The sequence below is a fragment of the Aethalodelphis obliquidens genome, unplaced genomic scaffold, assembly GCF_003676395.1.
Source record: "Aethalodelphis obliquidens isolate GAN/ISIS:26980383/991018 unplaced genomic scaffold, ASM367639v1 scaffold9, whole genome shotgun sequence".
Lineage (NCBI taxonomy): Eukaryota > Metazoa > Chordata > Mammalia > Artiodactyla > Delphinidae > Aethalodelphis > Aethalodelphis obliquidens.
The window spans coordinates 44,557,659-44,841,516 of record NW_020837953.1 but is presented as its reverse complement, the minus strand read 5'-3'; the positions used below and the strand labels follow the sequence as shown (position 1 = coordinate 44,841,516).

The 283,858-nt window shown below is 52.3% G+C and overlaps 2 protein-coding genes across 22 annotated transcripts in view; one reads left to right on the top strand and one right to left on the bottom strand.

Annotated features, from left to right (window-relative positions):
• Window positions 1–96,130, top strand: part of PEX14 (peroxisomal biogenesis factor 14) — a 137,540-nt gene extending 41,410 nt beyond the window's left edge. For 2 of the 3 annotated variants that reach the window (XM_027110222.1, XM_027110225.1), the window contains 7 exons: window positions 10,472–10,556; window positions 67,978–68,106; window positions 85,084–85,169; window positions 88,474–88,576; window positions 89,741–89,838; window positions 93,079–93,170; window positions 94,924–96,130. In XM_027110222.1, coding sequence (XP_026966023.1) covers window positions 10,472–10,556; window positions 67,978–68,106; window positions 85,084–85,169; window positions 88,474–88,576; window positions 89,741–89,838; window positions 93,079–93,170; window positions 94,924–95,371 — 1,041 coding nt within the window. In that variant the 3' untranslated portion in view covers window positions 95,372–96,130. Of the gene's footprint in view, window positions 1–10,055; window positions 10,083–10,471; window positions 10,557–67,977; window positions 68,107–85,083; window positions 85,170–88,473; window positions 88,577–89,740; window positions 89,839–93,078; window positions 93,171–94,923 lie in introns of those variants that run through there. The other variant, XM_027110224.1, reaches the window with a different exon arrangement.
• A 6,887-nt stretch (window positions 96,131–103,017) lies between these two features.
• CASZ1 (castor zinc finger 1) lies at window positions 103,018–258,304 on the bottom strand. 19 transcript variants are annotated; one of them, XM_027110211.1, is made up of 23 exons: window positions 251,655–251,843; window positions 218,710–218,864; window positions 170,060–170,111; window positions 167,887–167,974; window positions 157,777–157,815; window positions 129,406–129,882; window positions 125,616–126,450; window positions 124,128–124,196; window positions 122,115–122,205; window positions 121,269–121,553; window positions 120,153–120,325; window positions 119,048–119,895; window positions 116,471–116,606; window positions 116,168–116,231; window positions 114,687–114,841; window positions 114,422–114,544; window positions 113,127–113,465; window positions 111,401–111,599; window positions 110,481–110,652; window positions 108,509–108,660; window positions 108,196–108,337; window positions 107,301–107,585; window positions 103,018–105,496 (listed from the first exon to the last, which is right to left on the bottom strand). In XM_027110211.1, exons 5-23 carry the CDS (start codon window positions 157,790–157,792, stop codon window positions 104,391–104,393), a joined length of 5,667 nt encoding a protein of 1,888 aa, XP_026966012.1. In that variant the 5' UTR covers window positions 157,793–157,815; window positions 167,887–167,974; window positions 170,060–170,111; window positions 218,710–218,864; window positions 251,655–251,843; the 3' UTR covers window positions 103,018–104,390. The 19 variants fall into 19 exon arrangements, with proteins under 19 accessions (XP_026966012.1, XP_026966010.1, XP_026966011.1 ...); XM_027110209.1 differs by lacking the exons at window positions 167,887–167,974; window positions 251,655–251,843 and adding an exon at window positions 258,195–258,304; XM_027110210.1 differs by lacking the exon at window positions 167,887–167,974 and having other exon boundaries at window positions 157,777–157,828.
• Between the last annotated feature and the right edge of the window lie 25,554 nt (window positions 258,305–283,858).

Here is a 283,858-nt window from a genome sequence, read left to right as displayed (position 1 = left end):
ACTCTGTGTCCATGTGTTTAAACAGGCAAGAGGAGAGAGAGAAAGGACAGTGAACAGAAAACCATGAGTGATGTCTCAGGAAGCTTTTGCCAAATTGAGGAGATGTAGGGATTTTTGTGATCTCAAAGTCTTTCACCCTAGCACAATTGGGGTGTGGAGAATCAAGAAGATTGCACAGCAAGATGGTGATTCTTAATCCTTCTGATAACAAAAAGTGAACCTCTGTCTGTTTCCCAGACAGAGCTGGAAGGAATTAGAAATGAGTTCCCATTGATTTAGAGGAGGAGGGGGTGCTCAATAGGACGGATTTGCTTAATGGTGAAAACTGTTTAAGTTTTGCGTTAATTGTAAGTAAAATACATGCTCATTTTAGGTGACCAGGATTGCTAGGAACATCAGATGGAGGGCAGAAAGACCTTCCTTTTTATCTTCCTGTTAGAGGTAGGAGACCTGTACTGAGAGCCTCATGGCCAAGATGGCAGTGGTGTCTAATAGGCCTTTGTTGAATCGTTTATTTTTTTTTAATTTTTTTCTCCTTTTCCTTTGCGGCACGCGGGCCTCTCACTGTTGTGGCCTCTCCCGTTGCGGAGCACAGGCTCTGGACGCGCAGGCTCAGCGGCCATGGCTCACGGGCCCAGCCGCTCCGCGGCATGTGGGATCCTCCCAGACCGGGGCACGAACCCGTGTCCCCTGCATCGGCAGGCGGACTCTCAACCACTGCGCCACCTGGGAAGCCCTGAATCGTTTATTTTTAAAAGTGTATTTGTTTATTGGAAGCTGTGGTTGTTGATGATAGGAATGTTTATGGTGTTTAGTGAAAGGTTACTGAATGGTTCAAAGCCATGATGATTACCATTTAATTCTTTCTGTGTGCAGCGGATTTTTTTGCTGAGCTAAAAATTTCTAAATTGGGGTTTATCAGAGGAGGCAACTGGACTGATATCTCTTGATTTAGATTCTCTTTCAAATTTACATCTTGGTGCTAAAGACAGTCTGTGGGTACAGATCTGACAATGGGTACAAGAATCAGTTCCACAGTCCTTATCTCAGTGCCTCCGAAAGATGTGTAAAAAGCGATGACTCATTCATCATCCGTGTCAGAGGCATGGCTTGTCTTGCTTCTCTGTGCTACACTCGTGTGGGTGAGTTACTCCTGAAGTCGGCGAGAGAGGCCTGACCCATGTTAGATACCCTTTTTTAGACAGTTGAACTGGCCACCAGCTTACTTCAAACGGATGTGACCCCACTTGCTGCCAGAGCTGGTTCCCCTGATCTTACTATCTTGGCAGAGGGTCTGTTCCTGTGCACTCCCAGGGGCCAGTGTGCTTGGTGAAGAGGACGACTTTCCCCTGAGAGGAGCTGATTTCATTTGACTGTTTGAATAGAAACAGTTTCTAGGGCCTCATCTGGTGGTGCAGCAGTTGGGAGTCCGCCTCCCGATGTAGGGGACACGGGTTCGTGCCCTGGTCCCAGAAGATCCCACATGCCGCGGAGCGGCTGGGCCCGTGAGCCATGGCCGCTGGGCCTGCGCGTCCGGAGCCTGTGCTCCGCAACGGGAGAGGCCGCGACAGTGAGAGGCCCGTGTACCACAAAAAAATAAATAAATAAAATAAAATAAACAGTTTCTAATTCCTGTCATCTTACTGTAAATTTGAAGATTTTTGAGTGCCAGCTTTCTCTCTATTCTGAATCATACTTTTGGAACTTGTACTTCTAGTTTTTCCCTCAGGCCATAGAAGAATCTTAGATAATAGCAGGAACCAGGACTTGGTGGTCTTCTCTTAGTAGCAGATCTTAATTGTTCGCTTTTTTTCTGCTTTCTAGAGATCTGAAGACGATTTAAAGGCTACCCACATTTGTCATTTCCAAGTTTTTTCTTGCTATCTTTTTGGATTCGAGCTGTTTCTGAGCTGTGACTACTACTTTTTTGGTATTCAAATCTATTTTTTAACATTTAGTCTTTCTCCAACTTTCTTGTAGGATGTCTGGTAGGAGTGTCATTTAGCGACTCCTCAAAGTTTTAGGTTTTTGCTCTATGTGGGGTGATGCTAGACAGAATTCCCTGATCCAGAGCTTATCTTCCTTGGAATCCAGGAGCCCATCTTGTTGCCCTCAGAGCAGAAGGTGCTCAAGCCACCGTGAAGGGACCCCGCCCTGCACCACCTGGTGGTCATCTATTCAGCGTCTAACCCCCAGTTAACTTGACACGTGAAGGTGTCACTGTCCATCTTCGTCCCCTTCCTAATCATCCCACATCTCAATAGTGCATATGCTTAGAGAGAGCTTTACCAATCTCTGTCTGGCCTGGCTTCAGAAGAAGTGGGAACCGAAGTTTCGTCTGCTGAGCATGTGAAGGTGCTGGAGTTTGGGAGAAGTAACCTTCGGAAAGCATCAAATTCAACTTGTGGTGGAGAGAAAGGGACTAGGAAGTAGAGGCAGTGGTATCATTAGGAAGGTCCTGGGCACTGTCTGCTACATATTTTTAGTGTTGGAGTCACCAGCCACCGCCACTGAGTGAGCTCACAGTCCTCCTAGGGAGCATCTTGGACACTGAGTCATTACATTCCTTTGGAGTGATTCAGCTCAACAGCTTGACACCTTCATTAATTTTACAACATGAAGCCTGGGTGCTCTCTGCTTCCTCTTTAACAGTGCAGGGGAATTAGAAGAATATGGAAAATATAAAAGCAAGGGAAACTGGAAAAAGGAGCAGTCAACGCGCTGTTGAAAGGCACCGTGTTAGGAAATCGAACTCCTTGCCTTTTCTTGGTATCTCCTGGGACCGAGCACCCAACTCTTGCCACACAGTGCTGGCACACATAAACCTTTTTCTTTTTGTTCCTGGCACGCCCGCCACCCTCCAACTTGCAGCCAGCTCGTTTGCCTTCTCTGCCGAGGTCACTGCTACCGTGATCCGTGTATAGTGGCATTTTCCTCCTCTTTTCAGTGTGGAGGCTATTACGGTTTCTTCTCTAAACAGGACTTCAAACAATTTGCTGCCAGTTGGATTTCAAAGCTAAGGAAAAGGCAAATGTCATCCTTTTTTTCTCTCCTCTTTGGGTAACTGCTTTGTTGGTTGCATCAAAAATTAGAGGGGCTGCTATCTAAATTCAGGTGGGGATGCATGGGGACAGGCATTTAAATTTGCTTTTCTTTCTCCCTGAAGGAGAAAATCCTTTTCCTTCTCAACCTTTCCTAAAAAGGAACTTTGATCTTCTCAACCCAGAAACAAGGGTTTTTATTTCCTCTATGGCAAGCATGTGCGCACTACAGCGCTTTCCATGGCGTAGTTACGGTTGCCCTCTGCATCAGCAGCTCTGCTTGTCAGGCTTTGCTACTCAAGCACCAGCTCCTTTGGGCTGCAAGTTGGCACCCAAAGTACTCTCCAAAGTCACCCTTGTGTCCCTAAAATCACTGTCACTTGATATTAAATAGTGCCTGTTGGCTTAAGATGCTTTTTATTTCCACATACATTTCTGGAAGAACTAGTTTAATAAGATAACAAAACAATTACATTCTGACAAGTAGTTCATGCAATGTTTTTAACTAGGGCCAAGAAGAAAAATTTACACGCAGAGATAGTTCACTTGGAAGGGTAGTTGTTGTGCATATGACGTTGCCACTCTTCATAAAGGCTTTTACTGTGTATATCAATGTGTTTTAAGAGAGACTAGGGTCAATAATGCATGCTGTGGAATTCATGCAGATTTACACAATAGACCTTAACAAATATTGTGTTCTATCATGTCAACTCTGTGCACTTCTACCAGAGATATTTTATTTCTTTAATGTGAAAAACAAAAGGACAGAGGAAAGTAAAACAAAGGAAATTAGGGCCCACAGCTTAATTAGTATAGGGTTGTAACCCAAATCAACAATGGGAAGGATACAATGACAAAACCCAGGAAATTCCAAGTTGAAAGAGAGGCTCTTTCCGTTAACTCCTTGAGCACCAGGGCTCTCGCTAGCTCACTGCTCACCCAGGTGCAGGAGGCTGGCTCAAGTACAATTCACTGTCTTTATTTTTGAACTTCCTGGCTTTTGTTGACTTTCCCCTGTCCTTTTCCCCCTCTGATGTAAATGAAACATACCTTTGTGTGTGTGTGTGTGTGTGTGTGTGTTAATTGTAGATAAACGGGCGAAAAGTACCTCTTGATTTTGTAACCCTCAGAGAAGGAGAAAGAGGGGGGAAAAATCCCTGTCACTGTCATCTGTTCATTTTTAATGAGCAATTTAAAAAAATTGAAAATAAAAGAGGAAAATGAATAGGTGTTGAACCAGCCCGTGATATGTAAATGCCAACTAGTAATTACCTAAAACCTCAATTTTCATTCTGTTTCATCTTGCAAAACATTTCATTTTCCCCGAGTGAAAACACTTCGTTTGGGCTCGCGTGACGGCTAGGGGGCACTTTGGCTCTGCGCTGCGGCCGCCTCGGCACGGCCGGCTCAAGGTTATTCCCCTCTTGCCATTCCAGTGGCTGTGCTCCGAGCGGGCGTGGTGCCCTCCCCCCACTCCCACGAGTCTGGTTTCGGGGAGCCTTGTTCCTCCTTGTCCTTGCAGAGGATCGTATTGAATTTTGGCTGATCGAGCCTTCCTCTGCATATTAACTTTCCCCTCTTACCTGCCTGCTAGACCCTCGGCTTCCCAGAGTTGCATTTCACACTGTGAGAGCAGCTTTCTGCCAGACTCCCTTTCTCCCTTGGAGATTTCAAATGCAGCAGTCTCTATATTCTGTTTATTGCTTCCTCTCCTTCTTCCCTTTTTTTTTTTTTCTTTTCATTTTGGCGGCTGGGGGCAGCTCTCCTGCCACACTTAGAAAGATGATTCTGACATTTCTTTGGCATACTCATAGGTTTTCTCTTATTCTGCTTTAGGATCTGACACCTTTTGAATGTATTCGTGCAGGATCTTGGAATGTGGGTTGGGAATGCCCCTGCTTCAGGGTGGTTGCCCTCCCCAGCCTGTTCCCTACCTAGGAAGAGGGCAGGTAGAAATGAGAAACAACGGTGAGCCTGGCTGGGACTGTCAGCCGCAGATAAGAAAGAATTCTGGATGCAGAAAACCAGAATTATGTTGTCCTAGAACCCTGGAACCAAGAGTGCTTTGCCTGGAGTCTCAAGGAACACGGTCTCTTTAGTGAGATATATAGCTTCATAATTAGCCCGTTGCATTTTTTCACGAGTGCTAGCATCAGCGTTCTACGATGTGTTTCTCTGATTAACAGCTGCTTTGCAACTATTTCCTTTTGCCACTGATGACCATATTTGTCAGGGAACTCCTGACAGAGTACTGATTTCTTACTAAAACGCAGCATTTCTGTTTGAAGAGGCTTCTCTCATTCTAGGCACTGCCCGGCTTTTATAGTCAGTCCTTGTTAAACCTTGAGTTGGCTTTGGTCTAACGCTTGTTAACAGGATTCTGGGTATCTATCTACTTCAGAGTACGAGCGTAGGAACCTTTCACGGGCAATTTAATCTTCTCAGATGCGCACGTGTGGCTCTGCAGTGTTGGAATGGGGTTTTGGACCTGCGTGTTGGTCATTTTCTTTTGCCCTCTAGTTGTGATCTGTCTGGGTTAAAAAGGACTTGGCTTTGGTTGTTAGTGTCATTAATTTTTGAATATTTTTAGTATTTTAAAATGGCTAACGAATGCTCACATTTTTAGGAGATAGATGTGTATGTAGCACACAGGAGTGCCGGAACTGGTGACATTCCAAATATGTGTCACTGGAGACAGTGCATCAGTTTTACGTGTCAGGTGCAAAGTGCCAAGGCTCCCTCCAACCCCAGGTTCGTTATTAGGCAAGCTCTGTTCTCCCGTCCCCCTTGTGTAGAAAATACAGTGTGCATTCTGGAGATTAGAGTGTGCAGGTCTTTTGTAGGAGAGTGGAAAACACCTAGGAAGCATCTCTTGAGCGAGGACTGTCAGGAACCTCGCTTCTTCTCACCAGGGATTACTTACCCTACACGACGCGTTTAACAGCACATAGTTCATCGTAGATAGCCCCTGAGTATCCTGTATTCCATTGATTTATACAGTTACAAATCCGGGTCTCTCAAACACAGATCTCTCTCAATTGGCCAATCATAATCATCTTGGATCCAAAGGTGTTTTTCAACCTGAAGTCCCCTCCTTTTTTCTTGGGTTACTGGAAGTCACTCCAGTGTAACCACTGCAAAGGTGAGGATTTACTCCTCTTTGCACCTTGATTTATCTCTAGCTTTAAGTGATGAATGGTGAAAATTAGCAAATTTCCCTAAAATTGCGGAGTTGATGGTGACAGGGTTATTTTATTTTGCTTTTTGAGGGAGGAAGGCAGAACAGAGGGTCACAGGAATAGGGGTGATGAGAAACTTTGCTTCTGTTTTCTTCTGAGTTCGTCTCATTTATTTATTTATTTATTTATTTATTTATTTATTTATTTATTTATTTATTTATTTACTTACTTACTTACTTACTTACTCACTTACTCACTCACTCACTCACTCACTCACTCACTCACTCACTCACTTACTTTGGCGGTACGCGGGCCTCTCACTGCTGTGGCCTCTCCTGTTGCGGAGCACAGGCTCCGGACTCGCAGGCTCAGCGGCCATGGCTCATGGGCCCAGCCGCTCTGCAGCATGTGGGATCTTCCCGGACCGGGGCACGAACCCATGTCCCCTGCATCGGCAGGCGGACTCTCAACCACTGCGCCACCAGGGAAGCCCCGTCATCTTTATTTGTATGAAACCAGCTACTGGTAATTCACCGTGCACTCATTAAGAACTCTCTTAGTGCAAGAGAAGGGGAAAGGAAGGCCAATTCCATTTTTATCACGGACTCAACAGCAAGTGGCTTCAACAACGGCATCAGGTGCTTTGCACCAGAATTTCCCCTGGCTTGCTGCACTCCCACAATGTGCAATAAAGTTCCCGCTTCTGTTTTACATCTTTGACACTGAGGCGGAAGATTTGGCCTGAATTTGTGTAATTTAGTTGGGCACAAATATAAGCCATGACTAGTCACATTCATCTCCTAATTAGAAAATCAAACGATAGTACAGGACAGGCAGCAGGCACCCCATCATTTCACCCAACAAAAGCGTGTTGTGTGTGTTGGACCTCTGCAGAGGGAAGAGTCAGTTGAATTGCTTCATGAAGTTAATGAAAAGTGTCCAACAATAGTCGAGTGAAGGATGCAAACCGAGGGCACTGTCAGTTATCTAGAGTGTTCAAATCGTTGCAGTATGGGGAAAGGTTTTGGGAAATCTTTTACCGTCTGTGTGCGAATCATAGGGCTTGTAAAATTCTACGTTGGACGGTCCCTTTTCCGCCCTATTGAAGTGCCAGGTCCTTACAGGAAGAGAGGAGAAGAGTAAAGAGTAGCAGAAGAAATAATTAGCGGAAGGAGAGGGGTTTTTGTATCTGGACATCTTTCTTATGAAGCACATTATGTTGAGGCTGTTGGTTTGGATGCTTCATATTTTTACATCTGGCATAGTGATATCGGTGCTGTTGAATATGTGATTCGCCTGTCGCCTGCTTTTTCCAACAAAGATCAAGAGGAATGTAAACAGGCCCCAAATATACTTTATGTAGGTGTTCGACAGTATTATTTTATATGGCTTGAAATTAGTGAATGGAAACTTTAAAAGAAATTGTTCATATTTTTGCAAGTTTGAAGTGTGCCAGGACTTTGTCAAATTCCCGTTAAAATAAACACGTCAATTTAACCTCCCTTCCAAATTCATTTATATTGCTTTTTTAAAAGGTGTTTTCTACTTTACCTGATGTTTAAATTGGATTCGCTCCTTTATGCTGTTCTTTGCTCTATCCCCCACGTTTTTCTTAAATGAATTACTAATGACAGAGCACTCCATCATTCCCTCTCTACAGCCACTTTAAGGAAAGCATGGTGATCTAAACCTTTTAACCTATTAAACATGATTTTTCCCAATTGAATCAGACCCACCACAGGTGTAATAACTAATCATTTAAACTACACCTGCTATTATGTATTTTTAAGCCATTATGCGTGTTGGATAGATGATAATTCATGTTTATTGTATTGTCCGATGGATCCGTTTTGCCTACACTAGGCTGATTAATGTATTTAAAGAAATAAGAGATGCAATTTTTAAAAAAAATTGATGGAATGCGCCAAGCACTGCATTGAGTGCACCATTAAAACCATCAGAACTTCGCTCTCTGACCAGAAATGCATATACCAAGGACTGTATTAAAAAAGCAAGGTGAAACCTGTGCGTTTTAGTGGTGGGATTCTGTTATCTTTCTCTGTCATGGAAAATTTTGGAAGGAGGAAGGAAAGGTTTATGCTTCTACTGGTGAATGTCAGGAGCTGTGCTGTCAGTATCTCTGGCTTAAGACCTGCTTGTCCACAGTTCCTCTGACACCTGGGACACGTACCAGGGCGTGTGGAGCCTGCCACATGATACAAATGCCGTCATCGTCTTGTGCATTGAAGGTGTACTTTTTCTCCAGGTGAAGAACAATTAACCCCGAGGCATCTGAGCTGTGCAGATTGGCCTTGACCCCGCGGGGCCTGGGGTGGTGTAACTGTGACTAGGCCTCTCCTCCTCTTGTTTTTCTCCTTCACCACTTCCCCTTCGCTCTTATCCCCTTTCCATTTTCTTCCGCCTTCCTTTCTGTTCCATCTCCTCTGCTCGTCCATCTGCCGCCTTCTTCTTCTCCTCTCCCGTTCCCTCCTTCGCCCCACTCCCTTTCCTTTTTCTCTCTTCTGTCTTTCCCCTTCCCATCTCTTCGTTAGAACGCATCCATTTTGTTGATGTTTGTCAGATTTTTCTTGATTTCGGTGCAACCTGAGGAGATCTGGTCGAGGGGCTTGGGGGTGCGTATATAGTTTTGGGGTTCTAAAATCTTGAACATCGATTTTTCTCTAGTCCAGAACTGGTTGGTTGTCACTGCAGTTCATGATGGTGGGTAATACACTCGCAGTGTTGGACAGATTCTAACCAGTCTCAAGGAGCACTCGTGTGTCTTATCACTGACAGGCCCAAATCTGCCAGTCTGGGTACCTGAGTCCGTCCTTGAGGGAGAGGGTCTGAGGCAAGCCTCCCATGGAGGGATCCCAGGGAAAGTATATAAGAGAATTGCCCCGAAGTTCTTTCTTTCTGATTTATCCTATCTTTTGTTACCAGAGAGGTCTGTCTGGTCTCAAGATTAAATTCATATAAAATATGAAGAGGAGATTTGTAACTTGTGTTCAATTTATAGCCACAGTACTTTCTGTTTGAATCTCTGTTCAACTGCTGCCCTTAGTTTGAAGGATCTTAGAAAATTTCCTTATATTTGGCCCCTTAGAAATTTTTTCTTTCAACAACTTATGAGTGAACTGCAGGGCCTGTTTACCTGTACCTTGAGACTACATCATTCTTTTGGTTTTTTTTTTTTATTCTTTTGGTTTTGATGAGATAAATAATGCCAGTCATTTACAATGGCCCCTTTCCTATCGGGGGGCAGGTTGGCATTTCCCACCCGTTGGACTTAGTGTCCAGGGTGGAGAGCAGACAGGCGGCGTGCAAGCACATGCTTCGTGTGTGCTGAGTGATGTGAAGGTTAATACCATCAACAGTTTCCCTTCCATCCCCTACGTGGCTCATTCGTACGTAGGAAGATTTCATTAAATAATATCATTACCAGAGGTAGGTAGATAATCTGTCGGTCTGCCAGCTTGTAGCCATGAAACCCCAAACTTTATCCTTTGATGGCTCTTCAGAATTCAGCTCCATTGCATAAGAGGGACCAGTGTGAGTGGCTCTGTGTGTTGTGTCTTACAGAAGCCTTCCCAGCCAGTGTACGCTTAGCGCTTTGCCAGTCTCTGTCTCTACATCATGGTCTCTTCCTTTCAGACGCTAGCAGCGTAGCTGGGGAAGCAGCCTGAACATTAGAAGACAGTGCAACTGTGTCTTCAGTTACATGGTGCACACTGTAAGCACTGAAGAATTTAAGAGAGTGGGGAGACCAGAGATGATTGCTTATTTAGGGAAGGCTTCGAGGAGTTAACACAGCCTGTGGAAGGGCTGTGCTGCTGCTGCTGTGTGTGTAATGTTTACACAGGTAGAGGCAGGAGAGGGAGGCCTTCTAGAAAAAGGGCATGGTGTGGGCACAGGTGTCGGGACGTGGATAAGCACGGCCAGGGGAGGGCTACCTGCTGAGGAGTGTGAAGAATCAGCTTGAACAGGGAGAACAGGAAAAGATTACTGCAGCTCTTAAAAGCTAGGCCGAGGGGATTAGATTTGATAGAACCAGATACAGGAAGCCAATGAAGGTAGGGAACCAACATAGTCTTTTATTTAAGCAGATTTTAAATGTGAGAAATAAGTGGTTAATTTGACCACAGTATTGTGCTTATTTCTATGGACCTGGGATAAACTTGTAGGATTTTTAATCTTGAAATGCAGACTACTGACGTTTACTTTTCTTCTCTGTTTTATCTCCCCTACCAGATTGCCACAGCAGTGAAGTTTCTACAGAATTCTCGGGTCCGCCATAGCCCACTTGCAACCAGGAGAGCATTCCTTAAGAAGAAAGGTACAGGTTCCCCATGGCCTTGCGCAGTGGCCTGCACAGAGGGGCTGGGGGCAGGGCAGATGGAAGCCATAGTATTGATGAATGATCTCCTATAGCTGTCCCACTGTTGTACGGGTGGGGGTGAGGGGAGCCCCCTGGTAAGGATGCAGCTTCTTTCCTTACAGTAGAGCAGAGGTGGTAGGATTCAAATAATTGTGAGCACCAGACGTAAGGCCAACAACTTAGCCCAGGACAGCCCGGCACAGGCTGCGTTCAGCAGCAGAAGAGGGCCATGGATAAGACTGGGGAGGACTCCTGCTTTCTGGTCTGTTCTTCTGATAATGACCCTGGCTGCAGAATGGCTGGCTTTAGGTTAGGAGGTCAGCTGCTTCAGTAAAGAATGAGGAAGAAAGAAATGAAGGACGAGGGAGATGAGATGACTACACAAGGTCAGGTTAAGGTCAAGCTTGGGGTCAGTCTGATGTACAGATTGAAGTGGTAAATTACTGGTTTTATGGTATTTCTGTAAGCAGGTATGAAATGGATCTTGACAAATTCAATATTGTCCGAAGCAGACAGAATCTGTTTTGGTTTTATTGAAATTTAGGACATGTTTCTTTTTTTTGAGAAATATAAAAAAAAGCCAAATCAAACAAAAAAAAGAAATCTGACTTTTCATTCTTTGAACGTTTAATTTTCTGGAAAGCTAGGAAGTTGTTTAAAGGCCCTTAAATACCATGAGGGAGGGAAGTGAGTTTTCTCCACCCCCACTGAACAAAACTCTTTTTCCTTAAGGAGCTGGAATGTCGGCCTCCAAATTCTGGGTTTTGAGCTTTAAGTCATTAGTGGCTGGAATAGAAGACAGTGTGGTTTGGTGGCATTTCTTAGGTCTGCTCAACGGTATCCCACTGAAGTGATGCCACAGAACCTGGTCCCAGGGCTGTGCTCGCAGGATTTGGGCAGAATCAGCCCAAGCATTTCATTCACAGGCAGCTGTTTAGAGGCAGTCTCAAGGCCGGTCCCTGTGACTGAGTTGATGATGAGGGGTGCTGGGCGCTTCCTGGCGGCGTGATGCTTGCCCCCATCAGTAGGAGATTAGGAGATTATTAAAATTTGGAGTGCGTTGGCTGGCCCCCTCTGCAGCCATCATGCTGTAAAAGAGTTTTTCCTTGAAATATGTGTACCTATGGGGAGTAATTAATCATAAAAGCTTAGGGATTTCAGCTCTCTCATCAAAGCATTGAAGCTGGGGAAAGCTGAGCCTAAAAGCTGTGCTGATTACCCGGGGTAACCTGAGACAAAATCTATGGTTGCCGAGAGATCCTTCGCCCCAGTATATTGTGCAATATTATAACTGCCTGATCTTCTCTTCCACTGACAATGACCAGTTATTCCTCATTTTCTCTCAAACGCAGCTGGGTTAGAATTTCATTTGCAGAAGGTATTTAGAGCAATTTAGAGACAAATGTCTCTGGTGTTTGCTCGGCACTTCCCCACTGCAGGCTTTGCTGAGCAGTTTGAATATCAGGAGCTCCATCTAATCTGTTTAATTTTAATAAATCCCTGACTGGGAGAGGGAGAGAAAAAAAGAAAGAGAGAGAAACTCTGGGCCAAATAATACTTCTTTTGACTTAGTTGGCTAATAATTACTGTAGAAACTGTTCTGTACAGTTATTATTTGTTGCTCCTTAAAAAAACCGCCAAAAAACAGCAATCAATTAATTAATTCAACTAAGAGTGTTTACGCTGCGCTGAGAACAGAACAGACAAAATCCCTGCCCTCTCAGAGCTTCAGTTCTACCAGGAGAAGGCAGATGCAGCCAGTGCTGTGTGGGAATGGGTTGCACTTCTCAGTGGGGTGATTAGAAGGTGTCTCCTCGGGGAGGGTGACATGGGAGCGAAGACCTGAAGGAGATGGGTATTTGTTGGTACAGAGCGGGCAGAATTCCTTCCCAACCCTTAATGTGGTCTAGAGTTTTTAGAATTTTCGGCAGCAGGAAACTGGAGAGACATCCTACCTTTCTTCTTCTAAAGAGAGTTTACCCCACACTCAAACCTAGAGTCACTGGACTTAATCACCCATCTCCATTATCCTCTAAAATGCTGCTTCAGTCAGTAATCATCTGCTTCCGAGTTGCATCCCAATAGGGTAAGTTCTAGCAGGACCTTTCCTGGGCAGAGGATTCCAAGGTTTGATTGGCATCTGGGGAAGAAGAGCCCTCTGTGGCTTTAAACTTCACTTTTCACATTTCCGGCAGTTCCTGGGGTCAGGCACACACGATCCCGGAGCTTGGCACCATCGCTGATGGGTTGGGTTGAGGGAGGAGGGGCTGTTGTGAAGGAGCGCATCTGCCCTGTCCCTGACAGCAGTTGGGAAGGAAAGGGAGTTGGCTCACTGGTCTTTGGGGGTACGGAGCGTGTCTTGAGGGGCGGGACCAAGGTCCTGGCATCCTCCAGTCCTGTCTCCCCACAGGACCCGTTGCACTGGTGGGTTGGAGCGCTGCCTTCGGGCGAGCTCACAGCTACTGTAGTCTCGGCTTTTCCTAGTGAATGTCACTTCGGGGAATTGCATTGGAGCACTGTCTTGAATTATAATCTCAACTTTCTTTCTTTCTTTTTTTTTTTTTAATAAACATCTCTTTCCTGAAAAGGCAAATCCAATTTTGTTTTTCTTTTAATATTATTTAATATTTAATATAGAAATTGAGGCCCCTGTAGTGCATGTCAGTTCAGTGGAAAATGAGGGTTACTTTAGGCGCATCAGCTGAGGTTGTTTTATTGTGAACCCGCAGCCCCGAGCAGGGGCCTCGTCCCCTCTGTTACTGACAGGTTAAATGTGTGCCCTCTGAGTCTGGGGCTGGGGAGGCCGGGGACAGTGGATGGGATAGGGTTGGAAGAGCATTGGTTTGCAAGGGTCTTTTGTGTTCGTGTTTTTTTGTTTTTGTTTCTTCGAGATCTCTTTTGGATGCTTTAAAGTCTGAACATGGAGTCATTAATGAGAAACATGACGTTATTAGAATCATTTATCATTTTCTTTGATGCTTCTACTGCCAGTTTGTGTAATTTACAACATTTCTTTCTTTTATCGGGAATTTTTTGGATGCAAGAGCAAAGCAGCTGTTCACCTTCAGAGTATTAGAATAAGTGTTTTTGTTTTCCTTCCAACCGCTTGATTCTGCAGATGACATCAACTGCAGAGTCAACCACACATGAAGATAATTGGCCTGTGTGTGGGGTGTAAGCCCTCATAGAACTGGTCTATATATAGAAGCAGTTCTTGCCAGGCAGGGATCACATCTGGGGCTTTAAGCAGGCTGCAATCCAGGAGGTTGGAGTAACTTAAAAACAGCAGTAGGGTCAGTCCAGAAAGCTAGAGGTTTGGATATTGTTGTCAGTAGGCTTATGTTGACTTGACACCCTGTCTGACCACAGAATGCAGGAGGCAGTCTGCTTGCAGACACGTTTGGCAGGCTGGGTATAAGGCGGGTAGAAGCGATGCCTGTTCGTGTCGGGTAAAGAGGTAGATGAGGTGGGGAGAAGACAGAGTCGTCTGTTAGCCCCCTCTAATACATCTGTTGCCAAACAGGGTTCTAGAAAAAAGCTGAGCATCATCTGCTTTTTTGTGTAATTCAGCACCTGGGTGGTGCTGGCTGACCCTTTGGCTTGTTGTGCCCTTCTCAAGTGTATAAGTAAAGGGCTGTATTCTCCTTCATCTAATAAATAGTCCGGGGTGGGGGGAGGGTGAAGGAAAAAGAAACAAATAAAACACACCACCATGCTTTCTTATTCTAAAAGGTGAAACAAGATCTTATCTTTCTTCTGTTCCTGGAAGCGGAACCCCCAGTAGCAAAACTGCCTCCTTGCTGGAAATGAGCTTGAGGAGGAAACCTGATGGTCTTCACCTTGGTAGTGGGGTGGAGGTGAAGGGCTTCTGTCACTGGAGTATTTGAAGGGGGAGTGAATTCTTACACAGATTTCAATTTAACTCTCTTTTATTACTTTTCTTTTTTATCATTTACGTCCATTTCATGAGGTAGTTTGCATGTCCTTGAATGGAATCTCGTTACCATGAAAGCTTTTTTAGCATTGATTTCATAACAGTCTTAATTTAATAGCTCCATCATTACTGAGTAGCTCTGGGAGTGGGGCCTTGGCTTTCCAGGTCACTGACCTTTTAATTACAAACCTTGTTCTGATGGCCAGGTTATCGACTGGACAGCTCCCAGCTTGTGCCCCCAGGATGAAAACGAAAATAACTGTGTTTCCTCCCCCATCTCCAGGAAAAAAAAATTGTAACCTCATGTGTTTCTAAAATTAATTTTCTCCTTCAGCTTTGCTTTATAATTAATTCTTTAATGTGTCTTAGTAAAGCCAGAGGATTTTTATAACGCTGTTTTTTCTAGAGCTTGGGTCCAGCGGATAGCGGGGAGGGGGCGGGGAAGAGGGACGAAGAGCTTGCCAGCCACCACCCCATGCTTGATCGGTGTTTCCTCGTCCTCAGAAACTCCTGTGGCTGAGCTGGAAAGAACAGTATTGGCTCTGTGAGGGGCTGTCGGGCCCTTCTGATTCTTTGTTAAAGAGATGTGGATTGTGGCGTCAAGATAAGGATTCATTCCTGCATTTGCGGGAGTCATTGAGCCTTGTGTATCATGGACATTTTAAAGAGACGTTCCTGTTCTTTTCTTTGAGAAAAGAACAGGGTTGGACGAGTTTTCTTTACTGTGTCTTAGCTCTCTGCTAGTTTTGGGTGACTGGAGGGAACTGGGACCCTCCATGTGGGGTTTCTGCTCAGTTGGGAGCTTGGGTCGATCTAGGTTCTCCCTCACTGATGATGAAGAGGGAGAGAAAAAGGGGAGGACTGTGGCCTGTAAGTAGGACGACCATTGGTTCTGGTTTACCCAGGACTGTCCTGGTTTTAACACTGGAATTACTACGTCTTGGGCAGCCCCTGAGGCCATATAAGCCTTACTCAGGAGTGAGAGCTACCGAGAGAGACAAAGCAGGTGTTTTTGGATGCCGGGGGAAGAAGTCCACTAGCAGTTGGTCCCCGAGAGTTCAGCCTGCGTTGAGTGGCATCTTCCTCAAACGCTGCCCGCTTGCACTCCCCTGGCCCGGCCCGGCCCTGCCCTGATGTGGGTCCAGTGCAGGGGGTCTCTGGCGGGGAAGCCGTGCCCTGCAGGCAAGGGAGGGCTGCCGGAGCCGATGCAGAAAGGGCTGTGTGTGGCGGCCGCACGCGTTCCCGAGGATGATTGAGCATCTCCATCCATCTGTTGTGAACGGAAATCTTCCTTCCCTGCCAGTCTTGCATCTGCATATCCGTCACCTGCTGTTCTGGACCAGCCTATTCATCACACTGACTGGTGTTCCCCCCATCAATTTTCCTGCTCCCCTTGTTATCCAAACTTGTCTTAACTCCACAGATTTTTCTCAGCATCCAGGATGAGAGCTAGAGCAGCCAGACTAGCTGAACATCGTGGCTTCCCCATTCAGAGGGGGAGCTGGTAGCACGTGCTCCCTGCCAGACGGCTGAGTCAAGTGGGTTTCTACACTTCACCCTGCGATGAGGGGACAGTAGCACTGAGGAGCTTGGAGGGGGAATCAGCTCTTTTAGATTTACTGAGTTGTTTTGAGATTTTTCTCTGAAAATGAAGAATAGCTCTTCCTTTCTTAACTTGTGTGCCTGGAACAATATTACAAAGAAGAGCAAAGCGACACCCTCATGTACAGTAGTATCATTTTTAAAGGTTTTTTTTTTTTGAAAAGTTAAGATATGTACATGGTTTCAAAAATTCAAACAGCGAAGAAGGATAGACAGTGAAGAAGAAGTCTTCCTGTCATCTCTCGCTCCTGTCGCCCCCACCATCCTCTGTCTCAGAGGATGCTGCTATGAACAGTTTTTGTGTATCATTCCAAAGATCTATCCATATAAAAGCACGTTAATATTTATTAACATAAACACCTTTTAAATACAGTGGTAGCATATTTCACACTTTAGCTTATGCTTGTCATTGTATCTTGGCACTCATTCCACATTAATACATACAGATTTGCTTCATTCTTATCAGTGGCTGTGTAGTATTCCATTGTCTTCCTGTATCATAATTAATGTTTGAGTCAGTCCCAAGTTAGTGGACATTCAGGTTGATTCCTGTCTTTTGTTGTTTCAAACAGTGCCTCAGTGAATATTCTTGCATATGCATTTTCTTAAAATTTCAGGAGATCATGTCCCCCCCCCAAGAAAATAAAACTGTTTTCTAATATAAACATGGCTATAGGTAGACAGAAATTAATAAGAGAAAAAAACCAGTGTAACAAATTATTATTAACACTTAGCACAGATTTGGATTCTGAGGGGACATTCTGGTCACTGGTTACATGAAAAATGCTTTCTTTCTAGAAGAATCCTTTTTTAATCCCATTTTTTGAAGGGATATGGGCTCATAGATATAATTTTTGATTCAAAATAAACATTCAAATAAATGGAAAGCTTCAGAAACTTGAAAGTTAGTACCTGTTTTCAAATGAAGTACAATTCATCAGTATCCATGGGGGGTTGGTTCCAGGACCTCCAGGGATATCAAAATCCAAGGATACTCAAGTCCCTTATATAAAATAACATAGTATTTGCATATACCCTACACACATCCTCCCATATACTTTAAATCATCTCTAATTTTACTTATAATACCCAATACAATGTAAATGATGTAGTTGCCTGTGTTCAGCAAATTCAAGTTTTGCTTTTTGGAACTTCCTGGAATTTTTTTCTCGAATACTTTTCATCCATGGTTGGTTGAATCTGTGGATGTGAAACTGGATATGGAGGGCTAACTGTCGTCTCTCAGTATCCAAGCAGGGATTGGTTCCAGGACCCGCCAGGGATACCAGAATCCATGGAAGCTCAAGTCCTGTAGTCTGCCCTCTGTATCCAGGTTCAGCATCCATGGATTCAGCCCTCCTCAGGTTGTGTAGTACTGTAGTATGTATTGACAAAAATATGCATGTAAGTAGACTTGCGCAGTTCAAACCCGTGTTGTTCAAGGGTCCACTGTATGGCTTAGTTTTCTTTTGTCGTAGTTGGATGTGTGTGGGTCCTGGGCCATAGGTTACGTGGGCAGCCTTTATTCAGTGCCTGGTGTGTGCAGAGTACTATTTATTACATTAGGGCTTCATGAAAGGAAAATGAGGTACTTGTTTTACAGACGAGAAGCTCCTTGGGAGGTGGGAATGGATGCTGAGTGCTTATCAACCCTATCTATGTCTGTCCATGAAACATAGCAGTACCTCAGAAGTCAGCAAAATCTGATGAGGGAGCCATGGAGTATAAAGCTTGGTAGGACTGTGAGCTCCTCAAGGTGGGTGACCACGTCTCACCCTCCTGGCATCCTCAGCAGCGACATAGCAGCCTGGGTCAGGGGCTCATGAACGAGGGTTGAGTGACTGGGTGATGAGAGTTAGAAGACACTTACTGGGGAAAGTTTCAAAAGGATATCAGTTTTCCCTAAGTCTACAGTTTGTTTATTTGTTCAATCCTACATACCTGTAAAATGGTTTCAGAATTGCTATCCCATAGGCCTTTACCCAATACTCTAGTGTTTATATAAACAGTGTTTATATGCAGTTCCTTTGTCTTTAGTCTTATTGAATCCAGTGAAAACACTGTTTTTTCAAAGTTACTTAGGTCAGCAGAGCTCAGTTTTGGCCTAGACATTGAGGGAGGCAGTGGGTGTAGATGGTCGGAGAGGAGTGGGAAGGGCATCATTAGCGAGGGGAGGCTCATGCAGAGACACGTGTGCAGTTGGCTGGGTTGGCCCATGGGGTCCTCGAAAAAGAAGAGAACCGAGGTTGGTGAGATGGGCAGTGAGCAAGGAGCCAGTGTTAGAACTCAATATTATAAATAATAGTTGAGAACACTTTCTGAACCGGTAGAAACTGAAACTCTATTTGAGGACATTACTCTGGGCTCTGTAGTTAAACTGAATTGGCCTGCCGATAATAAGACCAGCCACAAGGAAGGTCCTGCCAAGTCCTTTGTTAGGTGTGGAGAGTAGCAGTAGAAATAGAAATAGAAATGACAACATATTTATGTAGAGAACTTTGTGGTTTACAAAACACATATATTAGTTAATGTCTTCTTCACTGTAAACTTCTCCGTGATTATAGGCAGGTTAATAGATATTTGTTGAATGAATGACTACATGATTTAAATCTCCCATTTTACAGATGAGGAAACTGAGGCACAGAAAGGTTAAGTAGTGCAAATTAATGGCAGAAATAGAACTAGGACCAAGTCGTCTGACTAGAATTCTTTGAACTATACAATCTGCTTTCTGGAAAGGAAGGACAGAACCACAGACATGGTAGAAAAAAAGAGTAAGCCATGCTCAGTAGTAGATGGGATGTGTGAGGTGAGGAGATGGGACTGAAGGTGACCCTCAGGGTTGTTACATTGTGTTAAGAGGCTTTATTGATGTGTAACTGACATACAATAAACTATACATATTTAATTTGTACAATTAAAAAAACTTGACCTATGTATATGTACCTGTGAAACCATTGTTGTAATCAAGAAAATGAACACACTGGGACTTCCCTGGCGGTCCAGTGGTTAAGACTTCGTGCTTCCACTGCAGGGGGTGCGGGTTCGATCCCTGGTCAGAGATCTAAGATCTTGCATGCCATGCGGTGTGGCAAAAAAAAAAAAAAGGACATACTGATCACCCCCCAGATGTTTCCTCATGCCCCTTTGTTCTCTTCTTCCCGCCACCCCCCATAACTCTGGTTCCCAGGCCAACACTGATCTGCTTTCTCTCACTGTAGACTAGCTTGCATTTTCTAGAACTTTATATAAATGGACTTGTGTGGTATGTCTCCCTTTTTTGGTCTGGCTTTTTTTGTTTTTAACTCAGCATGATTATTTTGAGATTCATCCATGTTATTACATGTGTTAGTGGTTCATTACTTTTTCTTGCTGAGTAGTATCCCCTTGTTTGGGTATCCTACAGTTTGTCCATTCACCTGTTGATGGACATTTGAGTTGCTTCCAGGTTTTGGCTATTAAAAGTTAAACCTGCGGGCTTCCCTGGTGGCGCAGTGGTTGAGAGTCCGCTTGCCGATGCAGGGGACACGGGTTCGTGCCCCGGTCCGGGAAGATCCCACATGTCGCAGAGTGGCTGGGCCCGTGAGCCATGGCTGCTGGGCCTGCGCGTTCGGAGCCTGTGCTCCGCAACGGGAGAGGCCACAACAGTGAGAGGCCCGTGTACCGCAAAAAAAAAAAAAAGGTAAACTTGTTGGTATCATAAAAATTCATGCAACAGGAACCTCTAGGAGTTCTGAGCAGAGGGGAATTTAATGTAAGAAGTTAGGCATTTACTCCCTTATGAAAGGGCCGGAGGAGCGGACACAAGGCCACGCCTCCAGGAGTGACTTCCAGAACACTGAAGGACTAACTTGCTGGGAAAGCTGCTCCCTCTGCTTGGCCAGGAAAGTAGGGAATTAGGAGGCTACCACTTGGAACTTTTGAGTTCAAGAGCACACCCTTTTTGCTGTGTTCCAGAGATCAGGAAGTCACTGCTGCCACCACTGCAGTCATTGTGTCCTGACATCCGTAAAAACAGCGACAGGACTTTGGAATATGAACTTAGCTTCTACCTCTGACAGAATTGCCTCTTGACCCTCATGAACGAAGCTGGAGGCTAGAGATTGGACACTGTAGTAGGAAACCTTGGTGTTTCTAGTATTTGCTTGACAATGTCCTGGTGTTTGCAACCTCAAATGCAGCGCGTACAGGTCTTTTGCCTCATTTCCACTTTCTGAATCACCTGTGAGTGCACCTAATTCCCAGCCAGAGTTCTAGTAGCCGAGGAGTCTGGGAAGTGTTGCTGTTAGTGTTCCAGCCTCTGGTATCAGAAGTCCCACTAGAAAGAGGTGGGAGTGGATGCTGAGTGCTATCAGAGGAATCCATAGGAGAAAAAAGATTCACAAATGCAACATAATTGCCCCCAAACAGGGTACCAGCACATTTATATCACAAGCCTCTTTCTTACTGAAGGCTTAACTTGGTATTTTTCAAGCCGTTTCGATAACAGCCTACAAAATGAGGGAAGCATTCATTTTGCTGCAAACGATGCTAACAGAAAGAGTCAGCCAAAAGAGAGTTTGTGTTTTCAGTCTGGAAGCAGGTGGCAGTGGTTTATGTGTAAATATAAAGTATTTCATTCATCACAGAGCAAACTGTGTATATATAGGAGGAAAGGATACTTTTTTAGTTAACTGTTTTTGTTGTTTTCGAGAAGAGCTGGGCCTTTAATTGTTAAGAAAAGCAGTAGTGATGTATCTCCAGTTTGTTCCAGAGATAAATATTGATGTGTTCTGTATCACCACTGGCCTTCTGAGATGATTTTAAGAATACTTATCCCTCCTTTCTGGCCTCACTTGGGGATGCAAGTTCTTCTAATGAGATTTGTCTGCTAAGGGTAGGCAGAGGGACCTTTCACCAGAGGGACTACGTGAGACGTGGGTCTGTTGGAGCTGCTGGAAAATGTTGGAAGTAGGGAGGGACTTCTGAAACTTAGCACAAGGTAGAACTTAAGGCCATCTACTGAAAAATATTTTATGTTGATTGGACGATAATTAGAAAGATTTTTAATTAACTCTGGATAGTAGTCATTCACTAATCCATTGTTATATTTACATTTTTGAGTCTATGCCTTATAAAAATAAATTTATCTGCTGCTGCTGCTGTGTGTGTATTAGAGTATGTGATTTGTGGAGCATAAGTTAGTGTGCTTTTATTTTATTTTTATTTATTTATTATTATTATGTTTTTTGCAGTGCGCGGGCCTCTCACTGTTGTGGCCTCTCCCGTTGTGGAGCACAGGCTCCGGATGCGCAGGCTCAGCGGCCATGGCTCACGGGCCCAGCCGCTCCACGGCATGTGGGATCTTCCCAGACCGGGGCACGAACCCACGTCCCCTGCATCAGCAGGCAGACTCTCAACCACTGTGTCACCAGGGAAGCCCAGCGTGCTCTTATTTTAAATGTACTTTTCATTGTAGACTTGGCTGGGTTGGTCAGTCAACAGCTTTATGTTCTTTCCATTTTTGAAGTAGAGGTAACTCACTAAAGGTCTTCAGTAAGTAGAGTGATGGGGCTCTCGTTCTCTCTCTCTCTCTCTTTTTACACACACATGCACACACACACCAGCTTATATTTAAATTGCGCTAAGAACTGAATGACTGTACTGATTTTTCCATTCCAACTTTAAACAGACCTGTGTTTGAGTTTCTAAAACATTCTGATAGGAGCTGGTCTTCTCAGATCTCACCCCTTTCATCAGTCAGAAGACTTGGGAGTGCTCTAGTCTCTTACTGTTAATGATTCTTTTTAGATTTAAAGCCCTTTAAAGTAATCTTTCTGTAATTAGATTGTTGAGTAGATTGTCTTTAGCAGTATGGTGGTCTTTAAATTTTGTGTAGATTTTCAGTTTGTTAAATGATTGCAAAGGCTTTCATTCATAAAGTTGAAGTTTTCCTTATCATGGCATTTCAGGGGAAAAAAAATCATGACCCCCGGTGATAAATTAAATATCACAACCACATACATGTCATCTTTTCAGTGAAACCTACAGTGCATAGGAATGGGACTCTCTTGCACTCTGTTTTTGGCTTCAAGCTGGATCTGTACTCTTAACCAACAAGAAAAATATTTTGCCACCAACAGTGGTGAACCTGTGAAGCTGAAGAACAAAGCCATACCCTCTTCTGCTTTGTGAGTCACAAACAGAATTGTCAATTAAATTATTCTAATTGCAAATTTTGGGGTCTTGGCCGAAAGAACACAGGTTGAGTTTGAAGAAGAGGCAGTTTAAAAAATCAGTTTAACTTTTACAAACGGAGCTAATTTGTACAGAATGTAATTGGAAGAGAGTAAATACGGAGTTTCGTGATGACCTCTTTTGAGTTCATTTCTGGTATTTACTTATTTTTTTTTCAAAGGCTGTCCTTTACGCAGCCCTGGAAAGAGGAGACTAAGTACTAAAATAAAAATAACAGAAAATAGCACTGTTCTCTGGAAGCCCGTAATACCTGATTTTGAAAGAGTTTTACCATTCATTCGTTCATCCATCCAAGTATTTATTGAGTGCATATTTTTTTTTACTGTGCTGGTCCTGGGACTGAAACTATAATGGTAAATAAAACAGCATTCTGGGGTAGAGACAGACTCCCCCAGAAATGTGAAATGTGCAAAATTGTTACAAGTAAGCAAGGTGCTAGGACAGAGAATATTGGGAGCCAGTATTCTTTGAGCCAGCTCAAAGACGCCAAGGAAGGAAAGGAGGTTGACTTGATCTAGGAACCCATGCTGGGACTGTAGTTGTGAGTGAAAAGAAGAGGGACCCCTCAGCAGCTTCCATCTGGAGATGCCATTGGAAAAAAAAAGGTTCTGTTGGAGTTTCATATCCCCCAATCTGGAATCTTTTGTATCATCAGTTACCAAGTTCAGCTGTATTTACCATGCATTCCTAGTCTGCTGTCTGCTGAGCACTGTGCTAAGTGCAGTTGGGACACAAGTGGTCCATGCCCTCAGAGAACTTGGTGATGAGACAGTAGGAACTACTTAGTAATACAGTTACTGTAATTTATAAGCAAGCCTGAGATGATAGATACAGACTTTATAATAACCACCAGCATATGTATTCTGCTTTATAATTTAAAAGCATTCTCACATGCATTTGCTCATTTAATCTTCACAGTAACCAAGTTATTTCCTCAAAAAATGTGCAAGTGAGCATGGAGATTTACGGAAGTCCACCATATTTGAGGAACGGGTCGCTGTCATCACCGAGTCATTGAATTTCAATGCACCGTCTGCTCATGTGGACCAGGGTGCTCTCCCTGAAGAATCATATTATTAAAAATGAAATTATTTTGCCCATGCCATTTCATAGACATTTCTATTATCAGGAATAGAAGATGAATTTAATTTTAGTTTTATTTAGTTCTGGAGGTTTTCTTCTTGCTGCCTTCCACAAGGGCACAACCCAGAGAGTCCATCCCGATGTTTGGGAAGAGGAAGGCCTGGGCTTGTGGAGGACGGTTCTGTTAGAGAATGCCGTTGACTCTGGTGTTCTGTACAGAGCCTTTTATCAGGACAGGAAAGGGTAAATAGGGCTATCTCTGCAACGGCGGAGAGGTCGAATGGTTACATTACACAATCTTCTAGAGCATCTTGCAGCAAATACATGGGTTATATTAAAAATTGCAATCATATCATTTTTATAGTAAATTGCTGACCTTATGCAGTAGAATCAGCTTTATTGAATTTCGCCAAAAATGCGTTTATAATTCTGCCATACACACGTGATATTCATGTCCTTGCTGTCCATGTGGAAATGTCCCTTTTTACGATGTTAACCAGATTAAATCGACTGTCTCCTGAGCTGCCGAGCCTCACCTTTAAGATCCACTCTCAGGAGTCGGACCTCCACAGAGCAGCACTCACCTCCCTCAGTTCGGATGTCAGCGCACAGAACGCTGGAGTCTGGCACATTAGGAAGCCTTGCCCCAGTGGCACAGGTTTGGCCTTGAGATTATTTCCAGGTGATTCCAGGGCAGTTAATGTATATCATGTATGCTGAATGCTCACAAGGACTTACCATAATTACTGTTTGTTTTGAGGGAATGGTAGGTATTTGTTTAAAAGGATTTCATGCTGAACCAAGAGTATACAGGTACAGTTAGTTCTCAGCTATTCACTTGTGAATATTCATTGCAAAAGTTTAATCTTAAACCAGTTTTCGTTTCTCTGTAGCTCTGCTCCCTCTCTAACCAGTGTGGGATCACGCGGCAAACTAATTTTAATGTTAGTCTAACAGAAGCACAATCAGGAAGTTGTAGTGCATATTTAAAGTGAAACGTCAGAGTTTTTAAGTTACCTGCTTTTTAGAATCATTTGCTTTGAGTTTATCTCTCCTTTTCATATATCTATTATCTACATACCTACACATGTGTTTGTATAAATTGCTGGTTCCCAGACAATTTTGCATACAGAGGCAATATGATACGGTGGAAAAATCATCCATCCATTTACTGACCATTTATTAAATGTACATTTTCTTCACGTCCCAACATTTATGCTAACACTGAAATTACAAAAATAAGGTTTAAATCAGAAGTCTAGTGAGATTCCGTGGTATGCAAACAAGTGTAGGGTGGGTGATAAAATGTTACAGGGGCTGTGATAGGTATTGGTATAGAGGCCCAGAAGAGGGAGTGATCAGTTTCGTGGTGGGTGAGGAGGACCAGCAGGGAAGCGTTGAAAAATGAGGAGGGCACCCTTATAGGAGTCCAAGAGGATTAGTAGTCTTTAGGGTTTGGGGAGTGGTGGTGGCTTTAATCCATGCCAGGGTGGGATGGGAACGTAATCTCCAAGGAAGAAGTGATCCAGAGAATCAGGAAGCAGGCTGGTAAGTTGGAGAGGTAGGCAAGGGTCAGAACTTACATGTGTTAACGCAAGGGTTTGGAGTTTATTGTGTGGACAGCGGGGAAGCCATTGAAGAGTTTTATGTGGTGTAGTAATGGATCCTATTTGTGTTTCAGGAAGCTTGCTCTTTGGGTAGGGTGGGCAGTTAGGAGTTCACTGCAAGAATCCGGGTGAGAAGGGCAGTTGTGAGGATGGAGAGGATGATGAATTAGGGAGAGTGAGGAAGTAGAATCTGCAGGAATTGGTGGCTGAATAGAATCAAGGAATGAAGGAGAGGGAGGAATCCAGGCCTGGCGAGCTGGCCTGGAGGAGAGCAAGTGAAAGAGTGGGAAGAGTACTGGGCCCAGAGTCAGATGGCGTGAGGGAAGGAGGCCTGGAAGGGAAGTCCTGTAGACCCCTGTGATGTGGCCAGGGATTCTGCGGCTGGAGCACCACAGTCAGTCTGTGCCACTGTCATCGTCAAGCTATGCCATGTAGGTCCCCTGGCTCTCAGAGTTGCTTCCACAGGGTGACTGGTAGGCTTACTCCCTCCCCATAGACATTAAGAGGTTTCACTGAAATCTGAGACTTTCTAAAGAAAGAGAAGATGGCATTTGTGAAGCAAGTGTTATTTTATCTGGAAATGGCTTCTCGGTGAGAAGCCTGTCACTGCTTCCTGGTGAAACCTGCCTCTCCTGCCAAGAAGAGGGTCCCACTGAATTGGACCATGGTCATCGTGGGCTGCTGCTCCCACTTGCCCCTGAAAACATCCTCCTGAAAGCCCCTTCTCCCCCCCACCCCCGTCACCTACTCCTTATTTGCTCTTCTCTGAGTTTGTCCATTTCTGTCATGTTTGTATGTATTCCCTCTGATCTTTTCGTTCGTGACAGGTGGCTTTGCTGATGTGGCCTCCAGGGGCTCCCCGCACGCTGGATGACATGGTGGTTACAGTGACCTGACCCTGCAGGCGCCTTGGTTTTCTGGTAGCAGGTGGCCTTCTTGGTACCTTAACTGTCACAGATCGATGAGTCAGAGGGGTAAAAAGGTGTGGAGTTAAGGCAGAGAGCCCAGCGGTCAGAAGCTCCAACAGGAGAGAGGGTGAAAAAGATCTGGTTAGTACATGAAACGACTTCCTGGGAGATGTTGCCAATTTCCAAGTCACCTGTAAGAGGGGTGGAGAAGAGCATTTTGCTTCTTCAGGCTCCTCCTCTGGCGCCGGTCCAGCTCTGCTATAGGGCTCTCAGGCACTGTAGCTGGAAGTCTTCCTTCCCAAGGGCTGCGGCCTTAGACGCCCTTGCAGCTCCATCCGGTTCCATGCCTGGGGCCAAAGTCCATTTGTGTTGACACTGAATTGTGATCTGCAGTTTGGGAAAGCATGTAGGTTGTATGCTTCTGAGTATATCTGAAAGCAGATTTCTCCTCTGTAGGCGCCTTGCTCATTTGTCTAGCCTTTCCACGGAAAACAGCCTCCTTGCTTGATTTGGGGCTGCTTTAAAGCACATGCTGAGCATCTCTGGGCCTCACCCCTCCCGCCTCCTCATTAAAACCACCTGCAGGACTAACTGCCTCCCCCAGCAACTTACACCAGCCCTACCTCGTCTCTCATTGACCATTTCTGGCTGAGACCCTCGCTATAGCAGTTTGCTTTGGTGGCTTTCGCCTCTTCCTTCTGCCTTTTTAAAAATTATGATTAAAAACTTTAAATAAATATTAAATTTAAAAAATGTAAAATGAATGGTTTGGACCTTTGGTATTGTTATCCATTCACCTCTGGTAGAGTCTTCAAGACATTGACCTAAAGAGCCTTCCTCCTTCTTCCTTCCCTATGTACATAGTGGGGAGAAGGATGGGGAAAATGACAGAGAAAAACATGTTAAAAATGATTTTTAGTGTAAAGCAAGACAGGGAAAAATCAATCTTTAAGGAAACCCAAAAAAAGCACCTCTCATTACAGTAATTAAACGGCAGCATTTAACCTATCAGAATATGCTGTATGTGTGAGACAAGCCAGGGAGCTGTGTGTTTGAAATTAGAGCTCTAATCCTCAGGGAAGAGAATAGTTAACTAGTTTGTTTTTGAGGTGCGAGAGCAGAGCTGGGAAGGTGTGAGTGTGTGCCTGTGCGTGTGTGTGTGTGTGTGCGTGTGCTTGTGCTCGTGCTCGTGTGGGTGCAGAGCTGGGGCTGTGTTTACCGGGAATACCCTGGAGGTCGATATTTATCAGCACCTGTGTGCTGTCAAGAAGCACACAAGCTGCTGTTGCCCGTTCATTAGCTTTTCAGAAGAGCCCGGCGTCACCTGTGGCTGGGCATTGCATCAGAATAGTAGAGCTTGCTTCATTCTGGCCCTCTGGGACTCACAGGAACAGATTTGAGAGACAGGATGAGACAGACGGAGAAAGAGAGACACAGGAATTAGGGGAAGGAAGAAAGTGGAATAATTTTCGAGAGTGCACGGCACAGACTCCCCAGGACAAAGCACTACAGCTTGTTGGGCTGGCACTTGGGAAGGGTGGACATTTCGCAGAGCACTGGGCAAAAGGGATGGCTCACAGGCAACCTTCTCCATACAGGGGTCCCCTGCCAGTGTTCACTGCTGTTGGCAGGGTCCCTTTTATGCCGTCAGGCAGTGTTGGGGTTTATGTGAATGACAGAGATTGGCACTGTGTCCTGTCTGCACGCTTTAGTGGCTTAACCTCTGTCTTTCTGTACCCCTGGCTGGAGTTTGGGGCATTGTTCATGCCCTGCCCCTCTGGAAGCTGCTGCATTTTCTCTCTAGATATTCTCAGAGCTTGGCAGCTGCAGTCGGAATTCCACAGGATAGGCTGCCACGTGGCAGAGGGGAGCCTGCCCATCTGTTCCTGTGCCCCTCATTAGGGGATATGCTCTTTGGTGACTTGGGGGGTGGGGGAGTGCTGAGACACATGTGATCCTTTTAGGCTCCCAGTCTCTGTGGTCCCTGTGACGGCAGGACAGGTTTCTACTATACTAATAAGGAGCCCTGGGGATGCTGGTTACAGTGTGATAATTGTCGTCTTGGGCCAGAGGCGTGTTGTGCACTAACCTCATCCTGGGGAAGTGCTGATGAAACCCCGACTCTGCCTCAGTGCCTGATTCGGGGCTGGGGGAGCAGGGGAGGTTGCCAGTGTTTCTCCTGGTTCATTATTACCAGGCTTGCTTGTCTTTGGGGCATTTCATGAAAACTTCTTTAGTTTTCCTTAAGAACTTTGAAGAGCCAATGAGCCTGATGGAAAATTTTCTGTAATAGCTCAGTACAGCAGCACCCTTCACAGATACCAGCTGATTAATCCTCAGAGCGCCCTGGGGGCAGTGGAGGGGACGATAGTGGTTCTGGTGTTTTTTATCCCCATTTTATAGACTGAGAGACTGAGTCACCTGGAAGAGACTGTGGCTTGGGCCAGAGGGAAGGCGCAAATCTGGAAGCTGAGGTTTAGAGCTCCCTACCTTTTGGCTTTTGTTGGAACTACCTTAAGTCATTTAGGAAATCACCCTGGGTTTTGCCTTCCCATCCTTTTTGTTTTTTTCCACTTGCTGCTGTGTCTTAGACATAACTTCATATCCATAAGTATAGATCTCTATTGTCAGTTTTGATCACTGCCAGGTATTCTGCTGAGGGTATATACCATAATTTATTTTAACCCATCCCCGTGATGGACATCTGAGTTATTTTCATTTTTCACCATTATAACAACTCTTCTCTAATATCCTTGAGAAATGGGTATTTTCTTACTTTTTGGGATTACCTTTATAGGGTAAAATCCTTTGAGTTGGAAAAGAAAATGGGCTTGTTTTCATTTTCCTGTCTTTGCTGAACAGCCCCCTAAAGAGGCTGCCGCAGCTTCCAGCCTCAGCACCTAAGGTCAGTGCTCTGAGTATGAGTTCCAGCTCCATGGTGTCCTGCCGGCTGGCTTTCAGGATTTCATCTTTCAGTTAAGCAGTGAAACTTCCCGACCTCAAGAGCTTAGAGATACTTGCCTGTTTGTTTCTTTTATCGTTTTAGTTTTCTTTTATGGAATTTGTTTTGTTGTTAGTAGAGCAACAAGGAATATAACAGTTTTTTCCTCGGGACCAACCTGGTCATCCTAGTATTCATTGAACAATCTATGTCTTCCCCTACCCATTTCACCTGTCACCCTTGTCATGTACTAGACTCTTAAAAATACTGATGTGTGATCAAGGACATTCTTTGATATACTTTTTATTTGTTTTGCTAATACTGCAGTGTCTTTATTACTAGAGATTTGTGACACATTTTATCTGTTACTATAAGTTGTACTCTTTCTTCATTGTTCTTTTTTAGAATATTCCTGGCTTTTCTGGCTCTTGTGTACTTTAAAACTCATTTTTAGAATCACTTTATCACGTCTCCTCTTGTCCTTCTTTATCCCACCCTACCCCTACCCATGGCCAATTAAAAATAAAATCTTTTGAAATTTTGATTGTGATTCAAAATAGAAATGACTTTGGAAAGAATTGCCATCTTTGCAGTGTGTTAGTCTTTCCCTCAACGAATGTGGTGTATCTTTAAAGTAAAACCTGTTCTTCATTGGTGACATTTTACAAAGTTCTTGCATAGTTGCTGTGCATTTCCTTTATTTTTTAATATTTAAATATTTTTATTTAAAATTATTTTAAAATATTTATTTTTAAAAATATGTATTTATTTATTCGGCTGCGCTGGGTCTTAGTTGTGGCATGTGGATCTTTTCTCTCTTGTTTTTTTTTTTTTTTTTTTTTTTAGTTGCAGCATGCAGGATCTTTAGTTGCGGCACACTGGATCTAGTTCCCTGACCAGGGATCGAACCCTAGTGCCCTGCATTGGGAGCACAGAGCCTTAACCACTGGGCCACCAGGGAAGTCCCTAAAATTTAAAAAAGTTTTTTAAATTAATTTTTTTATTGGCATATAGTTGATTTACAATGTTGTGTTAGTTTCTGCTGTATAGCAAAGTGAGTCAGTTTTACATACACATATATCCACTCTTACTTAGATTCTATTCCCAAATAGGGCCTTACAGAGTATTGGATAGAGTTTTCTGTGCTATTCATTAGGTTCTTATTAGTTATCTCTTCCACATAAAGTAGTCTGTATATGTCAATCCCAATCTCCCAATTTATCCCTCCCCCACCTTTTCCCCCTGGTACCACAAATTTGCATTTTCTTTAATTCTAAGTATTTTTTATTTATTATTGTTGCTGTGGGACCGTGACTTTCATTATATTTTCTAACAGATCTTTGCTAATATTCAGGAAAGCTATTGATGTCTCTGTTTTTAAAAGTCATCATTGTTTTCTCTTTAATAGTCCTAATTGTTCTTATCAGATCTTTTAGGTCTTCTCAGTAGTATATCATGTGAAAAATAGTAATATTTCTCACTTGCAGTGTTACATGACTTTATAATTATTTTGGCTGGGCCTCCTAGAACAGTATTAATTGAATATGTGTGCCCAAGGAGTAAAATGGGTCTGATTTCATTACCTCCTTCTCTTCAAAGCATTAATTTAGAAGTGAAGGGCATAGGAATACAAAAGAAATAGAAGAGAAATAATCATCGTGATCCCTAGACTCTTCAAAGCTCTTGTTCTCCATGGGACTCTCTTTTCACCTGTATTGGCCAGTATTTATTCTTTGCTCAAAATTGTTTGACATGCTCATAGTGGCATTGTATCAGAGGAGAAAGTCAACGTTATTTCTCTTTTTTCAGGCAGAAAAGCTGACAGTGGACGTGGCTTCCAGAAGTCACTTGGCCAGTTTAGCTTAATGAGTAGATGTTGAGAGTCACTGCTCCTCATGTGAAACAAAGCCCCACCAGGGAGCAGAATATAGGGGCACTGGTTCATCATCGGAGCTGCCATGTTTGCTTGCACCACTGCAGCCCTTCCTACAAACCGTGTAAGGTCTGAGTAGGAAAGGGCACATTTTTGTCTGAAAGAGCACATAAACATGAATACTGTGGGACATCAAAGTAACTGTTTGTTCTACAGAAGTGGATACCTCCCCGTCTCGAGGACAGTTAACACTAACGGCAAGCTCTGTGTCCTCAGGGCACAGATTATGTGACAACGGAGCAGTGGCGTGTTGCGGGTAGGGCACGGGTGTTTGAACTCTCGCCGCGTCTGGTCCCCTCTGTGCATTGCCACCAGATCATAAGATCCGAGCTCTGCTTTTAGCTCGTCTCTTCCCCGCACGGAAACTTGGGGTAGTTTTTCATTTCTTACAGGATAAAGTCTTGACTGCTTATACTCTTTCCAACCTCATTTTTATCTCCATCTTTTTATTTTGAACAACTTCAAATTTACAGAAAAATTGAATGGTGCAGTGAGCACCCAGATACCTTTCTCCAGTTTCTCAGTTAACATTTTGCCACATTTGCTTTCTCTGTCTGTCTCTCACTGTCTTACACACACACACACACACACACACACACACACACACACACACTTCAGATACCATGCAATGTGGTATCTGAAACCATATCAGTAAACTTGTATAACCTGTTGCATTAAAATCCCTTGGTCTGTCTTGCACTTTGAGTGTATATTTTACTCGTGTAATTTTGTAAAGTCCTGCGTTGATTTTAGGAAAATATGAGTTCACTAAGGTATGCATGGCTTCCAAATGTTCACATTCTATACAAGATAGAAAAAAGCACCCTCAGTATCACCACGATCTCATCAGAATTCTTTAAGTATTGGGAAACTGCCTAGCTCACAGTGGTGGATACACGTTTTCCAAAATTCTAATTTCATTTGAAAGTTGTAATTTTATTACTGACGACAAATACTGTCAGTATGTTTTCCTTGAAACAGTAGGCTCACTTTGTTCAGTTTTGAGGAAGTATCTTCCAAATACTAAAGTCTGACTTATCACAGTTTCTCTGCCCCTCATTCAAGTAAAACTGGTATCCAAGGAAAAAGCAGCTAGGTCAGCTCAACTCAAAACAGTCGCCCAAGTGCTTGTCTGGGTGTCTGTACAGGCCCACCACTGTACTTCAGCACACAGTGGAAGTACTTTATTCTGTCACACAGAATATTATGAAGATGCATACTCAAGTGGCAAAGTTTAATAAAATTAATCATTACTCTTTCATCAAAGACAATCTTAAGTGAAATGGGCTTTTTTTTTTAAATTGCAAGTGCACAGGAACAGAAAATACAGTGAGAAGCCAGTAGTTTTCCCTACCACTGCTTTTGCACTATCACTGTAAATGTCCACACAGTGAAAAAGGCAAATAATGTCTCACTGCTGGCTTAGAGAACAAATTAGTGGTTACTGGGGGGTGGGGAGGGGCGAGGAGCAATAAAGGGGTGGGAGAGTGGGAGATACAAACTGTTGGTGTAAGATAGCCTACAAGGATGTATTGCACAACAGGGGAATACAGCCAGTATTTTGTAATAATTGTAAATGGAGTGTAACCTTAAAAAAAAAAGTGTGATAACCCTCTGAAATAAAGAGTATATAGTGATACTCAAAAGAAAGGAAGAGCAAGAGACAGAAGAGGGAAGGTAAGAAAGCTCTTCTTTAAAGATACTGATAATAAATGCTTAAGAAATCATAAAATTAGAAAAATCATAATATTTAAAAATGCCAAAGACAGCTGATTCAAGCAAGGATCTCCAGTGGATGCTAAAACCACTGAATGAAAGGTTGTTGATTAACAAGATAATATGATCTCAAAGAAGCACTTCTCAGATTACTTATTAATTACAAAGTGGAGAGTATACCTTTACAATGGAGAGATCTGGTAGTCACCTCATCAACAATAAGAAGAATGTGACATTTCTCACCTTCTGATGTGATGCAGTAATAAGTACACAACATTACTTACCAAGCATTCTCACCAAAAATGTTTACTCTTAATCTTATCAAGAGGAAACAGTGAAACAAATCCAAAATGTATGGTATTCTATAAAACAACTGACCTGACCTCCTCAAAAAAGTCAATGACAAGTAAGACAAGAAAAGGCAAGAGGGCAACCGTATGCTAACACATATATATGGAATCTAAAAAAAAAAAAAAAAAAAAAGGTTCTGAAGAACCTGGGGCAGGACAGGAATAAAGATGCAGACATAGAGAGAGTGGACTTAAGGACACGGGGGCGAGAGTGGCACTGAACTATACATACTACCAAATGTAAAATAGATAGCTAGTGGGAAGCAGCCGCATAGCACAAGGAGATCAGCTTGGTGCTTTGTGACCACCTAGAGGGGTGGGATAGGGAGGGTGGGAGGGAGACACAAGAGGGAGGGGATATGGAGATATATGTATACGTATAGCTGATTCACTTTGTTATAAAGCAGAAACTAACAACAATGTAAAACAATTATACTCCAATAAAGATGTTAAAAAAATAATAAAAGGTGTAAAGAGTGTAAAAAAAAAAAAGGAAAGAGGACAGTTGTAGGTAAAAGACACAGCAATGAAATGCCCTGCATGAGCCCAAATTGTCCCCTGATTACAGGCTACTAGAGAAATTTGGGGACAACTGGGGAAATTTAAGTATAGAATATATTTATCAGACGACTTATGGACTTAGTATTAATTTTCTCAGGTGGGATAGTGTGGTGGTGTTATGTGGGAGAATGTCCTATCTTAAGAAACATATGCTGAAGTAACTAGGGTTGAAGTGTCATGATACCTGCAACCTATTTACAAAACAGAAATAGTCACAGATATAGAAAACAAACTTACAGTTACCAAGGGGGTAAGGGTGGGGGGAGGGATAAATTGGTAGATTGGGATTGACATATACACACTACTGTATATAAAATAGATAAATAATAAGAACCTACGGAACAGCACAGGGAACTCTACTCAATACTCTATAATGACCTGTATGGGAAAAGAATCTAAAAAAGAGTGGATATATGTATATGTATAACTGATTCACTTTGCTGTACAGCAGAAACTAACACAACATCGTAAATCACCTATACTCCAAATAAAAATTAATTAAAAAAATAAATGCCATAATTAAAGTTCTTTGGGGTCTTTAATACTTTCTAAGACTGTGAAGGGGTTTGAGAACCACTGCTCTAGAGATTACAGTATGCATCCTCCCCCCCCAACCCCTGGCTTTTTTTTTACGGAAGCATAGTTGATTTACAATGTTGTGTTAGTTTCTGATGTATAGCAAAGTGATTCAGTTATGTGTACCTATATTCTTTTTCATATTCTGTTCCATTTTGGTTTACTACAGGATGTTGAATATAGTTCCCTATGCTATACCGTAGGATGTTGTTTATCTATTTAATATATAGTAGTGTGTATCTGCTAATCTCAAACACCTAATTTATCCCTCCTCCACCCCCTTTCGCCTTTGGTAACCGTAAGTTTGTGGGGGTTTTTTGTTTTTTTTAATTAATTTATTTTTATTTTTGGCTGCGTTGGGTCTTCATTGCTGCACACGGGCTCTCTCTAGTTGCGGCAAGCGGGGGCCACTCTTCATCACTGTGCGCGGACTTCTCCTTGTGGTGGCCTCTCCTGTTGCAGGAGCACAGGCTCCAGGCGTGCGGGCTCAGTAGTTGTGGCACCTGGGCTTAGTTGCTCCACGGCATGTGGGATCCTCCTGCACCAGGGCTTGAACCCGTGTCCCCTGCACTGGCAGGCGGATTCTCAACCACTGCGCCACCAGGGAAGCCCCATAAGTTTGTTTTTTATGTCTGTGTGTCTGTTTCTGTTTTGTAAATAAGTTCATTCATATCATATTTTAGATTCCACATATAAGTGATATCATATGGTATTTGTTTTTCTCTTTCTGGCTTATTGTATTATTTCATTCTTTTTATGGCTGAGTAGTATTCCATTGTATATATATATATCATATCTTTTTTAATGTGTTTTTTAAATAAATTTATATTTTATTAATTTTGGCTGCATCGGGTCTTTGTTGCTGCATGTGGACTTTCTCTAGTTGCGGCGAGTGGGGGCTACTCTTCATTGTGGTGTGAGGTCTTCTCATTCTCGTGGCTTCTCTTGTTGCAGAGCAGGGGCTCTAGGCATGCAGGCTTCAGTAGATGTGGCTCGTGGGCTCTAGAGCTCAGGCTCAGTAGCTGTGGTGCATGGGCTTAATTGCTCTGTGGCATGTGGGATCTTCCTGGACCAGGGCTCGAGCCTGTGTCCCCTGCATTGGCAGGCGGATTCTTAACCACTGTGCCACCAGGGAAGTCCCACATACCACATCTTCTTTATCTATTCATCTGTCGATGGACGTTTAGGTTACTTCCATGTCTTGGCTATTGTAAATAGTGCTACTATGAACGTTGGGGTGTGTGTATCTTTTTGAATTGTAGTTTTCTCCGGATATGTGCCCAGCAGTGGGATTGTTGGATCATATGGCAACTCAATTTTTAGTTTTTTGAGAAACCTCCGTACTGTTCTCCATACTGGCTGCACCAATTTACACTCCTACTAAGAGTGTAGAAAGGTTCTCTTTTCTCCACACCCCCTCCAGCATTAATTATTTGTAGACTTTTTAATGATGGCCATTCTGACTGATATGAGGTGGTACCTCACTGTACTTTTTTTTTTTTTTCTTGCGGTACGCGGGCCTCTCACCGTTGTGGCCCCTCCCGCTGTGGAGCACAGGCTCCGGACACACAGGCTCCGGACACACAGGCTCAGCGGCCATGGCTCACGGGCCCAGTTGCTCTGCGGCCTGTGCGATCTTCCCAGACCGGGGTGCGAACCCGTGTCCCCTGCATTGGCAGGCGGACTCTCAACCACTGCGCCACCAGGGAAGCCCCTAGCCTCTTTTAACTTGGAACTTTCTTTGTCTTTTATGACCTTGACATTTTTGTAGGATATAGGCTAGCTTTGTACCCTTACCTCAGTTTGGATTTGTCTGCTGTTTCCCCATGGCTAGATTTAGTTCATGTATTTTTTGTAGGAATTCCACAAAAGTGATACTGTTTTTCTCAGTACATTGTATCGGGAGGCACAGGACACTGATTTGTTCCACTGTTGGTGATTTCACTTTGATCTGTTGGTTGAGGTGATATCTCTCAGATTTCTCCACTCTAAAGTTATATTTTTCCCTTTGTAATTAATAAGTGTCTTTTGAAGAGATACTTTGAAACTATATAAATATCCTGTTTTTCATCAACTTTCACTCAGTATTTTTAGGATCCATTAATGATTCTTAATTATTAGGAAGATTGCTGAATCCTCATATCAGTTATGCTGAAGCTTGCTGAATGCTGATTTTCTGATCCTTTCACTTTGGAAATATATTCTTACTGGCGTAGAATTCTAGACTGGCAGTTATTTTCTTTCAGCAGTTTAAATATGTTATTTCATTATCTTCTGGCTTCCACTGTCATTCATCAGTCTTACTGTTGCTCCCTTGAAGTTAATATGTCTTTTTCTTCTCTGGCTGCTTTAAACTTTTTTTCCTCTCAGTTTTTTTTAAGCAGTTTTACTGTGATTTTCCCTAAGGTGGTTTTCTTTGCAGTTATCTTGCTAGAGTTTCATAGAGCGTTTGAATATGTGGCTTGATTGCCTTTTGTTTTATAAAGTTATTGACCATTATGTCTTTCGTCTTTCTGTTGTTTCTGTCTTGCTCCTTTTCTCTTCTCTTTCTTGGACTCCAATTTTAATTACATTAGAGCATTTTCCCATGTTTCATATATCTTTTGTGCTCTGTGCTGTATTGTCCATCCTTCTCTTCTTTCTCTTTACTGACCTGTATTCTAGTTACTAATACTCTCTCCTGCTACGTCCAGTTTGATGTTAAACCTATCTACTGAGTTCTTAATTTGAATTAGTGCATTTTACGGTGATGGAGTTTCCATTTGATTCCTTTGGATCTGCTCTGTTTGGCTTGTCACTGTGTACCAGTGTCACACTATCTCATGTTTTATTATGTGTTACAGTTAATCTTCCCTCATTGTCTTTTCAGTTATTCAGAATTTTCTTGGCTCTTCTTGTTCGTTACTTTCTGTATAATTTTCAAAACTAGCCTACCCGGTTAAAAAAGAAAAATAAAGACTGTTGGTGTTTTAAAAATTGGAATCACATTATGTTTATATATTGATTCAAGACAGATGACATCTTTATAATATTGACACTTCCTATATAAGAATAAGGTAATCCTTTCCAATTATTCAGGTTTTCTTTAGTACTCCTTGGTATCTTTATACAGATCTTGCCCATTTATTTTGAAATTTCTATCTTGATGTTTTGTCTATTGTTGCTATTTTGAATAGTATCTATTCTTTAATTATGTCTTTCATCTAGTTTTTAAATTCAAAGGTGATTTTTATATATTAATTTTGAATGTAGGCACCTATCAGAATACTTACATTGCTTATAATAGGTTTTTTTTTCTTTTTTCAGTTAATTCATATTAGTTTTCCAGGTGCTATTTGGAAATAATAATTTTACCTCTTCTTTTCCACTGTTTCTCTCTCTTCTTTTCTTGTCCAATGGCATTAGCTAATACCTCCAGAAAAGTGAAAAATAAATGTGACGCTTTTGTGAGCATCCTTGCTTGGCTGTAAGTGAAATGCTTTTATGAATCCCTGTTAAACATGATGTCAGGGCTTCCCTGGTGGCGCAGTAGTTAAGAATCCGGGGACATAAGTTAAGAAGCAGGGGACACAGGTTCGAGCCCTGGTCTGGGACAATCCCACATGCCGCGGAGCAACTAAGCCTGTGCGCCACAACTACTGAGCCTGCGCTCTAGAGCCTACGAGCCACAACTACTGAGTCTGTGAGCCACAACTACTGAGCTCGTGAGCCACAACTACTGAAGCCCACGTGCCTAGAGCCCGTGCTCTGCAACAAGAGAAGCCACCACAATGAGAAGCCCACGCACCACAAGGAAGAGTAGCCTCCACTCGCCCCAACTAGGGAAAGCCCGCAGGCAGCAACAAAGACCTAGCATAACCAAAAATAAATAAATAAAATAAATAAATTTGTAAGTAAAACCCAACATGATGTCAGCTTTGGAGGGTGATGCTAACTCACATATATACCAGTGCTTACCCCCCTCTGTCTCTCCTTCTCTTTCTCTCCACCCGCCTCGTCCCTTCCCTTCCTCTCCCTCCTTACCACTCCCCGCCATCATATTAAGGAAATATTCAGCTTTTTTTTTTTTTTTACTATTTGATGGTGGGACAGATTGCTTAGTGTTCTGTGTACTTGCCATTTATTAATTAATTTTCAGACTTCCTGCCAGAATTGTAAAATTTCCCTCAGTACAGTCAAAGATATCAAGTAACTTATTTTTTTTTTTCTTGGTGCCATTTGCCCTCCTGCTCCAGTCTGAACTTTTTGCTTTTTAGGTGTGCTGTATAGCTGTCATCCTTTCACTACTATTCTGGGTAGTCCTTGTTTCTTTCCCCTGTGATTGATTTCCTGTTTTCTGGCTTCTTTTCATTGTTCTTTCTTGGATTGCTTCTTTGGTTTGGTGGAACAGATCCCTCAAGAAGCTTCCTAAGAAGGTGTACATGAGGGGTAGACTTTTCTAGATCTAGCATCTCTTAAAATGTTCTTAATTTACCTACATATGTCATTTTTAGGTTGGCTGGGTTTAGAATTTTAGATTGGAAATAATACTTCTTCAGAATTTTGAGGGTACGGTCTATTGTCTTCTAATCTTTTAGTGTTGCTGCTGAGAAGTCTGATGCCATTCAGATTCCTGATCCTTTCTATGTGAACTGTTTATTTTCCTTTCAAAACTTTACTTCTCATCTTTTTTGAAAATTTATTTATTTATTTTATTTTTGGCTGCATCGGGTCTCAGTTGTGGTTAGCGGAATCTTTGTTGCGGCCTGCGGGATTCTCCACTGCGGCATGTGGGCTTAGTTGCTCCGCAGCATGTGGGATCTTAGTTCCCCAACCAGGGATCGAATCCACGTACCCTGCAATGGAAGGCAGATTCTTAACCATTGGACCACCAGGGAAGTCCCTACTTCTCATCTTTATTCTACATATTCTGAGATTTCACAGTGGTGTGCATCAGGGAGGTTTTCTTTTTTTTTTTCCCCATTCAGTGTTGGGCACTTGGTAGACCCTTTCATTAGAAAATCCATATCCTTCAGTTTTGTATTATTTTAAAAATAATTTCCTCTCCTTTGTGTTCTATGTTCTGTTTTCCTAGAACTCCTGGTAGTTGGATGTTAGGTGTCCTGGGTTGACCCTCAAATATTTAAAAAACTTTTTCTTTCCTGTTTTCCATCTTTTTGTCTCTTTTTGCCCTATTTCGTGGACAGTCCCTTCCAGTAGTTATCCTCTAAAAATTTTATCTTCCAGTAGTTCTCTTGAAAGCTTTTTTCTGCTGAGATATTTAATTTACAGTAAATTGTGATGTCTTTTTCTCAGAATGTTCCTTTTTTTCTAGCATTCTGTTCTTGTTTTTGGAATGCAACATCTTTTTTCTCTGAGAATATTATTATTTTCTTCTGTTTTCTAAGTAATTTCTGTTTCCTCTGAGTTCTTTTTTATTGTGTTCTTGGAACTCCAGTTGTCATTCCAAGGTTTCCCTCAAATGTCTGGTGTTCCTTGACTGTCTGTTATTTAAGAGAGAGGCCTTAAAAAACTTATTGGAAGGTCTCTGGGCATGAAACCCTTTTAGCATGTTAATGTAGGATGAGTTAAAATCAGGATCAGAGCTTTGTGTTCAAGCTGCCATGTCCAACTGGAAGTCTCCTTAAAAGGAAATTTCAAGAGCAATTTTGACTATAAAAATTTCACTGTATGTATAACTTTAGAGTCTCCAGCTATGGTGTGATCCCATTTTATGTTCAAGATATTAATTGCTTCTAGATGGTGGGCATGTAGGTGATTTTTCTCATCTGGTTCTTTTCACCTTTCCTCTATTTAAACAGTTGTTTTCAATTTCTGAATATTGCTTTCATAATCAGAAAAATACCAAAAGGAGTGAGTTTTATCTGTGCTCTATCTCTCAACCACCATCAATCTGTAGGATATTTGGGAAAAAATGAAATAGAACATGGAGTTTTCAAGTTAATTTAGTGCAGTCAGGTGGCTAGATACTGGATATAAGTTAAAGAGATTTTACTCAGCTGTTTCCTTAGATCAAGAATTTTCTGAAATTAAGAGCTGACAGACTCAACTTGTTAATAAACTGCTCACTGGATTCCATGAGGACAAGAGTGATGCTTTAATCCTGTTCACTGATTTATCTCCAACTCCAGCACAATGTTTGACTTAGTAGGCTCTCTATAATTATATGTTGATGAACAAATAAATTAACAGAATGTGCCACTGCTCTGAAAAATGTTACTGGACTAATCAAATACTTATGTGAGAAAAATTAACTTTGACCCTTACCTCACAACATATATAAACGAGAAAGGTAAATCTATAAAGCTTCTAGGAAAACACAGCAGAATATCTTCATGACCATGAGGTAAGTAAGCAAAGATTTCTTAATTAGGCCATAAAGCTCCCTACCATAAAAGGAAAAAAAAAGGTTACATCAAAATATAAAAAACTTCAATTCATGAAAAGATAATAGTTAGAAAGTGAAAGGACAAACCTTATACTGGAAGAAGTTATTCATAATATAGGTATCTGAAAGAAGTCTTATATCTGGAATAAATAAAGAATGAAAGCAGGAAGAAAAAGCCAAATAACCTAATTTTTGTAAGCATACAAAAAACTTGAACAGGTATTTTAATAAAGAACATTTCTTAATGGTTAATGAGCATATAAAAAGATTCCTAACATCATTACTCATCAGAGTAATCTAATTTAAAACCACAGCAAGTCACCACTGTGTACCCACCAGAATGGCTAAAATTAAAAAGACTGAGAATATCAAGTGTTGACGTGAATGTGGAGCAGCTGTGACCATCATACATTGCACAGAAAAGTGAAAAATAAATGTGACGCTTTTGTGAGCATCCTTGCTTGGCTGTAAGTGAAATGCTTTTATGAATCCCTGTTAAACGTGATGTCAGGGCTTCCCTGGTGGGAGTGCAGCCACTTTGAAAAAATGGTTTGGCACTTTCCACAAAAGTTAAATATATGCTTGTTCTATGCCCTAGCAATTCCATTACTAGATATAGACCCAAAGGCAATGAGTGTATATAACCAGGAAAAAAAACATGCAAGAAGGTATGTTGCAGTTTTATTTAAAATAGCCAAAACCAGGGGGAAATGTCGATCAACAGAAGAATGGGTAATTCATGGTATAGACACACAATGGAATATTACATAGAAAGAAAAAGATAAATTACCAGTCTGTAGCACTACATGGATGAATCTTAAAAGAATTCTGTTAAGGAAGCCAGATGTAAAAGAATACATACATTTATATGAAGTTCAAGAACAGGTAAAACTAATGTTGATGATCAGACTCACAGTGGTTATCTTGAGGGTGTAGATGGGAAGGGCTGCTTTATGGGGTGCTGGGAAATGTTTTGAATCTCAATCTGAGTGGTGGTTACACAGTGTATTCATATGCACAAATTCTTCAAGCTATATACTTAAAGTTTATTATATTGCAATTAAAAAAATTAGGGTGTATCACTATTATACTAGAGGTAAATAGGATTTAGAACTTTTAAGCCACATTCAGAGGGAAGAAAAAATGATCAGATCAGCAAAGGTCAGGAAAGGAAAAACAAACAAACTATAAAACTAGGGGCAGTGAACACAAATACTCATAGGATTTTTTATAAACCCTTATTAAAAGACAGATCCCAGACTCAGTAAAACCTGAGGAAAAAACAAAGACCAGCTTTATGCTGTTTATAAGAGATACACCTAAACCAAAAGAACATAGGAATGTTGAAAGCAGGGGATGAGCAAGGTGTATCAAGCAAAGTGCAAACCAGAAGGAACAGAGTTGGCAGTATTCATATTAGGCAGATCAGAAATTCCAGGTTAGAAAATATTAAGAATGCAGGGTCAGTTTATACCATTACAAAGTTCACTCCATATAGAAGACATAATCATGAAACTTTATGCAATTAAAAATATTCTAAGTATATAAGGCAAAAGCTATTAGAAGAAATATAAGAAGAATTTAAAACCACATAGTTGAAGATAATAACACACTTCAGAATTTAATAAAAGGCAAAAAGTAAATAAGAATATGAAATAATTGGGTGACATCATTAATAAACATTCCATATATATATAAAATCTTAAATAAAACAGGGAATATTCAATTTTTCAGTACCCGTGATACATTTATAAAAAGTTACGTAAATTGGCCACAAAGAAAAATCTTGAAGTCCAAAAGGCAGAAATCATGTAACTCCCCTTCTCTGATCATAAGGCAGTAAAACTAAAATTTACAATAAGAAGCCCTGCAAGAAAAATTTGGCCACTTGGAAAATTTAAAACACTCTTAAACAGAATTCCTTTCCTCTACTTTGTTTGGATTTTTCTGATGTTCTTCTAGCTTCTTGAGATGAGAGTACTTAATTTGTTTTCTTTCTTATTTTTTATTTATAGAATTAGGGGAAAATGGCGAATAGCACTGTCTGATATTCCCTCAAAATAGAATCCTGAAGTGAAGTATTAAATCACAGGGTATGATCTTTTTAAGACTCTGGTTACGTAGCATTAGTTTTCCGAATAGCCATACTAATTCCTTTACCAGGGTCTGAAAGTATCTGTCTCAATATACTAAATGTGTCTGGTCTCTAAAAAGCAACAAAACAGCAACAAGACCACTTTCTCAGATTGTTTTAATTTGCATTTATTTGATTAATAACAAAATTGAAGCTTTAAAATATGTCTGTTTTTTCTTAGAAATGTTTATCCAATCCTTTATTTTCCACTGGGCTATTAGTGCTCTACTTGCTGATTTTTAAATGCCCTTTATATATTAAGAATATTAATTCTTTGTCATGTTTGTAAACACTTTCCCCATTGTTCCTTGACTTTTATGTTTTTTAATATATAAAAGTGATTATTTTCACATAATCAAATCTATCAATCTTCTGATATTTCCTCTGTTATTTTTATGAAAGAGATTCCTTCCTTATAATTATTAAACAATAATAATTACAGTAACAATACCAACAGCTAACATTTGTGGGGGGCTGATTATGTGTCAGGCAGTGAGCTAAGTGCCCTTATTTTATTTAATCACAAAACCTTTTGATGTAGGTATTTTTTTTATCATCTTCTTGCATTTGAGAAAGAAACTAGGTTCTTTCTCAAGAGAGATTTAGTAGTTTACCCACAGATACAAACCCAGTGATAAGTTAACGTTCACCCACATTTTATTTTAATTTTTATGGTTTATATTTTTGTATTCAACTCTTTAGTCCTGAAATTAAAGAAGTGATATGAAATGAAATTCCTTTCAATATCACTTACCCCAAAACAGTTCTTCAAATAAATAAATAATTTTCCCCTTTTCTTTGTTTTGCTTCCTTAATATTAACAGTATATAACAAGTTCCCTTTCAGGGATATCTATTTTGGTTTTTGTTTTTTTTTGACCTATATGTTCTTACACTATATGCCACAGTGTTTTAATTGCTATATCTTTATCATCAATTTTAATATGTACAAGAACAAGGCTCACATTATCATTCTCTTTCAAAATTATTCTGATTTAGAGATCTGGCTTTCAGTATTGACTGAATAGCTTGTATCAGACTAATATTCCCACCAATAACAAATGTAAATTCTGGGCAAAATATTTTAAAACATTGTTTGAAGGCACAGGAGAACAACCAGCAGCTTAGAGTTTGAGTCTTATCAAGTTAGAGGGGTAGGGACTTCCCTGGTGGCGCAGTGGTTAAGAATCTGCCTGCCAGTATAGGGGACACAGGTTCCATCCCCGGTCTGGGAAGATCCCACATGCTGTGGAGCAACTAAGCCCGTGCACCACAGCTACTGAAGCCCGCATGCCTAGAGCCTGTGCTCTGCAACAAGAGAAGCCCGCGCACCACAATGAAGAGTTACCCCCGCTCACCACAACTAGAGAAAGCCCACATGCAGCAACGAAGACCCAACGCAGACAAAAAAAAAAAAAAAAATCCCAGAAGGACTACCCCTCAGAAGCAAACACTACATTGTACGGCTGTGGCATTTTTCCTAGGACTGAGCACAGAAAAGAAAGAAATAAGGCACAAAACTGAACCTACCCCAGATCAAGGTGATCTGCCAGCAATTTAACTGCCTACTATAATAAACCTCAGTGCTTTAGAAGGAGAAAACAAAATTCAGAGCCTCTATAGCCTGTAATCCACAATGTCCAGTATAAAATAAAAACTTACTAGATACGTGAAGATGAAGAAAGAGGAACCTGTGACTGTTTCAGAGTGAAAAGTCAATCAATAGAAATAGACTCACAGACAAAAATACTTTAAAATAAAAATGAAAAATTATGTTGAAAAATACATAAAAAATGGATGAAAGGGTGAAGAGGTGGGGAGTTGCTGTAGAAATATGGAAGATATAAAGAGAATGAAGTGGAAATCTTAGAACTGAAGAATATCAGACCTGTCACTGAACTTTCACTGGATGGGATTAACAGCAGATTGGGCACAAGAGAAGAAAGGATCAATGATCTTGAAGACAGGTTGATAGAAATCATCCAAACTAAAGTACATAGAGGAAAAAAGATTGAAAAAATAGGACCAGTGCCTCAGTGACTTGTGACTCAATATCAAGTTGCTTAACATATGGGTAATTGCAGTCCCGTAAGTTGAGAAGAATGAGGCAGAAAAGAAATTCAAAGAACGTTGACTGAAAATTTTCCAATTTTGATTAAAACATACCCACACACAGAGCAACCCAGGAAGCACAGCCAACCCCAAGCAGGATAAATACAAAGAAAATTACATCTAGGTATATCATAGTGAAACTGCTGGATACTAAAGATAAAGAAGGGGATTTCACTGGTGGCACAGTGGTTAAGAATCCATCTGCCAGTGCAGGGGACACGGGTTTGAGTCCTGGTCTGGGAAGATCCCACATGCTGTGGAGCAACTAAGCCCGAGTGCCACACCACTGAGCCTGCCCTCTAGAGCCCGCGAGCCACAACTACTGAGCCCATGTGCCGCAACTACTGAAACCTGTGTGCTCTAGGGCCCACGGGCCACAACTACTGAAGCCTGCGCACCTAGAGCCCATGCTCCCCAGCAAGAAAAGCCACTGTAATGAGAAGCCCACACACTGCAGCGAAGAGTAGCCCCCACTCGCAGCAATGAAGACCCAATGCAGCCAAAAATAAAGATAAAAGGAATAGTGATCAGAACGATGGCTGACTTAACAGTCAGAAGGCATGTAGCCCAGTAAACAATGGAATGGTATCTTCAAAATGCTGAAAGAAAAAACTGTCAACCTAGAATTCTGCACACAGCGAAAATATCAAACATGAAGAGGAAATATATTTTTAGGTGAAAGTTGAGAGAAGTTGTTGACAGCAGACATTTATTGTAATAAATATCAGTAGAAGACCTTCATACTGAAGAGAAAATAATACCAGATGGAAATTTGGATCTTGAAGGAGTAAAGAGCATGGGGAATATTAAATACAGTGGTAGCTATAAAACACTGTTTTAATTTTTATTCTTAAATTACGTAAAAGCAATAATAACAAGATATTGCTGGATTTATAACACACACATATATATGTATTTATGATGAACATTAAAACACTAACACAAAGAAGAGAATGTAAATGAAATTGATTCTTAATAAAATGTATTAATGCATACAATTTGGCACATATAATATGTATAGTCTTAAGGTTCTTAATATGTAAAGAGGTGCAGTATTAGTTCAGAGTAGACTCTGATGAGTTAAGGATACATATTGTAATCCCTAGAGGAACGAATTTAAAAAAAAATACAAAGAAGTATATCTAAATATCTAGTAGAGGAGACAGAATGAGGTACCAAACATTCCTTATTATTCTTATTTGTTCATTCTTATGTGCTTATACAAGATAAGCTTTTAAAACTTTTGAGAAAATTTAAAATAATTGGGATTTTTACTGGAATTGTGTCAAACTTCTCAAATTAATTTGAGAGGGCTTTCCCCCTTATTTCCATATCCTTTTATTTCTCTTTGCAAGATTTTCTTTATATACATCTAACATACTTTAAGATTATTCATAGTAATTTTGTTTCATAGTAAATTTGTTGCTACTGTGAAAGGAATTTCATTTTACTTTTAAATTATTACTAGTGCATAGAAGTGCTACTGAATTTTATTATTATTATTTAATTAAAAAATTTTTTCTTTTTTTTTTTAATACAGCAGGTTCTTATTAGTTATCCATTTTATACATATCAGTGTATACATGTCAATCCCAATCTCCCGATTCATCACACCACCCCACCACCACCCCCGCCGGTTCCCCCGCTCTTCGTGTCCGTATGTTTGTTCTCTACATCTGTGTCTCAGTTTCTGCCCTGCAAACCAGTTTGTCTGTACCATTTTTCTAGGTTCACATATATGCGTTAATATACAATATTTGTTTTTCTCCTTCTGACTTACTTCACTCTGTATGACAGTCTCTAGGTCCATCCACGTCTTTACAAATGACCCAATTTCGTTCCTTTTTTATGGTTGAGTAATATTCCATTGTATATATGTACCACATCTTCTTTATCCATCCGTCTGTCTATGGGTATTTAGGTTGCTTCCATGTCCTGGCTATTGTAAATAGTGCTGCAATGAACATTGGGGTGCATGTGTCTTTTTCAATTATGGTTTTCTCTGGGTATATGCCCAGTAGTGAGATTGCTGGGTCATATGGTAATTCTATTTTCAGTTTTTTAAGGAACCTCCATACTGTTCTCCATAGTGGCTGTATCAATTTACATTCCCACCAACAGTGCAAGAGTGTTCCCTTTTCTCCACACCCTCTCCAGCATTTGTTGTTTGTAGATTTTCTGATGATGCCCCTTCTAACTGGTGTGAGGGGATACCTCATTGTAGTTTTGATTTGCATTTCTCTAATAATTAGTGATGTTGAGCAGCTTTTCATGTGCTTATTGGCCATCTGTATGTCTTCTTTGGAGAAATGTCTATTTAGGTCTTCTGCCCATTTTCTGATTGGGTTGTTTGTTTCTTTAATATTGAGCTGCATGAGCTGTTTATATATTTTGGAGATTAATCCTTTGTCCGTTGATTCATTTGCAAATATTTTCTCCCATTCTGAGGGTTGTCTTTTCGTCTTGTTTATGGTTTCCTTTGCAAAAGCTTTAAGTTTCATTAGGTCCCATTTGTTTATTTTTGTTTTTATTTCCATTACTCTAGGAGGTGGATCAAAAAAGATCTTGCTGTGATTTATGTCAAAGAGTGTTCTTCCTATGTTTTCCTCTAAGAGTTTTATAGTGTCTGGTCTTACATTTAGGTCTCGAATCCATTTTGAGTTTATTTTTGTGTATGGTGTTATGGAGTATTCTAATTTCATTATTTTACATGTAGCTGTCCAGTTTTCCCAGCACCACTTATTGAAGAGACTGTCTTTTCTCCATCGTATATCCTTGCCTCCTTTGTCAGATTAGTTGATCATAGGTGTGTGGGTTTATGTCTGGGCTTTCTGTCTTGTTCCATTGATGTATGTTTCTGTTTTTGTGCCAGTACCATATTGTCTTGATTACTGTAGCTTTGTAGTATAGTCTGAAGTCAGGGAGTCTGATTCCTCCAGCTCCGTTTTATTCCCTCAAGACCGCTTTGGATATTTGGAGTCTTTTGTGTCTCCATACAAATTTTAAGATATTTTCTTCTAGTTCCACAAAAAATGCCATTGGTAATTTGATAGGGATTGCATTGAATCTGTAGATTGCTTTGGGTAGTATAGTCATTTTCACAATATTGATTCTTCCAATCCAAGAACATGGTATATCTCTCCATCTGTTGGTATCATCTTTAATTTCTTTCATCAGTGTCTTATAGTTTTCTGCATACAGGTCTTTTGTCTCCCTAGGTAGGTTTATTCCAGGTATTTTATTCTTTTTTTTGCAATGGTAAATGGTTAAAGTGTTTCCTTAATTTCTCTTTCAGATTTTTCATCATTAGTGTATAGGAATGCAGGAGATTTCTGTGCATTAATTTTGTATCCTACAACTTTACCAAATTCATTGATTACCTCTAGTAGTTTTCTGGTGGCATCTTCAGGATTCTCTATATATAGTATCATGTCATCTGCAAACCGTGACAGTTTTACTTCTTCTTTTCCAATTTGTATTCCTTTTATTTCTTTTTCTTCTCTGATTGCTATGGCTGGGACTTCCAAAACCATGTTGAATAATAGTGGACATCCTTGTCTTGTTCCTGATCTTAGAGGAAATGCTTTCAGTTTTTCACCATTGAGAATGATGTTTGCTGTGGGTTTGTCATATATGGCCTTTATTAGGTTGAGGTAGGTTCCCTCTATGCCCACTTTCTGGAGAGTTTTTATCATAAATGGGTGTTGAATTTTGTCAGAAGTTTTTTCTGCATCTATTGAGATGATCATATGGTTTTTGCTTTTTCAATTTGTTAATATGGTGTATCACATTGATTGATTTGCATATATTGAAGAATCCTTGCCTCCCTGGGATAAATTCCACTTGATCATGGTATATAATCCTTTTAATGTGTTGTTGGATTCTGTTTGCTAGTATTTTGTTGAGGATTTTTGCATCTACATTCATCAGTGATATTGGTCTGTAATTTTCTTTTTTTGTAGTATCTTTGTCTGGTTTTGGTATCAGGGTGATGGTGGCCTCATAGAATGAGTTTGGGAGTGTTCCTTCCTCTGCAGTTTTTTGGAAGAGTTTGAGAAGGATAGGTGTTAACTTTTCTCTAAATGTGTGATAGAATTCACCTGTGAAGCCATTTGGTCCTGGACTTTTGTTTGTTGTAAGATTTTTAATCTCAGTTTCAGTTTCTTTACTTGTGATTGGTCTGTTCATATTTTCTCCTTCTTCCTGGTTCAGTCCTGGAGGTTATACCTTTCTAAGAATTTGTCCATTTCTCCAGGTTGTCCATTTTATTGGCATAGAGTTGATTGTAGTAGTCTCTTAGGATGCTTTGTATTTCTGCAGTGTCTGTTGTAACTTCTCCTTTTTCATTTCTAATTTTATTGATTTGAGTCCTCTTCCTCTTTTTCTTGATGAATCTATCAATTTTGTTTATCTTCTCAAAGAAGCAGCTTTTAGTTTTATTGATCTTTGCTATTGTTTTCTTTGTTTCTATTTTATTTACTTCTGCTCTGATCTTTATGATTTCTTTCCTTCTACTAACTTTGGGTTTTGTTTGTTCTTCTTTCTCTAGTTCCTTTAGGTGTAAGGTTAGATTGTTAATTTGAGATGTTTGTTGTTTCTTGAGGTAGGATTGTATTGCTATAAACTTCCCTGTTAGAACTACTTTTTCTGCATCCCATAGGTTTTGGATCGTCGTGTTTTCATTGTCATTTGTCTCTAGGTATTTTTTGATTTCCTCTTTGATTTCTTCAGTGATCTCTTGGTTATTTAGTAACGTATTGTTTAGCCTCCATGTGTTTGTGTTTTTTACATTTTTTTCCCTGTAATTGATTTCTAATCTCATAGCATTGTCATTAGAAAAGATGCTTGATTTAATTTCAATTTTCTTAAATTTACTGTGGCTTGATTTGTGACCCAAGATGTGACCTATCCTGGAGAATGTTCCGTGCACACTTGAGAAGAAAGTGTAATCTGCTGTTTTTGGATGGAATGTCCTATAAATATCAATTAAATCTATCTGGTCTGCTGTGTCATTGAAAGCTTGTGTTTCATTATTAATTTTCTGTCTGGATGATCTGTCCATTGGTGTAAGTGAGGTGTTAAAGTCCCCCACTATTATTGTGTTACTGTCGATTTCCTGTTTTATAGCCGTTAGCAGTTGCCTTATGCATTGAGGTGCTCCTATGTTGGGTGCATATATATTTATAATTGTTATATCTTCTTCTTGGATTGATCTCTCGATCATTATGTAGTGTCCTTCCTTGTCTCTAGTAACGTTCTTTATTTTAAAGTCTATTTTATCAGATATGAGTATTGCTACTGCAGCTTTCTTTTGATTTCCATGGAAGATCTTTTTCTATCCACACACTTTCAGTCTGTATGCGTCCCTTGGTCTAAAGTGGGTCTCTTGTAGACAGCATATATATGGGTCTTGTTTTTGTATCCATTCAGCGAGCCTGTGTCTTTTGGTTGGAGCATTTAATCCATTCACGTTCAAGGTAATTATCGATATGTATGCTCCTGTTACCATTTTCTTTATTGTTTTGGGTTTGTTTTTGTAGGTCCTTTTCTTCTCTTGTGTTTCCTGCCTATCCTTTAGCATTTGTTTTAGAGCTGGTTTGGTGCTGCTGAATTCTCTTAGCTTTTGCTTGTCTGTAAAGCTTTTGATTTCTCCATCAAATCTGAATGAGATCCTTGCTGGGTAGAGTAATCTTGGTTGTAGGTTCTTCCCTTTCATCACTTTAAGTATATTATGCCACTCCCTTCTGGCTTGTAGAGTTTCTGCTGAGAAATCAGCTATTAACCTTATGGGAGTTCCCTTGTATGTTATTTTTCGTTTTTCTCTTGCTGCTTTCAATAATTTCTCTTTGTCTTTAATTTTTGCCACTTTGATTACTGTGTGTCTCGGCATGTTTCTCCTTGGGTTTATCTTGTGTGGGACTCTCTGCACTCCCTGGACTTGGGTGGCTATTTCCTTTCCCATGTTAGGGGAGTTTTCCACTGTAGTCTCTTCAGATACATTCTCTGGTCCTTTCTCTCTCTCTTCTCCTTCTGGGACCCCTATAATGCGAATGTTGTTATGTTTAATGTTGTCCCGAAGGTCTCTTAGGTTGTCTTCATTTCTTTTCGTTCTTTCTTCTTTATTCTGTTCTGCCACAGTGAATTCCACCATTCTGTCTTCCAGGTCACTTATCTGTTCTTCTGCCTCAGTTATTCTGCTATTGATTCCTTCTAGTGTAGTTTTCGTTTCAGTTATTGTATAGGTCATTTCTGTTAGTTTGTTCTTTAATTCTTCTAGGTCTTTGTTAAACATTTCTTGCATCTTCTCGATCTTTGCCTCCATTCTTTTTCCGAGGTCCTGGATCATCTTCACTATCATTATTCTGAATTCTTTTTCTGGAAGGTTGCCTATCTCCACTTCATTCAGTTGTTTTTCCTTGGGTTTTATCTTGTTCCTTCATCTGGTACATAGCCCTCTGCCTTTTCATCTTGTCTGTCTTTCTGTGAATTTGGCTTTTGTTCCACAGGCTGCTGGATTGTAGTTCTTCTTGCTTCTGCTGTCTTTCCTCTGGTTGATGAGGCTATCTGAGAGGTTTGTGCAAGTTCCCTGATGAGAGGGACTGGTGGTGGGTAGTGCTGGCTGTTGCTCTGGTGTGTAGAGCTCAGTAAAACTTTAATCCATTTGTCTGCTGATGGGTGGGGCTGGGTTCCCTCCCTGTTGGTTGTTTGGCCTGAGGCCACCGAACACTGGAGCCTACCCGGGCTCTCTGGTGGGGCTAATGGCGGACTCTGGGAGGGCTCATGCCAAGGAGTACTTCCCAGAACTTCTGCTGCCAGTGTCCTTGTTCTCACAGTGAGACACAGCCACCCCCCGCCTCTGCAGGAGACCCTCCAACACTAGCAGGTATGTCTGGTTCAGTCTCCTGTGGGGTCACTGCTCTGTCCCCTGGGTCCTGATGCACACGCTACTTTGTGTGTGCCCTCCAAGAACGGAGTCTCTTTTTCCCCCAGTCCTGTCGAAGTCCTGCAGTCAAATCCCGCTAGCCTTCAAAGTCTGATTCTCTGGGAGTTCCTCCTCCTGTTGCCAGACCCCTCAGGTTGGGAAGCCTGACGTGGGGCTCTCAGCACCTTCACTCCAGCGGGTGGACTTCTGTGGTATAAGTGTTCTCCAGTTTGTGAGTCACCCACCCAGCAGTTATGGGATTTGATTTTATTGTGATTGCGCCCCTCCTACCATCTCACTGTGGTTTCATCTTTGTCTTCGGATGTGGGGTATCTTTTTTAGTGAGTTCCGGTGTCTTCCTGTCGATGATTGTTCAGCATTTAGTTGTGATTCTGGTGCTCTCGCAAGAAGGAGTGCGAGCATGTCCTTCTGCTCCTCCATCTTTAACCAATCTCTGAATTTTAAAAAATATGTATCTAGCCATCTCATTAAACCTTCTTATGGTTTTGATTGATTTTTCTAGATATATAGTCATATTGTCTACAGTTGATTATTTTGTGACCTTCTTTCTAGTTCTTAGACATTTCAATTTTATGTCCTGCCTTATTGCATGGGATAGAACTTCAGAAATAATGTTAAATGTTAATGGTAAAAGTGATAATGAGTTTTATTATAAATAAGTCTTTTTCAAAAGAAAGAAAGAAAGGGTTGTCACCAATTGTTACAAGTACCTCTTTAGAGTTACTAAAAATGTGCAGTCTGCTAAAAACAAATATGCTTTATTTACACTTACACAATGAACAGATACTCAGTGCGTACCCATTTCAAGTCAGTCAGTGTTTTAGGCTTCGGGGGAAACTGCAATGAATAAGGCAGACAGTGAAGTTCAGCAACATTAGAAAACTGTATGAGACAAAAGAAAGGTTAGAAAGCCATCTGTGTTTGACAACCAGAGAAATATTATATGGATAGTAATCACTGTAGAAAAATGCTTCTGGCTGGGGTGATCAGAGAAAGCTCTGGTGGTGGAAGAGATAACCCAGAACAACTGACAAGCTCCGAGAAGCCCTGGGAGAAAGCTACTGCAGTGGGTGGAGCCCCAGGGGCAGAAGACTGGAGAGTGCAAAGCATGTCATGGGCTGAAGAACAAAATAGTGTGCCTTAGCACAGGGTGAATATATGGCAACAGTTTGTACGCTGGTTTCTGGGGCTCCTTGGAGGTTCTAAAGAGATGCTTCAGGGGCAAAGAGGGGATCAAGAAGGTGGGACTCTGGGTTTTCTCCATGCTCTACCTGGCTCTCCCAAAACCTTAGCAGCATTACTTTTATGTGTTTTGGATATCAGGTTTCTATTTATTTATTCTTTCTACATAGTTTTATTGAACATCTGCTAAGTACCAATAGAACCCGAGCACTGTTCTAGGTACTGGGAATATAGCAGTGCATAAAATCACCTCAAATCCCTGTCTGCATTGAGCTTACATTGTAATGTCAGGGAAGAAGAGAGACAGCAATAAGTAGAATAAAAGGTAAATCGAGGAACTTCCCTGTTGGTCCAGTGGTTAAGACTCCACGCTCCCAATTTAGGGGGCCTGGGTTTGATCCCTGGTCAGGGAGCTAGATCCCACATGCCACAGCTAAAGATCCCGCATGCCGCAACTAAGACCCGGCACAGCCAAAGAAAGAAATAAACATTTAGCAGACAACAACAAAAGGGAAGTCGAATCTAAGAGGAGGAAGAGCAATAGCGAGTTCTTGGACGGTTGCAGTTTTAAATGGAGCGCTCTGGAAAGGCCCTGCTAAAATGAAACGTGAGTAAAAACTTGAGGAAAATGAGGAAGCAAGCCATGCAGATTTCTGGGGAGAAAGAGTTCTGGGAAAAGGGAACCATTTGTGCAAAAGCCTAAGGAAGGAGCGTGTCTGACAAATTCTAGGAACAGAAAGGAGGCTTGTGTGTAGACAAGGTGGGTGGGTCGTGGTGAGAGGTAAGGTCACAGCGTTGACAGGAAGTGAGTATTGATCCATGTGAGAACTTCAGTTTTACTTTTAGTAAAATGAGAAATCATCAGAAGGTTTTAAGCAGAAGAGTGATATAATCTGATTTAAGCTTTAACAGGATCACCCTGGATGCCCGTGTTAAGAATGGACAGTTGTAGAGCCGGGGTCGAAGCTGGGAGAAGTCCTCAGATCCCTGGTTGTTATTTGGAAGTAAATCAACGGAATATCCTGATTTGTTAGATCCGGAGCCTGAAAGAGAAGCAGAAGTTAAGGATAACTCCAAGGTTTTTGGTGTTGTGACTAGAAGGATGGAGTTACCATTAACTAGGAATGGTGCAGTTTAATGGAGCAAGATTAGGAGCTCAGTGTTAGACATACTAACCTTGAGATCGCTACTAGACATCCAGGTGGAGGTATCAGGTGGACACATGCATTAGTATGAGGAGAGGTCTGAGTTACAGGTATAAATTTGACAATATTAACTCCCTGATTTTGATAATTATACTGTGATTATGTACGAGCATGTACTCCCCCCACCCCAAATCAGGAAAGGAATACTGAAATATTTAGGGGAAAGGGGGCATCATGTCTGTAACTTAGTCTCAGACAGTTCAGGGAAAATAATTATATAGACAGATTTATAGAGAATTATAGTACAAAGTGATAAATTTAAGATTTGAAGAATCTGGGTGAAAGATATGAGAGTTCTTTCTACTATTCTTGCACTTTTTCTCTAAGTCTGAAATTATTTCACAATAGAACACTTTTCAAAAGTGAAGGATACATTTCTAGATAAACAAAACTGAGAATTCATTGCCAGCACACCTGCACTGAAAGAAATACTAATGGAATTTTCAGTCAGAAAGAAAATGATCCTACATGAAGACACAAATATAGGAAGGGCAAAGAGAAATTAATATAGGCTGGTGAAAGGGCAAAATGAAATGAATATGGGCTGTGTAAAATAATGTTTAAAATACATGTATGATTGAAATGTATAGCAATAGCACAAAAGGTGGTAGGAGGGAGTGAAAGTGTTCTGAGTATTAGAATTGCTGGTGAAGTGGTAAATTTCTCATTTATATGGAACTTCAGTAAGTCAAGGATGTACGGTGATATCTAGGGCACTGCTTCTTACACATCTTAGTCTCAGGACCCCTTTTACTTTTAAAAATTGAGGGTCCCTATCAGATGAAAAATGTTCTTTTCATTCATAACACATTGAGCCATGTGGCAAAGTAACAACAATATTTTAAATTTGAAAAATCATGTATACTTTGAATTATATTCTATAACCAAATTGTAGTTTACATATTAAATCACTTGAAAATTTACAAAGTGCTTTATACTATTGTCTCATTGAAGATTGATAGAAAACTATTATAGTGAGCCACAGTAGAATGTCTTGATATTCACAGAGTCTGTTATTCTTCTATTTATAGCTTCGCTGAAACCCCATTTCTCATATCCAGGTAACTTACCACAGCATATTGTAGCAATGTAGACTTGCTGAAATAGTCCATGTACATCTTGGGAGGATATACACATCTAACAGGTAGTGAAAATAAGTACCAGTAGATGTTAAATGTGTGTGGCTATTGACATTAAATATACTTAGTGATTTATTTCGTTACCAAAAAAAAAAAAAAAAAAAAATTGAGGGTCCCCCATCAAATACCACAGTAATTATCACTGCAGACAAGATCATCTACTGACGTGCTAAAATTAGAGGGTGAAAGTTCGAAGAGAAATAGCCAAGTATCTCCCGCCTCCAAGCTATCTAACAACTACAGAAGGGAAGGTAGTAACTTGACGGTGGAGAAATCCATCAAAACCCACCTCGACTACAAGCTAGTAGAGGGAAAAACTGAATTTTAAAAGGTTGGCAAGAAGAACGAAAAGAGGACATTAAATGGGTCAAAAGGAAAATGAATTGTAAGATGAAAGATATAAACTTTAAAATTTTAATATTTACATTAAATGTAAATAGACTAAATATTCCATTAAAAGCAGAGTTTGTCAGGATTGAATTTAAAAAAAAACCCAAACAACTAAGCTCCATTCATCAAACACACCTTTAATGAAAAAACAAAGGATTAAAAAAGTAAAATGATGGGGAAAGATACCATGCAAACATTAACCAAAAGTAACCTGATACTAATATCAGACAAGATAGACTTAAACGTGGAGTGAGAAATAAAGAAATTTCAGAATGGTCAACCACCAGGAAGATTTAACGTTTCTATGTATGTATGTCCCTAGTAACGTAGTTTCAATATACCCAAAGCAAAAATGGACAGACTGAATGGAGAACTAGACAAATCTATCATAATGGAAAGTTTTAAAACATCATCCTCAATAATTGGTAGTACAAACAGACGAAACAATCAAGATTCTAACAATACAGTTAACAAACTTTCCATATTATATATAGGTAAATATACCATATTTATATAGTTGTATATGAATATTATACATATATATATATATATGACACTGTACCCAATAAAGACAGTAAATATAAAAAAAAAAGATGTTCAACCTCATTAGTCAACAGAGAAATGCAAATTAAAATCAGAATGAGATAACACTTTACACCCACCAGAATGGCTAAAATTGAAAAAACTGGGAGCTTTGGTGTTGGATGTACTCTTGGTCTAAGTGTGAGTTGGTGTAACCACTTTGGAACTGTTGGCAGTATCTGTTAAAGTATGCATACCCCATATGGTCCAGCAGTTCCCCTCTAAAATATATGTATAAGGATCTTGATGGCAGCACTAATTATATAGATTGTTCAAAACTAGAAACAGATAAATTGTGGTTCATTCTTATCCTATATAAGAATACTACACAGTAGTTAGAGTGAAAGAACCATGGTTGTGTGCAACAGCATGGATGAATCTCTCAAGCATAATGTTGAGTGAAAGAAGCCCTTTGTAAAAGACTGCTTCCTGTGTTATTCTATTTATATAAAGTTCCAAAATAAGTCAACTTGACCCGTGGTATTAGAAGTTAAGTGGCCACTGGGAGGGAACAAGAGGAATGCACCTGAAGGTGTTCTAGTTTTGATCTGAGTGGTAGTTACATGGATGTTTCACTGTGTGAAAATTCATTAAGCTGTACACTTAATGTTTGCATGCTTTTCTGTACGTTTATAGAACACCAAGAAATGTTTATTTAAAACTACAGTGAGAAAAAAATAAAACTACAGTGAGACCATCTTTTTACCTTTCAGAATGACAAAGATAAAAAACTTTGATAAGATCACGTAGGCAAAGTTGTAGGAAACAGACACGCACACACTGGTGGGAATGTAAGGGGAAATAACCTCTAAGAAGGGCAGTTTGTCAATATTTATCAAAATTTAAACGGCACCTATCTGAGTCTACTTCCAGGAACATACTTGCACATGTACAAATGGCACATACAAGGCCTTGTATTGGGGCTTTGTTTATAACAGTAAAAGTACAATAAGGGACAAGTTAAGTTGTGGTACATCCATATGATGGAATACCTTACCTTATAGCTGTTAAATAGAGTGGGAGGGCTCTATAGATACTAATAGTATGGAATGCTCTCTAAGATATAGTAATTAAAAATAGCAAGGTGTAGAGCAGTATTTATACCATGCTATTATTTGTATTAGAAATATATATGTATACACATAAATACATACGCATGTATAATATATAAAATATATGAATATATGAACGCACTTTCATATTCATGGACTACCTTTAGAAGGTATATAAGAAACTAGTAGCAGTGGTGGCCTCTGGAAGATATAACTAGGTGGCCTGGTTACAGGAGTGGAAAGGAGACTTAACTTTTCACTGTTTTGCATTTTAGAATACAGAATTGTACTATGGGAATATATCTATTAAATATTAATTTTTAAAAGAATGTCCAAAATCCCTTAGAAAGATGTGATGCAGGGGACTGGTGTATTACCTTTCAGTAAGGCCAGTGTAGCCACATTTTCCTTCACAGTGAACTAGACCTTTGGTTTGACACCAGATGACATGGCTGGCTTTGCATAGGGGTGCCAAGATGTATGGGGAGAAAACACCCTGCAGCAGGGTGCTCAGACTGCCAGGGTGTGCGGGAATGAGCTGATGAGCGGACAGTAAATTCAGACCTCCTGTCTCATGCTTACTTGAAGACACAGCACTTGTTGAATGACAGTGTAGACCCCTCTCCACTGCTGATAGTGTCATTTTTCCTTCACTCCTTCCTTCTGAACGTGTATAAGTTGAATTCAGATTAAGTTAAAAATGATGCAAAACTGCTTCCTTTTGTGCTTTTTAAAAAATGTATTATAATTGAGATCATGCTAGGAATATAACAACACCTGCTTTTTTATGTCTTAATGTATCAAAAGCATTTTCCCATGCCATCAAAAATTGTCCATATGACTGTGAGCATTTGAATAATATTACATTACTGAAATATGTCATAATTTGTCTAATCATTTCTCTTTGGACATTTACGTTGTTCAAATTTTTTGCTGTTATTCAAAATATGGTGACAAGCCATCTTCGTATATTAGTCTTACACTACGTTATGTTATTATTTCTTAGGAGTAAAATCGTCAAAGGGTCTGAACATTTTTAAATACTCTTGAGATCGAGTGCCGAATTGTCTTCTAGAAACTGCTCAGTTCGCTCTTCCACAGCACCCTCGCCAGCTTTGGGTATTCTCATTCAAAAATCATTTTTAATTTGAAAAAAATTCAGTCTTAATAACTTGACCAATACATGTGAGTGATATGCTAGAGGTCAGGGATATCAGTGTTCCTTTCAACTGAAACAGAGATTTGGACTGTTTCCTCTTGAGTTGTGTGGAGTTGTGAGGAAGAACTTGGGCTCTGAAGCCTGCTCCCTGCCCGCGGCACCAGGACCTTCGGGGAGTGGCTTTACTGTCCTTGCGCCTCGCTTCCCCATCTGCGAGGTGGGGAGAATAAAGCACTGTTGCCACTTGTGGCCACTTGGGTTATGAGCTGCATGGGTCCACGATGCCACAAACACAGTGATGTGGGGCCTGGAGTTGTGCATCTCCATGGCCCTGCAAAGGGTAGTGTTGGGATTCAGAGTTAAAAATGTAAAAAGCTCCTCAGGAATTCCCTATCCCGTGGTTAGGACTCAGGATGGTTTCACTGTCGTGGCCCGGGTTCAATCCCTGGTCGCAGAACTAAGTTCTTGCAAGCTGCACGGCACAGCGAAAAGAAAATGAAAAGCTCCTAAAACTCTTTGACACTTGGTCTTAGTCAGTTTTGGCTATTATTATGGTTGGAGAGTGGAAATATGAGTGATTTTTAACTTTTCTCTATCCTTTCCTTTATTTTCCATGTTTTCTGTAGTTGACTTGCTATTTTTATCAATAGATATTTCTGTGTTTTATATATCATATGTCTGCATATCATAATATTACATGTGTTATATTGTACTTAGAAGATAGACAAAGTACTCATCCAATGGGAGAAATTGGGGGGGAAGAGGGAAGCTGCCATTTAACAGGTCGGGAAGATGAGGTCTTGGCTCTCTCACATTGCCTAGCAAAATAAGCACTCAAATATTTACAGATGTGGTTGAGTACTTAATATTTATCTCTACACTAATAATGTTGACAATAGCAACCAATACCAGATTCATTGGAGCTACGCAAATAGGCGGTGACAAAATAATGTATTGACCTATTAGAACATAACATGTTTTAATGTGTTCATATCAGATTAATATGAGGACTTTAAAAAAAAATCTGATAGCTGCACGGTAATTTAAAACTTCAAGAAGTAAGTTGAATGCCAAATATCAAACTTTCTGATCATATGTTTAAGATTCAAGATGTAAAAGAAAACCCCACACGAACATTGGACTTTTCTAGCATTCAGCTAAGTGACAAAGAGTGTACCTTGGTGCATGGAACTCTTGTGATGGGGTTTTCTTTAAAGAACACCTAGGTTTGCATCCTACAGTAGGGTTGTTTCCCAAATCAAGCTGTTTCAAGTAACATATGAAACGGCGTATGGCTGTCCCTACCATCCCAAAGCAAATGTTTGTTTTGTTGCAGTGATGGAAACATTTCCATTGGTGAAGCAAATATTTAGAGCTGAAAGAAACATTTGGGCAGCCAGGATGTGTCAAAATAGAACAGATGCCTGCCTTTTAAAAACACAATTAAAAAAAAAAAGCCACCTTGTACTTGGCTGCTAGTGGTACAGCCACAGTGGGTTAAGCAAGAAATTAGATACTGCGGATGTCATTCTAATCCCAGCTCCTGGGTACATCTCTGCACCTATTTCTGTCTTGGTTTTTCTCTTCCAGAAAATGGGGATAACCATTCTAAGTGATTTTGTTCACGATTAAGGTTTTTTTTCTCCCTCCACTTATTTTCTTTGTTCTTAAAAATTAATTTATTCTTTTGAATCAGAAATATGTTCACATGGGACACAGTTCCTAAGAATATACAGTGAAAAGTCTGCCTTCACTCTGTGTCCCCAGCTACCAGTCTCCTCTCCATCTGGGACCAGCATTACCTGTTTCTTGTCTGTCTTTATTTTATGCATGTACACACAACTACATAGATGTGTTTGTGCATACATAGATTCTTTTATTTAACACAGAGGTCCCATGTACCCTTCACCTAGTTTTCCCCATGTTCCATATGTCCTTTTCGTTTTTCCTTGTCTTTGAGGTGGCTGGTTCTAAGAGTTTGCTTATTTAAAATGTGCTGTGTCAGATAGCAGAGTGGGGAGCAGGCGTGTCAGGCCACCCTCTCGTGATCCCTCCAGAGCAGTAAAAAGAGCGCTGTGTTGGGAGTCTGGTTCTGCCCCTGGGCTCACCATGGCTGTGAGTAAAGTCACTGCCCCTCTCCATGTTCTCTTATCTTGATCTGTAAAACAGAAGGAAAGGAAAACAAAAAGAACAGGAGATAGACTAGATGAGCTTCAACTTTTCTTTCAGATCTGAATTACTTTGGTTGTCAAAGGTGAATTTTTCTTTTTCTTTAAAAAAACTTCACTGCCTCTTCTAAAAGGAGCAAGTTTCAAGTATAGTTAAAGGTATATATTTACTTGGCTTTCCCACATATGTACAACCATACGTTTGGCTTTCCTGGCCTTTGGCATTCAAGTAGCAGTGATTCCTGATTATCCTACTCCTCAGTCTTTAAGACACGTTCCTTTCCCTAGGGCTTGTTCACTGCACTGTGGGAAGGGCTGACTTCCCCGCCTGTTGCCAAGGACCCTGTAGGGTTAGACGCTGCTGTCCGGGACAGCCGGCAGCAATGTTTGTCGTGCCTTGGAATTGATGATCAAATATGAGGAGCAACTCCTCTTTGTTTTTGTTTTTAATTTAGCAGAGAGGGATTAAAAGAAAAAAAAAAAGACCTTTAGACTATAGATGTAAAAATAGACATCACAGATGCTGATTGGAAACCCTCCCAGTCTTTCACATGAGAGATCTCAATTTGTGTTACACAGAGGGGCAGCTCACTTCTGTCTTGTTCACCAGTTATACTACTCCCCAGAGAAGCTCAATAAATTTTATAGGGAAGTTTCCTCCTTATGCGGAAGGAGCTAAGCTGAATGAGTGTGGCTGAAATAATTTAGGGCTCCAAGGGAGTCCGTCTACCTTGTAGAGTAACGTATTGGAAGTAAATGTGCAAAAACTTTTGATCTTGGTTGATTTGGCCATGTCATTGATAGTACTGGGCCCTGGCTTCTGTGACCCCATCCTGTCTGATTTGGAATAAAACTGCTCCCTAGAACTTGCATTTAGTTCTCTGCTAAAATCGTCCTTCTGCACGCTTCACTGGTAGTGGCTGCGGAGCTTGCCTGCTCATATTCTGCCATTTTCACCACTAACCCTTTGAAACCTGCGAACTTGGACTTGGCTGAGAGTTTACATCTCTCTTCTGCCTCTCTGAGCGGCACAGAGATCCTCTCCCACTGACATTAGGAAAGCAGAGCTGCCTTCTCTTTTAGACTGATGGTGGGCCAAGCCTGGCTGGTTGCTCAGTCTCTGAGCTAGCAGTGCAGTACACTTTGCGCTGGCTTTTTGCTCCACGTGGCTGGGTGATATCCAGTGTCCTTTTGTCTTTGTGTTTATTTTTCTTGCACATTTAATGTATTTAAAGGATATAGTGTCTTTATGGTCCCCTGGGATAAGGAGGGATTGGTGCAAGTTTTAATGAGAGGTTCCCGGCTCTGTGTGTTGAGATGAGAATTATATTCTTGATTAGATATCTTTCTTTCCTGAGGTGGCAGGAGGCAGTGTTTTGCTGCCTTTTTAAAATTATTTATTTATTGGCTGCGTTGGGTCTTCGTTGCTGCACTCGGGCTCTCTCTAGTTGCGGCCAGTGGGGGTCTACGCTTCGTTGCCGTGTGCAGGCTTCTCATTGCGGTGGCTTCTCTTGTTGCGGAGCATGGGCTTCAGCAGTTGTGAGGATGGGCTTAGTTGCCCCGCGGCATGCGGGATCTTCCCAGACCAGGGCTCGAACCCGTGTCCCCTGCATTGGCAGGCGGACTCTTAACCACTGTGCCACCAGGGAAGTCCCCGCTGCTTTTTGAAATAGCATTTCTGTCTAACGATTTTTAGAAGGATACTGAGAGGACATTCTGTTTCAGGGCATCATCAGCAACTTTTTCTCCTGTTGTTTGAGCTTCCTTATTTAAGGAGAGGGGAGAGTGTCAAGTCTTGTTCTTGAATTTACGTATCAACATCAAGATGGTGGGAACCGGGCCCCACCATCAGATCAATTTTTATAAAAACCCATTCAGGGCGATGATATTTGGAACTAGTTTTCTCAAAAACTGTTTTTGCTGCTTGGGAATAGTCAGTCAGCAGAGAAGAAAGCATTTGGCTTATTTGCTTAATATTTTAACCAAGTGAATTAGGTTGGGGGGCTGGGGGGAGGGGATAAGAAAGTGGGTGGGGGAGGCCTCATAAACAAGGTGATATATAATATTTTTTTTGTTCTCCTTTTAAATAAATACCGATCAGCTTTATGTTCAGAGACAATAGGAGCCGTTGGCTTAAATTTGCAGTTTACTGTATTTATGGCTGTAATATCAAGGTGCTGCCGTCGTAATTTCATGCCCCAATGAGAAGAGCAAGGTCGAACCAAATGCTTCCATCGGCATCTGCTAACACACTAACTCATAAACAAGGCCCGGCTGGATCAGGTGGCACGGAATAATACAGGCTAATGAAATACAGCACAGCTTTCCATTACTGTTAGTTTTTACAGTGTCGTCATTACGTGTAATTTATGTTTAAAAAATTCAATTTTATACAAGGCACTGGGAAATAGGGGTCTACAGGTCATCCAACGACTTTTAGAGGCTCTGAGAGTCCTTATTGTACTCCACTGTTCCAACAAAATGTTAATAAAATAAAATAAAAATACTTTTTCCCTTTCTCCTCCCCTAACCTTTTCTGAGAGAGTTGATTTTTCTTTTAATTTGGGGAGTATTTTTAGCCAGCTGTCTTCTCTGCCTCATCTCCTCCCAGAGTGCCTGGGTAGATAACTAGCTGTGTTCCGAGAGAGGTGACCCGTGCTCAGTCTCCCTGCGTCCCAGATGAATCTCTGAAGTCCTGTAAATAGAGGGACTGCGACGGGGCGGGGGAGGAAGACGGCCGAGTGGCCAGCCCATAACTGCTGCCCGTTGCCACTGGCCCTCTGGCCCTGTTCCCTAGTCCCCATCAGACTCCACATTTTTATTATAATACTCGGACTGGGCCGGAAGGTGCTGTCAGGCGTTCATCACCTTGCTTATATCCAAACTATTCCTAACCCTGCTGTCCTGGTGGTTGTTTGACCTGAGGGATACAGAGAACACTGCTGTCTGCTGTCATCTCTCTTTCTTCTCCCCCTGCATGGAGCCAGGCCCTGGGGCAGTGCCCAGCGGTCACTGGGGAGAGAGTTGAGGCTCCTTATTCTGAGAAGCTCTTGAACCGCCAGTCCCACAGAAAAAAGTCAGCCCTCCCCGGTGCCCGGTTTGTCTGAGCTGAGTGGTGGGAAAGGACCCAGTGGCACTGTGAGCCAGTTGGCTGCAGCTTACACAGTCAACTGGTTTGGTTCTGTTTGCATTTTAATAGGAATCTTTAAACAATTTTGTTTATCTTCTGAAGGATAAAAATAAGCAGGTGTGGCAGCCCGGAGGCCATTGACTTCAGCTGCTGCAGCAGTAACACGGGGCTTTATTAATCAATAGAATGTAGCTCTCTTGTTTCTGTTCTTTTAAAAGAATCCCACCCTGGAGAAAGTGATGGAAGAGAAGTCCTTGGCCCAGCATCTACACAGGGGCAGTCTCCTGGGAAAGGGAACTGTTTGGAGAAGTAGATTCCAGAGAACCGAGGGAACTAGCAGTCCGTCCTGGCTCCGGGTCTTCGTCTGCACGGCTCGCTTTGAATTGAGCGCAGCTTTGCAGATCAGGCAGCTGTGGTCTTAAAGGTGAAATGATAGAGGCAGGCGTCCTGCTCCATCTGCTCACCTCAGACAAGTCCCCTCTTCCGTTTCTCCTCCTCTTGAGTAAAGCTAGTGAGTGGATGGAATAACCGAGCAGGACTTCCTTAGTTTTGCTCTCTATCAATAACATAGTTTAATTGTCAGTGTCACAGGCTGGGGGAGGGGCTGGTAGCTCCTGGAATCACCAAGTAGCAGAGGTGAAGTTACTGAGAGAACATCTAAATGCAAAGTGCTAGTGCTAAAAGAAAATTTTAGGCTTTATTAAAATTGGCTCATTCTTCCAAAGGCAGCAGCTAAAGGACATGTGAGTCAGGGATGGGAGGGGAGGTTTGCCTGCCACAGGACAGTGACACCCTTTCCTCCTGTCTCTCCTCTGCTCAGCCCTTGCTCAGTCCCTCTGCAGTTAGATTGCAGATAGCAATCAACTGGAAGGAAGTATGTGTGTCTAATTTGCATGAGATTATTTAAAACAAAAACAAAAAAAAGGTCTGCATTAGTCAGGGTGATGGTAAACAACGCAAAGAGCTGCCTTTTACAATATAGCCTGTGCCTCAGCTTTCAGAGCCAAATATAATTCACTTACAATCGGCAGTTTCCTTTATTATTCCTTTTAACCTTTTGGATTCTGCAAGGTCTCAATCGAAGTTCTCCACTGTTTATCTCAGTGGGGGTGGGTGAGAACCTGGCTGTCTTATGTGTGGGCCCTAAGGAAGTACCCCATCCCTAAAGGCAGGGTCCTTTCAGCGCCAGGAGCTGGTGAGTGGTAGATACCTGAAAGGAATGACACTCCTCCCCACCTCAGGCTCTGTGAGTCCCAGATGAATCACTTGAGTCTTGCAGAGTCAATCTTCCCAAAGCTGGGGACACTCCAGAGGAAAAGGCCACTAAGGGAAGCGTAGGCACCAGTCTGTGAGAGGCCTTTGGATTTATTTGATTAGAATATTAGAAGGAGATGAGGTCGCTCTATCTTGTCACTCTGGTAGTGTTCAAAAAGTTGTCCAGGTGTCATTTGCAAATAGGACCCAGGTGTTAGGTTCCTGTGTTGTTTTGGGATAGCCCCAAAACAGCATTCACTGGTTCTTCCTATGGATGGGGTGCCGGTGGGGGCGGGGCTGGGGGAAGACAAATTAGTCCTCATATTTTCTTTAACAAGATTGAAGACTTTAGGCATCATTTTGATGTGTTGTAACTCTGCGCTGTAGTGGGAAGTCACCGGGCTGGGGTTTCATCTGGCATCACCAGGCTTTTACTAGTATGATTTGAGACATGGTTTTCATCCTTCTTAGCCCTCAGTGTTTTGTTTTTTTGTTTTTTAATCTGTTAAATAAGGGCAATGGCTAGGATAATGGCCCAGCTCTGAAATTATCTTATTCAGTGAGATCGTTAAAATGCTTATTTTTTTAAAAAAGAAGAAAAGTGATTCATTTTCTGTAACTAAATCAAAATTCTGACTCTCCAGAGAACTAGGGATATCAGAATTCCAGCCAATGTAAATTTAGAGCATCAAATGATAAGGTCTGTATAAAACAAGAGCTTGGAAGGAAGTGCTGATGCCCTTTAAACCGGGGCTTCACTAGTGGGCTTGGCTGCAATAATGCAAGGGATATGTTTTATTAGGAAAATAGGCTTCGTAAAAGCTCAGGGCCAGAGGGCAGGACAGTGGTCAGGGAGTCCTGTCCCTTTAACCAGCTCCAGCTCTCAGGGCTGCAGCACAGCCTGTAACTTGCTGTATATTTCCCCAGCGTTAAACATTATGGTACTTGTTTATATTTGAAAGAGCCAAAAGGGAAAATGAGAATGCAACCGAATGCTCCTTTTGGGAAAATTATCCTCATTTGCAGCCAGTGGCTGACAAGGCACACGAACCACCAGCTTTATGAAGTCCCATTGTGTACCAGTGACCAGTAGCTCGTGCTGATGCCGCATGTGCCACTGTCTTCTTTCATGGCTGATTATGACTGGTTAAAACCGTGTCTTTCCTACTAGAACTCTGAAAGGGGTTCCCCTTTCTACCGAGGATTGACTGGCAGTCAGTACCCGGGCTGGAGCCTGGGAGGCGCTCGCTCAGTGAAGTGTGTTCTCTGTGTTTGCCCGGCTCGTCTGTCTCTCCTGCCCCTGTCCTTGGGAGGTGACATCACAGTAAAGCGGTCCTTTTGCAGCAAGCTGGGGGCTTAGGGAGGAGGAACATCCCCTGGCTAGCCCCACGTATTCAAATTCAGCTCTTGTATTTGAAGGTGCCAAGCTCCAGTAAATGATCCTCTTTGCCCCCTGCCAGCCTCTCCTCTGCCCCGTCAGTCTGTTGAGAGGATGGTGCGCTTGCTCGGGCGACCCAGCAGCACTGAGACTCCACGGAGGTGTGGCCTTGCCCACCACTGGCGGGCTCTGTCATGTGCTGAGGGCAAAGAGGGAAAGGGATGCGGTGTTAAGTGGGGAGGGACCTCAAGTGCTCGGTGCAGAGAGAAGAGAGGGTCCAGGGCCATTTAGAATAGTTCAGGAATTCTCCCTTGACCACTTGTGGTGGGGCATGAAGAGTTTGAGGGGCGGCTGCAGCCAACTCACATGCCAGCGTAGTGTGGGGCAGCGCTGTGCTTAGAGCATTAATGGGCTCTGCCGGCTAGCCCCTTGGCACAGAGCTCGAGGCACCATGCTTCGGGAGATGTTGACCCTCAGAGCCTCCTTGTACTTCACCTCCCCCAGGGACAGATAGACCATGCTGCGGACCTCCGATGGAGAGCTGCCGGCCCGATGTGGACGAGCTCTCGGCTCTAGTTTAAAAGTTCTGTGTTGTGGCTGGACTGAATGTCGGGATTCCCAGAACAGCTCGGGCCGGCCAGAGTGCTCTTTTGCAAAGACTAGCAGTGACCTCCCATCTGCTTCTCTCCCAGTCGCAGCACTTGGAGCATTTCCGTGCACACGGCTGCTTCCCCTGCGACACAGAGCTGCCCTGTGGGGAAGTCTCTTTCACACCTGTGCGCCACTCCTCGTGCAGATGCTTTGGATTGGTCAGTGCCCTCGTCCTCTTCCCCCAGAGCCGGCGTCCCTGGTCTGCCTCCGACCTGTTGAAATATTCCAGCTGTGCGCCCACTGGAAATGTCTTCCTGGGTTTTTCACTTGCCTTTTATTCCTCCTTGGGCAAAGCCTCTCCACATGTCATAGCCACTGCAGATGGCGCCCTGCAATTTCCTGATGTCCCAAGTGCACTGTGGTTTAGAGTGTTGGGAGGATTTTTTTAAAAAAAGGAAAAAGAAAAACTAGCCAAAGGCGATATAGGCAGCCTGTGATAGTCTAGAGTAATAATCATCTGAAAGTTTGGGCCTGGCCTTGTTTTGATCTGTTTTCTTGTTTTATTTTCTTCTTTACATTCTATATCCCATTCATACTAATCACAGTCAGTCCTGATTTTTCTTTTTATTTCTGCATTTGTCATAAAATAAAGCAAATTATTCCCGTCTTCAGAAACGATCTAGACTAATTAGTCGTCCCACCCAATAATTAGTTTTTTGTTTCCCTGTCTGTTTTCATGCATTATTGTTAGTTTCCCCCCCCCTTTTTTTTTTTTTTTTAACACCATTACGGATTAAAATGAGCCACATTTGCAGTTTGATGGTATCTGTTTTTGGGGAAGAATGGAGAATTGCAGTACTGAGAGACTTCAAAAGCAGCAATAAACTCAAGGATAAATTAAGGAAATTGAATGAGCCACATTTGGAAGCAGTGTTGAGGCTAATATTCTGTCGCTTAAGGTTAAATTGCAGCTGAGTGAGGTTCCAGAGAATCCGAAATCGGGGAAGCAACTTACTAGGATGCTAGGCATCCTGTGACTCTAAGGTCTTTTCTCAAATGATTTCGTTGCAGCCATGGACAGTGGCAAAAGGTGCTCACCTGCAATTATGTCCTCTTCTTCCCCAGGGCTGACGGATGAAGAGATTGATTTGGCTTTCCAGCAGTCGGGCACGGCTGCCGATGAGCCTGCGTCCTTGGGCCCAGCCACACAGGTGGTTCCTGTCCAGCCCCCTCACCTCATTTCGCAGCCATATAGTAAGTCACCCGCTCAAACTCTGGCTTTAACCTTGACTGGGATTCAGGACTCTGGCCAAGGGCAGCGCTTCACGTCTCCCAGAGTCAGCAGGCGTGGCGGGGTGGGGGTGGGGGACTGGGAGTAGGAGATGGCTCTTGGGTTTTTCCAAAAGACTGTGACACACCCAAATCCTCTTCTAGACGAACTTTTAAGTATGTGACAGAGGTTTTAAGACTCAAGGTACCAGAATAAATGAGTTTATTGTCTTGTTTCAAGGATTTTGATTTCAAGCAGGAATCTGTAAAAGTATTTATTGGTTCAGTTTCCGTTTTCTTATATCAATGCTTTTTGCATGTTACTGTTTCACTAATAAGAACATAAACATCTGATTTATGGGTGCATTCTTGTTTGGTCACTGAAATAACTTGTCTCCTAGTTTTATCTTTTAAAGTTAATATTAGTAGATTTAGGCTAGCCTTCCTCACCCCACCCTCCTTTTCTTCCTTCCTTCCTTCCTTGTCCTGGCTATACCATGTATATTTACGTAGTGGCAATCTGTTAGAGAATTTCACATTAAATGTGAAGGTCCTTTTTGAATGCAGCTTTTAATTATTACATGAGAACATGACCCGTGAGAGGTTTTTGTTGTTTTTAAATGAAAGCTACTTTTAGCAATAAAGCTTCTTTAAGCTAGTAATAAATGTACACTTCCAAAATATAGGCAGAACTCCTTCCTTAAGTCACTTATGAAAAACCTAAAAAGGTTAAAATTGACTCCAAAGCAATGGAAAATTGCTCAGTTTTGTGTGTTTAACATAAGACTTCAGCCTTGGATCTGCTGTCTTTCAAAATGCCTTTTCTGTAATTGTCTTCATTTTAATGGTCTATCTCGGAAGTTTTCTTTTTTTCAAAACATGATTTTAAAGTGTCAGATATCAGATTTTAAAAGGCGCAGTTTAAAATGCCAGACTTGTTTTGATCCCCACCACGTGGCCTGGAACCGCCTTCCGGCCCCCACTTCGCCGTCCTTCCCACAGCTAGGGAAGTGCAGTCTTCCGTACAGACAGCGCGGGGGCCAGGCAGTAGGTTAGAATATGCTTTGTGTGTCACAGGTCTCGTTTAGATATCACCTTTCTTTTGCTCTCTGGAAAAGGCTGAATGGGTGAGGCCAGGTAGCACGAACTCAAGCTGATCTATCCGTGGTCGCCTTGTCTAACAAACCACTGGTGTCGTGTGACCTCTGAGACCGGTGCTCAGTGATGAGCCTTGTACTGGGGCTGCTGAGTCAGTGGCAGCTATTTGTCAGCCTGGGACTCATTCTCAGTCCTGGCTGACGTTCTTTTCTATCCATTGTGTTGCTTTGGGTCACTAAACATAGTCTCAGTGTTTCTTTTAAACCAAAGGCTAAGTCTCCACACTTTTTCTTCAGGTGTGTCCTTGGGCCCAGGGTTTGATGGGATTTGTTGAGGACGGGCAGTGGCAGCTGGGGTGCAGAATTTTCTAAAATGCACATCTGTTCTATTCCAGCTGTTTCCTCCATGGCTTAATACCAAACAGGTCTCTCCGCTACTTGGAAACTCCTTGCTCAGAACAAATTGTTCTGTTGGTCACAGAGTTGGCCTAAAGCATCATGTGTTTGCCTGCTTTCAGTGGGCACGAAGGGTTAAACTGCTAGTCTTTCTGAAGAGGCAAAAGAATGGGTCTGGGAGGGGCGAGTCAGTCATTTAAATCACTCTCCTGCCCAGATCTCTCTGAGAAGAAGCATTACGCGTTTAGGTATTTAGGTAGGAGTATTTTTAAGAGTCTCCCAGCCCTAAAAATAAAATACATCTTCTTAGAGACAGACTCCTTCCTGCTTTGACGCTAGTATAAAAACAATGGTAATGGTAATTTTAAATACCTGGAGTTTTTTAGTTGTCACCCTCGAGCTTCATTCTTCTTGTACCGTTACCCCGCTCCTCTCAGCTTGGGGTTGACTCTACCTCTTCACTTCTGTACTTTTGCCAAGAGGTGTCAAAACTACTCCAAAAAAAAAAAAAAAAGCTTGATTTTGATTAATATAGAGAAACAAGACTTTGCCTGACTGATAATAAAACTGATAAATGACATTTGAATTACTTGTAGCGGTAATTTATTACATAAAATATCTTTTATTTGACATGCGATTAGTTGCTGGAAGCATCACTCAATCTGACTAGTTTAAACATGCTCTAAAATGAACCCCAGTAAAAACCAGGGCTGTCTGCTTCTGGCGTTATGAAATATACTAATCCTGGAGTGAGGAAAAAATCTGACTTTAAGTATTTAAATGATTAATTGGGTTTATATATTTTTTTTTACCTTTCTAACCCCCTTAATTACAAGCAAACTCAGGGGAGTTTCTGAACTAGGTGTGCAATCTGCATGCTTATCACCGAGGCATTGTCTGCGTCCTGGGAGGGATTTATGGCCTCCATTGATGTGTGTTCCTGCAGATTTTACATCTGGAGCTCGGGCAGCCCTTTCCTTCCCATTTCTTGGCTTTTTAAGGACATTCCATCTCTGAGCCCAAGCCTAGAAAATGGGATTTTCTGGGCTCAGCCCCAAACGCTAATGTCTCCAGGAAGGGTGGCTTTTCCGAGACCACCCCTGGGAGGCCAGTGCTCGGGGATCGTCACCTCTGGACTTGCCTGCCCTCCTGCTTGGTGGCAGGTGTCCCACTCGGTGCCTCTTATGATATCTCTGCTTTTTGGTGAATGTGGTTGACCTTGAGATGTTAGTGAATGCCAGCATCAGCAAAGAGAACATGGAGACCTAGCAGAAATGGTACCAGTTCATCACTGTTTATTAAGAACCTGCTATATGCTCAGTACAGTATCATGAGAGATTCAAAACATGATCTTTAAGAATCTTACAGGCTCTCTGGGAGAGATAAGATAAACTCTTAAGAAAAAGATAATAATATAAGACATTGTGATTTAATGCCAAAATTAATTATACAGACAAGAAACTCCACAGGAATACAGAAAAGAGAAAAATTAATGTAGGCTCGAGAAGTCAGAGAAGGCTTTGTGAAAGTAGGAGGAGGTTGACACCAGGGGAAGCTTGGTGTCACCTGGTGTGAGAATAAACCAGAGTTGTCAGGGCTTAAAAGAAAGTCGGGTAGAGCTCAGGAGAAGTCAGGCCGGGATGCAAGAGGAGATCTGACATCTTCTGCTTCTCGTTTTGGTTTGTTTTTGTTCGACTTTGAAGCAGGAATCAGTGTGTGTGTCTATGTGCAGAGCCTAACACAGTCCTGAACTAAAGTCCTTGTAAGTGCTTGACTGATTCATTCATTCTAAGATGACTTTTCTTCTTTCCTTCCAGAGAGACAAGAAAGCAAGGTAGCTTTGAAATACAGGCAAGGCCAGTGTGAATTTTGTATGATAATAATTTTTCTTAGGCTTAAATATTCCCCCCCGCCACTGTCTTTGGTAAACAATTTAGGCTTTTTCAAAGACTGACCTACAGCTTCAGTTGCCTCTTCTTAAAATAGGATGTACATGTCTGAGGTTGGTGAAAGGCTTTGACATTTCATTAGAAACCCTGGGAGAGTGTTGTGTGCTCTTTCTCAGTTTGTTTCTCTTCTGGCCCTGGTTAGTAACATAAACTTTCCCTTGATTGTCTTAGATCCCCGAGAGAGCGTTGATTACTGAATACCTGCTGTGTGCCAGGCACTGTGCCGGACCCCTGGGATGGGACGATTAAGGCCTGGCTGGTCTCTCTCTCCAGCCCTCCTGTCCAGTAGGAAAGACAGTTCAGGGAACACAGCAGTGCTATGAGGTCAGCCCAGGATGGTGGTACAGACAAGGTGAAGGGGCACCTCAGAGAGCAGGAGATGCCTAACTGGACCTGGGGCATGATTGGTACAGTGACCAGACAGGATGGACCGGAGCATCCAAGCTAAAGCAAAGCCACATGGACGTGAGACCATGTGATGGTCAGAGCGGCTGCAACATGGGATAGGAGTGTCAGAAGAGACAACCCGGGGGAGTTGGCCGCCAGGTCATCTCCCTGACGGAGGACAGTCAAAATCACATGGCTTTTTTACTTTGAAATGCATTGTGTAATTATTTTTGAGGCTGTATTACCTATTTAACTGTATTATTCTTAGACTAATATTAAAATTATTTGTACCATCAGAGCAGATGCTGCGTGGGGAATTAGAGAAGACATGCTGGGTGTGCGCTGGATGCGACAGGGGTCCAGATGCTCTGCCCATAACTCCCTTTCAAATGCCTCCATTCCAACTGGGATGGAGGTTCCCCTTGCCTTGATCAGCCCCCTGCTCGCCACCACACTACACTGAAATATTTACTCACTTCCTATTAAACTGTGAGTTTCTTGAGCTCAGAGGCTTTTTTTTTAATCTATGGCCCGAGGTTCTGACTTAGCAGGTTTTCCAGAAACACTTGTTGAATGAATAAATGATGGTGGACGTGTGCTTGAGAATTGCCAGGCTGCCGAGTAATACCATCAACTCTTGGGGTTGATGCCAAGGTAGCCAGTCAGTGAGGCCTCCTGTGTGCTCTGTGTGGAGCAGGCTGCAGAAGTAGGGGACAGGCCTTGCCTCAGGAAGCCCCGGTTTAATGTAGAGGGAAGCCCCATGCTTGGGGTAGGACAGCAAAAGCTAACCCATGCCATCTTGTATGGTGTGAATAGTGAGAGCTTTCGGGAGTTAAGAACAAAGGAACCCCCAGGGTGCTGATCTCAGGCCAGGCCTTCTGGAGGAAGCAGGTCCATGGAGACACTGAGAAGCTGGGGGTGGGGAGGGTGTAAGTGACTCTGGAGGTGAGTGTGAACGGAGGTGGCGCTGTGAACAGCCTCTCTGTTCCCACCAAGAACTGAACGGGGAAGAATCTCTCCCGTTTCTCTCTCTCTCCCTCTCTCTCTCTCTCTTCCATTTCTCTGTCGGTTTAGCACACAAATCTCATTTTTTGCTACATAAAAGTTACTGGTTTGTATATGAAGGAAACATTTCTCTAATTTTGAGGCAATGGTACTTTTCTTCTTTTGTCCATGTGACTGGTTTGGAATAGCAGCTCGTCAAGGGCCAGCACCTGTCCGTTTTGTTTGCTTTGTGGAATGCCCAGTGTGATGCCTTGTGGATGCCGAATAAACGCCATGTGTGGATATTGAAGAGCGCAGGCATTACAGTCTGAGTGGAAACATCCTTACCTTAGATTTCTTAGACCATTGAAAGAGCCTTTGGTGTTGGTGGTAGCTAGGATCATGGCTGTGCTGACAGTGCAGCCTGTGTTGGTTGTATAAGATTCTGCAACAAATAACAGTGGTTTAAACAAAACAAAGGACTCTTTTTCTAAGTAAACATAGTCCAGGCTGCTGTACTGGCCCTGTGGTCCTCAGGGACCCATGCATCCCTCACACCTGGCTGGCATCCAGCTTGTGTTCCAGTGTGACAGCTCCAGCACCAGCTGTCCTCTCTGCTGTCCAACAAGCAAGAACAGGGAGAAGGAAGGGAAAGGGCAAGTCACCTTCTAAGGACACCTCCTGGAAACCACCCACATCCCTTCCCCTTTCTCTCCATTGGCTGGAACTCAACCACGCGGCCATACCTGTCAGCAAGAAGGCTGAGAAATGCAGTCCTTGTTCTGGTGGGCATGTTCCCAGCTTTTTTTTTTTTTTGCGGTACGCGGGCCTCTCATTGCTGTGGCCTTTCCCGTTGCGGAACACAGGCTCCGGACGCGCAGGCCCAGTGGCCATGGCCCACGGGCCCAGCTGCTCGGCAGCATGTGGGATCTTCCCGGACCGGGGCACGAACCCGTGTCCCCTGCATCGGCAGGCGGACTCTCAACCACTGCGCCACCAGGGAAGCCCGTTCCCAGCTTTTATATCCCATAGAAAGTTTGAGTTGGAATTCACACTAAATTCAGGATAATGATTACCTCTGAGTGAAGAGGAAGATGTGGCTAGTTTCCATGGTATTTGGAAAGTTTTAACCGGTAAAGTAGGTGGGTTTAGGATTGCATCTTATTATCATCTTTCGTAACTTATCTAAATATTACATTCTTTTGTAACTATCAAATAATACAGGGTACCTTTAAAAAGTTGAATTAGAGGGCTTCCCTGGTGGCGCAGTGGTTGAGAGTCCGCCTGCCGATGCAGGGGACACGGGTTCGTGCCCCGGTCCGGGAAGATCCCACATGCCGCGGAGCGGCTGGGCCCGTGAGCCATGGCCACTGAGCCTGCGCGTCCGGAGCCTGTGCTCCGCAATGGGAGAGGCCACAACAGCGAGAGGACCGCATACCGCAAAAAAAAAAAAAAAAGGTTGAATTAGAAATCTTACCTCTTGCTTCTTCCCTTGGTCTCAGCTGCTTAACTGAGCAGAGAGAGACCTTAGAACCCACCCTGCTGGGTACTGTTCTCGGTCACTGCTGACTTCTTTTAGCTCTCTGTCTTTTTTAAAAAGAAAAAATCTGAACAGACTTAAAAAAAACAACAACAAAAAACAGCTTTACTGAGGTGTATTTTACATAAAGTAATGCATCCATTTTAGTTATACAATTTGAGTTTTAACAAGTGTACACTGCCCTGTAGCCATCATCATTGTAGAACATTTCTGGCACCCTAGAAGATTCCCCGTGACCTGTTCCCAGCCAGTGCCAACCCGCCCTGACGCTGGGGCAACTCCTGGTCTGCTTTCTGTTGCTGCCCATTTAGACTTATCTTTGCTAGGGTTTTGCATGAATGGTACAGTATGTCCCCTCTCATGCCTGGTTTCTTTCGCTCAGCATCATGTTTTTGAGCTCCATCCAAGTTGTGCATATCAGAAGTTGCCTCCTTTTTATCACAGAGCTGTATTCCATGGTTAGGATGCACTGTGGTTTGTTATCCATTTACCAGTTGATGGGCTTCCGGCTTTGGGCTGTTTCCAGTATTGAGCTGTTACGAATAAAGCTCTTTTAAACATTTGTGTACAAGTCTGTGTCTGTTTTTATTTCTCTTGCGTAAATGCCTAGGAGTGGAATTGCTAGGTCAGAGGTTAAGTGTAAGTTTCACCTTATAAGAAACTGCCAACCTGTTTTTCAAAGTGGTTGTACCATTTTACATTCCCATCAGCAGCGTCCGAGTTCTGGTTGCTGCATATCCTCTCTAACGGTTGGTATTCTGAGTCTTTTTTTTTTTTTTTTTCCTCAGTCTTTTTAATTTTAGCAGCTTTAATGTGTGTGTAGTGGAGACTCAGTCATTTGAGTTTACATTTCTGTGAAGACTAATAGTGTTGAGCATCTTTTTATGTGCTTATTGCCCATTTACATATCTTCTTTTGTGAAGTGTCTGTTCCAATCTTTGTCCTTTTTAAATTATCTTCTTATTATTGAGTTGGAAGAGTTCTTATATATTCTAGATTCAAGTTCTTTGTCAGGTGTATGCATGGTTAGTATTTCCTCCCAGTCCGTGGCTAGCTTTTTCGTTTGCTTTACGTTGCCTTCTGAAAAACAAAAGATTTAAAAATTGATGACATCCATTTATCTTTTTTTTTTTTTTAACAATTCATGGTTTTTGTGTCCTACCTGTGAAGCCTTTGCTTACCCCAAGGTTGGAGAGATTTTCCCCTGTGTTTTCTTCTTGAAGTTTTATAGTGTTAGCTTTTATGTTGAGATCTGTGATTCACTGTCAGTTAACTTTTGTGTGTGGTGTAATGTGAAGGTCAAGGTTCATTTTTCCCTAATGGCTGTCCCCTTGTGCCACCACCAGATGTTCAAAGATTATCCTGTCCCCAGTGAGTTATGTGTCCCTTTATCAAAATGCAATTGTTTATATATACATGGGTCTGTTTCTAGCCTTATTTAAAAATTTTTTTTAAGCTATTGAAGTATATTTTACACACAAACTCGCCCATTTCAAGTGTCCAATCAAATGATTTTTAATAACTTTACTGAACGATGCACTCATCTATCAGTTTTAGAGCACTTTCATTCTCCAAATAAGATCCTTTTTGCTCATTTACTGTTAATCTTACCTCATCTCCAGGCAACCACTAAGCTACTTTCCACCACTGTAAATTTACCTTTGCTGGGCATTTCAGGTAAATGGAATCATATAGTATGTGATCCCTTGTACCTTCCTTCTTTCACTTAGCATGTTTTTGAGGTTCTCCATGTTGTATCATGTAGCACTACTTCCTTCCTTTTTATTGTTGACTAGTATTCCATTGTATGGATGGGCCACATTTTGTCTGTCAGTTCACCAGCTGGTGGACGTTTAGGTTGTTTCCAGTTTTGGCCACAGGACTCATGCTGCTGAGGGTGTGTGTGTGGGCAAGTGTGTGGACGTACGTTCTCATTCCTCCTGGGTAGCCATCTAGGAGTGTGATTGCTTGCTCATGTGGCAGTTCTATATTTCTGGCTTCTTAATATTTTTTCTTATCAGCTTTTTTTTAAAATTTATTTTATTTTTGGGTCTTCATTGCTGCGCACGGGCTTTCTCTAGTTGCAGCGAGCGGGGGCTACTCTTCGTTGCAGTGCGCGGGCTTCTCATTGCAGTGGCTTCTCTTGTTGCGGAGCACGGGCTCTAGGTGCGTGGGCTTCAGTAGCTGTGGCACACGGGCTCAGTAGTTGTGGCTCGCAGGCTCTAGAGCACAGGCTCAGTAGCTGTGGTGCATGGGCTTAGTTGCTTCACGGCATGTGGGATCTTCCCGGACCAGGGCTCGAACCCGTGACCCCTGCATTGGTAGGAGGATTCTTAACCACTGCACCACCAGGGAAGCCCTCTAATCAGCTTTTTTGAAGTATAATTTATATACAATAAGATTAATCCATTTTAAGTGTACACTTTGATGAGTTGTACATGCTGTAACTCAACTCGTGTAACCAATACTATAGTTTCATGTACTATAACGAAAGACTAAAATTTCATGTGAATGGAATCATACAGCACATATTCTTTTGTATCTTAACGTAATGCTTTTGAGATTGATCCAGGTAGAAAATATTTTAGACTTTGTGAACTACACATTTCTGTCACATATACCCCCCCCCACCCCACCATCCTTTAAAAATATGAAAACCATTCTGAGCTCACAGCTGAAGAAAAAGCAGGATGAGGTGGGACTTGGCCAACTGGGCAGAGTTTGCTAACTCCCGTGACTCTGATGTATGGTTATTTCACAATTTGTTTATCCATTGACCATTGGTGGCTGTTTGGGTTGTTTCCAGTTTGGGGCTATTATGAATAATGCTTCTATGACATTCGTGTACAAGAAGTCTTTGTATGCATAGATATTTCCTTTCTTTTAGGTAAATACTTGAGAGTGGAATGCCTTAGTCACATGTTAGGTGTATGTTTAACTTTGTAAGATATTGTAAACCTATTTTCCAAAATGATTGTGGCATTTCTTTTTTTTTTAACTTTTTTTCTATATTATTCTTTTTAAAAAAATTATTTTTATTTTTTGGCTGTGCCACGAGGCATGTGGGATCCCAGTTCCCCAACCAGGGATCGAACCCTCACCCCCTGCAGTGGAAGCGCAGAGTCTTAACCACTGGACTACCAGGGAAGTCTCCTGGTTGTGCCATTCTACATTCCTGTCAGCAATGTGTGAGAATTTCAGTAGCTCCACGTCCTTGTCAACATTTGTTATTCTCAGTTTTTAAGTTTAACCAGTCTAATGTGTAGGTAATAGAATCTCACTGTACTTTTAATTTGTGTTTCTCTAATGACTAGTGATGTCAAGCATATTTTCATGTGTTTATTGGTCATTCATGTACTTTTGTGAAGTGTCACTTTTAAAAATCACCTTGTTTGTCTTTTCATTATTACGTTGTGAAAGGTCTTTATATATTCTGGTTACAGGTCCTTTATCAGATATATGTTTTATAGATGTTTTCTCCTAGCCTATGGAGATGTTTTCTTGACAGTGCCTTTTGAAAAGCAAAAGCTTAAAATTTTGATGATGTCCATTTTATCATTTTTTTTTCCTTTTATGGTGCATGCTTTTTTTGGTTGTTTTTGTTTTGTTTTGTTTTTAAAAGATTTTTTGATGTGGACCATTTTTTTAAGGTCTTTATTGAATTTGTTACAATATTGCTTCTGTTTTATGTTTTGGTTTTTTGGCGGGGGGGCATGTGGGATCTTAGCTCCCAACCAGGGATCGAACCTGCACCCCCTGCATTGGAAGGCGAAGTCTTAGCCACTGGACTGCCAGAGAAGTCCCTGGTTCATGCTTTTTGTATCTTAGGATGTGTTTGCCTACCCCAGGGTTGCAAAGATTTTCTTCTGTGTTTTCTGTTTTCTTAGTTTTTTCTTTTTTGTTTAGGTGTATGGTCTATTTTGAGTTAAATTTTATGTATGGTGTAAGGAAAGGGTCAAGGTTCATTTTTTACCCCCTACAGATATCCAGTTGTCCCAGCACAATTGTTGTGAAGATTATCCTTTTCTCATAGAACTGCCTTGGCTTCTTTGTCAAAAATCAGTTGACCACACAAGCATGGGTCCATTTCTGGACTCTTCTGAATTCTTACAGTTTAATTAGAGCTCATATTTTTTAGTCTGTGAGTGAGGATATAGATACGCCTCTCAGTGTCCTTCCTGCCTACAGATGACACTGCTGATAGCATTGCAGCCCATGAGAAGTGGAAAAGATCGTCTTTCACAGGACGTTCATGTGAAGACAGGCCTTCGGTTTTCAAATGTGACTTCTGTTGAGCTGCTGTGGTGCCTTTGCCTTCCAGGCTGCCCAGGTGCTTCTGTTCAGAGCAGAGCTGCTCTGTTACTAGTTGCTGTGCTCTGGGTCGGTTTGTCTTTCTGGCCGCTGCCAGCCATCCACAGCTCAGCCTGTGGTGCCTTTCAGCTGGGCACCAGTCTCCCTGTGCATTTAGCCTGGCAGTCCTTTCCTGTAACAAGCAGCGATCTGGCAGACTGGCTTTATTCCAGTACCTCACTGTGGATGAGCCTGTCTTATCATTCAGTTTTCAGCGTGCCTTGTGAACAAAGCTGATGGGATGATTTGAGAAGCTACTGCTGTGTGGAGTCACGGCTCCAGCCTTGAAGAGCCTGGAGGGGAACGCAGCTAGGCTTGCCCAGTGCCTGCCACTGCCCTGCCCTGTGCTCAGGCTGCCAGCCTCCCCTAGGACTTGATAGCATCTCCCTGTTGTCAGGATCCAGATTGTCTCAGCAGGATGATTTCATGACAGCTTTCAGCTCTCTTTTGTTGACGACTCTTTACTGGATTGTGGGATTTCCTTGGTGTCCGAGAGTCCCTGAGTTGGTGGTTTCATGCCGTGTTGTGTGCGCGATTCCTGCTCCACATGTGTGTCCTTATTTGGTGATGTCTGTTCTCGCCTGCTAGGTGAGACTCTCTTGGTAGGTTGAGATACAAATAAAGGAACTGAGTAATGTTGGTTTAGTTGGTGTTCAGTGAAGGGTTAGGGAGCCCTAGGGTTCAGCTTTCCTGCCCCTGAGGCGGCTGCCATATACCATGGATTCACCGGAAGCCCTAACCTTTTGGGAAGGCAGGCCCTGTGGACACTGTCAGAGGTCAGGCTAGTTGATGGAGTCCTTCACCGTAAGCCCTAACCTTTTGGGAAGGCAGGCCCTGTGGACACTGTCAGAGGTCAGGCTAGTTGATGGAGTCCTTGAGAGGGCAAGGAAGGCGTTGAGTTTCAAGGAACCTGACGTTCTTCTCCCTACAGTAGTCTGACCTCTGACCTCGTTGCAGCCTCAGACGTGAAGGCAGTCCCAGAAATGCGCAGCTCTGCAGGATGAGAAATGCTGCCACAGTCGACTGCCTGTTCATCCTCAGGAGAGGCCAGCCATGCGGTGCTGGTAAAGTGCTGGGCCTTTCAACGAGTTGGCAGGTCAAGCCCGTTGGGCGAGTGCTGGAGACAATTGGAATCTGAATGACAGTAAAAAATATCATTGTCCCTGGGTTCTTCTTTTTTTGTTTTTCATTTTTTGGGGATTTCAGTAAATTTTTATTTAAGTGGCCAGAAGTATAGAGAGTGGTACTTCAGTAGAGTTCTACCATTTAAAGGTCCTTTGATGATAAATGTGTAACAGTGGAAAGTGTGCTAGTTTGGGATTCAGAAGACCCAGGTTCTAATTTGGCATGAACTACCTGTTACCTTACAGGCATGTACATAATATCTCAGAGTCTTCGTTCCGCATCTGTCCATTGAGAGATTTGGGCTAGAAACTCTTTTAAGACCCTTGATAAATCTGATGAAACTTGAGTTGTCTTTCTTTTCTACCTCATCAAGATAGGCAAATGACAAGATGTAGAGAGATTATTCCGGGCACTGAATTGCCACAATTATTAGCAACACAAGAGAAGTCAAAAAAGCTGTCCTGTGAGTGAGATTACTGATTCTCTTCATGCAGTGATGCTGACAGGTAGGCCTGGGTAAATGGTGTGAGTTCACAAACTTGTTTATTCACCTTGTTGTTCCTAAGCCTGTGGAAAAATGTAGGCAGGCACCCAAGGCAACGCATTCTGTATGTCACAATTTCAAGGCAGCCTTTTTTACTTAAACCCTTCTCTGTGTATTCTAAGTCATTTTCCTCTGCCCGTACACCTCCCAAACTTCACTCAAGTTCTTCCTTTTCTCTTGTTGTCCTAAGAATGTCAAAATTATTGAGTCTTTTCATTTTTACTATGCTGGTGTCTCTGAGAAACTCGCTGACAGACACCTGTTATGACTGATGTATTAATGTTCACTGTCCCTGGGTTCTTTAAATCTAGGAAAAGCTCTGCCGCCTTCAGTCAAATGGTCTGTGCTTGATGAGAAGAGAAAACTGTCTTTGGGACCATCTGGTGGTGGTGTGGAACCAGGCCTCTTGCCAGCTTGGCCCCCAGTCTGCCTTGTCTGCAGGTGGGCGTCTTTGTCAGGCTAGAGGCTCTGAAGCTTTGGAAAAGCTCATTCATTCCACTTCCCTTACTTTTGAGCTGGAGCAGAAGAGCGACTGGCCCTATTTTCTGCCCTTGACTGTATTTTCTGGACATTCAGGAGCATAGTGACAAGAGACTGTAGCTCCGAGGTGCCCTGGGTTCCCTCATTGGGGGTCTGCACTGGGCTTAGAAAAAATTGGCCCCAGGGTGGGCAGCGGGGAGGGCTCCAGGTGGTCGTGGCTGGGGTCTGAGCTAGTTTGAGGTCATGCCGAGTGCTTTCTCAGTTGCCCTGGTCTGTACCCCTTGAAAGGCGTGCCATGGATAAGGGTTATCTCCGTCTTAGTTTTTCTCTTTTTTCATTTTGCCACAAGACAGGATTGTATCACACATCTCCAAAATGAGTAAAATGGCATTTCAGCTTCTTGTCTTTATAGACTCTCTGAACTTTAGGAAAGATCATTCTGGTCCCTTTTCATTAATAATGAAAACCAGGGGGCAATAAAACGTTCTTAACGTGAGCACGGCAGAAACAAGGAGCAGTGCAGGGGTGAAGGTGCGGCTGGCAGGGAGCCACAGGTGTCTCTTGGTGCTTGAGGAGGTCAGGCTCCGGAGAGGGGGGAGCAGTGGTAGGAGGGGTCCTGGTTCTTGGACCCCTGACCTGCCAGCATCTGCTCAGCCTCGGCTCTGTTACCCGGAACGAGAGGCTGCACTTCTCAAGGCATGCACTGTGTGTTTGCAGGAAAGAAGAAGGATGCAGCAAACTTTGGGTTCTGGTCCAGTTTTCAGCCCAGTTGCAACTGTTTTCCTGTAAGATATTTAGTGGGTATTTGAGAAGTCACTGGTGAGTAGAACTTTCTGGACATGTGCCCATTTTGAATACTTTCTCTGGGGATTTTTGCAGCACAGATGGACGTTCTGGGTGTGGATTGAAGCCCCACGGAACAGCGTGGGGCTTCAATCCACAGCGACTCTTTAGAAAAGTGGCAAGGTTACTCTGTCTTTGCTTTTTCCTCCTAAAAATGAACTTGCACCAGATGTTGGAATCAAGGCAGTCAGAGCAGAGCAGGCTGAGCCGAGAGAGGTGCCTGCTTGGGACCTGGAGCCTCCTGGCTTCTCAGGGTCACAGTGAAAGGTCTACCTCAGCGGTCTCAGGGTTTTCCATTTCACGATCAGCGGTCGCTTCTCTATGTCGCTCCGCATCGGATGGGGGTGTTCACTGCAGGTCAAAGAGCAGAGCTCCCTTCTGGAGACAGTGTGTAGACGTGAACCCTGAGTGTCACTGTGCAACCCTGGAGAGGAGTGGGGAGTCTTGGCTCGCCGTGACCCAAACCCCAGAACCCGTTAAAGAATAGATCGATAAGTTTGCATAAACGTGAAAACACTCTGTGCCACAAAAAGCAGACCATAAGCAGAGTCAAAAGAAAAATATACTAGGAAGAATTTTTACAACTCCTTTCACAGACAGAGGGTGAATTTCCCTGTTGTATAAGAAGTTTCCATGAATTGAGGGAGGAAATTTAATAAAGAAATTGAGTAGAAAACTAGGGAACATATAGTATACCAAAAAGGAGGTGCAGATGAAAAGATTGCTCAGTCCTCACTTGTAATAAGGTAAATGCAAATTAAAGCTAGAGGGAGGTACTATTGCTTTGCTCTAGTACTGGCAGAAATCTGTGCGTGTGCTTAACCCATTATGTTGGGGTGGCTGTGAGGAAACATGTGGGAATGAACTGGTTCAGCCCCCGTGGAGGACAGTTTGGCAGGCTATCTCAGACTGCTCTGGCCCAGCCTCCTAGGAGTTCACGTTTACAGATGGACTTGTACATGTACATGAGATGCCATATGTACACGCTCACTGATGGCAGCGTTGTGTGAAATAGGAAAAGACTGGAAATCATCTAAATGTCCATCATTAGGGAATTGGTTTAATGGAATATTATGCAGCTTTAGCAAAAAAGAAGAATGAGAAATGGGGGGAAAGAGAAGGAAAATAATGCCCATGTGTGTTGCCTCATACTTGCATAAAAATTCTCTGCAGGGTAAAGAAGAAACTTTTAACACAGTGGTTCTTGGTGGTGGAGGAAGCCTCTTTGCAGTAGACTGACGTGTGCTGCGTGATGTTTAGACCATGTGCGTGTATTACCTATTCAAAAACTGTAAGCTCAACAAGGGAGTTGATCACAGTCTGTGCAGGAGACCCGGGCTGGGCCACATTGGGAAACTCACGTGGAATCCACAGGCGGGGCAGGGTCGGGTGGCCAGGGAGAGACACTCTTCCAGGCTCTCCCATCACCGTTGTCTCTGCCTCCTGAGAGCCCCCTTCAGCAGCTCAGGGAGGAGGGAGCGTCCGCCTCGCCCCCTTGGAGGTCTTTGCCACTTGGATCCCCGATCAGACTGCATGCCAGCAGCCCCTCCTCCCCATGTGCTCACGTTCTGCCGAGGACTTTAAGAACCGCCCCTCTCCTGCTCTCCTTTGGTCATGAAGCGCCAGGACGTGGCCAGTACCTGCAGGCCCAGGGGAGGGGGACGGCTGGAGCCACAGGTGTCCGTCTCAGAGGAGATGAGGCGCCCGGCCGCGTGTGGAGTGTGGTGGCTCTTCCTCCCTCACCTTCTCTCTTAGATCCACTTCCAGATACCAGGTCCTTGTCGCAGCAGCGTGCCTCGGGTGGGTGCCTTCTGGGTCACTGTCCTGGCACCTAGTCTGAGTCCACAGACTGGTGGTGTCCTGCACCACTGATGGTTCTGGAAACAGTGACCCACGCACCACCACCACCCCCCGCCGCCCCCTGCCCAGTGGCCGGTCCCTTGAGAGGAGGCAGCTGGGTGGCCTGAACGCGGCTGCTCCAGGTAGACGTTCCAGAAGGAGCTCGTGCTTTCCCGTGTGCCTGACAGAATCGCTGGGCATCACATCAGATTATGGGCATGAAAGCACTTGTAAACAGTTCATGGGGAAGGTTATGAAGTAGAAAATTCTCCTCTCCTCCTCTGGAACTAGAAGTTCATTCAGGGCTTGGAGGGGACTCTGTGTTCCAAAGGGCCTGACCCTACATGAAGACCGGCTGCCTGTGTCCGGATCCCCTGAGACGGTCCGTCCTGGACTCAGTCCCTTTCGCCTTTGGAGGCCCCTTGCGGTAGCCTCTCCCTGCTTTCTTGCCTCTGCGGCCTCGCACCTGTAGCTGCCCTCCGTGCTCCCTGATGTTGTTCTCCCAGAACACAGAGCCGTGACCACGTCACTCCCTGGTTCAGAGCCTTCAGTGACCCCGCTGCTTGTGAAACGATGGCCAGGTTCCTTGTATGCGCTCACCGCCAGGCCAGCCTTTCCCACCTTCCCCCCACCCCGCTCCCCCCACCACTCCCCTCTCTGCTCTTGCTGTCTCTTGGCCAGCAGTAGCCCCCTCACCCTGGGTGAAGCCCAGGGGCTCCCCCGTCTGCTTGAGCACAGGTCAGCCTCAGCCTTTGCACTTCCTTGTACCCTGCCTGGAGCGTCGTGCCCGGGACCGCACAGGTCTCGGCATCCTCCTCCACCGAGGCCCTGCCATCCACACTCTCCTGGTCCCGTTCGGTGTTCTCAATCGCTATCTGGAGCCGCCTCGTTCGGTCGTTGGTAGGCTGCCTCCTCTCCACCAGGCTCCATGTGAGAGCAGAACAGAACAGGGCAGGGGTCTCGCCACCACTGTAACCCGTGCCTACGGCACTGTCGTCCACCCTGTCAGGGCTTCATCAAGTTGAATAAACAGGTGATGCAGCCTTTGCCCTGCTCTGAGGTGGCTCCAGGCTCATGTAGGAGGGTGTGTGGGCGTGTATTCGTGCACACCTAGGTGTGCTCATGGCAGCCTCACTGGATCCTTTATTCCTCGAAGTGGGGCCCGTGCCCTAGGTCTTCAGAACGCCTCTGCCGCCCGCCTCCCACCCCGGGCCTCAGCCCGCCTAGACACCAGCCCATGGCAGCTGCGCAGTCCAGGGGCCTGGGAGGAGGAGGGAGGCGCAGCCCAGCTGCATCCTGATGCTCACCCCCATCCGAGCACGAGACACACCCCCCGACTGAGATGAGGGGCCTGAATCCACGTGCTTTCCTGCCTCAGGGGGGACGCCAGTGCCTCTTCTCCTGACGTGCCTTTTCCCCCGACCTTAGGCCCTGCGGGTTCCCGGTGGAGAGATTACAGCGCCTTGGCCATCATCATGGCAGGGATAGCGTTTGGCTTTCACCAGCTCTACAAGGTAAGCTGCCCCTCCCTGCACCCCCTGGGCGCTGCCCTGAGCCCGGGGGCAGCAGTGGGCCTGCCTGCAGAGGCCGAGCGCCCTGATGATCTCGCTCGCTGAGGGGCGTCCAGGTCAAGTCCTGGTCCTGTTCCCACCCGGGTGGGTGCGCTTGGCAGGTTCAGACCCGCCTCATCTGCTAGACTCGGCATCTCCCCTCCAAGTCCCTGTGCAGCAGGGACCCCGTCGATCAATGAGCCACATCAGGTACTTAGAACAGTGCCTGGCACTTAGCAGGCCAGACCTTTTTGAGAGACAGAATGACGTGTGGTTAAGGGCATGAACGCTGGAGCCCAGCTGCCTGTGTTGCATCCTGGCTCTACCACTTGGCAGCTGTGTGACCGCAGGCTCAGCGGTTCTGTGTGTAACATGGGAACAATAGTATCTACCTTACGAGGCTGTTGTGATGCTGAAAGGAGTCACTGCTCCCCTGGGAAGTGCTCTGAGCCCAGAACACAGGAAGCGCTCTGCACGCTCTTGAGAATCTCAGTACGAACGTATCTACAGGATCTACCTTTTCCCCCTATGTATTGTGTTGGCATCCATGTAGACCTAGGGTTTTTCATGGACTACGTAGTCAACCCTCAGGATCCCAGAGTTCATTGCTTACAACGGAGCTGCAGGCAGGAAGTAACATTTACTTCCTTGATACCAGATACTAATCAGACACTAATTACCAGCTACTAACTTTGATTTGAAGCAAGTTGAGTCTTTTTTAGAAGATGCAGAGCCAGGGTAGGTCCCCAGAGACAAAAGGTAAAAGAGTGGCTGGAGGACTTACTCTCTGCTGGTCCTTTCCTTCTGAGGCCACCTGCGACTCCATCTCTGATTTGGAGATTTTTAAAAAAGAATCTGAATGACTATCCAGACTCACATTGTAACTTTTTTTTTTTTTTTTTTTTGGTCACGCCACACAACTTGCTAGATCCTAGTTCCCCGGGATCAAACCTGTGCCCACTACAGTGGAAGCACGGAGTCCTAACCACTAGACCGCCAGGGAAGTCCCCGCATGTTTAATTTTAGCACGTGAAACATGTTTCAGCATTGCACTATGGGACTCTTAATTTTTCACTTAAGTGCAAACGCTAATGACAGAGTTGTAGCAGAATATAATCTTTTCAGTGTAACATTTATTCTTGAAGTTGGGAATCTCCACATTAGAAATCCAGAAACAAGATGTTCTGGGTCCTGGGACTTCTCCCTCTGATGCCATTGTGTCCTGAAAGTCTATTTCCAACCACTGACTGCATACAGTCACCAGGAAGAAGAATATGCTAAGACAGGATTCTCACATCAATGTCCCAGCTCTACTAAGCGGTACCTGATAGCCACATGGCTGCCCTTGGACGGCCTATGATCTGGTGGAGACAGAAAGCATAGCTCCCCTTGGAGCAAAGCAGAGATATCATCAGTTGTTTCCACGAAGCTCTGATCTTTAGTCTCTGCTTTAAAAAAGAAGAGACATTGGGGCTTCCCTGGTGGTGCAGTGGTTGAGAGTCCGCCTGCCGATGCAGGGGACACGGGTTCGTGCCCCGGTCCGGGAAGATCCCACATGCCGCGGAGCGGCTGGGTCCGTGAGCCACGACCGCTGAGCCTGCGCGTTTGGAGCCTGTGCTCCGCAATGGGAGAGGCCACAACAGTGAGAGGCCCACGTACCGCAAAAAAAAAAAAAAAAAAAAAAAAAGAAGAAGAGACATTGGAAGATTAGTCACGATGGTGACAAGAGAATTTTAAAAACATCTGCTAAATTAAAAAACAAAAAGGAGAGGTAAGCTGTTATCTTGTTTTATAAATATGTAAAGATTTAGGCTGGGGTAGTGTATGTGTTCCTTTCCTCAGCATTTTTGATCTTAGAAATGGAATTTTTAGTCCATTACACGTGTAAGAATTTCTTGACTTTTATACTTTGGAAATTTTCAACCTGGAACGTAAGGCTCCATTTTATGAGTTTCGGCTCGGCTGTGGGTAATAACTCACACGATGGTTGAAAAGCACTTTGCAAAATAGAAAATGCTTCTATATGTATGCTAAATAGTGATCTTCACTTAGGAGCTGCTCTTGAAATGAGTTCTCTGACAGGCCCCTTGTGAGAGACCTCCTTTCCCTTCCCCAGTACAGAAGCCTTAATGGAGAAGTTGCCATCTTTTCCTGTCTGGGGCCCGAATGGAGTAAGAACCAAAGTCTCTTTTGGTCACACCTGCCAGTTACTACACCTGCCAAGCTTGCACTCTGCCACCCCTGGTACCACCCCAGTAAAGTTGGTGACTGGTCTCACGCTCCTAAGATGGGGGGCTCCACGTCCAGAGCTTTTGGAGTTTGGAGCCCATGTTCTTTCGTCCAGCTCTCCCAGCGGGCACCTTGCCGCCCACCTCTAACCCTTCACACTTCCAAGCAGGCAGTCAGTTACCAGCTGCGCCCTGTCTGCCTTCTTCCTGAATGTTCCGAGATTCTCAGAACATTCAAGATTGCCCTGCAGCATCAGCTTCCTTTTTCCCCCACGGTCAGTGTCTCCTGATTCTGCTCCTTGCTCCCCCTTCTGCCCCGTGTCTCAGTTCTGGGAGAGTCTGGCTGCATTTAACTCTTATCTGAAGGAAGCTTGTTCTGAGGATTCAAGGCTTTTCGAAGAAGAATGGGTGTGACCTCCTTAGGTAGCCTCGGAATACCCATATTATTATCCCCTCCTAGTGAAAGAGCCAAAGGTCCCACAAATCTATTGTGGATTTTGATCTTGTTTCTTGAATAATTTTTTTGTTTATTTTTACTTGTTTGTTTCCGAATGGAGAATTCATTCACGTGGTTCAAAATGTTAAAGGTTCAGAAAAGTGTACAGCAAACTTCCCTCCCACTCCCCCCTGGAAGCCACCAGTGGTATCACTTTCTTGGATAACCTTTTGCATTTTTATGATATACAACTTGTAAAGTAGAATTCTGAGTATTTTTGGACACAAGTATTGTATATAGCAACATTTAAAAATCTAAAAGAACCAAAAAGTGCTCCATCATAGTGGGTCAAATTGATTTTTTGTGTCCCTGTTCCCTGGTTCTGGTCCTGATTCAGACAGAGTTTTGTTTGTTTGTTTTTTTTTTTTATGTGGTTGTAATCACAGCCTCATAATTTTCGGATGTCTTGTTCATTTACGGTGTTGGCATAGGGTTTCCGAAACCCAGGGTTGATGGAGAGAAAGTTGGTCGGCAGAATTTGAGAGACTGTTGAAGAGTATCCCAAGTACGTACCCATTCCTCATGTGCACCCTGCTTCTCGCAGAAATACCTGCTCCCCCTCATCATGGGCGGCCGGGAGGACAGGAAGCAACTGGAGAGGATGGAGGCGAGTCTCTCAGAGCTGAGTGGCAGCGTGGCACAGACAGGTAAAGATTAATGACTCCACCAAGTCACCCCTCAAAGCCTTCTCCGAGCAGCCCCTTCTTTGCCCCCTCCCCTCTCCCCTCCGTCTCCACTTTATGTGGTGACTTCATTTATCTGCTCTGAGAATCTGTTCACATTTGCAAATGAAGCCGCCGTCATTTCGGTTTAATTTGAAATTGCTTGTTTACTGTCGGCGCGGCCTCAATTAATTATGTTTTTACGGAAAGGCTCCCAACCTCAGAATATTAATAAGGGGAATAAAATGACAGCCTTTCTAAGGGCTGTAAAGTTCATTTTTAATTTCTGCTTCTATGAGGTTTTCAGGGGGGTTTTCAGCAATTTTCCCCCTTCCCTCTAAGAATCCAACACAGGGTCAAGAGAGGCTGTAATTACTGCGGCTCCAGGGACCCCGGCCACCTCCTCTGTCATCGACTCCACGGGGCTCACGTTCATTACCCGGTGCCCCAGTGATGGCCCAGATTAGCTGGGACCTGTCGCGCCAGAGGTGGTTTTCTCCTTTATAAACTTGTTTACTAGATGGAGCCTCTGAATCTAAAAACTCTGGCAAACTAGAGAGCCACCTGTCCCAGGCAGGAGTCTGTCCCTCGGGGGCATGTTTGTGAAGCCCTCGGAAACCCTCTGGAGCACGTGCCCTGCTGGCATGTCTCCTTGGAGGCTGATGGTGGGCCGGGAGCTCCAGCAGCCTCTGGGTTGGGTGGGGAGGATAGGAAGGAGCAGTAAGGAAATGGGATTTGCAGTTTGTAACCGCTCCGGGATGCTGTGGACTGAGATGTCTCTCTCCCAGGATTGGAGACTTGCCATGAGTTCTGTAGTGGCGTGGGGAGGCCCGGGAGATGGGGGATGCAGGCAGGATGGAAGTTGCAAGAGCCAAGCGAATCATAAACAGATATAATTAGAGGGGAGAGGTTTTGGATGGATATACTGTTGACCACGGACAACTGCACAATAGAAAGATAAAGTAGAAATACTAGAGGTTAGATACAGTGCAGGTAGATGCCCCAGAGTGCCGATGAATTATGTGGATTGCACGGGCCGGGGGCGGGGGGAATGTCTGCAGATAAACTAGATGCAGCAGCTTATAGGTGTGTGGACAGAAGGAAGGATCTGTATCATTTAACAGAGATGCAACTGCTCTTTCCTCCCAGTGACTCAGTTACAGATGACTTTAGCCTCTGTCCAGGAGCTGCTGATTCAGCAGCAGCAGAAAGTCCAGGAGCTCGCCCACGAGCTGGCCACAGCCAAGGTACTTGTCCCTGACCCTCTGGTCCCTCTAGGTCCGGGTCTGCCCTGCACGGCTCTTCACTCCCATCCTTTGTGCCCAGTTCACTGCATCCGCTGGGGTCTGATGTTGTCTCTTCTGACACCGGTGACCCTGCCCTTGTAGAGACAGGAGGCGGTCACCGTGCTGGTGGTGTGGAATTCAGTGACGGAGGCTGTCCTTTCTGTCTCCGTGTCACCTCCCAACAGGAGGGAGGAAAAGCAGCTCTGTGCCTGTGGCCCTCCCGTGGCAGCACATGCCCCAGATCTGGTGGTGGCCGGTGTCGACACAGGATGGTCTCCACCACAAGTTAGGTCAGAGGTCCTGGCGTTGCCAAGAGCGATTGCAGGGAACAGGGTGGGAGGAGTGTACCCAGACCCTGGGCTGAAATGCTGCCGTGGGTGGGTTCTCCAAACCCAGGCCTCGGGATCCGGTAACCCCCAGAGGAGTGTAGACCCACCTGGGGTCGACTGAGGCGGCTTCCTTGCCTCACTTGGCACATCTGGAGCTGTCTTGGCAACATCAGACCCTAGGATCAGACCACTGGGGTTCAGGCTCTCCTGTGCCCCATGCTACCTGTGTGACTGCAGACAAGCGACTTGCTGTTCCCTCGTCTGTAAGAAGGAGCTGTACCGCACCTCCCTCGTTGCCTGTCCCCACTGAGGACAGAGCCTGGCTCCCGTCAGCCCCAGGATGGCAGGCTTTGGGTCTGGGTTCTGTGCGTGTGTGACAGGGTGTTCCCGGCACAGACTGGGCCCGGGAGACAGTGGTCCAGTGGCTCCAGGGCGTCCACTGCCCTCCCCACTCCATCCAAGGCTTCCCGGGTTGCTTTCTGGCTGCTTCCACGCAGCCGTGCTGTAAAGGATCTTGCTCCGAGCAGCTCTCCCAGAGGAAGCCCCACCCCAGTGCGCGACTCCGTGTGAGCCGGCGCTCTTGTGAAGGGGGTCCCCGAGAATCCTCTCATGGGGTACCCCACCCACGGAGGCCAGTGGCCACCGCCAGCCACCGTGCACGCTCCCCGCGGGCGGGTGGGCGGGCGGCCCATAAAGCAGCTGAGGAGGCAGTCACGGCCTGTGACCACCTCTCCTCCATTGTCTTTTGGAGCGGCAGCCTGCCAGTGGCCAGAAGCCTTTCCAGAAATTGGAAAACTGTTTTCAGACCTTAAGCATTAAGACTAAGACCACATGTTGCATTTTAGGAGGGGGGGGGGGCCCGGGGTAGCGTTTGGTGGTTGAACGCCGCCTCTGAGGGTGTCTCGTGCTTGTTTTTCTGATGCCCCCGCGCCTGCCCCCAGCCCCTTTCATTCTCTGCTGTGCTGAAGCCGTGCTCACTGGTGTCTAAACCCATCTGTGTGAAGGCTTCGCTTACCCCATAAACCAAAGACTCAGAGCTGTGTTTTCTCAGCTGTAATGTAAGTTTTTATATCTGGCTTCCAAACCCCTACTGCAGCACTGTAAAAAATTAAAAAGAAGAGCATTCAGTAATTAAAAAACCTACATAAAACTGAAGGCTGGGAGTTTTCTACAACTGTTTTTTAGAGACTGGCTAAAAAGCCCCAGATGTCAGATTTTATTTCTAAATCCTGGCATCTGGCACCATATGCGTTTGGAAATTTGAGTCCTTTGTAGGCCGGTGAGTGGAAATTGCTCCCTTGTTAATGGGCTGCTATAGCTTTCAAGGTCTCAGAGAGGCCAGAGCAGTGGCTCCTGGGTCTGCGCTGTCTGGTGGTCTGGAGTGGGAACCCCAAGGGGATGTGTGTGAGGGCGGCCGAGCGCCTGTGTGCGCTCGTTCCGAGGCTGCCCGGGGTTTCTTTCCTGAGGCCTGCAGCCCCCGCGGGGGGCGCTTCCCGCTGTGGAGCCGGGCTGGGGCTGCCGGCCGAGGCAGGACCCACAGCACCCCTCACCCCACCTTAGAGCCCCGCAGGCTGATGGGAATGTGCGGGGCCCCTCCGCGCTGCCAGCCTGGGGCTCCCCACACTCTCCTGAACTCAGGGCCCGGGTGTTCTGTGGCAGGCAGCGGGGGCCTTGTACCCGTAAGCAGAGGCCCGCGCACCCAAGGCCATCACACCTGGGACTGGCCCGTAAACGCTTCGCAGGCGGCTTGGCCGAAGCAGCTGCCCTTTGGGGGACCTCCTCTCCATCTATCCCAGCAAGATTGCCAAAGAAAGGTGTGGTCGTTTGAAGTTTATATAGAAAACAGTGTCAGCGGGGAAGGTGTGCGGGGGAAGGGTGACGTTTGTCTGAGGTTCCTGTGGCTGCTTCCCCTGTGGGCCCTGCTCCGGGACATCTTTGTTCTCCCTGCTGAACCTTCAGGGTCGTCCTGAAGAGCAGCTGCAGATGGGCGGCCTGGCCCTCGACTCCTGGTTGTGCAGATAGCGGGGCCCAGTGCATGGCCTGACGTTACAGCTGCGTGGGGAAGGGTATCCTGGGCGAAGCCTGCCTTCTGGGCATGATTGAGAGTAGAGCTGGGGGATGGGCCAGGCAGGTGCTCAGGTGTCTCCCTTGACCCTTCAAGGTGGCTCCAGGTACCAGGCTCCTGGTACCTGTGGTTGAGGTGGCTGCCTGTCCCAGCCCCAGAGTTTCCGTGTGTGTGTGTGTGTGTGTGTGTGTGTGTGTGTGTGTGTGTGTGTGTGATCTCTCTGCAGGGAGAGGGACTTAGGTGGAGGGAGTAGTTGTTGTAGAGATGGAATTTATTTATCTTAATAGTTTTGTTTTAATGGAATGTTTCAAATACATCTGGAAATGGGGGGGCTGCACAGCAAGCCCACATGTTCTGGCTACACAGCTGCAGCCGCTGCCTCGGGCCGTCCTGCCATACCCCTACCCGCAGGTGATTTTGAAGCACATCCCAGACAGCATATCATTTCATACTTCAGACACTTCAGTGTGTATCTATAAAAGATAAGGGCTCTTTTGTTGTTGATGTTTTATTTTACATAACCAGGCTGCCACTATCACACCTGAATGCATGTCATGATTCCCTAATATAGTCAGCTATCCAGATAGACTTGTGGGAGTGTTTGTTCTAAGGGAGTCGTCACTTAAACAGAGATCCAGGCAGGCAGACCCCTGAATGGGCTGCAGCAGAACCCTACCGAGGGAGGTTCCTGGCTGGCATGCAGGACACGGAATCCCCCCGGGGTCCTCCTTGCCACCCCAGCAGTCTGAGCTTCAAGGGGTGGGAGGAGGTGCTGCTCTGATCTTCTGTCTCCTGTGTGACTTTCAGGCCACCACTTCCACCAACTGGATCCTGGAGTCCCAGAACATCAATGAACTCAAGTCGGAAATTAACTCCTTGAAAGGGCTTCTTTTAAATCGGTAGGAGCTGAAAAGGCACGGGCTTCTGTTCTGCTCTCTGACTTCGACTTGGGGGAGGGAGCTCTTGGGGCCCATCCAGCCGCCAGCCATTGGGGGCAAGGGAGGGGCACGTCTCCCTGAGGGCCCCCTGTGCGTCCCACCCCAGATTGAGCTGCATGATTCAGGCATTGAGTTTGGGAATCTCTTGCTATGCCACCTTCCCTCCCCGGTTGGCCCCTCCCTGTCCACTCTAGGGGTGACAGCCTGTAGTGCCCACGAGTTTTGAGATACAGTCACTTGGTCCTGTCAAGACCCAGTCAAGGGCAGCTGGAGCCAGAAGCAGGGCCTTGAGCAGAGGAGAGAATCCCTACCCTCCAGATAGGGCCATCTCCTCCCCGTCCTCAGCCCCGGCTGGACCTCCCAGTGACAGCTTGGTCCCAGAGAAGGTCCCCCCCAGAGGGCCAGGCCAGGGGTCTCTGTTCCTGCTCAGTTTGAAGAGCCTATGATTCAAGGCAGAGGCAGACGCAGTGCCCGCCTCCCCACTCCCCGGCTCTTGTGGTCTCACTCTGCTGTCCCTCCGCAGGGACAGCACCAACACAGCCCTGATAAGAGGGTGACCAGCTTGTCCAGGCTTGCCCGGGCCCGTCTTTTTTTAAAACTGAAAGTCCTGTGTCCTGGGCCGCCCCTCCTGCAGGGCGCCCTGGGGGTTAGTGGGGGCTGAGCGAGGCGGGGGCCTTCACTCCAGGTCAGTGATGGGGGCTGGCAGCGTCTCGTGGTCCCAACCAGAGGACCCAGTTCTCCAAGCCACCCACTTCCAGGCTGTCTGTGGGGAAAAGAGCGTGGCCTTAAGAGAGGCACGGCTGAGCTCGGGGCACCAGAGGGCTGTCTGCTGGGGACACGGTGAACGCCGAGGCCCCGACTGTGTGCTCCGCGTAGCAGGGTCTGAGGTGGAAGGGCTGTCCTGGGCCAGAGCTGGTGGTCTGGTGGGCAGCCCAGGAGGCGGCAGGCCTTTGTCCTCCCAGCTCAGGCAGGGGTGATCCCGCCTGTCCTCGAGCTTGATTTCCAAGCCCTTGCCAAGCGGACCTGACTTCCCAGGTCTGGGCTGGGCTGGCTGCTGGCCCAGGACCCAGGGCAGGGATGCAGGAGTGGGAGGGAGAACTGGCTCTTCTGTCAAGTGTTGAGCTCGGAGGTTTTCTAGAAAAGTGCTAGGTCACCAGCATTACCCTTCTGGTTCTGATGTCTCTGACCCCGAGACCAGTGGCCAGGCTCTCCCCCACCCCCTGCCTTTGCCCAGGCCACAGGCAAGTGAGAGTGGAGGCCCAGGGGCCTTGGCTTCCCAGGCTTCTGGCTCCCCACTGTTGCTCGCTGCCCCTCCCAGGGCTGGAGGCTGGGACAGTGCTGTAAGGGCGGGAGGGAACGGGCGCCAGGGGGTGGCAGGGCCCCCAGAGCCAAGTGTCCAGCAGCTGCCAGGGAGAGCGGGCCTGGCCCCAGGCAGAGGGGACCCCAGGAGGCACCCTGAGTGGACCGGGGGCTCTGCAGGCAGCCCCGGTGCCTCTGGCTTCCGTCTCAGCCGCTCCCACCTCAACGGGCCAAGAGGCCTTATTTCCAGAGGAGGGGGGGAGGGGGGAGTGGGCGGTGGAGCTCCAGCCTGTCCCCTGGCCCTGTCCCCTGCTCAGTGGCGCTGGGGTGGCTGCTCAGCCTCCGTGAGCACTCTGGGTCGGGAGGGTGCGGCTCTTCTGAGGGTGACCCTGCCGTCTTCTCCTTCCTCGGCCAGGAGGCAGTTCCCCCCTTCCCCGTCGGCCCCGAAGATCCCCTCCTGGCAGATCCCGGTCAAGTCCCCGTCACCCTCCAGCCCCGCGGCCGTGAACCACCACAGCAGCAGTGACATCTCGCCCGTCAGCAACGAGTCCACGTCGTCCTCGCCCGTGAAGGAGGGCCACAGCCCTGAGGGCTCCACGGCCACGTACCACCTGCTGGGCCCCCAGGAGGAGGGCGAGGGGGTGGTGGACGTCAAGGGCCAGGTGAGGATGGAGGTGCAGGGCGAGGAGGAGAAGAGGGGGGACGAGGACGACGAGGAGGACGAGGACGTGAGCCGCGTGGACGAGGAGGACCGCCTGGGGGTGCAGAGGGAGGACCGCCGGGGTGGGGACGGGCAGATCAACGAGCAGGTGGAGAAGCTGCGGCGGCCCGAGGGCGCCAGCAACGAAAGCGAACGGGACTAGGTGGCCGGGGTCCTGGTCCAGGTGCAGGACGTGGCCTTGAGCCGGGCGGGGGCAGGGCTTCCGCAGCCTCGCCGGCCTGGGCGGCGTGAGGGCCGAAGCGTGTCCACCCCGCCCACCGCAGACAGACAGGCCTCTGACCTTGTTCTCATGTCGGGCCGAGGGCTCCGAACTCTCTGGGCGCAAGCCCCCCCAGCCCCCTCCCAGGCAGACGTCCCGTCCAGGGGTGTCTGCTGGGTGTCTTAGCCAACCTAACGCCGTGCATGACAAGAGGTAGTTTTATTACCTGACTCCTGACCCTCTGGAGGAGGAGCCGCGGGGCCTGGCGTCTGCCGTCCCTTCCCTCCGCCCCGGCTCCCTCACTGCTTCTCACCAGTGACCAAGGGGGCCGCACTCTCGTGATCCCCAAAGCAATGGCCCTGCGCTTACCTCTGGGCGGGGCCTCCCAGGCCCCCCAGGCCCCCAGCCAGTCCCTGCCCAGACGATGCCAACCTTGTGTGCCCGTCACAGCTGCAGCCTGGTCGTCCGCCACCCACGACATCACGCTGCTCCCGACCGTTCGCTTGCCGCATCGTGGCTCAGCTACTGCCGTGGTGAGATGTGGTCCCACCTCCACTAGGAGCCAGGCACAGGGTCTTCCTGTCTGTCCCCTGCCCCGCCCTGCCCCCCAAACATGTGTTCTTTTGTGTGATCAGGTATAGGTTTCAGAATATAAGATACGACTGTATATAATTGTAATAAATATGAGTTGCCACTATTTAATTCCTGCCTGTGGCTTCCTGTCTGCTCACGGCACCCCGTGCCCAGGGGTGGATCTCGGCCAAGGCTGCGCCAGGTGGGCCCAGGGAGGGGCCGCGGGGGCGGCGCCCGGCAGCCCTGCGGTGGGCCTGATGGGGGCAGCCCCTGCTTCCCTCGGCCAGTCTCTCCCCTAAGGCAGGTGTCGCAGCCGCTCACCCACAGCTGGAGGGTCTCATCCTCGGTCCCGAGTGGCTGCCGGAGGGCGACGTTCTGATCCAGGAGGAAGGGACCTCACGCTACTGTATATAGACCTGGTGTGGAGTGTGATGAGCTCACCTTCCTTAAATGGATGCATGTGCTCCCAGGAGAGTGTGTCTCGTTCCCTCATCCTCCCCCGTCTCGTCTCCCTCTCACCCTCCCTGTCTCCCTTTACCCTTCACACAGCATTTAGCTAAACCCAGAAAAACAGCACGGGACGCTCCTTCCCGGGAGCACTCGGCTCCCTCGAGCCCCCAGTGCTGTGGCCCAGTGTGCGGGGGTCAGAGGGCCTGGTCCTGTCCGGTGCCTCGTGTAGACACGGGCTTTGGAGACAAAGTGCAGGCACCCCGGCCGCCGCGGAGGTGGAACTGCAGCGGGTATGTACCCTCCGGGGAGGCCTCGGCCTCCTGACCGCAGCGCTGGCCTCCCACCCGCCTGGCCCTGGGGAGGGAGGAAGCTGCTGGCCGAGGGTGAGAGACTTGGCATGGGGGCTGTTTTGTCTCAGAAAACATTTCCCCTCCTGCCCAGGCCCCTTTTTTGGGCTCCCATGGTAAACTCCTTCCTGCCTCTCAGGCAGGGGGCCCTCGCCCTGACACTCTGAGTATCCGGCCCTTCAGCCTGGTTTCCCAGGTTTTGTCTTTGATGCTCATAACCTCACGTGATGTCCCGGCTCATGCTCCCTAGGGACAAGCAGAGACCCCCCCCCACACACACCCTGCCGTTGAGTCACCTCTGCCTCTTGCCATCCCCGAAGAAGCCAGGTTTCTCCATCCCCAGGGGCTCCCAGCCTGGTCTGGACGAGGAGCCCAGCGCCCGGGAGCCAGGCAGGCAGACGGACCTGGGATGACAGGCAGAGAGAGGGCTGGTGGCTCGGTTGGAAGCACCCCTGGGCCTCGGGGGCCGGAGATGGGGTTTCCCTGCTCTGCCCTCCTCGGGGAATGGAAGCCTGGGTCCCGCGTGGGCCGTCTCAAGGTGTCCCCTTCTACTTGGTGACTGTTTCTTGCGGCCTCTAACTTTGCAGAGGTCCCTCCTGCAGTGGGACCAGACTGGGGCCGGGGCCGGGGGGGAGGGGGGCAGAGGGCAGATAGCCTGGGACGGAGACGCAGCCAGAGCTGCTAGCGCAGGGTAGCGGGCACTCAGGGGACCTTGTGGGGTATGTCTTCCCCAACCTGGGGGGTCGGTTGTCTCTCAGGTCCCCGGACTCACTGCGGGAGAAAGGGATGAAAACCTGGGCCCGGGGGCCTTTTGCCCTGCGGGTCCTGAGCGCCCGATTTCAGCTTTTGAGGACAGAGAGTCTGGCGCGATTCCAGGGAGGGAAAAACCCCTCCCCAAACGGCGTGAGTGCTGCCTAATAAAGGCAGCTGCTGGACGAGGGAAAACAGCCCTTTGAAAAAAAAAGCCTTTCATTAGAAAAATAATGCATTTCATCCAAATAAGGTAAAAATATTCGGAATGGGGCAGAAGTGAGCAGCAGGCAGCGCCTGTCAGGCCCTTTCTGGAAGGGGGAAGATTATTAAACTCAATTACAAAGTATTTTTGTAAAGTGTCTTTAAGAAAGAACTCGCCCAGCGCTCAGAGGCTGCAGGACGGCCCTCCGGCCCCCGAGGGCTCCCAGCTGGCCCCGGGAGGTCCGCGGGCTCTGCCTTGGGCAGGGCCCTCCCTCAGGCAGCCCCAGCTGCCCTGCTCTAAGCGACGCCCCGGAGTGCAGCGGGCGAGGCTGCTGCTCTACCTGCACAGCCGGGTCGGCCTCCTTCCGCAGGAGCCGGGTGGTCGGTGTCCTGCGACACCCTGGCGGGGAAGGGCAGCGTTGTGGGTCGGGGGAAAGGGATGCTGAGTTTGTAAATGGTCTCTTTTTTCATACCGTGGGCGCACATATCAGCTGTTTAAAACATCCAGTCGCTATTGAAGGGGCTAGAGGATACAGAATTCCTCTCCCACCTCCACTCGGTTCACAGGTGTGCACACGTCGTCTCTCTTAATAAAAACGGGAAGTTCCTCTTCAGTGTTGTGTGACTTGCCTGTCTCACTGAAAGTGAAGCGTGTGTCCTCGGGGGGCTCACCAGGTGGGAGGAGAGGGGTTCTCTAGGAGGCGCCTCTCCTGGCCTCCCCCTGTGCTCAGCCAGGGCAGCGAGGTGCCGGTTCTCGGCCTGGCCCAGGACCTCCCTCTCTTCTGGTGACTGTCCCTTCCTGCCCCAGGCTCAGCTTCTACCCCAGCCTCACCCCGCCTCACACCGCCCCTGCCCCAGACCCAGACCGGTTCTGCCCGAGGCGGAGGGAGAGCCGGCAGGAGACTGGCCGACAACCTGATTCTCAGGACTTTACTTAATCCTTAGTGTTTCTTTGTCTGTTTGCTTAAAGTTGCTTCTGCCAAGGCACCCAGAGAAGAGGGTCAGAGTCTCCACACAAAGCAGGCAAGGAGATGCCAGTGAAACCCCAAAGGTTGCCGTGGCTCCAGCTCACCTGAGGGTGGACCCAGTCCTGGCTGACCCCTCCCTGCCCGGACACCTCCCTGGCCCCTGCTCCTTCAGGCTGCACAGGTGTTTCCCACCCCGGGGATTGGCCACCCCCCGCCAGGGACAGACACCTCCAGGGTGCCCGCGGTGCTGGTGGGTGACTGCCACGTTCTCCACCGAGAGCTGGCACGTCCTCACCCCCCCCCACCTCCGGCTCCCCAGCCCCGCCCTGGGCTCCAGGCACACGCTCTAACTCAGAGAGGAGTTTAAATCTCCAGCCGAGTGTCGAGTGTCGTGTGTCGTGTCGGGCGCTTTTCCCTGAATGGTGAACAAACCTTAATAGTTGACTCCCATCGAGCACTTCAGAGCTCACACTGCTCTGGAGGAGGAGATGAGATTTTATGATCACTTCACGAGGACGCCTGCAGCCTTTCCTTGCCCAACAGATCCTGGGAGGATCTTCTTTATAGTGAAGGGGTCACATTTTAAAACACATCTTGGAAACTCAGGTGCCCAGCCCTCCACGTCCCGGCCCAGCAGCTCTGGGAGGATGTTTCCAAGGGCATTAGTTCCAGGGCGCCCTGTAGATCCAGGGTGTGGCAGCCAGGCCCCAGGGAGGCTCTGGGCAGGGCCTTGGGGCCCTTTGATGGGGAAAAAGCCTTGGACTCTCCGAGGTCCCGGTGTCTCCCCCGACTGGCGTGGGTGCAGGGCTCACAGGAAGAGAAGCCGCTGGGTCTGGCCCTGCACTGGCTGTGCACCCCTAGGAGGCGCTTCCTGTCTGCCCCCATGCAGAGGGTGGGGCGGCTCCTCCCGGCGAGGGTGGCACAGGTCTGGCCCTGTTCAATCCCGGCAAGGTCCCCAGGACTCCAGCTGGTCCGAGGGGCCCTGCTTCCTGGAGGCCTTCCTGGGGGCAGCAGCACTTCCACTACCTCTGTGCCCTGGGCCAAGGCCGCCTCTCATGGAGGCGAGCAGATCGACAGGCTGTCTGTGCCCCGGGTGACGGGACATGCGGGCCACGCCCCCCGGAGGGCACGGCCCTGGTGCAGTGGGTCCAGGTGGGTTGTGAATGCCGAGGCCCAACTCCCTTGGGTGACTCAGCTGCTGGTCGCACCCAAGCCCGACCAGGTGTGTGGGAGGTGGGCAGGCGACTGAGCTCAGCGCAAGCCTGTGCGCGGATTCGGGCTCTCTCCAGGAGGTTGCCAAACTCTTGAATTTGCCCCAGTTGGGGTGTAGGAGCATCACACCACCACAGCTAATTAAATTCCGGAGTGAAAACATGTTTTACCGCGATTCCTACCAAGCCCAACAAGCCACAGGGAGCAAGCACGGTGCGGCCTGGGCCCACTCCGCACCCCTGGGGTGGGGCACGCCGCCTCTGCGGGCCCCGCCCTCCTGGGGTCGCAGTGGGCTCCAGGGACACGGTCTCAGTGGGCAGTGCCTGGGACTGAGAGCTACGGGCTGGCCTGCGCGCAGCGTGCTTACATGTCACAGGCCCTCATCTCCCTGAGGCTCGACTGAGGGCTGCCCTGAGACCCAGCGCCCCCTTCCCTGGGCCCCGTCCTGTCCTGAGCCGAGCCTGGAAGCTGGCCCTGCCCTCAGCTAAGCTGGGCCTCTTGTTTACCACGTATGGGTCCGCTGAGGTCCATCTGGCCCCAGAAGGCCTGGGGGCCGCTGGGAAGGGGACAGTCTTGGGGGTCTCCCCGGCCGTGCAGCAGTGCCCAGAGGGAGCCCTGTGTTAGCACCACCCACCCAGCCAGCGGCGGAGGGCTGCGCTCTGGGCCTGGCTCCCTGCCTCCCCTCAGGCCCTGCGGGAGGGCCTGGGAAGCTCCAGTAATGGTTTTAATTTGTTGAACTTGTGTTTTATCCCATAAATTAGTCACTGTTTTATTTAACAGAATCGAGATATCCACAAACAATAGGCGAGTTCCAACTTGAACATTTTAATGAGACAGAAAAAAGTATATATGTTCGCGTCTGTTACAAACGTATTTATGTAAATAGCCTGTGGGCTGCGTGCCAGGAGGAAAGAAGAAAGGGAAGGGCCCTCTGTGCTGGGGTGCCTGGGTTAGAAAAGAGGCTTTTGTGGTGGAAATGACATTGAGCAGGGCCCCAGGGAGCAGTGCAGCCCCTGCACCCGCTCGCGCCCCCTGCTGTCCCAGCGGTGACACCTGGGGCGCCGCTGGTGGGACTTCACCTCCCCAGGAAAAAGGGGTGTGCTCCTTGCAGGGATGTGACATCCAGTGAGATGCTCCGCGAGGCGGTGGAGCGTGCAGGGCCCAGCACACACATCTCCTCCCCAGGGCCCTGGGCCACCTGGCCACCTGGAAGGAGGTTAGCTCAGGGCAAGGCTGGCAAGCTGGCACAGATGAGGAGGTTTACTGAGGAGGGCGTCACCATCTAGAAGCGTCAGGGCAGATGTGCGGCCTGCACTCTGGACGGGGCCTGGCCGTAGTGCTCGAGCCACCCTCGAGCCACCCATGCTTCTGAGGGAGCCCCAGCCGTGGTGCCACCGGGCTCGGCAACTCAGGCAGGCCGGGGGCTGGTGGCTACGGACCCAGGAATGGCCCCCGCTGGCTCTGCCCCTGCGTGCTCCGGGCAGGAACCGAGCCAGCATCCGGATCGGATCCGGGTACGCGCCGTTCCCAGCCCGGGCAGGTCCCTGCAGGAAGGAGGAAGGAGCCGAGGGAGGAGGCAGAGGGATGACCCTTGCCAAACGCCTGCCCAGTAGCCCTGGCTGCGCCGGGAGAGAGCCGGCCAGGCTGGGGGCCTCTGGATCCCTTGCCGGAGGCCTGAGGCGTCTGTGCCAGGCGGCTCCTGAGTCTCTGTGGGGCCTTCAGGCGGGGCTGAGGCGGGAGGCCGGGCGGGGCCCAAGCCCCCCACCATCTGTCCAGGAGGACGTGGCCCCATCCCAGGGGTGAGCCCGGTCTGCCCCCTTCCCTGCCAGGGCTGAAGGGTGACCGACACCCTCCCTGCCTTGGCACATGGAGCCCGGCTGGCCATGGTGGCCCTGCCACCCTGCACAGCTGGGTCCCCGCCAGCCGCTCAGGACTGACTTTAAAAATAAAAGATAACTTGATAGATTTTTTTTCCAGTTTTTATTGAGTGAAAATGTCAAACCTTGCATCAGTCATGCAAAAAAAAAAAAATCAAATAAATAAAACACATATATTAAATTTCTAATAGCACTAAATTCAAGTGGAAAAATATTCAGTTCTTAATAACCAGGTGCCGAGGAGACCAGATTCAAGTAATCAGAGCACACGCTGTTCAGTTCGGTTTTCACGTTCTGCGTTTTCGTCTCAAAACCTCTCTATATATCTCTATATATCTATATATGTATATACATATAGATATATACACACATATGTGCATACATATTATTTTATATTTATATATATACACATACATAGTTATAAAACATTAAAAAGAGCATTGGTGGATCAAGCATTGTTTTCCCCACAGAAAGAAAATAAAACAAAAATTACACATTAAAATTCAAAATGAGCTAGCAATGGCTTATAGTCCTAGTGTGCAATATGAAGGTTACAAAAGGCTAGACTTCGCACTGTCGGCATCTTCTTTTTTCTTTTTGTTTGATTTTGCTACATTGAAAAAAAAATTTTTTTTTTTCCTTTACAAAACTCCTTCCACAGACTCCCCGGTTCTGTGGTCGGGCACAAAGTCTGGGCGAATGCTCAGCAGCAGCACGTGGTGCCCACAGCATTCAGGAGGCTCTGGTAGGGGCTGTTCTAGAAAACCATTTGTTTCCTGTTGAATCAGGTACACTCCTTCCGACCACTCCTCCCTCCTGCTCCCTCTCCAGTTCAGATGGTCCTGGCTTTCTGGCTGTGGGCAGCCAAGAGGACAAAAAAAAAAAAAAAAAAAAAAAAAAGAAAAAAGAAAGAAAGAAAAAAAAAGTAAACCACTGCCCCCTGCAGCTGGTCAGGCTCCCCTTGGAGACCTCTGGGGAGGAGGCTCTGGGTGACGGCCCCTCCCCCAGGCTGGGCCTCACGCTCTCCCTGTGGCCATGTCACAGGGCCCAACCTGAGACAGGGCTGGTGGCCCGGCCTGGAGTGAAGATGCACAGGAGCGGCCTTGGGCAGCCTGCCCTCCGTCCCTGTCGCCCTCAGAGCCATTGGCCGGGCACGTACCTGCCAGGTGGGCCCCGGCTGGCTCTGGGCTCGGTGAGCTCATTGCTGAGGGAGGGTGGCAGGGGTGGGGGGCTGGGATTTGCAAAAGGAACCAAATCCGGGTGGGTTGCACCAGCAAAGAAGTATCCCAAAGAAATTAATAAAACAAACTGGGAAGAAAAAAGCCCTATAAAGCCACACGCATAACCAATAGAGAAAAACTCAAATGTTAAATTAACTACAAACTTGTATCAGTAATAACAGTCCTTTTTTCTTGTCTCTACGAAATTCAAGTTAAAAGTTGGAATCACGCAGCTCCCATCAGTGCTAGTGTAAAGACGGACAGCCTCAAACTGGTAAGGCCTCTAAACGCTAAACAAAACCCCACGTGAGCAATTGCACTCGGGTCTCCAACCTCAGGGCTGGTCCGGAGGCGGTCTGCGCTCTAGCCGCCCGCCTGCTTTTTTTTTTTTTTTCTTCTTTTGTTCTATGTAGAATAATAACCTTTACAGGAAAAATACTGTACAACTTTCTCGTATTTTTTTCCATGTTGACTATTAAAGCCCCAAACAGTCGCATCCTTCCTGTTCTCACCACCTGGGTGGCAGAGACGCCCTGCGGGCCCAGCAGCCCAGCACCAGCGAGCAGACGCACCCCTTCCCAGGCCCCAGCCCTCGGGACGGACACCCCGACCAGGCCCCGCGCTGGGGGCAGAGTGACCCGGAGCTCCCCGCTCTGCCGAGTCCAGGAGGTTCCCTCCGCGGTCCCTGTAGTGTCGCCCGCCGGACGCCTCCTGCCCCGCCCTCCCCCAGGACCGGGAGGGAGGGTCTTAGCTGCACGAATGGGAGGCCCTGCCAGGTGCCACAGGTGCCGGCCCGCCTCCGGTGGTGAGGGGCGGAGGTCGCGGCGATCCCCGGCGCCCGTCCCAGCCCTGAGCAATGAGGAATCCCACCGGCGTGCTCGGGGGGCCCGGGGTCCGGCGCGGGGAGGGCGCGTGGGGCAGCCGCCCGGGGTCGCCGCCCTCCTCGCCCTCCGGGCCTCCTGCCCCTCGTTCCCACCCCGGACAAGAGCACCTTCTATTTCCCTGAAGAAGATCCCCGAACTGCGGCTGAGGAGGGTCCCGGGCAGCCTCTGTCCTTCCAGCCGCCCAGCTGCCGCGCGGGTGGGGCGGGCGGGCGCGGGGGCAGCCCCGGAGCACCAGAGGGAGGCCCCCGCCTCTGTCCTGAGACGGACTCGGGGTCCGGAAGCACCGGCGGGGCGGCCCCGGGCCCGGAGCGCCTCTCGACGCCGGGGCGCGGCGAACACCTAGCTCTGTACAAGGGAAGCTTTACATATAAATACCGTTTCTTACAAAATTGATAATAATAATAACAATAGAATAAAGCGGCAAGATCCCGAGGGCGCCGGGCGCGGCCGGCCCCCCACGCGCCACGGGCCCCGCGGCTACGGGGAGGCGGCGGCGGCAGGCGTGGGGCCGGGGGGCGCGGGAGCGCCGAGGGCCGCCAGCTCCAGGCTCCGCGACCCCGGCCCCGCCGCCGCCGCCTCGGAGAGCGACTCCTCCGAGTCGGTGCGCAGGTCCTCGTCGTCGTCCTCGTCCTCGTCGTCGTCCTCGTCGTCCTCGTCGTCGTCCTCGTCGTCGTCCGCCTCCTCCTCGTTCAGCTCCAGCTCCTCCTCGTCGTCCTCCTGCGACGACTCGCCGGCCGCGGGGCCGGGCGCGGCGGGGCCGGCGCAGGGCCCGGGGGCGTCGGGCGGGCGGGGGTCGCCCCCGTCGTCCGGACCCCGCCCCGGGCCGGGCAGGAAGAGCAGGGCGGCGGCGGGCTCGGCGCCGGGCGGGGGCGCGCAGTCCAGGCTGGCGGCCGGGCCGGGCGCGGGGCCCTCGGCGCCGGGGGAGGCGGCGGCGGGCGGCTCGCCGCGCTCCTGCTTCTCGTGCTTGCGCTTGTGCGAGTCCATCTGCGACATGCCCACGACCGTGTGGCGGCAGCCGGGGTAGGTGCAGTGGAAGTGCGAGCACTTGAGCTTGTACTTGCAGTCGGCCACGGCGCAGTCGGCGCTCGAGCTGAACTGGCAGAAGCCCGCCGCGCTGATCACGTCCTGCTTGCCGTGGTGCTTGCGGTGCGCCGTGACCTTGGTGCTGTCGGTGCAGCGGAAGCGACAGCGCAGGCAGTGGAAGTGCGTGCTGGTGCCCGAGAAAGGGCAGTCGGCGAAGTGGCAGCTGAGCGAGGCCTTGAAGCGCTTGAAGTCGTCCAGCACGAGGTTGTCCACGCGGTCGTGGTGCTGCGCGTGCTTGTACATGTGCGTGCGCCCGCAGAACTTGTAGCCGCAGTTCTCGCGCGTGCAGTGGTAGTGGGTGACCTTGAGCGAGAACTGGCAGGCCGCGTCCTTGCAGTCCTCGTAGAGGTCGAAGCGCCGGAAGCCCTCCAGCATCATGCCCTCGTCCAGCATCTTGCGCGAGGAGGCCGTCTTGCGCCGCTTGCCGAACGGCGACATGTCCTCAATGATCCAGAAGCGCTTTTTGGCCCCGGAGGCTGTCGGCATGGAGATGGTGTTCCCTGGGGAGGGGGGCTTGGTCAGCGCCCACGTGCACATCCTACCCAGGATTACACCCACGCGAGGTCCCCGATCTCGGCGCGGTGGGCGGGGGGGGCCGCCCTCGGGGACAACTCCGCTTCCCGTCGCTCTGGGGGCCTCTCCTATGACCACCCCTCCGCCCCCTGGATAGCTGGGGAGCCCCAGGCTTCCCCCTTCGTCATCCGCATCTGCAGGCTGACCGCACTGGCCTGCCCTGGTGGGTGGCGGAGCAAGCAGCTCTGGGGGATGTGGGTGGGAAGTGAGGACACGTCCTGGCGCTAATTGAAGCTGAAGGGGGAATCTAGGTCGGCAGAGTGTAATTACCCAGGTTGGACGGGGGCCAGGACGCCATCACGCACCCGCCTCTAATGAAGGACAGGCCGGCTCCTTCTCCCGGCCGGCTAACCAGTTTCCCGGGCTGCCGGCCTGTCTGCGCCTGGGACCAGCCTACTCGCAACAGGGATGCCGCGCGCCCTGAGGCTGTTGGGGGTTGTAACTCCCCGCCCCAAGGCGCACCTTCTCCTTGGTACCAGAAGTTTCTTTCAGGTCTTGGGGTGTCCCACCCCCAGTGGACTGGGAGAGGGCAGCTCTGCTGCAGGGCCAGGACTGGAGCAGGGGCTCGGCCAGCGGATGGGCTCCATCTGTGCCCTCCCCATCCTGGTCCCAACTGCTTCCTGGGCTTAGGATGCCCCGTTGCCAGGGCTGCTTAATCCACTGTGTGGTTGTGCTTCCCATTACTCCTTTTCTGCACAGGCAGCTGGGGAAGGGGTGACCGTCCTGGGACTCCCTGCTCCACGCCCCAGGCCCAGCCCTCTCCAGAGTGCAGGGTGGGCACCCTCTGGGCTTCTCCCTCGCGCTGACCCTCCCAGCCCTCCCAGAACCTGCCGAGAAGGCTCAGCCCAGGCACCAGCCTGCTGCCCCATCTGTCTGGGGAGCAGACCTAGTCCCCGCCTCAGCAGGTGGAGAGAACGAGGACTGTGATGGGCTGGGGTACCCAGCAGGGGGCAAGGAAGGGTCTGGGCCCTGGGGATCCGGGTGGGTGAGGAGTGGCTGCTTTGGGTCGGAGGTCACAGGGCTCTGGCTGGTTAAGCGACAGAACAGGGGCTGAATTCCCTGAGGAGGAACCCTCTGCCTTGGTCCCTGCCATCCCCCTGGGCTGGCCCAGTGCCTGGCAGTCGGGCAGAATGTGAGGTAAGACTGCACGGAGGAAGAGGCAGAGCCAAGGTGGTGACGGCACCAAAGGGCAGGGGAGGGCAGGTCCCGTGCCTGCCGGGCGGCAGGTACAGGGTGGGGCTGGGAGGCACCTCTGCCGTGGAGCACTGCCCGCGGCCTGGGCCTCTTCCTGCTTGGCTCTGGGGCTGGGGGTTCAGGCTGGTGTCAGGATCCTGCAAACCTGGGCGGGTCCCAGGCACCAGCAGCTTTCCCAAGAACATCTCTGCCCCGGGTGAAGTCCTCAGAGCAGGACAGGCTCTGCCTTGCTGCAGGGTTAGGGGGGTGGGGTGGGCATGGCCATCTTGGGGCTCTGGCCAGTCCCTGAGCTGGGGTGAACCCCAGGGAGCCCCGGCAGTGATGTTCTGGCCTGCCCAGTGCTGAGCAGGAGCTGAGAGGAAATGTCCTTGGGACAGGGACCAGGCTCTCTGGTCTTGGCGCGGGCTGCGCTGTGAGGGGTGCAGAGTGGCCCTGTCCTTGACCCAGCTGACCACAGAAAAGGGTCAGGTCCTGGACCGTGGCCTCGAGGCTCGGCCAGGGTGACAGACAGCAGTGGAGAAGACATGTGTGAGTTACCTGCGGCGTCCTGAACTAGGGGGGCGTCACTTTTTACTGGAGTTGGAGTGGCAGTGACGGGCGGGAAGCTGGGCGGGCTGCTGATGGGGTGGGCCAGGCCCCGAGTGGCTCCGAGAGAGGCACTGAGCAGAGAGTATGAGAGACAGGGTGGAGAAAAGAGGCATGGCAGGGAGGGGAGGGGCGCCCGCAGCACGGCCGCAGAGAAGGATGGGGTCAGTGGGGGCTGTGGAGCCACGCGGGCAGCCTCGTCAGCGGCGGCGGCAGGAGGAGGAGGAGCCGGGCAGCCTGGAGAGGGCGGGGAAAAGCAGAAAAAAAAACCAAAACAAAGAACAAACAGAAAGAACCAAAATGAGAGACCCAATGGCAGAAGCGAGTATGATATGAAAATCCGTGGACAGAGGAGGAGCAGACAGATGCCACGAAGAAGAGAGGGGAGGAGGGGGCAGAGCAGAGCGACTGGGAGGGAGCGGCGGTGCAGGGAGAGGTCACGGCGGGCTGCGCAGGGCCTGCGGCAGAGCCCAGCCCGCGGAGGACCTCGCTCTGGGGCCCAGGGACCGTGCTGGGGACAATGGCAGAGGGGCCGTAAGAGGGACCAGGGCTGGGCGGGGCCCACCTGCCCCTCTGGCTGGGGGCTGTGCTGCTTTTTTCTGTACCTCACAGCTCAAGCCCGGGTTCTCTCCTGGAAACGGAAGCTGAGGGCAGAGTGCCGGGGAGATGGGCAGGGTGGCAGCAGGCGGGGACCCACGTTCCACAGAGCAGCCAGCGCTGCCACACCCTGGCCCGTCCTCCTTTGAGGCCACTTGACCATGAACCTCCTGTCCTGAGCCGGACCCAGCACTGCTGGGCCTCGGAAGGAGGGCCTGTCCCAGGCTGGCGCCCCCGGGCCCCCGCTCACCTGCTGCGGTGCTCTCGTTGCCCACAGGGGTGCTGGAGCAGCTTCGGTCCATGGTGGAGGACTCAGAGGACACGGCGCCCGGGCTGCAGCCAGTATAATCCATGTACTCGTCCGTCTCGGTGTCCATCAAGCTCGGGGGGCCCTGAAAGGAAGAGGGGGGCCCTGAGGAAGCTGGGCTGGGGGCTGTGCTGCCCACAGGGGCAGGCTGTCGCTTTGGGCAGCCTGGCCCACCACCTGGAAGCAAGAGCGGGACACGAGTGATGCCCTCTTGCCACCCCGGGTCGCGGAGGGGCAGCCTGCCCGCCAGGCTCACCTGGGAGGAGGGCACGCGATCGAAGTTCTTCCCCAGCATCCTCCGCATGTGCTTCCGGGCGTGGGAGGTCATCTGGTGCTTGAGGAGGAAGGAGAACTGGCAGCCCTCCCGGATGCAGTGGAAGTGGCTGTTCACCTGGTTGTACTTGCAACCTGTGGACACAGCCCCGCTCGGCCGTGAGCCTCCCCCGCCGGCCAGTGCTCATGGCACCCCCTGCGTGTCGGGCACTGTTCTGGGCATGGGCCTACGTGGCCAACCAGGCAAATGGCTTCTGGGGGAAGGGCGTGTCCCCATTGGTGGTGTTCCCGTAAGGAGGGCTTCTAGCAGCCTCTCACCCCAACCCCAGAAAGTCCCAGGCCCCCTGGCTGTCCAAAGCCTGGCTCTCGCCTCCAGCCTGCACGCCCGGGACAACAGCAGGCTGGCCCCCGGCCCCTGCCCCAGGGCAGGGGACCCTAATGACCTGTCCACTAGATCAGCCACCTCCCAGCAAGCCACCTGTCCCCACATCTCCTCTGGGAAGCCCAGGTGCTGCCTGCCCCTGGACCAGGTCAAGATGGCTGCGAGCCGGCTGGCCCTCTGCCCTGCCCCGCCCCACCTCGGCTTTGCTCTGGGTGGAGAACAAATAGAGCGAGCCGGACTGAAACGGTATCAGCAGAGGGCAGGTGAAGGCCTGCCCGTTGCCATGGCACCTGAGCCGGCCAGGTGTCTTATATCATCCCCCAGCTTTGGCCCCAGCTACCACCCAGAACACCCAAACTGAGTAAATAACGGCAACTGCGGAATCCCCTGACACCTGTAAACTGAGCCCAGGGACAGCACAGGCCACCGAGGGTTGACATCTGTTGCCGTGATTCCCAGGCCTCTCTCAGGCCATTAATGATTTCTGAATTAATTCTTGAAGGAAAGGTTTGTTGCCGTTCTTTTCTAGCGGTTGACTTTTGACTGCCTCATCCTCCCCCTATGCAATGGCCGGTCGGCTGCAGGCAGCGGCCCCACCTCTGCTCCCCCTGGACCCTGCTGCCATGACCACCTGAATCACAGCAGGCCTTGCATGCAGCCCAGGTGTCTGCACCCAGCCTGCCTGGCTCCCACCTGCCTTCCGGCTTCCGGTCTCCTCGTGGGCAGACTCCTGCCCCACGTCTGCAGGCCCACAAATGCGTGGCTCCATGCTGAGGCGGGAGGATGGGCTCTGCCTCCCTCTGCTGGTCCTGGAGCCCCCTCCCCACAGCATCCCCAGGGCAAGCTGGGGCCAGCGAGCTCCTCGGGGAGGCCTTGTTCCAGGGCTGGGGGGCAGCTTCCCTGCCAAGGGCTCAGCTCTCAGCAGCAGAGTTAACTCCGAGGCACCTGCCCCTGAGCTCAAGGCCACTTCCTTGCCCCGTGGCCACCTCCTTCCAGGTCACCCCAGGTCACAGATGCTCTGGGCTGAGCCCACAAATGTACCTGCTGGTCCCATCAGATCCCCAGCACCAAGTACAGTGCTGGCCACAGTGGACGCTCGAAAAAGACCATAGCTTCCACCTCTACCCGCCCCTCACCTTCTGCAATAGCACAGAGCCTGGCACACGGCTGCTCCTCCATGAACGTATGCTGAGTGAGTGAATGAACAAACCACGGTCCATTTGGGATAAAACCCGAGTAGCTTCAGGAGCTCCTAAGACTTACCTGCAAGGCTCTCTTGAAAAGAAAAGGAAAAAAGAACCAGGCCTGGGTGCCAGAGACGAGGCTCCGGGCGTTTTCACTGGGGTGGGTGCAGTGCTGGGAGTCACCCTCACCCCTTTTCCTAGGCTCTTGGGGTTTTGACTGTTCTCCTGGGGTGACAATGCCTGGCCTGTGATATCGTGACATTTTCCGAAAAAAAAAACATGGAGCCTGATGTGCGGGGACAAGAAGTGGGTCCCAGGGCCTCAGGCGCCAGAGCCGCGGCCCTGCCACCTGCTGTAGTTCCCTGCCCCCCAGCCCTGGCCTTCGGTACCTAGCCTGCCGCACTCCTCACGCTTGGTGAAGTACTTGAATCCGTTGGCTGCCCGCCGCTCAGCTTTCTCATGCTTCTTTATGTGCCACGGCAGCTTGGTGGTGATGTTGGTCACAAAGTAGCAGCCGGTCCTGAGACAGTGGTAGTGCCCGCGCATCCGGAACTCGCAGTGCTGCAGGGAGGGACAGGAGTCAGGGCCGGGCAGGCGACTTCCGTTAAGCTTCCACCTGCCCCAGCCCTCTAGAGGGCTGTGGCAGGCGTGCGTCCTTCCACGCTCAGAATCAGCAAACACAACTGTGTAAAGACCTTTCACGTGTTAAAAAGCAGTAAGTCCCTTCTGTCATTTGATTAAAACATCCCACCTGGTATTGTTTCCATCTCTTTCTAAACCCACGCCCAGCACAGACATCACTAATCTGTCTGAGCACTCTTGTCTGTGTGCCCAGATGGAGGCTCAGACTCCTTCTTAATGCGCTCTGCCAGGCAGCCCCTACAAGTCTTGGGAGTAGGCCTTTATAATGAAGCTGACCTGCCCTTCCTGTCTGGGGCACGGACAGTTCAATCTCTTTATCTGTCTAATGGGTCTATTTTAAAATCCTAGGCCTCTGGGGAAAGGGAGCATAGCTGTTCCAGGACGCGCACAAGGATGCCAAGTGCACAGAGGCTGCCCGGCATACAGGCATCATTGAGGGTTAGGATGAAATGACAGACCTCACCAACAGAGCACCAAGCTGAACTCCTGCCTAGGGGTCTCCAGGGACCTAGGGGCAGACCTAGGGGCAGACGGTGTCCTTTCCAGACTCTGGAGGAGGCCACTTACAAAAGGGTGTGAGACACGGAGCCTCGGCCAGGAGGAGCTGGTCAGGGGCCCTGCGCCTCCCTGCCCCCACCCCAGGGGCCACCCCGCCCGCATTGCTGACCTGGTTGGGACAGAGGCACTGCAGGGAGTAGTACGCAAACTGGTCTCGCACGTTCACGAGGTTGTTGTTGGGATTGATGTGGTCCAGGCAGTGGGACTCGGCCTTCCCGGAGGTTTTGCAGACATACTTGCAGTTCCCAAAGAGACAGTGGAAGTGGAACTTGTTGGCATACTTGCAGTCCGTGGCGAGGCAAGGATCGCTGGAATGAAACCACGGCCCAGAAGGTCATTGGCATTCCTGGTGCCCTCCCCGCCGGTGTCCTGACATTTGCTCATGTTGGGGTTCCGCTCCCCGCTCCCCTGTGGTGTAATCAAGAGGAATGGCCCCTGGGCTGCCCTCCTGCTCAGCAGGACGATTCGGCCAGAGACTACAGATCCCAGCATGCAGTCTTGCCTTCTTTTTAGAGCTCTGAGGGCGCCGAAGGGACTGCAGTATGCAGGCGGCCCAGAGCACTGCATGCTGGGACACGTAGTTTCCGTGGCCACACCCCAGGATTACAGATAAGGATGGCCGCAATCACTTCATGGATATGGAAATGAGCGATGGTGCTGCCAGGCCTGGCTGATGTGGCATAGGCAGTGCCCTGGCTGTGGCCGACTGACAGGGTGCAGATGGGTGGGCAGCCCTACCAGGAGGCTTTGCCACCATGGGGCCTTGGCCAGTGGGAACGTGTGCCTGGTGTCAGGTCCTGCTGAGGCTCAGCTGCTGGGGTTTCCAGGGTCAGCTCGGGGCTCGGGGCTGCCACCCACTCAGAGAACCTCACAAGCCAGCTGAGTGGTGGGGCGGCTGGGGTGGGGAGGGGTGCTGGGCGAGCCCCCACGGCTGGCCTGCCCCGAGCAGCAGCCTCAGCTCCAGAGCTCTGCCTTCCAGGCTCCAGGCAGGTGCGGAGGGGCTGCACCCGGCTTCTGCCCTGGCTGACAACACAGCCGCCCCCGACATCCACAGTGGACCTGGGCTGGGAACTCCGACCAAGGCCGGGATGCTGAGAGGGCTGCCACTTTGGGGAGGTGAACAGAGGAAGGGAAGCTGGGAAAGGGGCAGAGAGGAGCGCAGGTCCCCTTCCACGCCGTGGGCCCAGCCCCAGGTGCTCAGAGAGGGAGGACAGCTGCCACTCAGGCGGTGTGTGTTCACGTCCAATTTATTACTTTTATTGAGAACAGGAAGCCGCACATATCATGATACAGAGTCACCGTTCTCGCCGCAGGGAGACACCACCATCCAGCGATGAAGGTCCCTCCCTTCCACCCCTGAGAGCTCAGACCGTTGTGCAGGTGGCAGGGTGGGGGGGGGTCCAGAGGAGGGCCTAGCCCCCTCGCCGCCCACCTATGACTTTGCTTGCCCTGCAGAGACTCAGCCAGGGGTGTGAGCCACAGAGACCAACAAGGGGACCCGGAGGGAGACGCAGCCCGCCTTGCCGGGCGAGGACCGCCACTCCTGGCCCACCCAGGCTGGTCCTCGCAGCGTCACCAGTGGCCTCTCTGGAACAGTGGCCACTACCTCCACCATCTCCCCCCACCCCGGCCACCTGCTCCGGGAATAGGCAATGAGGTCTGAGCAGCAGCAACTTTGGCTAGAAGGACATCACCCAGTGACCGTGTCCCAGAGAGGCTGGGGACAGCCGGGGCTACTGCAGGGGAAGGAGCAGGGCCTCCTCAGCTGCCCTTACTAGCACCTACTCCCGAGACACACGGGGGACACAGGGCTCCCGGCTCATCGAGGGACTCACTTCTCCTGGAACTGGAGGAATCCGGGTTTGACCTGGGGCTTGGCGTTTTCTAGAGAAGTCGTTGCCAAGGGCGAAGTGGGCAGGTGAGGCACTGACGCTGGAATCTGAGGCATCTGGGGTATGGTGGAAGCCAGCTGCTTCCAGGCGAGCAGGGTGGGGCTGGAGGGCACTGCGGCCAGGCTGGGAGTGGGCCCCTCGAGAGAGGAAGCCGTGGCCGTGGTGATGGGAGGCGCTGGAGGGGATGAGGGGGCCAAGGAAGGTTTGGTCTCAGCAGCCGAGGCCGGGAAGGAAGCCTCCACATTTCCTTTCACTGCTCCTCCCTCTGTCCGGAAGTGGAAGCTACGAGAGACAGGAGAGGTGTCTCAGGTGCGGGAGGAGAAGGCCCTTCCCTGGCACGCCTGCCTGCCTGCCTACGTATGACCCCATCACAAGCCTAGGGGCCCAGTGTCCCCACCGCATCTTCAGTGCCAGGTGCCAGAGGCCTCCCACCAGGAGGGAAGGACTGAGAACACACTGCTGTGTCCTCTGATCTTGAACTTGGGCTCCAGGCTCTGCCCTAACTACACCTTCCTACTTGTGACCTTACTGATGTGCTGTCCCTAGCTCCTCCCTACTCGGGAGGGGTTGGGTACAGCACGTCCTGGCTCATGAAGCCTGTCCTTCCAGAACCGGCTCCGACATTTAAAAGCGGGTTGGGGGGGGGGTGTCTCAGACCAGCAGCTGGGGCTGCCTAAGCAGTGAGAAGAGCCTGACCCGGGGCTTAGGGAGCGGTGAAGATCTGCTGTAAACGTTTACCAGTTCTGGGTTCAATTACAGTAGGCGGCTGGGCTTGCTGCTCAACGAATTGTACAAATTAATTTCATTATTTTTAGGTCAAAGAGAATCTACAAATGCAGTACTGTGGCTTGGAAAAGCCTTCACTTAGGGTCCCTGCCGGGGTCAGTGCTGGGCCTCTCCAGCTGCCTCTGCAGGAGCATCTGTGGGAGGGAGGGCTGACGGCTGCATGGGCCCCGCGGTGGGGAGAACCAGCTCTTACTCGGGGCGGGGCCTGGGTGGGCTCAGAGGACCCAGCTGGGGGCTGAGCCAGTGGGAGATGAGGAAGCCTGCCTTTTGCCGGGCAGCACCTCTGAGAAGCCAGCTCAGCTTCTGAGGTCTTGTGGGAACCGCACACGGGTCCTGCTTGGAAGGCTGCTAGAGGCCTGTGCACCCCCTAGCCCCACCCCGGCCCACCCACCCCCGAGCCAGGCTGGGACAAGTGGGGCTGGGTTTAAACGGGCCCCCGGACCCCCACTCACTTGGCGTGCTTGATGGCCCCGTCCAGGGTGCTGAAGAGCGCGCCGCACTCCTCCACCACGCAGTGGAAGTGGGCCTTGTGGAGGAAGTCACACTGCGCGTTGCAGAAGTCCTTGGTGCCAAACCTGGCAGAGGGGCCGGCTGCTCAGAGGAGACCCTGGCGCTCTGGCGAGGCTGGGGGAACAGCCTCGTGGGGGGAACACGTGCCCCCGGGACGAGTGGGCGTGGCCCTTCCCTCCCCCTTTGCTCACACGGCAAGCCCCTCACCTGCGAAGGTAGACCTTCCAGGGCTCTGACAGCTTCTCCTGAACCAGCGCCTTCACGGCCTTGCCCAGGAAGGGCGAGGACTCCCCGGCGGGGCTCCCCTCCGCTTCTGTCTTGATGTTCAACAGGCTGCCGAGGCTGGGATTGCCCTGAGACATCTGCGAGGAGGACAGGCCCGTGCTTCAGGCCGGGGACCTCAGGACACCTGACCCGACTGCCCTGGGAGGAGTGGCAGCTCTGGGCCGCTCGGGCCTCTCCAAACTGACCAGAGCATCGCGGTGCTGGCAGCCGGGAGGAGAGGAGGCCCGACCCCACGCGGCTCTGGCTACGGAAGAGCCCTCACTGAATGGACGCTGCCGCGGGTGGCCTGCGGCGCTGCCCCGGCCCCGTGGAGCTGCCGGGGCTCTGCCACACAAACCCCGGGCTGCTAGGAGCCATCACTCAATCGGAGGCCGAGACTCCGGGCACACACTCCAGCCCAGCTTTCCCCAGACTAAGCGGCTCCCTGGTTATTCTCCTGCCAGGTTTTCAAAAGAAGTGCAGGAGGAGGAGGAAGGGGGTGGGGGGGAAACCCTCACGAATTCCTTGAGAACAAGAGAAGGAACACAAAGGAGGAGCAGAGAGGGAGGGAAGGAGGCTCACGGAGTGAGACCGAGGCAGGCTCGCTGCCGCTGCTGCTGGCAGAGGAGGGGGCGGGGAGTCCGCGGAAAGGCTCGACCCACGTGGGCTGTGGGTCTCCGACAGGAAGGAACAAGGGGGCGCAGGGAGCAGTGACCCAAGAACGGAAAAGGGGAGCAAGAGAGCGAGCAGGGGAGGGCGGAAGGCAGAGGGCACGCGCACCGACCGACCGGACAGAGGCCAGTGGGAGGCCATGGGCCCAGCAGGAACCCCACTCCGTGGGTCCGGCCCGGGCCCAGCTCCCTCCTCAATAGTCACTTGTGTACGGTAACCTAATTAATCTTGCTGTAGTCAAATTTATCATGTGAAGGGGGAAAATATATTTGCGATGATGTATAATTTACAAAGACCCTGCATTATTTAAAATAAATATTCTGGAGCGGCCTCTGCAGCAGGCGTCCGAGACCATTACTCAACCTGAAAAGTGGAAATGGGCGCTTTGCTCCCGCTTTGGTCTCCCCCTCCACCTTTTTAAACAAACAAAAAAATATATAAAATGAATAAAATGAATAACCAGGAGTGAAAGAAGTTAGAGGGCTCCGGAAAAGCTTTTGGAGCCCTCCATCTGAAGGGAAAAAAAGGGTGTCAGAGGCTGGAATATATTTCTTCAGCCAGTTCATTAAATTAATTTGTAAGCAGTGGCTCTGAAATTATATCCGATGAAAAATGGCCTCAAAATTTAAATGGTACAAACTCATCTTATTAGAGGCAAAACATTAAAAAACAAACACATCCCCCCCATCCCCCAGCACAGCTTTAATCTCTCGGGGTGGGGGGATGGGAGGCGTGTGATGGATGGTTCTTACCTTATTCATAAGCGAGGATAAAAGAGATGAATTTGCCGGGACTGCGTGGCCATTTGATTCATTACTGGAACACACAAACCAAGGGGCTTTAGCTCAGACAGTACGTGGGACCGGGCCCCAGAGACTCACCCCTCCCAGCCGGCCCCTGGGGCTCTGGCCCCGCCTGCTACATCTGCCTGGGCAGGAGGATGACCCCTTGTCAGGAAGGGTTGGCCCCTGGCCCCATGGAGTCTGGCTCTGAGGGTGCTGTCCCCAGAGCCTCCTGCAGGGGGGCAGAGCTGGGAGGCCTGGGCCTCGCCTCACCTGGGCTCCTTCAGAGTCAGGTCTAAACTGCGGTCCTGGGAGGCCTCGTGGGGACCTGGGGCGCCAGCACTCTCACCGGGCTCCTGCTTCACCGGGGCTGGGGGGAACCTGGCAGGGGTGGCCTGCTGCCCATTTCCTATGGGGGAGGGGGGAGGGAAGATGGTGTTAGAGGGACCGAGGGCTTCATACGGGCACAAGCCGGAGCCCCCCGAAGGGAGGGCAGCGGGCCGGGTGGGCTGGGGCCCCTGGGGAGCCCTGGCTGCTGGTCAGTGGTCCTCCCCACTGACATGATGGCTTGTGATGCTTCCCCCTGTGTGGCAATTCTTCAAGTGATAATTATTGCAAAATTATGTCAAAGTTGTCCTGGCTCAGGGCCTCCTGTAGGAGAAGGGCGGGAGGATGGGGAGGGGGCTGGGACGGGGGCGGGGGCCCTTCCTCTTCTCCACCGACTGTCACAGTCAATTTGTGGAGCTGCCGCTTAGGCTTTTATTAAAGACTCTGTTAATGCTGAGGGAAAGTGGCAGATCGAGACTGGGAGCTGCGCCCCCTCCGCAGGTCCCGTCCCCACTGTTGCCGAGGCGACAACCCTGCCTTCCACTGAGCATGCCCAGGAGGGGCATCTGCTGTGTCAGGGCTATGGGAGCTGACAGCCAATCAGAGCGGTTCAAACTATGTGACCTCGCCCGTCAAGCTGTCCAGGGCAGGGATATGAGGCCCACCCTGGCCAGGCTGGGCTGGATGGGGTGGGTGGGGGAAGCTGGCGGGGTGTAGGCATGGCGGGGAAAGGCTGGAGCTGAGCGGGCAGAGGATTCGGGAGGCCAAGCAGAACAGGGCAAAAGAAGTTGCTGACAGGAACATGTCCACCGAGCCTTTCCCCACAATCCCCAAGTGACTGAAATATTAATCTGCCCCAAGGCGCTGCAGCTGATGGAGAGCTGCTTCACAGAGAGCAAGTGGCATTTTATTAAAAAATAAAGGGAAATGGCCCCCTTCCCTTCACTTGACCTTTCTTTTCGGGGAAGGAGCTTTTTCTAAAGAAAAGAAAGTACTTGACAGTCTGGCCACGGAGCCCAGCGTGGCCCCAGCCTGCAGGCACCTCGCCGGAGGCGCGCGGCCCCGGGCAGTCAGGCCTGACACCCACACTTGGAGTGGAAGGTGGGTCACAGCTGATAGGAGTGTCCCACTGGGAACATGATATTCAGTTTTCAGAATTCAGAGTCCACATTCCAGGAGCTCCCCAAAGCCACTTGCCCAGGGTCCCTAGGGAAACAGGGCTCTGACCCTCCTGCCAAGCACTCGTCTCTCTGGGGGCACTGCGCAGAGCCCTGGGTGGGCTGCAGGGACCCTCAGTCTTGGCGGGTTTCAAGACAGTCTCACAGAGGAGCAGGGTGCCCGGGCTCAGAAGCCAGCTGTTGAGGTCCAAGTCTCGACCTGGCCACCTCCCAGGGGGTATACTTGGGGACAGACTATGCCCCACACTGTTCCATCAGCTCCACAAGGCAGGAGTTTGTCTGTCTTCTTCCCTGCCATGTCCCCAGCACTGGCTTGGTGCCTGGCCCACCAGCAAGCTGCCCTCAGTGAGCACCAGTGGTTGATGAATGACTGAATGAATGAAGGAAGGAAGGAAGGAAGGAAGGAAGGGAGCCACGTCCCAGACGTGAGCCGAACTCTTCTAAAGGATTTGACTGATGCCAATTACCCGGATGGGGGAAAACAGAGGGAGAGAAGTGAGGGAAACAGAAAAGCCAAAAAAAATCCAGAGAAAAAGAGTAAAAAATTTTTTCAAGAGCAGAAAACTTGGGAGAAAGGAGAACCTCTCTCCACGATGAGCCAGAGGAGGGACACAGATGTGACTTGGCGACTCTGACATGGCCGCCAGCGGCCGGGTCTGGCTCAAGTGAAAGAAATTCCAGTTGAAATCCAAGTCCTGGGTCACGCTAGCCAATTTCAAGCACTCAACAGCCATGTGACCAGCGGCTACCATACTGGACGGTGCGGAACAGCACGTTCCCACTACCACAGAAAGTGCGACTGGAAAGCACTGATGGACAGGGAGACCCTGGGAGGGCATCCTTGGCCTTGACGGGCTGTCCAGGCACGAATCCCCTGAGCATCCCTGTACTGCGGCCACCCTGCCACTTGGCTGGACTCACATGCCCTCCCAGTCACCTGGAAGAGGTCCCAGGGAAGCCTGGGACTCCGGGACTGCTCCCACTAGGGGCTGGACTAGCGGGAGCCCCTACTAGTCCAGGGTGACATGGCAGGGTTGGGGGAGCCAGCAGTTGCCCCGGGATGCACAGGTACCCTGTGAGGCCGGGACTACTGCTTCCCCTTCACAGATGAAAAAAACAGAAACATGAGTTGCCTGGGGCGGGTGGGCCAGAAAGAGGGGCCCCGAATAGGAAATAAAGAGGACGGAGGCAGAGACCAGGCAAAGAAGGGGGCAGGGGTCTCGGGGGCAGGGAACAGAAGACACTCCTGCCAAACAAACACCCGCTGCTCGGCTCCGCACCGAGGCCAGAGAGCTCCTGGGGTTGGAGAGGTGCTCGCTTCCCAGGCAGGGCCCAGCCTGCTCACCTGGGTCAAAGGTGGCAGAGGGCTTGAGGGCGGCCGCAGCCAGCCGGGCCATCATGGGCGAGATGAGGCCCTTGCTCGCGGAGATCCTCTCCATGATGGAGGCAGGGGGCACCGGGACAGAGGCAGCTGCCGCTGCGGCCGAGTCGCCAGCTCCCGAGGCAGCCAGAGCAGGTGTGTCGGGGGTTACTGAGGCTGCCGTCCCTGACGACATGGTACCCATGAGGCCGGGGGCACCCACAGGCAGGGAGGTGCTGCCCCGGCCCGGAAGGATGGGGAAGTAGGGCGCAGCGCTGGGCAGGCCCGAGCTGGAGAGGGCCAGCGCCAGGGGGATGGAGCCAGGCAGGCCCTGGGCCAGCAGCCCCGAGATCTTGCTGTTGGGAGGCTTGGTGGCACTGGGCCCAGCCTCGGAGGTGGCAGTGGCGGTGACCAGGGAGGCGGAGGACTGCTGGCTGGTGGGGGAGGCGCTGAGACTGGAGTTCTTGCTGCTCAGGGCAGAGAAGTCAACCAGGTCGTCGTTGCTGGACTCCTCGTGCTCCGTGTCCTTGGCGCCCAGCAGCGAGGGCGGCAGCCCCAGCACGCCCGAGCCCGAGGCGCGGATGTGCCGGCGCTCGTGCTTGCGCTTGTGGGAGGTCATCTGGCTGGTGGAGGTGAAGGTGAAGCCGCAGCCGGCGCGGATGCAGTGGAAGTGGTTGGTGGCCTTGCTGTACACACAGCCCTCGTACTTGCACTCCTCGTACTTGTAGAACTTCTTGAAGCCATCCTTGGCGTAGGCGTCGTCCTTGATGTGGTAGCTCTTGTGCTTCTCGATGTCACACTTGTTCTTAAAGGTGAACGTGCAGCCGGGGCGCCTGGCAGGACATCGGGAGGCTGTCATGGGGCCTCACGGGGCCAGGGGGAGGCCCTGCCCTGCTCCCACGGTGGCCCTGGGAGGGATGGGCCTCTGGATGGAAGACCAGGCCAGAAACTAAGGCGGGGCCTCCGAGCAGCCCTCTGCTCCTGCCCCTACACCCCTGAGGAGGTGGGGCCCCGAGCCACCCACGGGCCTGGTGCCCTGCCTGCCGTCCCTCCCCGGGCCAGGAGGCCTCCCTGGCTGCCTCCCGCTCACCTGCAGTGGAAGTGCGTGGTCTTCTGCCCGTAGAACTGGCAGTCGGCCGTGCCGCAGTCCTCAGTGGCTCGGAAGCGCTGGAAGCCGTCGTTGATGAGCTGGGTGTTCTTCTTATGGAAGTTCTCGTGGGTCATCACGTCCGACGTGCTCGTGTACACCTTGTTACAGCCCACCTGCAGGGGCCAGAGTGGCAGTCAGGGGAGCTGAGGCCAGGCACCCTGGCGAAGTCAGAGCGGCTGTGCTGCTGGGCGCAGCTGAGCCTGCCCGGGGGAGCTTCGGCCCCTGTAAACGTCCGACTGGGGGCACCGAGGTTAAGGTAGGACGACCCCTCAGGCCCCCAGGGCCTGGCCCGTGCTGGGCGTGGGTCGTCCTCATAGAGAGCCCGGGATACGTCCCCACACAGGCGTGGGAGCCCCATCCTGCAGGAGGTGGCTTGGGGGTCCCCAGTCTGTGGCTCTACCTCTAAAGCCCCCGGGGGTGAGCAGGGCTGGACCCCGGGGCCTGGCGGTCACCTGTAGGCCGGGGACTTGTTTGGTGAACAGTTTCTGACACAGGGCCTTCCCTACCCCACCCTGGCTGGGCCAAGGCAGGCAACGTTGCCATATTGAGTAAAAACCAGTGGAATCTGAACACTCTTGAGGGCTGGACCGTGCCAGTGTCTGCACCATCTCAGAGCCCAGAGAGCGAGCCCCCCTCTCCTCCTGGCCCAGGTTGTTTCACGGAGGCCATAACAACCCCCTGACAAATACCGGGGGAGGCGCAGGGCTGCTATTTGCAAACGAAAGTCGCTCCCCCCCAGACCTGACACCTTGAAAAAGCCCAGACTCTGCGTGGCATTAAAACAAAGAATTAAACAAAAACCTCCTCAGGAACCATTTGCAATGCTGCTCTTGGTGTTAAAGGCTGAAAAATGTCGGTCTGTATAAACAGCTCGCTGAATTTCACCCGCACCAAGTATGGCCATGGGGAAGGCCCCACCCTGGCCCACCGGACACTGCCCAAGCCTGAGCCCCTGGGCCTCTCTCCTCTGGCCGTCCAGCCCTGGGAAGGGACAAAGGGAGGGGCCCTGCCGGAGGCAGGCCTGCCTCGGGGTGGGGGAGGGGGAGGGCGGGGCACCTGCATGCAGTGGTAGTGGGTGCTCTTCCCGTTGAGGTGGCAGCCGTGGTAGTAGACGCTGCAGTCGTCCAGTGGGCTGAAGCGCATGAAGCCGTGCTGCAGGGAGTTGTCCCGCTTCTTGTGCATGTTGTAGTGCCGGATCACGTCCTGCTTGCTCGTGAACCTCTGCCGGGAGAGGGCCTGGTGGGCAGGAGGCTGGGCCTGGCCCCAGGGCCCTCCGGTCTCCTTACAAATCATCCTGTTGGGTCGAGGCAGCCCAGGCTGCCCCAAGGCCAGCACCCTGGACTTTGGAGGGAACAGTTCCAAAGGTTCCAGAGCCACAGACCCTTCCCTGACCTCCCCGTCGTCTCCCCGTCAGCAGGCCCAGAAGCAGAGAAGATAAATCGGGCCAGGCCTCTCAGGGAGGAGCTCTGATAGGTGACACCTCGTTCTGTCTACTGCCACCTGTGGGCTCTGCCCAGCTGGGCTCCCTGGGGAGGCAGAGGCAGTGGCCTCATGCAGAACACCCACACCCACCTCCCGCCTCTCGCTCACCTGCTCTGCACCTGCCGGAGGGTGGCTTTGAACGTAAGGGCCGATCTGCCTGAACCTCAACACAACCATCTATAAAATGGGGCAGTGATACCAGCCTCTTAAGGACACTGGGAAGACTCGATTAGATAAGGTAGAAGCCCGTGGGCAGCAATCTGGGAACAAGAGCAGGCTGGGAGCTTTTCTGGGCTCTCTGCCTGCCCCAGTCAAATGCAGGTGGCCCAAGCAGAACCGAGTAACCTCGTCCTGCTTTCAAGATGCCCCTCCACTGCTGTGCCAGCCCACAGGAGCAGGACTGGTGCCCGTGGGACATACCTGGTAGTTGCACTCGGGGTCGAGGCAGTGGTAGTGCTCGCGGTACTGGTAGGCGCAGTGGATGTGGCCACAGTGCTGACTGCCTGAGAACCTGCAGGGAAGAAGGGGTGGGCTCAGGCCTCTCTGGATACCAGCTCCAGGGCCCTCGGCCTGAGCGGCTGAGCAGAGTCCGTGCCCCTGATCCAGGGAACTGCTGTTGCGGTTCAGGGGCCCTGGGTGGACATGTGGAGGGGCAGAGGTGGTCTGCTGGGGTGAAGGAGCAGAGGCTGAGAAGGCTAGGGCGAGTGACGGGGCCGCTGGGAATCCCAGACCCACTGAGCTGCAGAGCCAGCCTTATCTGCCCCGGGAGGGAGTGCCAGGTGGGGCACAGAGGCCTGGCACCAAGATGGGAGGAGGAATTTAGGCCAAGCCAGAAGCCAGAGCAGGGTCAGGGGAAGAGCCCTGGGGTGGGATGGGATGGGATGCTGAAGGCATGAGCCCCCAAGGTGGCCCAGCTGCCGTTTCTGCAGGTGCTGCCCGCCCACCCCTGACTCAGTGCTGGGCCAGGTGCTGGGGACTCCAGCTGCGCCAGCCCAGGGCTCTGTTGCTAAGAGGTGTTAAAGGGCTCTCTCTGTTCTGGGCTTTCCTGACACTTGAAACAGTCCAAGAGTTATGAATTTTTAAAGCGCAGCATCTGTTTGGCTTCCCGTGGCAGGGAGCGCGCTCTCCGGCCAACTCTGCAGCCAGGAGCCCCGTGCTGCCTGGCCACCACCTGCCCTCCCAGAGTACCCCAGGCCTTCTCCAGGCCCCAATGCTGCCAGGGCGGGGGTCTCACAGCCTGGACGATGGCCACCGGGGACAGCGCCCCGTGACAACTGTGGACAAGGTGGTGGGCTCAGCCCGCCTGCCCCACTGTGCTGCGCGTGGTGTGGGGCTGCGGGAGGGAAGCCCCTCATGAGGGGAGAACCTCTTGCAAATAAATATTGAAGCTGCCAAAAGGGCCATCTGCTGAGGCACTAATAATAATGGTAATAATAATAATAAAGAGAGCAGAGCAAAGCTGAAAAGACAGGGAGGGACAGGGGAGGGAGACACAGAGCGACAGCAAAACTATGGGAGATCAACAGAAAGACGGCTGCCAGGGCACAGCCCCGGCCTTGTGCTGCATCCCCAGGGGCTGGGTGCCGGGGGGCCTGAGTGGGGTGGGTGGGGGAATCTGAAGGTTCTTCACCTGCCAATCCCACTGCCTTAAGGATGTAAAGGGGCAGGTCTGGAGTCAGGTGGTGAGGGGAAGCACACTGAGGCCACCTGCCCACATCCCTTCTCATCCCCAACCGTTCCACAGGGGCCTGCAACCCCGCCTGCCACCCCCCGCCACCCGGCCCCAAGTGGAGCCTTTTTAAAAAATTTTTAAAAATTTATTTATTTATTTATTCATTTATTGAATTTATTTATTTTTTGCTGTGTTGGGTCTTCGTTGCTGCACACGGGCTTTCTCTAGTTGTGGTGAGCGGGGGCTACTCTGTTGTGGTGCGCGGGCTTCTCATTGCGGTGGCTTCTCTTGTTGCGGAGCACGGGCTCTAGAGTGCAGGCTCAGTAGTTGTGGCGCGTGGGCTTAGTTGCTCCGCGGCATGTGGGATCTTCCAGGACCAGGGCTTGAACCCTTGCCCCCTGCATTGGCGGGCGGATTCTTAACCACTGCGCCACCAGGGAAGCCCACAGTGAGCTGTGGAGGGGGGGACCTGCACTCACCTGTGGCCAGGCCCTGCCTTAGGGCCCTTTCAGGTACCCCAGTCCTGCCTGGGGTACAAGCTGCTTAAGGGCATGTGGCCTGGACCACATCAAGGGGGCGGGGGCTCTGAGACGGGGCAGAGGGCAGGCCTGGGGAGGGTTTGGAAGCAGGAATGCATGGGGGCGGGGAGGCAGCAGGCACCTTGGTACTAGTGGTCACATGGACGTATGGTCCCATGGTCCCCAGGCATTCCTGCCCCCACCCACCTTCTCTCCATGGCAGTCTCCTCCCCAGGGGCCTACCTGGCAATATATTTCTGGTAAATGTTTACATCTTCAGTGACAGCTGGTTTATCTGTGGGCAATCCGTTCCTGGTGAGAGACACACAGGGCACAGCTGATTAGCAGACGAGGTGGCCTCACGCCCCAAGAGCGTCTGGGGGGCAGCTCCCTGCCCTGGGGCCCTGGCCCTTCTCTGCTCACTGTGTAGTGTTCTGGGCGCTTAGGGTGGGACTGGAAAAGTCCTTAGGCAGAAAACTAGCACAGGTTCAATTAGCCCACCTTTGGTAAGGGCTGGGCCGTCTTCAGCTGGCAGGGCTGGAGGGCCCTACCTTGGGCGTGGATCTGACCTAGAGTCCAACAGCATAGGAAGCCTGGGAAGCTGGGGCCTGGCCGCCTTGCACACAGAGAGTCAGGATGCTGCTGGCTGAAGAGGGGTACCAGGTACCACGGGGGAGGGCGCCAGGGGAAAGTGCAGGAACAGCACCAAGCAAGTGTGGCTGGGTGGTCGGAAAGGCCTCCCCGACGCCGAGGGCAGCTCCCTAGATCTACTCCCAGGTTTCTGGACCCGCCTCCAGGAGGGATGGCTGAGGGGAAGGGTCTCACTCAGCCCCCCACATTGATCCATCAGTTATTTTGCCATGGTCTAGGGCTTTGCGCTGGGTGTGCCCACCCCACCCCAGCCTCCTACCTTCTCTCGCTGCCTTCCCCATGGCGCAGGCTCTGAGCCTGGGAGCCCTGGCCACCAGCCTGGAACCCAGAAACCCCAGCCCAGAGTAGGGCTTTCCCAGCCAACCATAAGCCGGAAACTGGCCCTCACGGTGGCAGGCAGAGAAAGCCTGTCATGGGCACATGGGGGTTACAGTAGCCTGTGGCATGTGTGTTAGCAGATGAGCACGTGCACAGAAGTACAGGCAGACCCTGGAGATACTGCAGGTTCACTTCCAGACCACCGCCATAAAGTGAATATTCACTTCCAGACCACCGCCATAAAGCGAGTCACACGAATTTTTTTTGGTTTCCCAGAGCATAGAAAAGTTACGTTTACACTACACTGTAGTCTGTTAAGTGTGTAATAGCATTATGTCTGAAAAAGCAATGCATATGCCTTAAATAAAAAACGCTTTATTGCTAAAAACTGCTGACCGTCATCCGACAGTGCAGGGTTGCCACAAACCTTCAATCTGTAAAAATACGCAATATCTTCGAAGCGCAATAAAACAAGGTGTGCCTGTACCCGCTGTGAGAGCGTGTGTGCGCACAGCAAGATGTATAGTGTGCGGGTGCATGAACTGAGCCTGAGCGATTATGTAGGCAGAGGAGCGTGTGCGTGTGTGTGTGTGCGTGCACGCGTGTGCGGAAGCATGTGTGTGAGAATCTGGGTGCATGGTGGATGTGCATAAGGTGTGGGTGTGTGTGTCCATAAGTGTGAGCTTCGGAGGCAGGAAGTGGGCCTCCGGGCCACTCCAGTCCCGGGTGCAGGGCTGGCAGTGAGGGTGGTGCACGCCTTACTTGACAGTGGAGACGGTCCCCGTGGTGATGGAGTCTGTTTTGGAGAAGGTTGACTTCAGGTACTCGGGAGTGTTGAAAGGCAGGGAGGCAGGTGGCTCAGGGCCTGGCCCAGGGGCACTGGGAACAGTGGGCACGCTGGCGAGGGGTGCAGGAGCCAGGCTGGGGGTGGGCGGAACCTTGGCGGGGCCCGGCTTCTGGATGGCCCGGACGTCGTACTTGGAGGGGCGCCCCACCTTGCCCGTCTTGAAGGCGATGGCCCCTCCCATGTCGGGGCTGCCCTCCCCGGGTTTGAAGAGGTGCAGGTACTTGACGTTCTCCAGGTCGTACTTAGACGGCTTCTTGTAGGCGCTCCCGTTCTGGGGCCGCAGGTTCTCACCCGTCTTCAGTTTCTGGATGAAGAAGTCGTACTTGGAGGCACGGGCCACCAGGCCCTGCATGGGGACACTGCTGTGTGAGGGCAGGGGCAGGATGGTGGCCTTGGTCTCCAGGTGCGCGGTGCTACTGGGCAGCCGCAGGCCAGGCAGGGAGCCCAGGGCCTCCTTGCTGGCCCGCCCCTCGGCTGTGGTACCGTGGGCCGGCCAGGACAGCTGCTCGCCGGCCTTGAGCTTGCGGATGTACTCCTCATACTTGGAGAACCGCGCCCGCTTGCTGAGGGCGTCCTCGGAGGCGGGCAGCGCGGAGGAGGTGGCCGCCTCTGGCGTGGAGCCCGCATGCAGCTTCTCGAAGCTGATCTTCCCGGCCAGCTCGTCCCTCGTGTTCTGGTCATCATAGCCAAACATGCCAAGGAACTCGGTCATGGTGGAGGCCGCGTAGTCCCGCAGCGAGGAGGCCTCTCCTATGGCAGGGAGGAGAGGGGCCGTCACCTCTGGGAGGGAGCAGGGTAGCCCAGGGACAGGCCCCGCCCCCCCCCCCACCGCCGCCCTGCCCACAGAGGGAGGGGGCCGGCCTGGGGAAGGGTGGAGCGGGACATGATCTATGGACATTTGGCTCACTTGTTAGGTTTTACGACTCTTAAATTAATTTGTTTAAAAAAAAAGTAATTAATACTGGGGTAAAATAAAACGAGTTCATCAATGCCAGGAAAATCAATTTCCTAAATGTTCTGGCCGATGGCTTTTCAGTACATTAAACAAAGTTTCATAAATGTCTCCGCTCTCTTGCCTTGGCCTAATATGAAGGAGAAGTCATTTTACTGGAAGTAAGGCCAGATCCCAACCTGCCTCCCAGGGTGGGGGTGGGAACGGGGGCTGGGGACAGGTAGGGCTGTGAGCCAGGGGCTGGGCAGTCAGGAGGGACCCCAGGGGCTGAGGGAGCCACTGGGGATGGGGTCAGGGGTAGGCCTGGCTGAGCCTGCCTGGAGGACCCTCCCTGGCCCCCACAAATGGACACACAGGCCCCTTATCCCTGGGAGGATGAGAGGCTCGCCCCAAGCCTCCTCAGGACCTGTCCTGTTGGCCCTTCCCGGCCCCCCCGGCTGCTGATGGCCCCAGACGACAGGGCCGACGGGCAGAGAGCCTGCGGATGTGTTCACTCAGACTCCCTCAGGGTCCGCCCACCCCAGCCAAGACTTATGACGTAGAGAGTCCTTCAAACCTCCCTGCCACCTTCTGGTCACTTGTGCTCACGCACGAGGGTGGGCCACCGAGGAGAGTCAAGGCCGTAGAGGCAGTGGCTGAGTCTGGCCCATCTATCGCCCCACTGTGTCCACAGTGGGGCACACGGAGAATCCCCCGAAGCAACCTCCCCACAGGGACATGCACGCACGCGTGCACACTCAAGCTCGCAGCCCTAGCGACCTTCCCCGCCCACACACACACACGTGCACACAAACCACTCCACACTCCACAGTCAGCTCCCCAAGAGGAGTCTCAGGATGGCAGGGGCAAGACGACCCTGTTCTGCCTGGCGCTGTTCACTGGAGACGAACTCCTTCCACACACAACCTTCCTCCACGATAGGCCTGCGACTCCCCAGCACACGCATTCCTGCACAGAACACTCGCTGAACACCGACTATGTGCTACCCCCTGAATCAGGAGTGGGTGCACACAGGTGGGTGGGACTCACCTGGGCCCCAGGGCACATGCGTGTTCTCTCCACTCATGTCTGAGCCTGCACACCCAGGCACACAGAGCGGCAGGACCCCAGGCTGGGGGTCCTAAAAGCACGGCCAGGGGAAGGCGTGGCCGAAGCAGGGGTGGGAGGACCAGGACCAGCAGGGCAGCCGAGGAGGGCTTTCCTCCCAACCACACCTGGAAGTGGTCTGAGAGCGGGGCTGGGCTCTGGCACAAGAGAGAAGCTAGCAGCATGTAGAAAGAGCCTCTGAGCTCCTGGGAGGACAGGCAGGAGGGTAGTCCTGCGGGGACCGGGACGCGCCAGGTGCGGAGACAGGACAGTCACGGGCAGCACCTGGCACACGAGGTGGGCAGAGCGACTCAAGGAACCGACGGACAGCTGTTCCTCTGGGCGGGGTGGCCGGTGGGCTGCTGTCCTGACCTCAAGCTACTTGGGGCTGGGGACCCAGTCTGGGAGGAGTGGGCCCTGGCTGCTAGATTCAGTGGCTCAGGGACCAGGGAAAGGGGCTAAAAATAGCTGGAGGCAGCTGAGCCCTCACTATATATGGCAGAGAAACAGAAGGCTCTGAAGGGCAGGCGGCTTAGAGCAGGGAGGGGGCCAGGCAGGGGTCCCAGGGGCAGCCCAGAGGCCTGCATTCCCAAGCCCATGGTGGGCAGCCTGGGCTCCGGCTGCCTGGCTCCAGCGCCCGGGCTGAGCAGGCCGCCCTGGGTGTCACCCTGCAGTCCCACTGGGCCTCAAACCCGAGGGGCGAGGCCTGCAGCCACGAGGCCACTGGCAGTTCTAGCCCTGCCTCCTGCCATCCTAGCTCTCTGCTCCCCCGGGAGGTGCTGGGGCGCTGAAGGGACAGTGGCCCTTGTCCCTGTCCCTCCCCTCTCCTCAGGCCCAGCGCAATCACCTTGCGTCTGGGAACGGCAAGGGCTTTTCCTATCAGAGGAAACTGAAGGTCACACTTTTCCTCATTGATCTTGCAATGTTTGTTAATTACTCTGTCACTGATGTGGCGAAGGATAATTAAACAGCTCTGTTTATATCTTATATGCATAATTATGTGGCTGCGCAGGGCTCCCCGCGTGGGGAGGAGATGCGCCCCTCGCTTCAGGGGAAGGGGATCGGGAAGCGGGCAGGGAAGGCTCGGGACACAGGCACAGCCTGGGAACGAGGCTGGGGAGCTGAAAAAAGACCCCAGGCCCAGAGTTCCCGTCCTAGCAGAGACACCCTCCCTCCCCAGAGCAGAAGGAGCTCCTCATCTAAGGCCAAGCAGACACCAGAAAGGCCAGCTCTTAGCCATCTCGTGGGAGAGACGTCAGCCAAGGGACCGCGTCTGGGGCAGGTGGGTGTAACGGGATGTGCCGGCTGGGTGTCGCTCCCCACATGCACGTCCAGGTACTGCGCCCCCCAAGAGGCTCCTCCCTACGCAGGTGCGTGTGGACAGTCGTCTACCCACACGCCGTCCGTCCATCCGTCCCTCCATCCATCCGTCTGCCTGTCCACCAGTCCATCCGTCCATCCACTGCTTCCTGAAGACCCACTGTGTGTTCGGCAGCCCACCCCAGCCCGGCTCACACGTCTGGGAAGCTGCCTTCTCAGGCCCTTCCCTCCTCACCCCTGCTGCCCCTGAGGGAAGAGGGCACGCTCTGTGGACACACACACCACTCCTTCCCCGCCGGGCCGCCCTCCTCGTGGGCTTATGTCCCGTCCGGGGCTTAGACACCCACCTGAAGCCTGCTTGGCACTGGGACCACTGTCATCCTTGGAGGCTGCCCCGTTCGAGTCCTTCTCCTCCACGACGCCGCCATCCTTGGGGGGCTCGTCGCCGTGGTCTTCCTCGTCGCTGCAGCCCTGGGGCTGCACCATGTAGACGCCCTCGGGTGGCAGCTCCAGACCCTCCCGGGCAGTCCGCCCCAGCACGGGCGTGGGTGCCGGCTCCTCGCTGTATTCCCCGTTCACCCACTTCTCGATCACCGCCCGCCTCTTGTCCTCTTCGCTGCGGGGGGCCCGGGCCACCCCCGCCTCAGGGCCACTGCGCACTTTGTCCCGGGGCCGCAGTGGGCTGTCCTCGGCCTCCGCTCCCTTCTCCACCACCACCTGGCGGCTCAGCTTGGCGCAGATGGCGTTGAGCTTCAGGCCGCCTTTGCGTTTGGCCGCCATCGCGGGCTTGCCTGCAGGCGGGTCGGGGCACCGGGTGCCTTCAGCTGCAGGGATGGAGAAGGGTCAGAGGCGTGTGTGCCAGGCCCGGCCACCCACCTCGACAGCCGGGGGCGGACGCCCTGCCCCCGCATCCCCCAAGCCAGAGGTCTCTCTCTCCCCAGTGACGGTTCCACCGCCGCGTCCCAAGGCCAGGGTGTGTTTGTCCCCTCACTAGACCGTGAGCTCTATCCTCAGAGCCTGGCGCATACTAGGGGGTTCAGGAATATTCTGTAAACGAGCAAACGAATGAATGAACGAATGACTCTTTAAATGCAAGGGGCAGTCTTCTTCCCAGCACCTGGCTTCTGGAAGCATTTCCTCCCCTTGTTTGGCCCCAGGAGGCAGGACAGACATGCCACGGGACCTGGCTCCGCCTTCTCTGCCTCGGCCAGCTCCTGCTGCCCTGGAAGGCCTGGCTGGTCCCACGAGGCCCACTTTCCAGCCCTGAGAAGCTGGGACAGGTTGGGATTCCTCAGAAGCCCAGCAGGAAGCCCAGAGGCTGCAGTTACGGGGCCTAATCCCTCAACACGACAGCCCGACGCAACTGGCCGGGAACTGTTAACTAGGCTGCCCCAGCGCTAGCCACGTCCCTCACGGCTGCTGAGCGGGGGCGCCCAGGGTCCTGGGGGGTAAATGGCAAGACCGCTAACCATACAGCCTGGGGCCCGCCACAAAGGCCAACAGAAGTGGACACACCTCCATCTGTTTATTTGTATGTCCTGTCTGTCCACCCATCCACGCAGTGAGCTCCTACTGTGCGCCAGACCCCGAGGTGGTACCAGGGGCGGGCGGTGGCCATGGCAGACAGTCATGGCTTACACCCCCTCTGTGCACAGGGAGCCCCACTGAATGCTCCCAAGGCAGGGCTCCTCCGTGCGGCCCTCAAGTCTCCACACAGGTCAGAAGGCTGAGCAAGGGGACTCTGCTCCCAGATCCATGGTCAGAAGGGGCTTCACTATAACGGATCGAGACCCTAAAAACCCACACGCCTGGAACGCACTGAGAGGCTTACTCAGACGGGGACGGCCACGCCTGTGCCAGGACCTCATCTACAAGCAGACTTGGCTTGTACACACAGATGGCTGCCCCCCGATACGGACGATGCCCAGCTGCCCCAGACCCTTGACTCGAAGCCAGCTGCCCAGGGATCCCAGCCCAGCCCAGCCCAGCTCCCCCAGTCCTGCAGCCCTGGCTCTGCCGGGCCCCACCCTCACCCCTAGCTGGATGCCCACGCTACCCACGTGTGTCCGCATCTCCAAGTCTGTGCTGCCCACACCCAAAACTCCAAGCATCATCATGGGTTCCCTCTCAAAGCTCAGCGATGGGGCCCCTCATCGTGCCATCCCACCCGGCCTCAGGGCCAGCTGCCAGGCTCCGTGACACCGAGTTTCCTCCAGCAGGCCTATGGGGAGCTGGCCTCACCTGGCTCCCTTTGTCCCCGGCCCTGGTGGAGAAGGGAAGGGCGGGAGTGGGGAGCCTGCTCTATTTTTACCGGGAGGTAAGTAGCCAAGTGTGTATGGCAGACGGCAAATGAATCTATAAATATTTATCCCAAGGAAGAGGGAAGCAGAAGCTCCCAGGGCTGCACTTGCTGCTGGTGACACCCCCTCCCTGGGCCCCCACCCATCCTGGAGCCTCCTGGCACTTGGGCCCACCCAGCCCCGCCCACCCGCTCCTGATCTCGGCTGTGTGCCTGCCTCAGTCCCTCACGGGCCCCCGCCAGCTGCGATGCAGCTGTGCACCCAGGGCCCACCCCCCGCCCGCAGGCCCCTTTGCTCCACCCATGCCCCCTACACCTGCCCTCCAGCTGCTGCTCTGCCCCAGCCCACCTGCCTTCCAGATGTTGCCCTCCCTCTGACTCTACTGCTGGTCCCAGGGGTGGCGGTGGAGAAGGGGTGTGGGCCTGGGGTGCAGGGCAGGAGGCAGAAGCAGGCCTTACTCCAAAGTGCAGATGCGTGTGAGTCTGGGGCTGCGAGCTGGGGTGTGTGTGTAAGAGCTGAGGTCCAAGGTGCCTGCCCGCCCGTCTTCCGGCCCACCCTGTGGGGCCTTCTCCCCTCCCCCTCCATCAGGGCCCTGGGACCTGCAGACTACCCCCCTCGTGGTCTGACCCCAGGCTCCCGTCCATGTAAACATTCCCTTGACTTTCTTCCCTAAAATATAAACGCCGTGGCCAGGCCTCAATGGGAGGAAGCCATCCGTCCCCGGCCCTGTCACTGCCCCTTTCATCTCCTTCCCGCCACCAGCCTGCCCGCTGCTCTATTTACACTGGACACTTCCTCTGGGAACAATACTGCCCAGGAGGCAGGCTTGGGCCGGAGGGTGGGAAGGTGCGGGGGCTGCCGCACTGCTCACCCAGGGCCGGGCTCCAGAGAGGAGGCGAGGGGCGGGGCGGCTGCAGGGATCCCAGCCAGGCCTGGGGAGAGGAGTGGGTCAGTATCGGCACGCAGGCAGCCAGCCCAGGGCTCCCCCAGCCTCCTGCCTTGGGCCCCAGTGATGCCGGCTGGGCCAGGGCGAGCCCTGGGAGGTGGCACAGCACCATGGTATGGCCTGGCTTTTGGGGTCAGACAGTCATGAGTTCACGGCCTGGCTCCGGCCCCTCACTAGCTCTGGACCCTGGTCGAGCTTTCTCCCCGTGAAAAGGGCTGCAGGACTGTAAGATGAGAGAGGGTGCTTGTCTGTGCCAAGTACAGGGCCTGACAGTCAAGGACCTGGGGAAAGGCAGCTGAGCCCTGGGAGGGGACAAACAGGCAAGTGCGGTGCCACATCTGGGCACGAGACCCCTAGACCAGGAAACCACACCTGGCCCAGAAGAGGCAGAGGGGACAGGAGAGGCTGGAGGGCTGGGCCGCGGGCAGGCTGCCTACTCAGCAACAAATGGCCCCTCGCCGGCTCCCACAGTCTAAGCCTCACCTCCCAGGGCTCCAAACGCAACAAGCCCCCAGCAGGCAGGCAGCTCTGTCTCCAAGCTGAGTGGGTCCTGCTCAGGGTGGAGAAAGGGAGGGGCGAGAACTGGACTGTCCCTGCACCTGTTGGACACTAGCTCACGACCTCTCACTATGATCCCGTGAGGCAGGTACTGTCGTCGTCCCATTTGACAGAGGAGGAGACTGATCCTGGAGCCGTGAAGACACTCCAAAGCCAGAGCTCATGAAGGTCAGGGCACAGCAAGGTGCGGGGCCGCCACCATGTCCCCACAAAGGCTCCAGGAAGTCCCAGGCCTCTCTGCCCACCTCCTCCTCACCCTCACTCCCGGTTCCCATAACACGTAGCCCCCTAAAGTGTTAACTGTGATGGGTAAAATGGTGCAGCAGATTGCTACAATAAATAATTTACTGATATTTATAAATATGTAAATCAGCCAGCTTCAGAAATCGAATGAAGGGAGGGCCTCGGGAGAAGGGCCCGCTATGGCAGGAATCTCATCACTCCCTCCAAAGGCTGGGGAAGGCCGGGGCTCCTGCCAGTTCCGAGGTGGGGGGGGGCTCCTGTAGTGCACCTGGGCCCCTCATCCCTGATCCCTGGGGACTACGGGGGTGGCTGGAACGGCCACTTCCTCGCCTGGTCAGGGCCAGGTCCTCCCCTGCCCTGGGCAGCCCAGGCTCAAGGGGACCAGAGGCTCCAGTGCCCACTGCCCACGGCTGGGTACCTCAGAGTCACTTGTCCTGCCTTGAGGGTGGGGGTTAGTCCCCAGGGGCTGGGCAGGCCTGGCAGCCCCTCCCCACCAGTGAGTAATGTGTTTTGGGGCCGGGCGGACTGTCAGCTACCAGGCTCTGGGTGCTTTATGGGCTCTGCCTGGTGGCTCTGAACTCCCTGGTAGGAAATAAAGTTCTCCCTGCGTGTCCCTTCTAAACATTTCACTCAGTGGAAACGGTGTTTAAGAAAAATGAGGACATATTTCTTCCTAAGGATGCAGTGTCCCCTTTGGGCAGCCTAATGCCCGCTGTATATCAAGAAGTGGTGAGGCAGGGGCCAGGCACCCGTCCCCTCGGGTTGGGGTGGTCTGGGCCCTCCTGCCTGCTGCCAGGCGGCTCGGGGGCCGTGGGCACCGCTGGGTCACTCTGGTGGCCGCCCTGGCCCACACTGCCTAGAGCAACATGGCAGCTGGCACCCTCTGAGCCAGCTGTTTAAAGTTGCCCAGTGCTGGGCAACTCAGAGCATCGCCTCAGTGGTCCCCCAGCATCCCCGTACGGCCGCTGTCCTATCCCTGTTTCCGGGTGAGAAAGCAGAGCTCACAGAGGTTGTCAACGGTCACGGTCACTCAGAGGGTGTGCCAGAGCCGGACTCCCACTGGGCTCAGATGTCTCACCATCTGAGACCCCACACATGCCTCCCACAGCCTCCCAGCGAGGGTGGCAGCAATGTTGGAGCTTCCCTGCAGCCCCTAAGAACTTGAACCTGACAGGCCACAAGCCCCAGTGCTGGGGTGCTGCGCCTATGTTCAGGCTCTGGGCTGAATTCTGAGGATATGAAATGAGCAGGCGGACTGTCCCGGTTCCTGCCATGACGGACTGTTCAGTTTAGACGAGGGGGCAGACGTTCAGGTCATTACAAGCGTGATCACTGCGGTGAAAAGTCTCGGTGCCACAGGGGCAGCGAGTCTGGGAAGCAAGGAAGGGTTCCTAGAGACATCTGCTCCGGCCCTGCTCCCCACGAGCTCCCTCAGGGCCCCCCTCCCCCTCCCCCTCCACACAGCCCATCTCCATCTTAACAGCTCCCACCCCATCTCCCCAGCCAGGACCTGTCCCCGAGGAGAAGGGTGTCCTTCCCTCTTGGGCCCGATCCCATGCCTGGTTTTTGCAGGTGGGAGGAGTGGCCACTGCCCCTCAGGGCTCTCAGCTGGGTCCCCTGGTCCCCAACAGCTCCAAGTCGGGAAGCGGGGGGCCCAGCCGCTGGGGGCCCTCCTCGCCCCACTTTGTTTATTTATTTATTATAATTTTTTAGTCCAGTTAAAAGGTTTACTATCCAGACGCGTCTAAGTGGCCTCACTTAGCGTAAGTAACTCTATAAATCAGAGGAACTGTTAGCATCCACCGCACAGGCTGGCCATCAATCTCCCCCAGGTCACAGTCAAACAGGAAGGGGAGAAAAGAAGAGTTACCGCCCCGGGGAGATTTAAAACACACACACACGCACACGCACACACAGACCGTGCACACGCACACACGCTCGGGCGTCTCTGTATTTGTACGATCATATTATACTCACACGTGCACACGAAGAGCGGCCCGGAAACCGGCTGTGCTGTGTGTGTCATGATAACAACGCACAAATGTGGCTCCTGCAGCCTGAAGGGGACACAGCCTGAGGGAGGGGTGAACCCCCGGGGCCGGGCTCTCCGTGCCTGAGCAGCCCTGCCCAGGCAAGCAGCTCTGGACAGCGGCAAGGGGGCTCTGCAGGGTCCCCTCCCCTTCTGTGGCCCCTGCCTCTGCCAAACCCCAAGGGACCAGGCTTTCCCCTTTTGTGCGCCGGAGGCAGGGAGGTGGAGCCCAAGGACGGGGCAGGGAGGCTGTCAGCTGCAGGCCGCTGACAGGTCCTCGCCCGCCGTGCCCAAGGCTGGGCACACCCCAGACACACAGCACAGGACTCCAGTAGGGCAGCGCCGTCCAGAGGAGCAACCGGCTGCTGTGCAGAGCCCTGGAGGTGCCCAGGCAAGGCGACCTTTCCGCAGCGGCCTCAGGAATGCCTCACCTTCTCTTCGAGTGGGTGTGGCTGGATACACACAGAGCTTGGACACAGGCTCTCACCCCGTCCCCAGAGAGGCCCTGGTCCTAGAAGGCCCCACTAGGACCTGGGGTGGAGAGGCCACTCCTGGGTGCCCCTCGGCCTCTCCTGGCATCCCCCTGGGGGTCCCCAAGGCCAGGCCAGGCAGCCCGAGGGTGGCAGACCTGCCCAGGCCCACCTCCTCTCCTGCCTCGCCCCGAGGCCTCCCCAGCTCACCCGCCCGCCTGCCCACTGCATCTCCCCATGAACTCTATTTCTCTTTCCTCTCTGAAAACAACTGAGCTGTAAATACTGTTTAACCTTCTCCCCCCCCCCCCCCCCCCCCCCTCCGCACTATAAAAACACAAATATGCCATAACTCAGCCGGCCGGCCGCCCAGCCTCCAACATGCCCTGCGCCCGGGCCTCTCAGGAAGGTCATTACAAACGACTTTCCGATTCACTGCTCCTGAAATAATTTTGTGTATTAAAACCTGAATCTGCACTTTCTGGGGCCGAAAGCCTCGCTTAATTATGGCGGGTGTCCTTGGGACGGACAGTGATCCTTCACTCGCCAGCCGCGCTCCAGCCCTCCGCCCGCCAGCCCGCCCCCCTCCCTGGGCCCAATCTGTTTTCAAAGTGTGTCTGTCCTTTATTAAATTGTTTTCTTTTCCACATTATCAGTTGCCATGGAGACCTCATCTCTCGGATTATTTGAATTTCATTATATCTATTGATTTGGGAGCATTTCATCTTTTTTATTGTTTTTCTGTCAATTTTCAAAACGAATAACCATCTAATTTGCGTCAGTGCTGATTATGTTTGTCCCTCAATAGAGGTCGGCAGCTGCGCTGGGGAAACAAATCAATGAAAAACCATCATAAAACTCCCCACTCCAGTCTCCAGGATGTGTGGGTGACATTCCACGCCTGCGAGAGACACACTCATCAGCTCCAAGTTCGGCTACGGTGGCGGCAGCTCCGCTCCACGTCCGCCTCCTCTGGCCTTAATATTTAATTCCGCGATTTGGGCCATTATTAGTGGTGCTTTTATTAGTGCGTGTGCATGTGAGTGTTCGGTGGTGGGCTGGCTGTTTCACTAATTTGTGGGTGAGGCAGGGAAACCCCGGAGGAGGGCAGGGCGGACGGTGTTGGGGGTGTAGTGGGAAGCGGAGGAAAGGGGGGACACCCTGGGGAGCGGATGGGGCGCGGGACCGGGAGGTCTGCAATGAGGGGCTGGAAAAGGGGGGAGACAGCAGGGGGACCGAGCGAAGGGGAGGAAAAGAGGGAATTCAGATTGCTCACTTTGTTGGGTTTTTTTTAAATAATTTATGCAATTTTAAGCATTTATGTATAAATTTTTTAATAAGCCACCCTGGAGCAGGATGGCCATTAACATCCCAACGTCCTTCTGTCCAATGGGCTGGCGGAGAGGATCAATTTCTGAGAGTACTTTCCCTTTTTTATGACATGATAAAATGCTTTTAAAGCAACTTACACAAATACGGAAAATTTTTTTTCTTTTTTCCCCCCGTCCCCTCTCCCATCCCCTAACAGCCTTCTTATCCACCAGGGAGGGGGGTGTGCGCGCACGCACACTTGTGCTCGCGCTCTCTCTCCTTCGGGGGAGGGGGCTGGAGGGGAGGCTGGCCGGCAGAGAGCCCCAGTTCTAACTGGAACTGGCCGCCTGTCCTTCTAACAAGGGCATAAACTTTCATTACCCATGCACGCAGTCAAAGACAATTTAGGGAAACGCGCTGCTCGGAAAAGGAAAACCTCAGCGATTCGTGGCCCACGCTGCCGCTGCCATCTGGGGGGCTGCTGCCGTCTCCAGCGTGAGGGAGCGGGACCCTGAACCTCTGGCCCTGCCCGGAAGGAGGCGCGGAGGGGCCCTCGTGGGATGCAGCCAAAGAGGGAGAGGAGGGACCAGAAGGAGCCCTGGGAGCACCCGGCCTTGGGCAGGGGCCAGGCCCCCTGGGTCGTGCTCTCCCCCGACACCCCTTCGCTAACCCCAGACAGGCGTGGGCCCTTGAAGGCAAGCACAGGACTCGTCGTTTCTGCCACCCAGTGCTGTCGCGGAGCAGGAGCTCAGTGGATGGATGGTCAGACAGAGGGACCAAAGGAAGATCAAGTAGGAAACTGGGCCCAGATGGCCCGGGGTCCGTGCAGGAGACCCACGGGTGCTGGGGAAAGGCTCCCTCTCCAGGGGTCACCTGCCTTGCAAGTGGGTCTGGGGCAGGAGTACCTCTGGGTGTAAAGGATCAGGGGCACCAGAGCAAGAGGGGGTGGCCTGGCCACCATCACCCCAACCCTGGACTCGAGCCCCTACCGCCCTGAGACGGAGCCAAGCCCTTGTGTGGAAGAGGGTCCGTGCCCAGACTTGGGGACAATCCTTATTTCCATGTCCCCTTCACCTCGTACACCCTCCTCCTGAGAGGGCTGGGGGGTAGGTGGAGGGGCCTGAGGGGTGAGCCCTGTCCCAGGGCTGAGGGGGATGACCCTGGTTCCCAGGTGGGCCCTTCCCTGCCACTGTGGGACAGAGCCCGGCCCGCTGAGGCCACGCCTGGGCGGCTGGACTTTGGCAGCTTCCAAATAAGACAAGCTGACATTATGAACTTGGCCGCCCTCTAAAAAAACCTCCCACTTTAAGCCAGTCACATCCCTGCCCCGGACATCGGTGTGCTCACCTGAGATGCGGGGCTGTTGAAAGGAGGACACGGGGTGACATGTCTGGCCCAGAGCCGTGCAGCATGGTGCCTGCCACCATACTGGATGGGGACTGTGGACAGGGTCCCCGCCTCGGTAGCAGGAAGCGCTGGTCCAGCCCTGCACGGCCCTGCCTTCGTCCAGGGATCTGGGGACCCTCAGCATCCTCCTGCTTCCCCACCTGCCACAAAGCCCTACTTTCTCCTTGGGCCCTCCCACCCTGGAGCCCCCGAGCCTCTCTCACCCTGGAGCCACCCTGGAGCCTCTCCCCGAGCCTGAATGTGGGCAGCCCAGGTGTCCTAGATGCTCAGCGGCAGCAGCACGGGAGCACCCAGGTAAGGCCAGGCCACCCCCAGCCCTCGTGGGACGCAAGCGGAACAGAGCTGCGCCCACCCTCCTCCTCTTTAGTGCGCAGCACCCCCCCCCCACAACTGTCATTAAAATAACAAGTTTCTGTTACAATCTAAACATTCCCACATCGCATAAAGGGTTATATTACACCCGAGTCACTCCCGGGCCCGTGTTTGCACAGAAAAGCTCACGGCAGGTCCCCCCTCCTGACGAAGTGACTTATTAAAGTTTAAACAGTAATTAACAGAACAATAAAAATAAAGGGATGTTTGGGGAGTCATAGCGCACACAGGGTTTTTGGCAGTGCCAGCAGTTTTTCAGTGCCCTGCGCTGGCAGCAAAATGCGACTGAGAAGCCAGGGGGCACGGAGGACCGGGCCAGCGTTGGGTCGGGGAGACTCCAGGCCTAGAGGGTGAGAAACAGAGGGCAGACGGGAAGGAGGGGATGAGGTCCGGGAAGCCCTGCTGGAGTCTGTACGGGGCCACCAGCCCCACTGGGATCCGGGGTAGCAGGGTGGGCACGGTGGAAGCAGGAGAGGAGGTCTGACACTGGCAGGAAGCCCGCCGAGCCAGGTTGCGGAGGCTCTGCGATGCCAGTGTCTAGCTTGGCCCCAGGCACTTTCTGGGAGCCCAGTGCCCTGGTCACATCCAGCCAACTCCGGCATGGACCTGACTGGGGGAGGCATTGGGTACCCAGGCACCATGGGCATCACTAGACCCTGTGGTTAATGGTTCCTGGGCCTGGACGCCAGCCACTCCGGGCTTCTCTCCCAGTGGGGCAAGTACCTCTCCCTGCTCCCGTGGCCGGGGCAGTGCAGTGTACACCCCTGAGAACTCTCCTCAAGCCACTAGCCCCTACTAATAAGCATGAGTTGGGACTCAGGGGACAAGACTGCCCCTCTATCCTCTGGGAGGGGGAGAGCAGATGGCCCAACCAATGCTGGCCCCCACCTGAAGGGGGGAAGCACCCGGCTCACTAGGCCAAGGTGGGTCCCACTGGTGGAGTCCTCCTTTGCAAAGGTCCACAGGGAGCCGAGCCCGGGGGGCTGGCCTAAGGCCAGGATGCCCTGCAACTAGCAGGCCAGGCCACTCATCCTTCGCCTCTCCTGTTCTCCCTGCACAAGTTCTTTTTTTTTTCTTTTTTTTTTCTTTTTTTTGCGTTACGTGGGCCTCTCACTGTTGTGGCCTCTCCCGTTGCGGAGCCCAGGCTCCGGACGCGCAGGCTCAGCGGCCATGGCTCACGGGCCCAGCCGCTCCGCGGCATGTGGGATCCTCCCAGACCGGGGCACGAACCCGTGTCCCCTGCATCGGCAGGCGGACTCTCAACCACTGCGCCACCAGGGAAGCCCCCTGCACAAGTTCTACCCAGAGGCTCAGACACCTGGACTGGGTGTGGGGGGGTGGGGAGGGGTGGGGGGAGGCAGGGAGGAGCCTCGGGGAAAGGAGGGGCTCCACCTGGACGAGGCCAGTGCGCTCAGTACATTTCCCTCAAAGCCTTGGGGGCTAGAGAAGAAGGGACAGCAGGAATGCTTAGTGGCAAAACAATGCACGTGTTTTATCTCACGCCAGCCAGGTGATGGGCACCAAGGTACCGCCGGGCTGGCCTTAGACTTATCAGCTCCCCAAGCTGCCCTCTCACTTCTTCCTTCTCCCAGACTCCCTGGGCCCCAGCTGTCAGGCTACGTTGGTGGGGTGCTCTCCCAGGGCCGTCCTCTGACCTTGCAACCCAGAAGCCATGGCCAGCCTTGCTGCCCTCGCCTGTCCTTCCTCTCCAAGGAGAGCCTCTGTAAAATCAGTGTTCTCTCCTCACCACAGAACATTAGTTCCCAAAAGTGTTTTTTCAGTATAGCATCCCCAACTCAGGTTCTCCCAAGTAGGGCAGAGCAAAGGGTGTGACACAGGGACACCGCGAGGACTATGCCGGTGCCCTCCACCTTCCTCTTGGCCTTCTCCCATCTCTCTCAGTGCCAACCTGCCCGGGCCTGCCTGGGGATCCTAGTTCTGCCGTAGCCTCCCTCTACCCTGGTGCCTGCCGTTGGCAGCCTGGCCCAGTGTCAAGTCCAGAAGCCAGCCCCTGGCCCAGGCAAGCAGCCCCACCAGATCCCTGGCACAGGTCCCCCTGCTCTTTCCTCCACATCACAGCTGCAGGGGCTGACGTGAGCAGCTGCAAGCCATGCGTGGAGGTGAGACGCTGGGCTGAGGCCAGAGGCTCTCTCTAACCTTGTGTCTCCTAGGATTTGGTTCCTGGGCAGCTGGTGGGCACAGAGGGCAGGAACTCGCTTTGGCTGGGCCTCCATGGTGCCCGCCCATGCCACTGCCTCTCAGCAAGGCCCCTGCAGGCACAGCCGGCCAGGGGAGCACAAGGCCCCAAGGGCCTGGGATCTGGGCACAAACTTTGCTTCAAAGACGTAGAGAAGAGCCAGCAGCTTTCCTTCCCCTCTTTTCCAGGCAGAGCTCTTTGGGGCTCCACCCCCTGCCCCAAGATAAGGGACCCTTGGTGAGGGGAGGGTAGAGGGTCAGGCAGAGAGAGCTCAGGAAGGGGGCAGGCGACGCTTCCCAGGCACCAGCTGCTCTGCTCGGGAGCCAGGCTGCGAAGGAGAACGACAGGAGCTGCAACGCCCTCGCCAGAGGAGGCTGACTGAGCCACACGGCGCCCAAGGTTGGGGGGGTGGGCAGGGAAGGTGTGCTGGGGGTTGGGAGAAGGACTGGTGGAAGGCGGGGCCCCAAGGAGGGCAGGTGGGGACAGAGGCCTTCTAACTGGTATGCTCTAAGGTGGTCAAACTGGGAGCAGGCTGCTCATCCTAATCTGCTGTTTCCAGAACCCCCAACTTCTCCCCTACTCCCATGGCACGGCAAGGAGCTCTGGCTGGACAAGGAGCTCCTGCGGGTGGCAGCTGTCAGGGCGGTGGCTGTCCTAGATCCGTACAGAACTTTAGAACTGGAAGGGGTTTGAGGCCCGAGAGGTTGAGAGGCTTGTTGAAAGCCCAGGTCACTCACACGTCAGGACCAAGCAAATCCAGAGGCCCATTTCCTGACCTAGGCCATGTCATGACCAGCAGATCAAATTGCTCCACGTCTGTGTCTTAAAAGGGAATTTTCTGTGACCTTGGAGGCCGCTCCAGGGCCCATCAGCCCCAAACACCCCATGGATTCCCTGCTGGCGAGGCCTCAAGCCCCACATTTGCCCACCTGGGCAAGGACCCCAAATGGTTCTGAACCAGCACCCCAAGGGTGCAGGGCCTGGGATTCAGGCTCCTCAACTCTCCCAGGGAAGCACAAGTGGCATCTGGCTCTATGACCTGGCTTACCCCCGGAAATGAGTAGGACACGTGGGTGGCCGACCATGTGGGAGGGAGAGCCTGGGCACATGGAGGGCGCTCTGGGCACATGGAGGGCGCTCCGGTGTTGGCGGGGGCGGCTTCCTCTTTCAGGGACTGAGACCCCCAGAGCTTGGGAGCTGTGCCCTGAAGGGAAGACAGGGCAAGCGCTATTCTGGGATTAGAGGAAGGGCCTGGGAGAGGCAGGCCCCGGGCAGGTAAGCACAGCCTCCAGGAGCTCCAGGAAAGAAGGTGGGGATGGCAGCAGGTGGCAGAGAGGTGCCATGGATGACACTGCTACCCCACCCTCCCTACAGCCCATCTCCACAATCCCCTTGCTGAGGCCAATGACGATGACATGAGGGGCCTAATTTAGGAGTATTTTTAAAACTGTGGCCCTGGTGGAGGGGTTTAGCAGTTGTCAGCCATCTGGAGTAAGGAATTACTGTCACCTCCCTGATCCTATAGTCCCTAAACCCAAAGCTGGCTACGGCTCAAGGGGGGAGGCAGCAGGTGGGTGGGGGACGGGGCCCATTCCAGGGCAGGGCTTCCCACAGGCCAGGAAGCACCTTCCCTCACCCTCAGAGGGGGCCTGAGCCCGGGGGAAGGGGGCCGGAGGGCCCCGTGTCCTCTGTGCCCACGCGGGCTCTCCCACCCGCTCACGCACACTCACTCCCTGGGCCATGCCGGCTCGCGCAGGGGCCGTCAGGTAAATTAGATCTGAAAGCTGACAATTTCTGACCATATTTCCTTGATTATTTCAAACAAATGCACAGCAGCCGCTGTAAGGAGATTAAAGTGACATAAACGTCCCGAGTGGGAGGGGGGAGGGCAGAGGATTCAGGTCACCCCCATCCGTCCCCCGCCTGACAGACGCTATATCGCTATCCAATCCAATAAAAAATCCCCCCCTTTTGCTTTAATTAATTTTACAGCTAGCTTGCTTAATTACTTTCAATCAAAATCCTCCTGCCATCGCAAAATTAGAGATGGTTGAGCTCCATTAGCCTAAATTCTTCATTTCCATATAGAAAAGAGGCTGTCTGCATAGCCAGCCTGGGCCCCTGGCAGGACAGACGCCCATGTGCCCGCCCGCTGCCAGCCAGCCCACTCCTGGCTTCCGCTCCACGGCTATCTCTGGCCTGTGCATTTCCCCTCATTCTCCTCCATCCTTGCTCCTTGGGCTGAAAGAGGTGAGGTCTAGAAGGGGTACACTCCCCCGCTGCCCCCAACTCTTCCCCTGATTCATGCAGGGACTGCAGAGCTGGGCTGGACTGCCAGGGTTGGGCTGCCCCTGGCAAAAGGAGGGACGATCCTGGGATCCTGCTACCCTGCTAAGGGGCCTCTGCTGCTCCCAACCCAGGGCAGACAGTTCTCCTGGGCTCTCTGCCTCATCCCTCCTCACGAGGCAGAGCTCCCAGCAGAGCAGGACCACTTCTAGCCTTGGACTTAGGCCCAGTAGGTAAAGACCCCTGGAACCAACATCATCCAGGGTCACCTCTCTGCTGTTTCCTGGCTAAGGCCCTGCTCACTATCAGAGCGACTCCAGGGCCAGCTGTCTCCATGGTGCTAACAGGCAACATGGCGGCCCCCACAGACTCCCGTGTTCTCCAGGGGGCCCCATGTGGGCCCCTGCTCATCCTCCCGTATCCCCGGTTCCCAGCCTGCAACAGCTGCTCTGCTCCTCCACCCCCAGCCTGGGTCGGGTGGGTGGCAGGCCTGGGCTCTGTCCACATCCTGTGCCTGCACCAGCTCCCTTCTCTCCCTCCGCCTCCTCCTCACAGCCCCCAACCTCAACTCCGGAAGCTCCACTTCAGGTTTTCCAGGCTACAGCCCTGAGTGTCACCACAGGGTCCAGCCCAACCTGGGCTCCAGCTGATTAAGGATCTGCAACAGGATGTAAGGATTACAGTAAAACCTGGCTCCGGATCTACAGGGGCAGAGGGCCAAGTCCGGGCTCCGGGACTCCCCTCGCCTCCCCTTTCGGCACGCCCCCTCCCTCTGAGATGCTGAGGGCCAAGAAAGCCTGGGCCTCTGGGCCCTTCGCGGGATCCTGGCTGGACGCTGGGAATTGGATGACAAGGGGTAGCATGTGGGACTCAGGCCAAGTCTGGCAGGAAGGCAGGACTGGGATGGGGTGAGGAAGGGGATTTATGGCTGAAACCTGCCCTAGACCCTCTATGGGGACAGGAAGCCAACCTGGTCCTCCCTCTCAGGGGACCCGCATGGAGGTGGGGTGTCCTGCGTCTGACTCTGGAAGCTCTCAGTGAGGCCCTTCCAGGGAGCAGGCTTTAGGGCTGCCCCGTCGCTATGGCTGAAGGATTCTGGGCTTGGGTGAGGTAGCTGAACCTGGACCTGAACCTGGAGCCAGTCTTCCTGGACACCAGGGACCCACGGTCAGTCTGCAGGCTCCTCACAGATCTTGCGCTAAGGGTTATTTAACCCAAGTCCTCCTCTTCCTGGGTCAGTTGAGTTTCTCAAATACATCCCAAGTACCTTATGGGCACTGTCCCCGCTGGCCCTAGGGATCCAGAGAGAACGGTTTCAGGTATCAGGGAGCTCAGATTCTGATGGGGAAGACACACCAGCTCCAAAGCATTCCCCACGCCACTGAGGGCACAGAGGGGAGGCCAACTGTGAGTTCCAGGAAGGCTTCCTGGTGTCCAGGCCCAGGCTCTGCCTGGGAGGCCAGCAGGTGCAGAAGGAAAGGGGGGCGGCTCCGCTGGGCTCCTGTTCCTCCAGCCACTCTTCCCTCCATGCAGGGCTGCATCCTCTCTCCTGCCCTCTCTTCCGTGAGTCCTCAGCAGAGTAGGCTAGGGAGCCCAGGAAAGGCAGGAGCAGCCCCAGACCTCGGGGGCACTTACACACTTCCTGGTCGCTCTCCCTCCTCCTGGGGCAGAGCTGAGCTGACTTCTGGCTCTGCCCCTGATGCACCATGCCTGGCACAGACAGCCGAGTTGGTAGAAGGGTGGCTGGCAGAGCAAGTTCCGGGTCCGCTGCCCAGAGCTCGAAGGGGCACAGCCACAGTGGGGTGGTGAGGTTCCCCCCCATCTCCGGCCTGCCAGCCAGCACCTGTGGCGCGGGAGCACCTGCCTCTCGCCCCACTCACTCCTTCAACTCAGGAAACACTCCTTCGACTTGGGCCTGGCTACCCCTCCTCCTATGCATCCCTCAGGGGTCCCGGTTGAAATTTACTTCTTCTGGGAAGCCCTGCAAACTGCAGGGCCCCCTTGCTCTGCCCTCTCATCACACCCTGCTCCCTTAGATGGCACTTCTGTAATATAACTTGGTTAATGACCCCTCTATTTAGCTAAACGGCAAGATCTGCGGGAGGGGACCACTGTTTTAGCACAGCGCCTGACCCAATAAATATTTACTGAACGGATACAGAAAACTAAGTGCTTCTCAAGTTCGTAAGGGGTAGAGCTGGGATTGGGGGTGTGGCCTGACTTCTCTACCAAGCCCTGTGGAGCTCCAGGACCCTTCCTATCTGCGAGGGTAGGACTGGGTGGGACTGAGTCGGAAACCCCTTCTCTTGGGTCTTTGGCCCTCTTGGGCCTCAGGCTCACCTCCAAATGCCCTTCGCAGGGCTCTGCCTGGAGAACAAAAGAGGCCCCAGTTGTTCCCACATTTCTCTGGGAGAGGAACAACTGTTGCCGGCCAGGCCCTTGCTGAATAAATCCAGCAACTGTTTGTCGTACAGTGCAATTCTCTCCCGCTACTCCTTTCTCTGTCCCAAAAAAGGAGAAAAGGAAATTGAAAAAAAGATGGGGGAAAAATCCCATCCCAAGCCCCATGATCTCCCTTCCCCCCACTATCAAGTCCGTCTGAAAATGTTAACACACAGAGGGCACGGGGACAGCCACCTGCCATTGCAGACAACTGGGACAGCCGCAGCAGAGGGTGAGGCTGTGAGATCAGGACCCAAAAAAAGGAGGTGAGGGAGTGAAGGATGGGGGAGGGGGCACGGGGCAACAGGAAAGATCAAAGAAAACGGAGAGACTTGGAGGGCAGTGAATGCCCAGCCCAGCAGTCAGGGAAAGGGCCCTGAGGACGAGTGGAGGGAGAGGCCAGAGACCTGCAGAGACACCCAGAGCCAGAGGGCCCAGGCAGGCTCCAGGAGGCCAGGCTGGATGGGGAGGCAGGAGGTTTCTGTGGGAGCAGCAGGTACAGTGAGGGGAGGCGAGGGAGGGGAAGAGAAGTTGACTGGGTAAGAGGGAGAAAGGTCTATTAAAAACCTCTCAGTGCATAACACAAAATGTCAGGGTTTATAGCTTCATTCTTGGCATTGCCGGGACTGAGAACCCTGCACAGAAATGTCACCGCTTGTCATGTTTAATCACCTGCTGTTTGTTAACACCTTCCCTGCAAGGAGCCTGGTCTCAATCTGCCCCTGGGCCCCCAAGGGACCCAGAAACAGAAAACATCCCCATCTCCTTCTTGGTCCCGCCTCCAGGTCTCAAGGGAGGAGCTCCATTTGCCATCCATCTGAAGGTCTCCCAGGAGCCCCAAAGTGACCCTTCCTATCAGGCAGGCCAAGGAAAGGGACCCATATGGTCCTAGCAAGGGGCTAGGACCTCTGGCCGGGATGGTATGTTTCAAGTGGCCAGAGCCAGGGTGCTCCCAGGCTGACTACCTTTCTCGTGCTCCTTCCACCTGCCTTTCTAGGGCTGCCTGTCCTTTCTGTCTAATCCACTCCTGTCCTCCCACCTCGGGTGGAAGAGAAGATAAATAAAGGAGGGCCCGCTCAGAATCCCTGCAGCCTGGAATTCACCGATCTGTCTGCTTGGACAGCAACTGTCACATAACATCTAACATTCAAAGCCACCGTCCTTCCCGTTACAACCCTGGATCACACCATCTGTGGTTCTGGCTTGGCTCTCTCTCGGAGCATGCTTTGCTAGGTTGTTTAGACTAGGAATTCTCAGTCCTACTGCCCCATAATTCCTCCCTCGGGTGGGAGGGTGGAGTAGGCCACTCGAGCAGCACGTGTCTTCCCAAGAACACCTGGCTGTTCCCCACCCCTGAAAGCATGGTATGGTTAACACCAGGCAAAGGGCTGGTCCTCTCTCAGATGACACCTACACAAACTCAACACAGCCCCCAGACGCAAACCCCATGCAGGGACAGCTAGCTGTCTGCAGAGCGGCAAGTTGATCCTGTACAGTTCCCGAGGTAGCCCCGTTACTTCTAGAAGCAGTGAGGGCCAGTGGTGAGCTGAGCTGCAAGGGTCTCCCGATCTTTCCTTCCAACAAAATCCATGCTTACACAGAAACATATCTGACAAACATGCATCCCAGGAGAATGCCCGTCCATTCAGACTTTCTTCCTGAAGAACGCTTTGTCCAGTCCATTCATTCCCATTTCTACAGAAACAAGTCAGAATGTTTTTCAACTCCCCTTTGCTACTTCCCTGCAAACAGACGGGAGCACCCCTTTCTCAGGAGGTAGACAATAATGAACGCTTTTAGAGGAGGCGCCCTCCAAAAAGTTCAAAATGCATTTGCATCAACAATTGCCTTTTACCTCGCAGGGAAGGCCCGGGGATGCGTCCACGTGTTACAGCTGGGATATAGGTGGAGCCCAGAGACGGGGATGTGGGCCAGGCAGCACAGTCAATAACCAGGGCTGAAAGTGGCCTCCACTCCACGCTGCCACTGGAACGGTCCTTGGGGAAGTCCTACTCTGGGTCTGTCTCCCTGCATTTGGGAACAAATCCCTAAGTGTCTCTGGGCCTCCTGTTTCCCCACTGGTGAAACGGGACAACTCCCTGTGTCTTTCTCTGAGGGAATTGATGAGAAGAAATGGATAGTAGGTGTGGTGTGCCTGGAGTCTCTTGGAAGGAGGGCACTGGGTGAACTCACGGGTTTCTGCCGTCATGATTCTGCATGTTGCACCCCTTCCACTACGGGGGGAGGGGGCTCAGTGTTAACAGGGTGGGGAGGAGTGGGGCCTCAGCTGCAAGGCCTTTCCTACGCCCAGCAGAGGTTTTCAGGCAGTGGCCTGTCGTGCCTGGGGAGGTGTGTGTGCACACCCGCTCGAGTCCACATGTACCTGGCTGAACGCAGCCCACGGAGCCGGAGCCAGGCGGTTTTCGGTGGTGCCAGTTGTTAAGTAACCCATCCTGGGCTGAGACTATTCTAGTTCAGGTGCTCGGGTTCGCCAGGACCCTGAGGGAGGGGCTGCGTCAATAAGCCCATCCTTCTGCCTCCAGGCTTGAGGGGGTTCACGGGCCATGGGTCTTTCCAGTCCTGGGCAAACCAGGGCGGGCAGTCACTACATTGCTGACCACATGGAGTGACAGCTGGAAACTGCTCCCGAAGCCCCTCCTTCTTGGGTGTCAAGAGAAGCGCTCCACCTCCTGGGTACACTGCCCACGTGGGGTGGAAGGTCAGACTGGAGCCCCTCCCACCTTGGGGATTTGAAAAGCTGGTCCCCGTCATTGAAGGGGACCCTGAGCATACATGGAACGTGTCCTCTCAACTCAGCAGGGCAGAGCCCCAGAGGAGCCAGGAAGCAGGGCCTGGCCTGAGGTCCAGGGGAGCCCCTGGGCCAGAACTGTTCTGTCCAAGCCACTTGGATTTATCAGATGAGCACGGCCTCCCGGCCAGGCCCGCTGGTATAATCCTTTCATTAATTTACTATTCGATGGGAAATTACTCCTTACCCAGGAATATAAGTTTTCATCTTATTTTAAGTTAGATTCTTAAAGCAATTACCCAGGCATCTGGTGATGACTTCACCGCCGCGGCCGGGCCCTGGAGAGGAGAAGGGCAGCCCTGAAGCTGCACAGACCCCTGGCTCCCGGCCCCGGAGGGGAGTTCAAGGAGAACTGGGAGCCCCTAAACAACTGTCCTGGGTCCTGGGAGGGAAGTGGGGGGCACACCGTCATCTCTGATATTTGCTGTCTGTGAAAACACTCCTCTCTGGCACCACCTGCCCCGTGAACCTACTGGTGACAGTGGCTGAAAAGCCTCGGCAGCTGGTGCCGTGGGAGCATTTTCTATTTTTAATTGTTTGATCGGAATATTAACTCATTTAGGCCTGTTCCCAAGACTCACTTCCCAGCCAGAGGGTTTCCCCCATTCCCCAGACCTTCTTCTCTCCCTGTCCAGTCAGAAATCAACTTTGAAATTAATAACTGGACACACAGACCTCTGCAAGTTTGCAAAGGATCAACACACCCGAGAGAAGAAGAAAGACAGTCCTCGCCGGCCACCGGGTGGCCCCGAGCCATCCTCTCAGCCACCAGGCGGGGGAGGTGGCTCAGGTACCTAAATGCCCCGCTGCTCCTACCTGACCCCGCTTTTCCTGGCCAGCCTCTCCCTCTCCCCTCCGGTCAGCCCCACTGACCCAGTCTGCTCACTTGTCAACCTCAAGGGCAGGGACGCTCAGGAGGCTCCCAAGGCACGTGGCCCTGGGCTCAGAGGGGCCGGGCCAGAGGCTGACTTTCCTTTCAGCTTCCACTTCCAAGAGGGAGGGAGAGAGGGCAGCCTCTTCACGGAGCCACAGGAGAACCTGCCAGCCAGTCCTCCCCGGGAGCAACACCAAGGGCTCCAGGCCCAGCCCCGATGGGAGAGTCACCCTGCTCAGCCTGAGCTAAGTGTCGCTCCCCGTGCTGCTGGGGACAAACCTAACCCCGGTGGCCCCCTTACCCGTCCTCGGAAGGCCCCCAACCCAGCCCTAGGACCACTTGGCCTCTTCGCCCTACATGCCCTTGGCCCCCCTGCCAAGCTCTTCCCTCTCAAGGTCACAGGGCTGTCCACACCAGGAATATTTACTCACCAGACTGGCCCTGTTAGCAGCACTCACCACAAATATGCTTTCTGATAAAGTTGGCAGAAAAAAGTTCTAGAGCTGGAAACAGTGTCAGAAATCATCCCCCACCCGCACAGTGTGAGGCTGCGAACAGGTCACACAACCAGCCGGCCAGAGTCCTGGCGGAGGCTTTTGTCGCTCTCACTTTTCTCCTTCCTGTTTTACTTCCCAACATACAGCCTGTTGCCAGGGGACCAAGGGCTGGGGATGGCTCTAAGCTCGTACTGGGTCTTGGCCCCCAAAGGGCGCAGCCCAGAGGCAGGGGCGTGGGGAGCGGCCCTCTGTTTCCTCCTGCCAGGAGCTCTCTCAGTGGCCTCTGGAGGACGAGGCCGGGTGGCCTCTTACCTCTGCTTCTCTCTGGGCCGTCTCACCTCGCTGAGCCCCCTTCCCACCCGCCCGCCCTTCCTCTGTGCACATGGGCTTTAATGTTTTTATTACCTGTTTGACTCACTGCCTTATTGCTTCTCCCCTTAATGGGGCCGTAACCGTGGAAACAAGGAATAAACGGGCACCAGAAAATGAGATGATTAAACAGGTCACCCTGGCAAAACAAACTCAGCCAAGGAACCTCTGGGGGTGGGGAGGGCAGGCTCCTCCTCCCCTCACCCTTGGCCAGAAGGCTTGGACCAGACCCCGGACCAACGTCCCCCGTCCCTGGAACCGGGGCAGATGCAGTGGGGCGCCCCCTGCCGGGCAGTGGGACACCTGGTCTACCCCTCCCCAGGCTCCCCTATCTCCCAGGCAGCCCTCCTGGCTGGCCTTGGGCCTCGAGCTCTTTGGCTGAAGGGTGGCAAGGAGGGAGGCACAGGCCTCGAGGGAGGGAAGAGCGATGCCAAGGAGAAGATGCATTTCCTGATGACACAAAGTTCTAGAATTCGCTCCCTGCTGGCTTCCTGGATGCCTCCTGCTCTCTCACTGGGCTGGAGTCCCCCACCCGATGCATCTCCTGCTCTCACGCAGCATATTCTCCCCACCCCCCCCCGCCTCCAGGGGCCCCTTAGTTCATGGAGAAAGCCCTATACTAAAAGGCCAACGTACGTCAAGGTCCAACTCGGGGAGCTTTCCTCTGGGAATCCCTGGTCTTTGGAGCCACACAACGTGTCTGTGTGGCTCCGAAGCCACATCCTGGACCAACCTGCGCTCAGCAAGCCTCCGGTCAGAAGGCTACAAGGGGGCCCTCGTCACTTCTGCCTTGGCCCCTTGGCACTGGCCAGGATGGCGAGTCCAGAAGAGCCCCCAGGAGGCAGCCCGTGGGAAGCTCTAAGAACAGACCCCACAGCCCGCTCAGGAGCAGCCCAAACACCACGCCAGGGGGCAGAGACCCAAAGCCCTGGCAGCGTGGGGTAGGCCTCAGCACGAGCCACCCTTCCTCTGGCCTTACTCCCTGCACTGCGGGTACCCGGCTGGAGGGGTCCTGGGAGTGTGAGCAGGACCTAGAAAGGAGGAGCATGCCATAGCGAGGTCTGCTGTGGGGAAACGGGCACGGGAGGAGATACAGCGACGTCCTGGACCACCCACTGGCTACTGCCCCCGTCCCCTCCAGGGCAGCAGACTGCGTGTGCAAGTGTGACCTCACGGCAAGACCCCCCCGCCCCCAAACCCGGTCATGGTTAGCAGCTAATGGGGCCCCCACCAACCACTCACGCCTACCTTCATCCTTATGCCCACTTTCCCCCTTCGTGTCATCCCTCACCCCAGCCCCACTCCTTCCTGTAAACCAGGCATAGAAAGCTCTCGAGGAGCAAAAGCCCAGGTCCCAAGGGAATCACCAAATGTTTCCTGCCTGCCTCCTGCTGCCCCCACTAAGAAGCTGGAGAGGAGTTGGCGAAGAGGCCCATGAATCAATCAATTCCACCAGCACTCACAGTGGGAAGGCGCGAGACCAGCCCTGTACCGCACACTCGGAGGAGACGTGAACGCAGAGCTAACTCTAATATGGTCACCATTACAAAAAGCGGTAGCAGAAGAAAGCAGGGTTCCCGGCCTTGGTCTCTTGGGTCAGGGTACAGAAGCCTGAGTGCCGCCCTGACACACCAATGTCATGGGTATAACCAGGTGCTCAGAGCAGCAGGCCCCCAGCCAACCTCTGATCTCTTGTCTCTTTCCAGGGCCAACTGGGTATGAGGTGGCAAAGGGGGAGGCGCAAGAAGGTAGGCAGGAGGGTCTGGCTTTAGGGAGCTGGGCGGCCTGGGCCAGAAGAGGCAGAAAACTGTGGTTGCACAATGGGAAGCAGCCAGGGGCGGTGGGCTGTGGGGTGGAGGAGGGAGAGGAGTACAAGGCAGTAGAGAGAAGAGGCTGGTGGAAGTCTAGAAGGTGTGGGTGATACAGGAAACATCATTTGTCTATCTCTATCTGTCCCAATACCTCCCATCCTTTGTCAAGTTCAAAGGCCACTCCTTCACAAAGCTCCCTGGGCTCTCAGCCCCAGGACGCCCACCTGGTGCGACAGATAAACGCACCTGTCTCCCTCCACCAGACAGACCCCAGAAACCTGGGAAGAACCAGGCGGCCTTCATTTCTGCAGCTCCTACAGCGGGTGCTCCCCAGTGCTTACCGAATTGCAGACCTCACTACTTGCATGGGATTTCCTCCCCTTCAGGGCACGATATGTCCTGACGAGTCTGGGGTATGAGGATGCTATGCTGTGGTCAGGCAGCCAGAGGGGTGAACGCTGGACCACCAAGTTGCCACTTTTTCCAATCAATCCCAGAGAAGCAGCCTCCTCTCCTCCGCTCGCTGGGACCACCAGCCCTCCTCCTGTTCCCTGGCTCCTTGCTCTTCCTGCTGTACTCTGGCCCAGCTACCCCAGAACAGCTGCTGCTTGCCTTGGGGACCCACAGGCTGTCATTACTACAGAGCAACTTCCTTCCCCCCCTGAAGAGGAGGAGGAGGAGAAGGAAAAGGAGGGGCAAGAGGAGATGGGGTAGCAGCCCGGGCGGTCAGGGTTTAAAAACCAGCTCAGCGGGGCTTCCCTGGTGGCGCAGTGGTTGAGAGTCCACCTGCCGATGCAGGGGACGCGGGTTTGTGCCCCGGTCTGGGAGGATCCCACATGCCATGGAGCGGCTGGGCCCGTGAGCCACGGCCGCTGAGCCTGCGCGTCCGGAGCCTGTGCTCCGCAACGGGAGAGGCCACAACAGTGAGAGGCCCGTGTACCGCAAAAAAAAAAAAAAAGGCAACAGCTCAGGGAGGGCAGTGCAAAGGACAAGCCTTGGGGCCTGGGGTGGGAGAGCGAGGGTGGGGAACAGGCGTAAAGAAATGGCCTGACTCTTCTAAGAACGGTGGGCCAGGCAGAGGAGGCTGACGGAGGGGGCAGGTGCATCACTAACCCGGCAGGGTCCAGGAAGAGGAGAAGCCTGGGCCCACAGCCTCCTGGGTCCCACCCAATCCTCTGCCCAGGGACTTGAGCCAGGGGCAGCAGCTTTAATGAGGAGATGCTGCTGCCGTGACTCAGCCCTCCAAAGGTGTCTCCATTTATTTTATTTTGCCATCATAAAAACCCAAGCTGCAACTCAGCCCGATGCCCTGGCTCTGGGGGATGGGGGAACACCAGCAGTGACGGCGAAGCCCTCGGAGAGGTCTGACTAACTGGACCCAGTGCCCTTCTTAGACAGGAGAGGTCTATCCCTGGGTCCCTCTAGGGATCTTTCAGACCTGCCCTCGCTGCCTCTGCCTCCTGTTGGAGAATGGCTACTGCAGGCCTTATATCCAGAGTTTTGCTCCTGTATCTTATAACCAGTGCCAGGGCTGGTTCGGGGGGCCACTTCGCAAACCAGAGCTGCCTGTCTCGAATGCTTTGTTCCAAAGAGAAGGTCCAAATGTGTGCTTCTCACCTCGTCCACTCAACCCGTCTCCCAAGATGCCCCACTGAACCCTCTCAGGAAAATCAGGTTGGGAGCCGGACAACCAGAGACCTTAAAGGTCAGCCGGTGCTCATGCCCCCCCAGACGTCACAGCCGGCCTCTGAACGGTACCAGGAAGCTCGCGAGTTCGGAGACGGCCCATCCTGTCCTTGGCTCCGACTCCTCCTTCCTGCCAAGACGGCACCGAAGCACCTACCCCCTGCAGCAGACTGGCAAAACCAGTGCCCAACCTGACCGTAGGGACTGGCCCCAGCTTAGACTGGTTGAGTGGGTGTACCTGGCCAAGTAAAGGCTCGAGGAAGAAAAACTGAGGACAACCTGCTCTGGCCCAAACTCAGCATGGACTCTCTTCCTCCAGAAACAGCACAAGAACCTTCCCAGGCCCCAGTGTGACCAGAGCCAGCAAGGTTCCCAGAAGCCTCCACTCCTGGCAAGGCCCTGGCCTTGAACCGGTGGCTCACAGCAGCCCTGACGGTCTGGAGGTGGGCTGACACTCAGAGCAGCAACTTTGGGTTGGGGAAGGCAAATTCTTTGCTCTCTGGGGTCAGCTACTGCCTGGAAGAAGCCTGTGGCCTTTCCTCTCCCCTCCTCGAGACTGTGGTGTCCGCGAAGCACGTGGCCAGCATGTGGACATCCCACCCCAAGAACCAGGCTACTAAGACAACATGTCTCAGCTCCCTTGACCCCATCATTCCTGGCCTCGTCCACAGCCGATGCTGGGGCCAGGATACAATGTGGGGTGCGGGGGGTGGGGTTGGTCTGTATGCAATGTAAGGGGGTCCAGGCCTGGAGTCCCAGCAGAGCTTATCCCAGGGAAAAAGAAGCAGGCCTGGCTCAGTAAGCAGCACTGATCCCTCCCCCTGACTCACCCTGACAACACAGCTACAGCCACAGCGCCAAGTGGGCAGTGGTGCCCCTCATGGCTCCCCCTGTGGTCCCTGGTCAGCCCTTTGAACTTGCTCTCTTGCCTGTTTGGCCCTTTACCTGGCAGAGCCTACCCTGCATCCTCTGATGGACAGCTCTAGCCCTGGACAGCCCCTCCCCCTCTCCTCAAGACCTCCGTAGGGAGAGTGGGGGCAATTACAACCAGCTCCTCAAGAATCAGGGGCAAGTTCCTTTCCAAAGCTCTACTGCTGTTTCAAAGCCATTTCTCACCCTGGCCTCCAGTTTTTTTCAGGGCCTAGGAATCGGCCTAGCGGGGCCTAATCCTGGGGAGCTTCCCAACTGCAGCCTGGATTTACCTGTGTCTGAAAGCTTCCTGCCTCCTCCCCTCCCCCTCCTGACTCCCTCCTCCAGGGAAATCACTCTAAAAGGGCCTAATGGAACTATGTCCTCCTCTCTTCCTCTCTCTCCTCCCTCCCTCCCTTTCTTTCTCTTTCCTTTTTTTTTTATTAGCATTTGTGGAATTTATTCCCAAACTCTCCTAATCTTCCGTACACAACCATTTGATTTGCATAACCCAACCCCCTCTCATAAAAACTGGCTGCTAGTTTAATTAAAAAATGTAAATTTGCTGTCATCTCGGGGCCTGGTGAACGAGGACGACATCGGCATTTTTTATTGCTCAAGACCTCCAGACTGATCCAGCCCTTGGCCGAACTATGGTGGAAGAAAAGGGGTCCACATGGCCCCTGAGGGTCTTGAGGTTCTGCTGTCCCCTCCTGAGAAGCCCTGGTTCTCCCACCACTGAACTGCTTATGGCTGTAATGCTTCAGAACCTAGACCTGGAGTGATGTTAACCCACGACCCAACGCTTACTGGGTCCCCTGGTACCAGCAACCCTTTGGGCCCTGTGTCTCCAGCCTTGTGCTGTGCTAGAGAGGCCCTCGGCAGAAGCTTCCTGTGGTCCCCCAAAAGAAGAGAGCCCCTCATCACATCAGCAATGAGTCCAGGCCAGAAACGAGGCCCCTGGCCCTGGCTGTGTGCAGAAGTACATCCCAGAGGTTGAGGAAAGATGAGCACGCAGTGAGCCCAGAGACAGGCGCAGAGGGGGATCTCAGAGCTCCCACCTGCTTCCCTTTTTTTGTGAAGAGGGGAAAAAGTGCTTTTCTTCTGAAGTTCTGAGATTAAGGGAAACTTTCAAGTTCAAAGAAAAAGCTGAGATGGTATCACCAGATGACTTCTCCAGGAAACAGTCAGAACTTTGACACCCTGGACCTCCTCTCACTGAGCGGCCAGAGTCCAGGCCTGGGTCCTGCTGGGAGGGCCCTGCTGCAGCTACGGGAGGGACCAGAGCTGACCACAGGGGCCCTTCTAACTTCTAGGAAAAGTTTCCAGAGCCTGTCCCTAGAGGGCTGGGAGAAGTAAGTGCTGGGAGAGATGCTACAAGAGGTTCTGCCACCTGCAGGCCCAGGAGGCCCTCTCTCCGGTCGGGGATACCCTACAGAAGGGCTTTGGAGTTGTGCCCCGACAGCAGGTGGGAATAGGGCAGGAGGGTGGACTCCAGCTCCAGTTGGCATCTGGGTTAGAAGGAGGAAGCTGAGGGCCTGACTTCCAGCCAAGTAATGCCTAGGTCCCCTGTGCCTGCCCACAAGCAGAGGCTCACCTGTCCCAGGTAGGGGGTGGTGCATTACCACCACCGGCCCATCTATAAAGTCTGCTTTTAGCTGGGATGCTTTTAGCTGGGGGAATTTCTGAAGAAAGGGGGTGGGGCCTGAGAGGGAGGCGATGAGACACCTGATTAGAGGTGGGGGGGGCTGCTTCTCTGTGGGAGTGAAGGGCAGGGAGGGGCAGGGTGGCAGCAGTGGCCTTAGATACCTTAATCACTTTGCCCAGCAGGGGTTGTTGCACCTTTCCTGGGCACAGAGGTCCCCAGGACCTCCACATCGAATTCTCCAAGATCACACCTGGCTGGACATAGTATTACTATTCCTTCCCCAACAAACACACTTCTCTCCTTCCCAAAGCCGCTGCCATGTCCTGTCACCCATCCTGGGCCCCCTAGTGCTGCCTCCTGCCCTCTCTGCCCACTCCCTTTTGACTTCAGGAGGTCAAATGTCAGCCCATGGATCCCAAGGGGCAATGCCATGAACTTGGGCCATTATAAACAACCACTCTAACAGTCACCCATACCACCTTCTACAAATGAAACAGAAGGGTTCAGAGATCAATCTCAATGAATTATGAACCTGTTTATCACTGACTTCTTTTAAAGACATTTAGCAAGAAGACAGCGCTCTTGTCAGCCTAGCATGAGGGGCCTGGTCAAAATTCCATTTCAGTACAGAGGGCTAAGGGAAAGCCTGAAGAACGTAAAGTAAACCTCACTCTGGGCTCAGACTGGAACCTCAGATAGGAAGAGAAGAGAAATGTTGAATACAATTAGATTAAAACCAATAACACACCAAAATCTCAGCATAAACTCTGCTCCAGGCCAGCACTATGCTATGTGGAACCCTAACCTAGGCGCCATGCTAGGCCCCCCAAAACCCATACGTCCAAATTCAGTAGTTTGTCTGGTCTACCCTCTCCCAGGGTAGGGGCTAAGGGGGATGGGAGAGAGTCCTGGCCCCTCACTTTGAACTGATAACAGCCGCCTCATCCCACGGATTCTCAGGTGAAAAATACTCATTGGCCATAATAAGCAGCTTGATCACCCGACACAGCCTCGTCCCACATAAATTAAATTCCTTTACCTTGAGAGAGTCGCCCCGAAACCAGACTAACCGCCTTTCCCAACAGGACGCTGCTTTCAAAAACTAAACCATCCCCCACTAAAAAAATAAAAACACACACCCCACAGCCAGATACACAGAGATCTTCGCTGGAGAAGGAAAAAAAAAAAAAAGAAACAGAAAAAACACGCAGCCGTTCAAAAAACACGGAGAGCAAAAAACAAAAACCCCACGAAAACCCCCTAAATCCTCTCTCTGTGTGCCCCCCAGCTCCCTCTCCCCTAGGTTCTTTCACAATGACAAGCATCAAATTAGTCACAGTCCCTAAGCAAGTAACAAATAATAACAATAATATCATCGGAAGCCTCACGATCCAGAAACCCAGGCAAGAAGCGCAGCCCGCACCGGACCCTCTCCAGACCAGCACCCCCCCGCGCCCCGCTCAGCTGCTACCTCATTGGGCTAAAAATAATAACTTCCGTAAAAGAACCGAAAGAAAAGTGAAAGAGCCACCCCTGGTTCCCACCGGCCGGTACCTGTACCAAGATCCATTCTCCTCTCTTTGGTCCCAAACTCTTCGAGGAACGCCAAAAAAAGAAGAGGAAAGAAAAGAAATCTGTTTAGTCTCTCGCAGTGCCCCCCGCTACCCACCCCAGCTTTCCCCCTCCGCTCTCCGCACCCTTCCCCCATCGAGGGGCGGTCAAGTCCCCGGGCCTGGGGGAGAAATGAGAAGGGAGACCCGGAGGGAGAGCGAAAGTTTCTCCCTCCCGCCCCTCTCTCTCTGGCGCTCCGGCACTGCACACTCAAAGCAGCTCCTCTCTGCTCTCGAGTTTATTAAACTAAAAGAGAAACTATTTATAGACGCGGCCCGGGTCGGGGGACCCGGCCGGCCCTCGAGGCCGAGGGGCGCCCCTGCCCGCGCCCGGCCCCGCTCCCGCCGCCCCCGCCCCCGCGCCAGGGTCGGAGCCCCGCGGCGGCTCCCCCTGCCCTCCCCGCCCCACTCCGGTACTCACCATAGTCGGAGAGTCGAAAGCCGAATTCACTTAAATAATCAACTTTCATAATACTTAATTAATGCCTAATTGCGACTGATTACTCCCCGAATAACAAGTTGTTTTAAAGCCCTGATGTCATTGCTCCTGACGGTAACACTCAGGGTAACAGTTTGGCAGGAGGGAGCGGGCAGGCGGGCGGGCGGGCGGGAGCGGCCGGGGGCGCTGCCAGGCGCCGAGGTGATTGGCAGGGCGGCCGCGGTACCGCCTCCTCCCGGCCCAGCCCGCACCGCCCCGGCAGGTGAAAGAGCAGAGCTCGGCCCGCCCGCGCGCGCGCCCGCCCGCGGGAGGCTGGAGTGAATGGGCTCGCGCTCGCCCGCCCCGCGCCCGCTCCTACAGGCGCGCCTCCGTCCGTCCCCTCGCGCGCGCGCGCGCTCCTCACACGCGCGCCCTCGCCCCGCGCCCGCTCCCTCACGCTCGTGCGCGCGGCCTCAGCGCACCGGCCCGGGCGGCCAGCCTTATTGGCTCAGCGATTGCCCAAACCTTAGACTTCGGAGGAGGGAGGCGGGGACTCGGCGCCCGGGGACTGGAGGGAGGGGAGGCGGGAGGGGGACGCGGCGGTCCGAGAGGACCCTGCGGCCCGCGCTCGCTCCCCCGCGCCAACTCTGGCCGGACGCCGCGGGCGGGCGCGCGCTCGCACGCTCTCCTCGGCGCTCCGGCCCCGCCGAGCGCGACTCGATGGCGGCCGCGCGGACTCACTCCCCGGCGCCGGCCGGCCGAGGGCTCGCGGCGCGCGCAGCCGAGCAAACTTTTCCGCGCCGGCGGGCGCAGGTGTGAGCGCCGCGGGGTAGCGCCCACCGAGCCGCGCGCCCTGGTACGCCCCCCGGGCTCTGGGTGCTGGTACCAGGCGTTTCGTTTCCTCCCCATCCCTGAATCTCTTCCTGTTGCTGTTGGCGGTGGTGTTTTTTAGCTCTGAAGAGGAAAGACTCTGGGGCCTTGGGCCTGGGTGTCCCGGGGAACACTCGCATCGGCCTCGCGCTGTTCCGCACACCGTGCCCGCCGCAGGCTTCACGAGTGCGGGAACCCCCAGGGCTGCGCCACCTTGGTTTGGTTTCGCCTTTTAATGAGCCCTGGCTCCCCCGCCCCCACGCCGATTCCGGGTGGACCCCGGCTCCGCGCCACATCACTGCTCTCCAGGCCTTCCTCCTCCCGCTGCCCCGCAGTTCCGCCCCCAGCCCCGCAGTGGGGACGGCACCTCCTTCCTCCCTCACCCTGCCTTGGTCGCCTGTCCTCCGAGGGCCGCCACCACGGATCCGCGCTGTCACTTGGGCTGCCAACCGGCCCTCTTGCCTCTGCCACCTCCCATGCGGGGCCGTGGCAGACAGGGCACAGACACCCTCAACCAAGGAGCCAGCGTCCTGCCACCTGCCCCCTCTGACATCGCCGCATTTCCTGTCTGCCAGTTCATCGCTGGACCAGGGCAACTTCTCTCCTTGCCCTCCTTTCCCCCCAGAGAAAGCACTTAGGTGTATCTTTCGGTCCCCAGATGTCCCTGCTGCAGCCAGATATGTTGAGATTCCTTAAATTTTAGTCATCTAAGTTAACCACTGGGTAGGAGGCAAGGAAAGAGGCAGGCGAGTAGGAAGGTGGGCAGTTTTGCTTGTGAAGTACCTGGATCTCACTGTCCCCAGCTCTCCGTCTGTCCCTTCTGCAGCCACCCTGCTGCCTTCCTCCCCTCTCCTGTTTCAGGGGAGGCCACACTGCCTTCAATGAGGGGAGGAGACCAGAACTCAGGTTTTCTTTTCTCTGGTCTTCCGGCAGCATTAAGCAAAATGGCACTGGACTATTTTTGCAATATTTCTCTTTTGCAAAGGGAAGGGCCCAGGGAGGCCTTGGGGCAAGTAAGGGAGTTAACAATCTACTCTTTTTCCCACTTTCCCCTTATTTTTCTTCTCCCTTTATTTACTTATTTACTTTTTAAATTGCACTTTAGTTCCAAATGGCCTCACAGGGAGATTAACATCCCTCCCCCATTCGACTGCTCTCCCTGTTGCCTTCTTGGCAACCCCCATTCCTGGTTGTCACACAACCCTCTACCTTTCAGACCTGCCCCATGCCTATGGAGGATGAGTAGCTGGAGAGGCCCAGGAGCTCTGAGTGTCCCACAGTCCTAAAACCCTGAACAAGGGAGCAGAGCTCCTTAAACAAACCAAGCCCTGTGCTCCCCAGAGGCTGGTACAAAAACTGCTGGCACCGAGCAACCAGGCAGCAAGGACCATGAGCTTCTCCCCAGGTGGGATCTCAGAGAGGGCCCTGCAGTGTCCAGGACTGCTCTGGGGTACACACATGCCGCTGGGTTCTCCCACCCATGACTCCCCAAAGCAAGGCTTACAGCTTTGGGTTGTAACAGCAGTCAGTCAAACCCAAATCCCAATCCTGAAGTGTCTGCTTCCCCATCTGAGCAACTGGGACGTAGAAGGAAGCCTGAAGACCTAGGGGTAGAAGGGTGATTTCTGGGTGCATCTGAAATGTGCACGTATGGGGAGCTCCCTGCATATGTGACCCACACGGCCTAGGGGCTCCCTCTGAATGTCCTTCTGGGCTTCTGCTGATGGTGGTCAGGGCATGGGAGGGCATACCTTCCAGTCACTCACGCAGGACCCACAGGATTGGCTGCACAATAACTTGGGGGCCTCTGGTGGACAAAGGCTGGAGAGGAATGGCTGAAGGGATAGAACTGAGAGAGCCGGACGGAAGGCGGAACAGGCAGGGCGGGCGAGAGGGGCTCGCCAAGCGCAGCCAGTGGTAGAGGGAGGCGTGAGCCGCCCGGAGAGCCTCAGCTCTGCCGAGACGATGGCCACAATCAGCCACTGCAGGCTTCAGAGGCTCTGCCCACGAGCGAGGGGCCTTCCTGAGAGGCACAGAAAATGAGGCCATCTTAGCATGTTATGATTTGAGATTTGAGAAGGCTGAGGCCGTGTCATGGAGGGGTCCCCCGATTTCTCTTTCTCTCCGTGTGTGTACTCATACCAAGGCCCAGAACCCTGGCACCTCTGAGTCTATGGCCCATTTTGCCTTGAGAGCCCTGATGTGGTAACACCTCTTCGACCCTGAGGCCAGGCCATGGTTTCTGTGCCTCGGGCCCGGGGAATGGAAAGCCCAGTGCCACAATCCCTCCTGGTCTCGAGGCCCTGGGCCCAGAGCCACCAGCTCCTCCTCTCACACCCCACCTCCAACGGGAAACGTGGAGCCCTGCCCAGCAATGCCACCCACCGGGCCCCTCACACGGGTCCAGGGGAACCTGTCAGCTGTCCCAGGACAACCTTCCCTCGCTGGCTCCCGGCGCCCTCGCATCCCCAGTTTGCCCACTCAGTCTCTCTCCCTCCCGAGCCCGGGGCCTTCTCACTCACCAGCCTATTTACACACCAGGTATCTCATGCTTTATCTGCTCTCATTTTGAATTTGTAACTTTCACATAAACTTGAACAAAGCTCCTTTTGTTCCTGCACCCCACCCCAGGATCCCAATAAACTGGTTCCCTCTGAGGCGACTAGGCCAGGACACAGGAGCCTTGGCCAATAAACTGGTTCCCTCTGAGGCGACTAGGCCAGGACACGGGAGCCTTGGCCAGACGACTGCGGGTACATGTGAGCAAGCATGTTCGCACCTGCGGGGAGTCTGTGTGCCTGCGTGTGAGCGCACTCCCCAGGCGGGCGGCGGGAGGGGTCAGGGGGAGCCTTGAGTGAGCAAACTGTGGATGGGAAGGATGGTGGGCATGGAGGGCAGAGCCCAGATGCCATGGCGCGGGGATGGGATAGCCTGCCAGTAGGGCACGAGAGGTCACGGGCCCCGGATGGGTGGGTATCGGGGCAGGGGGTAAACGGGGATGAAGAGGAAACAAAGAGCAGAGAGGCACAGCAAAGTGGGTGGCGGAGCGAGGGGCTGAGGCCAGGCTCGAGCTAAGCATAAGGCAGATAGAGGGATCGCATTATGGCGGTCTAGGGGCTGGCACGGCCGCACGCTCAGCGCCGTAATCCTGTTAGCCAGCAATCTCCATTCCGAAAGAGCTTCATTTCTTTGTGAATATTTGTAAACTAGATATCTAATGGAAAATTATAGGAAAATTATAGTGAAATTCATGACGGAGAAATCCGATTATCCCTAATTCAATTATGCCATCTTAGCCCACACAGCACATTTCCCATTTTTTTCCCATAAATACCAATGCCAGGGGTCCCGGTAATCAAATAAAATTGAAAATCATCTTCCCATTAAATTCAATTAGCCGCAATTTCTAAAGCCTATCAGAGATTTTAATTACTAAATTATAAAATTCTCCAATGCTAAATTGAAACCAAAAAAATTGCACATCCTTATATTTCAGAGAAAAAAAAGGGGGGGCCAGCAAAATCCTCGGAAAATGCCCTACTCTCTGTGCCCAGCTCCAAAGCAGGTTCCCCACCTGGAGGGACAGCACACCGCTGCCTCCTTGCCAGGTTGAGGACGAAGCCAGGGGGGCAGAGGAGAGGGCCCTGTCAGGGGAGGGCCTGAGGCATGTTAATTTAACAGAGGGGCAAAGCACACCTCCAACCCCAAGCAGCTGGAGCTGGGCCGGCCCCTAGAGAGGACTCGCGTCCTCACTGGCTGTCCTGGCTCCTAAGATGCCCTCAACTTTGTCCCCCACGGAGAGTGAGGTCTATAACTGCTACCTTCTTGGCCCGTGGACATGGCTCGGGCCCAGGTCACAGCTTGGCCTCAGAGCAGCAGACCAGAGGCAGCCGGCTTCTTACTCAGTGGCTGGCTCTCTGACCACCCAGCCGGGCCCCCAGATGGCCTGGGCTGGGTCAGAGGTGGGAGTAGGACGGAACCCGATGTTGAGGGTGGCCAGACATCATGGGAGGGTTCCGTGGCCCCGAGCCTTCTCCAGAGCATTCCCAGGAGCCATGGGTCCTGGCTGTGTACCAGCCTCCTGAGAGAAGAGCTGGGGATGGACATGGCCCAAATTTGGCCTCTCCCTGTACTTCTAGCTCATTCCTTGTTCTTACCCTCTTCTGGGAAGCTGACCGGCTGAACTGGCCAGAAGGAATACCCTTGCCCCGCGCGAGAGCTCACTCTTTTGCCCCCATCTCCTTTTAGGGAAGTGCTGGCCATAACCCCAACGGTAGCCCCTCCTCTCTCACCCTCCCTCCCCCGCACCCGCAGGCCACTTACCCCACTCTAAAGCCTGCTCTAGGAGTCAGAAGAGCCTGGGGAGGTGGCACCGGTGGTAGCATAAAGGGACCCTAGATCTGAAACCCAAGGTGGGTGGCTGGGTGGGCAGCCGCTGGGCCTGGCCGTTTCAGGGCAGCCAGGAGCTGAGCTGCCAGCAGCCAAGCTGCCAGCAGCCCAGCACCCAGGGAGCAGGGAGCAGGTTTAATTTGCCAGGCAGTCAGGAGTGCCAGCAGGGGAGGCACCCGCAAACAAAACAAAAACAAAAAAGTTAATTATCTTTGGCTTTTTCTTAATAAATATCCAAACTGGCCCGGCCGGATCCTCCGCTTTGGAGGGAGAGAGAAGAAGGAGGAAAAAACCCCAAACCAAATCCAACAGACTCATTCTCTACCTTTCCCTTTGTCTCTCTCATCCTTGTATTTATCTCTTATCAGAGGCAGTAACAGTTTCACATTAATTCCCAAATTTTGCAAGTGCAAGAGTGTGGTCACAAATAGTTGTTTTGTTTTGTTTTGTTTTGTTAAAGTTTTGGGGTGGGAAAGTGGACATGTGAAGAAGAAAGAGGCAGGCAGGAGGAAAAAAGGCGAGAAGAAACAGGACAGAAGCAGAGGGAGTGAGAGAAAGACAGAAGGAAAGAGAGAGAAGGAAAAACAGAGCAAGTGTGATGCGGGGAACCGAGCTCGTTGCATTGCCCCCAGCGGCACGGCCCAGCCTGTGGCCCCAACCTGGGCAGGGACCTTTTCTGGAATATTATGTTGGCATTTTATTTCAGTTACAATTATCAGCTACAGGAGATAATGGGGATTTTTCATCTTAAAGCTCCAAACCACCTAGGTCTCATTGGCCACTTGGGCTCCCCTGCTGCTGCGAGTTTGTGTGGCAGCCCTCCCTTCCAGGAGCTTGGCTGCGGAAGAGGGGAGGTGGGCTGTCCTTCTGAGGCGTGTGACTTTTTCTATGTGGAATCCCAAGTACACCTGGGGAGAGAGACGCGTGTTGCCACCTGGGTCTACGTGTCGGGATGGTGCTCATACAACGCCTGAGCCCATGCTGTAAGAAACATCTGGTGGGGCACGTGGTGGGGGGTAGGCAGCCAGGACATCGGGCAGTCCCTCACGGAGCACGGGCACTGCAGTCCCACTACCTGGGTTCAAACCCTAGCTCTCTCTCTCACCAGCTGTACAACCTCAATCAAGTCACTGACCCTCTCTGAGCCTCCATTTTCTCAGCATCAAAGTCAATAATAACTAGTGATTGCCGAGGGCTGAGGGTAGGGGAGAATGGAGAGTGACTGCTCATGAGTCCGGGCTTTCCTTCTGGGGTGATGGAGAGAGTCTAAAATTAGATAGTGGTGGTGGTGGCACAACCTTGGGAATATACTGAAAACCACTGAACTGTACACTTGGTATGTGAATTATGTCTCAATAAAGTGGTTATAAAAAAGTGGGGATAAAAAGGGGGAACGATAACAGCACTTACTGCATCGAGCTGTCATAAGGGCAGACAGAGCTCATAGCCTGGCACAGAGTAACGCTCAGTAAGGATCCACGAGCAGTCACTCACATGGATCGCGGAGGATGGGCTGGCATCCTGGGGCCTGGGCTGGTATCCATGTACTCACACTGCTGGGGCTTACAAATGTCTACCTGGGGCCTCGGGGCCGGGCCAGCGGGTTGTCAAGCAGCTGAGCTGCCCGCCCCCAGTACTTGGTCGAGGCTCCTGGGCGACTGCTCCCTGGCAGGGATGGGAGAGTGCACGGCCCTCCTCCTGCCTCCCCGCCCGCGTCCCTGGAGAGGAGGCTGCCCACCGTGGCAGGCCGACTCTGTGCTCACTCTCCCCGTCTCACAGAGCACTCATATTTTCCATGTGCAGCAGACCGTGAATTCACCTTCATACTAGTTACAGGGTTATTTAGCTTCTCCTGACACTGACAATCACCAAACTTTAATTCGCTGCTTGGTTTCTCCCTGCTGCGCCCTCTGCCCACCCCCAAAATCACTGGGAGAGGATGGGAAGAACCTAGGTCTGGCCCCCTCTTGCCAAAGCCTGCCCTTCGGAGTGATGGAGCGATGGGAGGAGGGGGGTTGGTCAGAAGGAGAAGATGATGTGCAGAGGGCGGAGAGAGAGAGCAGTACGGGAGAGAAGAAGTACCACCAGGGCTAAGGGGGGCTTAGCCATCCCGCTCCTCTGGCCTGACCGACACTAATGTATTCAACCTGATGTCCATCCCGTTATGAATGAAGACTCAGCTGACTGGGCTGCAGGTCTGAGGGCTGGCAGCCCTGGCCAGGACCTCCGGGGCCAGGACTCACTGAGATCCCAGGACCAGGCAGCTGGCATGGGCTGGCTCCTCTGCCTGATGCTGGACGAGCAGGTGCCCATCTGGGAACTCACCAGAGGGAGCCCATTCTTACCAACCTGAGAAGCCAGCTCTCATTTCCTCCCCTCTCCTGTGCCAGTCTCCTGTCAGGCCAAGCCCTCCTGCCCTGTAGAGGTCTCTCTCTGGCTTACAGCCCTGTTGCCAGGATCACGTCTCTCTTCCTTTGATAAAGCCAGGGGGGGTCTGCTCAAAGCTACTGACAAGCATCAGATGAGAAACAGAGACTGAGACATCGCCCACCAAGGATCCCAATCACACAATCCTGGGACCAGTGTAGGAGACAGGGCCCAAATGTGGCCACGAGTCTGCTTCCTCGCCCAGTGGGAGGGGCCGCTGCTGCCCTGAGCACCCAGGCCAGCCCCAGCAGGGTCTTTGTCTCTCTTCCCTTGCCTTCAGCAGATCCCCTTCTTTCTGTCTCCTCTGTACTCCCACACCTTTCCAGGAGTGGGCCCAGCTTCCAGAAGATCCAAAGAGGCCTCTGGTTAGCTCAGGGGCCAGGCAAGCCCAGAGATCTCAGACTCTTCCTCGCAGCTACTCTCCACCTCCGGAAGTGGTCACCATCACCCTTCCCCAAAGCCTCCCGGGAAAGCGAGGTTTCCTCTGAGGACCATTTGGTGGAAACAGGGGACTCTCTTATTCGCCGAATCCAAGCTGGCTCCACCAGCCACTCATCGGGCGGAGAGTCCCAGGAGCAGAGACTCACAAGGCAAGGACCTGGGGGGCTTGCAGAAGCAGAGGCAGGGCCAAGGGCAGAGCCAGGAGGGGAGAGGCCGGGAAATCCACTGGTGGGTCCAAGCTCTGCCGGCTTCCTCCCAGCCCTGTTCCACTGCCCCACCCCTGCTGGCAGGGGAAGTGGCCATGGTGGCCTGGGCAAGAGAGATGTCAACGGGAGCGATGGCAGAGATGGGAGAAGGGGCTTGTTGACTGCAAACTGTCCATTATGGCTCAGATTATAAGCATATTGTGCAGGGCTCTCTGCACGATGCCGAGGAAATCCAATACGCTGAAAGGTTAATGCAATCAATTAGGGTGACAAGGAAGTAAAGGAAAGCCTTCGGAGTAGATGAAAAGGAGAGAGAGGGAGAAAGAAAGAGCGCCGTGGAGTTGGGGGTGGCAGTACGGCGGTGGGAAGGTGAAGAGGAAGAGAAACTAATGGGATGCAGAGAGAAGGCTTGAAGGGGAAAACAGATCTACAAAAGGCCAGGAGCCCACGAAAAGAGGACAGTAAGAGAGACGGCAGCAGAAGCAGCAGGAAAGGGCAACTAGTGAGCTGTGCGGGGACCCGGCTCCCAGCTCGTCTCAGACCTCTGACTGCTGCACAGCTTCAGTTTCCTTCCCGCTCCCCACTCCCCCCTCCCCCCTCCCTGCCAGCCTTTCCTCTAGGGCTTGGAGCCTGGCTCCCAGATTAGCTCACAGCGCTAGTAATGTGCAGCCTTGGTCCCTGCCCCTGTACTGAGCGTGTGCCCACCATGTAACGTCCAGGGCCTTCTCCACAGAACTGCAGAGTGGGTCCCAATTGCCCCAGAATGGGCCCAAGTTCAGACCCAGACTCTTCCCTTGGCTTTCTCTGCTCTCAGCAGACCCCACAGCTTTCCCCTATGCATCCTAGCTCGTACTTGCAACAAGCCTACAAAGCAGAGAGCGTGGTAGTCAGGGCTCCGTTTTACAGATAGAGAAACTGGTGCTCGAGAGGTTATGCGACTTCCCAGGGCCCTGCAGCAGACATGGAGGACCCGGGACCGACCTGAGAACTCCAGTGACTCCCAGTCCACCACCCGTGCGGCATTCTCTTCCACGGCCCTCGCTCAAGCGAGGAGCCTCAGCTTCTCCAAGGTGAGGGACTCAGTGGTCCCGGGGCAGGGGTGGGGGACTGCATGGAACCTGCTTAGGGATGACTGCTGGCTCCTACATGCATGGTGGAGACCCAGGCTCTGGCAGGTGAACAGGAATGAAGGAAGGAGGGAACGCAGGCGCTGCCTACCTGTCAGGCCCCGGGCTAGCCACCTTCGGCCCCATTCACTCACTCGCTTGTCCCAGTAACCCTGCAAAGTAGATATTCTGCTCACCTTGCAGAAGAGGAAACTGCGGATCTGAGAACTTGCTGAAGGCTACAGGATGGAGACACAAGGCTCCTGGATGCCGGGAGCAAGAGATCTGAGGAAACAGTGGCTGTCAAGGAGAGGACAAGCCGGGACTTCTACGTAGGTGGGACTGAGCAGGAGATGGGGTTCTACAAGGAGTAGAGAGAGAAAGGGCAGCCCCAAAGGGACCAGGACTGCAAGCAGCCCCGCAACCTCAGGGACAGGGCTCCCTGACAACTGCCCGGGCCCCTCAGAGCAAGACACGAGCACAGAGCAGGAAGATGGTTGCACAGCACTGTGAACGTACTTAATGCTAGGGAACTGCACACTTAAAAATGGTTACAATGGTAAATTTCATGGTGTGTATATTTTACCACTGGAAAAAAAAAAAAAGAGCAGAGGGCAGGAGTCAGAAACCCCAGAGGGAGAGACAATAAACTTTTCCTATAAAGGGCCAGATAAATATTCTAGGCTTTTCAGGCCAAACGTGCTCTGTTGTAGCTACTCAGCTCTGCCATCATAGAGTGAAAGCAGCCATAATTGATATGCAGATGAGTGGATGTGGCTGTGTTCCAATAAAACTTTATTTACAAAAACAGGCAGTGGGCCAAATTTGGCCCTCTGGTCATACTTTGCCAAGCCTTGCTCCAGAGAATGGAAGCACTTGGGGCTGACTTTCAGGACAGAAGTAGCCAATCTGAACCTTGCCAAGAAGTGGAAGGAAGGGCTGGGCAGAGGGCTCAGGAGGAAATCAGGTTCTCATTACCAGCAGAGGGTGGAGAAAAAGAAGGGAAAGAGAACAAGGATTGGATGGGAAACAGATGTCCAGGAACTGGTCCATCCCAGCTCCCAACATCCTAAGCCCTCCACGGTGCTTCAGAGTCTCAGGGATGATATGAAGGGGTGGAGAGTTGAAGCTCTCAACATGCTAGGAGTCTTGATGCCAGGGGAGAGGTGTTGAGCTCTGGCTAAGAGAGGACGGGAGTGGGGCAGCAGCAGGGTCGGGCTGGCCAGAAGGGATGCCAGGGGAGAGAAAGGCGAGGAGAGAGGCCCGGGGAGCAGAGCTGTAACCAGGGTGGTGCTGGCGGCAAAGGGAGGAATCCACAGGCCCCAGTGAGAGCGCAGGGCGAGGGCCGGGCCTGCCCTACACCGGCCGCCTCTGATCACGTTTTCAGGGCCACTGCCCGCCGGCACAGACAATGCTGGGGGAGCCTTTGAAGTCCGAAAGGGATGCCGCGGTGGGAGCCTCGCGAGTCTCCTCCCTTCCCCCGTCCTCCCGGGGGAGGGGGCCAGCAGGACAAAACCCAGAGCCGGTCACAGCCGTGCCCCCGAAATGCGGGAGACAAAGGGAAAACAAACAGGTTTGGAGCCAGGCGCACGGTGCCGTGTCTGTCCCCCGCCCCGCCGAGCACGGATGATGGATGGCTGCAGCCAGCCAGCTCGCCCGCCGGGCAGGCCCCGCTATTTACATAACACTGGCGTTCCACCGGTCACCTCTGACACGGCGCTGCCTGGGGCCGAGGCCCGGTGGCCCCGAGGTTCCTCGAGCCACCCGAGAACTGAGACAGCCTGTGAAGGCCCGGCCAGGCCAGGGGAGCCCAGTGCCTGGGGAAGGGAAGGGCAGCAGCCTGATCTGGGCTCAGGACCCGGGGCCTCCTCCCTGCCAGCCTCCCATGGAAGAAGGAGGAGGCCACGGGGCCGGCAGCTTCCCAGGAGACAGGACTTCTAGGGCTTTCAAGTCCACGCGGTTCCCCAAGCACGAGCTACAAGCAGAGCTTCCAGGGAGAGCTGGCAGCAGCCACAGGGGGCAGACAGCACTGCGGAGAGCTGGGCACGGTACTGCCGGGCGGCTGAGCCCTGGCACCACAGATGCCCCTTTGCCTCACGCTGCCTTGAACACATTCCACGCCCAGAGTCAGCGATCCACGGGTCCCCAGCCCATTTCCAGCCTAAGAACGAATCTGAGACCCTTCTACTGGGGTCATCTTTTCCTGCCAGGTTCAGATGGGCAGTGTGGTTCCAATTCCCTGTCTCCATCTTCCAGACCCACCCTGGGGGCTCGGCACGACTGGGCCCAGCCCAGGTTGACACGTGTGCCAGGCGCGTGGTCACCACTGGGGGGAAGGACCCACGGATCAGGGAAGGGCTCAGGCCTTACCTTGTAGCGGGTCCTAGAGGCTCCTCTCTCGCAGTGGGGGCGTCACTTCATCCTGGGGAGGGACAGAGAAGAGCCTCTTAGCCTTTCAAGGCAGGACGCGTACAACTCCCCAGTGTGTGCCCAAGGGCTCCCTGCCACCCCCAGGCCAAGGGGCTGATGCTCCAGGGTGGCCAAGGGTGTCAAAAATTCAGACGCGCGGAGTGGGCACTGATCTTGGCCCATCTGAAAGGACGTGCCGACCAAAATTTGAAAAAATTCAGAAAGCAGCAGGGGCTGATCACAGTGGAAATATGGTCCTCAGCGCACCCCTAACCAAAGAGAGAAAAGTCAGAGCACACTGCACACACCTCCGTGGGGGCAGAGATGCGGGTGTGCGGGTCGGGGTGCTCCCCTGGAACGGCAGTGGCTGAGCAGCAGGGCCTGGGGACAATGACAGGATATAGCCGCACCTATCCCTCCCTCTCTTCCCTTGGCCCCTGAAAATCTACAGCATATGGGTGACTGAGGGGCAAGGGTGGACCAGGGGCCAGGGCACCAGGAAGCCTCAACTCCCAGGAATAGGCTGCAGACAGCACCTTCCACCCTGGGGTCCTACTGATGAGTCACAAGCCATGCCGGGGGCGCACGTAGGGAGAGGGAACATGGCCCAGCAAGGTAGGGGGACTTTAGCCAACACGGGACTCAGCCCAGCTTGCCAGGCCCCGGCCCTCCTGCCCAGCACGTGAGTCTGGGGAGCTAGGTTCAAATGGGACAGACGCCTCGTGTGGACAGAAAACCCAAGGAGCCCTCTGCCTGCTGACCGGGGCCCACCTGCCCTTGCCCGAGCCCGCCCCGCTCCCACCCCGTGGGCCTTCAGAGCTCCACCCATACTCGGGAAGGGTTTTCTGCTTATTAGGGTTTTTTTCTCCCTACTCCCTCCTTTGTGGCTTATCAATGATGCAAGAGGAATAACACCAATTTCCTTAGGCTGTGTAATCCCCAAATCAGATTGGGGGGATTGTGAGAGGTGAGGTGACCTTGTACGGGGCTCCGGGAATGCCACCCAGTCCCGCCGCCCGCCCTCCCGTTCCCAGGACATATTTAGACAGATAATGCTAATTGTACTTGACGCATCCTCCTAAGGAGGGCCGGGTCCTCTGCCAGCTTTCGCTGCCTTTGCTGGGCTGCCTGGGCGGAGGGTGCCCACTGAGGCAGAGCCCACCCTGCCGGACACCGGGCTCCGGTGGGCATCGAGCAGTTGGGGGGGTTACCCCACTGCTTCTGATGCCCATCTGACCCAGATGGTAGGAAGCTAAGATTCTGCAGAGAGCTGGGCGGACAGAGAGAGGGGGCAGCAGAGAGGAAAGAGGAGCCCTGCTGAGATGGAAGAGGGGGCCGAGGTGGGAAGAGTGGAAAAAACAAGCAGTCGGAGAGGAGAGCTGGATGAAGTGGAGGCCAAGCAGCGCTGGGCCACGGGGCAAGGGAGAGAGACCCTGGGCCTCCGCTGAGAGGCGCTGGGCAGGCTTGGCTGTCAGAGCTCACAGCCCAGCCAGCCCGCCCAGGGGCCCAGCGGGGCGTCATCGCTGTCCAGTCCATCCCACACCCGCCCGCCTGAGATCTCTCAAGGCACCCCGGCCAGCCTCCCTTGAACCTCCAAAGCCCCCCAACTCCACAACTCCAGTATCTCCCTTCCACCACCTTTTTCTCCCCTCCCATCCTCCCCAGCAACTGTGCATTTATTAATTCATGAGGCACTAATTAGTTCTTTGTTTAATTTTGTGTTAAACAGACTGACCGGAATGATAACGACTCGCCGCGCGGTGTTGCCGTCCCCAACCACCCCTGTTTTCTGACAACAAGGGAGCGCGGGAGACCGGAGCGCTGAACCCAAATCCCTCAGCAGTTGCACTTCATTAAGTCAAAATGTGACAAGAAGCTTAGAGAGCAACTTGCAGATCTGATCACACAGAACAATCGGGGAGGAAACTTTCCAGGAGTTGGCTGGGGGTGGAGGAGGGAGGGGGAGGGCGGAGATGCTTACCGTGCGGGGACCAGGACGTGAACTGGGGTCCTGCCCCTCACCTGGCCCGGGGCAGGCGGCCTGGCGGACGGGAGCAGGGAGGCTGTCTCTGGGTGGGATCTGGGACACTGGGTGGATTCTGGAGCCCCCGTGGGGACCTGAGAAGTTCAACTTTCTCTCTCCGTCCTGCCCGGGCATCTTCCCCTGTCACTCTCTGCCTCTCACTGTTCCTGCTCTTTGGTTCTGGCCTGTGTGAGTGAGTGACTGGGCACACCCAGGGCCTGGCAGAGACTCAGAAAGCTGCTGCAGTTAAGGAAGGATTCTGCAAGGCCGGGAGGGAAACACAGAGGAGACCAGGAGCCCCAACACTTAGGAAGGCTGAAGTGAGGTGCAACCCTTCCAGGCTAAGAAACAGAAGTAACGTGCTCAGGGATCCTGGCCAACATAGCCACTCTCCGCCAGCTGTCCACCCATCCACCCATCCTGCACCCATCCAATGTTCTTCAACCTAAGTACTCTGACCAGAAAACTGAGGACCAAGAGGTTGAGCTCTATGCAGAGGTACACGGTAAATCAGAAACAGAACCGGGTCTGTTTGGCTTCCAGGCTGTGGCAGCTGACTGTAGGCAGGCAGCTGAGGTAACAGTGACAACGGGCCTTGTTACCTGCTCCCTCCTGTCCATGTGACAAAGCAAGATCTTGGCCCAGACGTGTCCAGCTGCTAACCCCATAGGTCCACAGGGAGGGATCGGAATTAAGCCCTGTCCCAGTCTAAAGACAGGGCCCCTGCTCTCCTTTTACCTGCCCCTAATCTCGGAAGATGTGGACAATGTCTTACATAAGTGAGAACATGGAGGGGACATGAGGAGGACAGTAAGAACAAAGCACACAGAGAAAGCTGACAGACCAGAGCCCGGACTGTGTGTGAAGATCCTCCCGCCTTCTTCCCATTGGCCACTGCGCCAGCCCAGGTGTGGCCTGACCCACCCGCTGACAGCCGGGCCCGAGGCAGAGTCTGCAGGTCAGCCTTGCCCTTGCCTTCCCCCGGCCGGTTCCGGTTCGGAAGTGCAGTGGTCTCTCACCCGGGCCTGGCAGCCCTGGGCTGGCTTCTGTTCATTTGCTGTCAGGCTGCCTAAGCAAACCAATTAAAACTAATCATTAATTATAAAAGAGAACAAGAAGAGTAGAAGAGAGGGGAGAGGGTGGAAGGGCGACGTGGGAAGGAGGAGAGGGAAAGCGGGGCAGAGAGGGAAGCCGCGGAGGGCCTGCAGGGAGCTCGGAGTGGGGCACTGTGGGCCTGGGAGCTGGAGGGGACCAGAGGCACAGGAGGTGCTGGAGGTGAGGGAGGGCAGGAAGGGCGCCAAAGATGGTAGGGAGGGGGCTGCCGCAGGGCGGGGCGGGGGGAGTGGTGGAGGGAAAGGCTGGCGAGGAGGGAAGGGGGAGAGGGAAGGGTGAAGAAGCTGCTGTGACCAGCGTACCAGGACCCGAAGAGGCCTCATCCGCCTGCAGTCCCCTCTGGCTGGAGCCACAGACCATCCGGGATGTGGCTTCCGCGCGTCTCACCCTGGGCTCCCCGGCTCCATATTTATGAGGTTCAGCTGATTACGCAGCACCGAGCCAGGCTCCTCAGCCCTGCCGCCCCTACCTGCTCCCCAGCCCTCGCAGGCCACAGAGGGGAGGCTCGGGGCAGCTGTCGCGGCCCATCTACCCCGCCCCCCCATGCCGTCTCCTGCCCCCTCCGGCACCCGCACACACCCCGTCCGTCTCCAGGCCGGGCCTCTCACAGGGCTGAGGCCGTGTCAGCGGGCAGCTTGGGGAGGGGGCAGCACAGACAACAAGGGGCAGTGTCATGGAAACGGGCACTTTCCCCGAGAAATATTCTGTTTGGCCTCTGTCCTGCATTGAGGAGCTGTCAGGAGCCTGAGTGAGAGCCAAACCACCCCGGGACCAGGCGTGACAAAACCTATTTTCTGCCTCAAATTTGATTGATTAAAAAACTTTTTAGGAAAACCATGCTAAAAGAGTGAAGAAAAAAAAAAGAGAGAGAGTGAGAAGAAGAAAGACAGAGAAAGAGAGAGAGAGGGAGAGGGAGAGAGAGGAACGAGGAGGAAAGAAAGAAAGAGAATGAAAGTGCTGAGGGCTCAGGGCCACGGGCAGGGTCTGCGCTGTTGCCCCGGCAACGACGCCAGGGCCAGCGTGTCAGCCCGGTGGCCGCCGCATAACCAGGCACAACGGAAAGGTCAAAGGAAGCCCCAAACTTCTACACAGTGGTTAGCAGACAATGAGGGGCCGAGGCGGCCAGGGCAGGTTGTCTGTCCATGTAGGGGAAGGAGCCCAACAGCCGCCCGCAGGCCGGGGACAGCTGGGGTCAGCGCCAGGCCTCCGGATTGGCTCTGAGGAGGCGGGCAGTGGTCTGCAAACACAGTCTGGGCTGAAATTTGGCCAGACTCCTTAAAACCCTGTATAGGCTCAAGAGGAAGGATCTAGTAGTTTGGGGGCAGGAAAGGGGTTTTCCCACCTTGTTCTCGAAAGTCCTGGCTCAGAGAGGTACCCAGCTGACCCGCCCATCCTGCAGGGGCTGAAGCCTCTGCTGGTCCAACACCTCTAGCTTGCTCTCTCGGTCTCACACCTTCCCTGCCCAGGCCCTTAGTTCCTTTAATGGATGCTGCCCTGGGTGGTCCTCACACCTGGCTTGCCCTCTCTCTTTTCCCGTCTCAGAAACTGAGACAGGCCCTGCCATGGGCTAGGACTGTGATGGGAGGCCATGCCTTACTCTCTCTGGGCTGCAGGAGAAGGGCCAGCCTCCCCACCTTTCCTGAGCCCCCACAGGGGGAAGAAACTCCTCCATCTCCCAGAGGCCCTGCCTGACCACTCCAGGTGGAGGTGGCTCAGATCTTCCTGGTGGGACCCATCCTGTCCCCAGGAAGAGGGGTCCAAGTGAGCAGCTGGGTTTGCTCTTCCCCGTCTAAGGGCCTCGGAGGTCAAGGTGAGGAACAGATCTGGCGAAGATGTTGGCAAGAAGGTTTCTCTGGGGTGCTGGGAGCAGTGCGTCCAATGCGGTCTTTGCAGCTCAGGGCTCGGTGTGGGTGAGGCAGTGCCTCCTTGGACAGACGGCGCGTTCCATCAGACAGATGTACGGAAGGACAACACCTCCTCTGGGCCCTCCCCAGCCCTCCTCCAGGTCATTGGCTTAGATCGCTCCCCGTCCCTGCTCCACAGTGATCGTCAGGACGCACACTGAGTATGTCCCGTGCGCATGACACTGTGCTAGGCCCGAGGAAGAGAAAATACAGAGCTTACATGAGGAACTGCAGAGGAGGTGAGACCCAGGTCTGAATCCTGCCTCTGCCACTTACTCTCCATGGTGTCTGCCGGGGCAGTCTGCTTAACCTCTCTTGGCCTCAGCTTCTTCAACTGAAGAGGGGGCGGTATGAGCCCCACCTCAAATGCATTTCATTCAGTAATTTTCCTTGAACACCTACTATATGCTGGGTACTGTCCTAGACCTGGAGAACACTGGTAACCAGGGACAGTCCTCACGGAGCTTCCGTTCTGCAGTTGTTGTGAAGACCCGCTGAAAAGCACTGTGGTCTGTCACACAGTAAGTGCTCAACAAATATTACCTGTTACTAGCTTTCAGGGGCCCTGCCTTTAATAAACTGGGGAGAGGTCCAGCAATTCCACTCCTAGGTATATACCCGAAAGACTGTAAAACAGGGACTCAAACAAAAACTTGTACACGAGTGTGCGCAGCAACTCCACTCACAACAGCCAAAAGCTGAACACAACGCAGATGAACGGATAAACAACACGGGGTCCCCACAAAACGGAATATTATTCGGCCGTGAAAAGGAATGGAGTTCTCATACGGGTTACAACATGGATGAACCTTGAAAGAAGGCAGATGCGAAAGACCACATGTCATACGATTCCCTTTACGTGAAACTTTCAGCATAGGCAAAGCCACAGAGACGGAACACAGATTAGCGGCTGTCGGGGGACGGGGGAAATAGGGAGGGACTTCTAATGGGTACAGAGTTTCTGTTCGGGGGGATGAAAAACTTCTGGAACCAGATATCGGTAATGGTTGCACTGTGGATGTACTTAATGCCACCGAATTGTACAGCTTCCAATGGTTACGGCAGTAAATTTTACGTTCTGTGCATTTTACCACAATAAAGTAAAGTGATATAGCTGAAGAAGGAGAAGCAGGAGAAGAGGCAGCAGCAGCAGGCGAGCAGAAGGCTATTCCCAAGTGGCAGCTCAGCATGAATATTAGACGAGCCAAGCAAGGGGGCGGAAGGTGAATCACCCTAATTTCAGACGGGTCCCCTCTCCTTCCTGTCCTCAAGAAGGGCATGCGCTCCCGCCCGAGGCGTTCCTAGGCCTCACAGATGCGCTGAAGAAAAAGACAACATGGGAAGGCTAGGGTGCCTCCAGAGACGGGGGCACACGTCACTCAAGAGCCCACGATGCCATCTCCCCAGCGCGGCCGTTCCTCTGCGCACACACGGCTTGGCTCCTGTCGCGTGTGAATCCCAACACGCACGGCCCACTCCACCCATCTCTCCGCCAGGCTCCCCAGACAACTTGTGCTGCTGCCCGGCATCGTAGTGCAACACGCTGCCCCCCACGTGGGGAAAGAGGGTCTGAGTCAATGACTTCCCTACCCACAGGGCTCTCAGGCTCCCCAAGGACGGGGAGTTCCACCTTGCAGGAAAAGCTGAGGATAACCAGGGAGCCAGGCCCCTGGGACAGCCCTCCCAGCCCTCAGCCTGCCCTCCTAGCTGCTCCCGAATGCATGTGCGCACAGAAACCCCTGCCTTGGCCCGGGAACTGTCAGGAGATCAACAAACAAAAGCTGCTTCTTGACAGGGAGTCATTTATATTTTAGCTTCGTTCCATTATCCTAACGAATCCTTCATCAGCAGATGCAATATTAACAGCAGAAAATCAGCTCATTACATCCGGGGGGATTTCATCAAGACGGCAATCATGTATGCAGCTCCCCAAGCCTTCAAGAGGCCAGTATGGTTGTTATTTATTTATTTTGTTACTTATTTATTTAATTTTTTGGGTTCTTTCCACATAATTGCACCGCATCTCAGATCTTTAATAAATAATTTGTAGGTCCTGAACTGCAGACAGCTTTGCTCTCTGCCATGAGAGCCTGCGTTAGACAAAATATTTACCAATATTTGAAAGCCATTAGAATCAGGAGGGAAGTGGGGAGGGGTACTCTGTTCTTCTCGAAACAGCCTGCTCTGGGGCTCCGGTGCTAGGCCCTCACTCCAGTCCCCCAAGCTGGTCTCTTGGGGTGGGGAGCAGGCCTGTGTTGCTTCCTTGGGCTCACTTAGCTTCAGCAGGGGATTCCTGGGAACTCTCCGAGAGGGATGCGGCCATCTCCAAGGATTCCTGCGGGCTTCTCATGGCTGACGTGGGCTGCTTGCTGGAAGGGACCCCCTTGGTGAAGGGGCAGGAAGCTTCCACATGCTGAGCTGGAGCAGTCTGTCGGGATGACACTCCCTGGTTTGCCTGACCAGCAAAGGGAGCTCAGCGAGGGAAGTCTTCATCGTGCTACAGCAGGCCCTGGCTCTGCTGCGGCGGAGCGTGAAGAAAAGTCTGACCCGGGAATTCCCTGGTGGTCCAGTGGTTAGGACTTGGCGCTTTCACTGCCATGGGCCTGGGTTCAGTCCCTGGTCAGGAAACTAAGATCCCGCAAGCCACGCAGCGAGGCCAAAAAAAACAAAGAAAGAAAAGAAAAAGTCTGACCCGTCCCTCTCGGCTCTCCAAGGTTATGCCTCCCACTTCAAAGGAAAGGAAGGTTTAGTGGACCCAGAAGGCAGACTTAGTGGGCCCATTCTACAGACAAGAAAACTGAGGCTCAACAAAGTGAAGCTTTCTTCCCAAGGCAACACAGCTAGGAAAAGGCCCAGAACCAGGATTTAGACTCAGAGGTGGCTCTGCCGGGCCTCCATTCTTTCCACTAGGCCAGAGCTTTCCAGCGACACAGCCCAGTCTTCCAAAGGCTCCTGGCTCCAACCCACGAGCCTGGAGTGGCCACTAGGGCCGACGGGCACCCCCTGCCACCACCACTGGGCTGGCCATGCTTTCATAGGTTTTTCCCAGCGGGGGCTGGATTTCTGCCCAGCCAGGAATGTGCTCCCAGGATGTCAATTCTAATCTCCCCAGCGCTCTGACAGAATTAAGCTCCAGTTTGTCCGACAACATCCCAAAGTTTCAGAAATCCAGGGCAGACTCTCTAATCAGGCTGCAGGACAAAGGTCTGGCCTGACCCTGTCACTTCCATTTACTCCTCCTGTCTGTCTCCCAGTTGCTGCCTTTCTGCAGCTTCCTCCACCCTCTGCCCTTCCCTGGCCAGCTCAGCCTCCACCCTCTCCTCCGAGCTCCCCTGTTTCTCCGCCCAGAATTTCCCCTCTCTGAGCAGCTGGGCTAAGCCTGTTGCTCCACTGTCTAAAGCCGAGGAATTCCTGTGAGGCTGACCTGCCGCCAGCGCTAGGCCTGCTGGCCTCACCTTGGCTGGCGCTCCCTCTGGTTTGCCACCTCTAGGGAGCGCACAGGCTCAGACCTCCTTGGCTCGGGAGAGGGTGCAAAGTTATTCTCGAACTCTGCTCACCCTTGCCTTCGGTCAGCCTGACTTTGGGCCCCCTAACTGCCCCTGACGCATTCGCTGGCCTTGCCCAGCTTCCCTCCTGTTTGAGGGGTCAGCTCGTGGGCTCTGGAAAGCCTTGGCCCTTCGGCCGTGCTCGGGGACACCCCTCTGGGCAGAGACCTCCCTTCCTCAACAGAGCCTGGGGGGCCCCAAGAGGAACACTGGGGGGAGGACAGCAGGAGCAGCCCTGAACATGGCATGGGCAGGGCCTGCGGTGAGGACGCCAAGCCCCCGGCTCTGCCGGGCTGCGGAGCCATCAGAAAGCGGTGAGGAGCACGGGAGCCCGGCAGCTGGGCCAGGAGAAGCCCTCGTGTGCAGCCAGCCAGAGGGCAGGCCCCCAGGACGCTGGGGAAGCAGAGGGACCTCCTTCTCCACTGCTCACCACGCCCAACACCCAGCTTCCCTTCCACACGGCTCTCGGGTGGGCCCAGAGCGCTGACGCCTGACTCGGTTTCCAGAGGAAATCATATGTACAAGCTGGCCGGTGGAGGCAAAACCTTACAGCACGTTCAGAGGGGCGTGGATGGGGGACCGTGAGCTTAAATTTGTTTGGTTCACATCCAAAGACTCCCGGGGAACAGAGGGCACGGGGAGCAGTGCGGACAGTCAAGGGGAACAGCAAGGGCTGGGGCACTTGAGCCTGTTCGCTGACCAGAGGCCAGATCAGGGGATGGGCCTCCTCCAGACAAAGCGGGGTGCAAAGAGAAGGCTCAAGGCGGACAACAGAAATGGGAATGTCGTTCTCCTATTCTGTTGACCCTCCAGAGGCACAAGAAAGCTGGAGTGGCCAGGGTAGGGGCGCTCCCCCAGAGCCGCCCAACTGGCAGGAAAGTCCTGGAATGTGGCAGGTAGACAGGGCCATGCCACAGCTCCTCGGCTTCCCCTGGGTGACCCGGGTGGAGACCTCACCCTGGGCATGGAGTTCTGTCCTACACAGGCTGTCTCACGCCCTCCCCTCCCCGGCTTCCTCGGCCACGGCCATGTGGTACGGAGTGGGGATCACCTTCCTCAGAGCTGCAATGAGGGGCAGCCCCTCACTCCCTGATGGTCCCTCCTGCACCCTGCCTAACATCCCCCTCTCCCCATCCCAAGGCTGGCCCTGCCCTCACCAGCACAGCCAGCCTGGAAGCCTGAAGGATTCACCTAGAGCCTTGGGTGAGCTGGGCTGGTGGAGGGACAGGAGCAGGAGATAAACGACACGTCTCTGTAATCAGCCCTTTCTCTAGAAGATTGAAAATAATTATCGTCTTTTTTACTTAATAACAGAAAAATCTACAAAGGTCACCAGTGGAGAGTAGAAGACGGCCTGCCTATCAGTCCTTTCAAGGAAGTCCCTGCAGTTTCAGTGCACCCGCCCCGCTCCCGACAACTCCACAATCCCCCCGAACTCCCAACTCTGCTTTCCTGCCCTTCCTTCTGCCTCGTCTTTCCTTTCTTGCTGTGCTGGGTGTTGGTGAGATGTTGGGTTTTTTTCTTTTTTGCAATTTATCAGCAGATTGTGTGGAGCTGAGTGGTGTGAGCCTCACCCTGCTAAATAAAGCTTTGGTATTTCTGATAAAGCCGTCAAATTCCTTATCACACGGACACAAAGTGCATTTAAAGAGACAGACACCCTGTCCCTCCCTTCCCACCAGCCCCTGCCCCCTCCACTCGGTTCAGATTTCCAGCTGCTCAGGCTCTTGTGGATGAGACACCAAATACGGCTCTGGAGGATGTGGGGAGTGGGGGAAGCCAAGGGGCGGGCTGCCCTCTCCAACTCCCACCCACCCACGTCGGAGTCGCCGGCACCCTGACCAGGGGCTCAGGTCCACAGGGAGGTGGCATGTGCTTCCTGCCCCAGCTCGGAACCAGAGGGAGCAATCAGTAGACACGCCCTGCAACAGGGGATGTCCTCACAGACAGCACAGTCCTGTGTTAGGACAACACCCGGCAGCTGCAGGAGGAGCCCCCAGTAAACTGCTGGGCCTACAGGGCTGCTCACTGCTGTGAACACGTCTGGTGGCTTCAGCCACTGCAGTATCCACACGGGGTACAAGGACGGGGCCAAGAGGGGCCACCTGATGCCCACACAGCCCGGGGCCGACCGATGTTCCCATCACGCTTGACCACGGGTTCAGCAAAGCCCTGACTCCTCACATGGCCCTGCAAGGTGGGCGGAACTATCACCCCATTTGACAGATGAGGAAATCGAGGTTGGCCTGAGGCCACAGAGCCAGCGGCAGGCCCAGCTGAGGCTCCAGCCCAGGCTGGCCAACAGCTCTGCTGAAAGACTCTTTCCTTAATTGATTGCAGAGCTCATGCCCACCTCCCCATACAAAGACAGGCCTTCCTGTGTCCCGGTGCCCCCTCCCCCCTCCCCGGCCCTAGCTCGTCAGTCCAGCCCCTGGGCCCACACACAGCCTGTTGGTTGAGGAATCAAATTGATTATTTTTAATTATTTTGATTTATCAAAGCAGCAGCTACAATCATATTAAACCAACTTGGCTTCTTGGCATTAAACAGGTACAGCTGCCCAAGGACCCTCCCACACTCTATAAATGCCCGGCTTGTCCGTGTGCTTCCCAATGAGGGCACCTGGGGCACCTTCTCCAAGGACCCCAATTTGAGGACCAACTAGGCCTCCCACCACCCCTGCAAGAAGCACATGCAGCCAAAGTCGCCGAGGTCCAGAGAATGGGAAGGAACACACTGGGGTCAAGCTGTCAGATGCTTTGGGAAATAGTCACCTCCGTCCCCCAGCCCGGGAGACCCTTCCAGAGTCCTGACCCCCTGGGGAGTCACACGCCCCTCAGCTGGCATTTGCGGGGGCCTATTCTATCCCAGGCCGGCAGCTGGGAACTCAACATAGATGAGCCAGATCACTTCTCAGACCCTGCCCACAGGAATGACTGCCCTCTTTTTGCAAGGGAAGAAACTGAGGTTCACAGAAGGGAGGTGACCTGCCCAAGGTGCACAGCTAGAAACACAGCCAGGCTGGAATCCAAACTGATTCATTTTGAATGAAAACTCCTTTTGACCATACCCCTCTGCTCTCCCCTTAGACCCGGGAAGTGTTCCTGCCCAAGTGCCGTGGCTACTGGAAGAAGGTGGCAGAAGAGAAAGGACCCTGAAGTTCAAGGTGATGGCGCTGTGGGGCAGTAGCACCAAGCCAACAAGTTTCCACGGTATGCCCAGGCCCACCCCAAGGCAGGAGGTGGTCCACCCGCAAGGCATGGGGCGGGGGAAGGGGGTGGGCACAGGTGAGCAGATGCACAGCTCAGCCAGGGAGCTGGGCCATGCCCTAGGGTGCAGCCCAATCCCTATGCATCCAGGAGCCTGTGGCGCTGCAAGGCAAGGAGCAGCATTGGAACCAAAATTCTAAGCCAAACTGCGCACAAAGAGCACGGGGGATTCTGGCAGGTCTGGAAGGGGCACCTCCAGGGTCCAACAGCCCACAGAACACACTGGAGTCAGCTCCCCGCCCCTCAGGGAAAGGCAAATCTTGGGAACATGGGCAGGGCTTCTTGGCGGGGTGAGAGGAGGCAGAAGTGCAGAGATAGAGTCTCAATGCAAGTCCTCTGACTTTATGGCCAAGAATGATAGCTGGCTTCCACCAAACCAGGAGCCAGACCCCCGCTGGTCCCCACGGCCGGAGACCCCGCAATCTGGTGTGAAGAGCTTGGCTCTGACTGCAAGTTCTGAACCCTGCTGGACATTGATAGGCACGTCATCTGGCCTCCCTGAGGTCGAGTTTCCTTATCCATCAAATGTATGCAAAGATAGTGCTGATCTCGGAAGACTGGGGTGAGCATCTGGGGACACGATGAGTGCAAAGCTCTTAGCAAAGTGTCTACACATTTTCTGTGTGCAAAAAGTGGTGGCAGTTGTCATCATCATCGTCACCATCATCACCATCATCACCTAAACACCCCTCTAACTGGGATACAGCAGCTGGGATTGTGCCTTTGGAGCTGGTGATGGCAGAGAGACTGAGGAAGCTCAGAAATGTCTAGAAGAGGCCTTGCCCGGCACACGGGCTAGAGCAGCCGACGAGGGCCTAGAGTTCAAGGCAGGAGGGGAAACCAGGATGACCTGTGACAGTCACATTTGCCTATCAAAAGTATACGTTCACTCAGCTTTCCATGGGGACTCATGCCCTAATATGGGCCCGGCAGCTTTCTGGGTTATTTCGAGTGTGTGTGATAATGACTCCAGGCTTTGTGTCTGCTGCCCCCAGAAAACCTTCCATCTGGGGAAAGGGATGACGGCTGGCAAAGACTGAGAAGGGCACAGGGAAGTCCAAGGTCAGAGAGTGTGCAGAAAGTAGGCACAGATGGGTAAGCCGAGGGGAAAGGAAGAGCAGGAGGCGGGAAGAGTGGGCTGACCCAGGGGTCAAGCTGAGAGAGGAGGGATGGAGAGCTGGGCAAAGCCAGCCAGAGCTCCAGGACACAGGTGGGCACTGGACCACTCCCTGCAGGACAGCAGTGGGGGCTGCAGCCCGTCTCGTCACCCACAACGCCGGTGGGGACCCCTTTAGTACAAGGGCCAAGCTGGGCTCCTGGGCCCTGGGCAACCACTCGATGCCTGGGGGCCCCTGGCTCCTGGATTTATTTACATATAAATGATCTTCTGCCCAAGCTTGGCCCATCAACTCCAGGCTGCACAGGGTTAACTCCAGATGGAAGGGCTGGCTGGCTTTGCCTTCACTCTACCTCAATTTCTACTGCTCCCATCACCTACCTCCCCCACCCCCTGATCTTAGGGAAAAAAACCCATCAAAATAACTATTTTATGTCTCCAAATATGCAGATCATTTTCTTTAATGAAAGATGCTTGACGTCTCCGATCCAATTAATATGCAAATGCAGGAGAGGATTTATTTGTGACATTCTGTCTGGGTGAGAGAAAACAAAAAAGGCCTGTTAACCAAAACACTAATTGCTGTGACTGATTGTCACATATCATCATTTTCCTAGGATCTCCTCCATCCCCAGCTCTCAGGGAGCCTGAAACCAGGACTCACCCACGAGGCATCAAGGAGAAACAGGGCGACCAGCTACCTGGAGGCGGGGCCCCTCCCACCAGAACTGTTTCTGGGGCCAGTGAGGGTGGAGGCTCTGACTGGTTTTGGTCCCACACGGGAGGTCCCGACCATCTACAGAACTTGCCAGTTCATCTCCCTTCCTGCAACGCACTTCACCACTTAGGCGCCGATGTCCAGACCGGAAGGGAAGAGGCCTGGTCTCCACTGGATGTGATAGGCTGGGGGAGGCCTCAGCTCACACACCTTCCTGCCCCGTTCCAGGTCAACTGCTTTTTTGCCGCCTGCTCCTACCTGCTAGGAGGTGGAGGCCCACCAGGAAGGAGAGAAGGCCTCTCTGGGTGCTGTTGGTTACTGCCCCCCACTGCCTCTTCCTTCCCTTCTCCTGCTCTTTCACCTTGAGGTCCTTGCAGCACTTGTTGAGAGAAGCCACCTGGGGAAACTGAGGCATGGCATGGCATCCTCTCCTTAAGACGACATAGGGACTCTATGGACATGTTTGAAGACGACCAGGGACCAACTGCAGCTGGGCAGATACCTGCATGTCACCCCCAGGCCCCATGACTGCCCTGAAGTGGGTGGGTCAACTGTCACAGCCTCATCTCCCTGAGCAGCTCAGAACCCTCAGTAGGACCATGGGGTCTCCTTTAGGGAGAGAGGGGAGGGGAGTGAGTGTTGATGGATATCTTTGTTCCCAAAAGCCAAGGGGGAACTGGAAAAGATACGTTTTGCTCAAGATACTGGGCATAGGACAGGAGGGTTCTGGGTGCCACACAGCTCCAAACTCAAGGCCGAGGGGCAGAAGAAGATTTGCTAAAGCAGCTTTCTTTTCTACACAGGGGCCAGCAGACAAGAGGAGACTGGAAGGCACAGACTTAGGGCCCTAGTATCTTAGAAGGCTGATCCCTTACCACTTGAGCACAAACATTCTGGGTGCTCAAAGAAGGCCTCTCTACCTCCCTGTCTCCCCTGTGGAACTCCCCAGAGATTCCAGACACTGAAAACTGGGGGCTGGGGAACCAGTGTGGCAAGGCCAAGGAGCCACGGGGGTCCCTGAGCTCCTCTGTGGGTGCTGGGCCCAGCTGAGGGCACAGTGAGGGCTCTGCATCTTTCAGGAAAAGTCACTGAAGGTCAGCGAAGCAACAGCGATCTAGTGAACACCAGTGCACATCAGCCCAGGGGCCAGAGGCTGCCACCAGCAGGGCCATGGTGGTGGCAGGAAGGTGGTCTCATCCCACTGACTCCCATCTCAGATGTCCCCAATCTCCTGCCCTGGCCCAGCTGTCTCCCTCTGGCAACTCCACCACGGCCTCCAGGGAGAGCTGGCGCCAGGGCAGCACAGGGCAGACACTCTCCCCCCAGAAGGCCTGCCCCCGCACCCCAGGAACAGGCTCAACAGGATGCCATGTGGGGGAGCTTGGAAGCCTTCCGGGAAGAGTGCAGCCCTGGCACCAGTCCCGCCGGGAAGGAGGTGAGCCAGGTCTACCACTCCGTCTGCCGCTCACCTGACTCGCGCCCACAGCGGCTGAGCACCAATGGGGTGTGTGTGGGTGCAGGCGGGAGGCGAGCATCATGGCGCCAGGAGCCAAAGGGGGAAGGGTGGGCAGCTGGGGAGTGGCAGCAGGTTGGCTGGCCAGCTGAACGGTGCTCCGGCTGTAAGCTCCAGGTGTGAAGGCCCCGCCCCCAGGGTGGGACCAGAAGACGGGTCCTCATGGAACACTGAGCCTGTCTTACGCAACCCGGAAGTACCCATTTTCCCCAGCCTTCCTCGCCACCGTTAGCCAATGAGAGCAGGCACTCCTACTTAGCTTGTGCCCACCTGTGGGCACTCACAAGCACAACCTATGGGGCACTGGGGTTCAGGGAACATTGAGATGGTCCCAGCGTGCCATGATTTTGAGCCCCTTTAAAACCAACCCATCTGTACACTAAACCTCCCGTAAAGCGGAGGAGTAAGTGGCTGTGGCTCTCAGTGGCCCGTCAAAGCCAGATGCCCGCCCCCGCTCCACTACCTCCTCCTCCCCCTGGTGCCAGCCTGGGGCAGCACAGGGCGGCCCGGGCTATGGGAGGCGTGGTGAGCAAGGTCGGGTGGGGTGAGACCAGCTTCCTAGCACTGGGCAGAGAGGCCCTGCGCTTTGCAGGGGCCCCTTCACAGCTTAGAGGGAAGGCCCAGACCCCAGGGCATCATATCGGAGGCTCTCTACCTCCTTCAGTCTTCCTTGGCCCTCCTTCCCCGTGGTACGGCTCCTCCAGGACCAGATGCCTAGAGAACACATCCCACTGATGCATTGCCACCTAATTCCCTCCCACAACCTGGCTGCTCTCACAGTCATCTTTACTCGGGCCATCTCAGGGGGCGCTGCCTCAGCGTCATGCACCCCAACTCCAAAGCCCTCCTTCCCCTGGACCCTGGGGTTCTCCCCAAGTCCAAGCCACGTGAGCATGGCTCAGCCCCCAACTCACACCCAACCCTGCACCTGCCCAAGTCTCTCTGTTCATTCCAGTTCTGGGTGGGGACACATCTAGAATCTGTTTCCCAAATCCAGGACCTCGGAGCTCTTTCTCCATGGGGTACTTTCAGAGAGCTGGAAGAGTTCCCCCATCTTTGCGGAAAGGGGTGTAACGTCAACGCCACACCAGCTAACGCCACACCGGCTTTAAAAATACCCCAGCATACAATCCACAGGGTTAGAGCAAAGGCCACGTGGTCAGCGCCGGACTATAAATAACCAGCCAATCACACCCCAGAGCCGCAGCCCCTCCCCAGCACCAAGAACCTTTCTGAGGAAATCAAAGTGAGCACAACTGTTACCAAGTCACTACTAAAATATTTACCAGCCTGGCGAGGTGCCGAAGGTGCTTGGCACTGAGTGTTTGCTTATTTACAAGGCTGTTTTAAAGGGTAGAAAGCAAAATAAGGTAACCTGAGCTATTAAACCAAGGGGGCCAGGTGGTACCTACCAGCTGTCAGCTGTCCCAGGCACACAGGGAGCTGGAAGAGCACTGGTGTAGATTCCCCCCAAAATGGGTCAGAAAAGGGAACAGACAGGCCTTGGTGCTCCGGATTATCCCCACCAGCAGGGGCGGGGGCTCGGGCAGCGGGAGCAGAGAGAGCGCTACAAGTTAGAGGTGCTTCTCCTCCAGCTGCCCCTGGCCTTCTGCACCCTCACTCAGAGGGGCAACCTGGGACACTGCCCTAATCCAGAGGTGGGGGCCTCTGGTAGGGAGAGGGGAGGCACAGAGGAAGGCAGGCCCCCAAGGATGACATTAGGGGACACACGGGACCTGAGAAAGAGAACGCACTCGAGTGTGCTTTTCGTCCTCCTCTTCCTCTTTCTTTGAAGTTCCCTTGTGGTTTGAATTTAATTTTGATTTTCTCAACTTTAGCAGACTGAAGTTGAAATAACCTACAAATTACTTAATGTGTTGTAAATCTGGGGGAAGTCAGGAGTAATGGGGACCACATGTTGGCAGGAGGAAGCCCACCGAGGGCTGAGGGGAGGCGGCCCCCTCAGACACGCAGGTAGCTGTCCCAGGCAGGGGCATTGATGCCCGTGCTCCCCTGGAAGGAGGGGGCTTAGGCTCCCCCAGGGGAAGGAGTTGGATTCCCAACTGGCCAGGGAGCCCTGGATGGACACAGCGAGAAAGTGTTAAGACGGTGGACGGACCAAGTCGCCGCCCGGGGCAGCCTGGTGACCGCGGACGGGGACGGCCAAGTAGGCCGTGTGCCAGGCGCCTGCCAGGCCCCTCGGCCGCGCCAACGCCGCAGCGCTGGCCCTGCTCCCCTCTGGCCTCGCGCTGCATGTGTGTGGCTGTCAGCTGAGCTCCCACCTCCCTCCTCCCCCCTCCCGCCCTCCCTCTTCAGCAGATTTCTCTCAAGTACTAAGCCATATGGTTCCAGTTAAGCTCCATATTTTTCCTTGTCGATTGAAGAGACGCACTTTCCTCTTTGCCAGACAGTTTGCAGATTGCTCTGTTGGCTCAATTTCTTATTGGATTTCTCAAAAAACCTGACATTTTAAATTAATTTATAGCCACAACAAAAAGAGTTCAGAATTTTAATGGTGTTGTAAGTAATTTTTAGGTAATCCACTCCAGATTTTGATATTAACCTTTGAAACTGGAGTTCATTCAGCTACTATGTTACAATAGCCAGTCCGATTCCAGGCCTGGGGGAGGCCAGGCTGGGGTAGGAGGCAAAAGAAGTGTTCCGGGGACCCCATTCTGCCAGGAAGCCCCAAAAGGGCGGTGCCTGGGGAATCCTGGACCCGTGAGTGACAGTGACAATGGGGCGGGGAGGGGATGGCAGGGGGCCTGTAAGACAGCCAGGGCAGGTGCTGGAGAGTAAATGTGGCGGCAAGGGGGCCTGCTGAACATTCTAGAAGGACAGGCAGGACTCAGCAGAGGGCAGCATCCCCAGGTCCCTCAGTAGCAACAGCAGGGCTCAGGGCATGCGTGAGGCTCCACCTCAGCGCGCCAGGAAATAATAATGATAATAGTAATAATAACGACGACAGCTGACATTTGCTGAGCGCTCACCGTATGTCAGGCAATGTATGCAGTGCTGTACATGTATCATCTCACTGACACCTCAAAACCACCTATGGGGGACTTCCCTGGTGGTGCAGTGGATAAGACTCCGAGCTCCCAACGCAGGGGGCCCCGGTTTGATGCCTGGTCGGGGAACTAGATCCCACATGCATGCCGCAACTAAGAGTTCGTGTGCTACAACTAAGGAGCCCACCTGCCACAACTAAGACCCAGAGCGACCAAATAAATTAATGAATAAATAAATGTGTAAACTTAAAAGAAAAAAACCCCAAAACCCCCCACCTATGGGGTAGCTACTATCACCACGACTACTAATACTAATCATATTAATTGTTAACATTTTTTGAGGACTTACCCTGTCCCAGGCATTAAACGGTAACAAACCATGTAAAGAAGATATACTATTCTTATCCTCATTTTACTTAGGAGGAAATGAGGCTCAGAGAGGTGAAGTCAGGTCCCTGGCTCGCCTCACACCCTGTTCCTCCTTTCACAAAATGCTACAGAATATTTACTGCCATCGTGGTCCTTCTGGCTGGAGCTAGAGGGAGGTGGTGTGGTCCCCCGGGCTGGCCAGGCCGGGGCCTGCCGAGGATGCCGCCTCTTCCCTGTGCTGCCTTGGGCTCGGCTGAAGGCCGCACGCCAATCCGGACAGAGGAAACTCCGGGCGTGGGGAGCGAAGCCCTCGCCAGCGTCTTTACTAGGCTCTGGCACTAAGTGGCCCCAGCCTGGGTACCGTGCCAGCTTACTACAGCAGCAGAGTGTTAGCATTCCTTTCCTGCAGGAGCTTCCAGAGCACCCAGGAAAGGAGATGCAGAGATGGGGCCCCGGCCAAGGCCGTTCCAGTCCCTGGAGGGTCCTCACTCCAGCAGGGATCCAGGGCTCTGAAGGGAGGCCACAGAGAGGCTGCACAGGGCTGCCCTGAAACCACGGGCTGTCCTTGGCCTTCTCCTCATCTTGGGGCCAAAGGGTCCTGGGGGTTAGTCAGGCCCTGCCAACCCACTGAGATGTCACGTTAAACAGCACCGGATGGGGCTTCAGGCCAGCTTCTCCGCCATCGAAGCAGGGACAAAGGACAGAGTAGATGGCCGGGAGGAGGACTGGAGCGTCACCGGAAAGGTTTTGACTTGACTCGCTTTGGAAGTGAACAGAGCCTCCAAGCACGCGAGTGAGAAGGACTGAGGGCTGAGTGAGGGCAGCGGGGACACCTGTGGGAGCCAACGTCAAGCCTGAGGCCCGTTAGGGAGAGCGGAGCGGAAGAGCACGGGCAGAGAGAGGGAGGGGCCAGCAGCAGCTCTGGGCTGGGCAAAGCTGGGCAACCGGGGTGTAAGGCAGAGAAGTGGCTGCAAGACCACGACCCCATGTCTTTCAAGCCTGGTCTACAGCCCTCAGGACAGGAAGTGGCCCGGGGAAATGCCTACTCTGGCTGGGTCATCCGTCCATCTATCCATTCACAACTACCTGCCGTTTGCTATTCTGGGTGTCAGGTTCATGCAAGGCCTTGGAAGCCCAGAAGAAAATCCAGCCTCCCAGAAACTCACAGACTCAAGAATCTCAGCCCCTTTATCCCCAGGGCCTGGGGATGCAGCATGGCCCAACAGTGCCTGGGATGACGCAATCCCAGTGCCTGCTCTCTGAAAGGTTCTGCTCTAGGGTCCCCTTCCTTACTCCCCTGAGGCCTCAAGTCGGATTCCTTGACTCCATGAGTGAGACAAACCTCCCCCAAGGTGCTGGGAACCATGATGGGAACTCTGTCCCCCCGACGCTTCCATGGAGAAAAGGAGCCTGAGCTTTCAATTTCAGGTGCCCGCAGCTCTGAGCAATGAGGGCTGGGCCGAGAAGCTGGCCTTCACCTCCTTCCTGATCCGAGCTCTCAGGAGAGCCCGGCAGCAGCTGCCAGGTTGCCCGCTGCCATGCCCAGACCGTGCCCGTGCCCAGACCGTGCAGACCTCAGAACCTGTGGAGCCTCTGGCTAGCGGCCAGACACCATGTATGAGTGCCAGGGGGTGGGGGGTACGCTCAGGCTTTCCATGCCCCCGGCACTATGCCAACATGTGGAAGGTTGAACTCACCCCTGGCGGGATGCCACGTGCCCACAGAGTGGGCATCTGCTGGCACGGCATCATATGAAGAACAAGGGGTCCCGCCATCGCCTGTCACTCTGGGCTCCCCCGACACGTCACGGGGGTATGTCCACTCCTGCCCCGCGTGGCATGGTGCATGGGGGCCCTCAAATGTCCCCTTGGCACCATGCCCACCACATACTGCGGGCCATCCCCACTGGCAGCGGGCTGCACATGGAAGGACTCAGACACTCTACTGGACTCCAGCCAGGCTCTGAATGGCTCTCCCCGCTGGCTTGAGGCCATGAACTGGGCATCTCTGGGTTTGGGCCCATGGTACCATCTATTCACTATAACAGCCCATAGGACTTCCCTCCCTCCCACTCTGCCCGCAGACAACCACGTTCCATCATTTTATGGACCAAAGGAAAACGCCAGAAGCCTTCGCAAAATGAGTTGCAACGTGCAAACTATATGTAAAAATTAAAATGAACATCCTTTCCCTCCGGTCGCTGGGACAATCCCATCCGACTGATTAAATTTTCATTTGTGTTCCAATTGATGAAGCAAACCCCAGAAACTTTCTGAATTGTTTCCCTCCCCAGTTGTCTACTGGCCTCTCGCTCTCTTTCCCAGTCTTTCTTTCTTGGCTTTTTTTTATTTTTTATTTTTTATTTCCCCCTCTTGGTCAGGTTAAAGCGCTCCTGAGGGGTGATTGACGGGGGTTGCCATGGAGACCCTGGCTTGAAAAAAAGCCTCGTTAGTTGCCAACTCTGTGTGTTGTTGTTTTACAACTGTGACCGACCGTCACATGAGAGGGGGGACAGCTGGGGGCCGGGCAGCACAAAGGGGAATGGCTTTTTAATGGAGTGCCTGGCCGGCGCTTGAAGACTCAATAAAGAGTAGCTGGTGAGTCCCCTCGCTGGGCCCGGCCCAGCGCACGGGGGCCGGAGGCCCTTTGTTCCTCGGGAGCTGGGATGGGAAAGTTGGGAAACCAGCCGCTGAGAGGTGAAAACAAGAGGCCTTCCCCCACCGCTCACCGGACAGCTATTTTCTCTCACTCTCAGGGTGCCCGGATCGAGGGGACAAAACCCAGTGTCTTGGACAGGCTGCCATGCTGGGGGGCCGGGAGGCAGCTGGGGGAGCGGAGTGGGGAAGCAGAGGGAGGCGGCAGGCCCGCCTCTGGCTCCTGCCCCTCCGCGGCCCTGAGCGTGAAGGCAGGTGGCCGACAGGAAACTGGGCCGTGCGGGGCGGGGGCAGGCAGAGCCCAAGCTCAGGACAGGCCGAGCCCTGATGGAGCCAGAGGCTGCGGGAGGGTTTTCTGGGGGAGGACAAGGCTCTGCAGGAGAGACTCAGGCCACGGGCCAGGAGGAGGCTGGTGTCCACAGAAACGGGCTGCCGGCTGGTTCCTGCCCCTCTCCCAGGCCGCCCATGAGGAAGGACCCCACTGCTGTCTCGCCCCATGGCAGCTCCTGACGGGCCCTGCACCCAGACAGAGGCCAGAGCAGCCAGGAGGAGGTGCTGAACGAGGCCAAGAACTTAGCCTTTCTGAGGACAGAGACCAAGTACCAGAGCAAAGGCTTTTCTCCGGCCCTGACCAGAGAGAGAGAGAGGGAGAGAGTGTAGCGGTCCTCAAAGTGTGGTCTGCGGGCCTCTGGGGTTCCCGAGACCCTTTCGTAATACTACTAAGATGCAATTTGCCTTTTCTGCTGTGGTGACATTGGCATTGATGGTGGGTTAAACGGCTGGCGCCCTAGCACAGATCACAGCGCAGCAATGGCAATCACCGCGTTCTTCAGTGCCATACACTTCCAGTTAAAAAAAAAAAAAAAAGCCATATTCACTTAAGAATATTCTTGATGAAGCTGTAAAAATTGTTAATTTTTATGAAATCTTGACCCCAGTACGTGTCTTTTTAATATTCTGAGGGATGAAAAGGGAAATACACATGAAGCACGCGTGCTGCATCCCACAGTCTAACGCTTGCCTCCAGGAAAGCACTTGGGCGACTGGGCTGAGGTGAACTAGCTGCTCTCTTCACAGAGCCCATCTTTACTCGAAGGAGCAACTGACAGAAAAACTACGGTTTTTCAGATTTGAGTATTCGGCAGACATCTTCTCAAAAGTGAACACAGTAAGACTGTCACTTCGCGGGGGTAAAAAACTGACAATATTTGTTGCCGGTGCTAAGCTGAGCTTTCAAGTGAGAATCAGACTTTTGGGAAAATATTTGCCACTGTGACTCTGACGGTGTCTTAAAACTGAACAACTTTTCTGATGAGACAGGTGATGACAGTAATGAACGTCATTTTTTTTTTTAATGTTGTGTAATGAAACGTGTCAACATGTGGAAGATCTGCTTTCCTCAGTGAACCAGTATTTTCCAAACGACCCATGCAAGAGGTTACAAAATATCACGCATGTGGGAATGATTCATTCAAAGTGCAAGACAGACCAATGGGTTTTCACGTAAGAGTACACAAAGTTCACTGAGGTGGTTTCAGATGCCACATTGTAGCTAACCTTTGAGAAACTATCACTTGGCGAGCTTTAGCGTAGTATCAAAGGAGAATATCCACAATTATCTGCAAAGACTATTAAAATAGTCCTCTCTTACCCAACTACACAGCTGTGGGAAACTGGATTTTCTTCATAGGCTAATGTAGACAATACACCAGCAAGGACTGAATGCAGAAGCACATCTGAGAGTCCAGCTGTCCTCCGTTACGTCGGACATTAAAGAAACTCGCAAACATATAAAGCGATGCCACTCTTCTCACTAAAATTTTGTTTTGGAAAATGCAGATATTCTCATGAAAATATTCTTAATGTTAACATGTAATGGATTTATCACTGTTATCTTTTTTTTTACCACTAAAAAAATTCAAGTATAGGGCTTCCCTGGTGGCGCAGTGGTTAAGAATCTGCCTGCCAGTGCAGGGGACATGGGTTTGAGCCCTGGCCTGGGAAGATCCCACATGCCGCGGAGCAACTAAGCCTGTGCGCCACAACTACTGAGCCTGCGCTCTAGCGCTTGCGAGCCACAACTACTGAAGCCCGTGCCCCTAGAGCCCGTGCTCCGCAATAAGAGAAGCCACTGCAATGAGAGCCTGCGCACTGCAATGAAGAGTAGCCCCCGCTCGCCGCAACCAGAGAAAGCCCGCGCACAGCAACGATGGCCCAAAGCAGCCAAAAATAAAAATAATACATTTATAAAAAAAAAAAAATCAAGTATAGTTAATTTACAACGTTGTGTTAGTTTCAGGTGTATGGCAAAGTGATTCAGCTATATATATATACACACATACACACACACACATATATACATATATATTCTTTTTTTTTTTTCGGTACGCGGGCCTCTCACTGTTGCGGCCTCTCCCGTTGCGGAGCACAGGCTCCGGACGCGCAGGCTCAGTGGCCATGGCTCACAGGCCCAGCTGCTTCGCGGCTTGTGGGATCTTCCCGGACCGGGGCACGAACCCGTGTCCCCTGCATCGGCAGGCGGACTCTCAACCACTGCGCCACCAGGGAAGCCCCTACACATATATTCTTTTTCAGATTCTTTTCCATTATAGGTTATTACAAGATACTGAATATAGTTCCCTATGCTGCAAGTCCTTGTTATTTCACTATCTTTAAATGAATTAATATTGATAAATACGTTTTTTTTAAATTTCTGGGTTTTAATTTCTAATATGGAAAGTATCGATCGCAATAACCCACATAAGCCGAAGCTCTTTGGGATCCTCCGTACTTTTTAAGAGTGTAAAGAGGTGCTGGACCCACAGTTTGAGAACCACTGGCTTGGGGCAGTGGGAAAAGGGAGAAACAGGGCAGAGAGTATGCCTCTGTCGGGCTCTGTGGAGCAGGGCTCGGCAGGGATAAGTCTCTGCCCTCGCAGTTGGCCTTGGACTGGGTGAGGGCTGCCTGCTCAGCACTGCCAGGACATTTGAGGAGAATTACACATCACACCCTATGGCGAGAGATATAACAGCGGGCAGGATGGTGACTGGAGAAGGCAAAGGCTGAGGCAGGGTGAAATGGTACTGGCAAATGTTGAAGGAACCACCCAGAGGCCCTGGAGGAGCAGAGGGAGAGTGAGAGGAGGCGGCCAGTTTCGCCCTTGGCTTGAGAGGGCCTAGCCCCGTGGGGTGGCAGCCCAGGGAGGTAGGAGAGGTAACGGGGGCCTGAGCCCCACTGCCCCGTTAGAACGTAAAGAGGAGCTGGTGGAGGGGATGCCCAAGAATTTAGAGCCGAACAGGGATTCTTGCCACCAGTGTGCAATTCACAGGATGCTCTGGGCCCCTTCCCAGGGACATGTTAATTATCTTCCCCCACTGGTCCCTGTGGGCAACCAGGCTGGAAATGAGCAAAGGCCAGCTCCAACTCACTTTGCTCTGTTCTGCCTGGGAAAACCAGTGGTCCTCAGCCCCAAGCTTGGCTCTCGTGCAGAGATGTGGAATTTTCCAGGAAAACTTCAAAATCATCACTGAGAGGGGAAGACATTTGAAAACTATCTTGAAGAGGAGAAAGAAAAGAAAGGGCAGGCCAGGCTTCCCAGGGACGCCTAGGACCCCAGGGCTGGGGAGGCGAAAGCGGAAGCTGTGTGTTTTCATCTCATGCACAGAGTCCCCAGAACAGCACTCAGACTTGACCTGGGGCCCCAGGTCATCCCTTCCTCCTGGGAGTTGAAGCTCAGGGACCCCCAGGCCCTGTGGCTTCTGCTGAGGGCAGCACCTAAGAGGGCATCTCTGGACGTCCAACCAGCCAAATGTCTACATCGAGTCCCTACCACCTGACACCCCAAGTGGAGGCTCAGGGTGCAGCACCCTACCAGACACACCTGCACGCCTTCCTACCCCACAGACTGCACCGAGAGCCGGCTTTGTACAGGCACCAAATTACATGCTAGGGGTCCATCAGGGTTGATGGCAGAAGCCCTCCGCCCTCACTAGTCTCTGCTCTTAGAGAAGTAACTGGGGACAGTGGGAGAGGTGCTAGGACTGTGAAGCTGTGGGAACACAGAGAGAGAACGCTAACTCAGTCTTGGGCAATCTGGGAAGGCTGCTGGGAAGAGGTGGCATCTGGAGGACCTAGTAGAAGAGACAGTAAAGTATAGGCAGTCGGAGCCTGGGCTCCGGGGACAGACTTGGGTTTGAATCCTACTTCTTAGCTCTGTGATCCTGACGTTGGCCCCCTCCTCTATAAATCAGAGATGTTATTAGTATCTGCCTCATAGGGTTGCTGAGGGATTAAGTAAAATAATGCAGGTAAAGAGCATGACATGGGGCCTGGCACGTACTAAATACTCAATAAATGTTGTATTTATAACCATGCAAAGCTATATTCTCACTCCTGACAGGTCCACCCTGGTCAGACCCCCAGACCAGCCCGTACTAGGTGGAGCTGCCAGCACAATGCAGGAGCACTGATAGACCCCGGCCCTATCAGCCTCAGCCCTGACCCTCTCCACATATATAGGGAAGACGGGGAGGGCCACCCCCAGAGCCTAGTCCAGCAGATGACAGGCAGAGGCGGCGCTGCCCACCTCTCCTGAGCCTGTGGGGTGCTGAGCATGGCTCAGTGCTGATCTTGAGGAGTATCTTCCAGCACAGAAACTCCAAGTCACCTGCCTGGGAAGAAGCAGGGGAAGAAATCCCATGGCCATGCCCTCCCCTGGAAAAAAAAAATTCTAGGAAACAAAATACAACGACATCTTTTTATTTTGTTTTTTTTCGGTAATTATACTAAAGATGAAAAACTCATAATAAACATCTCCCAGTCCCCACCTGCTAACAGTAATTATAATAGACTCAACAATAAATGGTAAAGCAGGGCAGAGCTGCATCTCGGGAATTCTCTAGGGCATGTGGATTAGCTAGGAAAGCCTGAATGATTAAAATACACTAATTAAAATTTTGTGTTCCTTGGTAACTCGTCTGCCTGGGCCCCTGGTGTTGGCAAAATGGGAATTAACGTGACAAAAGCAACACAGAGGGTTTTTGTTTTAAATAAAGAAAAAAGAGAGAGAGAGAGAGAGAGAGAGGGAAGACCTATATAAACAAGTTAGACATCAGGAGAAAAGAAAGACGAGGTGGTTTTCTCTCTTTTTCTAACTGGAGCACCAGAATGCTTGGGACAGGAAAGTGTAAGAGAGAGGGTCCGGGTCTTGGAGGGGAGGCCCTTTGCCTGCCCTGGGGTCCTGTGGGGGGCAAGGGGAGCATGTGTCCAGGGGTCACTGTTTAAAAATAATTACGGGAGAGAAGAGGATGGGAGGGGAAGAAGTGGGGGGCAGCAGGCGCCCACCCAGTCCGGCTTTCCAAGGGCATTCCTCCAGGGCGGGCCACATACCCCCAACTCCCCGCCCCACGGCCAACGGGACCCTGGGAGGACGCAAGGGAGCTTCTACCCCATTGCAGTTGCACAAAAGAAATTGAACACTTTTGAGTTGCCCTTAGCAACCTAATTGCATCAGTACATTGCACACAGGAGCCAAAGTAACTGAATTTTGATGAAAAGACGGCGGTAATTTACGGCATCACAAAATTAGTTGTCATGGCGACGGGTTAATTACATCTCAAATTAACAATGCAAGTGTGGTGAAATTAAATATAAATCATATTTTCTGCATAAATTATAGGGGTTGATTAGACCGGGGCTCTGGGAGAGAGAAAGGTTGAGCCGCCACGGGCCCCAAGCTGCATTCTGAGCTGACGAGAGAGGCGCCTGCAAGCTCGGGCGCGGATGGGGAGCTCTTGGAGGGGACGGGGGACCAGCGGAGTCAGGCACCAGGGCTGCCGGGGCTGCCTCCCTCTGTTCCCGCTGCCACTCTCAGGCGCAGCTGGCTCCACGCAGCGCCAGGGCTGTCCCCAAAGTTTGCTTCTGTTTGGATCAAACTTCGGAGGGGGGAGGGGGTGGGCACGTAAGAAGGAGGGACGGCGGCTGGCGCCTCTTAGCTTAGCGCCAGGGACAGAAGTTCTACCTTCACCCATCCCAAATGACTCCCGGCTTCTGTACCCTGAGCCCTCAGAGAACCCACCACAGATGGCCGGCTTAACCCTGCTCTCTTCAGTTAAATGGGGTCAAACGGTTTCTGAGTCACAGGCATCTGCCTACCAGGGGACAGGCCCCCTGCCCCATGACAGGCAAACAGCACATGGTCAGGGCTGCACCAGGTGGGCAGGGTGCATTGTAGGTGCCCAGGGTATCCAGGGGCAGCAGCTTACGGCCTCAGGTGGCGGCAGGCACATCTGGCTGAAGGATGAGCTTTTCTGGCTAGCCAGCCCTGATAGGCAACTACACTACTGAGCTCACTCCCTCCTAGCCAGGGGCAAGTCACTGTGAACCTGCCTTCCTTGAATGGGGAAGAATTGCACAGAGCCAAAGGCGAAAGAGACCCCACAGAGCACTATGCCTGGGCCCTCTGGGGCTCTGCCTGGCACTACCCTGCCCAAGTCATGGGAATACTGAAGAGGCCACAGCTGGAAAGTGGAACGTGCCCCAAATGCCCTTGCCCTGGTCCCAGCCACCCATCGCTGATGGGCAGTGCTGGCAGCACTTCTAGGCCCTGACATGGAGCACTACTGGACCAAATTCAGCTTGGTCAGGCCAGGCAGCCTCACCAGAAGCCCCGGTCAGTAAATGCTTCAGAAGCATGCCTCTCTCCTCACGCTCCTGGCCCCATTTCTCGGGTTCTGGAGAACACAGAGGAGAACCCCACTTGCTACCCGGACACAGGTATCATGAGGCAATAGAACAGGAGTTACAAACTTTAGTGAGCAGCGAATCACCGGAGAAGGTCCCTAAACCTGTAGAGGCCTCAGGCCCCTGCTTCGGAGATTCTGGTTCTGGATCTGGAGGGACCCAGGATCCAAGTTCTTAACCTGCCCCACCAGGGAATCTGATGCAGGCAGTCCCAGGCCCACACTTAGGAAGCACCAGCAACTCTGTTATTAGTCCCATTTTGCAGATGAGGGAACTGAGTCCCAGGGAAGTTAAGTCACTTTTGAAGACAGGGCAGAGCTGAGATTCAAAGCCACCTCTGAGTTGTTACCCATCCTGTGCAATGCCTTCTCAAGGCTGTGTCAGGCACCTTGCCAGGCCATGTGGGAGATAGGGACCAATGAACCACAAACTTGTCCCTGAGGACTACACGGCCTAGTGGAGACACAGAGTGTCAAGCAAACAGCAAGGCCCAACATGCCCAATACATCACTAAGGGACAGGGACATGGGAGCACGGGAGCAAATGTGGGGACAAAGGAAAGGCAGGGGCCAGTATGCAGCGGCAGCCAGCCCAGGGTAGGAGGCGCTCCCTCAGGGTCCCTGGGCCAGCTGAGTGCCCAGCAGGGCTGTGCCACACTTCACCTGGCCCAGGTGGGAGGAATTTCCTGAAAGGCTTCTGCAGATGGGGCGAAGGAAGGAAGAGAAGGCCCTTGGTGGTCCCCCTGACCACGGATGTGCATGTGTAGCTCATGAATATTTTAGTGGCCATTTATTTATCCCTGCACCATCCAGCTGCTGGGGCCACAGACCCAAGGTGGATAAATATAGCCACTGGGCAATCAATGAGGCATCCGCTCCACACCGCCCCCCCGCCGCTCCCCCCGAGCCACATCCATTAGGCCCCTTGTTCCCACAACCTGCTGGCTGGGCACCTTGTCCTGCTCAATTGGTTTCCGATTTTCATTAGCGGTAGAGGCACAGCCCCGCTCCAAGCCTGGGCGTCCCCCTCACCCTCCTAGTCCCTCCCTGCTTGGGCTGGGCATGGAGCCCGAGGCTGCCGTCAGCCTGGAGGGGCCTTTCAGAAAGCCCAGCTGACCAGGGCGGTGAAGTAGAGATGTGCAGAGCCCAGCGGCCAGACCTCACTTCCCTGGCTGGCCCCTGTGCAACGCAGAGAGAGATGGGGTTTCCTTAGGACCCTGCCCCCCAGACCAGGGCCAGCCGGCAAAGGCGACGTCGTTACAGAACACTGGGGCTCTCCTTTGCTCACCCGGAAATTTCTGGGGGCCTCCAATGCCTCACACCTGGGGGAAGGGTGCCAGAGAGGGAATTCCATTGGCTGTAGCGTTGGGGTTCCTGAGGCTGCCACAAGGGGACCCCTGTTCCCCTGGGCTGGAAGTTACATACAAGCCACCCTGGCCTCCTGCCCTCCAGGGCCAGGCCTGGCTCCAACCTACCATCCAAAGGAACAAGAGTGAGCTGCCGCACTCTCTTTTAGGGCCTCAGATCAGACTGGAAGGCGCTGACCAGTTCCTGGCCTCCACTCCTCCTGCCAGGCTGAGGGCATCCCAAGCAGGCTGGGACTCAGTACCTGGGGGCACTGTGTCCAGCCAGGCAGTGACTCCAGCGGCAGCCTCAGCCCTGACAGGGGTCCTGCCCCCGTCCCCCTCACTCATTTAACAACTAGTTCCTAAACCCCACCATGTGCCAGACATTGTCCCAGGTGTACAGCTGTGAAAGAGGCAAAGCCACCCAAATGCCCTGCCTTCAGGGGGAACAGACAAATAGCTAAACAACTAAAGAGTTCTAGAGGACAATAAAACAAGGGATGTAATAGAGAGTTACAGAGGAGAGAGGTGGGGCTACCTCAGCAACCTCTGAGGTGACATTTGAACCAGAGATAAGTGAATGGGCCTTCCGGCTGAGGAAGGTGGGAAGGGGATGGGGAAGGTCTCAGTCCCAAGAGCCGACACAGGGGAAGATGCCAGAAGGAGTACCCACAGACCTTCCTTTGGTGCCAGGTGGCCAAGGGCTCAGGCCAGTGGCTAGCAGGACAGTGCCCCTTGGCAGGCTGGTACAGCATCAACATGGCCTGGGGAGGGGTAAGAGAGGAGGAAGGACAATGGCTGGCAGAGGACCAAGGGCACGAGGCCACCTGCCTGCTGGCTGTGAACACAGGCCCCTCCTCCAGAGCCACTGCCATGACACAAGGGAGCCCAGCCAGGCCTGCATGGGGTCCTACCTGCCCTGGGAGCTGCAAGGCCACGGGGTGACCAAGGACCAGGGCTGTCTTCAGCCCCTCGACTCCGCCCTGAGCCGGCTCCAGAGACTAGGGCCTTGACTCTCCCGTCCATGTCCATTCACAGCAAGGACACAGAGGGTGGGGTGGGAGGTGAGAAGAAAAGATCAGGCATAAATCCCAGAGGGAGATGAAGAGGGAGGCAGGCCTGTGCCTTTAAAAGAATTTTCATTTAAAGGCTCTTCTCTCTTCTACCATTTCAGTGATCTATATGCAAATATGCTAATGCATGCAAATTAAGACACCACTTTTAGTCCCAATTTAATAGAAAGCATTAAAATACCATTTTTTTTTCCAAAAAACTCCATATGCATGAAGGAAGGATTTTTTTTTCTTTTTTTTTTTTTTTTTTACTTTTCACTAAAGTCACATTCCGGCAGCTATTTTATGCTGTCAAAATGTTCTCAACAAGGGGAGATTTGACTGGCTTCTCTGAGAGCCAGTCATAGGAAGCTCAGGCTCTGCCTCTCGTTGAGTTTTTCTTTTTCTTTTCTTTTTTAATTTTGGGGAAAGAGGAAAGAAAGACAGAACAAAACAACAAAAAAACAGGACACCCAAGAGTCTTTTGAAGGGTGCTTTTATTTTCAGGCCAGGCGCCGATCCCCTCTGTGTAAAGTGTGTGTTAAACCTACAGCTGCGGGAGATGCACGCGTGCGATCTGGTTGGGTGTGCTTCTGGTCGGTCACTCCTGCTCTCTGGAGCGGGTGCAGATGAAGCACGTGGGGCCATTCTGTGTGTGCCACTGGCGGGAACATCCTCCCGGGGGCCTGAACCGCCTGGGAGGACAGTGCCCTTGGTGAGGGTGCAGGAGGGCAGGCGGGCCCCAGAGCGGGGTGGGGGGAGTTGGGGGGGCGCGTGGCTGGCGTGGGCAGGGTGGCCCAGCTCAGCAGCCCCAGCCGCACATTGAGGGCTGTCTATTTTCACTGCATTCGCCGCTCTGTAATTAAGCTCACTGCTCCCACTTGGGCTAACAGACCTTTACCAGAGGGCGCCCCCCACCCCCACTGGGCCCATTCCCCCTTCTCCCAGCATTCTTGGCCACTCTGTCCTCCCACAGACCCTTCAGGAGACTTCAGATCTTGGATCTGAAGGGCCTTTGTCAGAACAATGGCACCAGCCCTTGAACTGCGCTGCAGTCTACCCCTCCCCTTCCCCAGGGCCCTCTCTTTGGGGTTACAGTTCCTGATTAGACCTCAGTACTCCAGCACATGCATTCTGCCTCCACTGTTCCCGGCCTTTCCTTCCTGGCTGAAGTTAGTCAGGGCCTGACCTCCGGGAAGCTGCAAGGTGCTCTGATCCCAGCCGGGTTCCTCCCAAAAGGGTGACAGGCCTCTCACAGGGAGAAAGGGGCAGGGCAAAGGCAATCCTGCCACGTGGGTGTCACCTTCGTGGGCGAGGCTCAGCCCTGGGTCACAGCGAGTTGCCGTTTTACAATCAGGGTGAACACCGACCACCACCAACTTATGGGGAAGGGCCTAGGAGCTTGTCATGTGTTGGTTCATTTACTCTTCTCAGAGACTGTACAGACGAGAATGACCAATTCCAAGTCACAAATACAGAGAAGCAAGGCTCAGAGAGGTGCGACCACTGGTCCAAGTCTCAGAGAAACGGTTGCCGAGGGGCAGGGTGAGGTCTGTGTCATCCACACTCCCAGCACGAGCTGAAAGTCAGGGGGCTGCGCTTCCCACCCCAGTTTGCCCTCTACCACGGCAAAGCTGGAACCCCAGCTGCCCAACTCGGGGCTTCAGCTCCCCATCCGTAGAATGGGAGAGGGCGGGCACAGCCATCCACGGCTCCTTCTGGCTCCATCTGTTCCCGACTGTGAAACAGATGGAAGAGAAACAAGGGTGGGGTGGGGGTCTCCCCGAGCCGGGCAGGGAGGCAGACTGGCTCCCCAGGGCCACCCCACACTGCGGTAGAGGCCCTGCAGGCAGTGGCCAGGAGGTCAAGCAGATCTCAGGCAAGCGGGGAGACAAATTGAAAACTGGGGGTAGAAGGTAATCAAAGAAATCAGAAAAGTACTTAGGTTGGGCCTTAAGGAACGAGAGCAGACGCCCCGCTCCACGGAACTGTTCAGAGGAAAAAGGGCAAAGACAAGAAGAGAGAAGACCCGCTGGCGTGGGCCCCGAGGCTGGCAGTGGGTGGAGGGTGGGGACTTGGGACAGACACAAGGGGCACAAGCTCTGACTCCCCGATCCGAGGCCTGGAGCTCGGGCTCAGGGTGACGGGAGGGGGCTTCGCACACACGTTTCTCCAGCGAAAATGCAAAGGCAGGAGAGGAGAGCAGTGCTGGGCTGGCAGGACAGGGCTCATCTAGCAGAGCCCACGGTGGAAAAAGAGAGATTTAGGTATTTACGGGAAATACACTTGTTGGTGCCAAATGCCTGGTTTTACTGTCGGGGGAAAAAAACAAACCCAACCACCGAAACTCGTCCTCAACTGAGAATCCGCACGGAGGCAAACGATTTCCCCATCAAACCAGTTTTATCGGATATAAATATCTAATTATTCGTACCAGGCCCTGGAATGCCAGACATTTTGCAGCTTTTACAACATGTGTAGGAGTCTTTATAAATGACATATATACACACATACACACACACATCTATAGTTATATATTAACAAATCTGATTTGAATTTCATCTGCATTATTTTTTGCTTAGTGGGTAGTTTTTTTTTTTTTTTTTTTTTTTTACAAACCCAGAAAAGCTCCAATGTTTTCGGTGCTGCTCACACCCTCTTTCTGCGGAGGCATTTTACGAGCCTTAATGTGCCTGACCCAGAAAGCTCCGGGGAAAGGGACCCCCCCCCCACGCCCCGTACCACTTTGCAGTGACCCACACGTTCCCCCCACCCCCCAGGGCCATTTGGAAATGCATACGTACTCGCTCACAGCACTTTACAACCACAGGACCCACGGCTGCACGTCAATACCTCACACGTGACACAAACATGAGGTCCCAAACAGACACACAGAAGTACTGACTTTTCGAACGTAATGCACATATTCCCCGGGTCAGCGTCCACAAGCCATGGATGACGGCAAAGCGCTGGGCAGAGGGGGCGGGAAGGTGGGAGGGGGAGTGGGAGAGAGGGGAAGTTGTCTTATGGGGAATAACGTGGATCAACCTGTCATCTGGAGACCCATCTTCATCTAGAATTAATGCACTAAAGTTCTTCCTCTAAATGGTTTTAAAGAGACAGTGGATTCTCGGCCCGGACATGGCGGCTCGGCATGCAGCTGGTCCGGCCTCCGCAAGGGGAATGGGCAGCCGATTCTAGCCAGGCTGAGTCCGTTACCTGCCCACCCCTGCCCTTGCCCCAACCTACGACCACTGTGCTTTCTCCCAACTCTCCCAACTTTCCAACTCGGTGGAAAGAAGTTTAAAAATCTCTGGCTTTCGCGGCTCCGGACCCAAAGGCTGTGTTGGAGTGAAGAATGCGAAAGCCCTTGGCTGGGCAGGGTGAGGGGCGGGAGAGGAAGGGGAGTGGGTGGGCGAGGACTCAAGACCTCTGAGCAAGCTGCTAGAGCTCGCGCCGCGGTGTGCGGGCTGGCAGCAGCCCCCTGGAGGCGTTGCTAAGACGGCGGTGCAGTGAGCCCCGCAGAGGCCTGAGTGCCCCAAACAGGAGCCCCCAGGCTGCTGAAGCCGAGGGCACAGGGGTGGGGACCGGGGGAAAGGAGCTTGGAACCGGACAATCCAGGAGGACCCTCGGGGAAATCAGGGTCAGGGGAAGCTGTCCCCTGAGGCCCAAGGGCCCGAAGGAACCATTCTAGTTAGAGTGGTATTTGGAGAGACTCTAGCCAGGGGCCGGCTGTCCGCACGAGAAGGAAAATCAACCCCATGTCCAAATGCCCCCCACCCACACCTAGAGATTCACGGGGAGAAAGGGTTTGAGATTAAGGAGGGCCCCGGGCCTCTGCCGAGAACCTTCTAAGAATGCCCGCACACCCTCTGCTCAGAGACCCGCACTCAGGGGGATGGGCTGGGGGCCGGGGGAGCTGAGAAGAAACAGCAGCAACAGGAACAGAGTTGAGCCATTTCAATTATTCATATGCCAGATGGATTCTTTTCCTGCCTTTTTTTTCCTATAAAAATAAGCAGGGAGGGAGAAGGTCTTATGACCGTCTCCAAAATGGGAGAAGGAAGGGGAAAGGGAAGAAAAAAATAGAAATCAGGTCCCCCATTCGTACCCACCCCCTGCCCTGGAGACCCCCTATCTCCTGACAGGAGGGCAGGAGGGACGGAATGCCCTCTGTTGGGCAGGGACCAGAGGTGTCATTTCGTTTCTCTATGAGCAGAGAGCAAGAAGCAAGGAAAATTGTCGAAGAAAGGGAGGGTGAGAGAGAGACAGAAGCACGGAGCATGGGGTGGAGGGGGGAGGCAGGCAGAAGAGGGTTCCGACCTTCTGTGAAGGATATAAAAAATCCAGCTGCCTCAGGGGACACCCAACTATCTAGCATATTGCTGTTAAAATGTCTGCAAAATTTAATACACTTGGCATGCCATCTAATCAGTCCTTGGAAACTCGGGCACTCTCTCCCTCCTATGATCAAAGCGCCTCAGAACTTCTGCCTATGGGATTCCCACCCCCACCCGTCCCCCCCATTTTAGATAGAGTTGATCCCCCCCCCTTATAAAAACAGCTGCTGTGGCTTTTAGGACACATTTCATCCTGAAGTTCACCCAAGGTCTAGAATCTAGAAGGAAGCAGAAGAGCAGGGAGAGCCGGGGGTCGGGTGCTATTAGCTCCAGGAGTTTGCTACCCAGGCTTCTTCTCCTTCTTAGCAGGACAGACGAAGGGCAGGCATGCACTGACAAGGTCCGTGGTCCCGAGATGGGCAGGCAAAGGCTGCTCCTTCCAGGGAAGCTGGCAAGAGCCTGACAGCTCTTATTTAAATAGCTGTCCAGCACACAGAGAGCTGTGTCCTCACCAGAACGCAGACATATGCCAGTGTACCCATGGACACACGCCCAGCCATTTGCTCCATCAAGCCACCCATTGTTGGGAAACTTCTGTGAACCCCACAAGATTCCGAGGCTACTCCAAGTCCCCAACAGCCAGCTAGGAAGTTTCCAGGTTAGCCCAATGATGGCTGCCTGACCTTCTACCCCATACACAGCAATTAGAACCCTGCATGACCTGGATACTTCGGCAGGTCACCTGACGCTTAAGTTTGACAGAGACCTTGTAGACCTTGTAGAATTCCTGAGTGGGACTGGAAGGATTGATCCCCCAAATCTGCACCCTCCACCCCAGGAGAGTTCTTGCCAAATCTCTTTGTCCTTTTTTTTGATTTCCTCACCTCTGACTGACCTAAAGTCTCAGGCGGCCTTAAATAGGCCTAGAGGACCCTAAGAGGCTCAGGGAAGCCCAGAAAGCCTGTATCATGCTAAGGTACAGTGCTTCCTCAACAGGCCCAGACCGGGGAGGACCTGAGCACTGCATCTGCAGGGAAAAGCCACAGAGGCCAGGGAAACAGAACACAGGTGGCCCCTATGTAACTTCCCTGCCCCCTCACCAGGCAGGTGGGCACAGAGGCAAACAGGTGAAGGGGATTCAAGGGGGTGCGGGCAGGGCCAGCTTGCTGGGTGGGCAATCCACGCAGTCACACAGGGCCCCACGCTCAGAAGGGCACGTGCTTGGTTCAATGTCCTACAGCTGCCATCGTAAAATTCTTAATTTTAGAAAGAGGGGCCCTGCATTTTTATTTTGCACTGGGTCCCGCAGATTATGCAGCTGGTTATGCAGCTGGTGGGTTTTGGAAGATCAGAGGACCTGGGTTTGAATCCCAAGGCTCTATCCCCTATAAGCCAAGTGACATCAGAAAAGCCACTAATTATCTCTGGTTGCAGGGAGCCTCGTCTATAAAGTGGGGGTGATCACGCTGCTCTCAGGGTGGCCGGGAGGACAAGGAGGGTAAAGCGGGGAGAGAGCTTGGGGAACACGATTACACGCTACTGTTCAAATACACGGCGTGCTGACCGGCAGGGGAAAGCACGGCCTGTTGGCGTTGGTGGTTGCTTCCCACACCCCAGGGATGACCTACTCCACTGTGGCAAGAGGTCTCCTTCCAGAGCAGCAAAGCAGGGGAGCCTCTGGCGGGCCCAGCCCGGCTGTCCCCGTTCACAGGTGAAGAAACTGGGACAGAGTCAGCAGCTGACCTGCCTGTTGTCACAGTGCTGCCTCCAGGCAGGTCGATGCTGAGGACATACTGTTCCTGCTGTCCAGGCTCAGCCTTGGCCGCAGGACACTTGAGATGGGGACAGTGAGAAGGAGGGGTAGGAGGCAGGATTTGGAAAAGGGGACGGAGGAAAGGCCTCTTTACACTCCGTCACACACACACGCGCATACACACATACACACGGCAAAATTAAAGCTGAGAACTTGGCTAAAAAGATAACTCCTACCCCTGCTCCATCGAAACTTATTTTAGGGCAGGAGGTAATTGCCAAGGACCCAAATAAAAAGCCAACCGCAGGCTGTAAGTGGCTCCAAGTCTTTAATTAGACCCCAAGAAAAAAGAGTGGCGAAAAGAAAATGAAAGTAGGCGAAAGCTCCCCGAGGAAGGCATAAGCATGTGGTCTCCTCCCTCCCCTCAAGTCCAGTGGCTTCAGATGAAGGCTACCATTGCCTGTGACGGGCATCAGCGTGCTAGGCGGGCACTGCCCACTGTGGGGGCTGGCACAGAGCCAAGAGGGCACTGTACACCCCGAGCAAGGGCCAGCCCAGGTCTGGGGTCCTTCTCCCAGGGCCTCCCTATGCTCCAGCCCACGGAGGCTGGCCTGGGGTCAGAGCGCCATGGGCCAAGGGGAAGGTGAGCTGTTTCTACCAGCCCTGCAGTCAAGGGAGCAAGGACAGGAGAAAGCTTTGGGTCTGGAGTGGACTTTGACCCACTCAAAGATCTGCCCATTAAGCCACAGGGCCCAGCTCCTTGGCCACGGACCAACCCTCCCACTCAGCAGCACTTTCCCCACTCCCTGGAGCTCTCTTCAGGCTGCGACCCCCTCCCCAGCCCCTCTCCTGGGCCTGTGTGGAGTTGGGTGGCTCTGAGATCCTGTGGGCGAAGCAGGCTTCTCCCCGCAGGGACCCTCCTAACCAGAGGTGCGCTCTCAGAAATCCTCTGGGTGACAAGTGGCATGTGACCGAAACCCCCGGCCGCTGTGCCATTCCACCAAGGCAAGGAAAGCAAGGAGGCACCAGCCACTCCGTGACCCCCTCCCAAGTCCCCGTCCGGCCTCTGGCCTTTGAAGAACACAGGTGACCTTCGACTAAGGGTGGGGCTGGGAAGAAAAGGATCCGCTGTGCTTGGGAAGGCCGTGGCCTGCACAGGGTGTGTGTCTATGCTCTTGCCTCTCATACAGACAGAACCCAGTGGGCCAATCAAATCCCACATGTGGGAGGAACTTGCTAAATGCCAGGACCAGCATGTGCCAGATGTGGCGGAAGCAGTGGCCTCCACTAATGTCATAACAAAGGCCAGGCCCCAGTGTCAGAAGGGAGGCATTCCACCCAGAGTCTGCGAAGGAGCCCAGGAGAACACACCCCAGCCCACGTGAAGGAGGGAGCAGATGCTGGCGTCCCGATCCTTGCCTTCTCATGGTGGCAGGATGGTGAAGTGGGCTCACGACCAAAGCCCAGTGCACTACAAGTGGGCACGATCAAGTGGGGGAGAGGGAGACCCTGCTTCACCACAGCTGGCATCAGAGGCAGCAGGGGCAACCACGCTGAAGGCCCCTGTCCTGCTCCCCACAGCTGCCTGGAAACAGTGTCACACCCACATGTGGCTCCCCTTTAGAACGGGCACTCGCCGAGAGTGGGGTACACTGTGCTCCCCTTTCACAGGCTCTCCTCTGTTCCTGCCCCTTCTAAGCTGAGCACAGGAGGACAGACTCCAGAATCCCCATTGAGTGGACTGGCCTCCCAGTCAGAGTGGCAGGCCATGCCCTGCTGTATTATACACTGTACTCTTTAGCCATTTCCTCTCCCCTTTCTCAAACAGAACTTGAACACAACAGATTAGGAGTAGGTCTAACAGCAATAGGGGGGCAGCTATCCCTCATTCAGCATCTAAGGGTCCCAGGCCCTGTCACAGGCACTCTAGAGATGACATTCCTGCAAAGAAGGTACTACCGTGCCCATTTTACAGGGGAGGACGCTGAGGCTAAGCGTGGTGAAGTGACGGCCACACATCTACAGAACGGTGGGCCTGACTGCAACTCAGGTCGGCCTGGTTCCAAAGTCTGTCTCTCTCCATCACACATTTCTCCCAACGAGTTCTCCTGTCTGACCACTAGATCTAGGCAGGGGCAGGCCTGGCTGACCTCTTTTCCCCTGTTGCTCTGTACTGGGTTCTCTGGGCCCTGGTTTAATGTACGCCAAGTGTAATGTAGGTGACAAGCATGACCCCATTCCCAGCCACCTGCCATGCCCTGCTGTGATGTCCGAGGCCTGCATGGCCACAGCAAGCTGGAAGGTCTTCCCAGGAGGAGAAGCAGGAGTGAACCCGACCTTCCGAGGCAGTCCCAGTTATCGTGTCAGTCAGGAAGGGCCTCCCTGCCCGCTCCCCTCCTGCGTGCTTTGCTCTGCGGCGGGTGGTCAGACTTCCAACCACTGGGATAAGTGGAATTCCTCTTGAATGAGCAGCCCTGTGGCTTCTGCTCACCAACTTCCTTCCCAGCTTGGGAATGTGTGGAGAGCAGCAGTCCAGGCCCCTGGCAGAGGCTGCAGGAGTCCTGATAATTAATTAGCTCTCCATCCTCCCCAGGTGCTCACCAGACACAACCAGACGGTCCCAGCGACGCGCCCTCTACCGCCATCCTCCCCTTGGAACCACACGGCATCTTCCCCTCAGGCTCCCCTCCATCTTTCCCTTCTATGCTGCAAAACCCCGAGAGAGCCCCTTCTCCCCTTCTGCCAGACCTGGGCCCAGACAGCCCCAGATGGGCAGGGAGGACGTGAGAACCCTGGTTCAGGCTCACAGGACTGAGAGTTCTAGGTGGGGCCGAAGTTCAGACAGGTTCCAGTTTCTCCTCCTGCCTTCAGTCAGTTCAGTTAGGGAGCTGAGGTGGGATCGGTGCGGGTGGGACCCAGGGCTGAGTCTGCCCCTGTTTCTTGGAAACGTTAAGAGATGGCTCTACACCCAAGAGACTCCAACTTAAAACCCCAAACAAATAAGGCCTGGCCGGTACCCCCTCCCCGCAGGAGGGCATCGCATAGAAGCTGCTCCCACCAGAAGCCGAAGCCTACTGGGGCCTCTACAGCACTACGGACACACCACTGGCTTTCTGTTGGCACCTCTAGGTCTTAGGAGGGGTGGTGGCCTGCAAGGTGCATGGTTGTGCCCTCTAGACGGCCAGCCTGTGCAGGCACACTGCGCCCAGGCAGGGGTGTAGAGTAACAGAGCAGTGGGGTCCCAAGGGCAAGGAGTTGGAGTCAAGCAAGGCTGGAGCCGCAGCTGGGAAGCCCTGGAAGGTCCGAGGCCCAGGAGGCGGGATGGCTCTCTGCAACAGGTCCTGCTTCGGGGAAGACTGCACAGTGACTGGAGCCCAGCATCGCTCAGCAGCCTGTGCCCCGGTGCCAGCAGCTGTGTGACGTGGGCTCTAGCTGGTGACCCTGCTTCACTTTTCTGGGCGTCGGTTTTCCCACGTAAAAAATGAGCCTGAGCTGGACGACCCTCGGGGTGGCCGGGAGCTGGTGCGTGTGGTGTGATGGGCAGAAGGCCTGCTCGCAGTTACGCTCAGGACACGTTCACTGAGATCATGACTGTTGTTGTTATTTTCATAAGCATCACTCTTTTTGATTCGAAATATTCTATAAGCTTCCTTTCAGACAGTGCTACAAAGTAATGGGGAAGATCTGAGCTTACAGCCCAGACAGCCACATTCCCTGAATTTTTTATGCCCAGAATCGAAACTAGTGAGGACAGGGTAATGATGATTTGATCAGAAGCTGTGAGGGGTCTGGCCAGGTTTCGTGAGCCCGAGTGACCCAGGACTGGCCCGCCCAGGATCCAAGAGGCACTGACCTCAGAGCTGTCAGGAGAACGCGGACAGGTGACCGGCTCTTCCGGGCCCATCTTCACGGGGATGATCTTTGGGGTGAAGCATCTTTGTCTGGGGCAGCAAGGGTTAATGCAGGGCTGGGAGAGGCCAGGCAGCACGGAGCACTCCCTGTTTATTAATAAGCTATTTATCACCAGCTTTGCTTTTAATGCCATTTGGGCTTAATGTCGTTAATGAAATATAAATACCCATGCTAACGATGTCGGTCAGAGGCAGCATGGGCAGCAGACGGCTTGCGAAACAGGGCCAAACCGCGGGGCACGCTGGGGAAGAGGCTGAGAGCTCGGGAAGCGGAAGAGGTTCCCCCTGGCTCGGCACCCCTAGCCCCCTTCTGCTCCCACCACAAGACTCCCCAGCTGGCTGTGCCAGGAAAGGCTGGGAGGAGGGCAGCCTGGGGCTGGGGGAGAAGAGACCTCCTTACACAGGATGCTGTTAACTCCCAGAGAACACAGCGGGAGCCAGAGCTCGCACCTCAGGGGCAGTGCCCACCTGGGCATCAGGCCCCTTGGCTGCAGGAGGCTGGACTACCACCAGCTGGCAGCAGGCCCCTCTCGCTGCCCTGACTTCTCTGACCCGTGGGAATGGAGCCCGGGTGAGAGAGGTCATGAGAGGGAGCAGTAAGGATGCCATCACATTTTCCAATAAGGACCCCTCCCCACCCCTGGAATGACATCCCAGGCAGCCTAGTTCCAGTGGATAGCACATCCTCCCTAAGAAGCTGGCAAGGGGCTGCTTGGCAGCCTTGAAGGTAGCTCAGAGACGTGGGCAGACGGGTATTTCTGGTCAGTGCCGCGAGGCCTCACAACATGGAGGTGGCCCTGCAGAGCAGGCTGTTGTCCCTGACCTCGTGCCTGACCTGGCCTGGCCCCCTCCCACACAGGGAGCCATCCCTCTGTCCTCTCCCTGGGCTCAGAGCAGATGCCGTTAGCGGATGACCACCTAACCCAGATGACCCCAGGGACTTCAGACCTCGACCTCAGGAGACGCCACGGACTGATCCCAGACGCCAGCCTCACCGGGCGGAAGTGGCCCTGGGACTTGCTCCCCAGCCCGGGGACCACAGTGCTTTTGGAGGGAACTTGGACTCCACTCAGCCTAGGGCCACCTGGGCCCAAACAGAGGTTGGAGACTTTGGCAGGTGGCTGACCTTCGCTCCAACCTCCTCTCCCCGTACCGTGGTGAGGGGGTCGTTGTGCCACAGCCCCACCCTGCTTGCCAAGCCCCCAAGCAGCCCCCCAAGGGCTCTGCCTCTTCCAGAGGGAGCTCCAGGCTGTTCCAGGGAGGGAGTCCCACAGCCTCTGGCCCTAGGTGCTCAGAGTTGCCTGAGAAAACGCAGGACCACTGGCAAACTCTGAATTTCAGATAAACGGCGAATACTTTTTTTAGTGTAAGTATGTCCAAAACATGGAACATGGAACATACTTACACTGAAAATGGAACATACTTACACTGAAAACGATTTGCTGTTTGTCTGAAACTCAGATCTCCCCGGGCATCCTGTATTTTTATTTGCTAAATCGGGCAATGCTCTCCCACTCCTCAGCAGGTGGCACCTGGCCGGTGGGGTCAGTTTCTGGTGGGCAAGCAGGACTGGAAGCGAGGGGGCAGAGACCCCCCCCACCGCCGTCTCGAGACAGCAGCCTCCTTTCAAGGGGCCCTGTTCAGAACTGTCCCCCACCCGCCCTCTCCCCTCACTGGTCACTACTGCACTGCCCAACACCATGGCTCACCTGTGGGGGTCCCCTCTCCCCGCACCCCCCAAAGTCACCTCCATGTCCCCAAGGAGTACCGGACTCGTTTGCTGGGGCTTGGTGGAGCTCGGCTCAGCGGCTAATCCCCTGGGTGGCTCCTGTCAGATTATTAATTAGCTAAAGCAGATCGGTCCTGGAACAACACACGCTTGGACTTCAGATAAAGCAGGCCAGGGAGGCCGGGCCGGGGGCGGCTTAAAGCGACACGACCCCGTTTCTGAACTGCTCCCCGAGGTGGGGCTGTGGCGGCCGGCAGGGCTGGGGCAGGGCGATTGCTGACAGCCCCTCTGCGCTCCTCATGTCCGCTCAGGAGAGCACCTCGGAGGGGGCTCGGGGGTTCGTGCAGATGCACCTGGACAGGGGCGCAGGCGGCCCATGGGAGCAGCAGCCAGCCACAGTGGGTCTTGCTTCTTAATAACGAGCTTGTGCCTAAGCAGATCATGTCACTCAGAATTCTTCAAAAAGCTTCTCATTCCACTCAGGGCAGAAGCCTGAGTTCTCACGACGGCTCCAAGGCCTGCAGGATCTGGGGGCCACCCCGCCCGACCCCCTTGACCTCACATGACATCTCCCCAACTCCAGCCACACCAGCCTCCCTGCTGTCCTCCAACGTGCCAGGGGTGCTCTCGCCTCTGGGAGCTCACACTTGCTGTTCCCCAACAGGAACCCTCTTCTCCCAGATATTAATTAGGGTGGCTCGCTCCCTCACTTCCTTCTGTCCTTACCCAAATGTCACCATCCCAGGGACGCCCTCCCTAGACGCCACACCTAAGCTGACGAGCCATCCACCGCCACGCACACTCCCTATTCTATTCTATCCCCCAATCGTGCTTCAATTTTCTCCCCGACACACATCCCATCCAACATCTACTTTATTGCTTTAACTCATTTATCATTTGCCTCCCTCCACGAAAATGCTAATGCCACAAGGACAGGAATTCTTGCCTTGTTGGTTCACTGCTGCAGTTCCAACCCGGTTTGTAGTGTCATCAAGCATCAGTAATGCTTGACGGACGAAAACGAAAAATGAACGCCTGGAGGTTAGAGGTCAGGATCTGGACCACCACCTCTTCTGGCTCTGAGTCCCATGTGGCTGAGCCCTGGCCGACCTCAGTGGGCTCCCCAGACACCCACTTTTCCCCCACAATGCTATTCGAGCCCACCCTTCCCTGGCTCTGCAGCACACCAAGTGTTACTTGTATCCTGGTCCTAGCATCCCCTAGATGCATTTCCACGCTCTGGGCCTCCCAGGGATGTCCTAGGGGACCCATCTCCTCGCCACCCCAACCCTGCCCTACCAGCTGGGACTGCTACTCTCTCTGCCCGGGAAACAGCATGGGGTGGGACGACGGTGACGAGGGGGAACACCAGGGCTCCCAGCTGCTGCCCGGCCCCAGCTCTGCTGCTGGCAAACTCCTGGGCTCGGATTGTTTTGACTTGAGTCGGTGAAGCTGAAATATTTGAGTCACAACGGCCCTAAACTTCATTACCAGCTCTCAACACAGATTACTAAGGGAAAAAAGTTACTTTTAATTGCTTTTCCCGATTAGCATTTCTGGAGAAGAAACTAGTGATTAATTACACCTTCCCTCCCCTCAACCGCCCAGGGCCGCAGGGGTCCCAAGCGCAGGCTACCAGAAGGCGGCTCAGGGTCAGAAAAGGCTCCTACTCCTGAAGCGCCAAGAAACCAGACTAAACTGGGTGGTGAGCGGAAGGTGGGGACCATCCCCAAGGCTGATTGAACAGAGAACCAGCAGCTGACGGTGTGGGGAGGCCCAGGGGGGCGGCCTCATGCCTCAGCGTGGTATCCTCTGGGCTGAAGGACTTTCTCCCGGACCAGGACTATACCTGGGTGGATTCTAGAAACAGAGAGGTCAGGAAAACTGGGAGAAGACAGAACGGGGAACCTGAAGATCCGCAAGAGAAGACGACGCGTTCCCAGCCACTGGGACTCCCCTCGTGTGCAAAACCTGCCGTCGCTTCTCCAACGCCAGCGTGTTCTTCCTGTGGAGGCTCCAAGGTCACAGGACGGAGGCAGGGCAGAGTGCTTCTCCCCTCGTCCACGAGGTGTTAACCCTCCCAAAGCCATGGGCCGCTGTCCCCTTCGGAGCGAGCGCATCACCCTGGGTAGCTCCAGGCGGGCAGGCGCTGCCAGCCTTGCCCAATCCCTCACCCCTTGGGTCTGTGCCTGGTGGAACCCAGAGGCTTCCAACGCTGCTAGGAAGGCGGGAGGCACAAAGGAGATCTGGGGAAGGAGGCCCAAGGCAGGGATGTCGGCAACACCAGGCAGAATCCTCACACAGATTACAAGCCAGAAGGATCAGTAACTCTTCCCACACCATCTCCCCATCACGTCTCTGCCCAGTACAAAGTGGCTACGACCTTGGAGTCCACTGATCCAGGGTGTCACCTGGCGGGGGGTGGAGGACAGGGGCCCCCGCTCCCCTCAGCCAGGACCTCCCTCTCCAGATGCCGCCCCTCCACGCCTCCACCCCAGCTGCAGGCTCTGGAGCGGCCGGCCCCACACCAGATCAAAGCCCTGGAGGACGGAGTTAGAACTGTCCAGTCCAGTTAGGAGTGAAGGCCATGGATCTAGTGCAGGCCATGGAGGCAGAAAGCAGAAGAGCCTCCCATGCATGCGCGGACACACACGCCTGCCCACCCAGACGCACCCTCCCCCACGGCTCAGCCCAGTGTTTTGATGCCGGCAGACACACCCAGGAAGACTGGTTGACACCCCCTTAGAGCCAGAGGCACCAGCTGCGCGTCTGGGACATCCCCATCACCCCCCGCACGACGTCATCGCCAGCCTGCCCTTCTGCTCCCTCCTGTCACTCCCCCCGGAGGTCAGGCCTCCAGAGCTTTCGTGGAGGGCTGAGCTGGCCCATATCGCTGTGAATATGTTGCCAGCATGGGCAAGTCCTCACTGGGGACTCCACAGCCGGCCGGGACAGCTTCACACTCACTCCAGCCAGGCTCTGGTTGCTGTCTGGGCTATGCAGCACCCACCCAGGGGGGTCGGGGATGGCTTGGCTGTTACAGCATCGCTGCTGGGACTGCCTGCCTTGTCCTGGCCCAAGCAGATGATACCAGGACCCAGGAGAGTGGAGCCTCAGCTCAGGAACCCTGGAAAAAGGGACAGTGGCCTAGGTCAAGTCTGATGAGGTACCTACGGCAATTCACACTGTGAACTGTGGAAAGACTTTCCATGTGGAGAGACGGCCAGGACCCCTGCCCATGAGCTGGGGCTGGAGACTATGCTGGCCGTCTGGAAGTGAGGGGGTCTTAGACAAACCCATTTTTCAGCTCTTAAAGCTGATCAGCTGAGGTTCTGTGCATCCAGGCACAGAGATCATATTTAAAGCCACAGTGAGAGGAACTACACGAGCTTCTAGGCCCAACCTCAGACCCAGCACAGAACCCGTGGAGCAAAGGCACGAAACAGTCTTCAGGGCAGCATCTTAGGGCCAGAAGGACAGTGAGCTGGAAAGTCCCTGCTGAAATCGATGCTAGGTGCAAGCAGGCCTTGGGCCTTCCCTCCACATGGTGCTGACCCAGGGGCGCCTAATGCCCGCCAGCAAGCTTTCTCAGCAGCCAGCACAGCGCCCGGGGTGGTGCTTCTCCCCTTGGCACTGTCAGGGGAGAGAGAGGAGACGCAGGGCCAGGCATCGGGGGCCTGGAAGGCAAGAGTCACCCTGGGGTCTTGTCTCTTCTTCCCCCATTCAATCCATCAGCAAGACCACTTTACTTTCCCTTTAAACACACATGGACCCTGCCCCCTTCTCCCCATTTCCCCCTTCTGTCTCAGCCACTTTTACTGATGTCAAATGGAGGAAAGGAACAACAACAACAAAAACCTGTCTGTGGGACATTCCCAGGGCGAAGAGAAAGGTTCCACTTGGTTCCTAAAATCACCAAAAGCCCCATCGCAGAATTTAACCCAGTGGCTGAATTCAGACTCCCACTCAGGCGGCTGCCTCCTCATTTCTGCCCGTGCCGCCGCCAATCCGTTCTCACCACGGCAGCCCCAGCCATCTTTTTAAAACAAAATCAGATCACTTCACCTCCCTGCTTGAAACCCTCCAGCAGCTGCCTGTCACCCAAAGAATAAAGTCCCAACTTCCCCTGGCACATCATGTCCTACATACCCCAGCCCCACCCCATCCACCTCCCAGCACTGGGGCCTCTCTCTGTCCCCTGAGCTCCCTGAGCTCTCAGCCTCAGCTCCTCCAGACTAGTTCTCCCCTGCTGAAATATTCCACTGCTCTTCGGATGGCTATCCACTTCCTATCCTTCCATCTCAGCTAACTGTCGCCTCCTCAAAGGAGCCTCCTCTGACTGCCCAGTCACTTCCCACCACCGCATCCATTTCCATTCCGCACTAATGATTTCCTTGTTGTTTTCTGTGGGTTGGTTTTTTGTCTGCTTACCCAACCAGAACTCCATGAGAGCCGGTCGTCTTATCACTCTATCCCTAGTGATCGGAAGACACCAGGCCCTCCATAACTATTGAATAAACAGAACCAGATCTTCTGTGGCATAGCCAGAAGTGGGGAGAATCTGAGTCAGACAGGATCAGGCCTGCAGACCAGGCCTGAGCACAGACTTACCCCAAGCCCACACTCTGGTGTGGTGAGGCAGGCCACCTCTGAGACCACGGGTCACCCCTGCCACACAGGATCCTAGCCTGTGACCAAAGGGCCGGGTGAGTGAGAAGGGGCTCGGCCATGACATTCCCACTTGGAGCCCTCTGAGTTCCCAAGCTTCATTATCAAGCCCAAGACGGCCGGTGTCAGGATGCAGGAGTCCCAGAGGACTCAGGGAGCCCATACCCCATGCCGGGTGCAAATCCCAGCTGGCACGGCCCCTGGGAGTCAACCATGAGTGGAAACTTCAGAAAGGGAAAAACTAATGGGCGTGTTTTGCCGAGGGAATGAAGAAAACAAAAAGCCTGCCGCTGAGGACAGAACCAGCAAACACTGCCCCCTGGAAAGGGGCTCCACAGGCACTCTGGCAACCTGCTCACGCACGGGGTACAGGGAGCTGGGGAGATCATCCAGAGGCTCAAAGACGCGTGGGCTTGCCATCCCAAGACCCATGATCATCAGGGAAGTAGGGTGGAGCAAGAAGAGCCCGGGAAGGAGCAGAGAAGTACAGGTGCCGGTGCTGACCCGGCCAGAGGGCTGCACAACCAACAGCCTACACGGCCCCATCGCCATCAGGGGACAACAGCCGTACATCTTAAATGTGGATGGACCAGTTCCTGGAGGGTGATCGCATTCTGGACACCAGGAAGAAGAGTCTCAGACACGTGGTTGCTCCACCACCACAACCAAACGCCACATTTACATCTGATTTGCAAATCTCTAGGCCTTACCCAGGGCTTCTGCTAGTTCCCGAGGTGGCATGGCCCCAAACGACCAGGCCTGCAGCTCTGGGGACCACTCACACCCCAGTGGGCAGCAAGGCACACATCTCTGCAAGTGCTTCCTCCCTGCGAGTTCAAAGTCCAGAGTTGCAGCACTTGGCCACTGGAGGGAGGGGCAGGACACGTCTGCCCTTGGCGCCCATGGAGGGAGAGCACGGGAGGGAGAGCACAGGTGGGTGAGCCGGGGCCGCAGACTCCAGCCTGGCACACGCAAGAGAAGCAGCCCCCAGCCCTGCCCTCCCAGCCACGCTCTCGGCCCTCAGCCTCAGCCCCCACCCTAAGACGCTGTCAACTTTACCAACACCCAACCCCTCTGGGCTGGTTCCCTCCGGATCTTGAGAGAATACTGACTAATGATCAATACATGGTAAGTCACATGCTGTGTGTCAACCCTCCACCCCAAGAACTGCCAAGTTTGACACCTGTAGGTAAATATCTGACAGTACCAGCCCTACAGGCTACCCACCCCAGGTGTAAGCACTTGCCTTAAGCAAGGGCTACTTCTGAGCCGGGGTCAAAAGATACCTGTGGCCTCTTCTCTAAGGAGGGTCCTGCCTGGGCTGGCGGGCCACCAGGAGAGCCCCAACAAGTCATGCATGAGCTCACAGCAGAGCAGGGGTCGCTGGACACACAGACAGGCTGGACTTACCGTTCCCAGAGGTGATGTGCAGAAATGACCTGACACGTAGCTCCAGGAGCAGTGTCTGCCAGGGCACAGGCCTCACCTGGAGAACCTGCACACTGCTGGCCCCGTTCAATGTCATACAATGGTAACGCTGGGAGGATTCTTCAGGGTCAGTTATTCCAACCTCTTTATTTTACAGGTGGGAAAACAGAGGTCCAGAGGGGAAAAAGCAGTGAATCGACCACAGAGCCAGGGCCCAAATGCAGATATCCTGTTCCTAGGCCCCGGCTCTTTTCTCGAACTTGCAAATTCTCACTTTCACTTGGGGTGGCTAAGCTACCACCGCTGAGAAAGGCCTACGCAGTCCCTCCCCTAAGAAGGAAGCCCTGACCTGGTCGATCACAGCTCCCGCCCACGTTTCCCAGTGGCATCTTGGGAGTGGGGAGCAGCTACCTTTGCATCCCAAGAAGCCGGGGTCCGAAGTCCATTCCAACACACGCCACAAGAGTTGCAGGACCCCCTTCTACAGGACGGGTCGACGCCGTAACAGCGGGAAAGGCAGGTGGGCTGGAGAGGGTCTTTGCCTTCACTCAGCGAGGTCTGTTTACCTACCAAAAGGAGAAAGGAAAACAGATTATTAGGCTACAACTGAGACCCACACAGCTACTCAGAGAGAAGGACAATGGAGGGTAAGGTTCGGACACCTTGCCCGGCAACAGGCCAGCGAGGTAAGAGATTCTTGGACCTTGCCTACCAATCTGCAGATGGCATTGCCGTGGTACGTGCCATGCCTGACCCTACAACAAATGCACCCTTTGCACAATTATTAGCCAACTGCTATGCAGTCGTCGCACCTAATAAAAGAATCAAACAGGTAGGAACAAAAATAGGCCAATCAGGTGCCACCCCAGGTAACAACAGAGTGATCACACCCTAGATTTGGCACCTGAGGTGAAAGGTCAGCCTGACAATGAATCAAGCTGACACTGGAAACCAGATCAGACCCACGCAACCAGAGTAACCCTTGGCCTCCCCAACCTCCTGCTCCCTCCAGACTTTCCCTCCACCAGCTCCCAGCTGCTCCCATGACCCCCTGATGGCCTTATGGGAAGTCTCTAAAAATGGAATCAACAGGTGTCCCTGCAGCTACCAGGATGGTGATTTTGGCTACTTCTCTTTCCTTCCCCCTCCCCACTCTGGTGCTGTGCCCTTACATCTCATAAAAAAGAAAAGAGGGGGAGATTCCATTGTGATAGGTGTCGAGCCAAAAAAACGTGGCCAGAGAAAGTTGGTGCCCTGCTACCGGCAACCTTTGTGTCAATTTAAGCAAATATTGTGGTGTTTCCATGGTGATTCCTGTTTTGAATATCCACCACACTCACTTTTTAAAGGGCTTTTCCTGTTTGCGTTTCAACTTCAAACCTGTAAATATTTTCAGCCTTTTTAGAAAAATCAGCCCACGTGCGTGCAAACACAGACACACCGCCACCAAACTCGGCACACAACCTCCCAGGCCTGGAGTCCCAGCCTCACGGATGTGAGAGTGGGTTGCAGGAACCCCGAGGGCGCTGTCCGTCTGCTCTCACACCCACCCTGCGTACAAGGCTGGCATGAGGGAAGGTGGCGGCTGAAACGCCAGTCCTTTCCTTCCCCCTCTGCCGGGGCACTGCAGTACCCACAGCGCCTGGCCTGTGAGTGGGCTCGGCCCTGATTCCACAGTGTGGCACGGTGTGGGCAGCTGCCTGGCAGGTTCTCCCACTTGGCCCAGCCCCTGGATCCCCTGGGGCCTCCCTGGAGTGCATGAACCCCTCCTCTCTTGCCTCCCAAGGTTGGGCCATGAGTGGAAGGGGGAGCTGGTGCTTCGAAGGCCAGAGCTTCCAGCATCAGCTCCACCCTACCTCCGCTCTGGGCAGTGCCACCGAGACCAGCTCCCTGGGAGAAGCAGCGGGGAGGGCCTGCGACAGTGGTCCCGGGCTTGGAGCAGCACAGGTCCCACCCCACCCCTTAGCACCACACAGGGTTAACAGCGGGTTTCCTGGTTTCCATGGATTCCCGCCAGGCCCCTAATGTGAGTTTCGTGTGATTTGGGGGAAGTGGATTTCCTTTGTTTTCCAGTTTGGGAATATTTTTTTCTTTAAAAAAGAGGAAAAAACACTTTAATGGGAACTTCAGGGCCACTGGGAGACTCATTCCTCTGGGCTCTGACCCTCCCCTGACTGTTGGTCCAGAATCCCTAATGCCCGGGGCAGCCCACCCACCGACCAAACATCTCTGAGCTGGAGGAAGGGGTGATCACCTACAGATCCTCACCCCCAGAACACACTTCTGCCGGGGGCGGGGCGCTCCACTTCCACATCCCACAGAATGACCGCTACCCTACCTGACAGCCAGCTGCTTATACCGCCGGCTGACACTCCTCCCCTTCCAGGCACACACGTTTCCCCAGAGAAAAGGCAAAGAGCTAGAAAGACCAGAGTCTGACCACACATAAATGGTGAACATGACTGGTTCAGAAGGGGGTTCCAGTTACAGGGGAAGAGGGTCTTCCAGACCCTGGTGGGGCCCTTGTCCGGCCTCCGCCAGCTGACAAGGGGCCTGCCCAAGGCAGGGGGACCTTCTCAGCTTTGGCATCAAGGACAACTGAATAAAGGGCGCGGCCAGGCCTCCTTTTCCTCCATCCTCCTCACTCCTGCCACCCTCCAGCCCTGCCAGGGTGCGGCCTTGCTCCAGGACTGCCCCCAACCAAGCAGCCTGACCCAGTTACCAAACCAGGGCGCAGGCCACAGGGCCTGTCGTGGACAGGGCCCTCCCACAGCACAGGCCCCAGGGCCACGGCAGCAGCAAGAATCCTGGTCAGCAGGTGCACAGCCCAAAGGACGGAGCTCTCTGGCCAGCAGCTCCAGGGTGAAGGGGTGAGAAGCCAGGTGCAGGCACGCAGGTAACACTGGGCCAAGAATCAGAAGATGGGGGTCTGAGCCCCAGTTCTGCCGCTTAAGTCACTGTAGGCCCTGGGACAAGCCACGTACTCTCCCCAGGGCCCATCTCCTCGCCCGTCCAGTGGACATAACACCTTCTTCCCTCCTACCTAGCAGACATGGGTGATCAACAAGAGACGTGAAAGGCGTTAAGAGTGCTCCAGAAACGCTCTCGACTAGCAGCACCCTCTTCTTCCAAGTCTCTTCAAGGTAACCTTCCAGAATCTACCCCAAGCAGGCCCATATGCCCCTCTACTCCTCAGGCAGCCTTCCCTGTGGCATTTAAATCCATACTGGACTAAAGTCATTTGTTCACAAGTCTGTCTCCACCATTGATTTTTGACTCCTCAAGGGCAGAGACCAGGTCTTAATTATCGTTGCATCCCCAGCATTTAGCACAACAGCTGGCCCACGGTGTGCTGCGCAAGTGGTCGTGAAACTGAACTAGTTCCTGATTTCATGTCAGAATCAGATGGGCCTGGCTCAGCTTCATCCCTCTCCTCTGACAGAAAACTTCATCACCTATTTTCACGCTCCCTTCTGTTTAGTTTCCCTAAGCCCCAACCTGTGTCCTGGGCTCTCCCGACTCCTCCATCAACGCCATGAATTAATAACTTTCAGGTTCAAGGAGACCGCTTGGTTACTTGACCCTTCTCCAGCTGATCCCAGTAAGGATTGACTGAGCACCTACTATGTGCCAGAGAACCTGCTGGGAGTGGAGGGCACACCCTCTGCCAATAGGCCTATGTGAGAAGCAATGATATTCTTTTTCCGGACGCCTTCTGTTCGCCGAGCAGCATGCTGAGTGCTGTATGATCTCATGGAATCTTTACAACACGAAGTAGGAAGGATTATGATCCCTGTGGCTAGATTAGGGAGGGCAGGCACAGAGATACGAAGGGACTTGCCAAAGGTCACACAGCTCGCAAGTGCTGGGCCCAGGCCTGGACTCGGGCTGACGGACTCCAAGGCCCACCTCACTTGAATGTTCCTCTTCGTCCCCACCCATGACCTCAGCACCCACCCACACCTCATGCTGTTTCCCCTCCTGAATCTCAGTTCTCCTGACCTCCAAACAGGTCTCCATCAAATCCTTCAGAGCCACGCAAAAGCACTCAGAGATCACAGCCAGAGGGAAGGCAAAGGCCAGGCTTAGGCGCTTGCTTCCGGCTGGGCAGCAGGTTGGAGGGAGGTGAGGCCTATGGTGACGTGCCTGGTGCGCAGGAGGAACCCCTGGATCCACCTGGTAAACAGGGTCCCAGCTGTGGGCGTGACCTCCTGGCGAAAGAAGGGGCTGAGCCACCCAGTGCTGTCACCTGATGGGATAAGGACAAGCGGCCAGTCGGGAGAGGGCCACTCTAAGTCAGGAGGCCCTGTGGGCACGGGACAACTTCTATTTCTTCTCTCCAGACAAAGGGTAAGCTAAGGGGCTTTACCTGGGGGGGGCGGTACACAGAGATTTCGGCTACCTCCCCCAAAGTGGTACCTCCTACTGCAATGAACACCTGCCTCAAAGATGCAGGACTGAGAAGCAGGGCCACAAGATCCCCTGCTTTTCACTGGATGAATGTGCAATGGGGGGAGGGAGGGGTGGGGTGGCACCCATCATCTCCCCAAAGGCGAGAAGACCCGGTGGGGGGGGGTGGCAGGAGAAGATCTACATCCGAGAGGATAAAGGGGTAGAAGATCAGGCTGGGCGGGGAGAGGACAGAGCCCTAATGAGCAGATTTCATAAACCACCTGGAGTGAAAACAAAAGCGCAGACGTGCACATTGCCCAACTTCAGGGCTGTATGGAAAAGGGAAAAAAAAAAACAACAATAAAAAAACCACATCTTAATACAAAAATCCTACATGATGTGTTGTGGCACGAAAGTGTTTTTCACTGCATTTTTCATCTGTGATCTCACACAGCCTACAATGGGTACGCCCAACGCAGCAGGTATTTGATGGTACACAAACAGGGCAAACACATACACAACGAAAGCGAGGGCAGCAAATATTCAAATTGGTCCAAGCTGGCATCTCATGGCTTCAAGTGGCCTCTGGAGATGGCTACCGTGGCTCCGAGAATGGGCCCCTTTAGATTCCTGAGGGAGGAATCAATGGGGCAAGAACACAGCTCCAATGGAAAGAAACATGTAGAGTTGTGAATTCTCAGAACTCCGCCAGCGGAACTCCGGGCCAGCTGGTTATGTGGCTGTCTGCACTTACGGTGCTGTCCTGCTGCCGACAGGGGCCAGAGAGGGAACCCACACACCAGAGGCCCCTCCTGTGTGTCACTCACTCCACAGTTACTGTCTGTCTCCTTTTTGCCCCACCCCTCACCCTTTTTAATTGTTGGATGAGTTTACAGAGCTGTGAGCCAAAAACAATCAACTCCAGGGAACAGAGTTATACAAAAAAGGGCGTGTCACCAGAGGGAGACGGATATCCATGGAAACCACCACCTTTTCACAGTAGCCTAGGTAAAGCCAGGGGGAGGGGGGCAGTGTGGGCGTGGGGTCATAAGCTCCACCCAGAACAGGGCCCCCCCCAAATGCTGGGGTCACTGAGGAGCTGAGGGAGCCACGTCTAGTACAGAGGGTCAGGAAGTAGGGTCAGCCAGAGACCACCACCAGGGCAGGGCTGTTGGAACTCAAGTGTGCACACACACTCGTGTGCACACACATGCCACCCCGCCAGATCACCGGGACAGCAGTGGTTTAGTGGTTTAGTGTACGAGCTTGGGAGCCAGGCTACCAGGTATGAGCCGCCATTTACAAGCTGTGTGACCCTGGGCAGACTACTGTAACTTCTCTGTGCCTCAGTCTCCCCATCAATAAAATGGAGATAATAATAGTGCCTCCTACATACGGTTATGAGGATAAAATAATGTATTATGTGTAGCATGCTGAGAAAAGTAACTGGTACATAGTATGTGCTATAAGTACTTAATAAATAAAATCAATCAAAAGGGCTAAAGGAAGAGAACGGGGGAAAGGTTTCCAGCCTCTGCCCCTGTAGAGGAGGAAAATAATAATAGTTCACATTTATGAAGTACTGTGTACCAAGGACCTTAATACATGAATGCATGTAATCATCACAAGAATCCAATGAGATAGTTTATTATCCCAATTGGACAGTTGAGGAACTAAGACTCAGAGAGGGATGTGACCCACCCAAGGTCACACACCGGGAAGTGATTTGAACCCAGGCCTGTCCGACACCTGAGCAACATGCTGCTTGGCAAGGAGAGGGAGAGGGAAGCGGGTGGGGAGGAAGCAAGGGAGGAATGATGAGCTTCCAGGAGGTTCTTTTTCCAGGCTGGACTTAGATGCACAGCAGTGCAACCCAGATGCGTTTTTCCCAAGCTTACAAAGGAAAACGAAAATCTTCCAAGCCAGTGACTGCCGATGGAAGGAACATGAAGTAGGGGAAAGCTGAGATGGCCAACAGGCTCAGGTATCCACATTCCTCAGGAGATCCTGTCCCAGTCCTGACCCCAGGAGACAAAAGATGCTCTCCAGAATCAGGAGGCCCTGGAGGGGAAGCAGCAGAATTTGGGGCCCACCTCCCATCACTGAAGGCCCAAAGCCTGGGAAAGGTCCTATTTCTGGGTCAGAAACCTGTGAACAACCCAAGCGTCTGCCTTCTAAGAACTTAGGCAGATTCCTGGAGGGGACAGGGCACAGGCAAGGAGAGCCTAGGCCTCCCCTGTTGCAAGGCCGGGCCCACGGAGGCCCAGGAGGCCTGGGAGGCTGAGAGCTGCTGTCAGAGGCTGCCTACCCTGAGCTGTCTGGCTCTCACCCTGCTCGGAGACAGAGGCCACACAGGCTTGGTGGCTCAGCCCTTTCTGCCATCGACCACCCAAATTCATTCAGATATTTCCTCTCTCCCTTGCTTTTTTAAAAAACTTTAATGTTCTCTATAATTCATCCGTCCCAGAAGATAATCGATAGAGCCCGTAATGAAAATCTGAGCCATATTTTATGATCCGCTGCAAGCAGAAAGGGCCACATCAGCAGGTCCGGTTTCGGCTCTCCCTATCTGTCTTGCCCACTGCCCCGGGGATTACTTAGCCAGCTGGCCCTGCCCACAGCCCCTCACCCAGAGCTCTGCCCTTGGCCACCCAGGAGGGTGTGAACCACCCAGCTGGAGGAGAGGCTTGGGCCACCACCCCGGCAGCACCTCGGCACCCCGACGCTCACTCTACGAACCCCAGTCACAGGATGGTCACCCGCCATTCCAGGGTCTTTCTGGAGCTGCCCCCCACCTGGGACCCTGGCACTCCCACCCTCGAATCTCACAACCCTCTTCAGTCAGGGCCCTTCCAGAAGCCTGAAGACCCTCACCAGGACCTGGAGGTCTGCACCGGCCTCAGGGAGCCAGGCCAGCTCCGACCATGGCATTCGCTCCCCACCAAGAAAGGCCACCCGCTCCTGGGGGGTTCCCAGGGGGTGCTCCTAGGAACACCTGGGACCCTCGAGTCAGTGGCGGCGGATCATGATTACTCCTTATTACTACCTCGAGCACGTCCCTCCTCTCCCCGGTCTCTGCCCTGTGAGGTGAAGGGTGTGGATGAGCCAGCCTGAGGGGACGCACGGGGGGCTGAGGGGGGCAGCCCCCTCCTGCTCTGACAGGGCCCACTGGGGGGAAACAGAGCCCCGCCCCTTGCCCTGGCGCCACCACTGGGAGCCAATCAGCAGGTGAGGCCCTGCTCCTCCCAGAATGCCTTTCTGCCTGGCACCAATCAGAGAGCGGCACATCACCAGTGCCGGAAGGGGCGACCCCAGAGGGCCCAATCAGAGCCCAGAGGATGCTCCAACATCCCAGGAACAAAGACTGAAACCAATAAGAAGTGTGACTCAGCCATATCGTGGACCACTATGCAGCCATTAACAGACAGGTACAGAAAGCAGGAAGCTGGGGAGACAGAACTCATATGACTCTATCGTTAAGAATGCTGTCCAGTAGAACTTTTGACGCTATCCAGTACGGTAGCCACTGGCCGTGTGTGGCTATGCAGCACTCGAAATGTGGCAGGTGTGACTGTGGAGCTGAATTTTTAATTTTCTTTAATTTTAGTTTAAATGTGCCTAGAGGCTACTGTATTGGACAGCCTAGAGGCTACTGTATTGGACAGCACAGGTTTAGAGAGAATTTCATCGAGGTAAAAAAAAATTCTTAATAAAAAATTTAAAAGCCTATTATCCAAGGCAGTAGAACAATCATTATTAACTACAATAACAGAAATAGTTAATGTTCAAGTATGCTGTGTGTCAGGCTCAGTGCTCAAAATTTCATACGGGTCATCACACTGAATCCTCACCACCCTCCAAGATACATACGATCGTTATCCCCACTTTATAGATGAGGAAACTGAGGTTGAGCAATGTTAAGTAACTTACCCAGAGTCACAGTGCTGGGGGACAAAGCTGGGGCTCAAACCCAGGTCACTCTGTTCACCTAACCTGTACTTTTAACTACACTACATGTTTAAAAATTATTTTCTTCACAGTTTTTTGTATTTTCCAATGAGCCATGAGCATGACTTACAATCAGGAAAAACAAGTTTTTTTTAAAAAGACCTTAAAAAGAGGCAAATCCTTTCTCCCCAGGAGGGAAGTTTATGAAGGGATTCCTGGGGCCCCTGGCCAGCTGGGCCTCCAGCGTTTGATCAGAGAAAGGAGAAGGCAGTGTGGTCGCAGGTCCCCTCTGTCCCTGACCCTCCTATTGCCCAGATGCCCGGTACTTAGGAGGCCTCGGGCCCACAGACAATGCTGGGCCTAGGATCCTCCAGCAGCCAGGCTGCCAGTGGGATCCAGTTTCCTTCCAGCCCCACCCTGGAGTCAGTTCCTGACAGGTTTCTCAGCAGTTTTGCAATCATGACCCAGGTCTGCATCTTAAAGAAGGCAGCAGGCCATGGGGCTGTCTGCAAAACGCAACACACACCATTCTTACCATGGACCACCCTTTCTCACTACCTCCTAGAACAGCCAGGAGCTCGGCCAGCAACCAAGCCTGGGACATGCTGTCTGCCCTCTGTGGGCATGAAAAGGCTTGTTTTTCCCAAGGGGGGACAGTCATTGCCCCCATTCACCCACTCTTAGGACTGCATCTTGGTTCAGAACAAGGGGGATGAAGAAATTCCCCTTGGGACTTCCCTGATGGCGCAGTGGTTTAGAATCCGCCTGCCAATGCAGGGGACATGGGTTCGAGCCCCGGTCCAGGAAGATCCCACATGCTGCGGAGCAACTAAGCCTGTGAGCCACAACTACTGAGCCTGCGCTCTGGAGCCCACGCGCCACAACTACTGAGCCCACGCACCACAACTACTGAAGCCTGCGCACCTAGAGCCTGGGCTCCGCAACAAGAGAAGCCACCGCAATGAGAAGCCCGCATACCGCAGCGAAGAGTAGCCCCCGCTCACCGCAACCAGAGAAAGCGCGTGTGCAGCAACGAACACCCAACACAACTAAAAATAAATAAATAAATTTATTTAAAAAAAAAGAAAAGAAAAGAAATTCCCCTTGAAAAGTCCATGATGAAAGAAAAAGGCCCAGCAAGTACTGAGCCCAGCTAGAAATGGAATCAGGGAGGATTCTTAGTTGGTTTTGCTTTTTTTCCATAGCACTAATCTGGAGGGTGGGGAACAGGGAGCCATTACCCCACTTGATCTGGTTTCCATTTCAGCTTTTTATTTTCCCTGAGATGCACAGATTGTTCTGGTTTCGGGGTAGGCAGGATAAATGTCCTTACTTAGAAGGTTTTTATTATTATTATTATTATGGATTTTTGGTTCCGTGCTGTCTGCAGTTCTCTGTCATTTCCAATCTACCTTAGGTTCCCCCTGGATTTATATATTTATTTTTTGGGGTTGGTTTCAGGTGCTTCTAGTTTATCAAACAGTCAGCCCTGTGAGGCACACTGGGTGTTTCCAGAAATTACATCACAAAAGATCATGCAGTTAAAGTGTAAGGGGAAGAAAAAACCATAGCTGGTGCTTAATTTTGTATTTTAATTAGCGACTTATTGTAAACGTAGACTTTGAAAATGGAGGTGCCTGAGCAAAACCAGTAAACACGTTTTGCTAATGAATTAATTTCACCTCTTCCCCCACCCCTCCTCCTCCTTCTCATCCTCGCGGCAAATGTCATCTTCCAGATTTTCTTTGCCCTCCTTTTTTTCTACTCCACTTCTTAGTCCTTGCCCAACACATATTAGAAAAAGAATACCCTGAAATGACACCAGGAACCCTGGCACCCGGGACTCTTACAGGAGCCCCGGCTTGTATGAGCACGGAAGAAGCCTTGATAGGCTCCTAGCTGAGGACCCAGCGCGAAGTCTGCCGCCGTGCCCCTTGCTCTGGCCCCAGCCCTGCTTCACTGCTGCCAAACCCCGCTCTGCTGGGTCCCAGAGATCCCTCTGCTCCTGTCAGTGCCCTAAGCTCAGGAAGGGAGACGGAAGAAAGCCCAGTGCAGTGCTGAGTGCCAAGGCAACAGGAAGAGGGTGGAGTCGCCGGCCACCTGGAGCCTGAGCAGGAATGAGGTGAAGAGACCTGGAGAGAGAGGGAAGCTCCCGGTGTTGTGAAACCCAAGAGACCTCTGGTTGCCTGGAGCAAGGAGGAGAGGTGGCACGGGAGGGAAAAGGAAGAGGGAACACAGAGTTAGAGAAAAAGAAGCTGAAACTAGAAAGGTCTGTCCAGGTCACATGGCAGCTCAGAGCAAGGACACATCCACCAGTCCCAAGCACCCCCTGAAGGGTGCTCTACCCCTCACAGAAAGTTCCCAGCTTGGGGGATAGGGGGCAGTGAAGGAGGCTAATTTGCCTCTTTCGGTCTAGTTTCTGGGAGAGAAGGCTGAGGATGGGGACAGAGTTCCCTGCTCCATCCCAGGAAGGGTAGACAAGCCTCAGATGTCCTAGAGAAGGGAAGACCCCCGGAAGCTGCTTCTGCCCATCATCACAAGTGGATACCATGGGGAGCCTCAGTGTCGCTGTTCACTGGGGCACATTTGAGCCCTCCTGTCACCCCAGAGGCCAGGCCAGCTTAATGAGGACAGGTGTCCACCCAGAGCACCGGACAGGAGCACGCCTCCTTCTTAGCACTCCCAAAACAGCGCAGAGACACCGTCGAGAAACAGGTTTGCTTTGCAGACTCTCTTCTGGGGCAAGTCAGGGTGTTCAGTACCGTGGGCAAAACCCCACCCTGGCTATTTTTATTTCGAGCAGGAAGAACTGTAACGCTGGGCTCAGGAAGGGCTGTCATTTACCTGCTCCTGCCTCATGACCACACTGGTAGGGGAGGGGGGCACTCAAGAAGGCTCTAGAACACCTGGTGGCAGAATCCTGACTCCTACTCCCTAAGATTCCCAAAGAAAGGAGGGAGGAGAGGAAGGAAGAACCTCCTTCCTCCAGGGAGGAAGGGGCTGGACCTCCAGGTCATCATGCCCCGGTGGGAACCCAGACCCAACCTCACGACAGATCCTGTTCGGTTCAGCTTCAATCGGAAAGGAAGGCTCCCATCAAACAGGGGCCGGGCAGGGATGTGGGCACTGAGATTAGGAATTTGGAAAACCATCTGAGGAACCTGGCCCTGGGAAGACAGCAACAGGATTTAATACCTTATCCCGGCTGTCTGGTAAACACCCTGAAGCATCCCCACACTCCGTTAGGCAGCCTCGGATTCTCAGGTGTGCCGGCGACGGGCAGGTAGAGACAGACGTGGGCAGAGACAGGAAGGGGGGCAGTGTAGGCCTGAGGGGTGGAGGGAGGGAGGAGCTGGCCTGGGAGGATAGGATGGGTGGCAGCCAAGCCAGACAGTCAATGAAACAGCTGACAGGTGCAAGGCAGGGGGGGGAGGGAGAAGAGAAAGGTGAGCTGGGGGTTCACAGTACTTGGGGATGCCACCGTCACACCCCAGGGGGCTCAGCAGGATGAGAGGCAGAGTCAGAGCCTTGTGGGTCAAAGACCTAAGAGTTCTGGCAGCCTTTTCTCCCACCTAAAGGAGAAACCCAGGCCACAGGCTCCTCCAAACCAAACAGGACAAAGCAGCAAGTGGGGGCCTAGCTTCCAGGGTTCACTGGCCACCCATGAGAGCAATCCGCTGGTATCCTTTAGGGTCACCCTCTCCCCAGCACACGCACACATATACCCCATGCCGAAAAGAATGTCACATCAGTCAGCTCCTACTCCAGGCTGGAGCTGACACGTGACAACAGGCATTGAGAAGAAGCAGGGAGGGTGGGAAGCAGCCCTGAGCTACTCAGAGGGGACCCGGCTCTCCAGAGATGGCTCAGGGAGAGTGAAGAGTAGACCAGAAGAGAAGAGGTAGCCAGGCTGTTCCCCGGGGTCGTCCGGGGCAAACCACCTTTGCTGTGATCCAAGCACAGAGGTCAAGCCTGCCACCCCTACCACCAGGCCCACCAGGCCACGCCACTAATCCTCTTTGCCCATTTCCATCTGCTCCTTGATGTAATTACAGTTTTGGATTGAAATCTACCTGAAGTGTAACCCCCCTGCCTGATGCACTCTCCCTGCTCTCAGAGAATCGGGAACCATTTCCAAAGCTAAAAGATGCACCACTTTTAAATGTTTTCATCTCTGGTTTCTTTCAGCAACACTCTCAAAGCTGTCCTGGCCATCTCCACCAGCACTGGTCCTCCCTCTCTGCCCCCTCAGAACCACAGGGCCTCCCGTGTTCCCAGCAGCGGGAAGGAAGAGGTTCCTGGCCTGTTATGGGTCCAGGCTTGGAGTCCCTTGCCTTCTGAATATCCTCTAAACCCCATGACCCCAAGAAATGCCTTCCATAGCCCCTTGATCCAAGAGCCCCAGATGGAGAACTTTTCTACTCCAAACACCATCCCACGGAACGCTGGCCCTGCTGCTGGAAGCCGGCCTGACCCTCAGACACTTCCCACCACCCAAGTCAGTGCAGACCCCTCTGCTCCAAATGCGAGCCTGCAGGCCCCCGAGGAGCCACCAGGAGAGGCTGGGAGCCTGTGCCCACCCTCCCCTGCCCCAGTGCCAAGTTCCCTGCAGTCCAAGAGCCAAATGCTAACACCCAGAGCTCACACCACCTGCAGTCAAGGGAAGCCTCAAGTGTCTTCTGCCGCCATTTCCGCTCCAGTTTTTCAGCTCTGGCCTTGCCAGTATCAACAGTTTGAATCTTTGCATTAAACACACACGCGCATTCATGCGCGCACACACACACAGACACACACACACAGACACACACACACACATCACTCTCGAACAAGGAGCGAAAACACATAGAGAAAAACCCCACAAGACCTAGGGCTGGGGCTGGGAACCAGCGTCACTGGCTCACCGTTTCCCCCGCACCAGGCAGCCAGCCAGAGAACCCAGGGCAATACAAGCTACAGCCCTCGCCAGACATTAGAACACTTGTTCGGATCCCTACCCTTTGGAAGCTGGTCCCCCAATGCAGCGCTTTGGGCCATTGCTGCTGATAATTTTTCAGAGATAAACAAACCGGTTTGGATAAAACAAGAACCAACCTGAATTCTCTACCCAAAACTCAAAATGAATCTCTCTCATCATCCCTTTCCTTCCCTTCTCCACCTTCCTGTGCTATTATCCAGTTCCCTAAAATTCAGACAACTTGTTTTTTTAAAAAAAAATTCAGTCCTCCAGCCTTTTTTGTTCATGGACACTACCATTTGGTCCAACTTGAAGAAATGCTGGCTTATTGAAAACATCCTTCGTCCAGTTTCTCAAGTATGCCCAGGTCAGAAAGAAGAATGGAGAAGGGGACTGTGCCGGGGAGTCTCTGCTAGACTGATGTCTGGCCTGGGTCCCTTTCTCTGGCTCTTTTTAGGCTCAGTGTCTTTCTTTCACATTCCCATGGCTCCCCTAAACCTGCAGCCCCTTTAAAAAGGGTGTTGTGTGGACTGGACTACCCCTCCTTTTGAGTAGCAGAGGAAAGAAGTTGCTCAGTACCCCTTGGGGTTCACCAGGTTAACTGAGGCTCAATGTCAAGACAGGAAGGGGGCCAAAGGGCAGAGAGGAAAGACACAGCCCTGAGGTCTGAGGCCACGTGTGTCTCCCCGCAGGCTCAGTGTGTGACGTGTCTGCTGACAACCATTGTCATTCACGCCTGACACACCCTCACCCACCACCCCGTCCACCCAATCATACCCCCCATGTCCCCCCAGCCTCTCTGCGGGGCGTTCTGCTTTACGCCCTAAGCTAGTCTGGAACCTCTGCCGGGGCTCCCGCCTCCCAAGTCACCATCAGTGGGGTCTGCTCGGTCCCTGTAGCTAATTTACACCCGTCAGGGTATAAAATAGCAGAGGCATAAATGAAAAGTCCAATTTCTTCAAATTTGCATTGTAAAACCATCCTTCAACTTCCTTGAAATAAATTTTACTATTTTATTAGTGCAAACAAAATGGTAATAAAACACTAATACAGCGCCTTGTATCCAGGGGAAGAGCTAAAATTAACATAGAGCGAGCAGTGTTTGCTATTACATTCAATTACCTTTTTACTTGAGATTTACATTCTCATCCCCTTAATCTCCATAGTAGTGGCTTCAAAATCATCCCTCCCAGGCTCTGCCCTTCCGGAGCCACCACAGCTGGAAGCCAGGCCTCCCGCCCAGATGGTGCTCACCCCGGGCATGGCGCCTGCCCCTTTCACCACAGCTGCCTCTTGTCACAGGGTACCACTTCTCTCCCCCCCTCTTAATTTTCGCACGTCTTGGCTCTGAGTACTCAAACCAAAGGGCTCTGACACGAGCCACATTCAGACGTGCAGTTAAGTAAGCAGGTGCACAGGGCATGGGCCGGGGGCACTGCTTGATGCGCCTGTAAAGGCCGTCCCCGGCACAAGAAAGGGGCAGGGAGCTAGCTCACGGGAGCCCTGGGAAAACTGGCATCTCTGGTTGGACAGGTTGTGGGAGGCGGTTTGCTGCCTGGCGCAGCTGGGGACTCTGGATCGTGGCAGGAAGCTCCGCCGTCCAAAAGTAGGAAGGGGCGAGGAACCGCTGGGTCCAGGCTCTTACTCTAGCCACAGACAGCAAAGCTGAGGTCTTGGGAAGTGGCTGCTTGTGGGTGACAGAGGTGGGGCTAGAACCCCCTCATCCTGTCTCACCGTCCAGCACACGTTCCTCAGCAGAGACAGTCCCTGAAACCAGAAGACCAGTCACCCAACCACAGCCACAGAGCGTCTGACCCACCAGGAGGGTCCCTTTGTTTCCCGTAACTGGACGCAAGCAGGATTCCTTGTCCTTGGGGACTGGTCAGTCTTGCCCTGAGCCATCGGGAGAGATGACCAAGTTTCCAAGTGGCACAAAGACTCAGTCCTGGTTCCAAATCTGTCACTGACTAGCTGTGTGATCTTAGACAAGGTACCTCCCCTCTCTGGGCCTCAGTTTCTTCATCTGTAAAACAAACACAATCATCCCTGTGCTGCCTTCTCGGGAATGGTCACAGGGACCGAAAGATCAGAAAGTCACATTAAAGCCCACGTAGCCTCGGAGGTTTGACGGCAAATCCGCTTCCGAGGTGGCCTCGGCAAGGGCAGACGGGAGCCCTGGAATAAGGCCGACAGCGCTGGGATCCTCATCAGGGTCTCAGACTGGGGCACCTGAGTTCCAGGCCAGGCCACCTCAGACCGCTGTGACTCTGCCTTTAACCCACAAGCCTCCTTCTCTTACTGGTCACCCTGTTGCCAAAGACCCTGGATTATTCCTACAAAATCCTTGGAACTAATTCTGAAGAAAGAATTGCCAATCAGCCCAGGGTCTGGGCTGCCTGACAGGTTCACTAGGAGAACTGGTTTGGGGAATGGGGAAAAGGTAATATGGGAAAAAATAGATGTAAGCCCCCATAAACTTTACCTGGCCTGGCTATTACTACTGGGGGAACAAGTGATTAAGACTAAAGGGGACACACGTACACACAATCACAGTCACCCACAATCATATCACAATCACACAACCGCACATATAATTACTTACACGATCATTCAGTCTCTCTCACACACAATCCATCTCACATACACAGTCACACACATTCATAAAATTTCACACAACCATTCACACAAATCACTCACACAATCTTACACACAACCATATACAATCACTCACACACAATTTTACACATGTACAGCACATGCAACCACACGTACAATCATTCACACACACACAACTACACACACACTCACACCCATTCCCAACTCTCTCCTCCCAAGATCTTTCTTCCTAAATCTTATTCTTAAAATGTCTTCCGATGGACACTGGGAGAAACATTCTGGTCCAAACTGGTACAAGGCAAACTTGTCCTCACCCCTGATTCACATGAAATTCTGAATACTAGCACTGAGTTGCTTCTGGGACATCAGGAGGTCGGAACCTTCTTTTAAACCCAACCGGAAGTGAGGGCAAAGGTTGTTGGCAGTTGGGCAGGACTGGCTAGAAGAGCCAAGTGAAATGTTCATGTTCACCAGAGCCCAACCTGGCTGTCCTTGCTCCAGCCCTTTCTGCCTGGGTCCCTCCACTCCCACCCCCATCAAGTTCTAGCCCAGAGATGAGTGTCATGAAGTAGCTTTCATGTTCCACAAACAAAAGGCAAAACCCCCTACAAGAGGCAACCCCACGCACAAAACGTGAGACGTTTTATTCGGTTCAAACTGGTCCTCTGCATTTTTTCCTCCTTATTTTTTTCTCCCCACTGGGGAAACAAAAGAAAGTTTGTTGCTGAGGCTCAAACGTTTCTTGGGCCTTGTCCGAGTTCTACCTTGTTTTTCTTTTCCTTTTTGTCTGCCCCCCACCCCACCCCGCCTTCCCTATCTCCCCACCTTGAATAAATAAAGCACCCGAAGCTGGCACAGGCTGGTAAGGAAAGTACGAACTATCTCATAATTTTATATATATATATTTTTTTAATACACTGGCCTAGGGTTTTGGGCAAAGGACAAAAGCTATTGTTGAACAGCATAACACGAAGGTCTGAGTCACCGATATGCCTCGGCTTCTGGAGATCTCATAGGTTTCTGTGGCTGGCACAGCCGTGGGTGCAGGCGTCCTCTTGCCTGGCTCTGTCCCGCCCCCTCGCCCTCCCCAGGGCTCCCTACTGGGCCCCCTACTGGGCCGACACGTTGGCTTTGTTGGGTTTTAGTCATGGGGGGAATTTAAAGAAAATGTTGTGAAATAAAAAACAAATCATCATCGTCCCATCACCCTCACTCTATCATCCTCATCTCGAAGGATTACCTTGCAAGCTTTGTCCATACGCATTTGCGATTTTTATATCGTCTCTATCATGGCGTTCACAGTACTTGGCCTTCAGTGTGTTGTTTTGTTTTTTCACTCACTCAATAAACATTTTTCCATGTTTTGAAATCACCTGCAGGATCATTACTTGCATAGGTGACAGTATTTCTTCTGCCGTGTTATTCTTGGGCTGACGCTATGAGGCGAGATGGGGAGAAGGGGGCCGGGGAAGACCTCTCCTTGAACTGGGTCATTTATCCACATGATTCGAACCAAGGTGGGGGCTTTGCCTGAGTGATCCGGATCACCTTGACCGTGGGGGCCTGGACTTGGAGTGTGTACCTGGAGGAAGGTGGAGGGAGCTCCACTGAAACCCTGCCCATCCTGTGCGGGGCCCTGAACGCCCGGGCCCCCGGGCCCAGAGAGATGCTGCTTCTAGCAATGGCCTTCATCCCCACGCTGACCTTCACCCCCCCACGCCCAAACTGCTCTTCCTCTTTATAAAGCGCCCTGGCAGCAAAAGGCCCATGACAACACTCGGCTCTCCATTTTTATATCTGAATATCTCAAAGCACTTAGCAGAGACTTTCATTTTCTCATTACCCCAAGGAGAGGAGGTCATTCGGGAAAATGGTACAAATATTCCCATTTGTCAAAAGCAAGAAGGAAGTGAGTTAAAAGGAAAATTCTACCACTTAACTGAGCAAAACCAACCCAGGAGGGAATACTGGGGCCTTTTTCACCACCCCATTCACCCAGTTTGCTTTCTCCAGTGCAACTTCAGGAACCTCATTACCGAAAAGATGGCTCCGGGCCAAAACCAGGTTTCCATTTTGCCGAGAATCAATCACTCTCCAGCGGCCCCAGCCCAGGAGACCCTCCCGTCTCACCCTGGGTCTCAACCCAAATGATATTCTCTTATGATTATAATTATGCAAAATGTATATTACATACATACACACACACACACACACACACACACAGACACATATACAGTCACCAAAGGAAAAAAACACAGGAAGGAAAAACACTAAATACTAAATGAAGTGGTGTTACCATAGTTCAATTGTGGGTGAATTTTTTTCCTTTTATGTATTTTCAAAAACCATTTAAAATAATGGTTGTATTTTCCCAGTGTAAGGAGAAAAGCATGCGTGTCAGAGTCATATCAACCTGCATTCAAACTCCGATTCTCCTTTAACCAGCAGGGTGAACTCAGGTAAATTACTTAACCTCTCTGAGCCTTATTTCCTGATTGGGACAATGGGAATCGGACCACTAGCTGCCTGTGTCCTTCAATCCCACAGAAAGTCACAGCACAGCATCTGACACATAGTTGGTGCTCGGTAAATGTCTATTTCCTTCCTCTTTTAATAAAATGAAAATGTAAAACCAACTCAGCTTGCTTGCTGACCCTTGGAGACAAAAGCAGGACGCTTTACCTCCTGCCCGGCTCCCTCCACATCCTTCATCCTTTCACGTGTCTCCCCTTGCCCCATCCCCCAGCAAGGTCCCAGCACACAGATCTGAGGAGGCTGGTCCTGGCTCTCCTGTGACTCACACCTGGAGGGCGAGGAAGGGGGCTCTGGGATGAGAGGACAAGCCCCTCTCTGACCCCCTCCCCGAGGACCGCCCAGGCGAGTCCCTCTGGGAGCAAACAGGCCTCGTGCAAAGGACCCAGAGGACACAGAGGGTGATCCCCGGGTTTGCACCTTTGCTGGCAGCCGCCCTCCAGGAACAGGTGCCAGGCTGCAAAGGCCACCTGCACCTGGGGGAGAGCAGGGGCCACGCTCCCAACTCTGAGTAGAGGCTAAAGAGAAGCAAGATGGTGCCAGTGTCTGGGAGGCACTTCCTCCCTGGGCCAGGCAGGCCAGGCCAGCCCAGGGGCTGCCACCTTTCGGATCCAAGAGTCCAGCCCTGGGCATGGCAAGCCTCCTCCCTGCTTCCTCCAGGGCTCCATACTGGACCAACACGTTTGGTTTGCTGGTTTGGCAAGTATGCTTCAGCAAAATTCCAGGGGCCACAGCCACTGGGCCGCAGCTCCAGCCTGGCCTAGGGTGTCCTGGAGCCCTCCCCCCTCCTGCCTTCCTGATGACAGATGGGGAGGATGGAGTAGTAACCGTAATAGTAGCAATAACAGCTCCCCTTTGTCACCACGTGCCAGGCCTTGTGTCAAGGGCCTTACCAGCATTATTTCATTTCATCCTTGTAGGAACACCATACTACAGGCACTAGCCTTTAGGGAGGCGCCTGAAGTCACAGCACTAATAAATGAGGGACTAGGGATCTGAACCTGTGCATCTGACCACTGTTCTCTGGTGCCTCCGCATGGGGGCCTCTCCCAGCACAGCTGCTAAAGTAACGACACTCCACCAGGCCTTTTCCAGAAGGGGGCTCCTGAGGGGCATCCCCAGCCATGGGGGGATACATACACCCCAAAGAGCAGGCTGGAATTCTGCCAGAATGAGTGCTTCTCCTTGCCTCTTGCCCCCCAGGAAGAGGAGAGATGCCACACCTCCACCGAGAGAAAACAGGCTAAAGAGATGCCATTTTACAAATATGGGGTGACTGGAGGAGAATTTGCGAGGTGGCAGTATTTTCCTCCCTGGCGCTCTTGGTAACGTTTAATTGGCAGGGGGGTGGGGGTCTAGGGACATGGGACCATTGGCAAGAGCCAGGTAGAAATAAATATCTTTTGGCTGATGTACCGGTGTGGACATGGTGGAGACGGAAAATATGGGGGGGCAGGGCCCACGGCACATACGAACCCTCAAAATCGCAAGCCTCCCTTGCAAACCAGGGACGATGCCAATTCCAAATGGTGCACCTTTTCTTTTCAAATTAAAACACGTCTCTGATGGGAGGCTGGCCGTGGGGAGGGCACCAGACAAGATCCCTGCAGCATGGGCCACCGGCTTCCCAGCTGCCAGCAGCAGGTCCATGGAAGCTGGTGGAGCCCAGCAGGGTGGGGGCCGGGTGGGCCACCCGAGGCAGACAGTCTCCAATCGTGCTGAGCACAGCACATCGCTTCATTCAGGAACCCAGAGTGAAATGTACAGCTGGGTCTAGAGTTGATTCAGCCCTTAACTCGTTCGGGATCGCTGGCGGAGCCACGGAGGCGAAGGGGAGTTTGGGGTGGGGTGGGGTTACAGCAACCTGGGGGAGAGGGCTAGGCCATCCCTGGAGAAGGGGGCAGGAGGCTGCCGCAGAACCCCGGCTGATGACGTTGATACACACCAAAAGGAATCACAATTATTTTCAAACCCCCTCTCAAAACCAAACAAGCACTGGGAGTTTAGGGAGGGCAGAGCGAGTGTGTGTTAGGTGGGGGGTACGGGCGGGGGAGCTTGTTTTCTACCCACTGCCAGATTTTCATTTACTGTCAGCTCCAATCCATTCGGAACTCACTGACTCAATTGCCTTTTCACGGGGAAAGGAGCCTGCACAATGCAGGGGACTTTTCAGATCCACATTAGCACACAGGGCACTGGGCAATGTCCAGGAATAAACACACACGTCCCTCCCAGAGGCCACCAACCCCACCTCCACCCGCAAACAACCCAGCTAGCCCTGTCAGGGCCACATCTGCTCTCCCCTATTTTCCCCCCAGAACTATTTTTTTTTAATGTAGTTTGGCCCATGGAGAAGAGTGTGTGTGTGTATGTGTGTGTGTGTTACACACACACACACACACACACACACACACACACACGGGCACGCTTATACATGTGTTGGAAGGGGTAGGGGGTCTAACTCACAAGTATAATACAAAGGCCTGCAAGAGTTAATTCTGGGGCAGTTTCAGCTCTTCCTTGTGCTGGAAAAAGGAGGGATGGGGAGAGATGGAAAGAAGGGATCCAAACTGGGATCTCAGAAGAAAGGGGTCTGGGAGGGGGCTCATTTAAAGTGTTGATTATGGAGAAATCAGGATTTGGTCAAGCAGTGTCCCTAAGAACTTAGCAGCCACAAAAGCTATTCAATAATCATTATGAAAATAATATCAACAACTATAATTATAATGATTATAACAAGAGTGGTCCCCATTTCTCAAGTGCTCGCTATGTGCCCAGCACTAGACTAAGTGCTGACACCCATCAGCTCAGTTAACGATCGCAAGGACCCAATGAGACGGGTACTATCCACCGTTAGCCCAATTCCACAGGGTCAGAGAGTTAAGACCCCTGCCCAAGGTCACAAAGACAGTAAGTGGGAGAAGGATTTTAACCCTGTTCTGCTGAACTCTAGCCCCACCTGCCCTGGGAGAGAGGAAACATGCGTGGAATCTATACAGAAGGCAGCCCCAGCACGACAGAGGCCTTGGCAATCCAGACAGGGAGGTCCCTTTGACACGTGGGTACATCCCAGCAGCCCATCACCAACCTCCATCGCTGTCCCTTGGGGGCTCATCCGTTTAGCCCAGGCTCTGAGGGAAGCACCCTTCTGTCCAATAGAACTTTATGAGACGGAAATGCTCCTTCTCTGTGCTGCATGCTATGGAGGACTTGAAATGTGGCTAGCTCGTGGAAGAGCTGAACTTTTGTTTTTGCCTACGCCGCGTGGCTTGTGGGATTTTAGTTCCCCCGACCAGGGATGGAACATGGGACCTCGGCAGTGAGAGCCCGGAATCCTAACCGCTGGACCTCCAGTGAATTCCCGAAGAACTGAATTTTTCATTTAACTTAATCTAAATTGCCACATGGGCTAGTGGCTACTGTAGTGAACAGTACACATCCAGAATCCCTCTAGCTAGCCCTTTCCTTCCCAGCCCAAGAGCTATGTTGGAAATACATGAAAAGTAACCGAAGACAGAAACCTGGCCCACCAGGAAGACCCCCACCATAAACACCAAGTACCTCCTCCACTCTGTCATGGCCTTTCAAAAACCACCGGTCTGCCTCCAGCTAATCTGTCTCCCTCCCTCCTTTCCTTCTTTCCTTCTTATCTTTCCTTCCTTCCTCCCCTTCTTCCCTCCCTCTCATTCCTTCCTTCTGTTCCTCCATTTCTTTTCCCTCTCTCCTTTCCTCCCTCCCTCCCTTCCTTGCTTTCTTCCTATCTTTCTTTTCTCCCTCCCTCTCCTCCTTTCTTTCTTTCTTAGAAAAAAGCATCAGTTTAATTAGATAAATCCTCGGAGCACGTGGCCTGGAGTTCGTCATGGAAATTAACCTGCTCCCAGATCTCAGATAGTGAAACAAGAACCGGGGTGTTTGGGCATAGCACAGTGAAATGGGAGAGGCCCATGGAGTTTCATACACCTCATCTTCCATAAGTGCCCCTCGCCCCTCCAGTGCTCCCTGCTTCACAGCCCCCATGCCCTTGCCTCCTTAGGTCACTGCCGCCAGGCCTCCTCTGTTTCTGCTCCGGGCCCTTCCCTCCCCACTGCCACTCATGCCTGGGGAGTGCCCCCCAGAGCAGAATCACCCAAGGGTGGGCTTAAACCTTGGCTCCATCCACATGACGCCCCTGCCCAGCTACCCCGGCTAGGCCCTCCTGCACTCCAGTTAGCTCCAGGTCATCCAGGGACGCACCTGAGGCTTGGCCCAAGGCTGGTCTGTTAATCATCTGATCCTTATCCCATGGTCCCTACTGTGTGGTCCCTACTGTGTGCCGCTCGCTGGGCTAAGCTCGGTTCATGAAAGAAAGCTTGACGTCAACCCTCAGCACGTGGCAGCTACAATCACTATCCTCTCACCTAATTCTCACAAGGTAGGAATTCCAACTCCCATTTTACAGACGTGGAAACAAAGAATTAAAGGAATTCATTTGCCCAGTTGAGGGAAACAAAATTCACACCGGGCTCAGGCCGACTCCAGCAGCAGCTCTTAACCCTCTGCCACCCACACGTCTCCACCACAGCAGAGCCTCTGCACACTCGCGGACCCCGGGGACCCCCAGCATTCAGCACTAGGCGCCCAGGCCACAGGAACACAGGTGGAGGCCACCGGCACCCGGAGTGAGTTCCCAGGGTCTGCCCCCACCCTACCCCTCAAGCTCCAGGAACAGCCAATCTGGCCGCAGTGGAAAAGAGAGACCAATGGCCCCTGCCCCACTTGGGCTCTGACTCTGAAAGTGGGCACAGTCTTACTTCTCATCCCCTTCTGATTCATCACCAAAAATACCACGGCAGCCCAGAGAGGTAAAACACAAAATTCAGAATTTCCAACCAACACCATCGTGCACCACCCCTACCAGGGTCCCAGCCCCCAGATACGTAGAGAGCGGCTGCCCCATGCTCCCATCCACAGCACTCCCTGGAGGGCAGCAGATACGACCACACTCACCCCTACCTGGGTCTGGAAGACACTTTACACGTCGTACCGTATCTAATCCTCACACCAACCCCAGGAAGTAGGTCCTGTTATCCCCATTTTACAGGTGAGAAAACTGAGGCACAGGCTAGTTAAGTAACCGATGTAAGGGCACGACTTGGACCCCCCAGCTAGCTGGCTCCAGAATGCGTAATCTACAATATACACAGCTCCTCACTGAATCCATGGCTCAAAACAGCTAAGCACACCGCACATCCTGAATGGGCTCCCCCATACTGCCTGAAAAGCAACACCCACCCCCAACTCAGCCCCAAGCTCCCAGCGATTTCTGTGACTTGTTTTGGGGCTTAATATTGTGTTTTTGAGATTCATCCAGGTTGATACATTTAACTGTTCATTTTCTAAAGACTGAATTACACAACTTATTTACCACCCTCCCCCCCAAAAAAAGAACCAACCCACAACCTGGTACAAAAATGCAACCCCAGCACCACACAACATCCAGCCTCAAAGCTTTCTGGAATGGAATTCATAGGCGTCCCCTTTGAGACTAATACCATATTATATAAAACGGGCTCATCTGACATGGGGGGCACCCTGCACTTGACAACGAGACCATGATAAATTCTTCATCACGCTTAATTATGTCAAAGGACTTTCACAGCTACAAGCCCAGCCGACGGTCAGGGCAACCCTGTGAGGGCAATAGTGTCAGAGGCCATTTGATAAGAGAAGAAACTGAGGCTCAGAGAGGTCAAATGACTTGCCCAAGGCCACACGATGATTTACTGCAGAATCAGAACTGGAATGGGGTCTCCTGGTGCTTACAACTAGACCTCAGGGGAGCTCTGGACCACCTAAGTCTTACCCTGTCCCCTCATGCCAGACCAGGGATGCCGGGGCTTGGCCCATGGTCACCCCACCCACCAAGGATCAGATTTCCCTGAAATTCCCAAAGAAGCCTCCAGGACTAGTGGGCCCGGAAATGGTCCTCACATAGCGAGCTGCACAGCTGAGCTCCCCAGGGTCGAGGGGGGCGGGCAGAGCTGGAGACGCTGGCACAGCCCCCGTGGGTACTCTGCCAGCAATTAGTGCTGGGGAAGGGTGCCAGCCTGGCAGAGCTAATTCCCCCACCCCGTCTTCTCATTTACACACACATACACACACACACACACACACGCACACACACACATACACAGGCTTACCCACCCCCCGAGACCAGCAGCAGGGAGGCAGCGCAGCTTCCTTTCGGTAAATCTCGTCAGCAAGGCACACGCAGGGCACGCAATTTGGTCATTACTGCTTTTAAACAGCAGAAAAGCAGAATCCACCCGCCATTAACCCGTCCTGCTCTCCCTCCAGGCTTCACCAGCTCAGTCATCAGCCTTCATCTCTAACTCCCACGCACCCCCTTCTGCATGCTCCCCAGAAGTTACTCTCCAAAAGAGTTTAAACACACACACACACACACAAAACCTGACTACAGTAAGTCAAACCTGAATTGTGTCTCCCTGCCCACCACTGTCCCTAGAGAAAACAATCAGTGGTTCTGACGTGACCTTGGCTAAGACCCTTCAAACACCCCAGGAACCCGAGACAATGCCAGCCGGATGAGGGGGAGGTGGCCTTTGGCCCAGAGAAGGGCAACTACCTATCAGGCGTGGTGCTTCAGATGGGCGCCTAAGCATTGGCCCTGATCCACCTGCGGGGGCCCAGTGGGTGTCACAGTTTGACGTGGCTCTGCTCGCCAGGTACTGAGGCCGGCAGTGGTGGTAGTGGCGGTGAGAACTGATTTTGCCTCGTCACTGCCCCCCTCCCCACTATAGTCCTGGAGAATTGGAAAGAAGTCCACCAGAGCAAGGGACCCTAGAGGGTCCTTGGTTGGGTTTATAAGACCTGTGAAACCCCTCCAAGTATGAGCAGTATTTATGCTTATGAGATTTTTTTATTAAGAGGATTCTCCAAGGGGGCACATGAACTCAAAAGGGGAAGAAGCAGAGACTGCCCTCCACCCCCACCATGGGCTCAGCAGTGCCTCATGCCCAAGTGGCAGAGAACACAGAGCTGAGCTCCAACTGGCCCTCCTGTAAGTGGCCCTGACCGGCTGCCTTCCCCCCACGGAAGCTGCCCCTGGCCTCCTCCTCGCCTTGCCTGGAAGCTGCTCATTGGGACCGCCGGCCGCAGGAGCCATGCCATGACCCCTGGGCCCGTGCCCACTCGCCCTCCTGCCAGTCAGCCAGGGCTGCCCTGAGGCGGCAGAGGACGGGCACAGCGGAGCCCACCAGCGGGGAGGAGAGAGGAAGCCAGTGGCTGCTCGTCTTGGAAAACCTCGAAGATCCTCTAAGCCACCTAGTGTCCGGAGCTGAGCTCTGGCCGCTGCTCTGTCCCTCCCGCTTCCCAGAGCAGACAATGCAAGGGAGCCAGAACGAGCAGGACAAGACCCCGGGGCCTCCTCCGGGAACCCGAGGCCAGGGGGCAGGGGCTGAGCTGGCTGGGGAGACCGTGCCCAGGACGGAGCAAAGGCCCTGTGGCCCCTGGCCTCCACCCCAACCCAAAGCAGGGCGGGCCCAGGGTAGAGGTTCCCATCACCCCTGCTCCTTGTCCCAGCAAGTCACCCTCTCCTGGAGATCCCCAGTGTCATCTCTGACACCATCTCACTGGGGCTCCTCTGGGTGTCCCCAACCCCAGCTTCCAGGCCTCCTGCAGAGCCCCCCAGACCCTGGGCCTGCCGCTCCCCCAGGGCTGCTTGGGCCCCCTCCCACCCCCTCCTCTGCGCTCTCTTTTCTCTGTGTCCTCAAGACTCCTCTCACCTTGAGAAGTGTTAGGATTACCCAGCATTTACACTCAATGCTCTCCTTTATTCCTTAAGACTTATTAAGAATGATAATGAGTTCCGAAGGAGCCACACGTCTCCCTCTCTCTCTCTTCTCCATCCTTCCCTCTCTTTCTCTCTCTCCCCCCCCCATCCCCCTCCTTTGCTCTCTTTCTGTACGTATCTTTTCCACCAAAGACACACAGGACAAATCTAGACCAAAAGGAAAAAAAAAAATTCCAACAATATGGAACAAGGGCACTTGAGGATTTATATTCAACAAATCCCTCTCTCCAGTTGTTCTCAATTATTCAGATAAAAAAAACAAAAACAAAACACAAACTCCCCCTTCCCTTCCCACCGTCCCGGCCACCCTGGCTCTGCTGGACTTTGAACAGGGCGAACAGGAGAAGGCCCGGCCTGCCTGTACACCCTTGTTAACGGGCAGCTCTTAAATGGTTGATTAATTTTTGCAGAATTTACGACAGGCTTTAGCTTCCCCCCGGCTCCCCCGACGCTGTGGCCTCCGAACCACAGCAACTTAACTTGGTGAAGTTGAAGGGGGCAGCGATGGGGGTGCCGACCCTCTCCAGTGGTCTCACGTGGCTGGAACCACGGGCCACCTGGCAACAGAAGGAAGACACACTGATGCCAAAGGCCAGGCAGCAGACAGACCCGCTCATGGAGCGGCGCGGCACCCACAGGGGAGACCACCAGGCAGCCAGAAGCCACGGCTAACTTTTGGCGATTTGGGATATTTTAATTCCAAAATGAGGAAGCCAGCAGAAAGTAGGCAGAAGGGAAACAAACGCTCCCTCGGAACTGAAAAGGATGCCCACGTTCACGCCCACCCACACACCACGCATCCCGGCAGAGGGACTGGCCTTATCGGTCTGCCGGGCTGCCCTTCAGAGAAGGGGAAGAACAGATCCTAATGAAATTACGGTTTTTAAAATGTCTATAAATTAAATCTCTCTCTCTCTCTCTCTCTCTCTCTGTGAATCTCCCCCTGAGCTCCCTCCTCTACAAGGCTTGTTTGCCTCTCCTCCGTTCCCTCTGCTCGTGTCTGTTTTTCTGATATAGACATCAAGAGGTTACGGGCTCAATTACAAGTCCGCTGGAGTCTCAGCATCAGACTTGCCTGGCCTTCTCTTCTCCTCTTCAGAAACCAGATACCAAATAAATCTCTCTTCTGCTTTATATTTTTATTTTTAATGCCAAAAGCCTAAAGATTCATTCAGTTGACTCACAGCCTTTTTTAACTTACTTCAGATGGGGGAACTATCCTTTTTCATTGTGTCCAGGTATAAATATAATATAAATGCTTTTCTCTTTATTTCATTCCCCTTTCTTAAGGACACACACAAACCCTTGGTTACACCTGAAATTTCAAAAAGAGGGGCAACAGCATATAAATGTGCCTAATTAACGCATGTCTGTTGCGGGGCTGCTGGAGAATATCAGCTGGACACGTAGGATATTTCTAAAGTTACCCGGTGACATCATAAGGCTTATTAGCAAAAGGTCCATTTGAAAAGGGTGGAACATAAATGGTGATTTTTTTTTTAAAGGAAAACATTGCTTCTACCCTCCCTGATACGGAAGAGAGATGGGCCATCTATATCATTTTACATCCTCAAAAGCTGCCCCCCCCAAAAAAGAAAAAAGTTTAAAAATCCAAGTCATAATCAACCATCATAGCTGTTGATTCCTGAGAAGCAGAAACCAGCTCTGAGGTGTAGGTCTAAGGGGAAAAAACAAACCCCCGCTATAATACTGGAAACACTAACCAGAAGGGATTCCAAAAGGTACTTTTCTAGGAAAAAGCACTTGAAACAAAGGCTGGAGAAAGCTGAAGTTCAAGGTGAATTGAAAAGAAAAACTCTGTCTTTCCAATTAACCAGACTGGGAAAAGGGGGCGGGTGGGGGAGGGGGCGACGACTACGACGACGACATTACTACCGACTCATTAATTCCTTCCTGTACACAATTTAATTAAATTCCGCTAAATACAGGAGAAATACTCATTTTGGAGCGCCTCCCCCCCACCTCAAAAACAAATTCCTTCAGGTTACTCCCCCCATGCCAGCACTTCCCCTGCTGTACAACCTTCAAATGGATTTCCAACCCACGCGTGGACTGCACTGCTCTCGGCTGCAAGAATGACAGCCTCACATGTCTGAAAGCTGACACTTTAGCTTTTAAAAGAAATGGGGGAAAATAAGCTGTTGACTTCTTGGTTAAAGTATTTTCTTGTTCTAACTCATGTTCTTATGTCACTGGGCTAAAAAAGAGAGAGAGAGAAAGAGAGAGAGAGAGAAGAGAGAAGAGAGAAGAGAGAAGAGAGATATGACTTTCCTTGAATGATCTGTTTAACCTAAGCCAGAGGAAAAAAAAGAAAGTCATTAATTACTTATGTGAGCTATTGCTTCAGAAAGACAATAAACCTGCCCGGTCGCCATGGATATGACATATTTGCTCTGAAAACAACACAATAATTAGCAAAGGGGAAAGATACAAGGAGAATATGCAAACTCGTGAGTTTAAAGCCACAGTGCTCTTTTCTACCTGTAAGCCTGTTCTGTTTGCAATCCAAATCAAACACGTTTTTAAAATACAGCAGAGAGGGAAATAACAGGAACGGGTCCTCTCTCCTCTGAGCTGAGAAGCAACAACCACTCCGCCCTCTTCCAAAATAAAATAATATAAAAGAGAACCAGGATGGCAGAAGGAGAAAAAAAAGTCAAGTATTGCCTCTGTTTTATTTCCTAGAGCAGGGGTGGAGTCTGAGGTTTGTTTTTTTCTTTTATTTATTTTTTATTATTTTTTTTAAGTGTGCTCTTATTTAGCATTGGATCTTCTGGCCAGATACAAATTTATTTATAAAAGCCAAATGCCCTGTGTGCGGCTCATCCCTCCCCAAAGTAAGTGGAAATGTGAAGGGGTGGGAAGTGGTGGGCTCTAGCTGAAAAACAAAACAGTACACTCAGAAAGCATCAGTTCCAGAGAGGGACATCCACTCCCCCACCTCCAAGAAAATGGAACCCAGGCCTTACTTTAATATTAAAAATGCATTAAATGGTTTTACCTACAACTCAGTCCCAGAGGAGCATTAGGAAATGCAATCGCTTTGTATCATATCTGTCAGCGTGATAAATATCTGAGTTCAGAGTGGGTTTGCAATTTTTCAGAGTGTCACAAACCAAGATAATTTTTTTTTTTTACTTTCTTAATTCACTGTACCCACCCCCTCAAAGTCACAAGTCTACAGAAAAATACCTGAGGAGAGGAGAAGAGGGAAAAGGATGAAAAGTTGATATGCTCTCATACACCAGAGGTTACTGATATTCCTCTAAAAAGTAGAAAAATTGAGACTTTAAAATATTTGGGTGAGAATATTTTTAAAAAATTTAAAGCACTCCATTAGGTTTGAGTAAAAACTCCTTTTCCCCTCTTCCCAGAGGCTAATTTTCCAAAAACAGATGGTCAGGATCTAAAAGAGAAGCAAATATACCTCAACCCCCGCAGGCAGAGAAATCTAACTTTGAACTTCTTTTTAAATTAAAAAAAGTGTGTGGGGGGGGCAAGATAAACTATTAATAAGTATGAAAAATTAGCTGAGCTACAAGTTTTGTTTTTCTTATGCAAAAAATTCTTTAAACACAAGGGGAGCAGATATATAGGAGAGGTTCACATTTGACTGACTTCCTTTTTTTTCACAACAGTTTGTTGTTTTTTTTTTTTTAGATTGAACTCTTTGATCTTGAAAGAATTTTGCTCTTATATTATGGGGGAGAAGGGGGTGGTGGTGAAATGATCTGTTTTAAATGATGATGCAACTTAGGGATCAAAGCCTTGGCTTTCTTCTAGCCATAATAAGCTGTACTTGCCACAAAGCGTGAGTCTCCGGGCTTCTCTCCTTCGTAAGAAGGAAATAAAATGCACCGAGACTCAGAGAAAGACGCAAAGTGTCTGCAAGGTGCAAAGTCTAGAAAGCAAAACAAAACAAAAGTCAGGGAAAAAGAAAAAGGAGAGAGATACTGCCCCTTTAAACGTTTTAGTGCATATGGAGTTTGATTTCTGAAAGAGATCAGTTTAACATCTCCATAGAAACCAGCAACAGATTATCATCAACAGAATAAATAACTAGTCTAATAAATTAAACAGGAGGCATAAGATCGCTGGAAACCTGATTACTGAAGTTCAACAATATTCCCCATAAACTCTCGTTAACCGCCTCTAAGGTGGCTAACAAGATGGAGGGGGGGGGGGAGTCAATTTCTCCAGTTCGCCGGATTCCGGGCAGAGAGGCCGTGGCCGCTGCCGGGAAGGGAAAAGTTCCCCACCCTGCCCTGGAGAGGGTCTCAGAGCTCGAGTGAGGTGAAAACCATAATGCCGAAGTTTGGGAAGTGGGAAAGCAGCTGGGCGTCAGCGGAGGCAGTGCAAGTCGCCGGAGATGGCGCGGGACGCGACGCCCGCCCGGGACGCACCGCCTCGCCGCCACCAGGGCGCAAACCCGGAGCTTTGCGCTCGGGCGCCGAACGGCCCAGCGCCCCCTCTGGGCACGTGGAGCGCAGCCCGGGCGCAGCCCCCGGGGACCAACTACCCCCCTCACCACGCCCGGCGCAGCTGCTCCTGCTCAGCCCGGACAGCTCCCTTTAGGACGGCGACGTGTGTGTGTGTGTGGTGCATGTGTGTAGCGTGTGTGTGTGTGTGTGTGTGTGTGTGTGCGCGAGCGCGCGCGCGCGCCGTGGGGTGGGTAGGCGGGCAGGCGCACCAATTTACCCGGCGATCTGTTTTCCAGTCTCCTCGCGCGCGCTCATCGCGCGTCTGTACCAGCTTAGAGACGCCCTAAATTTACCAACTTTGCCCGGCGATTATCCTGGCTTTTTCCCCCTCGCCGCCCCCATCTCTTTGAGTGTACGGGGTGTTGGCGGGACAAGCACACGCTCTGAGGGTCGTGGCCCCAGGCTCCGCCCGGGCAGCGACGCATAACCCCGGGTTGCCCCTTGGTCCAGCCGGGTTTGGGGGAGCTCCAGGCACGTTGGAGGGGTGTTTTTGCTGCTTTGCTGGTGGACAAATCATACACACCGCACACGCGCCCGCCCCCTCCCCAGCGTGACTGGAGGGAGGTCCTCGCCGCACCCAAGGCCCGCTTCCCAAGCTGAAGCCGGGTCAGGAGAAAGAAACTTGTGTGGAAGGGTGAAGCGTCCCCCCTGCCTCCCTCGGCACTCCATTCCTCCCCCAACTCCGGACCCGGGTCGGGGATGACTTGTAGGAAGAATCTGCGCCCACCCCCTAGAGAAAAATCTATTATTATTATCTTAATCTACGCCCCCAAAGTGTCCCTCCCGCCGTGATTGACGGCGCATACACCTGTTCCCCTCGCCGAGGAGCTTCCAACGCTGGGGACAGACATTCGCCCAAAAGCTCTGCAGCGGCCCAGAGCCCGCCCGCCGCCCTCGCCCGGCCAGCCCCCGCCCGCCGCCCCAGTGCGCCCCTGCCCATACCTTGCCAACCCAGGGCCGCCCCCTCCCCTCCCAGGCCCGGCTCCCCAGCCGGTCCGCTGCCGGCCGCGCTGGCTTCGGAAAGAGAGAAAGAACAGAAAGCAAAACTTCCTGGCGGCCGACGGCCATCAGCTGCACATTCTGCAAATGCCACCGAGTAAAAATAAACCGGCCGCCGCTCCGCCCGGCCGGCTCACCCCGGGCGCACAACTCGGCCCCCTGCCCCGGGACTGTCGGTCCGGTCGATCCCCCATTCCCGTGCGCCCCCTGGAGCCCCGCTCCCCGACACTCCTCCACCAGCCACCACGCGCTCCTGTGCCCTGAAACTCGACCCCAAGTGACCAGGCAGCCCGGCCCTCTCCCCTTCGGTGCCCCTCCGTGTTCCCACAAGCTACCATTCTCTGTCCTCCGCCTGGTGCCTATTTTAGCCGTGCGCCCTGGATTCAGGGCTCCCTTTCCCCAACTGTTGAGCCCCGGGGTCACCCTCAGCCCACCCTTGGGGGCACAGACCCCACCAGACCCTCGCCCACCTCGACCGAGCCCCCTGAGAGTGCACGGCTCCACCCGCCCACCGGCCCGCCAGCCGGGCATCCCACGTCCCCGGGCGCAACTTCTCTCCCAGAGCACACGACAACCGCGGCAACTCCCCCGAACTTTTCCCGGGACTCAGGCGGGCTCCGGCCGACAGTCACACGGCCCTGAGCCGGCATCCCGGCTCCCTGTGCTCAGCACTGCCAGCCCTGCACCCGGAGAGGCTGGGGTGGGGGTGGGGGGGGCAGTGAGGAGTTCCACTTGCCGCGCCCGGAGCAGCGCACTTGAGACAAACTTCCCAGGCACAAATGAAAAAGGGGGCGCCGCTCCCCCCAGCCAAGCAACCTTTGCCTTCGTTTTCCCACCAGGAGGCACCCCCTGGCACCCCGCGCCTAAGTGAACACTGCCTACCTCTGCCGGTAGCACCTACACCCTCGTACTGGGGCACAAGAGTCGGCTGGAGGGGTTCCCCACCCACCCCCTTCCCTTGAGCAAAGTCTTGCAAAGTCACCCCAGGCGCCCCTCACCCCTGCCTCCTTCTCTGCCCTGGAGAGCGCACGAACCCCTGCAGCTCGGGAGGTTGAGGGGGGGAGCGTAGGGGGAAGGAGTGATTACTGGGTATTGGCGAGCACCTGCCCCCCCCGGAGCCCGCAGCGCGGGGAGCGCCCCCACCCTATTTGCAAAGTCCTGCACTCGCGCCTGGCACCTCCCCCTCTTCTCCCTTACCCCGCCGCCCCCTCAGTTGGAGTAAGTGACCCCCAGGAGCAGCAGCCCTCCCCTTCCCCGGAGCCGCGCGCTGGGCATTCCCTGGCCGCGGCGGGCGACGCGCCGCCCCGCTCCCGGGTGCCAGCCCTCCGTGCCCCCTGCCTCCCGCACGGCCGGAGTTGGGTGGCAGCCGCCGCTCGCAGGCTGGCTGGCTGGCTGGCTGGCTCTCTCGCTCGCTCGCTCGCCCGCTCCCGGCTGCAACCGGCAGCCTCGGGGGTGGGGGGCTGCACCCGGACAGGGGGCGAGGCGGGGAAGCACCCCGGGAGGCCCGCGGAGCTGAGGGGCGTGGGGGGGGCCGCGGCGGAGGGAGCGCCGAGTCTCTTACCTGCACTTGGGGCGGCTTTGGGTGACTTTCCAAGTCCGGGGGAAAAATGTGTGTGTGTTTGGGATGGAGCGCCGCGGGCGCGCATGCGCTACCCAAAGTTGCCGGATCCCGGATTTTTCGCTCCCAGTCTCTGCTCTCGCCCGCTGTGATTAAGGAATTCTCCGCGGCCGAGCGGGCGAGTGGGTGGCAAGCAAAACCCGGGCCGGATCGCGGGGCCGGGCTCCGCTCCACCCTCACACCCCCAGACCTTCCCCTCCCGGTTTCTTCCCACCCACCGCCCCGCGGAGCTCGGCGGGCGCGCGCGGCGAGACGCGGCCTGCGGAGCAGATCTGAGCGCGCGGCTCCGTTTTGCAGCTGGAGAAGCTTTCTCCACCCCGGAATGAGTGGAGCAAAGGCGGGGGGGACAAGAGAGGAGAGACGGGAGTGGGTTACTTTTCACCTGTTCTGAACCCCGAGAGCCCGTCTGCTTCCCACTTTTCCTCTGAAGAACTAGCTCTTTCCTGCAAGTTAGAATGTTAGAACTGTCGAACCCAAAAGAACGTGATGTCCTCACTGTTTTGATATCCGCTTTGCACTTATTCTTTGCAAGGGAGTTTTTCATTCAGTCCATTGTGCAAGAAATAAATCCTTAAGTGAACAATGAAGAATGAACCTCGGGCCGTGGGGCGGGGGGGTGGGGGGGTACAGATAATGAACATTAAAACAAAAGAATAATATTATTTCAGAGAGTGAAAGGATCATGAAGAAAATAAAACAAGGCAATAGGATAAAGGGTATCTTGGGAGAGCTAATTTCCCCTGCCCGGGTGATAAAGAAGGCCTCTTTGAGGGGGGACCTTCATACTCCATTGGAGATCAACCTCCCTTTTCTCCCTTTGCCCACCCTGCCCACCTCCCAGGAGGTTTGAGGTGGCCACGCCAGGCTGAGCCTGGAGGTCAGCAGCGATGGCTCTGGTCCTGGCTTTCTCAGCCTGGCCAGTGCCCATCCCAGGACTGACCAATCACTGTACCTGTTTTCCCTTCTGAACAAGGACAGAATGGAAATAGACTTGAAAGCAAGGAGGAAACACTCTGATGATGAGATAAGGAGAAATTGACCACACTAGTAAACAAATAGCTAAATGACTCGTTGAATAAATGAATAAAAATTGAAAGTATGACCAGCAGCTTTGAGAAGTGTTCAACAGAATGCATTAAACTAGGAGGAAATGCCACAGGCTGGTAAGCACTGTTGCGGGCTGGTAGACTTTGGGGCCTAATCTGCAAGGTTTCAGCAAAGCCTCTCAGGACTAGTGAGGGGTAATGACCTGAGAAGCCGTGTTCTAACTTTTGATTCTGGGCTCATTCCACGCCTGGGACAGTGTAAAGACGTGATTAACAGCTTGGGCTTAGGGGTCAGACCCCAGCCACTTACCAGCTGGGTAACCTTGAGTAAGGCATTTGACCCCTCTGTGTGTCGGTTGCCTCAACAGTAAAATGGGGATAATAATTGTACTACTGCCCGGGTGTGTTGAGAGGCTAAAATGAGTTAATGCAGGAAAAGTGCCTGGGCCAAGACAGTGATCGATAAATGCCAGTAATTGTCGTCGCTCCTTGGGACATCCAGTGTTCCCTCTCCTCATTTCTTCCTGCCCTCTCTCCCTTCCTTCTCCTCTTCTGTCCGTTTTTTCTCCAGCAACAGTCCTGTACTCATTCATTCATTCCCCAGGCATTTGCCGAGCCCCAGTGAAGAGCACATCCTCACCGGGGCTGGGGAGACAAAAATGAACCAAAAGGGACTTCCCTGGCGGCGCAGTGGTTAAGAGTCCGCCTGCCAATGCAGGGGACACAGGTTCGAGCCCTGGTCTGGGAAGATCTCACATGCTGTGGAACAACTAAGCCCGTGCGCCACAACTACTGGGCCTGCGCTCTACAGCCCGTGCTCTGCAACAAGAGAAGCCACTGCAGTGAGAAGCCCGCGCACCACAACGAAGAGCAGCCCCTGCTCGCTGCAACTAGAGAAAGCCCGCGCACAGCAACGAAGACCCAACACAGCCAAAAATAAATAAAATTAAATCTTTAAAAAAAAAAAAGAACCAATAGGCCTTGCCTCTGAGAAGCTGGTAGAGGAGTTTGCTGGTCTCTCCCCTCCCCCCTTTCCCACTATAAGGCTCTGCCCCCCCCACACACACCCCAACAGCTGCATCTCACCCATCACACTTTCATTAAAACATTTATTCTTCCCTCCATTTTTTCTCAGATGCTTCACAATCCTCCCCCGACCCCCGCCAAGGAGACTTTCTACCTCCTGTGAAGAAAACACATCTGGGGTGGGGGAAGCTGGAAACAGTGGCAAGCCTGGGATGGCATGAGGTGAGAAGGGAGGCCTCCTCTTCCTTTCCCAACCACCATCGCCCCCCCAAAAAAAACTAAAACAAAGCAAAAGGCTGGGAGAAAGCACCACACCCAAAAAGTAGCCCCAGCCTCGAAAGCCTCTAGTGCCTTGTTCCCCACACCCAACTCGCTTTGCAGGGACTGAAATCAGATGGTCTTTTCCTCATTTGCTTCATTTTAGCATTTCCTGAGCTTTCCCTAAAATAAAATACAAACTCTTTCCCATGGTCAGCAAGATCTGACCACTGCCTGCCCTTGGACCTCATCTCCCTCTACCCTCCCCTCGGTCACATTGTCCCGACACACTAGCTTCTTGCTGTCCTGGAAATCACCAGGCCTGTCCCTACCTCAGGGCCTTTGCACTTGTCCCCTCTGCCCAGAATGCCCTTCTTTCGGCTGCTTCCTTGCATCATTCAGGCCTCTGCTCGCAAGTCACCTCCTCAGGGAGGCTTTCTCCCTAAATTAGCTCCCCAGCCTTTCTCTCTCACTTTACCCTGTTTGAGCGTCTACAAAGATTTTGCTTATTCATTTGTTTCCGTATTTCCTGTCCAGCTGCCCCTGCTACAATGGGAGCTCCTTGGAGACAGGGACTTTGTTCTGTGTCCCCTCGTGTCCTCCACACCTCAGCCTGGCACCTAGTAAGCCCTTGCTCTCTGGGGTGAATCAAGATAAGCCTCTGCGGTCCCTGCCCTTGAGGGACGTAAGCTGTAGGAGAATGAGTAGAAAGTGTCTAGGACAAAGTTTGGGGGAGGGAGGAGGAGCTGGTACGACCTGGGAGTCGCCAGGAGTTGCCAAGTTGAAATGGTGGCTTTGCCGAGTTTTCCACTCCCTGGCTTTTGGCCAGGGGTTGACAGTGGGGAAGTAGATGGCTCTGGTGACTTGTTCCTCAACAGAGGAGGCTGTACAGGCAGGAGGGGAGGTGGGGTCAACTAAGGACTCTATGGAGGCCATCCTTCTAGCCCCCTACCTGCGGGTGGGCTGCGTGTGATGAAGAGCCTCTCCCATTTCTAAGACTCCAGGGAAGTCCCTCCCCACTAGACTGTGAGCCTTAGGGTCTGTGCCTTTGTCGCGGGAGCCGAGGAGCCAAGCACAGTGCCTGGCACCCAGGAGCCTCTCAATGATTGATTTTGAACAAATAAATTTAAGTCTGTGTGACTGGGACAGCCTTGAAAGTAATCACAGCTCGGCTTCCTGGTCACAGTTTTTTGGTTTCTGGTCCTCTACAGTGATGGAAAGCAACACCTAATCGTACGTCAATAGCTGTTATTTACCAAGTGGTTATTATGTGCCAGGCAGCACGCTAAACACTTGTACGTATTATCTGATTAGATCGTCACAACAACTGTACCAGGTGGTTACTGTTATGAATATACCCATTATACGGATGAGGAAACCAAGGCACAGAGAATAACTTTCCCAAGGCTGAACTAGACTGACTCCAGAGCTGATGCTTTTTACCCCCCAGGACCAGTTGCAGGGATGGGGAGGTGACCAAAGCCTCACTTCCCGGCTTACCCGAGTGCAACAAGCATTTTTACCTTTACTCTGAGATGAAACTTGAATGTGTTGGGAGAGGAGGAGGAAGGAAGTAGAACAAATCTGCTTTTCAAGCATAAATCTTATTTCAATCTAATAAAAGACAAAAGGAATCAAAGAAATCACAGAACCAAGCACCAGGCTTTATACACATGAAGCACTCAATCAGTGTTGGCAAACAATCACTATTTTTAAATTTAAAAATTACAGACTATGTACTTGTTTCCCTTTTTCCGAAGCTGCTCCTGGGTTTGAGGTCCTCCCTGGGTGAGGTCTGTGTTTTTCGAGTTCACTGGGCCTCTCATGGTCCTGGCATCACAGTGACTATTAGTGACTGAATAATTAAACAAATGCCCAAGATAAGTGATTATGGTGATTACTGGGCAAGTTGTAATTAAAAATAAAAAAAGCTGAGTGCATTTTTTTTTTTAAATGTCTCCCTTGGGAGTCCTGGGAAGGGAGTATGGGAGAGGGGCTTTTTCCCAAATCCCATCCAAGTTGACAGATTTGACAAGCCCTTCCACCCCCAAATTCCCTCATTCTTTTTGCAAAGTACATGATTATTTGTTTCTGACAATATATATAATACGTGTTTATTGTAAAAAATTCAGAAAATACAGATAAACAGGAGGAAAATATTTTAATCGTCTGTAATCCCACCACCCATGGATAATCACTGTTGATATTTTGTTGTATTTCCTGCCAGTCTAGGGTCTTTGTTTGTTTTTTGCTTTGTTTTATAAAGTCAGCACATTGAACATTCTGGGGTTTTTTTAAACCGGCTGGCTATGTGTACGTAGCATGGTTTTCTCACGTCATTAAACACTCTTCTACAACGTGATGTTTTGTGGACCCATGGTAGAGCTTGACCACCATTTACTTAACCAGTCCCACACTATTGGAAATTTTGAACATCGAACTCATTTCCAATTCATTTCATTATGATAAAGAGCGCTAATGAATATCCTTGTCCCTAAGTAATCACGCACATTCCTTAAAGTGGAATTGTGAGTCAAAGAGCGAGCGTGCATTTCAGAGCTTTGACTCCCGTTGCCAGAGTGCCCCCTCCCCAGAAGGTGTATGAACTTGCCCTCTGACCAGCTGTGTGTGAGTCAGCCCCATCTCTCCAGTCTTCGATATTCTCACTCTTTTTTTTTTTAAACCCCTGTTAATTTAATGGGTGAAAGAGTCTGTGATTCCAGTAATGAATCCTTATTAGAACCCTGCTGGCCACAAGCAGGGGCTGTTTCAAGGTTTGAGCGGCCTTGTTCAGACCTACCACCTCGGGCAGAGATGAGAAGGACAGATGCTTAGGAGCCGGGAGCTGGAGTGGACAGCAGAGCCCTGTTACAGGTTCTCGGGGGGCTTCTAGAACGTCTACTTGAGCCCAGGCTTCTAGGGCATCTGCTCAGCTCCTGGGGGCAGAGGGGTGGGGTCTATCTTCGTCTTTCAGCCTCAACCGGGATGAGCTCCTGCCCCCTCCTACCTCTCCACCCACACCTTCCAGAAACCTCTCTGGACAGAGGAGCCTTAGGGATTTCTATGCCATAAACACTACCTGTTTTCCGAGTTCAGGATCCACACTTTGTACCTCCTTTCATTTCCCTGTCTGAGCTCTCAGCCAGCTCCTGTCAAGGGACAGGCTGTTTTGCTCTCTGGTTCAACCTTTTCCTTTTTCGAGTTGGTTCTAATTAATTCACTTTTTTGGTATGTATGTTTACCCTTACCTGGTAACGAGAAAGAATTGCAGGTGACTAATTTTTTCCTTTTAGGGAATGTTCCCTAATCCCAGAGTCTCTGACTTCTCTATCCCTTTCAGCTTTAATATCCTCTGAACATCTCTATTTCTTAAATAGCTTTAAATTTCTGGGGGGAAAAAAGGGTAATTCGCATTCAATGCTAACAGTTCAGGAAACACAGAAACATACAAATATAAATATAATGCAGAAAATTTCAAAACACCCACAATCTGAGAGTGCTGTATTTGGGTTTGAGTTGGACTTGAAAAATTAAAAGAACGAATCTAAGTGAGATCCACCAGGCACATCTTTTTGAGCCCACCCCAGAAGTCTGCCTGGGAGATTTAAGGATGTGTTTGGATAGGAGTGTCTTTCATGGCAAGGGGTGAGGTATGTGTCTGATTTTATCTGTATGGGAGTGTGTGTGTGTGTGTGTGTGTGTGTGTGTGTGTGTGTGTGCTCGTGCGCACGCGCGCACACATTTGTGGGACACGTATCCCTTTAAAGGAGGGTCTGGGTCTATGCAGGTATAGCTGCGCTCTATTTGCACACTGGAAGATTATGCCCATGCTGTCAGCAGACACCTGAATACAGAGAAGTACAGCCAGGTGAGGGGCAGGGCTGACGGCTGACATCATCTCTTAAAAAAAAAAGATCCATGGGCGATACCTACCCCCTCCCATGCCTGTCAGGGAGGGGCAGGCCTGGCACCAGAGCCCTGTGGAACAAGGGAAACCAAGTGATGGAGAAGTCAACGGGGCCACCTGTCCTCAGAGCACAAGCCACACTCCCGGAGCCTGGTGGTTCCTGCCACGTACCACGTGGGGCCATATCTCAGCCCCAGCCCCTTCCTCCTTCCTCCCACCTCTCCCAGATCTGAAATCAGCACAGACCTCCGAGGGCAGAAGCAAACTGGACTAGTCATGGCCGTGCTGCTCTGTCCCAGGATGCAATCCCGCCTGAGGTTGGCGTGGCCAGGCCACGAGCAGAAGGAACCCGCCGTGAGACTCCGGAAGTGGCCATGCTGGCTCCCGACTGGCACCTGCGCAGGTGCTGGCCGCCGCCCATGGCACCGTGTCTCACAGAGGGCGGGGCTGGCCGGGGAGGCAGGAAAGAGCTGTTTTGCTGATGAGGGGCCCTCGTGTCACACGGACAGGCGTGCCAGGTAGCTGACTGTGGGTGGGGGAGGGCTGTCCCGCTGTGCCAACCTGGCCCGGATGAGAGCGACAGCCCTGCCCAGCTCTCCAGCCTCACCTCTCAACGCTCCCTCTGTCACAACTTTACACACCCTCTGCCCCAGCCACACGGAGCTGCTTAGAGCTCCAAACATACCCTGCTGGGTCTCCCCTCCAGGCCTTCATCCAGGCTGTTCCCAGAAGGCCTTTCTTCCCCTTCTTTACTTGTCCTCCTCCCACTCACCCATTAAGACCAAAGCAAGTATCACCTCCTCCAGGGAGCCTTCCCTGAAGTCCTTCTGCCCCAAACTGGATTAGATGCTTCCATGTGGGTTCCCGCAGCCCCCGTTTCCTCTGTCACAGCACTAATCACACTGTTTTATATGTATCTTAGTAGACTATGTGTGTGTGTGGTTTTTAAATCTATGTTTAAATAATTGGCATATTGGAGCCTGGATTTCTAATTGGGTCACATGGGTTCAAGTCCCAGCTCTGGTACTTACTAGCTGTATGACCTTGAGCAAGTTCCTGACCCCCCTCAGCCTCAGTGTCTCTGTCTCTAAAATGGCAACAAGATAAGTATCTACCTCACAGAGAAGAATTAATTGAGATCATTTACGCAAAGCACTTAGCCTGGATTCACACATAATAACCGTTGTTATTATTAGTCCCAGCATCTAGCGGGATGCTTAGAAAATGTCAAGCGAACGAGCAGTATCTACGTGTGTGATGTGCGTGTGTGTGTGTGGATGTGTGGTATGTACCGGGGGAGACCCAGCCTATACAGGGAGGCAGGTCCTGTGTAGATGTGTGTGTCCACTCCGAAGAGGAATGCGCTGGTTATTTATGGTCATGGCTTAAAAAAAAAAGAAAGAAAAGACAAACCAATGTTCAGTAATGACAAAGTTATTACCTTTTTATTATTTTTTCAATAGGATTCAGAGGGAGTGTAAGGCTTGGCCATGGCCAGAATAACCAGCCAGGCTTGGAGAATATCCTGATGTTTTGAGCTACCCCCATGTCAACTGCCCCACCAGGGAAAAGGCCGGAGAGGGCTGAGCAGTGCTCCCAAACATGGAAGGCTTAGGGACAGAGGGAGAGGGGCTGCTCAGACTACAAAACAGGATCTCCAGAGGTAGAGCTCTTCCAAGCTCTGGCTGACTTGTCCACAGAGCCCAGAACATTTAACAGAGAATATTTCAGAGTGGGGCCCAGAGAGAGAAAGTCACTTACTCACCCATGACCATGCAGCAAATTAGTGGCAGAGTGGGAGCAGAGCCTGGGTCCCCCCACCCCAGGCCAATGCTCTTTACCACCACGTGACTCACTTGAAAGTGGGGGTCTGCCTGGCCCTTGAGCTTTGTCTCAAAATTCTACCTGAAAGGGCTCTGACTTGTTAGAAGGTGATTGTTTTCCTGGGTCCTTCAGTGGATTGTTGGAGACATAATTTCAAGGCATCAGGACCCCGGATATTAACTAGACTACACTATGATAAGCATTATCTATCTAGTGAGAGCTAATGGCCAGTGAGGGGACCAATCAGCTTTAGCCTCTTATTTGTTCATCTATCCATCCATGCATCCATCCATTCATCTATCCCTTCGAATTTCTGTCCATCCATCCAAACTTCCATCCATCCATCCATCCACCCACCCATCCATCCATCCAACCAACCATCCACCCATCCAGTCATCCATCCATATATCCAACAAACATCTGAATGAGTGCCCCATGTGCCAGGCACCTTGCTAGAACCTGACGTTCTGGAGATGCTGAGATGCGTGCAACAAAATATTGGGAACAGCCCACGAAGAAAATTTTCATGACATAGGAGACTTCTCAAAGACACCTAGAGATAAGTGCAGGTAGATGAGGGTGACCTGACAGGGAGTCAAGCTCCTGGAGTTCCAGGTCCAGCTCTGTCACTAGCTTTCTGGAAAGTCTTGGGTATGTCCCTTCTATTCTCTCTTTGCTATGGTTTCTTCCTCTATCAATTGAGAGGGTCAGACTAGCTCCGAGGGCAGGTGGACACTGTACAGAGAAGATTCCCTGGATGGGTAGCCTTTTGAATGGAAGGTTGTAAAGTTCCAGGGGGGCAGGGGACAGGAGTTCCCGTGGTTTACAGCAAGAGGATGAGGCCCAGAAGATTCAGGAAGAATAAGGACAAAGGGATGCAGGATGGGGAGTCTGTCCCAGCTCCACTCCACTGTGCGGATCTTCAAACCATTGATCTGCTTTTTTTTTTTTTTTTTTAATTTTTTTGACTGTGTTGGGTCTTCGTTGCTGCGCACCGGCTTTCTCTAGTTGCAGTGAGCCGGGGGCTACTCTTCGTTGCAGTGCACGGGCTTCTCATCACGGTGGCTTCTCTTGCTGCGGAGCACAGGCTCTAGGTGCGCAGGCTTCAGTAGTTGTGGTACGCGGGCTCAGGAGTTGTGACTCACGGGCTCTAGAGTGCAGGCTCAGAAGTTGTGGTGCACGGGCTTAGTTGCTCTGCGGCATGTGGGATCTTCCCAGACCAGGGCTCGAACCCGTGTCCCCTGCATTGGCAGGCGGATTCTTAACCACTGCGCCACCAGGGAAGCCCCTGATCTGCTTTGCTTAACCTGCTGTGGGTCCCCTAGACCTGGGTCTCTGATTCCAGGTAACTGACAAGGCCCCTGTCCCTTTGTCATCCCTTCCCCACCTCTGAGCTCTTGTCTGCCGGAGCTGTGATAACCCACACGTAGCACTCTGCCCTCTGGAATTTATTTTAAGGTCTTAGCTTGTTTATTTATTTTATTTAGAGATTTCTCGGTGCTTTGTGGGGAGGAAAATTTGAATGGGGTGATTATGGAATACTATTTCACCTCGCTGTTCATTCACAACAAACAAAGAGAAATGATTGGTGATTAAAAATGCATTCTCTCTGCTTGTTTTCTTTTGTTTTACCATTATGGAAATATTATAAATACTGAATACTAATCTGGACCTGCGGGGACCTCACAGACCTTCCAGAAACCAAGGTTCCTGTTTTTCCCTCTGGCAACCTCATGCTGTCTTCTCAGGCCCCAAACTATGGCTCAAACCTTCCCAAGAGGGTCCTAGGCCAGCAGACCCCATCACTCAGTCCTTGCTGGATGGAGGTGGAAGTCTTCCTCGTCCTGGTTCCCTGCTTCAGCAGATGGAGTCGAGGAGAGCAGAGTCATGAACGTGGAGAGCGCTTGATTAGCCCAAAAGTCCCAATCACAGAGCTTCACTCCCGGAGTGAGGCTGCCTGCGACTCCCTGCTCTACCACTTCCTGGCTGGGTGACCTTGGGCACGTTGCTTTATTTCTCTGAGCATCCGTTTCTTCCTCTGTAAGATGGGGATGAAAATGGTACCACCTCATAGGGTTACCTTGAGGATCAAATGGGATCATAACACCTTATCACAGGGCCCAGCAAACAGAAGTGCTCCATAAATGTTGACTCCTGTATCGATGAATACTCCCTCTCCCTCTTCCAGGTCTCAATTTCTCCCTCTGGAAGGTGAGAGAGCTACGCTAGCCGCCCTCTAAGTTTCCCCCAGCTCCGGTGGGCGAGGCTTCTGCCTGCAGGACGGGGTGCGGTGGGAACAATCCTCACCCACCTTGACTCTGTCGGAGACCTTGGCTCCTTTCCGGGAACGCAACCTGTGCCTGCTCGGGGCCTCCTAATCAGAGCCTGCTTTCCATGGGCTCTTTTTGAGCCATAAACCCTGCACTTCCCCATTTATTTCAATCACAAACAAATAAGTAGGAGCCAAAGGGCCCGATCCAATTCCAAAGTGTTACACCAAGTCCAGATACACAGCAAGTTCCGTGGCATCTGCGCTCCTTTTATCTTTCACTTTATTTAACCAAATTAACTGCTCTCCGTGTCCCCTGCGTGTGAGTGTCTCTCTGTCACATAAAATACAATCACGCTTGCGTGCTACATGTTTCAGATACTTTATCATTAACATCAATTCCAGCCAAATTAGGAGTTTCTCCCAACATAATTGCCCTTCCCATTATCCAGCACTTTATTTTTTCAAAGCACTTTCCGACCATTAATTAGTTAACCCTTAGGACGCCCCAGAGTCCGCGTTCAATGTCACCCTCCCTGTCTCCCAGCTGGGAAGGGGGAGGTGGCGAGGGGTCAGGTGCTTTGTTGGAAGTCACCCTGGATGTGGGGCTGGGGGCTATGCTAGGACCTTGGTAACTCTCCCTCCAGCCTCAGACCCTCTGTCTGGGCCAGGTCCAGGCCCGGGCTGGTGGGGGGGCAGGGGTGGTCCCCAACACTTTTAAATCCCCTCTCTCCTGATCCTCTCGTTGGCTCACCAAAGGAAGAAGGAAGCGGAAGAAAAGATTGGCTGGGTTATAGCACCTTCTTTGCTGTGGGGAACCAGGGCAAAGGGAAGCGAACAAAACACCCATCAGACAAAGGGACAAGCAGGTGCCATGCCTATGGCCCAAACCATTTACTTGTTCCTGCCACCAACAAGCACCCACTGAGAGCCAGGCAGGCGCCAAAGTAACAGATTTACCACCAGGATGTCTAGTAAGTGAGGTGCTTTTGGTGTATGGTTATGACTGCTGCCAAGCAAAGTAAGGGAAGGCTTGGGGCTGGATCTCTTGGGCACCCATTCCGGCTACCCACTGGGACCCAGCTCCCTCCATAACTCTGCCCATACTCTGTCCTTTCCTGGCTGGGTGCGGCCACAGTCTCGGTCGGTCCCAAGCTAGGTGGGCAACTTAAAACCTTGGGGTAGACATCCTAGATGGGTTCAGGGAGAGCCATCTGGGAAAACAGAATGATTTACTTCTTGGACAGGGTTCTGGCTCGTCAAGAGGAACTCTGCAGCTGTTAGGGATACACTGTCGAACCACCAATATTTTTCATTTATGGCCGCTCCACAGTCCTAACTTCTTTAATGATTTTTGTTTTCTTAAAATACATGAGCTGGCTCCCACAGGGACATTGCCAGGAACCTTCAGAGCGGTTTTCCAAGCTGTCATTAACCTGGAGCACAGTGAGTTTCCCAAGCTCTTCTGTTTCAGCCTCTCTCCTTCCTTCCAGTTGCCTCAAGGATGGGGCCACCCGTGCTAAGGCAGCCTTGCAGATAGAACGCCAGCTACCAGGCTGGAAACTCTCCCCTGCCCTCTCCCTACTTGTCCCATGCCACCACCCTGTATGATGTCAGACTGCAGGGAGCTTTTGCAACACAAGGAATAGGCTCACCCGAGGAAGTAGAGCTCACACTGGCCATTTCTCCTCTGCGGTCACACACCCTGGGGTCTGAATCCCAACTCTGCCACTTACTAGAAAGTTTGACCTTGGGCAAGGGGACCTCTCTGAGCCTCAGCTTTTCAGTTATTGAGTGTTGTTGCAAGGATCAAGTGCGATAACATAGTTGAAGGTCTCAGCACAGTTCCCAGCTCCTGGTTGGGAGCGCACAGTCCCAGCGCTCGTTGGACATGAGCTATCATTTTGGTCCAGGAGCAGACTGTAGACTTTAGTATGACTTTCATTCTTCCAACCTCCTGCTTTTTATTGTCTCCACCTCATTTCTTTCAGGCTCTGGGTCTCAATATGTAAGCAATGCCAGGTGATTAGACAACACCCTAGTTCTCAAGCTCTTCATTTCGCAGAGGAGAATAGGCTTAGAAAGGCGGTGAGACCTAGTTTGCCCCCAAGCCCCCCATCTGCTGTCCCAGTTGTGTTATCTTCCACACGGCCCTCAAGTCTGGCTCCATTGCCAGTTGCCATAAGAACCGTGAAGGCAGGACAATGTCTGGTCCCTCCAGGGCTGCATCCCTAGTTCCCATCCGAGTCCCTGGCATGTAGCTGCCGCTCTACAGAGACCAGTGAATACTCAAATTGTCCTTAGAACTGCTCTCTTCCTTCTGGGCTGGGATTTTTTTTTCCATCTCTTTTATACTTCCGGGGCTCTGTGCAATAATAGGTAATAGCTCAAGACAGACAAAAGCCATGGGGGACTCTTTCCTCACTGCCCCTGCCTTTATAGCTTCACTAAAAAGGAAGATCCTATCCATTCTCCCCTAACCAACTATTTTTCTGTAAACATGCATGCATTTGTTCATTTGTTGACTCAACAAATGTTTGCTGACTGTCAAGTGCAGCTGACTTGGGTTTGAATCTTGGCTTTACCACTTACTAGCTGGGAGATCTTAGGCAAGTGACTTAACCAAGCTGATCCTCAGATCCCTCATCTGTAAGAAAGGGTAAGAGTGCCCAGCTTGTGGGTCTATTGTGAGGAGTTGATGAGACTTAAGGAATGCCCATGCTTAGCACAGAGCCTGGCACATCGTAGGCTCTGCATAAATGGCCCGTATTTTTATTACAGGCAAAGCTCGGTATGAGGACCATAGATGGTACGGCTGAATTTGAGGCTCTGCCTGTAAAGGTTTCTGCCATGGAAAAAGGTTTCTGTAGAACCATTAGCCAATTCTGGTACCTAAATAACACAATCCCTGAAGTTTTATGACATGATGTCAATTCACAGAGCGCTCAGCTGGAGATGCTGTCTCCTGCAGGATTGTTATTCTCATTTCACATGAGAAGATCAAAACTCAGAGAGGTTGTGTGGCTTTCTTCAGGTCACAGAGCAGAGCACATTTTAGACTGTGGCCAGTCTCAAAACCTCAGACTCAATTTCTAGCACTTTCCTCTACCATTCCTCTACTCTGCCTTACCCCCCACCCCTTCCTCCTCATCCCTTGAAGATAAATTTTACTTACACAAGTGTGGCCTGGGGCCTCCTCTGGCACCCTTGAACGGTCAACTGGCACTCTGCGGGGCTGAGATGCCCCATGCAGGCCCATCATTAGAGGGGCCTCACGCCGGAGACCCCGCCAATGCCCCTTCTGTGACAGCAACAGTGGAAACCGCCCATTTCTGGGGCCCAGCTTTTCCAGGTGATGCTGAGGGAGTGTGAACAGGCCAAAAGTGTTAGAAAAAGAATAAGATTTGGTCTTACCTGCCCTGTGGCTCCCCCTTCAAGGACCCATTCAGACCCTCACCTGGTGTCCCTGAGTCCTAGCACTGAATGGGTGAGCCCTCCATTCAGGTACGACCTGGGCAGCCAAGGGGTGGAGCCACATTTCCAGGGGGGTCCTGTGAGCGATGCTGGGCCATGAGCCAAGGAGGGGGCGCCATCCTGTGTGCTCTGCAGTCCCCAGTCCCATTCTGCTGGGGCAGCTGCTGCCCCTCCCACTAATAGCCACAGGTGGGTGGGGCTCAGCCTTTGACCTTCAGCATCTCATTTAAGCCTCATAGACAGGGTCTGTCATCAACCCCATGTCATCATAGATGGTCAGAGAGGTGGAAAGACAGCTCTGTGTCCCCCAGCACCTGGGCCTGTGCCCGACAGGTACATAGCAGACACTTGATAAATGTCTGTGGGATAAACAAAAGCATGACCGAGTGAATAAATGAAAGAAAATAGCTCCTATTAATGGGGGGGGGGCCCTACCACCTGCCAGCCGCGTTCTTCAGAATTTCAGTTAGCTTGTTTACTGTCTGCAGCAATCCGCTGGGTAGTCACCACCTTCATCACCTTTATACACGCAAACCAAGACTCAAGGGGATTAAGTCACTCCCTCAGGGGCACACACGCAGCAGGCAGGGGGGGCTGGGAGGTGAACCCAAGCAGCGTGGCTGCAGGGTCTGTGTTTGTTACCCCTCTATGCCACGGTGGATAAGGTGAGGGGTGGATGAAGGTATGGGGGTCCAGGAGCTCTGCCCCCGTGGGTGTCTTTTCCCTCTGCATCATGTGCTCCCAGCCAGCATCCAAGCCAGGGGAAGCGTTTCCTCTAAGTCCCGGCCGCTCTCCCCGACACATTCCCACCGTTACCTACACGGGGAATTAAGACTCAAATCCTCGTTTGACACGATGCAGGAGGATGCTAAGTACTTAAGCGCTAATTAATTAGTGAGCTGTACCCGCTGCCGCCAGCCGCTGGAGGAAACCTCAAACAGACCCCCAGAGCCCCGGCGCCCTCCCTGCCACGGAGACCAAGGCATCAGCCAGGCACAGGGGGACAGAGAGGAGGGGGCTGCCCAGGAAGTCCCAGGCCCGGCCTCTGGTGAGAACGAAGTCCAGTCCAGCGCTGACCCCTGCCTTCCAGTCCTCAGAAACCTGCGGGGGCTGGAGTTCTGGGACCCTGACTCAGCCGGGACTCTGGAAGAGACTGTCCCATGGTGAGCAAGCCTGGGGTTGTCGGATGCAGCAACAGACTCTCAAGACAAGGCCAAGTTTCAGGGGCGGCACTGACCTCCTGCACTGGGGGCAGTTTCTGGGGCCCCTGAGACAAGAATGGGGCATCTTCTTCCCCCCAGGCCAGCTGTAATGTGTCTTCCCGGGCTAGGCCAAGGGACAAACGGGCCTTCCGATACTGATGGGCAGAGGCATGCTACAGCTGGCTTCACTGAGGGAACACCAGCTTGAGGCTGGGCTCTCCCCACCTCTCTTGACCCTGGTCTTACCATCTGTGGCTGGCCAAGGTCCATCTACCTCATGGGGCAGAGGGTAACTGAAAGCTAGGGCTTTGGAACCAGGCTGGGTTTGACTCCCTATTCTGTCACTTCACAGCTGTGTGACCTCCTGCAACTCAGTTTTCTCAGCTGTACAATGGGACTCACAGTTTTCCACAGGTCTGTTTGTGGAGATACGTGAGGTGATACACGTCAAGCACCTTGTGTGGGGTGTCGGGCACATAGTAATCACTCAGTAAATGGTGGGAGTAGTCCAAGCAGATATTGTTAGCATCATCGTCGTTTAAGGAATCTGCCCACTTGACTCTCAATTCGTTGACCCTGTAGTGTGACCGATCATCCTGGTTCACTCGAGACTGTCTCAGCTTTAGCACTCAAAGTCCCTGGTCATGAGAAGCCCCACAGTCCAGAGTAAACTGGGACAGTCAGTCAAACCCCCTGTGCCCTACAGAGGTTGGAGAGGGGGAGGGGAGAACTGGCAGTGCTGGACAGAACAGCTCTCCATAAAGCCTTCTCTCTAGTCAGGACTCCCTCGGACCCCAGACCCTGAAGCCCCCTCCTCAGAGGTGGCTAGGCTCGGGAAGGGCCAAAAGTGGCACCTGGAGTCCTAGGCAGAATCTGTGGGTGTCAGGGCCCTGGGCCCTGGGGCTGTAGCTCTGATAATATCCCAGCCTGCGTCAGCTCTGGGGCCCGCCTCCTGCAATATTTGCTTAACAATCAGAAACGGCAGAAACGGCATTGTTCAGGACAAAAATGAAAAACATTGGCCTGGGACTTGTTGTTTTTTCTTTGCCTTCCAAATTCCTCTGGGCCCTTGGGAGGGGAGATGGTATCTCGGCACTGCCGCCTCAAGGACAGGCAGAAGCAAGAGTTGGGACACCTGGCTTCTGTTCCCCATTTCCACCCCCCAGGAACTTGGGGTTGGTCTTCAGTATCTCCAGGTGCTCAAAAGGGGAGACTTTGGACTGTGAGCTGAATGAGACAGGAGAATATTTGGTTAGGTTAAAATAGCTACCACATTACGGTGCTTTTATTGAAGCCTTCCAACTCTCCAGGAAGGAAGTCTCATTCCCATTTTACAGATGGGGAAGTTGAGGTTCAGAGCACTCACCTGAACCAACATCAAAACCAAGGCCAATCAGAGTTCTATTTGGCATCTCGGGGGAACCAGATTCTTCCCAGAAATGAGCCTTCTCTTCAAACATGTGTTTGCTCATTAAACACCTTTATCAAGGGCTGAGGAAGTGGGCTGAAGAAATGAGGGCAGGGGGGCTTTGCCCCTTTCTCCAGAACTCTTGGGCCCTCAGAGAGTGTGGCTGCCTTTTGTGCAGGTACATCCTTTCCCCCAACCCCATCCAGGAGGAGGCCAGCCCCCACCAGGGCAGCCCCACAGGAGGGGCCCAGCTCTTTCCCCACGATGCACAGGAGGAGGAGGACAGGAGGCAGGCCTGGCTCGCCTGCCAAGGCTGGCAGCTTGGCACGCAGATGGGCGTGGGGCAGAGACTGAATGTGCCTGGGGAGGGGTGCAGGCAACCAACGGAGGCCAGGCAGGGCCAGGGCTGGTGCTCCCCGAGCCCACTCTGTGTTTCAGGCACTTTAAATGCGACACCTCCTGTGTCCTCACGGCAACCACTTGAGGTCTTCTCGTCCTCAACCTCAGGTCCTGAGAAGTGAGGAAAGGAAACTGAGATTCGGAGAGGCAGGTTCAGTGGCTCAAGGTCACATAATAGCAGTCTTGAACCCAGTCCTGACTCTCTACTGGGCATAACCAGGGCTGGCCCTCCAGCATTAAGAGATGGTTCTGGGGTCAGGCCTCTTGGATTCAAATCCTCAGTCTCTGACTCACAGCTGTCACATGAATGACACCACTGGTCTGTGCCTCTGTTTCTTCATCTGTAAGATGGGGCAATAACACAACCTCCTCACAGGGTTATCGTGAGGACTCAATGGAATAATTCCGGGCACTTAGGAGCTGTTTGGCAGAGGGTGGCCATTGCTGTCACCACCTGCAGTTAAAGTAATAACCTTCTTACTTCAGGACTCAGGCAGGGGTCCCCCCAGGACTGGGGGCTCTGTAGGCTCAGGATCCTGTATCATACTAGAACCTGGACCTCCAGCTGCTGCCTAACCCCTGCCGTTTGGAAGGATTCTTTTCATCCTCAGCCCCCAGTTCTGGACCATTCTAAATGCCCTGGTCTTGCCAGGACCACTCAAGACTGTCTGCCTGTGACCCGAGCAGGTATCTCCCAGTGGACCCCTGCCTTCTTAGGTGCCTCACCCTTCCCTGCTCCATGTTGGGGAGGGGCCTCCCTGCCTTGAGACCCGGGCCCTGGATTCTCACCCCAGCTTGTTCTCAAACGCAGGCAAGGCTCTCCCCAGCTCTGGGCCTCAGTGTTCCCAACTGAAGATAAGACCGAATGAACCCCAAGGGTCCCCAGAGGCTAAGATCTGGGAGCCCCAGACTCCCTGAGCTGAGGAAGGAGGAACAGTAAATCTGGGCGCCCTCAGGCTCCCCTGGAATTCTGCAACTGCCTCCTAAAAGGACACTGGCCCCAGGCTGGTCCTGCCCACCTGCTGTCCACGTAGCAGTGGATTTGAGGCCATCAGGGGTCCAGACTCCTTCCTATGACTCACAAGGTCCCTCCAGGTGTGACCCTGCCACCCTCTGCTCTCTCCTCTTCGGCTCTCCCTGCCCCCAACACACTGGCCTTCTGCTTTCCCTCGAAAGTGCCATGTGGTCTCGGCCCTGGCCTTTGCTTGTGGCGTGGCATTTTCGGGAATGCTCTTCTTGCCTGGTCCCTGCCCCTACCCCTCTGTTGTCAGGTCTCAAATGAGACGGCATTTTCCTGACCACCTGCCGTAGTCTTGGTCACATGTCCCTCCTCTAAGCTTCCAGAAATCCTTGCTTTTCCTGAGTGTGAGACCACCTGGTCCCTGCCCTCAAGCAGGTTAGCATCCAGGGGAGGAAATGAGGTAAGCCCACAGGTACTGGCTCATTCATGCATTCTTTATCCAGCCAGTATCTATTGGGCACCTACTCTGGGCTGCTGCCAGGGCTAAGCTTGGGGAGCCTGCACCCCTGGGGACTAGAGAACTGGGGACCTGGGGGGCACGGGCAGGGGGATCATGCTATTAGCAAAGTGTTACAGGAATGTATGATGTGATCCCCCCCACCACAGGCCTGAGCGCACCCACAAGGCCAGGACTGTGTGTTAACAAGTTTTTCTCTCCCTGCACCCAGTCAAGTATAGCACAGGGCTTGGTGCACAGCAGGGGCTCAGTCAGTGTGGGTTGAAGAGAACTGAAGGCTGGTGTGTGTCCTACATAAGGGCTTTGTGAATTCCAGGTGGGAAAGGGAGATTACTGTGAGCTGCAGCAGTCAGAGAGGACTTCCTGGGGGAGGTGTCAGGAGCAGGGCCTTGAAGACCGTGGAGGCTCAAAAGTTGGCAGGGAGGAGGGGGGATACTTTCCAGGCATGTTGGGGGCTAGGATAGAGGTGGGAGGAGCAGGGGTGTGGAGTTGAAAGCAGGGTGGGGGCAGATGGGGCAACCACACAAACCTGGGGGGCGAGGGTCCTGTCTATGAATTTCATTTCAGAAAGATCCAGGCTGCCCATCTGGTAACCACCATTCCTGGGACCCCCTAAGTCCTGCTCTGGCTGGTGGCGACTGGGAGTCCTGGTTCTTGTGCGCAGGGAGACCAATGCCTGTAGTCAAAGACGTGGGTGCCCTGCCCCCAGCCCCAGAACATGGGGAGTGCCCTGGGCAGGGCTTGCCCAAGCCTGGCACTCAGAATGCACCCTCCACCCTGGGACGTCCTGTACCAAGGAGGACCTATTAAAGGGACAAAGGTCCTCATGGGGTGCAGGCACCCCAGCCCAGCCCTGGCAGCTGGCCCAGGCTTGGGCTACAGCAGGAACCCCTACCCACAGCCCTGCCAGCTCAGACCTCAGGGCAGAAAGGAAAGGAGCAGGGTCCTGGGTCTGTTTCCCTTGGGGCAGGGCCCCCCAAGTTGTGTGAGGACAGGATGCTGCTTGGCAGGTGCTCTGTACCTGGCAGGGCACAGACAGGAGGCAGGAGGCAAGGCACTTGATAGTGTGGACCCTGGAGTCCAGTAGTCTTGAGCTTGAATCTTGACTCAGCCCCTAACCCGCTGTGTGACCTGGGGCAAGGGACTTGACTTCTCTGAGCCTCAGTTTGCTCACAGCTGAGTAAAACAGGATTAAGGATAATACCTATTATTCATGATTCCTTGAGAAAATGTCTGAAAACACTACCACAGAACCTAGCACAAAGTAGGTGCTCAATAAGGGTAGCTGTTACGTGCTGTGTTTTGGAAAGAGGGATGGACAGGTGGACACCGCAGGTTGGTCTAGAGCCCGCTCTGCAGGTCCTGGTGAAAAGGAAGCAGCTTTGAGATTCTTGAAGAGATGAGAGGCTGCATCCTCTCTCCAGAAGATACCCAGGGAGTCGGCCAGCGGCAGGAGTGATCAAAGTGCCCTGCAGACGTCGCATGGGTTAGGGGCAGGGTGGTTGCTTCGTGGAGGTCTCCTCGGGCCAGCACAAGACACAGGCTTCCTATCGCTGAATCAGGGTGTGGGGGCAATCAGCTGTTAGAAAGTGGACCCGGGTTTTATTATTGCTGAATGCTATCATCCTTGATAAGAACCAGATTAAAAGGAAGGAGCGGGAGGCAGAGGCGGGGGTGAAGGGGTGGGGGAGAAGCAAAGGGCAGTGTTGGTCTTGCTGAGCAAGCCCTCAGCTGCTCTTGGGGCACTGGCCAGGACCCCGCAGCCAAGCCCCTTCCTCGGGGGGGGCCCTGGGAGAGGCGGGGATGCAGAGACTGGAGAGGAGCGACCTGGCGGAGCAAGGGGGCAGGAACGCTGCAAGCTGGGGGCTCCCATGCGGGGACACGGTCCTGCACCTGGTCCTCTCTGCTGCCAGCTGTCACCAGGGGCGGCCTGCTGAAGTGACCAAAGGGAGGGACAGATGTGAGTGCGGATCCACCTCTGCCACTTATAAGCCAGGTGACCTTGGGCCAACAACTTCGCCGTGCCAGCTCGCTTTTCCCATGTGTCATGTTGATCGCTGTGCCCCCTCCAAGGCTCAGGATTACATGAGGTGAAGGAGGTGGAGTGCCTGCCACACCGAATCACTCCTCCATCCTCCCGCCAGCTCCTTTGAAATGGTAACTGTTTTGCCTCCCTTTCCCCTGGTCTCTGCCTCTCCCTCCTGCCCTCACAGGGCGCTGGCCCTGGGACCTGCTGACCCTCTGCCCCATTCTCCCCAAAGCTTCCCCACCCTTCACCACCATGGGAGGCACGCAAGGCCTGATAGTCCCATTTTACAGGTGGGGAAAGTGAATTTTAGAGCCAGATAGTGGCCTACCCAAGACCAGAGTTGCAATCAGGGAGTCCTGGCTCTCTGTTCAGGGCACTTCCACCTTCTTGGACAGCATCCCTGGCCCTGGGACCTGGCAGGGGTGGGGGCCTGGCCTAGAAGGGCTCCAGAGCACTGGGGTGTCAGGCCGACATGGCTGCGGGGCCCCCAGCCCCCTGAGGTAGCTCGGCCCAGGAACCAGGACTCCCCAGGACGGGCCCCACTGGCATTCCTTGCCATCAGGGAAGGCTATAAAAAGCAACACTTTTCAGCCCCAGAGTGTGACCTGTGCGACTTCACAGAATCCAGAGAAAAACAGAGATAACCTTGGGGAGGCCCGACCTTCAGGCGGGGCAGGGGTGAGAAGGGGGCACGCCACCAGGCTGCAGCTTAGCCTGGGTTTGAGATGGGGCGTGGGGCATGGTGTAAAATGAAAAACAGAGCTTCTTGGTGGTAGTTGGAAATATTATTATTATTAATTATTAATTTAATTTTAAATTATTATTATTAGAGCCACTGAGGATTCAGGCCTGGCCATGGGCTGGCCTTGTGCATAGATCCCTGGGTCCTCCCAAGTCCTGATGAGGTAGCTCCTTTTTTTTTTTTTTTTTTTTTTTTGTGGTACGCGGGCCTCTCACTGCTGTGGCCTCTCGCGTTGCGGAGCACAGGCTCCGGACGCGCAGGCTCAGCGGCCACGGCTCACGGGCCCAGCCGCTCCGCGGCATGTGGGATCTTCCCGGACCGGGGTACGAACCCGCATCCCCTGCATCGGGAGGCGGACTCTCAACCACTGCGCCACCAGGGAAGCCCAGAGGTAGCTCCTTTTATTATCCCATTTGACAGGTCAGGAAACTGAGGCCCAGAGAGGACCAACAGCTTGTGCAAGGTCACAGCTAGAAAGGAGAGGGACTGGGTTGAACAGCCTCCACCTCACTGCATCCCACTCAGCACACTCCAGCCACATTTGCATCATCTCTGCTCTTCAAAAACTCTGGGCTCTTCACTCAAGACCTTCACACACGCTGACCTGAGGGCTTGTCTCTTTTCTCTCCACCTCTTCAGATTTCAGCTGGAACGTAACTGCCTCCGGCAGGCCTCCCCGGACAGCCTTGCTTATTCATTCAGGCAACACCTATTTATTGAGCACCTACTATGTGCCAAGCACTGTTGTGGGTGCTGGTGACACAGCAGTGAACAGAACTGACAAAATTCTGTCCTCAAGGGGCTGGCGGCCAGAGTGGATCAGTGAACCCTGAGTTTCTCTAGCTGGGGGAGATATTGCCCTGTGTTGGGGGGAGGTGAAGCCGCAGGATAAACCTGGCACGTCATCTCAATATGTCAATTTCTTTCTTAAATTTGGCAGGAGGGGGGTGGGGAGAGAATTATCTTTTATTTAAGCAACACAGATCCATTATGGGATAGCACATGATACTTCTATAAACTGAGGGGGGGGTCCCAGGGTTTACCACAAGGCCACCCTGGTGAGGGGCTGCCCTTAGCAGCACTTTGGGGGAGAAGGTTTGAGACTTTGTGTCCCACGATGGAGCTATCCCAGCCTGAGAAAGCCAGGTGTCCAAAGGACTGGGGCTAAGTTCCTCCGGCCAAGCCCAGAGCCAGGGAGGCGGGGTCAAGGCAGGCTCTGATCCTGCCTGCTGTGCAAGCCTCCTCCCCAATCTGGGTCTTCGTTTCCTTGTGGGTAAAATGATGGGCTTGTGTTAGAGTTTCTCTAGGGTCCCAGGAGCCCCGAAAAACCTGTCAGACTCTAAGGCCAGATTTGGTTGACCAGCTTCATCTGGTCCCATCCCATCTTCCTACAGTCTTCCCGCCCCCCCACGTCCCCATCCCCCACCTCAGCATCTGTCCTAGTGGTACCTCCAGCCTGAGACCCAGCTGAAGGCAAAGACCCTGCCCCACCTCACCCCAGGCTCAGAGGAGAGAGGAAGGGGAGGCAGGAGGAAGGTCACTTTTCTTACTTGGCCCGCTGCCTGGTTTTCATTAGGCCCGCTGCCTAATTTTCCTGGGCGGTACTTGCTGTCTTGGTGAGTCTCTCTTTCTAAACCGTTTTGGAGGAAACAGCCGTCACGCCCCGTCCCCCTCGCTGCTGGTATCATGGCCTGAAGTTCTTCCTGCTGTGTCACCTCGGTGCCTCTTGCTACCATGTCAGCCCATGTCCCCTTTTCCTGGAGTTCCCAGAGACAGAGAGCAGCAGCTCAGATGTACCCAGACTTGATTAATAATCACACTAATTATGACCATTAGCATTTATCGAGCACTTACTATGTGCCAGGCCCTGTGAACCCAGTAACTTCCCCCCAACAACCTTATGACGTATGGACTATTATTATCACCCCCATTTTATAGATGAGGAAATCGTGGCTCAGAGATGGCAGGTTGTGGGACTGGGACCCCAAAATCAATGCTTCTAACCACCATTCCATATGGACTCAAAGAGCCCATGAATGCCCTTCTCCTGGCTAAATGCATGCCCCAGCACACACACACCCCTGTCTTCTAGACCTCTCCCTGTCACTTCCAGAATGGTGTTTTTTCCTCCAGTGCAAGGAACCGAAACCCCAAACACAATGCCCTTGGGGTAGTGAGCGCTGAAGGATCCGACCCATTTTAAAGGTGTGGGAGGTGAGGCTGCCCCGGCAGGACTTCTGGGCCCAATAGCTGGTTTCTGGGGACCTCAAGGGCTGGGCCTCTTTCTGGGATCAAGATCAATTAATGATGGGGCCAAGGAGAAACTGAGCCATCTGGCAGAGGGTGAAGAGAGGCAGGGCCTGCATGGGGACCCAAGCCCCTGCCCTCCACTCCTGAATCTGGGATAAGCAGAGCCAGAGAGCTGATGCCGAAGGCAGATTAGCGCCCCACCCCGTGGACTGAATTCTCCTGTGGGCAGAAACAAGTGGAGGGAAGTCGGGGAGAGACTACTTGGAAGTCTAGTTGATGCCCTAGCTAGACGGGGGAAGCACGGGCCCTTTCCAGTCTGAAGCGGGAGGGAGCGTGCTGTTACCACCAGCCATGCTACCGTAAGCCCTGGAAGCCAGCCACCCACTCCAGGAAGAGATAACCAACTTTGCCCCGGACCCAGAGCTCAGCTGGTACTAGTGGGCTGCCCAGCTCCTTGGGGCCAGGCCGGCAATAAAAATCCTGCAGTGGTGAGTGCAGTGATCAGAGGAGGGAGAGAGAGAGAGGAGAGGGAAAAAACCCTCTAGTGCCTGACATTCTTTTTAGGATGCCCATAAAAGATAATGTGACCTGTAAAATCTGCAAGCTGCTTCCCAGCCTGTGGCGCCTCGGACCCACGCCCCACTCCCACCCCCAGCTCCACTCTCCTGCCCTCAGGGCGAGGGCAGTGCCCTGGGTGTCCCTTGGGGCTCGGGCCCTCAGAGCATCAGGGACCCTTGGGCTGAAGGAAGCAGCCGACCTAAGCCCCTACGGTCTGGTCTGCCAAGGTGGGTGGAAGTGGTGTGGCCCCTTCCACCCCCTCCTCCTCTGAGCCCCCATTTCCCAGGCCCTCGGGTCAGCAGGGCTGCTGCTGCCAGGCCAGGGGGCAGAAATGTGCTGGGGCAGATCCCGGCTCTCCTCTCCCAGGTGAGTCACCCCTGTGGGAGTGTGTTGATGAGTCTGAATCCCTGCTCTTTGTTTTCAGCTCCTGGGAATTCACACATTGCGGCAGATACCGTATGCCCTGGAAGCCTGGGTTCTAGTCCCAATGTTACCACCGACCAGCTGCTTGAAATCACGTGCGTTCTGAGCCACTTTGGGCCTCAGTTTCTCTACCTTTAAAATGGGCATAAAAATCCTGCCCTTTGTAATTTTGCAAGAAGGTGATAAAGCAAAAGAGAGGGTCACAGCATGGGCTGATGACAATAACCATCATTTACTGACCACCTACTATGTGCCAGGTGCCCAACTAAGAGGTTTATAATCTTCTAACCACCTTCTGAAGTCTGTGAGATTATTATCCCTTTTTTTTAAGGCGGAAACTGAGGCTCAGAGAGTTTAAGCAACTCTCCTGAGGCCACATGACTTATACACCCAACCATTAGGCTCCCTCGCCACCCACAGTGAGAGTTAAGGGCATCCCTGCAAATGCCGGGAGCAGTGACCACTGTGCTGACCGGGCCTTCCCCCGCCCTCCAGGTGGGGACCAGTCCTAGGTGCTCCCTTCACCGGCTTTGTCTCCAGAGGGCCCACCCCTGCCATGGGTCCTGATGGAACTACCAGCACCCTCCCATGGGCGGACGGTTGAACTCTGTGTCCCCAAACTGAAACGTACACTCGTCACAGCCAGGAAGCCGTCCAGATCTGTAGATCTGCCTTGGGGAGGCACCGCCGGCTGGGTTTCTCAATTTCCCAGACTCCACATCTTCACCCCAGCCTGGGGAGCAGGCAGCTCCTTGAGACCCCAAGGTCTCCTGAGAACAGTCCCTGAGATCAGACTTCTTTGTAGGGTGCAAAAATTTGAGTTCCAGTCTAACCTCCTCTCAGCCCCTTTCCTGGGGTTCATCTGACATTTCTAAATGCATCAGTTGGGCGATGAGGCAAGGCAGGAAATACTCCCTCCCCAGGCAAAAGCCCTTGGCCCCGTGCTTCTGTCCCTTCTTCACACTTCTCTAAATCCTCTCATTCGCATTTCCCAGTTCCCTCCGTGCCTTAGGAAAGCCACTGTCTCTCTCTACGTCCTCATAGCAACACAACAACAATGGCAACAGGCGTCGTGTGTCAAGCATGTGCTGTGTGTTAGGTGCTCTCCATACGGTCACTCATTTCACCCCCTTTTTACAGATGAGGGAATTGAGACTCAGAGAGGTCCAGTGACTTGCCCAAGGTCACACAGCTAGTCAGCATCAGAGCCAGGGTTCAAAACCCACATCTCCTGGACACAAAGGCCCTGGTTCTCAGCCATCAAGATTCTTCCAGCTCTGCCAGCTCGTGAGGCTCTTGCTGATTCTGTCCACACTCAGAGCGGCCTGGTACGTAGCAGGGGTCCAATGAGTGCTTCCACAGCGGATGAACTTTCTGGATGATTTTTGAATGTGTGAAAGCACAAGTGAGAGAATAATCAGTAAATGAATGAATGGATGAATGACCTCCACCCTCCCCATAACCATGAAAGACGGGCAGCATTATCCTCATGCGTCAGATGAAGAAACTGAGGCTCAGAGAGGGGAACGCAACATGCTTGAGGTCACACAGCGAGTTGAGGGCAGAGATGAAAATGCAAGCCTCTGGACTCCTATCCCAGGACTCTTTCCCCTCGACACCAGCCAACCACAGGCCCTTCCCACCTCCTTTATCCCTTCATCATCCCAGCCACACTCTGGGCCCAGCTCTGCCTCGCATCTCTGAGGGAGGCTGCGGGCGCAGCATCTTTAAGCTGCCCTTTGAGGGACGAGCCAAGGAGGGGGCTGGGGAGGGGGGGGGCTCCACCCAACACGCAGGGCAGGGAGCCCAAGCCCGTCCGTCTGAGATGGGGTCAGTGCAGGGGGTCTTTCTCTGCAAGCACTTACGGCACAATTGATGGGAGAAGCGCTCATCAAACAAGGGACAAATCATAAAGTTCGGGAGATGGAAATTAGGCAGGACGAACGATCCAGGTGCAGGGGAGATTTATGGGGGAGGCTGTATTCTAGCTAATGATTTCTGCTAATGATTCTCCGAAGTGTACAGTGGCACGGAGCCCGCGCTCCATGGGGTGACATGAATCCTGCGGGCCGGATGAAGGACGTTCCTGGGGAGACGGTGACGGCAAGGGGATGATGAAGAATGACGGACGGAGGGGGCCCCCAGATCCCCGGCCCCCTGGAGGTGGCTGGAGGAGACGGGGCTCTCGGGGCGTGAGTAGGTTCTGCAGAGATTTATCGCTCGGCCCGGCTATTAGGCCCTCTCTCCACTCGCCCTGAAAGCGCCTCCCTGCCTGGCAGCTCTGAGTGTTGGTGGGGTCTGCCCACTGCTGACACACACATTTTCAGAGCCCACCACCATCTTTCATTCCACCAGCCCCGCTCACAGACGCAGGCTTCTGGCTGCAAACGGTCCCTCCCTGCCCCCTTTCTTCTCTCCTCCCTGGTCCTCCCCTCTGTAAGAGTCTCTCCTCCCAAATGCTGCTGCCCCACTCCACCGCTGTTCTCTTCCCCTCTCAAGTTTCAGTGACCCCAAGAATGCCACTTCCGAGGACCCCAGCCAGGGACTCCCCCAGCATCTGTCCCCGGAGCACCCAGTTCCCCTCTGCTCCCCTCCATCACCTGGCTCGGGGATGCTGACCCTCTCAGCTGGGACAGTCCCTCCCAAATCTACCCTAAATTCTACTTACTGTGGACCAAGTCCAGCCTCCTGGCTCTGTAGTGGAGGACCCTTGAGGGACGGGAAGGCCCTGCCTTTCAAATCCATGACCAGAAAATGTTCTCAGTAGTTAATTCACAAGGGTTGAATGGCCAGGGAATTACATTTGCTTCTTAGAATCTTTATGTGTTGTCTGATTTCTCTGCAATGAGCGTGTGTGTGTGTGTGTGTGTGTGTGTGTGTGTGTGTGTTTTTAATTAATTTTTATTGGAGTATGGTTGCTTTGCAATGTTATGCTAGATTCTGCTGTACAGCAAAGTGAGTCAGCTATACATATACATATATCCCCTCTCTTCTTTTTTTTTTTTTAATTTCCTTCCCATTTAGGTCACCACAGAACACTGAGTAGAGTTCCCTGTGCTATACAGTAGGTTCTCAGTAGTTATCTATTTTACACATAGTAGTGTATATATGTCAGTCCCATTCTCCCAATTCATGCCCCCCTTCCCCCCTTGGTATCTATAGGAATTGGTTAAATATACCATAGAATAAGGAATTTTATGGAGTCAGTGAATGTAGCTTTCAATATGTACTGACATGGAGAAATGTTCAAAAGACATTGGAAGTAAACAAGGCAGTTTCCAAAACAGTTTGAGGCGTAGCATCCTGTTTTTCCTAGTGGAGAAAGATCTTTGTGTGGACACATGCATAGAAACAGCTGAGTTTCCCCCCCAGTGTCTGCAATGGGGAGGGACGATTTGGGGACTTCTCTTCCATATTGTCTGAGCCTTATAGAGCAAACATATGTGCCTTTAATAGCGAGAGGGGGGGAAAGATAGCAAAGCTATTTTCATTTAGAAAACAAAAAAGGAGCAGCTCCAAGTGCAGGCCAGAAGCAACGCCCAGGTGGGAACCTTGCTGTCGGAGCGCCAGCTTCAGGCCGCTTGTCATGTATCCTCAGAGCATCACTTCTGACAGCAGATACTGGTACATGTCCAGGGAGGGGGTGTTGCCTTGGAATCCACTCTCCTCTCCACTCCTCAAGGCCCCTACCCCCACTCCTCCCTGGCCCACCCACCACCCCCTCTGGGTGTGATCAAAGGCCAAAGTGAAAACGAGATCTGAAACTTCAGCCTGGAAAAGCAGCGTCGCACTGATGCCGGGATAAGAAGGATCACCGCTCACCAGCTGGGTGCGCCCCCCCCACTCCGGCTCCGCCCCTTCCCTCTGATCACCTCCCGCCTGCATCCCAGGCCCTGTCCAGGGACAAGGCCTTAGGTGTCCCCTACCACATCCACTGCCCTAGAGCAGATTGAGGAGTCTGCTAGAGACACCCCTTACACTGGTCTCGTTAATTGCACTTAGGCAGCATCTCTCAAAGGCTCCTCTGATAGAGTTAGCAAGTTTCTGGAGAGGCGACCTGTGAAACTGGCTGGATGAAGTGATTGGAGCAGCTGCTGGGAGAACAGAGCCCTGGTGGACTGGGATTGGGACAAGTCAGCTTCACGGGAACAAGTTGGAGGCTCCTGGGGCTCTGAGAAAAGGGAGGACCACTAGAGAGTTAGAAGAGATGCAATAAAGACAAACGGCACAAAGCATCATGGAAAGATCGTGAGCGCTGGCATCAGAGACACCCAGTTAAAGTCCCAGCCTGGCCATTTCTAGCTCTGTGGCCTTGGGCAAGCCACTCACTTCTCTGAGCTTCCTTTTCATCATCTGTAAAATGGGGATAATAGTAATAACTTCACCTGGCGAATGGAGGGATTAGATTTAATATATGCCAAGTACTTCATAACTGCTACTGGTCAGCTATTACTATTGTCGTTGAACTTAGCGAAGAAGAGACAGTAGGCCTAGGAGGACCATAGACCTTGTCTAGCATAGGAGAGATTTGGGGTTGAGTGGCCCCAGTGTCAGTCTGGTTCACCCAATGACTAGACAACGGGAGGAGAACAGGAAGAAGAAGGGGAAGGGGAGGCACTGGAGATGATCTGGGTCATCAGCTGCACCCCAGGAGTCATGATTCAGCTGGTGAGAAGTCCCCACCCAGAGACTGGTCCCACAGGCTGTGGCCAGGCCCACGGGCACAGCAGGAAGTCCCGTGGAGCAATGCCCAGAGTCACCCATTAGCCCAAGGGCTCAGGCACCCCTCGGCCTCTTTACAACGCAGCCCAGGATGAGGACCCAGAGCCAGCTAATGACTCCCCCAAGGCAGGGCAGGCCCAAGGAGATCAGGGAGTTTGCTGGGGCCACACAGCAAGTTCTGTGAGGTTCATCTCCTCCAAACCCAGAGAGGTCAGGTCACTTGCCCAGGGTTACACAGCTCAGACATGATAGAGCCAGGAAGCCTAAAGTTGGCCCATGACAGCAGGCTACCCAGAGTGTGGCTGGAGATGGTGCCACTGTGAGGCCCAAGCCTTTTAGTCCTAAAGCCCCAGAGCTGTGGAATGCTTATGAGGACGGGTTCTGTGGGCCTGGGTGCTCGGGGGGCTTCCCTGAGTCTCCTGAGGACCAGATCTGTGGGACATTTTCACAGCAGACCTTGCCCCCAGGAGTGAGAGATGGACAATCGCACTTGCCCACGTGCCCTTAGGGCCTCGCCTTGTCCCTGAGCCTCCCCAAGCACCTCTCCTTCCACTGGGAATGCCCCACCTGCATCCCTACTTAAAGCTCTGTGGCCTCCTCCACGCAGACCCGCTGCCCCCTGTGTCTCCCTGTGCCATCTGGCCCTCTGCCCCGGGGCCCTGGAATCAGCATGCTTGACTCTGGGTGGCTGGGTAACTTCTCCAGTCTGTTTTTTCTTTCTCTTTGGAGTGCATCTATATGTGTGTATCCCCTTGTTTGTTACTTCATGGCATTTATCACGTGTGTGCTTGTCTTCTCCCCCAGCTAGGCTCCAAGCTGCCCAAGGTGGGAACCACGTCATCACTGCCCTCCGTTCCCACCCCCACTACCTAGAACAGGGCCCTAGGTAGTGGGGGAGGAGGGTCAGAGTGTTCCAGCACAGGTCAGGGCAGCCTTGCTGTAAACAAAAGCAACTCTTTTGACTTACTATCCCATGCCCAAGGCAGGTCATTTACTTTACAGCAAGTCTTTGCTTTGGAGAAGGATGCTCAGCAGGGTCCCTCAAACAGCCAGCTTTCCTGGTACCTAAAAAGTAGATTTGTCCACAGAGATCCAACTTGCCTGCCCTGCTCTGAGCCTCACGGGCTGGGTCCACCGGCAGCCTGAGAAGCCCACATACCTGTCTGCTCTCTCTCCCTCTTTGGTGTGGCAGTCACGGCCTTTCCCAATCTAGCTCCAACCTGCCTTTCATAACAGAAATAAAAGCTATGGTTAAAAAACACAAACAAAGAAACAAAACCAATGGTGAGATGGTAATTGACATTCACCCAGTGCCTACTGCCTGAGGACACCTGACATAGCTGTCACTTCATTCATTCCTTGGATGACTCTGAGATGGGGTGTCAACTGTCATCCTCACTGTAAAGAGGGCAACAGAGAAAATCTGAAATGTCCCAGAAGGGAGCTGAGACTTGAACCCAGGTTAGCTAGTGCCCTAGGGCGAAGCCCTAACCAACGAGCCACACTGTCCCATTTGTGGCAGCCTCTCCCGCCAGGTAAGCTAGTCAGCCCTGCCATTGCTGACCACCAGCCTCTACATACAACGTTCTCCTGCCCAAAAGTTCTCACTCTGTTTGTCCTTGGGTCCAACTCCTACTTACCTTTTCATACACAGATTTAATGTCACCTCCTCAACCCCACCATGCAGAATTAGTTCTGGTGGCCCTGCATTCAGCTCTCTGTGTGGCACCAATGACGTGATCTTAGGATTGTCGATACCTGTCACCCTTGCTGAACCAGAAGTCCAGCCACTCAGCTGGGATGTATTAGAATCATTCGCCTAGTCAACCAATATTTAATGAACATCTACTATGTGCCAGGACTCATGGTAAATGAGAAAAATGAGGTCCCGAGCTTATGGAGCACAAATCCGAGATGGGGAGAGAAATAATATATGTGTTGACAGACACGTGAACAAGATAATTTCAGATGGTGACAATCCTATGAAGAAGCAAACAAGGTGACATTCTGTAGAGACCCTGAGCAGATGTGATTCTGGTCTTCACCAAAGTGAGTCTTCTCTTAGCTTGACCTGGCTCTATCTAATGATATCTATCTGTCACTCACTCACTCATTCATTCATTCATTCAATCACTCATTTGCTAAGCACAGACCTTGCTGGGTTCATCCTCCAAAGCCCTGGGGTCCCTTGGGGAGGTGAAACCAGGGAGACTAAGGCCAGGGAGGGGAGGGAGCAAGGTGGGGACTACATGGTATAGAGCATTTCCACGCCCTCTGATCAGTCATGCTTCCTAATTCAATAAGGTGAGAGGAGCATAATTTGATCATATTTGTTTTGCATCACTGCAAAAACAGAAAATGAAGGGCTGCAGAAGCGCACCAGTTTACTTCATCCGACCTTGATTAAAAGAAAATTAATTGTCGCATCTCTCAGGATATCACAGGCAGTAGCCAATGGCTCTCCAGGATACCACAAAGAGAGGGAAAGAGAGCAGAAGATGCTTCATGCCCTTTTCTCTAGCACTTCCAGTCCAGCTGGCAGCAGAGACAGCCGAGCTGGGGAAACGTCTCTCTGCACAGGAGGCTGTTGGCAGATAGCTGGGGGGCCCTGAGTCCTTCCTCTTCTCTCCTACCCATTCTGGATTTTGCTCCCCTTCAACCCCACACCTCGTCCACGGCCCAGAGAAGATTCTCTGGGCTGGGGCCCCATCCCAGAGCCCTCCGCGGGCTCCTCAGGGGCTCCCCTCCCATCCCCAGGGCTGGCAGATGCCTCGTGGAAGATGTCCCCCAAAGAGCCAGGCCCCCTCCAGCTTGCCCCACCCCCAGCCCAGGCTGCCCAGCCCAGAGGGAAGGAAGGAAGGAGGGGGCTTGGCGCTGCCCGGGTGAGCCAGAGCAGGGGGGTGGGGTGTCAGTGGGGAGAGCATCTCATGAAAAGTTAATGCCCCCTTGCAGGTTGTTGATTTTTGTTTGTTTTTCTCTTTTTGCCAGAAGAGAAGCCTCTTTCATTAGCCCAGACTGTCATTACCCGGCATTAAATTTTCATAGAGCGGGCGGGAGGCCAGGCAAGGGGAGGCATGCAGCGGGGCGGGCTGGGGGCTCCCTGAGCTGGGCCTGCTGGGGGCTGAGACTGGC

Bases quoted from the DNA above. Each gene is read 5' to 3' on its own strand.
- CASZ1 (XM_027110202.1), bottom strand. From the start codon at position 132,416: ATGGTGCTGTGCCACCTCCCAGGGCTCGCCCTGGCCCAGCCGGCATCA. The intron at 113,466-114,421 runs GTGAGTGGGGGT...TGTCTCTCGTAG, and splicing joins GGGGCCATCAAGCACGCCAA to CTTCCACTTCCGGACAGAGG. The intron at 108,661-110,480 runs GTACCGAAGGCC...CTGTGTCCACAG, and splicing joins TGAGGAGTGCGGCAGGCTAG to GTTGCAAGTACAACCAGGTG.